At 38.5% G+C, this 246,211-nt stretch overlaps 5 protein-coding genes across 15 annotated transcripts; 2 read left to right on the plus strand and 3 right to left on the minus strand.

Annotated features, from left to right (window-relative positions):
• Positions 1-44,863: 44,863 nt before the first annotated feature.
• On the minus strand, positions 44,864-70,773 carry elmod1 (ELMO/CED-12 domain containing 1). Of its 6 annotated transcripts, XM_055017322.1 has the most exons (12): positions 70,571-70,770; positions 70,156-70,362; positions 62,834-62,979; positions 61,643-61,671; positions 60,121-60,218; positions 56,295-56,424; positions 54,395-54,528; positions 54,114-54,182; positions 52,784-52,804; positions 50,417-50,467; positions 48,797-48,930; positions 44,864-48,148 (listed from the first exon to the last, which is right to left on the minus strand). In XM_055017322.1, exons 2-12 carry the CDS (start codon positions 70,170-70,172, stop codon positions 47,973-47,975), a joined length of 1,005 nt encoding a protein of 334 aa, XP_054873297.1. In that variant the 5' UTR covers positions 70,173-70,362; positions 70,571-70,770; the 3' UTR covers positions 44,864-47,972. The 6 variants fall into 6 exon arrangements, with proteins under 6 accessions (XP_054873297.1, XP_054873296.1, XP_054873294.1 ...); XM_055017321.1 differs by lacking the exon at positions 52,784-52,804 and having other exon boundaries at positions 50,417-50,500; positions 70,156-70,227; positions 70,571-70,773; XM_055017319.1 differs by lacking the exon at positions 52,784-52,804 and having other exon boundaries at positions 50,417-50,500; positions 70,156-70,357; positions 70,571-70,771.
• A 6,325-nt stretch (positions 70,774-77,098) lies between these two features.
• tlcd5b (TLC domain containing 5b) lies at positions 77,099-84,370 on the plus strand. Of its 2 annotated transcripts, none has more exons than XM_023273632.3 (3): positions 77,099-77,279; positions 80,667-80,862; positions 83,701-84,370. In XM_023273632.3, exons 2-3 carry the CDS (start codon positions 80,673-80,675, stop codon positions 84,246-84,248), a joined length of 738 nt encoding a protein of 245 aa, XP_023129400.1. In that variant the 5' UTR covers positions 77,099-77,279; positions 80,667-80,672; the 3' UTR covers positions 84,249-84,370. The 2 variants fall into 2 exon arrangements, with proteins under 2 accessions (XP_023129400.1, XP_054873352.1); XM_055017377.1 differs by lacking the exon at positions 77,099-77,279 and adding an exon at positions 78,975-79,172.
• A 17,322-nt stretch (positions 84,371-101,692) lies between these two features.
• On the minus strand, positions 101,693-164,835 carry arhgef12b (Rho guanine nucleotide exchange factor (GEF) 12b). Of its 3 annotated transcripts, XM_055017375.1 has the most exons (37): positions 164,219-164,835; positions 143,532-143,593; positions 142,994-143,085; positions 138,946-139,044; positions 138,806-138,855; positions 137,657-137,714; positions 136,928-137,136; positions 131,094-131,210; positions 129,375-129,500; positions 128,086-128,184; positions 127,878-127,988; positions 126,533-126,631; positions 126,372-126,414; positions 124,118-124,223; positions 123,846-123,983; positions 123,718-123,750; positions 122,995-123,109; positions 122,710-122,815; positions 121,504-121,734; positions 120,715-120,862; positions 118,030-118,199; positions 117,782-117,928; positions 115,971-116,056; positions 115,030-115,155; positions 111,088-111,202; positions 110,866-110,966; positions 110,699-110,776; positions 110,422-110,497; positions 110,018-110,185; positions 108,757-108,844; positions 108,585-108,665; positions 108,394-108,488; positions 106,970-107,230; positions 106,623-106,838; positions 105,978-106,171; positions 104,608-104,683; positions 101,693-104,527 (listed from the first exon to the last, which is right to left on the minus strand). In XM_055017375.1, the coding sequence occupies exons 2-37, from the start codon at positions 143,537-143,539 to the stop codon at positions 104,514-104,516; spliced, it is 4,080 nt and encodes a 1,359-aa protein (XP_054873350.1). In that variant the 5' UTR covers positions 143,540-143,593; positions 164,219-164,835; the 3' UTR covers positions 101,693-104,513. The 3 variants fall into 3 exon arrangements, with proteins under 3 accessions (XP_054873350.1, XP_023129398.2, XP_023129397.2); XM_023273630.3 differs by lacking the exon at positions 143,532-143,593 and having other exon boundaries at positions 118,030-118,196; XM_023273629.3 differs by lacking the exon at positions 143,532-143,593.
• Positions 164,836-167,043: 2,208 nt separating this feature from the next.
• Positions 167,044-204,508, plus strand: emsy (EMSY transcriptional repressor, BRCA2 interacting). 2 transcript variants are annotated; one of them, XM_055017330.1, is made up of 20 exons: positions 167,044-167,260; positions 169,300-169,408; positions 169,679-169,778; positions 169,936-170,010; positions 171,629-171,804; positions 171,891-172,046; positions 177,284-177,543; positions 177,628-177,868; positions 178,869-179,078; positions 179,618-179,767; positions 179,945-180,118; positions 185,411-185,547; positions 188,349-188,519; positions 191,783-191,993; positions 192,921-193,088; positions 195,723-195,878; positions 196,085-196,230; positions 198,467-199,045; positions 200,899-201,303; positions 203,561-204,508. In XM_055017330.1, exons 1-20 carry the CDS (start codon positions 167,258-167,260, stop codon positions 203,741-203,743), a joined length of 3,810 nt encoding a protein of 1,269 aa, XP_054873305.1. In that variant the 5' UTR covers positions 167,044-167,257; the 3' UTR covers positions 203,744-204,508. The 2 variants fall into 2 exon arrangements, with proteins under 2 accessions (XP_054873305.1, XP_054873306.1); XM_055017331.1 differs by having other exon boundaries at positions 200,902-201,303.
• Positions 204,509-223,365: 18,857 nt separating this feature from the next.
• Positions 223,366-238,595, minus strand: lrrc32 (leucine rich repeat containing 32). Of its 2 annotated transcripts, none has more exons than XM_035944853.2 (3): positions 238,477-238,595; positions 233,330-233,423; positions 223,366-228,407 (listed from the first exon to the last, which is right to left on the minus strand). In XM_035944853.2, the coding sequence occupies exons 2-3, from the start codon at positions 233,417-233,419 to the stop codon at positions 226,545-226,547; spliced, it is 1,953 nt and encodes a 650-aa protein (XP_035800746.1). In that variant the 5' UTR covers positions 233,420-233,423; positions 238,477-238,595; the 3' UTR covers positions 223,366-226,544. The 2 variants fall into 2 exon arrangements, with proteins under 2 accessions (XP_035800746.1, XP_023118837.1); XM_023263069.3 differs by lacking the exon at positions 238,477-238,595 and adding an exon at positions 235,336-235,561.
• Positions 238,596-246,211: the final 7,616 nt, after the last annotated feature.

Here is a 246,211-nt window from a genome sequence, read left to right on the forward strand (position 1 = left end):
TTTAAAATTAATAATATATGTAGTTCTTTATATGTGTAGTGCTATTTTGTGTCATGACTATTTTATACTTCGCTCTATGTGTTGAATAAAAAATACATCTGTACATCCTCCAACATTGTGACTTGAATTGTAAGTGAAAATTTATTCTGTGACTTATCATGAACACCGTTTTGCTCATCTGACTGAGATCATAAAACACAGTGGGTTTTAACAAAGCAATGGACGGATGATGCAGCAGTGTAACACGTCATATTTAATTGAAACTGCTGTGAAGTGATGGCTTCAACATGATGATGTCTCATTTTGTTAAAAACCTGTTGCCCCAACTCATGTCTTACTGTGTTTTTTCCTCACTCAAATGGAATCTGAGAGGGATGAAGATGGAAGGAGAAAAATCAAGGATGTGCAGTTAGTGAAATGAACAGATGAGTAGTTTGACTTGGTAACGTGGTGTATGTATAGCATTAGCATTAGCCGTAATCTTGGCCAGAGGTTGAATGTAATTAGTATTTTTAATGAACCTTACACACTGTCTATTCTGAGTCTGTTATCATTCCAGTACAAAATAACCAACTTCAAATGATTAAATATGCTGCAAATACTAGCTTTTAATGTTGATTTAGAATTTATTCAGGCCAAAGAGACTGCAAGTAGAGTGCAATAGAGTATCCTGTTGTTCGTTCATCTACTGTCTACTTGCAGATATTTTTCCCCAGCAACGAATCAGCCAATTGAAGTCAGCATAATTGATATGAACATAACGCAATGTGCAATAAATAACACAATCTGTTTTCACACTTACAACTAGTCTACCTCATTCAAGCATTAAGCACCTTACTCATATCAATCACTTTACTTTTCTGTTTATGAAGCACCTTATTGCACTGACACTATTTATTTACGTGTTTTTAAAGCTGTTTCTTGTTTTTAAAGTTGTTTTAAAAGTGCCACCAAAATTACATTGTAGAAATAAAATGACACTAAACATCCTCAAATCCTTGAATTTCAGTCCACACAGGCTTTCTTGGGTTGACTACAGCTCTATCGGTTTCTTATGTGTTAAACAAAAAACCCGTATCCACTCAGTATGCAATATAAAACTCAGACCCTGCCCTGTGTTTACAATCATAAAACAAGTGTCACTCACATATTACATGCACATTACACCCTTTATTCCTGCACGAGTGGCCCTGAGTGTCAGTGCAGCTGGTCGTCTGCTGACTGCAGCATAATGTGTGGACGGTCTTCAGGTCTTGGCACATCTCCGGATGATGTTTTCTCAGAGACGTGAAAGCTGTCAGGGTTTCGCTGCTTACTGGGCCATACAACATGTATGAGCAGCCTCTTTTCTCTTTGTCAACTCTGTTCTACTTCCTTTGTCTTTTAATGTGTGCACTCTCCTTTTCTCTCCATATATTTCACAACAATCCCACGTGGGGAACTACTTGGGGAGTTTAGCTGATACAGATTCACTGATACTTTGCTGCGATATTTGACAGCAGTTAAGCACAGTTTAATATACAGAGGGTTGTATACTACTGTGGTTTTCCATCACACATGGCCACACAGAGACAAGTCTGTGAACCACCACCAATATGTCAACTTGTTTTTGTTTATTTCAGCATTTCAAACTAATCTTGTATTGCACTCACTGATGCCGTTTGGAGATAAAAATCAAGCAACCAGAGCTTTGTAGGACAGAGCTATGTTGCTTTCATTCAGTGTTAGTAGAGCGGGAAGTAAACCCAAGCCCCCATCAACAGCAACAGGCTATGAATTCATTTGAGAGGGATAGAAGCAGAGTGGCCTAACCCACAACCCAAATATAGCCTTACAGTTGCACTTCCAAAGTTAGACCATTCTTGAAAACACTTTAGCCCATATTTCTCAAAAACTGCAGTGGGTGGCTTAGACCACTCTGCTTCCAAACCCTTTAGTTGGTAACAAACTAACCATCCATCTTCAGCAGACTTTGTGGCTCTAGAGATCCTTTACTTAAGCAAAGTAAGGTAAGTAAGGTTAAGATACTTCATGACAGGTTTTCGTCCTGCATGGATAATCTTACTTAAGTAAAAGTACACGACCGTTCAAAGGTTTGGGATCACTTAGAAATGTTTATATTTTTGAAAGAAAAGCATTTTTTTCAATCAAGATAACATTAAATGAATCAGAAACACAGGCTAGACATTGTTAACATGGTAAGTGACTATTCTAGCTACAAACGGCTGATCGTTAATGAAATATCTACATAGGGGTACAGAGGCCCATATCCAGCAACCGTCACTACTAGGTTCTAATAGTACATTGGGTTAGCTAATGGTGTTTAAAGGCTAATTGATGATTATAAAACCCCTGTGCAATCATGTTAGCGCATGAATTAAAGTGTGAGTTTTCATGGAAAACATGAAAGTCTGGGTGACCCCAAACTTTTGAACCATAGTGTACATAGCCTTAAAATCTAAAATCTATTTATTTAGTTTTTAAGTAATTTTTTGGCCTTTTGTTGGCTTTATTAGACAGGTTAGTCAAGAGGCAGACAGGAAAGTAGGGAGAAGAATGGGGGGAAGACCTGCAGCAAAGGGCCGTGAGCTGGAATCAAACCCAACCGCTGCATCATGGACTATAGCCCCTGTTTGTGGGTTTATTAGGACATTTTAGGACATTTTCTCCAATTTTTTGATTTTCTGGTGAGACATTGGAACATTTTCTGAAATCACATCATGTGAGAAGTGTTGATTTTATAAAGCATTCATATTTACTAGAGCTGTTAACAACTCAGAGACCTCAGAAATATGAGCCTGACTACACAATGCTTTTTGTAAGAAGCCAAAAAGTTTGGAAACCACTGGTTTGACCCTTAACTTGAAAAACACTTGTTATGTTATCTGTTATATTATCACTAAAATAACATACAAGGTAGCATAAAATAGAAACATTGCAAGTAAAAGCAACTCAAAATTGCAATTACTGAGTAACTGTACATAGTTACTTTCTGTCACTGAGCTCAAGAACAGCATCCTTTGCACCCAAACAGCCCACATGCCAATACTAAACCATTACAAATGCCATTTTTAGGAATTTTCGAATGACTAATGCTGCAGTCATTCAGAAATCACAAAACTATTCTGCAGGATGATCCAAACAGAAGCCACCCCAATGCTGGAGCAGATTGATGCGAAATAAAATGGTACCTGCAGGTATATGATGTCTAAGGACTAGATTTATCTTACAAAATTACATATTTTGGAACGAGGGGAGGTTCACCAAAATCTCATTCCAACATTTAGACCTTGCGACAACAACAACTGTGGCTGCAAACTCATAATCGTCAGTCAAATTGGAGGGTGCTGTACACAAGCATCAGATAAGTGCATGATGGCATTTTCCAGTCCAGAAATATCAGCACTGCTGGTGTTTCTGTGTGTTGTGCCCCCGAACAGAGCTCGTCAACACGACAGCTGATACCAGGGGCGAGAGCCGAGCGCTTATTCAGATGAAAGGTGTGAAAGTGATGCCAGTAAAGTGTCGCAACCAGAGGAGAGAAACCAGACACACCTCTCACTTTTGCAACATATTAATCACTGTCAGCTCCCACTTCACAACGTTAGAGTGATTTCAAAGACCTGCTGCTAAAAGATAAACAAGTGAAGTTTGGTGCGTTGATATTCTGATGAAGTTTTGTGCACTCGCTTATGAAGACAATCAACGCCTGCTTTATTTCTGTGAGAATATGAGAATGTAAAGCAGACATTGCATTTCTGCTGAAACATGGAAAGGCACTGTATCGAGTCATGTATTTCTCATTTTCTGCCTCTCTGCTTTGCATAAGCTATTTTTTGCACAATACAGATGCAATTTATTATATCTGTAAAGAAACATTCCTGTCCTGACAGAATTGTCAGGGGAAAAAGTTGTATTTTCAAAGAAAGACATAACCGGCAGTGACTGTGCGTTATTTTTTCATAGTAAAATCAAAGACAAACTCTTTCAAAAGCGGCAGTGGCTCATTTCGTAGTTTGTTTGTTTTTTCCTTTTCCCACAGAAAATTGTTCTTGGAAGGACAAGAACCAAAAACACCTGTGTGACCCCAGATTGTGAGGCGGCAAAACTTTATCCCAAAGAAACCAGCGATGAAAGGTTAAGAGAAAATGAAACTACATGTGTACATGACTTCAATATCAGACTAGATGGTGCTTTTATTCTCTGCTGCTGTAGGGTTCTGTACAGGACTCGGGTAGATCCTGACAGCAGGAGGTAGAAAAGGGCAGTACTGGTAGCACTTTTTCAACTGAAGCCCCGTAGCGGGTGGTTCTGCGGTTTACATTCACTGAAAGTACCTTTAAAGTTGTTCTTTATGCACACTTGCAATTCAGTTCAATTCAATTCAATTCAATTTTATTTATATAGCGCCAATTACAGTCAAATTGTCTCGAGACGCTTTACAGAACCCATATGTCTGAACCCCAGAGCAGCCCTAAGGAGACAGTGGCAAGGAAAACACCCTTTTAACAGGGAAAAAAACCTCGAGCAGAACCCGGCTCTAATGTGGGGGGAACCATCTGCTGCTGGCCGGGCGGGTTGAGAGGGACAGAAGAGGTAGAAAGGTAGAGATAGAGGGATAGAGGTAGAGATAGAGGGATACAGAGAGAGGGGTAGAGATAGAGAGGTGGGGGGGTGGGACACAAGGACCATAAAACACAGCCACACATCTGAAGCATCCAGCATCCAGCTCTGGGACCAGGGACACTCGGAGAAAGGACACAGAAAGAAACAGAGTGAATGTAATGCAATAATGGTATATATAGTATACTATATAAGGCATAGCACTTGCAAGTGCTATGCCTTCAAACCTATACTGCACCACATATTAACTGAAAAAGTATGTTCTTTTCTAACAAATGTTACCTAAAATTCTGATAATTAAGCAGCCATGAACTGATATTAATGCAGTGCAATGTGAAGTTGGGATGTGGAGGTGAGGAAGGACGGAAAGTATTGCTGTATCTCAGCTGTTTAACAGAAATAGTTCATTAAGTGCATGGACACAGGATAAAAATCTGATTTGGATAAATTTCTTACAATTGCTGGTATTGCTTTGATGAGTTGTGCTTACAGATTAATGTGAGTAATTACACCAACTTAACATTGCCGTGTGTAAGTAAACTCAAATTCCTGCATTGAACTATCTTCAAACAAAATTCAAGTTGTATTAAATTTTATTAAATTGGCTTGAAAGCTAATTTTTTTCCCACCTTAAGTTCAGGATTTTAAGTCAATAATTTAAAAACTTGTGTTCATGCTTACAGTTATTATGTAAATTAAAACATCACAGATTGTAGGGGAAGACTTGGTTGAGCATAACTTCATTAAAAATTACCATAACTCAAAAACATGGATGATTTTTTTTAAGCTTAAATATTTGTTTGTAGAGTGTACTTAAATGCAATGCATTTAAATGCAGTAAAAATTAGTGTTGTCAAACAACGAAAATTTTTAATCAGATTAATCACAGAGTTTATGCGGAGCAATTTTGATTCATCACAATGAAATATTCACTTTTTATCTATATTATTTTATTATTATTTTTTTATCTATATTATTTATTATTTCTCTAGATAGATAGATAGATAGATAGATAGATAGATAGATAGATAGATAGATAGATAGATAGATAGATAGATAGATAGATAGATAGATAGAACAGATTTGGATGAAATTTTCAGGGAAGGTCAGAAATGACAGAAGGACCACCTCATTAGATTTTGGCAGTGATGCAGCTTATAGTCTGGATCCACGGATTTGTTCAGGACTTTCCATTGCGAAATATAGCGGCCGGGACGGCATCGCGTAACCATGACAACAAGTGAACGCTGTGCCAGTTACCTGTGTTGCAGGCCAAACCTGCTCTCCTTTAACCGAGGCAGGTTGCGGTGTGTGTGTACGTGTGTGAGTGAGGGTGACATAAGGAGGAGCGCTGCAGCGGTGTGTGTTGTTGCAGAGACGAGTGTGGAAGCAGAGGCATAGTGAGATGCACCTTGATGATAGAGCCAGTCATAGAGAGCAAGTGGGAGAAGCCAGTGTACCCTGGATGAACTGTAAGTGTGGACAGTTGCTGCCGGTTCAATAAAGTGCCTCGTTCTCTCCCTGCAAAGTTTGTCCGGACTTATATTGACTGTTACCATTAAGAAGCCACGCTAAGCTAAGCGGGCTAGCTCTACCGGAGGCTGGGATGGCACATGGCACACGGCACATGGGATGGCTGAACTCGTACGGAATTGGTCTGTGTGTTTCCTGAGCTTCTAAACTAATGCCGTAACAGAAATAGAAGCCACGCATCCAATTTAAAATACCCCAAATGCGTTGCCAGAGACGTTTCAGGGAATTTGAGTCATTCTGCTGCAGATGCGTTAATTGCGTTAAAATTTTTAATCTGAGTAATTACGGTGCTGGATTAATCCGCGTTAACACACTAATTTTGACAGCCCTAATATACATATATATATATATATATATATATATATATATATATATATATATATATATATATATATATATATATATATATATATATAGTGGCAAGTGTTGCTTGGTTCTGCCACTACCGGATCAACTGTCCATTTGCACATGTGAGGCGGCATGCGCGACGGTAAGTCTACTTGGACAAACTGCCAGAAATGCGTTATTTAGTCACCTTTTAATGGTCATGTACTTTTACTTAAGTAAGATTACCCATGCAGGACGAAAACCTGTCATGAAGTATCTTAACCTTACTTACCTTACTTTGCTTAAGTAAAGGATCTCTAGAGCAACAAAGTCTGCTGAAGGAGGAGGCCTCAGTGGATGCGTTGTCCGGGGATTTTCCGTCATTCTGCGCTGCAGATGGGTTAATTGTGTTTAAAAAATTTAATCAGATTAATCATGATGATGGATTAATTTACATTAACACGTTAATTCTGACAGCCCTAGTAAAAATATCAAGTTACATATGTTGACCTCAACAAAGACCCCTGGAAACTACACACACAGTAAAGAACATTACCAACTTTGGGTCACTTTTTAAGCAAGCTTCAAGACATACTGTGAAACAACAGAAATTACAAACCACACAAATCAAAAATGACTATAGTAAAAGTCAATATTTTATCAAGAATACTTCTACAATTCTAAAATTAGCAGACACCTTTATCCAAAGCTACGTACATCCGAGAGTAGATACAACACAAGCAAGGATCTAGTCAGGAGAAAACAACCTAGATAAGAGCCGTAAAACTATTTGAATGAATACTTGAATCTACCACCTAAATGACTGTTTTGTATTTACATCTGTGGTCTGTCGCTGTCAACAATCTGAACTTTCATCGTGGAAATCAATACATAACAATGGAGGATTGCTCTACTCTCCTTTAGTTTTTCCTCAAGCTTGGAAATATTTCTTTGTGTCATTTCCTAAAGATATTTTCTTTTTTGCAGGAGAAAGCACAGGCACCTCCATCATGTTTACCTCCAGGAACAGGAACCACATTTATTCCGACTCTGCTCTCAGGTGAAGTGCAGCCTGGAGACGATCAAAAGCTAATTTCTTCAGTCTACTCCCCTCCAACCTTACAACTCTTTCCCTGTGTTACCGCTAAATTGAAGTTTGCTGCCCGCTTTAAGAAGGGAAGCTTGTTTTTGCAGTTTCATCAGTCAGAGGGGAGGAGAGCTTTGGGAAATGTGGACATGATGTCGGGATCTGACGGCTCCTCGGTGCTGCTGAGTTATTGCTTTGAGCACTCTGGTGAAGGTGACGCGTTCTTTAACTCTGAGCTGCAGAAATGTGCTTGATCAAAGCGGAAGAGCAACCTCTTTTCTGTGTCACTTATTTGGTCACAATTAGCACTGCCGGGTTTCACTGCAGATCAAAAAAACTCCCATCAGCTCATCTTAAGTAACAGCAGCAGTAAATAACATGCAGCAAAATAAAAGATGCAGTTTACAGGCAACAACACGAGACAAAAGATCACAGTTGTTTTTCAGCCCTTCGCTTCCCTCAGGGGCTTTGATTTGAATTTTCCTCGACTCGCAGCGGGTCAAGTCCTCCTCATTACGACAAGAGCAGCCAAACAAACACTTTTAGAGCTGGAATGTTGGAACTGTATCTGTTAAATGTTGTCAAGAGGACTTTAGATGAGATTTTGTTTTACTTCAGTCATTGTTTTGTTTGAATGTTGAATATTTTCTCACATATATCCTTGAGCGAAGAAAGCAAGGTTTCAGTTACAGAAGTGTCTTCACTTGACTGCATATTCAACAGTAACTAATTCAGCAGCAGATAAATGAATACTGTGGTTTATTCATTGCTTTCCAGAGAATTTGGTTTGCCATTATGGGATCATACAATGAAAATGTACATTAGCAAAGATTCAGGTGAGCAGAGCATTTTTTCTTTATCACAGATTCAAGACCTTTATTGTCATTGCACAGCTGTAGACAACAATACAATGAAATTATGGTGTTACTCCCTGAATTAAAGTAAAATAAAAGATCAGATAAAACTGAATAAAACAAATAATAAACTTCACAGTATAATAAAATGTATAAATATTGTCTACAAAATCTAAACAACTACAAAAGCTTGGATTTTGGTAAGATAAAACAAGGCATTTACCTCTAAAGCTAATTAATTAACACACTATATCTTGTTTGTTTAATGTTTTACACAATAGGAAAGTAAAAGTGACAATTTATGATTTTAAAGTTTGGTCACATTTAAAATTAGGAAATCAAAAATGTAATAGAACTGCTGCAAGTGGATTTCCTTGCAAGGGAGAGGAACAAGTTTTATAAGGTGAACTTTTACTATTGATCCCACAGTGGGGTAAGTTCACCGTTACAGCAGCTCAAAAGACAAAGGAATAAGGGCAGTTTAAGATTATATTATATACACAGTAGAAAAATTGCAGAATAACCTGCGAGTGAACTTTTATTTTAACAAAACTGCTAACTAGCTGACTATGGTTAGTGTTGTACTTTCTGTATCCATTAGAGTACAAGGGGTCTGCATGAGGTAAATTTTGTCTTCCAGAATCCATGTAGACTCTTCCATGGACGTCTGCTTTCAGCACGATGTTTTTATCTTTGCCGACAGTTTGCACACTGACTACGCTAACTTACTGTATATTTATAGAACAGAGTCCACCAGCGGACTCCAAGCAGACTAGAAAGTAGTATTATAACAGCTACTAATAACTAGATGATTCTGTGCAGATTCACAAAATAGTATAATCAACGATCAACAGACACCAGGGAGATTAAACACAATTTATATGGTCCTTACTATAAATCTACATTTGCAGTATAATGTAAAAGTGGAATTAATTAGTTTAAACTTCGTATTATGTGTACAGTGTGCATATCTTAAATGGATTTGTAAGAATGTGAAGTAATTTGCATCGTTGCATCTAAGTGTTTTTCATTGTGTGTCAATGGATTGGATCTTTAAAACTGAGCCCTTCCTTGTAGGGGTGCAACAGTGAACATTTTTATAGTGAAAATTTTCGGTGCATGCCTTTCAGTTCTGCATGCATGTGTATGAGTAAAGCGAACGGATACAGAAATGATATGAAAACCTGTGTTTCCCCATCGTAGTTATGGGAAATGCAAACCAACCAGAACTTCCACTTTTGTTAGTCTGCCATTTGCGAAACACTAGGGTTTTATCACTTAACTACAAATATGACTGACTCATTTGAGACAGTGTCATCGTAATATGAACATCAGTAATAGAAGGAAAAATACTGAGCACGGTGCGATGCCAGGGATGTCAAACATACGGTCTGCGGGCCAAAACCGGTCCGCCAGAGAGTGCAATCTGGCCTACACTGGAGCAACTTCGCAAAGTGTTAAAATTACAGACAAGACACCAACTGCAAATAGTACATTTGCAAAATTGTAAATTTTAAATTATTTCTAGACCTTGACAAGTTGTTTTATCATAAAGTAAAATACTATAGTTCAGTTCCAGATACCTGAGGCTAAATGTTTTGTGCCTTTGTAGATACACTGTGATCTGTAAGTTGTAATGCACATGTATAAATGATAAACTAAGGCATAATATTGTTGAAATTGCATTCATTTTTCTTTACAAATTGCAGGTTGTTCATAATGTTTTGTAAAAAAGGTAGATCCTTAAATGTGAACATTCTCAGAATGTACTTTTCTGTACTAAAACAAAGGGAAAAATTTGGAGTTGTAGTTATTTATAGGTCATTATGCTGTGATTTTATTGGTCTGGCCCACTTGAGATCAAATTGGATCTAAACTAAAATGAGTCTGACACACCTGGTTTAGGCAGTTTTTGCCAACAAATCTGAAATCTGTTTTTGAAATGTATTGTGTTTGGTTGAAAAAACTGGCCAAAACTCGAAGGACTCTCAATGACTTTGCTGGCTTTATGAGCAAATCATGCACCCAGTCAGCACAAAAATACCCATTCCTTTGCTGAATATTCTTTGTTAAATTTGCTTCTTTAGGACAAACTGAACGTGATATCACCGTTGCTTTACTGATTTTACATCCCTGCATTCATCTCCTTGTACTGTATTTCCTTGTGCGAACACTGACACACTAACTTGCCATCGAATGCTTTCATTTCACTCATTTCTGTTACCTTTAGCTGCCTACCCTTGACTCTGTACTTGACACCAGCTCCTGCTCCTGAATGCTAATGTCACCCAACCAGCCAGCTGCTCCCTGTTTTATTTAAAGCCCTTTTGTCAAAGTCCAAATTAAAAATCTAGCGCATCAATTACATTTTCCAGTGTGGAAAAGTGTCTGCTGAGGTTGCCTCGGGAGGATCTGAAAAGATTTAGAAATGTTATAGCTCGCTTCAGAGCTCATCATCCCTCAGCCCCATATCTCATTATTGTGGTGTCCCTCAGTTCTAGGCTTTATACTTTATGACCCATCTGACCGGATGGCTTTCTATGTATTTGTCTTCATGTTATAATGGATTTGATGAATTTTTAAATGGACAAAAGAAATCTTTTCAAAAAGTCTGATTTCTTTAACTTGCAAACCAAGTTATTCTGGTCATTTACTTGTGTTTTTTCTGCAATATATTCATGGGTTCTCTGAATCTGTGGCTCTTATAACATGTAGAATTTGCACAGATGTGGAACCAACAGCTGACAATCATGCTGTACAAAGATGGAGTCATTTTGCTTAAAATTGTGCAAAACAAAGAGTCTACAGGCATGTAAGCAGCTCTGTGATGTCAGCTTCCTATATGCTAACACACTGATGTTAAGCAGGTATAACGTGTACTACAGCCTGACTAATGTATCGGTAATATCAGCCTGTCACAGGGATATCATTATTGGCGTATGTGTTGTCTGATACTCACAGATCATTCTTATTCTCTTACAGAATATTCTGCAGAAAAATATGCTTGGGATAATTTAGAATGTCGCATCACTGTTTGTCCAGCAGAACGGCTCAGACTCCATTGTTTTTGATAGTCTAACTACTGTCTGCAGCACATGTAGCAGGGTACATATCACCACTGAGGATGTCTTTACAGGAAGTAGTTTGCAAAATACATTAGTTAACAGTGACCCCATAATTTTCAGTTTACAATCTAACTTTTAACGTACTATGCATCGTTCAGGCATAATATTTTGACCACTGACAGGTGAGGTGAATAGCACTGATTATCTCTTCATCATGGCTCCTGTTAGTGGGTTGGATATATTAGGCCGCAAGTTGATGTGAGAAGCAGGAAAAAAGGGCAAGAGTAAGGATCTGAGCCAGTTTGGCAAAGTCCAGATTGTGATGGCTGGGTGACAGGGTCAAAGTATGTTGCATGTCTGAGTAATAAGAACTTTCATCTGTTCACCTGGATTCTTCCAAGATAACATGTGTTCACATGTTGGAATTCATTTGCACTGTGTTTTGTGATATTATGTAAATTTGCTTTTACTTCTGTGCCTAATTCTGCCATATTTGTTTGGTTTGAGTTTCCTCCTTTTGATTTTAATTAAAGATTGCAAACAATACAGTAAATTGGCTACAACTTTCTCTGTGGTGTGCTGTGATTATTTTTTGCAGTGTTTTCAGTAATTGCATTAAATCTGTGGTGGTGAACAGGAGAATATCTGCTCTAAATTTAAAACTAGCAGTTTAGATGTAATAGAAAAAGAGGCCTAACGGTTGAATCTCACTGCAATAAAAGTTAGTGCACCGTTCATGACTGAGATTCAAATCTTTTATTTTGTGAATATTTTTTTTGTCCATCTTTATTTTTAATGACAGACTGAATCCTCCTCAGCATGGAGGAAACCAGACATCTGGAGAGATGTTCTATCAGTCATCAGAGAGTACTTCTTTCAGGTGGTCTTTGTGTTGCTCTGTTTCATTCAAGTCAGGCAACATACTTGATTTGCTCATCATTTTCACTTTTTAAAATTTATTCAGAAACTCTTGTGTTTAGCAGTCAGCTTCAGATGGTTCTCATGTTGGAATATTCCTCTTCTGCAGGCTGGGAGTTGTCTGGTCAATCTGTGTTTTGGTGAAAGTAGTTTGTTACCTGTGGAGTCATTTTAGGAGGACGACTACTGTGGCCATGATTAGTGGTACTATGGTTCATTCTGTACTCCTGATTACTGCTGTGACTGATTTTTTTCCTCATTTCTTGTGGTCGGTGTGGACATTCCACTCATGTTATTGAGGTGCTACAACACTTAGCTGACTAGATAACTTATGTGAAGTGTAAACACTCAGAAAACAGACAGTACATTAAGTTATAAAGACACTTGATCACATTACAGATCATATGTTGCTTTGTTTCCTGTGCAGCTTCAACTCTGGTTCACTTTCTCCAGACAAACAGGCAGAAACTACAATCTGCTGAGTCTTTTGTCCAGACTGTGAGGAGACAGAGCCAGAATTCCAGGCCTGCTTTCATTGCATCTACAACTTTTGTGAAAATTTTCCCACTTTCTTGCTTCAATATTGTGTAGAGACACATGGCAAATTGGCATTTTCTCGTGACTTGTGTGGTTACTACAAAATGCGCGACATACTTTTGAACTTGAAAATATCAAATTAACACTTAAAAAAAAATCATGGTCAAATTATTTCGTCTTTTCTGAGAAGAATTGACCAAAAAAAACATAAAAATGGATTTCTACAGAAAAATGTAAATTAATTAGAAATATAAAGTGATTGCAAAAGTTTTCACTCCTTTAAAGTGACTTCAACTGAATTCAGCTGAGGTGCAGCCACTTGGTGCTGAAAGTCACACAATTCGTGAAATTAAGATCATCTGAGTTCAGTAAATGTGTCTCAGTGATCATAGTATAAAGACACCTGTACTTAGAAGAATCCTTCATATAACTACAGTGTAAAAACAATAGAGCTTCACGAAACCTCTGTGTAAAGGTTACTGAAAAGATTAAGTCAGAAGATGAACACAAGAAATGTCTTTTAGAAGGAAACAAGAACATTAAATACAGTTGCTACACACTAAACACAACATTAAAAGTAGTAAAAAAGTCTGGGATTTCACCTGTTTAAGCTTCATATAAGGAATAAAGTGTAAACGTAACTCAACTCAAACATGTTTAAAAGATTATTTGATCATTTACAAGCTGCATCACCTGAAAATAATTTCAATTCAGCTCATTTTGAGAAATTTTCAAGACCTGAAAACCCTGAAATGTGACATTCTTCAAGGATGTAACATCATCCACATATCAAGAAATGTTTTTTGTTTGTTTGTTTTGTTTTGTTTTTATTTTTTAGATTTTTTTATGAGTGTTGAAAAGAAATAATGACGGGAAGAAAGTGAGGGGGAAAGGGAAGGAGCAGTCAAAGGGATGAGAGGATGGAGGGAGGATGGAAAGAGGAAGGGTGAGGAGAAGGGTGGAGGAAGATGAAGCTAGACTGAACATCCAGCAGCTTCCTTCACCTTCAACTTAGGTTTTTTCTTCTGGAAAAAACGGTGTCAGAAGTTCAGTTTTTCTTCTTTTTTCCTCCTCTTTGACGTTTTCTTCCTCTTTCTCTAGAAACTGTTTGTTTCCTTCATGTCTCGTTTTTCCGATTCCACCTCCTCTTGAAGCTTCTCCAGATGGTTTAGCTGATTCTTCCACTGTTCCTCTCTCTGCTGGTGTTCGGTCTCCTTAACCAACATCTGATCTTGGATGGTGGAGACCGTCACAGACAGAGAGTTGTTGACGTGGTTCAGCCTTTGGATTTCTTGGTCTTTGTTTTGGTCTTGGAGCTGCTTCTCCTCTCTCAGTCTGGTTAGTCTGTGCTCTATCACAGCTTCACTCAAAGCCAGATGTTTGTTGGTGTCCAGCAGCTCTTTATTTTTGGTCTGAAGCTTCTTGTTCTGCTCCTCGAGTTTCTTGTTTTCTTCTCTGAGTCTCGTCTCTGTGAGCATTTTGTCGGTGTGCATGCTCCTCATGTTCATCTCCAGATCGAGCTTCTCTTTCTTCAGCATTTCATTTTCCCCCTTAAGTTTTATATTCTGCTTGGTCAGTGTTTCAGTCTCTTTTTCAAGCTCTTGGTTCTGGCTATGGCCATTTTCTTTCAGCAGTTCAACAGTCTTTGGCTCTCCTCATCTTTCTGCTTAGCTCATCTTCATAGTCCATGATGTCTCCCCATGATAAGCACTTGATGTTGGAAGAGTTGTCCTCCTTCAGCTGGTTGTTGTTACTCTGAATTTTTTCTTTCTCCAGTTCTTTACATCTTTTCTGGCTCTTTTCCAGAAGGGCCTCCAGTTGTTTGATCCGGTAGCTGTCGGCCTCAGCCTGCTGAATGAAGCACCTCTTTTTACTGAGCAGCTCTGTAATGCAACAGATGGAGGCATCCAGGGATTGCTGCATCCCAGTGAGGTTGGAAGGTTCATTGTCATGTCAAGGAGGACTATTAAAATCTCCTTGGTGTCTGCCTGCATTGCTTTTGTAAGACATGGTTCTTGCTTGTAGCTTGTTGGTTGTCAACTGCTATGTTCTTTGCTTCCTCTTGAGTGATTCCTGTCTTTCTGTCATGCCTTATTTGAAAACTTTCTGATATCACCCGTGATGTCAAATTCTAATATTCTTGAATTCTCTTTGTTCTGTACGGAACTTTAGCATTTGTTTTTCTTTTGGATTTTCTTTGCTACTGTTGCTAGGCTACTGAATCAAAAATAAACATCCAATGTCACTGCACTTATCAAATCCGTTTGTCTGTGTCAATTCTCATTCAGGACATATAGGAGCTTCAGTAGAAATCTACCGGATTTCTCTTGTAGGTTCTTGAAGACGTTTCACATTCAATTCTGACTAATGGGGAGTTACAGAATTTATAGTCACTCCAGTTCACATGACTAATGGCTCATTAACGACCAGGACTCACATGCCTCAAGGTGTGAATTGTTGTGAAACCGGGTGTCCAACAACAACAACAGCAATCAGTTCTATAACTCCCTATTAGTCAGAACTGAAGAAGCATCTTGGATGAAGGTAAAGCTCCTACAATGAAATCATTTGTGTTTTTGTTAGAATTTTCTTTGCACATTTCAACAACCAGTCATACGATTTCCCTGAAACTTGGCAGGTGTATTGCTGGTGACCCAAGGAAGCACACTGTCAAGTTTGAAGTAGATCGGATGAACAGGGGCCATTTTAGGGTTCTTTTTGTGGTCCCCTGCCTGGCCTGTGGCGGCTTGTGGGTGGAGCTATTGCTAAGCAACAGAATTTAAAATAAACATCAAATTTTATTGTACTCATCAAATCAAAGTTGGAAACAGGCCTCTTCTACAAAAGCTGTGGCTACTTTTTGTGTTTCCTTTCAATCAGACTGAAAATATTCCAAATTCATCATATAAAACTATGTGGATAGCTCACACTTGTGTCCTTTTTTTCTATACAAATCAGGAATATCATTCTGGCCACTAGCAGGTGATGTGAATAACATAACACTGATTCTCTCTTCATCATGGCACCTGGTAGTGGGTTGGATATATTAGGCAGAGTGCTCAAAGTTAGCAGCAGGACAATGGGCAAGCATAAGGATTTGAGTGAGTTTGACAAGGGCCAGATTGTGATGGCTCGACAGTCGTCAAAACTGCAGCTCTTGTGGGGTGGTCCTGGTCTGCAGTGGTCTGGTATCTATCAAAAGTGGTCAAAGGAAGGAACAGTGGTAAACCAGCAACAGGGTCATGGCCAGCCAAGGCTAATAGATGCACATGAGGAGGAAGGCTGGCCCGTGTAGTCCGATCCAACAGAAGAGCTACTGTTGCTCAAATTGCTGAAGAAGTTAATGCTGGTTCTGATAGAAAGCTGTCAGAATACACAATGCCTCGCAGTTTGTTGCGTATGGGACTGCATAGCTGCAGACCAGTCAGGGTGCCCATGCTGAACCTTGTACACCACCGAAAGACTAACAATGAACATGTAAGCATCAGAACTGGACCACAGAGCAATGGAAGACGGAGGCCTGGTCTGATGAATCACATTTTCTTTTACATCACATGGATGGCTGGGTGTGTCACTTACCTGGGACCAACACATGGCACCAGGATGGACTATGGGAAGAAGGCAAGCTGGCAGAAGCAGTATGATGCTTTGGGCAATATTCTGCTGGGAAACCATGTCCTTTGGATGTTACTTTGACACCTACCTAAGCATTGTTGCAGACTATGTACATCCTCTCATGGAAACGGTATTCCCTGATGGCTGTGGCCTCTTTCAGCAGGCTAATGCACCATGCTACAAAGCAACAATGGTTCAGGAATGGTTTGAGAAGTACAACAGCCAGTTTGAGGTGTTGACGTAGCCTCCCAATTCCCCAAATCTCAATCCAATCCACCATCTGTGCGATGTGCTGGACAAACAAGTCCGATCCATGGAGGTCCCCCCTCGCAACTTTCAGGACTAAAAGGCTCTGCTGCTAACATCTTGGTGCCAGATACCACAACACACCTTCAAGGGTCTAGTGGAGTCAATGTCTTCATGGGTCAGGGCTGTTTTGGCAGCAAAAAGGGGACCAACACAATATTGGCAGGTGGTCATGATGTTATGCTTGATTGGTGTATGTACATATATAAATAAAGAACATCAGATAATATATTGGGACCGGAAAATCAGTGGTACCATCTGCCACAAAATTCCAGCATCAGTCATACTCTAATGTTCACCAACTTAGATTAGCCTGTTAGCATGCTACTGTTTGCTATTAAACACAGAACATGATGTGTACCCAAGAATTCAGTGGTAAACCATAATGGTATGGGACAAAGTGAAACTGTGACCTGACTAATGATCACCAAAGCTTTTACAATGTCTCCTGAGGGGGACAAGATTATGATATCAAATTAAAACACATATTTCAACCTCGTAGCACCAACCTCATGGAGCTGCCGACAGGCTAAAAGACCAGTTTTACAAAAGCTATTAAGATATAACATCATGGGTCATGATTGAAATCTATGTACAAAATGTTATGGTTATCGCTCTTGTTGGTTGTTGGGATACTGACAAGCAAACATTGCAGTTATGATGGCTAGTGGCTTCTCACAGGCACTCACCCGCCACATCTTTGACCTTTGCCCTTTGCCACTTGTTGACCTCCACCATCATGTCCTCCCACTAGATCCACCATGGCTACCAGTATTGACTGTTCAGACATCATCATTATGTCTGGTGTGATTGTGGTTGCTGTGGTTGCTGTGGTTTCTGCGAACCTTAACCTGCCAGACATCAACCAGAGAAGAGTCAGCGTCCAGCAGGACTTATTGGATGTGAGATTACAGCATTTTATATGATGGATATGCATTAAAGCCTCCTGTGCCTGCACCATAAAACAGCATAAAAGAATTGTCAAATCAACTTCTGTTTTCTACTTTACTTGATTTAAGTATGAGTTATGATCATAGATAACTGAACTTACAATGTACAATTGTTTTTTTGGGGCCACTTCAGATCTTAAAATTTCTTACAACTTGAGGCATTTTGACTCAAAATTATGAGTTAAATGAACAACTGCACAGAGTTGCCTAAATTCATTAAATTTAGAAAAAACAGCACTAGCAAGAGCAGACTTGCCAGGATACGCTGTCGAAGGCTTAAAACTCCCCAAATAATTTTGTTTTTATAGTCTGAGAAATCAGATGTGGTGTAAAATGGTTGGGTGTCTTTAATACAAGGTAAATTAAGATATGGCTGTGTCTTTAGGAAAAATAATCAAAATTGTCAGGACTAGGGCTGCAGCTATCAATTTTTTTAAAATAAATGAGTATTGTATCGATTATTCTGGCAATTAATTGAGTAATCATCTGTTTCCATTTCCATTTTGCATTCCATGCTAGGCATGCAAATTCCAGCATCAAAAGCAGAAGTGAGCGCGCTGTGCAACAGAAATAACCATCCGGGTGGAACACAGGCGGACATCTGTGCTGTATCGTGCATATACAGTAGTACATAGTGGATTAAATGAAGGCTCAAGGCAATTTAGTTATCCAGTTAGTCGAATTACTGAAGGAATCATTTCAGCCCCAGTTGGGACTAAATTCAGTACTAAACTTTGTCATGTTAGTACTGAATTCAATCCGAACAAACACAGATTTAGATCTGTGTGGTATCTGCCAATAACATTTTTCGTAGATATTACACACACAAATATTGTACATTAGCAGTAGTACCTGATTGTCCCACTAGGTAGAGCCTTTAACCGTTTAATACTTTAGACCAGGAGGCAGTCACTTGGACTTCAAATGGTTCTATGTTGGCAAGCGGAGAGCAATCTGGGCATTTACTTAGCGATGGGTCACCATGACAAAGACTTCTGTGATGCTTAAGGAAATCCAGCCAGAGCTCATGTATTTCTGATAAACTGGGAATCACCAGGAAAGCATTTCAATATCCCAGTGGTAGTAGTATGTAACTTAGCTGCCTTTGTGGCCCATATCATTTGTCTGTTGAATAAAACAGCAATACAGCACAGTAGAAATGTCCACTGCGCTAAATTTGTGTCGTCACTTAACCAATTACTGATTAATGATTCTGCAGATTATTAGAAAATGATTCAAACTGAGCATCCCTGATGTCCTGCCACAAATTGTGTTCTTCCTTCATGACAACAGTGTGATAATCAACAAATCAACAAAGGATTGGACTTCCTTTTAAAAAAAAGTCTTAAATAGCCCCGATTCGATTGTTCAGAACAGCTCAGGACATCTCTACTCTCCCTATGCAGCTCACCCACACAGCAAACCTTCCATATGTGAATGATTGCAGAAATCCAGACTCAGGCTTGGTGATTTTGGTTTTAGATTAGATTAGATTAGATTATATTAGATTAGATTAGATTAGATTAGATACTTGATTCCTCCTCGCGGGGAAATTTACAAGTTCCAGCAGTGTCTACACATGATAGATAAGAGGAATGTAAAAATACAGCAAACAGAAATTATGTTAAAAGGTTCAGAATAAATTAAGACAAACTGGTACCAACAGCCTCTAGAAAATTTGCAGTTTTTACATTCTCTCCATCTAATATGACTAAAGCTTTCATTTCCTTTTGCTTTTCTTTTGCCATTTTATGCAACCAAACCAACTGTCTGCTATTTAAACGAAACACAAAGTCATGTGAGTACGGTGTGACAGAGTTTAGCTTTCTTTGAGCAGTGCAGGTGGCGACTGACTAGTAAATGTTTGTCCTTCTAGGTTTATTGTAGCTGTATATGTTCTCTACTGAGACTGCTCAGAGCTACAAACCCGTTCACTCAACTCAACTAGTGCAGCTCTCATACTGACTCGCTGCTGTCAAACACTTGCCAAAACGTACATGCCAAACGCAGCCTGACGAATACCAAACAGACCTCCTGGGAGCTTCGATTTGTTTGTGCACCAGACAAATCAAATCTCCCAGAGTCTTTCTGATTTCTGCTACTTTCATGGTACAACATACACATGAGAGCTGGTGGATATTTGTTTTACTATAAAACTAATGCACATTTAACATTGACACAATACTCACAGCAAGTAAAGTAAGAACACTGTGATTTCAGCTTTATTGAACCTCTCAGCACTAGTTGTTTCTGATCTGAATTCCTGTTGGTGTTATGTATCTTATTTCAATGTATGAAAATGGAATTCACAACCTGTTACAACTGAGCAATGCTTAATTTTTTTTCTTTTATTGTAACTTTAAAGTTTAAGTGCCCTAATTGCCTCAGATCAGCCTTGGTTCTTGCTGCCCTGCACAGATATTGCAGAAAGATATGGTTTTAAAACATTTGGCCCTGAATGTAATGAAGGGGTTCTGCAGGAAATAACTGGGGCTTTTTCTGCCATTAGGGTCAAAAGTATGAAATGCTGATTCACTAATATAACGCTTGGTTGGTGAAACATGGTCGGTACTTTCTCCATAGATGACCTTTTTGGTTTCTGCAAATCACATCAGGTCTTCAGCTAATGTTATTCTTGTGCAAGGAGGACTTCAGTGATCGTATGCTGTTTCAAAAACTAATAGGATACGCTTGTTGTTCCTAAATTACTGCCATGGGTTGTGACCATATGTTGCTGACTCATGTATTACATCGAGGCAATCTCTTTTAACGGAGTCTTCGGTGTTTTAATTTCTTGACATCTCATCTTTCTCCTCACAGGGGACGTTCATTATTTGTACGCTTACAGCAGCCTTGTTTTCACACATTAGTTCTGCCGTGTTGTTTGAGAGTCTCTCGTCTTGGATCGCTGCAGCGCCTCAACACAGACGTGGGAATTACCCACATGGCACTGCTCGCGCCGATAACGCAACCCGAACAAAATCGACTGCTGCCAATGAGCAAAAATTTGCATTTTGCGCATGCTAATTACAAATTACGATAAGGACGGCAAAAATTAACCGAGAGCAATGAGGAACTGGGTTGCAACAATGATGACATCCTGATGGCGATAACAGCGGCGAACCATTGATCCCCGATGGTACCACAGATGAAGAAAACGATGCCACTAGAAACGACTGGATTATTATAATGCCGATATGCAGCTCTATCCAGCATATTAGCTCATCCTCCACTCTGATGAGCATGTACGAGTGCAGTGGTGGGATTATGCAAATGGAAAATTGAAGAAGCTGGCAGTTTCCCTGGCAGTCAACTTCAAAGCGGCCAGGACTGGAGATGGAATTAGTGCTCTGCCTAATCCCACTGGAGGAGGGTGGGGAGGGGGAGCTTCACTTTATTAATGCACCAGCAAGCTTAATCAGAGACAGAGTTGGGGGGGGGGGGGGGTAAGAAAAAGGTATAAGATGGTGAGAGAATGAGAAAAAGAGGCAGTGGTGGTGGCGGAGGTGAGGAGGTGGGAGGACGCAGAGAAGAAGAGTTGCTGAGTGGAGGAGAGAATACGAGTCTGTGATGTGTTTGTGGATGTGGAGGGGGAGAAGGAGTGCAACACAGCCAGGAGTGGATCAAAGAGAATTTTTATGGCAGACCTGGAACGCCGTGATCTCCCACAGTTGCCTGAACACGGATCCTTTTCCTGCTAAAAAAACCAACTGATATTCACTCAGCGGCAAACACAACCTTAAGGGCAGATCGATACACACACTTTAGATGCTTGTATGTACACCTTGATGTTAGGAAGTTGTTCTCTATGCATCTGCGCAGACCTCCAAAAAAAATAATAAATAAAAAAACATAAAGAAACAACTTGCTGCTTCTCCCAGTCAGATCCTCGCTGAGTCATCCAGCATGACTTTTATTTCTGGCGGGATCATTAGGGATTATTGTGCAGCAGCTGTCCCAGAGAACGTAGGGCGCTATTTGTCCAGGCTGTAGTGGGAAATGCTTGTGACCTTTACACACCAAATGATGAACTGTAAATGGCTGCTACTGATGAGGACACTACAGTTGCTCTGGAGGATTTCATTTTTCCATTTTGTATTGCTCCACAGGTCATCTTTCTCAGACTTTAAAGGCAGGGCTACAGACTGCAACCGAAATGGGTGCATGTGCAACAGTTATGAGAGTCTGGAAGTCATAATTTCAAGTGATTGCAAACGCGTGAGAGTGCAAGTAATTTGACTGTAGTGGTTGAAAGTAGTATTTTTTCTTCTCAGCTGCCTCTGTCAGTCTCTTCCTGAAACAATCCATTCAGGTGTTAGGGTGTTCCTAAGATAAAGCAGTCTATGGCTGTTTTTTGTTAAAAAAAAATAAAATAAATAAAAAAAAAATAAAATCAACCAAGCCAGTAAATAAGAAAAAATATTCAGTTCCAATCGCTAATCCACTACTGGGGTTGCCAAATTAAATGAATATTAGTCTCAAATAAATATTGACTGCAATATTGTCATTAAAGCATACTTTGCACACAGAAACCAGCTTGTGTAGATAAAGTTGCTTGATTTCAAATTGATTTAAAATCATTTTTGGTGCACATATCTGTCCAAGTTACTCTGCTGCAGTATAGAGACTAAAGGTTACTTTGTGCAGTCAGGTATTTAAGGTGTGTCTCCATAGGATGCATCAATTTCTCACTTCTCATTCACTGTCTATGTCACGTTCTAATTGTGTTGTGATGTGTTTCAAGCTACGCTGCAGTGCCTCGTCCCAAAGTTGCTCATTTGCATAAAGACTTGACTTCTGCTTTATGCAATAGGATGTGGGGAGCAGAGGTCCGACGCCTTGCAAAACTTTTGCAAAACATCTACATTAGTTGTCGTTGAACTAAAATGAGGACAGATTCATTAACTGCACAGCTTATTTCTCAACTCAAACATTTTCAGAAATACTTTCCGCTGAACCATTTACGTAATAAAAGACAAAGTTTGCAACCGAGCCGTCATGTTGGTGCAACATATCTACCGGACTGAAGGTCTGAAAGGCTGTCATGTGACCACTGTCATGTGACCACCTAGAAGCCCACTAGTGAACATCCACTAAACGGGCGATATTCAGATGTGGCTCATTCCTATGCAAGGAAAAACGCCCCTGTGGACACACACCATTACCTTCTACTAGAGTCTGCATGTGAGGCGTTTAGGGAACTTCAGTAAATTGTAGTGTCAGTCAATAAGCAGATGGTCAGCAAGGTGGGGGATAAGTGAGTTGTTTAGCCTGCATCGAATTTAAAGGAGTGATGTCAGACAACTGTAGTGGAATAAGTTATCTATGTGTGTTCATTTATCATGTTTCAATAATATGTTTAATCATTCCTAATTTTCATGTTTTCATTCATTTAATAAAAATTGTAGTGACTGTGATATTTCAGAGAAATTCTGAGCTTCCACTTACTAGACTAAAGGAATGTTCAACAAGAACATCAAATTCTATTAAAAATTATATATGCATTAAGAAATTCTGTTACTTTTTTAGCAGAGGCGATTAACTAAGATATTTTCTCACTAAACAAGATCTTAATAATGTCTTTTTTTTAGTATTCCTGAGTTCATATTTCATTTAGTACACAACCACAGAGGAAAGACTTACAAAGCAGATTAATAAATTGCTATATTAATCATGTGTCAAACTGACCAACTGAGAGAGATAAAAACTGAAAAATTAGTGTGGAGCTGCAGCTAAAAACAGAACTGAAAGGATTTCAAAGTCAGAGGTACCTCACCAACTACCAGTTAGACCCTAATGACATTTAACATGGATATTTGTCGTCCTGAGAGGATGAATCATAATGATTTTGGTGACCTCCTGATTCCCCTTGAACCAGCATCAGGTCAAACTTGCCCTCAGTCAACAAGCATATCCTTGATGTGGCATCTCAAAAACCAATTACTTCACTCTCGTCAAACAGATGTTTGTTGATTCAGGCCATAATTTCCGCTTGAACAAGAATTTAATCACATTTCCTCAAAATTTTTACATAAATGTCAGAAGTATACAACCTCCATATCTGTTACTCACAGCAGGTGCAAAAACTCAACAACAATCAGTTTACTTATGGAGATAATTGAGAAAAGCATCAAACCTTCACATTTTAGAAACTGGAATCAGGAAATGTTTGACATTATCATTTTCTGTCAATCATCTCATCAGTTAATTGATTAATTTGTTTCGGGCACTCTATGAAATCGCCCTTTCTTTTGTGAAAATGTGACATTTGTGAGCAACTTATCTCATGCTGTGTAGCAGTGCAATAACAAGACTCAGATCTAGTTAGATTAAAATAAGGTGTTCTTGCATTGAGAACACTGAGCAAGAGACCAAAAGGCTGCAGGTGAACAGGCAAAAGTTCATGACAGGCAACATGTCATCTGCAAAGGCAGGAACAGAAGGTTGACAGTGTGACAGGGAACTAAAGGGCAGGTATGTATACTATGTATACACCAGGGGTGATGGGGTAATAAGGGGCAGGTGTTGAAGCAGGTGGAGAATACTGAAAGGTGGGAACACAATGAGGGCAACTGGTAGACAGGAGAAGAGTGGCAGGAGGATAAGTCCTCCAACCTGAGTGACGAAATCAATCCACTTGTGCTTACAAACTGAATGCGAACAGTAGCAGCCCAAAGAATCGTTCTAATACAGTTTATCTGAACAATGACACCGACTGAGGAGAAAACCTTTCCTGTCAAGAGAGACACCTGTTGAGGTAATCTCAGCTGTGTAACTACAAAATTGTATTTAGATTTAGAAAAACATCAGGAGTATTTTCTTTAAAATAGTTGTCAAGGATACACAAATAAATATACAACTTTGGAAATAATTACAAGACCACCTATCGTTTTCTTTTACAAAGTCTTCACAACAGGCCTTCAGTGCTGATCATTATTCTTTGAATTTCATATAGTTAAATTATTACAGAATCCTGTAAAAAAAAAAATGTTTTGAAATTGTAAAAATTCCCTAACTGCATAAACTGTAGATGTAAACAGATATTCTAAGCTAAATTACTATCACCAAAACAAAGAGAATTGCAAGATCAGGAGAAGATAACAATCCTGGTGCTGAACAAAGTGGGATTGCTATTGCTATCCAGCCAGAAATCAGTAAAACAGCTGTTCATTATAATAATTAATAATTATTTTCATATCTGTATGACTAAGATTTTGAAATAGTAGGAAAACAATGGTGTGAATTGTTTATTAAAGTCCAGCATTTTGTCAGCCTCTCTATCCACCCTGATCTCCTCCCTAGACTGACTTCAGATGGGCTGTATAACTATGAGACCAAACTTCCTCAACCATCACAAGATGAATAAACTGATTAGCTACTTGTGGTGTCACCTGATGGTGATGGTGCTGTAGAAAGATTCCCATCAAATCTACTGAGCGTCTTCATTGTCAGAGCAGAACCGAACTCTTTGTAATATATTTTGTCTAGGGCAGCACAACCGAAATTGAGATCATGATTATTTACTGATTTTAAGGGCACTTTTTTGCAGTTTAAAAACACAGCACTGCTTTCACTTCCATGCTAATTACATTAATGCTAATGTACAGCTCTGCATCAAAACTTAAAATAAGGCTCTTCTTAGCCTGAATTCAGTGTATTCAAAAAGAATGTACCCAAAACATCTGACTTTTTAAAGATCTGCTTATCTATGAACATTCAAATTTACCAATGTTCCCTTAACGCCTCACATGGTTCTATTACAGTACAGGAAATCTTTGTGTGTTTTCTCAAGTTAGCTTCATCCATCCATCCATTATCTATACACTGCTTAATCCTCACTAGGGTCGCGGGGGGGGGCTGGAGCCTATCCCAGCTGACTCGGGCGAAGGCAGGGGACACCCTAGACAGGTCGCCAGTCTGTCACAGGGCTACATATAGAGACAAACAAGCACTCACACATTCACACCTACAGGCAATTTAGAATAATCAATTAACCTCAGCATATTTTTGGACTGTGGGAGGAAGCCGGAGTACCCAGAGAAAACCCACGCATGCACAGGGAGAACATGCAAACTCCATGCAGAAAGATCCCGGGAAAGCCGGGACGCGAACCAGGGATCTTCTCGCTGCAAGGCAAAAGTGCTAACCACTACACCACTGTGCAGCCCCTAAGTTAGCTTCATATACAAGGAAAAATAAAATAAAATAATGAAAAAGTCAAGAGCAACAGCAACAAAAAATATCTTATAAAAAGAAAATAAGTACACATTAAAAAAGAGCACTGTGTTTGAAAAAAGTTTAAAAAATAAATACCCTGAGAAGTAATTTAATTTGCACATATTTCATGGTGCACAGACATTATATTGCACTGAAAGAAGGCATTCCAATGTCAGATGCCTAAAATCCCAAGTGATTTTACCGACATGGGCTGTTTTCTGTGTGCAGGGGGCATTTTAAATGTCATTATTGCAGTCAATCATGCACATTTAACTGAAGATAAGCAAAAATCATGATTAGTGTTCGATTAATTGTGCAGACTTAGCTGAGGCCCCATAACAGTTCATATTTGAGGACAAAAATGCAGAACATGAGGGCAGGCAGCAAAGGTAACAAAAGGCAAAGTTTACTTGCAATAAGCTGACAAAGGATCACAAAGTCCAGGCAAAGGTTTAAAAAGTAAGTCAGGCATGAACAGAAATATACTGGAAAGCTATGGCATAGTGAAAGTCACAATCAGGCAAGTTTAAAGGAGAAGAGACCAGACTATATCTACACAGAGGGCTAATAGGACAACGAAATGCAGGTGAGCACAAAGGCAGGAAAGCAAAAGAAAGCAGCAGGAAAATCAACCCTGGAAACTGATCTCAGAAATTGGAAACAACTACATCAAAAATATCCAAAACCCAAAACTTTGGCAAAACTCCTAGTTTCTCTGGCCAAGCTGGTAATCATTCAGCTGATTTCTAGACTTTGCTGTGGAGTTAACTTTAAAATTTCTTGGTGATATGAACTTTTTCTATTTCTACTTGATTTGCTGTCCAGATGACTCCTTAACTGACAGGGATGTTCCACTGGAGCTGAAATCTGTGATGATAAACTGTCACATTAACCTCAATAAGCATAAATGCATCCATATCTTCATTATGGGTGATTTTTGCCCTAAATTAATTACAGTGTGACCAGCTGGACGCCTCGACTGTGGGCTGTGAATTTTAATTACTGATTAATTTGTCTGATTAATCGGCTAATTATTTACAGGGTTTTTCTTGGCTCAGATTGGGCTCTTGGTGACTAGGCACAACAGTAAGCACAATCGGTTGGCGTACAGTAAAGGTAATGAGTCAGACAGAAATCTAAGTACTTTTCTGGGGGGGGGGGCAAAAACCAAAGCATTGCTATTTTTATTCTCAGTTCTTATCATTTTGTCACTGGTGAGTTTCCTTTGCTGCTAGCTAAAACCTTAATCAGAGGTGCCAAAAAAATCCTCTGTGCAGGAAAAGTCCTGTTTTTAGTCTATAAAATATTAGAAAATAGGGACAAATACTAATCACAGGTTCCTGATATCCAACATGATGCAATCACACAAATATATTTTATCCATCCAACAATCAACCTGAGCCTAACGCCCTTCAATTAACAAGCATAGAAAAGAAAGAAGATCACTTAACAAGCAGCAAATAATGTACTTATGCATTTTTCCTTTATGCTCTAAATGACTTAAAGAAAAATTCAGAAATCAAAATTGATAGTTGAAGCAATCATTGGTTTAAATAAATGAATTTAGATGATTGAGTTGTTAAAAATGACATGAAAATTGAGGATTATATCAGCAAATGTCAGCAAAACGTTCGAAATCTGATGAATCGCATTTATTTTCCAGCCCTGTGTTTGTAGTAATTAATTTCCAGGGACCACATGAGAACCACTTGAACAGATGACGGTCACACCTCAGAGAGTGAGCCGCTCACCTTATGAAGCGATGCCCCTGACTCACAGATCAGCCCATTTTGACTCATATATTGACATATAAATGAGCCTGCTGTGCTGGTGACTTTGATATTGACTCGATTTGATTTGTGAATTCGCTGCCTGTACTTCTGCACGAAGGGCCCTGGAGAGCCTGGAACGCCTGCAGCTGCCTGAGCTTAATCAATAAGGTGTCGTTGATGAATTTAATACAATTAGAGCTGCAAATGTGAAATCTGTGGTGGCTTTTCCATGCTTCTTGGCATGAATTGATTGTCTCGGACAACAAGGAAATTGATTTTCTTGGGAGGAAAGAAAAAAACAAAAAAACCAAATGCACTTCTTTGCATTCTGAAGAGACTGTTAAAAACAAGCAGATTACCATTTTAACAAGTGTGTATGTAGGCATGTGTCAGTTTAAATGGAGAGAAAATAGACAGACAGTGTGTAAAACCCACAGCAGCTGATTGAAGGTGAAGGAATGTATTTATGTTGCCCACCAGCACCTTCACATGGACGTTTGAAGCTACTGAGGAATAATATCTGCAGTCTGACACCCGCCTTCATCCATCTTTGCCACTATTGATGGATCTTTGAGAGTGAAATGCAACATTTACAGTATCTAAATCTCTGACTGGTTCTGGCAAATGGAAAGAGACACACTTGAAATTTGCAGGAACTGATTTTTGAGCCACTCGGGAGGACAAATTGCATTCAGTATAAAATCCTTAAGGTTTAAAATGGTTGGCATTGAATGTGTTCACAAATAAGATAAGATAAGATAAGATAAGATAAGATAAAGTTCTTTATTTCTCCCCACTCCAGGGGAAATTTACATTGTTACAGCAGCTTTATTTACAATATATACAAGGGTGAAAAAAATTTTTAACAGAAAAAATAAAAATAAAGTTTAAAAGTGCAGAGATGTGCAGTGCAAGAATGTCAGTGCAAATTTTATGGTTTGGGGTGGTAATGATATAGTCCAGTTTATGTTAACATCAGCCAGTGATGCTGATGTTGTAAAGTCTTATAGCAGATGGGATGAAGGACCTGCGATAGCGCTCTTTCTTGCAGGGTGGATGTCTCAGTCTGCTGCTGAAGGAGCTGCTTAAAGACCCCACAGTGTCATGCAGTGGGTGAGAGGGATTGTCCATGATGGATGTGAGCTTTGCCAACATCCTCCTCTCACCCACCTCCTCTATGGAGTCCAGGGAACAGTCCAGGACAGAACCAGCCCTCCTGACCAGTCTGTTTAGTCTCTTTCTGTCCCTTTCAGTGCTCCCTGCTCCCCAGCAGACCACTGCATAGAAAATAGCAGACGCTACCACAGAGTCGTAGAATGTCCTGAGCAGAGTCCTGCACACTCCAAAGGACCTCAGTCTCCTCAGCAGGTGGAGACGACTTTGGCCCTTCTTGTACAGGACCTCTGTATTGTGTGACCAGTCCAGTTTGTTGTTGAGGTGAACACCCAGGTATTTGTATGTGTCCACCATGTCAATGTCCAAACCCTGGATGTTCACCGGTGCAGTCCGGGGTGTCCTCCTCCTGCGGAAGTCCACGATCATCTCCTTCGTCTTACTGGCGTTGAGCTGCAGATGGTTTCGCTCACACCAGTCAACAAAGTCAGAGATGACCGTCCTGTACTCCCGCTCGTCCCCTTCAGATACCCGACAATGGCTGTATCATTGGAGAACTTCTGGAGGTGACAGCTCCCAGAGTTGTAGTGGAAGTCCGATGTGTACAGGGTGAAGAGAAAGGGGGAGAGCACTGTCCCCTGTGGACCTCCATGCTGCTGACTACCACATCAGACACACAGTCCTGAAGCCTTACGTACTGTGGTCTGTTGGTGAGGTAGTCGATGGTCCAAGCAGCCAGGTGACAGTCTACTCCCGCTCCTTCAAGCTTCACCCTAAGCAGAGAAGGCTGGATGGTGTTGAAAGCACTGGAGAAGTCAAAGAACATGACCCTCACAGTGCTGCTGGGTTTCTCCAGGTGAGTCAGTGATCTGTGCAGCAGGTAGACCACTGCATCATCCACTCCAATGTTCGGTTGGTAGGCGAACTGCAGTGGATCCAGATACTGGCTCACCTGGGGACGGAGGTTCTTGAGGACGATCCTCTCCATGGTCTTCATCAGGTGAGAAGTGAGGGCCACAGGTCTGAAGTGGTTAGGCTCCCTGGGGTTCCTGGTCTTAGAGACAGGAACCAGGCAGGAAGTCTTCCATAACAGAGGAACCCTCTCCAGACTCAGGCTCAGGTTAAAGATGTGCAGCAGCACCTGACAGAGCTGGTCTGCACAGTCTCTAAGGAGTCTGGAGCTGATTCCATCAGGACCTGCAGCTTTCCTGGTTTTGATCTTTTTAAGTTCACTTCTCACCTGATCAGCTGTTATGGAGAGGCAGGGGGAGGGTGGCAGGAGGAGGGGTGATGGTGGTGGTGGGGGGTGAGACGAGGAGGGGTGATGGGGCTGTATGTGGAGTCCGGAGGTGGTAGAAGACGGGGATGGGAGGAGGGGTGCTGTTGGTGGTGTTGGTGGTAGAGAGCTGAGGTGTGAAGAAGGAGCTGGCTGGTCGGTGCTTTGATGAGAGGGGGGAGGAGTGGGAGCAGAGTCGAATCTGTTAAAGAACAGATTCATCTCATTGGTCCACTCCTGGTCTCCTGCTGCAGCTCCCCTCTCATGGCCTCTGCTGTAACCAGAGATGGATCTCAGGTCTCTCCAGACCTCCCTTGTGTTATTGTCCTGCAGGTGAGATTCCATCTTGGTCCTATACTTTATAAATATTTAACTATTTTCACATCTAGCAGATGCAGAGAAACATTAATCATCAACGCCTGAGACAAACATCTGCCTTTTAACCCTCTAAACTACAAAATCAGCCAGCAGGTTTAAAAAAATAGATATTTTTGTCATTGTTGTTGTTTTAATTGCCAAAATTACACCATTTATGAGAGCCAGAAACTACAAAAACAGAAAAAAATGTGTTGAGCCACTTATCTATTCTATTGGGGAAATGCTCCAAATCTTAATATTGTGATACTTCATTAGAATCACTTTTTTCTATGTCTCTTTTGAATATTTGCCAAAAATTAACCACTTACTGTAAAAACTTTCGGTAAAAAACTAAAAATTCTCTGAAAAAAATCTTAGCACAGAGAAGCCATGAGTGATTCTGCTGTGACTAACAGTCATTCACAAAAATTCTGGGACTTTTCAGCCTTTGGTGTGAGTGCGAGTGTGATTGTTTATTCTGTTTTAAGTTACTGTAGTGTTTTTAAGTTATTTTCTTGTTTTTTACTGTGAAGCGCTTTGGTCACCCTTTGGGCTGTTGTAAAGGGCTATACAAATAAACTTTGATTGATTGGTTGATTGATTGAACTGCAGGCAGTGTTTACACAAAACGGATAGGAGACAAGTATAGAAACAAATTAAAAATGTCACTGTGAAATATCTGCACAGCACAAAGAGCACTGAGATGACAAACCAGAAGATATGGGATGTTCCAAGATCACATATTTTTAGTACTTTTTCCTGATGGAAATGTCACATAATGCATTTATGGACCATCGGAAAGTTAAAACTATGATGATTAATCTGTTTTTACAGCTTTTGGTTTTAATAAATGGTGAAATTTGCATTTCAAATTTGCCAGTGGGTTTTGGAGTTGAGAGATGTATTTTTATCCTATTTAATGTTGTATCTTTGGTTTAGATAGATTTTTAGCAGGAGAAGGATAGACAGTCCAATAAGTTTGATTATCCCTGGAGCTAAATTACCTTTTACATAATGATATTCTTCTTAAAAACTCTGTAGACTGTGATTTATAAACTTGTTTCTGTTGCCCCCAAGTGTCCAAAAAACCTTTTATTTCAGGTCATGCAATTTGTCTTCAGCATCATTAAAAGCTGCTAGAATGTTCAGCTCCCTCCTCAAGCTTAGTTAATAATGGAAGAAAGTACAAACCTTTAAGTTTACCCAGCATGCAGTTCATTGTACAAACAGTCTCCTCAGTAAAAGGTCACAAGAGAGAAGTGGACAGACTGTGCTTTATGAGCTGAATAATCTCTACTTAGAGCACATCGAAACGACATCCAGCATTTGAGATGTGAGTAACTTATTCTGGAGCTCATGTTTTAACCACACAGAAATGCTTCAAATCATCCCCACTGTGTCAACACACATTACTGCTGCTTCTCATGCTTTAGCTCATTAACTTCAAAGTGTGAAGGGTGCAGATTGATCTCTGGTTCACTCCAAAAAAATGAAAAAACAAAAATCTGCCTGAAACTTAAAGATAGTGAATCCATCACAGTCAGCACTTTGGTTTTAGGTGAAACTACTTTGAAAGAAAATTCTTAAGCTGTTTGTGACGAGTTCTGACATTTGAAATGTTTAAGGAGGCTTCACTGCATTCACATGTGGTCTTCTCAGAAAAAAAGCTGCTGACTCCTGCAGCTCAACCTTAGAGTTCAGAGATTATAAAATCAAAAGTTTCAACCTATTTTATTGGATTTTTTATACATAGTACTGTTCTAAACAGTGGTGTGCACAGATAGACACCAGGTGGTGCTAGAGCACCTGCCCCTTGCCCTCAGCATCAAGCAAGTGCCCTACACTTTTTTTTTAAATTTAAACATTAAACACACACACACCAGACACACACACACACACACACACACACACACACACACACACACACACACACACACACTCACACACACACATGGCCCGTGCTGTGCCGCGACTCGCCCCGCCCCATCTTGTAACGTGAGCACGAGGAGCGGACATGCGCATGGCAGCAGCTGCACAGCCCACAGGCATCTCCAGCCTGACTGTAGCCACCAACCAGGGAACACGTAAATGAATCAAGTGTATTGTTCATCAGCCTCAGTTGCCACACGGTGCATTTATTTGTCTCTGTTGTGAAGTAGCCTGGCTCATGCAGCGCTAAACAACAACAACAACAACAACAACAGCCAACTGCCCGCCTGCTTAACAAGCTCCACGCTACCCGTAATTATAATCAATTAATTGACGTAACGTGACGACGATGACCACACAACCAATGTTATTTGGTGTATTGGTACAGCATATGATCAGTATACTATAACTGAATATTTAGCTTGTGTAGGTTTATTATTAGCCTGCATTAGGTAGAGGCAACACTTGCTGTGACTTGTTTGCTAAATGACAAAAAGAAAAAGTAGCTTCATGCCTTGTAGCCTAATGTCAGGAATCAGTCTTGATATTGTCGATCTCTTTTAATTTACCAATTGCAGCATGCCCAGAAGGGAAAGGATCAAGAGAGACAAAGAAAGGGATCTACAGCAGGGAAGCAGCTCTCTGCTCTCCTGGATTAAAAAAACATCTAAGAAGGATGAGGAGACAGATCATGATCATGAAGAATAAAGGTCAGAGTCAACATCAGAGCCATGTTAACTGTTTAGGGCCTTTTCCTCTAATTTTATTGAGATATCTTAAAATGTGTTCCTGATTTTTTTATTTTTTCAGATCTCACACTGTTATATTAATGCAGCCAGTGGTTCTACACGGCGTTCACTGAGCACCTGCCCCCCAAAATGTCTGTGCACGTCACTGGTTCTAAAGTTTGGGGTCATTCAGAAAATTTCATGTTTTCCATGAAAACTCACTTTTGTTCATGTGCTAACATAATAAGTTTTCTAGTCATCAATTAGTCTTTCAACACCATTAGCTAACACAATGTAGCATTAGAACACAGGAGTGATGGGTGCTGGAAATGTTCCTCTGTACCTCTATGGAGATATTCCATTAAAAATCAGCTGTTTCCAGCTACAATAGTCATTTACCACATTAACAATGTCTACACTGGATTTCTGATTAATTTAAGTTTATCTTCATTGAAAAAAATGCTTTTCTTTCAAAAATAAGGACATTTCTAAGTGACCTCAAACTTTTGAGTGGTGGTGTATATAATTGTTATGTTATATGATTCTCCTTAGGGCTGCACAGTGGCTCGGTGGTTAGCACTGTCGCCTCACAGCTTGGTTCACATGGCGGTCTGGGCCCGGGATCTTTCTGCATGGAGTTTGCATGTTCTCCCTGTGCACGTGTAGGTTTTCTCCAGGTACTCCAGCTTCCTCCCAGAGTCTAAAAACATGCTCAGGTTAACTGGTAACTCTAAATTGTCTGTAGATGTGAGTGTGATTGTTTTTCTGTATACACTACTGTTCTAAAGTTTGAGGTGACAGAAATTGCCTTTTTTTTTTTTTAAATAAAAGCAGTTTGTTAAATGAAGGTAACATTAAATTAATCAGAAATACAGTCTAGACATTGCTAATGTAGTAAATGACTATTCACTGGGGTGATGAAATCTCACATCACCCCAGTCCTTTCCTCTCTTCACTGGCTCCCCATCAATTTTGCTGTACATTTTAAAACACTGGTGCTAGCTTTTAAGACTTTATGTGACTAATCACCACAATATATTTCCGACCTCCTTCACCCGTACACCCCAAATAGAGCTCTCAGGTCAGGCCAACAAAAATTACTTGTTGTCCCTCATTCCAAGTATCAAACCAGTGGTGACTGTGCTTTCCAAGCTCTCACACCAAAACTGTGGACTGCTCTTCCTCTACAGCTGAGATCAGTCGACTCCTGTGAAGCTTTTATGAGGCAGCTGAAAACTTTATTCCGAGAGGCCTTTGGTTGACCTGTAACTGTTTTATTTTATTCATTGTTTTTGATGCACTGTATTTTAGCTATTGCTCCCCTGTTGAAACAAATTATTACCTTGATCATTATTGTTCTTGTTTTTATCCTTGTTTTACTATTGCAGTGAAGCACTATGTGATTTTGCATCTATGAAAGGTGCTGTATAAATAAATTTTGCTTACTTACATAGCTGAAAATGACTCATTTTGAATGGAATAGCTACATCTTATGGTACATTGTGTTAGCTAATCATGCTGAAAGGCTAGCTGATGACTAGGAACCATGTGAAATTACGTTGGCACATGAGTTTTCTTGTAAAACATGAAATTGTCTGGGTAACCCCAGACTTTTGACCGGTGGTGTATGTAGCCCTGCGATAGACTGGTGACCTGTCCAGGGTGTCTTCTGCCTTCACCCTAAGTCAGCTGGGATTGGCAAAGTCGGTAAATAGATAAAATCAATTGGTTTTAATTTGTATAAATCTGACATCGAAACCATTTTTGGTCTCACACATGTCTGAGTTGTTGACCTGCAGTAGCTAAATGAGGAGACTAGAGGCTTATCGGTGCACAGTCGCCTAGTTAGCTTCCATTGTAGCATGCATGCGAAGTGTTTTTGAAACATCGATCAATTGTTCTGTAAATTGATAAGCAGATATTTAGTATGTGATTATATTTACATTTGGTTTGAAAAGATGCACTGAAATCAGGTGAAGAAAAGTGTTTTGAGTCTTATTTTGATAACATGAGCAGGAATGTAGCTCAACCAGGAAGTGAAAGCAGCGCTCTGTTCATTTAAATGGATTAATATGTGAAAGCGTGAAAGTTTGTCCAGAAAAAATCAATGAAAAAGCATCATAAATAATTTTGATCCCAATATTGATTTTTAAAAAAACATGATTAGAATTTTGGAGATAATCATCTAACTCTACTGGCAGGGCTACCAAAAATGAGAGGGTAAGAAGCAGAGTGGTTTAGCGCACAAAAAGTCCAAACTGAGTTTTCTATAATGTCTGTAATATTGTATGGTCTAGATTTTAGTAGCAAAGTGGTCTAAACCCACAGCCTAAATATAGTGTTACAGTGGCGCTTCGAAAGTTAGACCATTCTTGAAAACACAAAACTTTGAAGCCATTTTTCTGAAAAACACTAGAGAAGGTGGGCCAGACCACTCTGCTTCCAAATCCTTCGAAGCCTCTGTGACCTTCATCTTGCAGGTTGTGTCTGTCTGAGCCTCCCAGCTGATCACATGCTGCTCAGGTTAAAGGTGCAGTGTATGTACTAATAGAAATGATAAGTGAGGAGACATCAGTCAGACAATCTTTTGCTCGAGCAGCTCTTGGATGAAAAGAGTGCCGCTATAAACAAAGATTTTGCTCTATAATTTGCACATTTCTTCTCCTTGCAAACATGTTTTTGTTGTCTGAATCAGTAAAATGTTGTTTCTGCAGGCAGTGAGCTTAAGAAGTGCTGACTAAAGTGAGGATTGCCAACGCATACGTTGATGTGTCAAGCTCTAACACTGCCCTGCAGTTTTGACTTAGCTCTCATTACACCAGAGTTTGTGTGGAGCTGATCCGCACTAATCCACCGCTTTGATGTGATGCACATGTATCTCCACTTGCATTATCATTACACACTGTAGCCTCCGCTCCCTCTGATGTTGGGAAACAAACTAGAAACACTCCTGATTTTGCCAACGCATCCCCCTGACAAGCTGTCAGAAAAGTGTGTTTGTATTAGTCCTCCTTATAGCCTTGTGAGAACCGTTTCGGTGTTCAGATACAAGACTAAAGCTTTGTTGACAAGACTGAAAGTGTTCAGCATAAGACAACATGCTGCTGATCCTGCGGTTGTAAGAGCTTTAGCCTAACGCTGCAGAGCGACTGTACAAAGTTGTAAAATGCTAAATTTGTTCTGTAATCGTCTGATCAAATTAAGAATTCAAAAGGTCTGAGTGTAACAGATCTTGCCTTGAACTTCCGTGTAGGGTGTTTATAAAATGCACTGTTGCTCTCATCTATTTCATGCCCTGTTGCACATCAAACTAAGCAATTCAATGTGGAAGAAAATGAGGTCTTAAACAAATAACTAGCTAGAAGTGACGTGTCTTAATATTCGAGATCCATTCTGACAGGAAAAATGATGCATAAAGGTGAAGTCAGTCACTGCACACTTTACTGAGATGCAGATTTAATATTTAATCACAATATATTTAATAATAATTCCATTAAATTCTATCACTCTGATTTTAATGAAGGGGAGAACTTGTAAAGATAAGGTCAAAACATGTTTTTAAATGTTTTTCTTTCAAATTTTACTTTATATACTACTGTTCGAAAGTTTGGGGTCACTTAGAAATGTCCTTATTTTTGAGAGAAAAGCTGTTTTTTTCAGTGAAAAAAACATTTAATGAATCAGAAATACAGTCTAGACATTGTTAATGTGGTAAATTCTAGCTGGAAACGGCTGATTTTTAATGGAATATCTACATAGGAGTACAGAGGCCCATTTCCAGAAAGCATCACTCCTGTGTTCTAATGCTACATTGTGTTAGCTAATGGTGTTGAAAGGCTAATTGATGATTAGAAAACCCTTGTGCAGTTATGTTAGCACATGAATTAAAGCGTGAGTTTTCATGGAAAAGATGAAATTGCCTGAGTGACCCCAAACTTTTGAACGGTAGCGTAAGTCTCTCATTTATAAACGTACGCAGACCCTTTAATATGGCGCTCCAATCTTAACTTTATTATCACTGTTTTTTAATTTTGCTTTTTAAATCTTGTCACTGTCGACCTAAAACATTATTACTTTTCTAATACACACCCCACACAATTTGTACCAAAAGGACAGATTCAATTTCCTTACAACTGTTTTGTATTTCCTCAAGTCCTTTCAAACACATATTAGTTAAATGAAAAACCTGAACATATGGAGAAACGTAGCACATGTAGATGTTTCTAAAGAAGTCTCAATGAATAGTTTAATACATTTAAAAAGCGCATGAATTGTCTGCTGCGGTCTTCACAGCCAGCAGAGGTACATTATTTGGTCTATCTACAAATATGCAAAATAATAACCAACTATCCTTGCATGGAAGCTTTTAAAGGCTTATGAAGAAAAAAGAACTTCTGCTTTACTTCCATTCAACAGCAGCACATCCTGTTAGCAACATCTGATATTTGAAAAGCCCAAAAATATATATTATAAATGTTAAGACTAAATAGCACTTTAGTATCTTTTTACTTTAGGGTTCCAAAGTTACCAGAGTTTGCTACATATGTCAGGCTAACATTCTGGGAAATGCTGAACAAACATGGTTAAAATAGTATTATTGCCTTAAGTTTTGTGTTAATACTTTTAGATATTATATTTAGAATAATTAGGACCCTGGTCCAGACTCTGACTTTTCAGTTTGATCCAAAACCAAGATCATCATGTAAAACTTCCCCTGGATCACAGTCTGGGCCAAACAGGCAAGACTTGGTCCAACAAAAGGAGGTGGTCATAGTTTAGTTTCATTTCTAGTATGAAAAACAAGCTACAGTCGATTAATTGAGTAGCTGTCAAATATTAAACTAATCTGTAACTATTTTTAGAATCAATTTATCGGAAGAAAATTCTAAATTCTGTGCTTCCAGCTTCTTAAATGTTAATATTTTCTGGTTTCTTTCCACCGCTAGAACAGTAAATTGAATACGTTTTGGTTATGGACTAAACAACACATTTGAGGGCGTCATCTTGGGCTTTCTTGATCAACAATGATCAACATTTTCCACCGTTTTCTGACATTTTAAAGACCAAACAGTCAACTGATGAATTGATAAGACAGGCAAAACTACTCAACAGTGAAAATGATCATGATATAGAGCCCTGGTTCGGACATTCAAACCTTAGCGTAGACTACACTGTAAAAAATGTTTGTAAATTTTACAGTGAAAAACTGTCAAACCATTGATGGTAAAAATCTGTAAACTCTAAAACAGTTTGATCCGGTTTATATAACACTGAATCACCGTAAATAGGTTAACCAGGAGAAAACTGTGTTTTTAAAATTTTTTCTGTCAAAAAATACATTTCCCTACTCTCACACAGTTATTTACTGGAAAAATGCTGTAAAATATATAAAATCAATACTGCAATTTCTGCATTTATTTCTTGAAAAGATAAAAAAATTTTCACAGTTAAATGTATGCACTGTTGTGCTTATAATAGAAACATGCCGTAATATTTATAACATGGCAATTTTTGCATTTATTTCATGTAAAAAAAAGTACAGTTTGCACCTATGAAGTTGATGTACTTTTGTGTTAATAACAGACATATGGTTTAATATTTATGATAGCTATGACCAAAATTTTTGCTAAAAATACACGTATTAAGTGTTAAATATATTAACTGTTGTACTGATAATGAGAAAATGCTGTAATATTGATAATAGGTCACACAAACTTTATTTTAATGTGGCACTTTCATGTAAATTTTCAAGTAAAACAACAATTTCTTTAAAGGTTAAAACTTTTTTTTTTACAGTAAAACATTTTTCTTCTATCAACAGTAAAATCAACAGTATAAATGCATTTCTTTGCTGTAAATGAAGAAAATGTTTTACCGTAACTATTAATAGCATCCTGGCAACCACAGCTGCTGGAATTTAACCATAAAAACAATTTTTTTTAAACAGTGCACATAAACTTTGGTTTGAACTCTGAAAATTTTGGCCAGAAAAAGCATGAGAGACAGAGAAAAAAAGCTACCAAAAGTAGCAGCAACAAACGTTCAGATGTTGAGCAGTTATCAGACAACAGTGAAAAAGTTGTCCTGTAGAAGCTACAAGACATCCAGAAGTCTTGGTTTCATCTCAAATAGCTGCACTTCACATGCCTCAATCAGTTTTTTTTTTATTTGACAGAGATGATCCAGATATTCCAGTAGGTGGTGAGTCTCCCAGACTAATGGATTTACATTAGCACTCCACTTGTGGGAGGATCGTGTCAGTTTTCTGGACAGATACCAGCCTGAACACACAAACTGAAGAGAGGCACTGACTCACCAGCCCTCGACAAATTAGACCTCCCTCTGATCTGAAGCTCACTTTGACTGATTTTACCCATCAGACATTGACTTGGAGGCTGAGGATTTTAGTGCCTGAAGGAGTTTTTGAGGTCCAATCCTGAGGAGGTTTTACCAAATGAAAGTAATCAGCAACAAAATTTGAGGGGAAAAAAAAATCAGGAAAAACAGCATTACAGAAATGAATCAGGGTCAGAAATTAACAGCAAAATGCATAGATTCCTGTCTAATAAAGTAACACAGACTCATTGCCTTCATTGTCATGTGTAATCACCCAACAAGAACCCATGAAAAGTTACTTCAGAGCCCTGAAAAGCCCTGAAATGACCTTAAACAGTGAAGAAAACTAAAAATAAATGCTAAATGTGCTACCCCTAAGGTGGGTTTAAGATTTCACCCAACAAAATTATCACACATTCAGTCAGGAGTTACAACAAGCTCAAGTAAAATATGTGTGGAATAAAATCATTCACGAACTATGCAACAATAGGAATTAAATGACAATAATCAATCTCTGTTCTTATCTAATGTACCTGCAATCATTTTTACAACACCAACGCTACAACTGCAACACATTTAATGTCATCCTTTTAGTGCTGTTGTGTAAAACAAACACCAGGAAATGTTCCTCCAGTCAAAAGTCACTATTTTAAACCCATTATCTAGTTCATCCATCGCTTCCACCTTTCACTTTTTACTTCTGTCTCAACCCACATTAGCAGAGTCTCTCATTTTATGTGTGAGCTTACTGCCCTCTGCTGTTCAGTGGAATTAAATGACTATACTAGAAATATAGCTGTACACTAGTAGCATTATTTTGACTCCAGTGCACATTACAAACCAAAATTAGTGGCAAATACAGCCAGGAAATTTTCTGGTTTTAATTCTTTTTGGAACCCCCAAATTTCACCTTTAACATAAACTTGAAATGTGGTCTGATTTTGTTTTTGTTGTCCATTCTGAAATTTGTACATGTGTGTCAAATGGAAGTGTTTTGGACTGCAAATGTAGTTTTGAGTACATTTTGAAACACACTAAAACTGCTCTTATCAAGTGCACTAATGAATGCTGTTAGAATAACATCTCTCCTCTCAGCTCGAGCATCTTTTAACTCATTGTGTTGGTTTTATAGTGCAGATGAATATGCAGAGCCATCAGGTTGTAATTAAGTAAGACAAGTGTCCTCATCTATCAGACGAGTGATTTTGGATGGAGATCTCTAATACAGTTATAAATGATAATTTCCAGGTGGCTAATTTCTAAAAGTGCTTTCACATTCAAAAACAAATGCAAAAACTGATTCAAGTGAAAATCACATTTTGGAGAAATGCAGGGATCTCACACTGAAGAGAAGGTCTAAACCTAAAGTTGAAATGGTTAATCAATTAAACAATCACCAACTATTATGATAACAGATTAATCATTTTGAGTAACTTTGACCAAAAAAAAAGTTTCTTATAATAAATTCTACAATTCCAGCTTCTTAAATGTGAATATTATCCGGTTTTCTTTTCTCCTCTCTGACAGTAAGCTGAATATCATTGGGTTGTGGACAAAATGAGGCATTTTAGGACTTCACCTCGGGCTTTAGAAAACACTGATTGACATTTGTTTTATAATTTTCTGACATTTTATCGACCCAACAACTAATCCATTAATCGAATCATTACTAGCAGCCCTGTCTAAACCAGAAGGACCAGTTTACAGGATTTCCAGCATGCATTGCTCTGCTGGGGGATGGGATGCTTAGGTGAGTGATACCTGTCACATGAATGCCAGGAGCCAAGATTTCCCAGCAAAACATTGCATTGTTATGATATTATGTCATTCATTTCACCTGTCAGTGGTTTTAATGTTGTGGCTGATTGGTGTTTTCATCAAAACCAACAAGACACCTGATCTTTAACAACTACAGCAGCATCACTGAAAGATACTTGTTTGTGTCGCTAAGCAACCAGATGGCACAAAGACAACAATAATAAACAAGTTTCCACAGCTGACCCAACAGTGCTTACCAGTCACTCACACAACAAATTCAATAAAACACAGTTGAAGAAAGAATGATGAAACATGTAAACTTGGCCTATATGCCTCTTTGTTTTACTTTAGCAATATTATTTCCAACAACATGTCAGTTTCTCTCTTCGCTCTTCTCTCGGCCAACCAGTCAAGAAAGACAGCTGCCCTCCCTGAACCTGGGTCTGCTTGAACGTTTTTTTATCTTCCCACTGCCATAAAGTACTGAATCTATAGAACTGTGTGTGTGTGTGTGTATCTACACTACTGTTCAAAAGTTTAGGGTCACTTAGAAAAGTCCTCATTTTTCAAAGAAAAGCAGTTTTTGATGAAGATTAAATTAATCAGAAACACAGTCTAAACATAGTTAATGTTGTAAATGACTATTGTAGCTGGAAACAGCTGATTTTTAATGGAATATCTCCATAGAGGTACAGAGGAACATTTCCAGCAACCATCACTCCTGTGTTCTAATGCTACATTGTGTTAGCTAATGGTGTTGAAAGGCTCAATGATGATTAGAAAACCCTTGTGCAGTTATGTTAGCACATGGATAAAAGTGTGAGTTTTCATGGAAAACATGTAATTGTCTTGATGACCCCAAATTTTGGAACTGTAGTGTAAATAAAACAGAAAATAGAGTAGGACGCGTGTTGGCAGGTGTAGTTGAGATTAACACACTTAAAAAGCAACACTGAAACAGAAAGATCCACCACTACCAATAATCAGATACGACCTTGTACAAACCACCATGACTCTACCTCTCTTAAACAGAATAAAAAGCTGCACTCACACATGGCTTGTACATAAAATCCATCCTTCCAGCCTTTCTGATGAGACGTTCAATGACCCCCTCATGCAGCTGCACCTCTTGATTCAGCCGAACGAGCAGCTCCTTCTCTGTGAAGACCGATAGCTTGCTCAGCTGAAGCCGTGGACGCCGGTACTGTTACGATGAAGCATCTGAGGCCATAAAGTTGTGCTAAACTGTCCTCTGTAGGCTCCTGAGCTGTGCATCGGAAAACATCTGCTTGAACGGTTGCTGGATTTTAAGTTCCAGTCAAATCCAGCAATGTAACAAAGAGCAGTGACCCTCAAATTGACTCTTAATCAGGATGCATTCGATTATAGCGAAGTTCCTTTGGCTGCACTCGGCTTGTCCACTGTATCCACTTTCCGCCTTCAAGGCTCGGGCAAAATGTCTGCAGTTCAGGCTAAATCTAAAATGCAACTGAAAGTACCAAGAAAAAAAAAACAAGTCAATGCTTCTGTGATAGTGTTAATGCACAAATTCACAGTTATAATGTGGTCAGTGATGTGTTGCAGCAGCTCAACTCTTCTAGTTTCACTGAGAAACTTTTGGCAACCTTCTTCTAAATTCATCTGTGTATTTCAGAAAACAGGCAAAAAGATGGAAATTCCTCCCAGATTTGCAAAAAGAAACATCAGTACAATCTGTTATATACAGTACAAACCTGTAGTTCTTACTGTTTGAAAACATCAGGTCACTATCTGACCACATTTTGTGTAGAAATGCGGATATAAACACACATTTTATTTAATTTTACAGTTCCACTAGCTACAGACAGAACTGTGCTTCTTCATAAAGTTACATTGGTTATGTTGTTTGCTTAAAACATACAACATATCCAAAGGAAATTCAGCTATAAAAGTCATCACCTGTTAGTCCGTATGACAGCCATCTTTTTGAGGAACCAAATTAAAACACATGCCTCAGATGCAGCTCTTTTATTTGTTAGAAGTGTAGGTGAGATCTCAAATTTGATTGGACGACAGATGTGTGATGAAATTCAAAGAAGTTACGGTAAAAACAGATGGGAGGATGAATGTGTTGCTTATTTTGAATGTTTAGTGTTGATAACTGATTGTGTATCTATGAATTAAGATCTCGTTGATGTTGGAAGAATGTTAAAATCATATGTAGTAGCTGTTCACTTTCTCAACTTCCTTGAAAAGTCTCACCGGATTGGCCAGTTTGGACTGATAAGGTGGGTCCTCTGCCTTATATATATGTGTGTCTACCACATTTTTCCTCTAAGTATTTCCCTTGTTTCTTTTGTTTTTGAGATTATGTGTTTGTAGTCTGAAATTAACTCAAGAATCGTATCAATATGATTTGAAATATTACTTTTTCCAATAGTTTGTACAACATCAGTGTGAGTGTTGTGTGTAATATTTTATTTTCATGTGCAATAATTTCAAGTGCATGTTTTAATTTGCATCGACAACATATTAGTGTATTATTTCATTTTCAAGTACAATATTTCTATTTCACATGTAACATTTCAATTTAGTTTGAAGTGTTTCATTATCATGCATGATATTACTTTACTACTCCTGTAATTTATTTAATTGTAGTTATTTTAGTATTGTTCCATATGTATATCCTATTGCTTTCCTAGTAATCACCAAATTTTTCTGCTATGTAATTTTGTTTTCTGAGCAATACCTGACAAAAGATTTTTTTGGGATTAATACAATTTTATCAATCTTATCCTTATTATATTATCTTGCTTTGTTTTACAAATGTCCCTCTATTTTTTATTTGCTCAGTTTAATGTTTTGTCTTTATATCTCCACCTCTCATCATAATATTCCCTTTATGAACAATCTTGTGCTGGAAAATGAAATAAATAAGAAACAATTCTGGTTTTCTGTTGCAGTTACATGCTTTTGAAGCATCTGATTGTAAAAGTCATTCACATTTTTGAAGCTGCAGGTGATTATATTTCAGTTAGCAGACTGTTTAATCAATAACTGATGAAGGGCTGGCTCATCCACTGAACTAAATAGCTGCATATATAATTGGTTTTAATAATAGTAAAACTGGAAATGCAAAGTGCTTGACAAAACATAAAAATATACAAAGCATTAGAAAACAGAAAAAATATATTTAAGGCAATGAAATCTTAAAATATGATGAAATATAATAAAAAAATATAATAACTAAATATCAAATAGGGGTTAAATGTTAGACAATAGCTTGTCTATATTATTTTATTCCTCCATGCATCATGATGCATTCATTTGAATTCATGTTTCTGTGTGATAAACTTAAGATTCTCTTTTTATAGCTCTGATTTGGTCTCTACCAACTAATGAGATAAATCTTTAATCAGTAAGATAGTAAATCCAAAACAGAGCACATCCAAATACTTTTTGTATCTACTTTAAATGCCCATTTTTCTATTATTTTTGACATTAACTAATCCAAAAGCATCACTGTGTTTGATGCCCAAGCAGCGCAAAACCACAACCAATCAAATAAATAAATACTCAGGAATCATTTTACCTGACATTTAGTCTTTATTGTGACCTCAAAAAGTACAGCACCGACAAATGAAGCACACCGTTACAACATCTAGAAGTACTTTACTGAAGAATACAGAATGCCAGAGCAGCGACAATGAAAATATCATGCAGATGGAGTCTTATAGGCAGCTTTAAAGCAGAATATACAGCAGCAGGTACCTAAGTTCGTCTACAGTATCGTGGGGCATATCGGCCCGAACACCACAAATTACTGGTTTATTATCATAAAGGAAACTGCAGCTTTGTTTTTACAATAGTGCAATAGTAAAGCAAAGCAAAATGCAAGCAAGAAATGAAACCAGCACTGACATTCACTTGAAGTAAACAGTTGCGTAATACTGACAAAAAGCTTCAACATTCACTTCAAAGGAACAGAGTTTTTTAATACTATTCAAACACAATCAACAGTGCAGGCATGGCAGTAAAATAACAGTAATATCATTTATATATATCTTCAGTGTTGTGATGATGACAGCATCAGTGTGAATGAATGCTAAATACAGTGCAGTCGCATGTTCAAGAGAGGAGTGTGAAGAAGTGTTTTATCATTCAATGAACAAGAAAAGTGACTCAGAGCTGCGATTACAATCAGTCTGCTGCTCCACAGACGACAAACAAAGTCTTTAAAGGACCTTTAGGTGACAGGTGATGATACAACACTTCTCTGGTTTTGTCCAATGCAAGACAAATCTAACAAAGACAGAAAGCAGAAAAAACTGATTTGCTGCACTACGTTGTTCATTTTTTCACATTTGTGTCTCTATTTTTTTGTAAATTAGAGGAGAACTTTACTTTTAGAGGTTTGATCGCTTCTATTTTGTGCCAGAAAAGCTGGGAACCACTGCTTTACATCTAGAATATGATTTTTTATTGTTATTAGCAAATGTGCTCAGAATTTTACAACTGCATTTCTGTTGAATCTGTGATATCTCTATCAGCAGTGTGTCATTAGTGTGGTGCTGCTTTCTCGCTCTGGTCGCTCTTGAAAAACATTGTAAAATCGCGTTTTCCTGATAAATGAAATATTAAAACAATTATTTAAATTGTCAACCTCAGGGATTTACATTTCCTGCTCTTTCGTGACACCTGTGGCAATAAGCAGTAATTGCAGGTGTGTTTTCAAACCTCACCTCACCTTAAAAAATAAGTGCCTTAAGTGAACAAGATTTCGAAGCAGCAAATTAGACTTGCTGGCTGCTCTGCTGTATATTCAGTATATTTATGATATTTAACAATTTAATGTTGCATTATCAAGCCTAACAGTATTGTGTTTGCAAAGGTGTAATCAGTCAGTCAGATTGTTTTGGGTTTTTTTGCTGCTAAAAACTCCAATAAAACTATTTAAACATTGCAATGTCATTTTGTGCGCAATAACAGTCTTATCATTATATAAAAACGTCCTGACCGCTGGTGATGAAGCCCAGGATTCACCCAAAGGAGGTTTAATTGAAGTAATTCTACCTTATAAACTTGTTAATGAAATTAGAGAATTGTGTTGCCTCAACTTGGTGATAAATTCTGACTTGACGGATATTTATTGAAATGAAAATCTTTGAGATTGACAATTTAAATGGGAAAATATCCAGCAATCCACAGTAGGAAGCTGACGTTGGCATCCAGGAAAACAGACTTTATAGGAAGTTTGGTTTAGTGTGACGGTGAGAGTTCTGCAGTTGGTGCATCGACTGGCTGGTCAACGCCTCCAGCTTTAACTATTTAAACTCTCACCATCACCTAATTCATCCTCTGTGGAATAACTCTACATTTAATGTTGCCTGCCAGTAAAGTTGCAGTGATTCCACTAATGTCACAAAATTAACGTGACATTTTACCTCTAATAATCAAATAATAAATAATCTATGTGTTGTCGCTGTGAATTGATTTGCATTCCAGCTCTGAGTTCAAAAGCAAAACAAATACTCAGGCACACATGGTGCAAATAAACACATTTAAAGAGGCGTGCAGTGAAATGAATGGAAATTATTGCTTTGGCTGATACAACAGTGGACACAGTGTCACATTCAATGGATTAAAATGGAATCAAACAATTGTGAGGAACATTCAGAACACAATCTCTGCACAGGGACAAATCAAAGGGCTTTTGCAAACCTGTAAAGAAAAACGTACAAGGCGTGATTTTAAATTATTATTCTGGACGTATGAGGAATAGAATCAGCCTGAATATTCATTGCAGGAGAAGAATTTATAGATTTTTAACATCCGAGCTGGAACACACATTCATTTTTAGATACTTGTGAACATCTTTAGCAGGTTTACAAAACTTGCTAGCTGCTATGATTGTTAAAGTTCTCCACATTCTGTATTTTGGCAAGGAGAAGTCTTAGGTGTAAATGTTGACATAAAAAATACGTTACAATCTGTGGCAGTTAGCTAATACAGACAAAGTTAAGAGGTTACGTGTTCCTATATATAGTTTGATTGAATCAGCGGCAGCAGGTACATTAAATATGTGTTTATCTCTTCATTTCAATATAAAACTGCCAAAACATCTGGATGGATGCTGCAATCTGAGAGATATTTTTGGCTGAGAAAGTAAATTTGGTTTTGGCATTAACAGAAGGTCTTCCTAACTGAGGTGTAAAGGCTGTGATACAATCGTCATGAATCGTTAAAGCAACAGGTAACGATGGTGCAGCCTCCTCATGCACAGCTACAATCGCTATGGTCGTCTCTGATGCTGGTGGTCTGACGCTGCAGTGAGGGCAGAGAGGCAGTGAGCGGAAATCACAGCGTGGGGACTCAACTTCCTCCAAATTAAAGTCCCCACAGTGAGAATGATTGAATTATGTGGAGAAGACTGGTTTGGTTTTATGTTCTGTGTGTTTGTTTGAGTGTGCAGCGGCTGAGTGAGCTGTTGGCAGTGACGCGACATGACGTTAGCTGGGACGAGTCGAGCTGAGCCCCCCCAGATGCGTGTCCAGCAGATTGAGGAACCATCAGTGAGTGTAAGGGGGGAGGTTTTAGATTTTTTTTGCTGCCCTACCGGACATCCGGGGGTGGGGGGCTCAGTGAGGGGAGGAGGATTAGGAGGGGTAAGGGAGACGAGGACGGGGGAGTGTTTAGAGGTTGACCAGGTGGAGGTCGGAGGCGGAGAAGTGGGGGCACAGAGCCATGTCCGGGTTCTTCAGCTGCCTCAGGATCCTCCGGTGGAACTTGGAACGGACCCGGTTGAACTCCATGATGTCGCTGGGATCCTCCTCGATCCAGAAGCGGTGAAACTCCTGCATCAGGTAACCTGCCAGGAACAACAGGAAGCAGTTAGTGTGTTTGTGTTTTTACTGTAAGTACAAGAAAGGTGGAACTAATAACACAAAAGCTGCATTTGAGACAGATGATCCAAAACTTGGCACCCGGTGTGATCTTCTGCTGCTGTAGTCCATCTTCTTCAAGGTCTGACGTGTTGTGCATTCAGAGATGGCATTCTACATTCCTTGGTTGTAACGAGTGATTGTCTGAGTTACTGTTGCCTTTCTATCATCTCCAACCAGTCTGCCCATTCTCCTCAGAGCTCTCACATCAACAAGGAATTTTATTCCACACAACTACCACTCACTGGATATTTTCTCTTTTTCGGACCGTTCTCTGTAAACCCTAGAGATGGTTGTGCGTGAAAACCTCAGTAGATCAGCAGTTTGTGAAATACTCAGACCAGTTCATCTGGCACCAACAACCATGCCATGTTCAAAGTCACTTAAATCCCCTTTCCTCCCTGTTCTGATGCTCAGTTTGAACTTCAGCAAGTGACCACGTCTACATGCCTAAATGCATCGAGCTGCAGCCATGTGATTGGCTGATTAGCTATTTGTGTTAACAAGCAATTGAGCGGGTGTACGTAACAAAATAAAGTGGCTTTTTTTTTTTTTGTTAGTCAAGTTGAACTCACAGAAGGTCTGCTGGAAGTGCAGCAGACTCGGCATCTCTGGAGCCACGTTGTACAGATGAGTCTTCAGAGCGCCGCTGACCAGCAGAGAGTAGGCCAGGTCTGTGATGTTGATGCCCACAATGGCAAAAGAATAGCTGCAGGGGAGGTGAAAGAAGAATATATGTTCAGAAGTAGGACATGGTTTGTGTATTTGTTAGTTTGAACTTTCTAGAGTCCTGTAATAAACACGTCAGCATTTTCATGCAGTTGAAATCAAAGCTGCAAAACTGAAATATGAATCATCAACACATTGTTGGTGAATGTTTTGATGTGGATGGAGCCAAACCTCTGTAAACAGTTTTTGTTAACTGATGCATTAATGATTTTTTTAAATGTGGATAGTAAATCTTCATATATTTTTTCTTTCAAAAAAATGGCAAATATCTATAAAATAAGTATATTTTTCTTGATTTAAAAGCAGTCAAATTTTACAGACCTGTAAAAGAGTTAGTTATCATTAATCATCAATTATCATTAATAAAACATAGATTTTCATCACGGACATAATTTTGTTTTTGTTTTTACAGTTAACATTTAAATGAATTTTTTCTGTGATTTTAGTAGTTATTATCCTTTTTTTGTTTTTTCAAACTAGGAAAATACTAATAGTCATATAACAGTTTTAAAAATTATTTACAGATTTGTCAGTCCTTAATATGCATAATTTTTTATTTCAAATAACTGCAAATTTCAATAAAACAATAATTTTTTGCTGATTTAAAAACAGTAAAAAAATTATATTTTATATTTTATAGTCAAACACTGGCAAAGAATTATTTACCATTGATAAAAATACACATTTTGATGTGAACATTATTTACAGCTCTGCCTTGTTTTTATACATTTTTTATTTTATATTAATTTTTCTGTGATTTTAGTTGTTATTATCTTTAATTTTAGAAAACAGAAAAACTGTGTAATATAATATACAGTATATATGTGTGTGTGTGTGTGTGTGTGTGTGTGTGTGTGTGTGTGTGTGTGTGTGTGTGTGTGTGTGTGTGTGTGTGTGTGTGTGTGTGTGTGTGTGTGTGTGTGTGTTTCAGTTCCTAATATACATAATATAAAATAGTAATATTTTTGCTGATTTAAATACAGTTTTAAAAAGTGTAAACAAACTGGCATTTATAAAAATACAGGTTTTTGATATGGACCTTAGTTACAACTCTGTCCAGTTTTTTTGTTTGTTTGTTTTTTGTTAACATTTAAAGATTTACAGGTTTGTATCTGGATTTCAAAACAGGAACAATCTGCAAAAATAACCATAAATTCTTCAACAAATTACAGCTAAAAACATAAAGTTTTTAGGGTGTGTTGCACAGTTTTCAGGCCTTTCAGGTGCAGTTTATTAATCCTTGGTGCTTTTCAGAGCGAATGCAGGTTGAAGACAGATGGCAGAGCTGCAGGACTCACAGCAGTGAAACACCTTCTGCTCATTAACACAAACACAACCTCACACAGACACACACACACCCGTCACATGCTCTAACTGCTGCGAATTCAGGCCAAACTCTCACAGCAGTGTGGGCCCAGTTTCACCTCTTCAACACACATGTGCACGTCTACAGTATGGAGACTCACCCAATGGCTTTGTCCATGTTCTTCTGTTCCCATTCAGGCTTGTTTACTTCACTGTGGAGGACACTAACGTTAGTCGTGTACCGTCTGCATGTGAAACAACACAACAGTATGGGTAAAAATAAAACCTACTGATGACATTTAAACCGATGTTGTCGAAACAGCATGACTTTAAAGCAAATTCAGGTTAAAAAATATAAAAATGTAATCTAACATGTTGCCCTTTTTCCTAGGGGGCTATAATCATTGGCTACATCATGACAGTTTGCTATCTATATTGTGCATTACCTACTGACTATTGCTTTTTTGTACAATCGATTGCCTATATTAATCTATTTTTTTATTTTATTTATTTGAATTTTTCTCCTATTTTATCATTTTTATCATTTTAATACTGAGAACATGGTAGTTTTTGTAAAAATGTATCAAAAAACAACATAAAATAGTTCAAGTTTATGATTAACATCTCTAACACAATGTTTTACTGTCTTTGTCAGTTGTTTATGTCATTTCTAGTCGGAAGAAACCTTACTGGTCAAATAAAATATCACCATAAATCACAGTTTGGCTTGGCTATAAATAATTTAGGGCTTAACTGTATAAGACTGGACCTTGTTGAACAATCTGGGCAAGTAAAACGGGGCTAAAAAAAAACTTGGGCCACTTATATTAGAGGCTTACATTAGATTTATATTGTTTGGTATTCATTGCGGTTACCAAAGAAAGAATTTCACAGAAAACATGTTTTTTTTTTGTTGTTTTTGTTTTTTTTACTGTGCATAAGACAATAAACTTTGAACCGTTTGTAAAACGTGGTGAAGTTTCTATACAAAAACTGAGTCAAAGTGAAGTTATTAATGTTATTAGATAACATTTGATAGCTCTGAGCTGTACACTTAACTAAATCAGTTTTAAAATAATATGAACATTATCTAAATTATCAGTATGATAAATGAATAAGGACTGGACAAAAAAAACAGGCAGCAAAAAGTCAATCTGTCCAATGAATGGAGCATAAACACACTAAAAACAACTGGAAATATAAATTTAAATTGTGACTGATGTCTGTAAAAGAACAAAAACTGATTTTTCATTCAAATATTACTTACATGTTTTTTTCTGGGGTTTTTTTTGCTTGTTTTGTTTTATTTTTTACAGTAATGTGTAAATTAATCATTTTTTTCTGTGGTTTTACTAGATATTAACTACAATTTAACAAAAACAGTAAAATCTATTTTAAGCCCTGAACGTACGTCATATTTCTTTTCAAATATTGCAAAAATAATATGACAAATATTTGTTGAATAATAATACTTTTGCTGATTTAAATACAGAATATGTGAACTAACAAAAACACACTGTGAAGATATCGACTATTTCATATTAATATACCAAAATGCTGTCAGTGTAAGGAGCCAAGAATATTAATATAAAGAGATGAATCATGATCCAACTGAACAACAGTGATGCTCACATCTCAATTCATTTCAATGTTTTATATAAAGTAATTTAGTTTTTCCATCTGAAATCATCAGGGGCCTTCTGCTTTGATTGGCTTGAAACTTATTTCAAATCATGAAACATGCATATTTAAATTTTGGATGGTACTTTCCAATATTTTTTGTCTGCTGATTCACTTTTCAGTACATTATTTTTTTTTACACATAGGAATTCGAAAACTATGAAAGACAAAAGCTTTTATATCTCACCATGTCATTGATTCAGAATGAGCAATATTGGACAAGATCAAACAATGTCTGATTATGAGAAGGCTGAAATATAAAAAAAAGAAACTAACGCACCATGAAAAGTCCATCTTTGAACATATATTAACAAAAAAAAATCACCATGCAGAAGTACTATATTTGAAGTGTTTCATTTTTAAAAGTATTCCAAATATTTTCTTTTGCATTACTTTGACATGTAACCACATATGGTATAGAAAATACTGATAGTTTAATTCTGCATTATCGTTTCTTTTGTTAATGTGTGCGCAAACATGGCAATAATTTCTTTATTCAAATGTCAACTTATTCATAATCAGAGACTATTCAATCTACTTTGCAGATTCTAAATCAATGATCAAATTCTGTAAAAGGACAAAATTGCTTCTCTGTCTGTGCCTCTCAGCACCAAGTCTACTGAAAACATAAATGGCATAAAAAGTGGTGACAAACACCTGAAAAATGCTCAGTATTCCCTAAAGTTGATGGAGTCTGTCTTCATTAGTGTGACTGAGGTGCTTTCCTTCCGTTTTCTTTGTTTTATGCTGATGAGGCAGCTGAGTGTTTACACATAAATCATGCTTAGTGCAGCTTTAAATGCATGAACCCAGACAAGGAAGCCGTGAATGAGAGTGAAGTTTAGTACCTTGGCTTTCTGTGTGTGATCCTACAGTGCATGAGACAAACACAGAGGGTAAAAATGGAGGTGGAGGAGGGGAAAAGAAAAGAAGAATCTTCAGTAGAGAAATGAGACAGCTCACTGAGATGCAGATGACAAAGCAGCAGCAGTCAATAAAAGATGAGGCAGTGAATGACTTCAGGCTGTAAGAGTGAAAATAATCAAGCAGAGCAGAGTGATCACAGAGTTGTGGATGATTCAGTGCAGTGTAAAGAAGATGGGATGCAACAAGTTTGTAGCAGATTTTGAAGCTGCTTTAAACACTTCTGATATGTTGAATACACTGTGAAAAAAAAAACAATGAAAATCTTGCAGCAAGAGTGATCACAAAATACATACAAAAACTGTAAAAAAAAATGAAAATAACAACAAAAATCTGTAAAATAATGATATATTTTGCTGTTTTAGACACAGTAAAAATAGTGTAATTTACCAATCGGATGTTATTTCAAAAAATTGCAGTTTATCCTATCAGTCACAAAAAAATAATATCCTTTTCTGTGGTTTTTTGAGACATTATCAAATAACAAATCTGTAAAATAACACTAAAAACAAGATTCACCATTTTTCAACCCTTAATATTGTTTTCTTTGAAATAACATCAAATATCTGTAAAAGTTAAAACAGTTAAGTACAGTAGAAACAGCGATAGTCAACAATTATAAAAGAATAAATTATCTTTTTTGAAAAATGTAAACATTATCTACAATTATAAATTGTTTTACATTTTTTTCCTGTGGTATGACTGCTTAAGTATTTCTAATTTAACAAAACAGAAAATGTAAAAAATTAATTTTTTGTTTTTTTGTTTTTAAAACTAAGAAAATAAGTAGTGTAACAAAAAAATGCACTCCTTTTTTCAAACCCTAATATGTATAATTTATATTTCAAATAACGGCTATAAAACTATAATATTTTTACTAGTATAAAAAAAATTAACTAAGCTGAAAATGTAAATAACTAACAAAAAAACAAACAAATTGTTCAAATAACTAGTTATTTTAGTAAATTGCTCAAAAACCTTTTTTTATAGAGTGTACTTACACATCAAGACAGCACAAAAAAATAGAATCATTATCTGTATCATCAATATTTTGGGTGTTTAAGTTATAGTCTATATGTATAAAGGCCCTACTAAGCCTTTAATTGCGTTTAGATGCAACTTTTCTGTAAATATTTCTACAGATAACCCTTCATTTTCTACTTACGTCTACCAAACAGCTTCACATCTGCTTATTAAATTTCCAGAGATGAACTAACACACTTCAATGTGAGACGGAGAAAGAGATGAACGTACTTGTGCTTTGGTTGCAGGGAGTCGTGGAGCATCTGCAGAGCAGTGGCTTTGTCATGTTCTGCAAAATACCTGGAGAAACACAGAAGAAGGGAAATCTGAAGATAATTCTCGCACATCTGTAGATCAGTTTTTCTTGTGGATTTATTGTCTCAGCTGCAGATTGTTCTCTAACTATTTCTTCTATGTGTTCATCCATGTAATCACTAATATACAGAGTGTACATCCTATGAAAGTATGTCGCTTTTAGACTGTGATCTGTGTTTTCCAGTCTGACAGCTTACAGCAGGTTGTGGAGGCCCAGCAGACCCATTCCTCTGAAGTCAGTCTTGGGATCGCTGCCTTGGAAACCGATCTCACACCACTGTTTAGAGATGCGACCGGTGAGAGGAGTGTCAGGACGCAGCTCCTTCCATAACTACAACACAAACACACCACGGCTCAAGACAGATGATTTCATACGTATACTACTGTTCAAAAGTTGGGGTCACTTAGAAATGTCCTTATTTTTCAAAGAAAAGCATTTTTTTCAATGAAGATAACATTAATGTGGTAAATGACTATTCTAGCTGGAAACGACTGATTTTCAATGCAATATCTCCATAGGGGTAAAGAGGAACATTCCCAGCAAACAGTCAAAGCTACTCAGAAATGGTTAAAAGACAACAAGAGGAATGTTCTGGAGGCCAAGTCAGACCTAAATCTAACTCAGAATCTGTGGCTGGATTCTAAAAAGGGCTCATGATCCATGTGTAATCCCAAAGTTTAACAAAGAAGAATGAAGAACAGCTACAGTGTCCAGATGTGCAACACTGACTGATACCCACAGGCTCAATGCTGTAATTATAGCTGAAGATGCTAGTTTTTAATAAAATGTCAATCCATTATAGGAATCTGTTTTCACTTGGACATTGAAGAGACACACATGTCAGTATACTGGTGAACATTTCCTATATCAAGTTTTCATTATATTGTAATCAAGAAACAAAAAACAACATCACACTGCAAAAATACAGATTTTTCATCCAGTTTTAGCTTGTAAATGCATTTTCTTCAACTGCAGTAAAGTTTGTTGAATAAAATTAACATTTTATTGGTGTCATTTGAATATAATCTACTTTTTAGTCCGACCAGAGAAACACAACAGGGTTTTTATCACAAATTAGCCCTTAATTATGACAATATACACCTGGCTAAATAAGTAGCTTACTTGTTTTAGAATAGAATAGAATAGAATAGAATAGAATAGAATAGAATAGAATAGAATAGAATAGAATAGAATAGAATAGAATAGAATAGAATAGAATAGAATAGAATAGAATAGAATAGAAAATGTATTGATTCCCATGGGGAAACTAAAAAAAATACAATTAAAATATAAACTTGAGCAGATTATATTACAGTAATGTTCCTTCTAAATCTCTTAATTTATGTGATGAAGCAGGTAAACAGAAAATTAACAACATTCATGTCTCTACTGGCCAAATCTGTCAAACAACAACAATAAAATATAATAAAATAACAATAAAAACAATAATTATTATTGTTGTTGTTGTTATTATTATTGCAATTTTCCGAAGCACTTTATAATAATGAATTAGATTTATACAGCACTTTTCAAGGCACTCAAAGCGCTTTACAATGAATCCATTATTCATTCACTCACACATTCTCACTCGGTGGTGGTAAACTACGTTTGTAGTCACAGCTGCCCTGGGGCAGACTGACAGAAGCGTGGCTGACAATCTGCACCTACAGCCCTTCTGACCACCACCAACATTCACACGCATTCATACTCCAGTGTGAGTAGCAGCACTGGAGGCAAGGTGGGTAAAGTGTCTTGCCCAAGGACACAACAGCACATGACTAGGACAGAGCGGGAATCAAACTGCCAACTCTTCGATCATTGGACGACTCGCCTTACCACCTGAGCCACAGCCACCCCACTTTATGAAACAAACTGCTGGATAAGTCATTTAAACTGTCAGCTAAAAATAAAGGCTGATGTCTCTAATAAACGTCAAAGTTCATCTAACAGCTTTGTGAGGTTAAAAGGTTCACAATCACTGGTTCATGATGGCAGAGTTCCCTGAATGTACCGAGTGAGCAGCGTGACAGATCAAGCTTCTCCGATTCAATACAAAGAGAATCGCCACCGTCAAGTATTGTTTCTGAACTGCTCACCTTCATCAGCATCTCCTCGTGTTCAGTGTTGTCGCAGTCATACGGTTCCCGGCGCAGCTTCTCCACCTCGGACACCAGACTCCTGTAGCCCACAATCTGCAGCAGACTGGCCTGAAGGGAGATGCCCAACCTGGGACACACAGGGACAGAAGGGCTGGTCTGAGGAGATTCAGGACTGATAATGAAGATACATGCACTGTTGAAGCACTGATCTTGACATTTATTGGAAATTACAGTCAAATTAATGTTTAAACAGGCCATTTTCACTAATTGTTTAATAGATATTCTGCAATATCCAATCATAGAAGCTCAAATATAATGAGAATAACAGTCTACAAGAGTGAAAACTGGAATAAGAAACCGTACTGATATGTGCATATAAGAAAAGGCCATATGTGACTTATGTAGAAACAAATAAGCTTTGATCAGGATGTTCTGCCTCAATGTTCAAATCCCAAAATGTACTGAAAACAAAGATTATTCAGGTTTTAATGTGAGCAAAAGCCTGCAGAAATGATCCCACATGATGTGGTGATGCAGCTCAAGACAGGAAGTGATAATCAGCTGATAATCAGAGTAAGGAGATCTACAGTGCGGTAAAAGAAAAAGTATTTGCCCCCCTACAGAAATCTTCTGTTTTTCCATATTTGTCACACTTAAATTCAATTCAATTCAATTCAATTGTATTTATATAGCGCCAATTACAGTCAAATTGTCTCGAGACGCTTTACAGAACTCATATGCCTGACCCCCAGAGCAAGCCAAAAGGCGACAGTGGCAAGGAAAACACCCTTTTAACAGGGAAAAAAACCTCGAGCAGAACCCGGCTCTAATGTGGGGGGACCCATCTGCCTGCTGGCCGGGCGGGTTGAGAGGGACAGAAGAGGTAGAGAGGTAGAGATAGAGAGGTAGAGATAGAGGGATACAGATAGAGGGGTAGAGATAGAGAGGTGGGGGGGTGGGACACAAGGACCATAAAACACAGCCACACATCTGAAGCATCCAGCTCTGGGACCAGGGACACTCGGAGAAAGGACACAGAAAGAAACAGAGTGAATGTAATGCAATAATGGTATATGTAGTAAATACATAGGTAGTTAGAGAAGGGCTCAGTGCATCAAGAGAGGTTCCCCAGCAGCCTAGGCCTATAGCAGCATAACTAGGGGCAAACTAAAGGGACGTCAAGAGGGGAAGTCAGTTTTGCAAATGAAAACACCAGCTCACCCCGTCAGGGTCACCCAGTCAGCCCTAACTATAAGCTTTGTCAAAAAGGAAGGTTTTAAGCCTGGTCTTAAAAATAGAGAGGGTGTCCGCCTCCCGAACCCAAACTGGGAGCTGGTTCCACAGGAGAGGTGCCTGATAACTGAAGGCTCTGCCTCCCATTCTACTTTCAGAGATTCTAGGAACAACAAGTAAGCCTGCAGTCTGAGAGCGAAGAGTTCTGCTAGGATAATATGGTACTATCAGGTCTTTAAGATATGATGGAGATTGGTTGTTAAGAGCTTTATATGTCAGAAGAAGGATTTTGAATTCTATCCTAGATTTAACAGGAAGCCAATGAAGAGAAACCAATATAGGAGAAATATGATCTCTCTTGCTAACTCCCGTCAGTACTCTGGCTGCAGTGTTTTGGATCAGCTGTAGATGTTTCAGAGAGCTATTGGGACAACCTGATAATAAGGAATTACAGTAGTCAAGCCTAGAAGTAACAAATGCATGGACTAGTTTTTCTGCATCACTCTGAGACAGGATGTTCCTGATTTTCACAATATTTCTCAGGTGGAAAAAGGAAGTCCTACAGATTTGTTTTATGTGTGAGTTAAAGGACATGTCCTGGTCAAAGATAACACCGAGGTTCCTCACAGTAGTACTGGAGGCCAATGTAATGCCATCCAGAGTAACTATATGCTTTGAAAGCAATTCTCTAAGATGTTTGGGGCCAAATACAATGACTTCAGTCTTGTCTGAATTTAGTAGTAAGAAATTATAGGTCATCCAGGTCTTTATGTCCTTAAGACAATCTTGCAGTCTAGCTAGCTGATTAGTTTCATTTGGTTTCATAGATAAATACAATTGAGTGTCGTCAGCATAACAATGGAAATTAATACAGTGCTTCCTAATAATATTGCCTAAGGGAAGCATGTATAATGTGAACAGTATTGGTCCTAAGACAGAACCCTGAGGAACTCCATGATTAACCCTAGTATGCTCAGAAGGTACATTGTTGACATGCACAAACTGGAACCTGTCTGATAAGTAGGATTTAAACCAGTCCAGTGCTGTCCCTTTAATGCCAATAGAACGTTCTAGTCGCTGTAATAAAAGTTTGTGGTCGATTGTATCGAATGCTGCACTAAGGTCCAATAAAATAAGTATAGAGACCAGTCCATTATCTGACGCTATGAGAAGGTCATTAGTAACTTTCACCAGAGCTGTTTCTGTGCTATGATGCACTCTGAAGCCTGACTGAAACTCTTCAAACAAGCTATTCCTTTGTAAATGTTCACATAATTGATTTGCAACTGTTCTTTCCAGAATTTTGGAGAGAAATGGGAGGTTGGAAATTGGTCTATAGTTGGCTAAAACATCTGGATCTAGAGTGGGCTTTTTAAGTAAAGGTTTGATTACAGCAACCAGATTAATTTTTTCTCTAATTGTAATAATTTTATTTGTAAAGAAGCTCATGAAGTCAAAGCTAAAGGAATACAAGGTTCAACAGAGCTCTGACTCTTTGTCAGCCTGGCTACAGTGCTGAAGAGAAACCTGGGGTTGTTCTTGTTTTCCTCTATTAAAGATGAATAATATGTTGTCCTGGCATTATGAAGAGCTTTTTTATAAATTACTAGACTATTTTTCCAAGCTACATAAACTTCCTCTAAATTAGTGGAGTACCACTTCCTTTCCAGCTTTCGGGACGCCTGCTTTAAAGTCCACAGCTGGGAATTATACCAAGGAGCAGGTCCTCTCTGAGATAGAACTTTCTTTTTTACAGGTGCAACACTATCAAGTGTTGTACGCAGTGAGGCTGCAGCATTATTAACAATATAATCCACTTCTGTGGGGGTAAAATTATAATATTTCCCTTCCATTATATCAGTAAGTGGTGCTGGACTAAATAGAGAGGGTATTATTTCCTTAAATTTAGTCACCGAATTGTGAGACAGACATCTACTGTAATGATATTTATTCTTAACTCCTATACAATCTATTGTTGTAAATTGAAATGTTATCATAAAATGGTCAGAAAGAAGAGGGTTCTGGGGAAATACTGTTAACTGTTTGATTTCTATGCCATAAGTCAGAACGAGGTCAAGGGTATGATTAAAACTATGAGTTGGTTTATTTACATGTTGAGAAAACCCAATTGAGTCTAATATTGAATTAAAAGCAGTCGTAAGGCTGTCACTGTCCACGTCAACATGAATGTTGAAGTCACCCACAATAATGACTTTATCTGAGCTGAGCACTAAATCAGATAAAAAGTCTGAGGATTGAGATAAAAACTCAGAGTAAGGAGCAGGAGGACGATATACAACAACAAATAAAACTGGTTTCTGAGCTTTTAAATCTGGATGAGAGAGACTGAGAGTGAGATGTGTGTTATAAATAAATCTAAAAGTGGACTGAAGATCGCCAACTCTGCTCCATTTTTCCTTTTCTTAAATGTCTTATGACTAATCTCAAATCAGAAATTCACTGTCCACAGTCACACCTTCACAGCTACTGAGGATTAAAAATGCCAACACTCCAGGGATGAACTCCAACCTCGAATTTACACCAACATGGCAACAGAGGTGTAGAGTGAGAGAAATGAGTGGATTCTCACTGAGGGTTGGTGTCAGGGTTGATCTTCTTCAGGGCCATGATGTCGTCGATGGTCTTCTCCACTTTGTCAGGATGGACACTGAGGGCAGACTGCAGCAGCTGGAGAGAAAAACAAGAAAAGGAAAGTGAGAACACATGTTAAAAAAGAGACAGTGACAAATAATTTACATCAGATGTACTGTTTGTTAAACACACTGTAAAAAAAATCATGAGGAATCTGGCAGCAAGGCTCCCAGAGGTATATGTTAATGAAATAGTGTAATCCTGTAACATTCAAAAGCTGTAAAAGCAATGAAAATAACAGCAAATATCTGAAAAACAATCATATTTTTAGCTAATATAAATACAGTAAACTGCTATGTGGTCATTATGTACAGTTATGGGCTGTCAACATGTAAATTAATACTTATTTTCTATGATTTTACTAGATTTTATCTGTAATTCAACAGAACAAAGTCATTTATCATTTTTCAGTGCTTAATATACATCACTTTTTCTTAAGAATAATATAAATTATCAGTAAAATAATTGTATTTTTCACTGATTCAAACAAAGTACGACACTGTAATTTTATGTTGCACATTGTAAAAGAACACATTACGATTTGCAAAAACATGATTTTTCAATTTTGGCTAGTTTATTTAGGGTTAACTTGTTAATAAATATTCTTCATTGGTTATTTAACAAAACAGGGAAAAATCAGAAAATAACAGTTAAAAAATTATCATTTTTCTGTCCTTGATATACATAATTTTTCCTTAAAATAATGGTAAATATCAGTAAAATAGTGATATTTTTGCTGATTTAAATAAAGTACAATTGTGTCGTTTTACAATTTTTTGTAAAAACACAGATTTTTCGGCTTTGGCCATTTTTTTAAGGGTTAATGTGTAAATAAATTTTTTTTCAGATCTTACAAGATATTATGTATAATTTAAGAAAACAGAGAAAATTTTTAATAATAGCAGTAAAAAATGATTTACCAATTTTCAATCTTTTATATACATAATATTTCTTTGAAATAATGGAAAATATCAGCAAATTTATTATATTTCAGTTAATTTAAATACAATAAACTACAATTTTACAGTCACACATTGCAAAAAAACAAATACCTATTTGTAAAAATACAATTATTTTTTTAATGTGGACATTAAGTACTTTTATTTTAAACTGTCAACACATACATAAATACTTATTTGCTGTGATTTTACTAGACATTACCTTTTATTTAACAAAACAGGGAAAATCTGTAAAATTTTTAATATTTTAATTTTTTTTCTTTAAAATGATGGAAACTGTTGACAAACTATTTTTATTTTTTTCTGATTTAAATAAACTACAACAGTCTAATTTTACAGGTGCACACTGTAAAAGAACAAATTACCCCAAAACACAGAGATTTAATATTTTTGATGTGGATGATATAGTTTTGGTCTGTCTTTTTAGGTTTAACATGTAACTAGATATTACCTGTAAAATAACTAAAAATTTCAAGTTCATAATGTTTCAGTGACTCATACCTCATTTTTGGAGTACCTCATAGACGACTCTGGAAAGAAAGAAATTGCAAAGTGTAAGAAAACTGCCAGCAGTGACCTGACAGTCAGCACTATTCATGAGCTTTAGAATATATATGTTGGTGTAGCACACTGAATTTAGATCATAGAAACAGCTTTCTGCCTAAATTATTTCCCCATGACCCTGAACTATAGTTATTCTAAGAGAGTATGTTGAACTTGCTTCGTTGTGCAGACCTCTTAAAGGGGTAGGTCTTTCTTTTCTCAGTTGTGTGCTTTCAGAATGTAGTTTACTCCTTCAGTTCCTACAATCCTGCATAGAGCAGCTTTCATGTTTTACTGGTCTTATCTTTACCGTTGTATACACTACCGTTCAAAAGTTTGGGGTTACCCAGACAATTTCATGTTTTACATGAAAACTCACAATTTTATTCATGTGCTAACATAACTGCAGGGTTTTCTATTCATCAATGAGCCTTTCAGCACCATTAGCTAACACAATGTAGCATTAGAACACAGGAGTGATGGTTGCTGGAAATGTTCCTCTGTACCTCTATGGAGATATTCCATTAAAAATCAGCTGTTTCCAGCTACAATAGTCATTTACCACATTAACAATGTCTACACGGGATTTCTGATTAACTTAATGTTATCTTCACTGAAAAAAACTGCTTTTCTGTGAAAAATAAGGGCATTTCTAAGTGACCCCAAACTTTTGAAAGGCAGTGTATATTCATGCATGTATAGTATAAACACTAAATATTAAAGCACCAGTGAGGCTGTGTGAGTAACATTATATTCATGCAAAGTCCCACTGGTTCGACTGTAATATTACACCAGAATGTAAACTATAATCAGCTGCAGCATTATGATACTGAACGGTAGTAAACAACACATTTAGAGATTCATCGAATCTTTTTATTTGAGGTTTTCTGGTGTGACTCAGCAGCGTTTCATTCACGTCTGCAGGTTATGAACCTGCGAGGCGAAGGTCAGGGACTCACCTGACAACCTGCAGCATTAAATATTGTGTTCATTTTCCAAGATTCAACTAGAAACTCGAACACAAACATGAACAACACTGAATTTAAGCACAGATCCATCCATCGGGGCAAATTAGTTCCAGACGGCTATTTCCTTCATGCATAAATGATGTAAATAAACATTTTTTTGCACAACAGTGTGCAGGCCCACCTATCTTGAGCGTCCTGCGGGCTCCGTGCTTGTTGTTGTAGCAGATTCGCTGCAGCTCGCAGCGCCCTGTGAACTTCCTGACGACGAACTTGAGGCCTCTCCACAGACATTTACAGTAGAGGAACACGAAGAACTGGGTCACCACTCTGGGGAGGAAAACACTGGGGATTACATTCACAAACAGGTAAACACACACAACAACTCAGATTATACAGAGAACACTGACTTGTACCCTAAAATACAGACGCCACGCATGACAAATTCTTGGGGGTTTGCAGTTACTAGTATCCCTAGTAGATGTTTTGAAATAAATTAAATGTAAAATTGTGACAAATATTTGACTGAAAGAAAATCAGTTGAGTCTTGTTTCTAGCAAATTTAGTGCAGAAATAATGGTTCAAGTTCTTAAATGCACAAACTTGCTTCTTCTTTTGGTCAGACTTGATAGTAAATTGTATATTTTGGGGGTTTTGGTGGTGGAGAAACAACAAAAGAAGATTTTTAATGACACCTCATGCAGGTGTGATAGACATCAACTTTTTTTGAATCTTTTTTTTATTAAACCTTAGATGTACGTCTGATTGGACCTACACTTTTCCATAAGTGGGTCAAAAATGACCGATATAAGAATCAATGTGTTTCAAAACCATTTTTGTCATGTTGGTTGAAAATAAAAATTTGTATTACTGTTTGTATTATATTTTTGTCCACACCAGAATGATTTTGTGTTTGAAATATGTTTATTTTTCATTATAACAGATTTTGAACATTTTCATGATTGAAAAAGAAGAATATTACACAGAACAGCTATAGGAGAATGTCAACATCCATTTTGTTGACATTTTTCCACTCTTTTCCTCCAGCTGCTGTCTGTCCCTCCAAGTTTCTACACTGCGTTACCTGTTGTATATTATCAGTGATAAAGAGCTTGGTGTAGAAATGCAAATATTACAACTTCATTAAGAGAATAAAAGGTAACTTAAAAGTTTAAATGGAATGATATCAAATACATGTTCTTTGAGGAATGGCTGGAAAATGAAATTTTAAAACCCTTTCATTACAACGATATTACAAGAAAACGACCTCACCGGGTCATTTTTGACTCACTTATGCATGTAAGGATTAAACTAATCAGAAACTCCAGCTCTGATATTGTCCTTCCTGTGCTTTCTCCTATTGGAATTTCTACCAAAATCAGTATATTGGAGATTTTACACTATAAATCCCTCTTATTTCTGACTAATTTTGCAAAATAAAAGTAGGTCAAATGTTGAACAGTTTTTAAAGTCGCTGCAGAGAGAAAGCACCCAGACGTAGCAACTGAAGTGAACAAATAAAAGACATGACACTGAGAGAAAAGAGAGTCAGGGAAGAAGACATGAAGACAAGGAAGTCATTCTGAAGGCTGTGCTTCACTTCTACCAGGGGAGACTTGCAGCAGATCAAAGTGTGCTATTTCTGCAGGTGACGCTCAGAATGAAAATGGAGACGTCTTGGGAAATACATAGTGGCCCATTAAGAAACTGTGGAGGCTGAAATGATTTCCAGCCTTCGTGAAAGCCGAAAACGTCCTTCGCTTCCGTCCGTTATCTCAGCAAACGCGGAGAAAACACACAAGCACAGCAAGCAACCTGGAAAGCCTCCTTCTGCTACAAACATACACACTCTTTGTTTTCTGTGGAATAGAGTTTACAACCTTCCCAGGCAGAAATACATCAGTCTGATGCTGAAGGATCGCAGCGCAGCATCGTCTTCTGTGTCAACAAAAGACGACAAGTACAATCCAGGAGGATTAATTCGTCTTCCCGAGGCCTGTGCATGAGACTGGCATGTTAAACAGCTCATACAGACACTCTGTCATTTCCTTAACCTTCAAGGAAGTGAAGCAAGAAAAAAGAGGGGGATGGTAGGAAGTTATACTGCAGCCAAACAATTACAGGGTTCATACACAGAACTCTCTAATAAAACGCCCTTGAACACTGAACCTGCTGCCTGATAAATCATTTCAAAGGCTCGATCTGCTGAGGAGAGCTGCTCAGTCTGTGAAAGCACTTGTTTAATGTCTTCTGTGGCTCTGTAGGAGGTTAACAATAAGAGTATAACACAAACTGAGGCCATCATTTTATTGAGAATGATGAAATGGGATTTTCAAAACGGGATTTTTGTGCACATCAGTTTGATTTACTCAAAAAATGTGCCCTCTGACCATCTAGCTGCTAAAATATGGATACAAAAAGACGGAAGATGCTCAAAAATATCAGATTTTTGTTTGGCTATTCGGTGTAATTAGGATTTAATAGCAACAGTAAGTGTTTGGGGAGTGTTTGAACATCAGTTTTCCCTCTCAGGTTACTGGTTTTGCTCGTTGGGAGATGTTTACAACCAGAAAGTAAGACTACCACCACTATTCAAACCTTCTCTGTATGTTTTTGGGCTAAAAAATATTCACACTCAAGTTTTATTTACAATTTAGGCAGCAAGTTAGTCTGTGGAAACACTTGTTGAATATGTTCTATGGCTCAGCAGGAGGTTAAAAAATGTATAACACAAACTGAGGCCCTAATTATATTGAGAATGATGAAATGTGATTTTCAAAATGGGATTTTTGGCCACATCAGTTTGATTTATTCAAAAAAAATGTGCCCTCTGACCATCTAGTTTCTAAAGTCTAGATGCAGAAAAAGAGGAGATGCTCAAAAGTGGCTGCATCTAAGCTTTAATAGCAGAAATAAATGTTTTTGGAGACTTTCTGAGCCTTGGTTTCCCCTCTGAGGTTACTGTTGCTGCCAGAAAGGAAGATTACAAGCACTATTCAAACCATCTCTGTGTGTTTTGTTTTTTTTTTTAGCTAAAAACTATTTACGTTGTAGTTTTATTTACAATTAAGACAATACAGAGCACCTATTGCCTCTATCAAGGTTATTTTCAGTAGTTTAATACATTATTCTGCAGATATTTATCTAGAATTTGTAATATTTTGGCTCCACTTCAATTATTATAGAATGTGCGATCACCAATTTCATCAGACTTTATCATTTGCTGGATTGATAGATCATAAATGTGTCATTTTGGTTGACAAATCTGACTTTACTGTGTCTTCAACACCTCTGAGATAATCTATAACTGTCTCATCTTTTTCATCTATGCTGTCAACTTTATGTTGCTTTTTTATCCACATGAGCAAAACTGCTTCTCTGCCCTGGAAGTGCTGCTGCTTTTGGACTATTCTCATCCAAACTGAGGGTCTAAGGACTGACGGTGTTGAACTTTATGCAGCAGTGAAGGTAAACAGCAGTCTGTGTGGACAATCTGGACCAACAAACAGAAATATGTGGCTCCTGATGAACATTGATGATATTTTCTGGTGTATCGTTTGCATCAAAATGTTTCTATGATATTTCCAATGTGTCCTTTTGATAAATAAATCTAAAAAACTTCAAAATTCAGTCACTGCCAGTTAACTAAAATGCTGCACAAGCTTTAAATACTAAAATACACAAATGTAAAGCCAAATAAACTTTCAAAAAAAACCTGTAACATCAACGAATTTAGGGTGTTAAGCTCTTCTGAAATTGAATGCCAGGGAGAAGAGGTGGGTCTTGAGCTGTGACTTACAGGTTTCTAAAGTCTGAGAGAAAAGGCTCGATCGCCTCTATTTGCTCAAGAGCATCTGAATGATTGACATCAGTGCTCTGACTGAAGGCACGATGATGGAAAAGTTCGGCTAGACAAGATGGCACCAGGAATCCATCATAATTAGTCCTTTTTTTGTTGTTCTTTTAAGATATTTTTTTGGATATTATAAGTCTTACAGAGCAGTTGAACAGTGACAGGAAACGTGGGCTAGAAGAAAGGAGGAATGACATGCAGGAAATCATACCATTGTCACTGCACTGGTGACTTTCAGCCCCAATTCATGGGTCACCTGATCAACCAGGTGAGCTATCCGGACACCTGTAATGATTTATTTTTATTTCAGACACATAGGTGGCAGTAGAAATGCCAGCGTTCACATGAGAAAAATTGTATTAGTTCCACAAGACTGCAAAAGGACAAGGACAGTAGTAATAGTGCAAATGTGCAAAATAAGAAAACGCAAACTGACCGCATGTGTATGAAACATAATCCTCCCAGTGAACTCCGAGCAGACTAGTAGGTAAAACGTCAACAACTAGGCATCTGTGGTGTCAACAGATGTTCATATGTGTGTCTACAAGCAAGTATAATCAAGGCTTAAAGGCAAATTCCTATTTTCTGCGTCTACAAAATGTAAATTACATCATCTGCAGGGTTCAGCTCAGACGTTTTGCAGATGTCCTTGTGCAGGTCAAGCCAACATTTGTGACCACATAGACAGGAAACAAATAGTGCTCAAAACAAATGCTTGATGTTTATAATTCATCCTTTCAAAAAAGTTGGAATTAAAGCAGCCACTGCCAGACTTTAGAGGTGCTTCCCAGCTGCAGTGGAAAGTTCTAAACTCTCCAGATATCTTGTGTGACATGCCTCAGAAATAATCACTCAGTGCTGCAGCCAAATCTGTAAATGGCTGCTGTATCCTGAAAAAAAGTGCAAAGTCACAGCTTTTCAGAAGCATCAACAGGAGGCCTGTGTGTCTTTTTGTGTACAGTATAAAAGACAGCACAGTGCGTGCATGAAAAGAACCATCAAATTTAGCATCCGTCTGTGCACAGCGATGTGTAAATCCTGAAATGACCTCAACAGGAAATCGTATATTACTGAGATAAACAGAACTTCTAACCTCATGTTCAGTGAGGATCAGCAGCCCAGTCATTATTCATTTCTTTACCATTTTGGACACTTTTTTAAAATAATGTTAGACAAGTTTCATGTCATCCTGGAAGAATTTCTACTATTTCGGACAAAGTTGAAGTCATAATCAACAATTTTTGACTCATTCTGGACACATTTTTATTAATTCTGGCAGGTTGTGAATCATTTTTGGCATGCATTCAGTAATTGTGGACAATTTTAGGTAATTTTGTCCAAATTCTGGGTCACTTTCAACAGTTTTTGACTATTTTTGGTCAAACTCTCCAGAGTCAGTTATTGGCTCTTGCAGTATTCTGTTATTTTTTATCCCAGTATGAATGGTGACTGTGGGTAAAAACAGTAACAAACCTAACACAACTGTCCCGCATCTCCATGGTAACTGCAGAAATAAGATAACCCCTAGCTGAACTTCAGAGCTGACCACTGCTCCAAAGATTGTACAGCAGCTTGAGGCAAATTTCTGATGTCGTTCTACGAGAATAAAAGCAACTCGGCTTTAAATCAAACCGACATCCTGCACAACTGGAGATGCGGAGTTGAAAGTTGAGCACCGAGGTGAGTATTGCAGGCGGGAGGCCGCTGTTGCATGAAAATCAAATGTTTGTGGAGCCACACAAGAGACAAAACCTGCAGATTTGTTCACCTCTGCTGCTTCCATATCGACCTCTTTTTGTTTCCTCCCCAAACTGTGGGAGTTGCGGTGCTAATTCAGGCCTTTTAAGTCCTCCTAATCTCTCTGATCGGCCAAAAACCATTAAAGGTGCTGCATGAATCATTTCTACATCAGAAAACTATTACAACAACCACTGTAGCACATTAGTATAATTACTGCAAACAAACACAGCCATCAGTGGGAAACATTGGCAGCCTCTCCCAGCTTCCACTGTTCATTAAAAGTTAACGACGCTAAATCTCTGAGACCATAACAAATACAGTAAATTGAAAGACGCCCTCCACCATATTTGTTCTCTTATTAATAAGAATAAAAAGAGCAGGGATTTATGGGAAATGTGGTCTAAATTAGGAAAAATGCACACAAAATCACTGATTAAAAAAAAATAATATTGTGAAAAAGTGGCAGATTAAAGTACATTTATGAGTGTTATTCATGATGAGGATGTGCAGAAATTGTCTTTTAAAATGCTGCTGTTGGTTCGTAAAGCACTTCATGGTTCAGAGCCAAAATATTCATCTGATCTGCTGCTGCTGTCCAAACCTCTCAGGTGAATGATTTACAGCTTTTATGTGACAGAAATCTGGAACAAATCAGAGGCTTACTCACACACAGTTTGGTTCATTCAAGGTGAACATCTCTTCTTTTTTTATTCTAAATGAAAGACTAATTATTTGTATTTTGCATTTGCTTTGCAAGTTTTGTTTTCTATCCATTTTTTAAATTTAACTCTTGAAATCCTGTTTTAATGTGTCTTTTTCATTTATTATAAATATTTTTTATTGAATTATATTTTTATATTTTTGTTCCTTTTCATTTAAAAATTTTTTATTTTATTTCTTCACATTTTATTTATTTTATTATTTTTATTTTATTTTTTCTTAGCTTTATACTTTTTTATTGAATTTAAATTTCTTTTATTTTTAATTATTTTTTATATTTTTTTATTTTATTTGTTTTTATTCTTTTCATTTTCTTTCTCTTTTATTTTTATTTTATTCTTTCATTCTATTTTTTTTGCCTTTTTATTTTTTGTGGGGTTTTTTGGATCTTTTTATTTTATTTCTTTTTATTATATCATTTTATTTTTATTTGATTTTTTTATTGCATTTTCAATAATATAATCACACACATTGGATTTGCATTTATGTTATTTATTTATCTATTTATTTATACATTTGATTTTTCTTTTATGAATTTTGTATTTTTGTATTATCTTTCTATTTTAATGTTTTTGTTTTTGGTGTTTTTTAAATTTATTTATTTATTTTAACTGATCCTGCCTCTGCTGATTCCTCATTGCAAATTTATAAAATCTGAGATTTATTTATGAGCAGCTTCTTGGTCCATGTTTTCATTGAGCCTTGCATATAAAATATAATAGTTTGTGGGTTAATTTAATTTTTTTTAAATTTTTGCACTGTAAAGCACTTTGTGTTACATTCTATTTTTATGAAAACTGTTATAATAACAAAGTCTTACAAAATAAAAGACTTACAGTTACACATTACCAGTACAACAATGTCAGTGTGCTATTTTTTCTTTATCCTGACATAAATGTTTAAAATACACGTGTGCAGAGAGAGACTATTAATAGAAACACCTCTGGAGAGCTTCTGGTTTAAATGTGCTCCAGTATTAACAGGCCTCCCATTCAATCCCATTCACAGTCACTTAATATATCAGAATCGCTATCAGAGAGCTTAACTGGGAGAACTGGTAATAAACGAGTCGCAGTGTTTGGTATAAATAAGTAAAAACCAGCACACAGACAGACAGAGGATGAATTGACAATGAATTCCTGATTTGATATTTATATAAATCCAGCTCTGCCTCCATCTTAACACCATCTCACCTCAGAAAATGCTTCATGTTGGCGGCGGCTCCTCCTCAGGTGTCTCCGGAGCTGCTTCGGCGGACGGATCACCTGCAGACAGACGGGATGTCAGTGATTCTGCTGCGGCCGAGCGACGCGCTCCGGTCGGGCCCGAAGCTCCGGAGCTGTCCGCGGTGCTGAACGGGCGAAGCTGCAGCAGAGCTCCGGGTCCCTGCGGGTTCTGATCTGGCAAAAAATAAAATAAAATAAAAAGATCAGCTCAGTGAAGCAGAAAAACACCCACACGAACCTGCTCCGGGACTGGTTTCGCCCTGAGAGAAGCCTGGAGGAGGAGGCGATCAGCGGACACAAACACCGAATAATCCGCAGCTGCTCGCCAGACGCAGCACGGAGCTTTGCATGCAATGAAACGGACGCAGCGTTTTTCTCTTACCGACGTGAGGTGATGCTGGAGCGACAAGGCGTGATGTCGGCGGCGGTTCGTCCTCTTCACTCGGCTCCGGTCGTCTACTGCTCCTCCATGATGACAGACTGAAGCTCTAAAAGCTACAGAGCAGCAGCGCAGTGCAGAAAGCCGAGGCTCCACCAACACTGCAGCTCCAACAGCATCTGTCCCTGCACACAAGGACATCTAATTATCTTTTGCATGATCTATAAATTAAAAAACGTTTTCCGGAACACAGAGGAACTCCTAGGATCTAGAGGACTCAGTCCAGCTCACAAAATTTCACACTTTAACCTCAATATTCGCACCATTTTTAAGCTATTTTGGAGTAAAATTCGTGTAAATGTGACACAGTATGGTCATCTCATGTTCCACATTATTATCACAGCAACTGTTTTCCATAAATTCGGAATTTTTACTCACTGTGGGCGAATTTTTCACTGCAACATAAAGTCCTCCACCTCTATGGGAACAAGGAATGTTGCACCTGTCTTCTTTTTGTTACATTTCTTTATATTTTAGTTTTAATTCTTTTTTTAAATAAAAAAAATCGATTTTTCTTTTCATTTTATTTGTTTTATACTTTTCATTTTGTTTCTCTCATTTTTATTTCATTCTTTTCATTTTTTTTCCTTTCATTGCATTTTAAGCTATTTTGGAGTAAAATCAATATAAATATGAGACACTGTGCTTTCTATGTTTATCCTATATTTCATTTTATTATCACAGCAGCTGTTTTTCCACAAACTAGGAATTTTTACTCTCTGTGGGCTCAGTTTTCACTGCAATATAAAGTCCTGCACCTCTTTGGAAACAGCAAACCTCAACTAGACGTACAGAGAAATGTAATAAAGAAAAGTTTTCTGTGCAGTGTGACACATGTATATTGTCATAAAACATAAAAGAAAAAACAAAAATAGAATTTTTAAAAAGAAGTTTTCTGTGCAGTATTACACGTGTAAAATATCATAAATCATAATGACAGAAAAAATTAAAACTGAATAAAAATAATGCTGCAACTGCATGGAAAAATTTGGGCATCAAATCTGAATTTTTAAAAAAAAAAATACAAAAAAGAGTCTGTATTCAACATTGCAAAAGAGAAACAAAAGAGAGGCACATTCAACAACAAATTTGCCCAAAGGTGTACCATACCATATTTCAATACCTTTTTGACATTTTAATTAGTTTGCGTAAACACAGCCTGCAGCTCAACCTGTTTTTTTGTCACATGACCATTGGTTGCAGTTGAATCACTAATGACTTTACTGTTGTGCAGAGGAGAGCAACAGTTTTTTTGTGTTTTTTACAGAATCTATTTAGAGTAAACACTACATTTGCAGTTTTTGAATGAGACATGCAGAATAAAGTGTTTTTTTTTTTTTAATCAAATATCACGATTATATAGGATTTAATACGGCTAATTTTGAAAACAGTAACATGCAGAAAACAGAAGCGGAGGAGAGAAAGCTGGTTAAAATGGGCTGTATATAATTATATAAGTGTATATAGTAAAGTGAATATAAAACAATTCAGTATCTGTTTTTCTGAGCAACATTAAACTTCAGCTACAACTGTGTAAGAGTTGTGACAGGTCTGATTATAAATAAAGGTATTTTTAAGCAAAATGAGAATCATTTCCCAGTAAATAGGCTACAAGTCACAATAAATTCACAAGGCACCACCTGCTGAACAGGAATAGTAACGTGATGACTGGTTATCAGACATTGTGCTTCAATCAAATCTCGGAAGTCCTAAACATTATAGAGTCTGAATCTGGCTGTTTATTGTTGGAAAGTCAATCAATTATCAGTTATCTCAAAGAAAAGCAAACAATGCAAGACAAAATGACAACAATGAAATGCAAAACAACCACAAAAAGATAGAAAATGACCAATACAAGATGTAAACATATCACAAAGAGACAGAATAGATTGAAAAGAGAAGCAACATGAGCACAAGAAAATAAAAAAGACCAGAAAAAGGTAGAAAATGACCAGAAAGAGACTCTTAAGACCACAAAAAAATAAATAAATCGAATTAGTCCAGGTGAGCATTTATACTATACTTCAAGAAATTTCTGCCAGGCTGTCAGAAAGAGTTGCTAAATGATCACAAAAAGACACAAAACAACCACACCAAGATGAAAAAGACCACAAAAAGTGAGAAATTATCAGAAAGAGATGCAAAATGATCACAAAGATACACAAAACAATAACAAGATGAAAAAGACCATAGATAACTAGAAAGAGATCCGAACATACCACAAAGAGGAATAACTGACTGAAAAGAGATACAAAATGACCACAAAGTGACAAATCAATCATAAAAACATGAAAAATAAACACAAAAAGAGGAAAAATTACCAGAAAGAGACACAAAACAACCACAACAAAATGAAAAAGACCACAACATGATGCAAAACAACAACTAAAAGAAACGGTTCAAAAGAGATGCAAATGGCCAACAAGAAACACACAAGAAACACTACAAAATGCAGAACAACTATAAAAAGGATTAAAAAAGATAACCACAGTAAGATGTAAACAGACCACAAAAAGACAGAAATGACTTCAGAAAAGATGCAAAATGGTCAAAAAAGAAAGACAAATGATTACTACAAGATACAACAAAGAGCAGAAATAACCACAAAAAAGTAAAAACAGGTGACAAAGACCAAAAAGAAAGGAGGAGAAACCTGAAGGCAACAAGACATACAAAAAAAACACTGTGAATAAAAGAAAAAATGTTTTTAAAAATATTCAAAATTATGCATTTCCTTTGTCTGGAGTTCAACTTTCCTAAAAAAAAAAAAAAAAAAAAATTTAAAAAGACGAAGAAGAATTTTTAGGATCCTATGACCTCCTGGGACCAGTAACATATCATTTTACAGTATCTCTACAGTTTCCATTTCAACACCTATAAGCTGCACATGTTGCTGTTGTTCATTCATCTTTTACACATTTATGCTCATTCAACCTGATTCACAGAAAGCAGTAACACCATGGAATAATGAACATATCTGTTAGCTTCAGCTCTCCATGTCGGACCAATAATCTGCTCTGGTGTTGGATTAGACCTGATCTGGAAGTGGGTTAATGCTGCAAGTTGTCAGGTGAGTCCCTGACCTTCGCCTCGCAGGTTAATAACCTGCAGACGTGAATGAAACGCTGCTGAGTCACACCAGAAAACCTCAAATGAAAAGATACCGTGCATCTCAATATTATGTTTACTACTGATCAGAATCATTTTTAATGCTGCTGCTGATTATAGTTTACACTCTGGTGTAATTTTACAGTTGGACCGGTGGGACTTTGCATGAATCTAATGTTAAAGAGCCTATTCGCTGCTTTAATATCGAGTGTTTATACTTTACATGCATGAATATGCTGTATATAATTTTTCTACATTTATCTTCTTGCTCATTACACAATGTTTTGTGTTTTGTGTTTTCATTTCTGTGCACCAGGAGGAGAAGCACTATTTTGGTTGTATGCAGAGCTTTTAATGACAGTAAAGGCTTCTGATGTTTGATTCAGTGTCTGCAGAGGACAAACTTGTCTCTCCTGCAGAGTTTTGACAGTTTGACTGCAATTTAATGTTCAAATTATAATTATTGTGATAATTATGTCAGTAAATCTTAATGTCTTTTGGAAATGTATCATTTTGTATGAGAACATAATAGTGACATTCAACATTACGAGTTTGGTTCATAACAGCTTGCAGACTAAACTGGAGAACAATCTGATCATTCCATCACTGAATTTGGCTGCTGATCCTGAGGTGTCACACATTACAGTTATTCTCTGTCACTTTGGTGCATTTCTCGAATCATCGTCGACATTTGCAAAACAGGAAGTGCATTTCTCAAAACAATTCGTACAAATAGCAAAACACCATGGATTACCTGCAAAAGCCAGTCTCCTGCTCAAAATCCTTAGTTCATCTCTCAAAAGTAAATATGTGTGTCAGTGAACATGTCAGTGGCATCAGAATGACAAGTCCTTGTACATTGTGTGTGGATAAAACAGTCAGATTACTGAGTCATGTTGTCATCATAACAGTGTATCTGGAGGGATGTTCTGATGGAAACTATGGCTAAATTTACAATTATTGTAAATTGTAAGTTCCACCTTAGGAGATTGATTGCAAGAGACTGGACAAGATTCACGTTTACGTTTTTCCTGTTTGTACTGTAATTTATTGACAGACCTCGTCATTACGATACAGAAAGGAAAACAGCTGCTTAGCACAAAGAAAAAAACAAAAAAAAACAAAGTAGAAATGTGAACATAGACAATCTCCTGAGGGAAAACTGTACATGCAGTGCTGTAGGAATTCCAGTTCAGTCTTCCTACTCCTCCTGATGTTCCTGTCTGTTGGGACACAAATTCTCATCCACATCACAAATATCTTCTCTTGTGTCTTTGAGCGATTTCAGAAAAGTTTAACCCTTCACACATTTCCCTTCATTAGAGAAAGTCAACATTCACCTAGGAGCAATTTACCAATTCAGGACAGATTTAGAAAAAAGTCTAATGGAAATGTATAGAAACATCCTTGACATATTCTGACAACTTGTTCAACCATTTTGCATTTAAACTTATGTGATGAACTAATGCCTAAATGTTGTGGAGGGTGAGACTGTTCAACAGAGACCCATTATAATACATTTAGATCAATGTGACATAAGCAGTTGATAATGTAGGAAACAGCAGAGAATTGAACATAATCATTTGCATGGATGAACCAAAGCATTTGCAACTTGTTCAAAGAAATGAGAAACTGCTTTTTTGATGTGCACAAGTGACACAATGATGTGAAGATTGAACAAGTAGTTTTGAGGATTTTAATTCTGATCTGAGAAATGTACCAAAGCGACTGAGAAAAACTGCAAACTATCCTTGTTCTGCTTCACTGTCAGTTTAATGACTAGAAAGCTCAACCTCCATAAGAAGAGGACTATTTCTACTCAGTCAATTAAAAGACAAAAATTATATTTCAAACAACTGAAGTAACTGAAGAAAAAGATTTAATAAAACTACTTTAGGATAATTTATTTATTGAATAATACCACCAAACAAATGGTAGCAAATGGTTGCAGAACAGTCAAAATCAAACAAGGCAAATTTTTTAAAAATAAAATTCTAAAAGACTACACAAAACAAGCAGATAACGATGAGAATGAAATATTAATTTTAAAAAAATAAATTAAGGGATAAAAACATTAAGATACACAACAAAATTATAGAAGTTATGAGGCACACCATAAAGGTCAAACTAAACAGACATTTTTTAGTATTTGTTTAAAACTATAAATATCTTCTACAATCAGTAATTTAACACACTTTCTGATCATGCTGCAAATTTATTGGAAAAGCATTTTCATTATTTTCTGGGAACTGTTGTGAACCTTATCCACCCATATCTGTTTTTTTTTTTTTTTTAAATCAAGAACCACTTTATATTTTGCAAACATGTATTTTAAAAATGTCTTTTTAGTTTGAAATGGCGATTGCAAAAAAGTTAATCTTGCAAGTGTGAAAATGAACCGTACAGCAGTGAAGCCAGTTAATTATAAAAGCATGCATTAGTCATTAGCCAGAATCTGTACTTCTGTTTATCATAATGGAGCTGTAGAACAACTTCTGTGACACAGAAACATTAAACATCAAAGTTAAATACAGTTAAAAACTTTCCTCCTTAACTGTATATTACCACTTTATGTGAAACACTAGAATTACTGTTTTGTGGCTTCATCTCTGTCCAGACTTTGATCGTTCACCTTTTAGATGCAATAACAGAATCACTTCTTTATTTTATCCTGTGAGACTTTAGTGTGAAATTTGATCAGAATTAGTGCATGAATTCACCTGAAATGTGTTTTGTGAGCGAACACTGACTTCGACAGAACCAACAGAGAAGAGAAGCAATCGTAACAAGTTTAAAAAGTCCACAATATGATGGAAACTGACCAGAAAGAGATGCTAAAGATCACAAAAAACCCACCAAATATCTAATCAGTCTGAGTGATTACATGTTCCTGATTGAAGAAATGAATGCCGGATGTTTAAAAAGATGGTCAGACTCAAAAGCACAATGCATTCAGCCTTGGTTTGCTTATTTGGATGTACAATAACCATAAATTTGTTAAATTTTTAACCCAGCAGTGAAACTAGATGAGAAAAATCTGCATCTAAAGAAGTAGATCCTAAAGAACAGCATGTCTACAATAAAAAGATTTATTTTTGCTAAATCCTAAGAGGATATAAAGAAGTTATAAGCCTTACAGTGCAAAAGATGGATTCTAGAATCAGTATGTAGCCTGTACACAGACATCAGGGCTAGATGTTGCATGAACAAACTTCAGTTTTGTGTTGCAGCTGCAGGTCTGCAGCCTCATATCACTGGTGCTGTCTAAAAGCAGGTATCTGCAGAGAAGTTGAGACGGTAATCCTTTAAGAGGATCAGGTCTGAGACGCAGGGGGAGGATTCAGGATCCACTAACCGTCCGCTGTGGACGCCACATGGCATTTCTGTCATGTTGGCACAGTGAGCGTGTTGGAAATCTGCTGAGCTGTCTGCGCGTTGTGGCGTCTTTATGGCACATAAACGCTGATGGTGGCATCTTGCGACTGATGGAGCAGCTTCTCATGTATCCTGAGTGCGAGGACGACTGACAGGAGGAGGAGTCAAGGTGAGACGCAAACCCAGAGCCTCTATGCAGGACGCTTAGCTTTGTATTAATGACACACTTCTGGGCCAATAATACTAGTCTGACATTACAAAGCATCCAAAGTTTGTTGGTCTAGTGTCATTTTTATCCAAGTTAAAATATAGTAGAACCTGTTCAAAACTTTTAAGTTTGTTACTAATTAGGTAACAGTTGATTTTTTTTAGCAATTAATATTGTTTATAACACTGCAAAGAAATTGTTTGCATGTATAAAAACATTTTAAGTTCTTTTAACTGCATAAAATTACATATTTTACATTGTCACATGTGTATTTTACTAATAGGGGTTGTCCGATTATCGACCTGTTCAATTATCAGATCCAATACTCAGCATTTTTCTCATTATTAGTATCTAATCTTTCTTTAGCCAATTTCTGATAAAAAAAAAACTATTTTATTTAAAAATGTGTAACTTTGGTTCTAATACAGCCACATCTCTCCAAATGTAGTCACGCCAGTAGTCACATTATCAGTAATAGTCTATAAATACTGGGAACAAATGGTGAAAAGTTTCTTTTATTTAAACGTATATTAAATGCAAGTAAACAAAGTCATTTCAAGGATGTTTTGTGTCAAAGTTTGCATCAGTCTACATTTAAATTTTTGTCGTATGTTCCAAAAATCTGTTTTCAGTCTCCTTGATTACTAATAATCATTATCAACCCTGAAAAACATATCAGTGGATCCTTATTTACTATATATTCATTAATCAGCCTCCACTTTTAAGTACAATCAAGTGGAATTATAGTTCTTTACAAAGCATTACATCTGTTCATAACACACAGTGTTAAATGTGATATGAACATTCTTTCATACAATAAATGTGTGACAATTTTAGGGTAAAACTAGTTTTGGAACAAACACTGTGTCAAATACGCATGTTTTAGTTCATGCAATAAACCCAACTGCAATATAAAAAACAGAACATTTCATTGCATTGGAATAAACCACTAGTACTGGGTAAGTTTAACCCAGTACTGCAAAAGGTCAAATTATACATTTGGTGATTAAAGAATTCACTTTCAAAAGCTGCTCAGCTGCATCTTTTCTTAATTGTAATGTCATGTGAAAAAGCCAAACCTCCTTATTGCAGATCTCAAGCATTTAGAAAATGTGCATATTTCCTCTCAGATTTTTAGTTTGAAACACTGTTTGACATTATTCGTAGACAGCAACGCCTCCGACATGGTTGAGGCTTTTTTTTACTTCCAAAATGTGAACTATGAACTCCTACGACCACCAAATCGTAATTATTCCCTAATGATGATTTTAAATAATGTCATGGCCAAGATGACTTGTATTCTTGTTTTCTATCAGCTTCAGTAACATAGTTGAGATGCATGATTCCTAGAATATATCCCAAAACACAGATTTGTGTGACATATTGTGAATGTGCAGAAATGTTTGAACGTGTGCAGAAATCTTGCTGAATGACATAAAAGCTGTTAAAGTGAATAGAAAGTATTTGAATAAGCGTCATTGCTCAATTTAGTTTGTTACCTCCCCAAAAGAAAAGGCACAACTTCAGTTTTGTGTTGCAGCTGCAGGTCTGCAGCCTCATATCACTGGTGCTGTCTAAAAGCAGGTATCTGCAGAGAAGTTGAGACGGTAATCCTTTAAGAGGATCAGGTCTGAGACGCAGGGGGAGGATTCAGGATCCACTAACCGTCCGCTGTGGACGCCACATGGCATTTCTGTCATGTTGGCACAGTGAGCGTGTTGGAAATCTGCTGAGCTGTCTGCGCGTTGTGGCGTCTTTATGGCACATAAACGGTGATGGTGGCATCCTGCGACTGATGGAGCAGCTTCTCATGTATCCTGAGTGCGAGGACGACTGACAGGAGGAGGAGTCAAGGTGAGACGCAAACCCAGAGCCTCTATGCAGGACGCTTAGCTTTGTATTAATGACACACTTCTGGGCCAATAATACTAGTCTGACATTACAAAGCATCCAAAGTTTGTTGGTCTAGTGTCATTTTTATCCAAGTTAAAATATAGTAGAACCTGTTCAAAACTTTTAAGTTTGTTACTAATTAGGTAACAGATGATTTTTTTTAGCAATTAATATTGTTTATAACACTGCAAAGAAATTGTTTGCATGTATAAAAACATTTTAAGTTCTTTTAACTGCATAAAATTACATATTTTACATTTTCACGTGTATTTTGCTAATAGGGGTTGTCCGATTATCGACCTGTTCAATTATCAGATCCAATACTCAGCATTTTTCTCATTATTAGTATCTAATCTTTCTTTAGCCAATTTCTGATAAAAAAAAAAACTATTTTATTTAAAAATGTGTAACTTTGGTTCTAATACAGCCACATCTCTCCAAATGTAGTCATGCCAGTAGTCACATTATCAGTAATAGTCTATAAATACTGGGAACAAATGGTGAAAAGTTTCTTTTATTTAAACGTATATTAAATGCAAGTAAACAAAGTCATTTCAAGGATGTTTTGTGTCAAAGTTTGCATCAGTCTACATTTAAATTTTTGTCGTATGTTCCAAAAATCTGTTTTCAGTCTCCTTGATTACTAATTATCATTATCAACCCTGAAAAACATATCAGTGGATCCTTATTTACTATATTGTCATTAATCAGCCTCCACTTTTAAGTACAATCAAGTGGAATTATAGTTCTTTACAAAGCATTACATCTGTTCATAACACACAGTGTTAAATGTGATATGAACATTCTTTCATACAATAAATGTGTGACAATTTTAGGGTAAAACTAGTTTTGGAACAAACACTGTGTCAAATACGCATGTTTTAGTTCATGCAATAAACCCAACTGCAATATAAAAAACAGAACATTTCATTGCATTGGAATAAACCACTAGTACTGGGTAAGTTTAACCCAGTACTGCAAAAGGTCAAATTATACACTTGGTGATTAAAGAATTCACTTTCAAAAGCTGCTCAGCTGCATCTTTTCATAATTGTAATGTCATGTGAAAAAGCCAAACAAAAAATAAGACAGACCAATAAATCATGCTTGTATGTGTCTATAATAGTAAGTTAATTATTATTAAAATAGAGTGACTGGAAGCCTCACTCCATTTTATATCATTTTATTTAGCATTGTCATCCAGTGCCTGAATTTTGCGTTTTTCTTTACATAAATAAAGGGTTTTCAAAATATTTGGTGCAAAAGAGGCACAAAATGGTGCATGAAATTCACCAGAATGCAGTAAATGAAGAGTGTGACACTTAAATTTCAAATGTGATAATGCTGATACATGTTATATGACAACTGACTATGAATAAAATGAAACCACTCCAATGTAAAGTGGGAACCAAGCTCAGTCTGTGGTGGTAAAATCACCTCCTTCCTCCCACACAGACAACGATGCCAGTGCTTGAGGTGACCTGCAGCCTGATTGGCTGGTTGTGTCTCTACCTGTTGCTCTGTTGCACCTTCAGCAAGCGGACGCCTGAGTGGAACTGCCGTCTGGTCACGTTGTCCCACGGCGTCCTCATAGTGCTGCTGACGGCGTATGTGGTCTTCGTGGACGGACCCTGGCCCCTCACTCATGCAGGTTGGTGGGAAGATAAAGACCCGTGCTAATTTTAGAGGGCTGCTCTCCTGCCTGAGGGTTGAACAAGATCAGTAACACAGGAAATGTCAAAGATGAATCCACATAAATAATCAGCAATTAGACTGAATGAGAAGTGTAAGGGCAAAGTGATTTGGTCAGTAATAAAGCTGAGAACACCAATGAATTAATTTAACCATCTACTTATTTAATGAGCTCTAATTCATTCTAATGTAATGAATGAACGAATAAATCAAGCTGAGAGAAACAAATACACTATTTATTTTCTGCCACTGAGTTGTCTGTGTAGTTTCTCATTCATCCAGGTCATGGTTATCCAAAGTTGTTTAAATCAGTCCAACTGGACTTTAAGAAGGTTCCTTGAAGATGTCGGTGAAACTCGCACTTCAACGACCCCCATTGTCACTCCCTGGCTCCCAACGACCATCGTTGAGGAGCCAGACGGGTCTTGGCAATGGTCTTCGGAATACGAACAGCACTGACCACACCTCAGGTTATAAGCTGATGCAACATCAACCACCACCAGAACTGAAGATGCCTCTTGGATGAGAGGTGAAACGTCTTCAAGGAACCTTCTTAAAGTCCAATTGGATTGATTTAAACAACTTTGCCACTGAGTTAAAAAAAAAAAAAAAACGTTGAATGTTCAGTAGAAACTTCAGTCTAATCCAGTGAAAAAAGAGCAATTGGTGAAGGAATCTACAAAATTTAAAGCCTCACAGCTGAAAAAAAACATTTGAAATTGAATTTTAGGACTACAAGATGCCATGAACCTGATAGAAGTTTTCACCTTATTATAGAATAACCCCCTTTATAAGGTTGTAATCACAGACGGTCAAACTCTATGTAACATTACCTGTAGATTTCTTAATGAGAGGTTTTGAAGTTCAGTGTGGGGACTCCAACTGTCGTCATCTTGGCAGTGTACACGGCAGAATGCTTTAGCTGGACTGGAAGTTTGCTCAAAAAGAATATTTCAGATCTTCACATCTGTCATTCTACCAGGACAAATCATGTCAGTATTATCATCCACATGCATTGGATTTCTCATGTCAGATATATACAGGTACATGTGAATTGTGGAAATCTGCAGCTCAGTTATGATTAGTTGCAATTCCAGGTTCGGACTTAATTCAAATTTGATGTAATTCTAGATCAAAATATCTTAAACTCTTATCAATTCAAGATACCTAAACTGTCATGGTCAAGAAAACTTCAACTAAGAGTTAGTCATAATGAGGTTGTAAATATCTTGAACGTGAATTCTACCTTGGAAAAATTTAGGTGCTGATATTTCCCATTAGAGATTTGATTAGGTCAAATGTCCGCAGTTTTTGGTATTCCTGTGTTGGCTTTATTTTTCTAGCACCAGATGTTTCAGATCGGCTATAATCAGATTGTGCATAAAAACTGGATAGCTCAGTGACTAACACCTCTGGCTTTTGCACAGCAGATTGGTGGTTTAAATTCCGGTCAGGGCACAGTTGTCCAGTGAAGACCCTTAGGCAAGGTCCTAAGTGCTGCCCCACCCACCTACCTTATGTTGTATCTACTCTCAGATGTACATTGCTTTAGATAAAAGTGTCTTCTAAATGAAATTGTAGAACTGTAGAAAAGACTGCTCTCGTGAATGTTGTTAGGGAATTCTGCAATGTTGAGAGACGAATGAGGAGGCAGACTCAGAGACACTTTAGAGACTCAGATGGCTTATATTGAGAATAAGGTTTACTGATATCAGGAGGAGTGATAGGAGCAACACAGTGATGTGAGCACTGGCAGCATCAATTCTGAGGATTCTCTTCGACCTTGGGTATATACTGAGTTGGGAGGAATGCCATATTTAGATTACAGCCCTATATGGAGACAACTCCATAACGTCAGACTAAACAATATCTAATCTTAATCAAGTCATGTTTTTTCTACAGCAGTTGTCTCTCTCATGTATCTTCTTTTCTAGCATCTGCCTTTCTCAGGGTCATATTAGATATAGAGAGGGCCTGAATGTGCTCCCAGCCTTCGTTAGGGAGAAGCAAATAGGAACAGGTGACAACCTGTAGGATAATTTGAGGTGATCTATAGGTTCTACAACTTCATTTAAGGTGACTATAGTTGACAGATGCAACCTGCATGATATTCTGGGATGTCTTCAGCTAACAGTTTCGAAGAAATACCTCAATAAGGGGAAAGAGAGTAATTTTTCCTTCACAAATGTGACGTCACCTTGAAGTTTGTGTGCTACCATTTTGAAACCATGAGTGTGGAATTAGGCCATGCGCCTTTTCGTCTCTGGAAACCAGGCATAGTGAGCAAGCTGATGTGACTCATGGACACTTTACAATGTCATATGGTAGCCACTGTCAATCAAAAGGTAGCCCCACCCCCAAACATACCCTGCTTTATTGTCTATTTTCCTCTATACTGGAGCATCTGTTACAAAATGAACATCATGCTGTATTAAAAGAGATTTCAAACTAATGATTTAGGCCATGAATTCATTCAAAAAATGTCTACTGAGGTAATAAATCACATCAGAAGAAGGGTCATAGACTCATAGACTTCTATACAATTTGACTTCTTTTTGCAACCAGTAAAGTCGCCCCATGCTGGCTGTTAGAAAGAATGCAGGTTTTAAGACTTTTCAGACTTGTTATGTGAAACCATAAGTCCATGTGGTGTTTCCATTTTGCTCTGTTGTTCAAAGTGGCCAAACTATTAACAAATACTGATGTTAAATGAGCAAGATGAGTTATTTAATTAGCTACAAATCATTAAGAACTCAGTGTTTTTGCTTGTGTGACCGTGTTCTTATCTGTTCCTTAGGTACAGAGAACACTGAGATGCAGACCTTCGCCCTGGCCGTCTGCCTCGGCTACTTCTTCTTTGATATCGGGTGGTGTGTTTGCTACCGGACTGAGGGCCCCGTTATGATGGCGCACCACGCTGCCAGCATCGCCGGCATCCTGCTGGCGCTGTTCATGGGAGAATCAGGCTGTGAAACCTGCGGGGTGATCTTCGGCAGCGAGCTCACCAATCCCCTGCTGCAGACCCGCTGGTTCCTCCGGCAGCTCGGCCTCTACGACAGCCTGCTGGGCGACGCCGTGGACCTGCTTTTCATTGTACTGTTCGCCACTGTGCGAGTAGGTGTCGGCACAGTGATGTTTTACTGCGAGCTCACCTCCCCCAGGACCTCACTGATTATGAAGCTCGGCGGCGTGGCCATGTACGGACTAGCCTGGGTGTTCATGGTGGACATAGCCAGATTTGGCTACAAGAAAAGTAGGGCCAAGTATAAAAAGTGGATGGAGAACCACAAGCTCAAAGAAAACAACACTCAGAAAGTGGACGGACACTTGGACAAAAGCGACTGAAGGAGGTCATTGCAACCTTACAGGGAGCTTATCTGCTGTGTCTGTGTAAACTCAGGCTTCTACTGCTTGAAGGTGCTTTGTACAGCAGCATCTGACAAAAAATAATAAATCATTATTACATATTTTCAGTGTCTGTCATTATTATCCAGATTAAGGTGTAGTACAGAAATTCTGTCTCCCCCTTCTGGCCATGAGAGTAAATTGCATTAGCTCTCGATATACATTTACATGTTTTTGCTGTCAAATGCTTTCTTCTTTGGATTGTAATCCTTCTTCTGAAAGCAAAGTTTCTTTTTTTATCTTTAGAATTAGAAATCGTGGATAGTTGTTTGGATTTCTTACAATATAGGCTTCAAAATACTCCAAGGGTGATTTCAAATATCCATAGTACCATAACTGTGTAGCTGCCAGAAATCCCAATACATAGTAGGTCAAACATGATATGTCAAACACACCAGGATGTCCGTGTACATGTGATTATATTTTGCGGTATGCAAGACAGGTTGTTCCTTTGCACAGCAGAAAAAATGTTACTGTGTTGTTGTGGAAAAATGTCTTCACAACTTGAGGCTTCTCCAGTTCTGGCTCTAAGTTCTGATTGCTAAAAGTTTACAAGTCCAAAAATAATAACTGCCTAAGTCTCTCCAATACAGGCAGAAAAAAGTCTAAGAGTCAATCTTCAGATTCAAAGAAGATGTGTTTTATTCCTCCACGTACAGGTCAAACACACTGAGAGATACCCCGGGGTATGTCTGAAGACCCTACCTGATGCACTGGCTTTTATACTATTTGGCTCTGGGGCTTTCCACGCCCCAGGCCCATCCTTCTTTTTGTGACAGGCCTCCTACCATTATAACATAGGTTTCGATTCTAATAGTGTCTGGGCTTCTCGGTACTTTCCAAAAAATAATGAGGGATGGGCAGTTTCGCCAGGTGCAGGTAGCCCTCCCTTCTCTGGCTCCAAGCCCATCCTCATCAACCTTTTTTTATTCATCTTTTACAGTGCATCATCTTTTCTTAGGTACATTGGGTTACACTGACCCAGGTCACGGTGACCCAGGAGCGCATCATCAGAGTGCATCAGATCTTCATCAGGGCATCTCTTGGTCACAATCTCATCATCATCCCATTTTAATGACAAAAAGTAGCAACATGTGTATACTGGAGCTGGCAGCGCCAGGCACCGTAATGAGTTGCACCTGCTGAGGTGATAAAAACAACATACCAAGCTGGCACAGGTCACAGTGACCTGTACATCTTTATACACAGGAGTTCGTGTGCTTAATGCTCAGAAGCTACCTTCTATATTAATAACTAAATAACTGATTAATGGTTAAATATTGTAAATTATTTTAATGGTTAAATATTGTAGATCATTGACATTGATGATACTTATTAGGATCACACATAATGATTATGATACTTATTAAGATCACACATAATGATTATTGAGATTGTACCACTACATTCCCCCCTTTGGTCCTGAAAGGACCACACACTAAAACAACAACAATCATGATAATAATGTATTAGAGTAATATGGGGTTACATCGGAAAGCCTCACATCAGAACCATTGATACCTTATACCCAGACAATGAGGATCACGTGTTGACAGATGCCCCAGCCGCAAAAGCAGCCAGACGCCACTGCCAAAGTACCCCAGGGACTAGCCCATCCTGAGGACTTAGTGATCATCCTTGCCGGGCCCCTAGCTGACCCCATGACATGGCAAGGGAAACGTCCTCCCCCTTAGGTAATGGGAAGGTAAAACCCACACCAGGTGACAGGGACAGCAAGCGTTTCTTACTTAACCCAAACGATGAGGCATAATTCAAACATTAATTACACCAAAGTTGAATGTGCGATACAGAGCTCTTGGTCTTAATGCCGTTCCCTGACAACAACAGAGTGTTCAGTCAGCTCACGCAGAAAAGACTCCTACCTCACCCTGACCCAGCTTTTTATACTCTAACAGTGTTGTGCAACCATCTAGGTTACGTTGTTTGGGCGCGTCTTCCTCGTTGTATGCAGCTTCTCTGTCTCGTCCGTGGTGCGTCCTGTTGCTGTTCTCAGGCCAACACTAAACAGCAGAAGCCACCGTTGCACGCGCATCGGTGTCATCTTCATCCATCCAGGTGTCATTGGAATCCTGTCTGCTCAGCAGGAGAAGCATCTGCATCTGCGGTTCCCCTTGTGGGTGTTGGGGCCCCAAGGCAGTATGGATCATCCTGGTACAGAGAGATCTAGCACATGGTATACAGCAACAGCCAATAACAACAAGCAAGGCAATAGCAATCAAAGCACTCATAAGAAAACTTTGCACCAGTCCACCCCACTTACCAAACCAAGCATCCAGCCAACCTTGGAAAGGATCTTTTATTCCAGAATGTTCCTTAAGCTCATTGGACAATGATCTAAGACCAGCCAGTGCTTTGGACACAGAACCATCAGGGGCGGTGTTATTTGGGATGAAAGTACAGCATTGATCGCCAAACATAGCACAAACCCCGCCCTGTTCTGCTAGTAAGAAATCAACAGCCATTCTAGTCTGGTATGTCATTAGGGAGGTGGCGTGCAATTGTTCAGCTACACCCTGAATGGCATCTCTGGTGAGGTTGGTAAGCCTCTGAACATTATAATGAATGTAATTAATTCTGTCCACATTCTTATTGGGGGTAATCCAAAGAAAGATTGATTCCCATACTGCTGCAACTTGGTTTGCCAATTTGTATTCATTAGGTACACCTCTGGGAATTCCAATAGCATCAATGTACACCGGGCTGTTATGTTCCAAATTAAAGGTGTCTGGATTAAAGAGAGTTGCTGACCTTTTTCTTCTGCTCGCGAGGGAGTGAGATGTTGCATGCAGCTCTGCAACTATGGGAGCAGTGAGTGAGAAGTGTTTAACAGGCATTACTAGGTTAACGATGGTGCATGTCCCAGTCCAACTAATGGGGAGTGTTCCTCTAAGGATCTGGCCATCACAGTACCACCAACAGTCACTTCTGGCCACTAGGAATGAGGAACAGTTAGCGTAAGTACTAACATCTACAGTGGAATTACACCAGGAGGACGGAATTTGTCCTACATCAGGACCAGTGCCAGATCTAGTGATGCAGGTGTGATTGCCACTAATGGGTGTGAATACAGGAGGTAATGCCGCTTTTCTGGTCATGGGGAAATATTGCTCTAGCAAGGTACAATTGCCTACAGGATTCTCATTAGTATGGATGTCAAGCATACACCAGAAATCAGTGGTTGTAAGTGGAGAGGGAACCGTCCTCAAAGTAGGTCTAGCTGTGCTGCACATTACACAATCAGTCATATCGAGAGAAGATATCAGATCAAGCCACAAATTTGTATCCGTATAACCAGTTTCCATCGTTAGCAACTGCGTCTTAGTCAAAGAGGTATAATCAAATGCAATGACAGCTTTGTCTCCCCGCGGAGAGGGGGTAGATGTTGGAACATGAGAGGAGGTGTTACTAGTAATGGGATCGATAAAAACAATGGATAGCCGTCCCGTGGTATCCGTCCCTCTCTGATCCACACCTAGCACTAAATTCAGCTTGTTGTAGTGATGCGCTAGGCCAGGTTTGACAGTTAAGAGTAATAGGTTATGACCTCTAGTGGGGATATGATTATCTAAATGACCTCTGACCAAACTAATGCTGGCTTGCATTTGCTTGGCAGACTGGTCTGTAGGGTTGGCAACGTATGACGTACTCGTAGAAGTAGACCAGTAAATCTTACTCCACGAGGAACACTTGTGTGATCCATTGTCAACACACATATATAGGATGTATCTATTCCAACCAACTGGCGGGCCTGTACAGCGTATTACTCTACAGAGGCCAAATTGAAAAGTAGTGTGCGTATTCTTGACGTAGTTCAATGTTAGTCCAGAGTCAGTCTTTACCATGTGTGTATAATTAGAAGGAAGATTAGAGATCCCAGTAATGCGGACCGAACGCCTATGACGAGGACGGGTGTTTGCCGTTGCCATGTTGGGTGGTTTATTCCTATGTATTATCGCAAAAATACGAGTGGTGGGAGTAATGATAGAGCAACTATAATAACCTTTGTCCTTACTTCCAAGTTTAATTGATACACCTGTAGGAGTCAGTTCACCTTTCTGATTAGTCTGATATGGTCCTTTCTGCAGGGGAGTTTTGTCTGTGGCCCAATACACAGCTCTAGAAGGAGTCACCCAGGGTAAGATTCTCTCACCCCGTCTGTAATCATGTTTTCTTACAGAGACATACCAGGCCTGTGAGGCAGGAGGTGGACTACACCTGAAACTGCCCTTAATCATGTAGACGTCCTGTACAGTATCAGCACTTCTATGTGGATAGGTATTCCTTTTAGTCCTTTGTGTTGTGGTATCCGGCGGGCTGGATTCCTGGTCCGGCAAGGGAGATTCACAAAAAATCATGATTATGGTTATTACAGTCGCAGCAATTAGCGCAAATGAAGCCGACATTCTACATTCTTTAGCCATTTTGTTAAAACCTTAACTTTGAATCACAGCCCTCTGTTGGGCAACTTACAATGTGATGTCCACAGGGAAAATCTCCTTCCCAGTGTTTATATAGTGTTAAGCAACCTAATTTAAATTCAGTACAAGAGTTGGTTATCGTGTAAAATCTGGTTCTGTCACACAATTGAACCGACACTTCGTGTATGCAATTCTATATAGTTATCACTATGGTTTTCCAATTATAACTCTCTCCTTGGTTAAATGTCACTTTGTCTGACCACAGTCTATGTTTGTCCATGAATTATTCTCAGGCTATTTTATTTGTTCCAGGGTTCTTTGAGGTTCCTATGTCGGAGTACTCATGCTCCAGTGGAACCAGGTGTCACCTTTTCCCTTAAGTCTCACTGCGTGAGAAGTTCTCTCAGTAACCTGGAATAGTCCTGTCCAGCGAGGCTCAGACCACTTCCTTTTCAGGACCTCGAGGAGTTCCCACTCAACCGAGTGCGCCTCTGATTGCGTTGCTCGTTCTTTATCCTTATCTGCAATCTGTTGTGAGAAAGCTGAGACAAGTGCTGTTAGTTGGTCATAGTATGGCTTATAGCTGAGACAAGCAAATGTTTTGTCTATTTCTAGAGATACAGTTGGTCCTGGAAACTAGCGGTCGGTCAGAAGCTCATAAGATGTGAAACCAGTTACGCTGTTTACTGAATTCCTGACTGCCATAAGAGCAATAGGTAAAGCTCCTAGCCAGGTCATCCCTGTTTCACTACATATTTTAGCTAGCATTACCTTTAGATTTTGATTCATCCTTTCAACCTTGCCCTGAGAGCGAGGATGATAGACTGTTCCAAATGGATGTTTGAAACTCAGCATCTTCTGTGCAGATTGTAGATCCTTGTTTTAGAAATATAACCCATTATCTAACCTGATTCTTCGAGGAAACCCACCAAAAATTTTATCACTGTCTTACCATCCTCATGTTTTGCAGGATAGACTTCTGCCTATTCTATGAAGGCATCGACTGCTACCAGCAGATACCTGTAACCTCTGACTCTCTCCACCACATCTGTGACGCAGTAAAAAAAAAAAAAACCTGCTCTAATCCACTGGGCTAGTTCCACCTGGATTTCCCCCACTACATATGCTGAGTCTGTGAAGGCAGTAACATTTTTACCTTTTGACCATTCTAGGGCCTCTGTCATGGCAGTGAGTTCAGCTATTTGTGCTGACTGCTTCTCTGTGATCCTACCGCTTCTTGCTTCCTCATACTCATTCCCTTTCTGTCTCACCACTGCATATCCTGCCTTCAGTCCTTCTGTGGGGTGTCTAAAAAACACCCGTCTATTTACAAAACTTTCTGTGACTCTGCTAATGGTTCTGCTGCTAAATCTGCTCTCACCTTGGCACCTGCGCTCACCTTCTCCTCACATTCATGTGGTTCTTCTTCTAACATCTGGTCAGCCATGTGTATGCCTTCATATGGAAATGTGATGTGTAGTGCTGATAGAATGTTTTCATCCTAGTTTGTCTGAGTGATGTCATTGCGAATGCTGCTGAGTTAACATATGAGATCACACTGTGTTGTGAGTACTGTGAGTAAATGTCCCATCACCACATAAGCAGTCTTCTGCAAAATGTTTGCCACTCCTGCAGCATATCCTGTGTATGCAGGGTGTCTTTTCTCCATGGGGTTCAATAGGATACTCACATACAGTAGGACCCATCTACCTCCCCTTTTTTTTTTTTTTTTAATGAAACAAAACACCATTTACTGTGTGTTTTGCTTCAGCAACATACTGGATAAGAACTACCTCTGGTGGTAGCTCACAGCTCTGCAACATGTGTTTCGACACTTAATTGGAAATCCCTATAGAGAGGGTGAAACCCTGTGGGACTCTGGTGTAGAAGAGCTGTGTTCCTCTGTAGGTGAAGGAGAAAATCTCCCTACACTCCTCATCCAAAGAGAGACAGAAAAAATGTTAGCCAAATCAATGCATGACAACCAAGTGTGTTTGGGTGAGATCACAGACCAAGCAGCATATAGATTGGGAACAGGAACTGTGGGTGTAGACACAATAACATTAATTCTGCACAGATTGTAATGATAGCAGTACTATCAAGTGACCACTAGTTGGCAGTATAGCCTTAAGTGTGTTATGAGTTAGATAGACGAACAAGAATGCTTTGTTGTGGAGCTGAGACTACGTTGTTGACGGTTAAAATAAATAGCTTGCTGCTCGTAGAAGCTAGCAGCACAAATGTTCATGCATGACTTCTTGAATAACAGAAGACAGAACATTACATGGTACCAGGTCGCGGGTCGAGAAAGAAAAAGAAACTGAAGCAAGATGGACGCCGTAAAGCCACCAACTCCGCTGAAAATGACGGGTAATGTGGATGCTAACTGGCGGACTTTCAAGCAACAGTTCCTGCTCTACCTTGCCGCCATAGGAGTGGATAGTAGGGCGGAAGCAAGAAAAATAGCCCTTTTGCTAACCATCGCCGGAGCGGAGGCTATTGAAGTTTTCAACACGTTTGTATATGAAGCACCCGAGGACAAAGACAAGTTTGAAAAGGTCCTACAGAAATTTGATGAACACTGTCTTGCCAAGAAAAATGAAACTTATGAACGATACGTGTTTCGGTCGAGGCTCCAACAGCCTGGTGAGTCGTTTGATAATTTTCTCACCGATTTCAAAATAAAAGCTCAGTCCTGTAACTTTGGTGATCTCAAAAACTCAATGATAAGGGATCAGATTGTATTTGGGACGAATGAAAAGAAACTTAGAGAAAAGCTGTTGAGAGATGCGGACCTCACATTGGACAGTGCAATAAAAACGTGCCAAGCTAATGAGCTAGCAAAGCAACACGCTCTTACATTCAAAGCAACGCCATGTGAAGAAGAAAATGAGTCTGTGAAAACAGTGGCAATGAAAGGAAAGTCACGATTCAAGTTTAAGCATAAAGACAAAAGCAGAGACAATGATCAAACACAGTTTAGCAGCAAAAAGTGTGGCGAAATGCACAAGCCGAAACAGTGCCCTGCATTTGGGAGAACATGTGCAAAGTGTAAAAAGCAAAATCACTATGCGAAAATGTGCCACACTAGAAAGAACGTACACACAGTGCAGGAAGACACAGATGATAGTGATGATTTAAGTGAGACATTTTTCATCAAAATGGTGTCTGGAGAGGACAACTTCAAGCAGCCCCAAAACACAAGAGACACTGAACATGTTATATGTGCAGTAAAAGAAGATAAATGGACTGCACCTCTGATAGTCAATGGGACAATAATAACCTTCAAAATTGACACCGGAGCCAAAGCAAACCTAATCAATGAAAATGATGTGAAAGCACTTGCAGAGAAACCAAAAAGAGTCGCAGGCAAGGCTATGTCATTAAAAGCGTACAACAACCAGCCAATAAAAACTATGGGAGTTTGCAGGCTGATTGTGACAGCAAAAGGAAAACAACACAACATAATGTTCACAATAGTGCCAAGTGGACATGAGTCAATCCTGGGAGACAAGGCATCTGAGGACCTTGGGCTGGTGAAAAGAATCTACCAAATCAACAGTGACAACGTCAATATGGACAAATTGAACAAAAGACTGTCACAAAGTGAAGGTAGTACAAGTATATTAAACAAATACACATCTGTCTTTAAAGGACATGGTACACTGCCTTACACTTACAAAATACAGCTCAAGGATGATGCTAAACCTGTAGTGCATGCCCCAAGAAGAGTACCAGCACCTCTCAAAGCCGGATTAAAAAAGGAACTAAACAGAATGACACAGATGGGAGTCATTGAGAGAGTGGTAGAGCCCACAGACTGGGTTAATTCCATCACATGTGTTAAAAAGAGAAATTCCCCTGAGTTACGTGTCTGCCTAGATCCTAAAGATCTAAATGAAAACATAAAAAGAGAACATTATCAAATTCCCAAGCGTGAAGAGATCCTGAGTGACATGGCAGGTGCAAAGTTCTTCAGCAAACTAGATGCCTCGCACGGATTTTGGCAGCTGAAATTGGACCCAGAAAGCAGCAGGTACACCACCTTTAACACACCATTTGGACGTTACTGTTTTCTGAGGCTCCCATTTGGCATCAAGTCAGCGCCCGAGATCTTTCACAGAGCCATGGAGTCGATCATAGAAGGTCTGGAAGGAACACGTGTTTACATTGATGACTTAATAGTCTGGGGAAACACAAAACAACAACATGATGAGAGACTAGAGAAACTGTTACGAAGAGTGAAAAAGTACGGACTCAAACTAAAGAGAGAGAAATGTCTTTTTGGAGTTACAGAAATGACGTTCCTGGGAGACAAGCTCACAGCAGAAGGAGTAGTCCCAGATGAAACCAAAGTGCAAGCCATACTGGACATGCCAGCTCCAATTGATAAAAAAGGAGTTCTGCGAGCCATGGGAATGATAAACTTTCTGGGCAAGTTCATTCCCAACCTCTCCTCAAAGACAAAGTGCCTGAGAGAGTTGCTGCATCACAACATAGCTTTCGAGTGGACAACAAGACATGAGAAGGAGTGGAAAGAACTAAAGAGAACTGTGACAGCTGAGCCAGTCCTTACCTACTTTGATCCAACAAAACCGACCAAAGTTTCCACTGATGCATCAAAAGACGGGCTAGGTGCCGTATTGCTGCAAATGAACAAAGAAACATGGCAACCTGTAGCCTATGCATCTAGATCAATGTCAGAGACTGAGAAACGCTATGCTCAGATTGAGAAGGAGTCACTGGGCCTAGTGTTTGGGTGTGGTAAGTTTCACACTTATGTTTATGGACTGCCCACGTTCATAGCAGAGACTGATCATAAACCACTCATTTCAATTAGAAAAAAGAATCTCAACGACATGTCGCCCAGAATCCAGCGTATGATGATGACATTGCAGCGCTATGATTTTGATCTGATATACACGCCGGGAAAATACATAGTGCTAGCTGACACACTTTCCCGAGCACCAGCACCTGTCAGTGAGACTAAGTGCATCACAACAGAGGAGGCTGAGGCTCACATCAACATGATCACAGCCTCACTGCCAGCAACAGACAATATGCTGCAAAAGATTGTCAAAGAGACAGCAATGGACCCTGTACTGAACAAAGTGACACAGTGTATAAGCAATGGCTGGTCAAAAGGAGTCTGCCCACAGTTTTTTCCTGTGCGGGCAGAGTTATGTATGTCTAATAGCATCCTGCTGAGAAAGGACAGGATTGTTATTCCACAAACTATGCACAAAGACATGCTTCAACGTCTTCATGAAGGACACCTGGGAGTAGAGAAATGCAAGAGAAGAGCGCGAGAAGCCATCTACTGGCCAGGCATTAACAAGGACATTGAGGAAATGATTCAAAAATGCCAAATCTGCCAGAAACATCACTACAAACAAGTCAAAGAGCCAATGCTGGTAGCCGACCTTCCCTCAGCACCCTGGCAAAAGGTGGGCACAGATTTATTTCATCTGCATGGCAAAGACTATCTTCTTGTTATAGACTATTACTCTAACTATCCTGAGATTGCCCAACTCTCCAGCACCTCTGCACAGTCTGTTATTGTGCACATGAAAGGATTCTTTGCAAGACACGGAATCCCACAGAGTGTTGTGAGTGACAACGGTCCACAATATGCCTGTGAAGAGTTTAAGGAATTTGCAAGGCAATATGGATTCAAGCACATCACATCGAGCCCTTTGTACCCACAAGCAAATGGTCAGGCTGAAAAGGGAGTACAAATCGTTAAGAGACTGCTGAAGAAAGCCAAAGATGGTAAGACTGACCCTCACCTTGCTTTGCTAAGTTACAGAGCTGCATCTCTGGAGTGTGGAGCATCACCTGCTGAGCTACTCATGTGTCGTAAACTCCGCACTACACTTCCACAAGTACAACAAGGACATGATAACAACATCTGGATGGACAACAAGAAGAGGCTCAAACTCAAACAGAAAATGGCTTATGACAGAGCTACAAAATATCTTGAACCTCTTTGTGAAAAGGACACTGTGAGGTTCGAAGGACCTGACTGCTGGGGCAGAAAAGCAACTGTGCTCAGTGAAGTTGGACCTAGATCTTACATTGTGGAAACCGAGGATGGACGGACAGTGAGGAGAAATAGGAGGAGTCTGTTAAAGACTCAAGAGGACACTGACAAACATTCTGCTGAGGAAGAACCTGAAGAACAAAAAGATACACCAGTTGCACACCCAACAGAACCTCAAGCAACTTCTCGAATGGCTGAACCTGTTAGGAGGTCGACAAGAGCTAGAAAACCACCTGACAGACTTATTGAAAATGCTTAATGTTTGTTATGAAAAAAGGGTACCTTGTTATTTGTTATGCATTTTGGTAAAAGGTACGTGAATTTGCACTTGCAGTGTTTATTTGTTAAAAAAAAAAAAAAAAAAAGGAAAAACATGAAGATGTAAAACAAAGTAAAATGAATGAGTTAAAACATTGTTATAAAATATGTATTGTTGTTAAAACTTTGGAAGGGAGATGTAATGATAGCAGTACTATCAAGTGACCACTAGTTGGCAGTATAGCCTTAAGTGTGTTATGAGTTAGATAAACGAACAAGAATGCTTTGTTGTGGAGCTGAGACTACGTTGTTGACGGTTAAAATAAATAGCTTGCTGCTCGTAGAAGCTAGCAGCACAAATGTTCATGCATGACTTCTTGAATAACAGAAGACAGAACATTACACAGATCACGTGCCATTCTGTATTCGCCAGTGTTTTGTTCTTCTACTGGCAAAATAGGTGTGTTCCAGAGGGAGCAGGACTCCTCCAACACTCCTCCCTGTAACAAACCTTCCATGGTGTCAGCAATGCCCTCCTTCACAGCAGGCTTGTGTGCATACTGACGTTGCCAAATAGGGTTACTGTCAGAGATCTGAAAAGAGATGGGAGAGAGGTGAGCACAAAAACCTATATCCGTTGGTCCTTTGGACCACAAAACAGTTGAAAGAGAGTTCAACATGGCTTTGGCAGAGTCATGATCAGTTTATTCTCTCCCATGATTCCTGTCTATTTATCCGTGATCCATCAGGAGCTCTCCACAAATTTCAATGTGAATGCAACATACAGAGCTTGTGTGTGGGAATACTCAACCTGTTTAATTTGTGTGTGGGACCCCAATCCTTCTCCTCTGCCAATTTTTTAACCATGGGAGCTAAGTCCTTAGCCTGAGGATTAGCATGCACTACGGGTGTGATGTGTGGTACAGTTTCATGACTCATTTCATGTCACTGCCTGTGCAGGTGTCAGCACAGCATCTCCAGCCACTCACTCCTGTCCCACATAAATGCATTTTAAATTCATAGACCACGTTTGTGTTTCCTGCCATCCAGCAAACCTGTCTCTATGGACATTATCAAAGAGCCGATCACAATACAGGGTCAGATGGAGGGGGTCAGCAGGGGGAGTATAGGCGGCAAGGAGAGAGATCCATGGTTTCCAGGCAGTAAATGCAGAGAGCAAACCAGTGTGTTCAGGAGTCTCAGGTTGTAACAGAACCCAACGGATGTCAGCCCACTGTCCCGGTGCGCTTGGTGATGTGTCGGTGCAAAACATCATCCTGCCATGAGAGACAGGCCCATGCAGGGAACAGTTCACTGCTTGCCTATGAGAACACAGCACCGAAGCTCCCAACTGAATCGTCCCATGAGATTGGTGGGAGATTGTTTGGAACATGCGTATTAATATTTCACAGCCAGCGAAGCCACAGCTGACTGGACACCCCATAGAAACCGGTTACTTCAACAGTCAAGGAAGAGAAGTAAGCAGGATCAACACCACAGTTCAATGTGGAATACGTCACCCCCGTATCCACAAGAAAAGGCAGCTCTCAGTTGCACTCCACGAGCTGCCTGGTGTCCTCCTCTCCCTCTAGCAGCTGCCTGCTGCATCAATGGCTGTCCCTGTTGTGTGGGCAGATTGGTGGGGCAGTCCCTTCACCAATGTCCAGGCTGTCCACACCCATGGCACACTCCCAGCACCCCGCCTCATCCCCGGAATCCTCCCCCGTCCCTACCCCTCCCCAGAGCCCCCCCATAATAACCCCGTCCACCATATTGTTGTGGAGGTGGAGGCTGAGGATAATATTGGATGGGTAGAGGAGGAGTGTATGGAGGTGCCGGTTGCTGTTCCTGCTGTATCATTTGTTTCATTAGTTTAATTTGTTTCTTTGCATCATTCACTTCATGTCTAGCATTATCCAATTGTAATTTTAAAAGGTGCACCTGTTGACTCTCCACCTCAGGTTTCTCTTTGTTGGTTTTGATTTGTGCTCTACACATGTGATGAGAGGAATGTCTCTCCCACGCTTCACCAGTGCACCCAGAAATGTTTGGATTTCCTTCCATGGCCTCTTTAACAGCCGGAGGAACTCCCTTCAATACAGCCTGTCTAAACAGTGAAGTGTGCAGTTGAGATGGGTTGGGGTGTGGCCCTGTCACACTCATCCACTCACTTTTGCACCTATTCAGAAACACTAAAGCATTTTCATCAAGTTTAACAATAAATGTGAGTGCATGAAAAGCTTCAGCTGAAATAGGATATTTATCTCTCATAACTTTGCCAATTGCTCTTTCATTAACAGAAGATAAGACATCACCAGGAAGATGTCTAACACCAGCTGCTTGTTCAATTTAGTCTGTGTCCCAACCTGAAATTTATCTAACCAGAAGTGCTTTAAAATCAAAAATAAAATGTGTGGCCCTGAATGAGCCTCTAAAATTCACCCATCCAGCTTCCTCCTCCCTCACATGGGGGAGGCATGTTTCCCACAATACTGCTCACGTCTGTGAAAGAAAACAGTTGGTACGTTATTCTGCCTCCCTTCCGCAGAAGAGGTAAACTAAGATTAAGGGTTTTCACCCCATCTTTCAATCTCCCTCTCCTTTGCATCCTACTCCTACCTCTTCAGCCAACTGTCTCACCTCTCTCTCCTTTCTCACCCAAAATTCATCTATTACTCTGAGAAGAAGTGATGAATGTGCTAGTGTGTGTGTGTGTGTGTGTGTGTGTGTGTGTGTGTGTGTGTGTGTGTGTGTGTGTAAGCAGTTGCATCCCTCTAACTGATCTGGTCTAATTCATCATTTATTCGTTCCATTCACACCGTGGGAACGATGTTCGAGACCCTCCTATTCCTCAGATCAGCGCAACTCAAATGAACACAGTGACGCAATGTGTGAATCACTATACAGCAACACACCTAGTAAAACTTCATAAATCAAAATACTCATAAATATAAGCTAAATGTGTCAAGATTGTGTATGAGGTGTGTGATGTGTTTGTATGTGTATGTGTACGTCGTGTGTGTGTGTGTCCTGCGGCTGCTTCCTGCCTCTGTTTCCAGTGCTACACTGTATATCAGAGCACTCACTTCTCTCCTGTTCTTTCTGCACCTTCTCATATTTCTTACTGGCTTCTCTTAATACCTCCTCCATCTTTCTATCGCTCCTCTCTGCCTCTGTCAGTTCTTTCTTTAACTGTCCTCCCTGTGTTGTTCTCCTGCCGCTTGTTCTGTGAGATCTGATTTAACCTGTTCTGCCTCATCCTCTCCTACCTCTTTTACTTCTATTAATCCCCCCTTCCCTGGTATAGAGGCATCTGGTAGCATGGCAGAGTTTTTTTTGTCTTTTAAGGATGGGTATAGTGGTGCTGTGGGCTGTAGTGGTTTTTTCTATGTCTAAGGCCTGAGTGTAACTAAGGCTGCTGTTTTTAAATTCTGTGAGTTCAGCCACTTAATTCCCAATATTGCGCTACATGGAATGGCCATGTTGTGTATTCTTCTCCTTTTATCTTCCAGCTCTCCTACCTGTTTTTGTGTACTCTGGTCATTAGCAGGCCTTTGGGGGAGTTTTCTTTTAGGCCTCGCAGTTCTTTTCAATTAGTTTATGTTCCAGGTCACTCAGTGTTTTGTTGAGGCTTTTTTAAATTTATCCATCCATCCATCCATTATCTATACACCGCTTAATCCTCATTAGGGTCACGGGCGGGGCTGGAGCCTATCCCAGCTGACTCGGGCGAAGGCAGGGGACACCCTAGACAGGTCGCCAGTCTGTCGCAGGGCTACATATATAGACAAACAATCACTCTCACATTCACACCTACGGGCAATTTAGAATGATCAATTAACCTCAGCATATTTTTGGACTGTGGGAGGAAGCCGGAGTACCCGGAGAGAACCCACGCATGCACAGGGAGAACATGCAAACTCCATGCAGAAAGATCCCGGGAAAGCCGGGACGCGAACCAGGGACCTTCTCGCTGCAAGGCGAAAGTGCTAACCACTACACCACTGTGCAGCCCTTTTTTTAAATTTAATTTAATTTAATTTAATTTAATTTATTTATTTATTTATTTTTCCTCTTCTATAATTCCCTCATCTTTCCGAGCTTGGTGCTGGGTTTCATATGTTTTTCTCTGTTCTTTTTTATTTATTTATTTTTCCAATCCCACTGAGCAGCTGGCCTAGTGCCTTCTCCCATTGCTCCTTGACAGTTTTATCTGAGCATCCTCCCTTCTCCTGACACTCCCTATCAAATTCTCCCTCCATACTTACTTCCTACCCACTTGGTAGCCAACCAGTGTGTATGGAGTTCACCCGAGCCACTGGTCCAGTCAAGGTCAGTGTCCAGAAATCGGTGTAAACACCACGAGCCGCTCTGTTTCACTCTGCTTACGTTCTCACCGCTAGGTTTCCGCAGAGATTCACAGTGTAGCTCTAATTTCCTTCTTTCTGACCTGAGACACTACCAATAACTACCTCCCACACAAAGCACAGAGCACATTATTAACCCAACACAAGTTTTCCCCCGCCGGCTCCTATTCCTTTGTGGGCTCCCTAGTCAGGCCAGGGGACTCTAACCACCTGGACCTTCTATATTAATAACTAAATAACTGATTAATGGTTAAATATTGTAAATCATTTTAATGGTTAAATATTGTAGATCATTGACATTGATGATACTTATTAGGATCACACATAATGATTATGATACTTATTAAGATCACACATAATGATTATTGAGATTGTACCACTACAGTGTCTCACACAAATATAGACAAGTTTAAATAGCAGAGAGCTCATAGATCGTGGATGGCTTATTGCATACAGCAGATGGATAAAAGAACAAGATTGTCCAATTTAAGGTGCAATTTCAACAGTGACAAAGCAGCATATCCCAGTCGTATCCATGCAACACTAAGCACTATTTAAGGGCAAGTACAATTAGTTCCAAAAGCAAAACAAAAACAATTATGATTTGGAAAACAGCCCTCTTCCACTCTGGCCAACAATCTCTCCTGTTTGATATAAAACCTATCCTCAGCATTGTGGGAATGTGGCCACAGACACCAGATTTAAAACTCCAGTAAACTGATTGGCTTAACCATCCATCCCTGCTTATCCTGTGGGGGGGTCGCTGGGGGCTGCAGTCTATCCCAGCTGACACTGGGTGAAAAGCTGAGTACATCCTGGACAAGTCAATCACAGGGCTAACGCAGAGAAAGACAGAAAACCATGGACACTTACACCTACAGCCAATTTAGAATCACCAATAACTTAGTATGCATGTATTTGGACTGTGAGAGGAAAGCTGCCAAAGGAAATGGGAGAACATACGAAATCCACACAGAAGCCAACCAGAAGATTCAAATCCAGGCTCTTCTAGCACTGAGGCACCATTGTGACATTCATTTTTAGGTGTCTCTCCAGTGCTGTAGGTTGGGACAGGGTTGAGGTATCATTAATGTCTACAGGATCGTCTTTTAATCAGCCCCTTCAGCCTTTCCGTCTCCACTGCATTGTCATATCCCACAACTTTGGTGGCACTGTCAACTTCGAGTGCACCAAAACAGCAACCAATAACAGTTACTGGACATAGTTCTATAAAATGGAATAATGGACGCTTGTTAAATTAGCCTATGAGCTGAATGTTAAGCTGTTCTTGGTGATGTTTGAGAGGACAAAACTCCTCGAGGACATCAAGATGGAGCATGTTGTCTCTCGAAGTTTAAGAACCCCATATAGGTCAGAAGTACCTAAGCTGGTGGAGGTACTTTACTCTCCCTTGTAAACAGCTTTGAAGGAGCTTCTACAGTGGCGGTTCTTGTGCTTGGAACATATGCACAAAGGTTCAGGTCACCCTAAAGCAGCCTCCACTTCCTGCAGGTGACATCAGCGTTTTATGTCAACAGTCCTACAAAAAGTAAAGAATAAAAGTCCTGCAATCCAGCCTTAAATGAGACAGCTGGTGTTGCTTATCCCCATTTTGCACCAATCTTTCCATTTTATCCACCAAGTCAAGTTTATTTTGAAATCTAATGATCTGCTTTTTTTTTTTTTTTTTTTTAATGAATGGTATTTTTCATTGAATGCAGTTAGTGAAGAGAAGAAAGGCTGCCTAAAAACCCAAAACTCCATCACAACCAATACTCACCAGTAACTTGCCACCAGAGGTACAATATTTTCAGATTTACTGATTTCCATAAGTATTGGTGTCTCAAACTATTTGACAACGTATTCAAAAGTTTGTGTGAAACTGAGCTTGGATTGTGGAACTTTTAAGGTTGTAATCCAGTGATTTAGTGTTGCACTTCCATAAAGTTGCTCATAAATAAAGTATTAATATGTTTAACCATTATTGCTGAGAAGTACTTTAAAAGAATGCTCGAGTGTCTGAATAATGAATTATAATGATGTAATTAATCACATTAATGCAACTTGGACCTGGGTCAGTTGCATGGATACCCAATAAAAATGATTAAGTAATGTAATTAAAGTTTGGGCTAGAATTGATACTTACCCACAAAAAGACAACAAGCTTCATCACTCTTCCAGCAACCAGCAGTGACCATATTTGCTAAAGGTCTGATGTTACCGACTAAAACTTGCATTTGGAATCAAAAAACATTTTATAAATACAACGAATGCAGGTAAGAGAAAACGTTCAAGGCTTTTATGAATGAATTTTATGAAGACCTTCTAATGTGTTTTTTTAAGGAAACTGAATTTTCAGGACGTGCAAACAGCTCATAACAGAAGGTAAGTGTTCAGTTTGGATTATTCATTAAATACTATTTGAAGAAAAGGCAAATACCATCGAGCCCAACTCCCCCCACCCAGGAGCAACTGCAACAAAATGACACTTTTGTCAGTATTTTCTTTCATTTTTCAAGAAAAAGGAGCCACTTGTGTGAGCAAACACATTAACAGGGTTAATAACAATGCAATAAGAATATTACATTTACAGAACAGATTAATACTGCTGGATACTTTATCCTCTTTTTAAGTAGTTTGTGTTAAAATGTTACATGATTGCATGGTGTGAAAAGTAACAGGGCAAGTAGAACCACAAACTTTTGATATGCAGTCATTGTACATCATGTGTCTTTACTTTGAAAACAGTCCATAATAATCGTTCTCATCTACATTTTTCTTAAAATTCAATAGAAATCAGAGCCACACTGTCATCTGTGCAGTCCTGCGGCCAGTGAATACGAGTCTTTGCAGTCCAACCATGAAAGTGAAGTGCAGGCGTCTGATGAGCGATTTTTTTGTGGCTCTGAAAACTAAACGTAACTCGATTTGTGTAGAGGATCTACAAATCCTAGACTCAGAGTCATCAGTCACACATATTATTGTGCACCCTATTAAGTAGGAAAAGGTCTGAAATACAGATAGATTTCTGACAAACACATTCTGAAAAGTTGTGTCTGTAGCTGCAAGGACATCATTAAAAATCAGAATAATAGCTTTTGTTTTTGCTGTTCTACCTGCAGAGAGCTTCGGTAAAATGAGTTTATTATTAAGACAATGCTGTTTCAGTATTTTCAGTGTCTGTTCGGTTGCTACACAGAGTCAGACTAATTCGGTTTTACCTCCAACTGCAATGGTTTTTAACAGTTAGCAGAATATTTTGGGTGAAAACTGCTCATCTGCAGACAGAGTAGATCAGATTTCTGCACTGATTTGAACCTAGGTTTTCCTCATTGTAGCGTTTATATGTTTGCTTTATAATACTACATTCAAGTGCTTTAAGAAGTTCAAAATCTGAGACTTTTAAGTCAGTTAATACTGCATTCATATGCTATTTTTTTAACTAAGAGAAAGACAGCTGGAGGTGTCAAAAGGCTGCAGAAAATTGGTGACCAGTCCCTGAAGAAACAGTGTTTAGCTCAAAAGCCTGACCAAAAAAAGTCTGTTTTGACCAAAGTTCGTTTTAGTGAGAAATTTGCTTATTTTCTTCCTTTGTCAGAGTGCGAAGAGGAGTTTTATATTAATCCACGTCATTCAGATTGTGGCAGTTGTAAACGTTTGCCTCCAACAACAAATTTCTGAAGGCCTAAACTGCAAGCATCGTGCCTGCAAAGTTGTCGTCTCTGAATAAAATCCAGGAATAGAACTAATATGATCACTTAAGCCACTTTAAAAGGAACTTTATGCTGTTTGTTTGTATCTGGTGTCACTTGTTAAAAACCTGCTACACATTCTAACAACAATAAAAAGGTCATTTATAATAAATTAATATTTAATTGGTTTAAAATCAGAGTAAGTGGAGTTTACTTGGTCTTCCTGCTCTGCCGATATCATGTCGATGCAGCATAATGTCACATCTGTGCGTTAACTGCAAGCTTAGCTTAGCATAAAGGGAGAAAGCAGGGAGAAACAGCTAGCCTGCCAGCACCTTTAAAGCCCACTAAAAATTAACAACTCATTTCCTAACACAAAACAGAAAGAGAAAAGACAAAATTTGTGTTGTGCGGAACTAAACACAGGTTTTGTTTTCTGCATAGACATGATTGTGTCCAACCTGCTGCACCTAACTCCACATAGAACCACAAATGTTCTATTTTTTTGCATTTCTGTTAGTGGATGATTTAAAGAGCCCATTTAGTGTACGTTTACAGGTGTCTAATTCTATCTTGGGGGTCCACTAGTATATGTTTACATGCTTTACAGTTCAAGATAACACATTATTTCTCGAATATCAGATCTTACTGCTGCATGTCTTCTTACAGTTTGAAACAATCTGTTCTCGTTCCTGTCTCTTTAAGGCCTCCCTCCTGAAAAGCCCACTTTGCTCTCGATTGGTCAGCTGGCCAAACCAAAGCCCCAGATAAAATACCAACATAACATAGCATATTATGGTCGATACTTCAAACAGACTCAGGCTAGCTGTCCTCCTGCTTCCAGTTTTTATGCAAAACGTGCCTAAAAACCAACAATTGGCTTTTCTTGACATTTGGAGATGGTAGGATTGGTTGTTACAGCCTCTTGTAGATTATCTCTGAACCTTTTTGGGTTGATATCCAGCACTTTAATTTCTATTCTATCTTTAAGCATATATAGACTTCTTTTTTTTTACATCAAGTGCTGAACAAAACAGTCTCTCTCTTGTACTGTTATGTGTCCTAACACTTCCCTGCTTTACATCTGTGTGACCTCAAACACTCCACTTGCCCTTTTTTCCATTTTATATATCCAGTGTTTCAGATAATTTATGCAGTTGAGTATTATCGTAGCAAAAAAACCAAAAAGGTCCATGGGTTCTTCCATGATATGTCTCCTCTGCTCCTACTGGTTGAAGGAGTTTCTAGTGGAACAGTCCTGATCACCTTCCACTGATACAAGCCTGAGATCAGACGTTAAGCTTCCATTACTGAGAGTCAAACAGTCGAAGATGGAGCCAGAAGAAGGTGATCGTGCAGTAATGTGGAACTTGGCTCGTACAACTGAGAGAGCAGGAAGTCTGTCATCACTGAATCCCATCTGAAACATACCAGACGGAGAGTTGGAAATGCAGAGCATGAAAGTGTGTTAATGTGAAGTGGATCCAAATGGAAACGCACCGTTGTTGTCATCTGAGTCAGTAGCTGCTGCGTCACTGTGCATTTGCCGCAGTTCGTTGTACTTTATCTCAACGTCCTGGAAGTAGATCAGCACAAAAAACTCACTGAGTGAAACATACAGTTACAAAAAACAAAACAAGTGTGACTCGTGATTAAATGTAGGAATCGATACGAGTCAAGAAAACATAAGGATGTTCTCTTTATGTAGCTTTACTGTATATAGTGGAGGAAATATACCTGGAGAATAGCAATCTAGCTATAAACAAGCAAGTATTAGATCAATGGTGGCCTTCTATGGAAGATACATTGATATTATTATTGATTAAAGGTAAAAAATTGGTTCATTTACTTAATGTTGAAGATATTCCCATGGTTTCTTTATTATTATTTATTAATTATTACTTGGGAGCAGAGTAAATTTTGGGGACAGTCAATTACAGACTTAGTCTTAGTCACAGTAATCAATACAATTCACATTTTAATGCACTTTTCTATTCTGCTTTTATAATTATTTATTATCATTATTATTCATGTATCTTTTAGGATTGCTCTCAACTGTCTTTAGTGATTTTGGTTCTTAGCTTTTACCTGTATTGTGTTTTAGTATTACACTGTCAGTATGTGCACTGCATTACTTTGCTGCTTTGTCTGCCAAATGTGCAAATGTCGGTCGGTCGGTCGGTCGGTCTGTCTGTCTGTCTGTCTGTCTGTCTGTCTGTCTGTCTATCTATCATGAGTTGCAATCAAAAAGTTCCAAGTTTAAGTTTGGCTGCTACTTTTAAAAAAAACAGCATTAAAAGGGTTTTTTTTGGACATCTGGGGGTGGTAGGAATTTTTGTTTCAGCCTCTTGTAGATTATCTCTGAACCTTTGCGGTTTTATATCCAGTTCCAGATACCTGTGAATAAATGTGTTCCTTTGTAGATAAACTGTGAAATGATCAACTGAGGCATAATATTGTTGAAACTGAAATTGCTTTTGTAAAGAAACTTCAGGGTGTTCATGTTTTGTAAAAAGATAGTTCATCAAATGTGAACATTTTCAGAATGTAGTTTTTTGAACGAAAACAAAGAGAAAAAAGCTGGAGTTGTGGTTATTTATAGGTTGTTATTGCTCTGATTTTACTGGTTCGGTCCACTGGATATCAAACTGGGCTGAATGTGGATCCTGGACTGAAATGAGTTTGACACCTCTGATATATATATACATATATGCAAAGTTATTGAGAACCACTGCACCAAACAAACGACACTATTTTTGATTTAATAGCATAAGACCGACTTCCTCCAGCTAAGATTTCCCACCACATGCAGATTTTGTAAACGTTTTATTGTGAGAAAGCAGCTCTGAAGTCCTTGGATGCTGCAGTACCTTCAGATACTGCAGGTCGGCCTGTAGGAGGCGCAGGTGGGTCATGAGCTGCCGGCTGAGGTCGGGTCCGCCGCTTCCCGTCTGCGAGGATGAGGACAGCAGCTTCCTCATGTCGATCCCCATGTCGCCTCCGACGTCATCCTCTGTGCTGCTCTCCTCAGATCCTCCACCACAATCCAGAACCGTGAAACCGCCTGGATGGAGAAGCAGATCAGGTTAGGAGGTTCGAGAAAGACTTTCCGGTTTTTAATACGTAATAATAATAATAATAATAATAATAATAATAATAATAATAATGGATTAGATTTATATAGCGCTTTTCAAGGTACTCAAAGCGCTTCACAATGAATCCATTATTCATTCACTCACACATTCTCACTCGGTGGTGGTAAACTACATTTGTAGCCACAGCTGCCCTGGGGCAGACTGACGGAAGCGTGGCTGCCAATCCTGCGGTCCCTCCGACCACCACCAGCATTCACACGCATTCAGACACCCGTGTGAGTAGCAGCACTGGAGGCAAGGTGGGTAAAGTGTCTTGCCCATGACTAGGACAGAGCAGGAATCGAACCGCCGACCCTTCGATCATTGGACGACCCGCTCTACTACCTGAGCCACAGCCGCCCCACGTAAGCAGACCCTGACCGTTACTGTTGCGTGCAGTCGTGTCTGGCAGCTGCAGGTCGTCTTTCTGCAAACCCTCAGATGCTCGGCTCTCGTCGCATGCAGCAGAAGGTTCCTCCTGACTTCCAGGCAAACAGGCGCTCAGCTCACTCTGCTTGTTCTCCTCTGACTCGTCTTTATCCTCCTCGGCTTCTCTGCTCAGCATGTGGGTGAACAGAGCCTGCTTCAGCATCGACACTAAAACAAGACAAAAAAGTGTTAAGATGTAAAAGCAACAGAATGGGCTCTGATTGTTCTAAAACTACCTCAAACTATCACAAAAATAATCAAAAAAAATACACAAAAATAAGTAAATATGTGACAATTACGTGTCCTTAGAGCGTCGTCGGCTTTAGAGGGCAGGCCGAATGCATTGAGCTCTTCGTTTTCGATGGCGATGCCCTGACGGGATCCTTCCTGCAGGAGTCTGTCTGCCAGCTGCCCGTCCAGGAAGGCTTCCAGCTCTGCTTCATCCACATCTTCATCCTCCTCGTCTTCCTCCGGCCTGTCTGCTGCAGCCAGCTCCTCTTCCTCGTCTTCTGATTTCAAGCTGTCAAAGGGGTTGAGGCTCGTTGTTGGAGCTTGAATGTCTGAAGAAGAAGTAGTATTGACATTTAAATACAAAAGTTAATAAAGTACCTTCGATGATATATTGCCAAAAAACATATTTAACCCTCGGAACCCCTAGCATTTCCTTTTTTCTTTTGTTCCTGCCACACTATGGGCTCTATTGCTTGCAATATAAAGTCCTGCACCTCAATGGAAACAGCACAACCATGGCTAGCAATAAAAACAACTAAGAAATGTCTTATATGCAGCATAACAAAAGGTACAATGCCATAGGGAATGAAAAATCTAAACAAAAATAGATTTACCTTGAGTGCGTATTTCATAGAAATTGAAAATATTATCAATATACAACATTTTTCCAAATGCCCACAGGTGTTATTAAAATTGAAAATAAATGGTGAATTATTTACACTTTTAAACTTTTACAAACTACATGTTTTAACACTGTTCTGTGCATTAACTCTCAAAAGATGCTTCACTATACTGAATTTATCTTTCAGTGGTTTGTTACCAATTTGCTCTTCAGTATACCACTTTCAAGCCATCCTGCACATATTTAATATATTTTATTGTCTCTAATTTGTTTCAGTATTTGTCTCCTCTCTGCTCTGTGTAAACACTGCCTGCAGTTCAGCTGAATTTTTGTCACATGACTGTTGGTCACAGGAATTCCTGACTTCTTAGTTGTGCTGAGAAGCGCAGAATTTTTTTTTTCACAGTATCTTGTGCAAACAGATTTTTGTAATCACAGTTTTCATATAAAACATGTAGAATGAAGTGATTTTGATGAAACATAATGATTTTAAACATAGATTTGGTGAATTTTACCAATAGCACTGCACGTTCAAGAACGAGCTTACAGTTTAGGGACCATTGGAAAGTTAAAAATCCAATAACTATTTCTGTTTTTACAGTTTGTGATGCTGAAAAATGGTATAATCTTGAAATTTTCTTTAAGATAACACAGCTTTAAAGTTCAGAGAGTTAAACTATAGCTTTTAACGCAATGTAAAATATTCAATATTCAAATTAAAAAACTGTGCTAAGGAAAATAAATGGAGAAAGGCAGTTTGTGTCAATGCACTTGATGGCTTTGTTTTTTTCACTATATTTCTTAGACTGTAAAAAATCACAGTTTAATCAATTAAGTGATCTTTTTAGTACTGACAGACACTCATTGTACCTGTAGAATGGATGCTTCCACCTGATGCCCCATTCGGCTCTTTGCTCGGTTTGGGCATCTCACGGTTGATGATCTCTATAGCATCCCGCTCAGCACTGAAAGACACATATCTTGTAAACAAATATATAGAAATAATAATCAAACAAATAATTTAACAACAACATTAGTGAGTGTAGTGTTAATGCACTCACTCGGATGGAGCTGCAGGCGTGTCGCTGTTGTGAGGTTTGGCCTTCATGGCGTCAGCACACTGAGTGATCAGACACTGCCACCTGCAAGAACAGATGCCACACAGCTAGATGAGACTAATCAAACCGACATGAAGAAGCAGCGAGACGTTGCGTTTGGTTGTTTTGGACTCACGTTCTCTGATCGGACACCGTCTGAGCCATCAGCTCGTAGATCTGAGCTCCGTTATCCGACATGGACAGAACGAAGAAAGACTTGTTGTCTGATGGGGACAAAGTTTGAAATAGTGATTATTTCACATTACATGTCAGTTGCATATTAGTGCTGCACAGTGATGGACAAAATGATAATAATTTATTGCTATTATTAACTGACTTTACAGACAAACTGTGTTTATATACACTACTGTTCAAAAGTTTGGGGTCACTTAGAAATATCCTTATTTTTTTTAAGAAAAGCATTTTTTTTCAATGAAGATAACATGAAATTAATCAGAAATCCAGTCTAGACATAGTTAATGTGGTAAATGACTATTCTAGCTGGAAATGGCTGATTTTTAATGGAATATCTCCATAGGGGTACAGAGGAACATTTCCAGCAACCATCACTCCTGTGTTCTAATGCTACATTGTGTTAGCTAATGGTGTTGAAAGACTCATTGATGATTAGAAAACCCTTGTGCAGTTATGTTAGCACATGGATAAAAGTGTGAGTTTTCATGGAAATCATGAAATTGTTGGGGCGACCCCAAACTTTTGAACGGTAGTGTACATTTTTTTTAAAGAGCTTTCAATTTTATGTTGCGCCACATTCCTGCAAATGTACAAAGACTTGTATCAACGATAAGAGTTAATATCACGTTCATCTTCATCTGATTTCATTGCATGTCTAAACTGCAAAATATAAGTAAAATTACACCCACAATTCCTCAATTTCTAAACATCTGCTTTTCAGTTTACTGAAGTTTACCTCTAATGCAGGCTACAATTGAAGCTAGCTAGGCAGCTGTTCACAGAGAATCCACTAGTGTCCACTCAGCTCAGATGGATGTATGAACAAAAATTACTGTAAAGACTGAAATAAACTTTTCTAATGCGGATTCAGATCTATGTGGGGCTGTTTTGTATGACTGAACCATTGTAAATGTGAATATCACAGTCGATCATGTTTATTTAACAGTGAGAAGCCAAAATCCTGATTAGTATTCAATTAAAAGTGCAGAAAACACTGAAATGAATGTGACTTAAACAACACATCAAGAGCTTTGGTCACAGCTCTGTGAAACTAAATGCTAACATTTGCATGCTAAAATGCTAATAATTAGACAAAAGCGTACTAATATTTGCTAATGAAAATTTAGACATTTTTTCTCAAAAGATTCCCTTGTTCCAGCTCTTTTTCTAAGGAGTGTGTAAAGAATGTGAGTGTGTCTCACCAGTAGCGACGGGTCGAACCAGCACCGTGTTGAGTTTGATGATGGGGCTGAAGATGTTCTTGGTGTCGGTGATGCTGACCACGTTCTTACCATGAAACTTGAGCAGCAGACGCTCGTCCTGTTTCTGCAGTAAAACCATGATATCCTCCAGGAGGATCGTGTACAGCTCTGAAAGGACGACAACAGTGACACAACACTGACTTGTAGCACTGTGAAGAATTTATTTGTTTAAATTCACTTCAGTCACAATTCAAGTTGCAACGGTTCAGACACTTGCTAAAATTAGGTGATCTGCTCAAATCAGCTGTTGCTGTAGTTGATGTTTTGTCGCATCCTCCTCTTCATTTACATGTTAGTGTGGAGTCTATATTGTATCTCTATGTTATTTTCATGTGTCTTCATACCAATTGTCTTGTCCTTGTTGACCTTCCAGGAGAGAGGCCCCTCATGAACCATCTTTCTCTTGGTCAGGTCCAAATTCTGAAGGAAATAAATCAATTTTAACTGTAAATACAGCAGAAAACACAGTTTCATTCATTTCCAACAGTTAATGAGTGGAGAAGCAGTGTGTAGTGAGAGATATTGTGATATTGTTAATTGGATACAGGACGGAAATATTTGATGTTAACCTCATTATCTTTAATGTTGGGAGTGTCGTGAGTAAGAACACTGGTTTCCTACCTTCAGCTCCAGGATCAGAGGGTTTTCACTCTGTTTGAGAGACGACAGATCCAACCTTCGCTGATACTCCTCCAGCCTCTGTTGACACAGAACACGACTCATTAAAGACCTTTAATTTGCAAAGAACAGCTTGAATTAAACCCCTATATATATATTTCTGTGTGTACCTGTTTGTTTTCTGCCTCTTTGACCGCCTGGTTGACGTGGTTCAGGATCTTTTTACAACATTCTGCAGTTTTCTTCACCTTCTCTCTCTCCTCACCATCATCTGTGGGAAGATAAAACCAACATTTGCTTGAAGATGAACCAAAAATCTGTACTTTTCATCAATTAATCACCCACTCCGTTATCATTAACAGCAGCAAAAATGCATGCAGCTGTATTAATACCTGTATATTTAGCGATATTGTCCAGTAAAAGTGGATACTTGGTCATTCTCTGGATTTCTGCAGGAATTATGTCTTTAAGCTGCAGCCTGCGACACAAACGGTTGCTCTCAGCTTCCTGTAGAGAAGCAATAAAAAGAATGAGAATAAGGAATAAAGAGGGTTGACAAGTAAAATGTCTGCTACAGATAACATGCATATTAGACAATAAACTGATCTAACACTCTGCATTTAGGCTATATCCTGTTCTCACTTTAAAAAAACATGCAAAAAATAAACAATTGAATGAACAAATTGAGAAAAATGTTAACTGTAATTTGTGGTTAAAGCAAAATTCAAAAGAAAACAAAATCCTGTGAAAAATAGAAACAAATTGGTACAAAAACCTTGTAACACCAACAAAATTGCCATGTTTAGTGGAGACAATCGGCTTTAGCTGTATAACTTTTAAATCTGAACAATAACATCAGCTTCATTTACATTGCTACTTTTCTCAATAGTTTGTGTAATATCAGTTTCAGCATCATGTTTGATATTTCATTTTCATGTACAAAATTTCAATGTAATGTGCAGGATTTCATTTTTTTGGTGCAATATTTCAACTTTATGTGCGATACTTCATTATCATGTGCGATTCTACACTACTACCTCACAATCATTGCCAGTATCATTTCTTATTTATTGTTTTTGAGTTGTTTTAGCTGATTTATTTTTGACTATTGTTGGATTGTTGGGTTTTTCTGTTCTCTGTTTATAATTTGTAAGGTCTATGCTGTGAGATGACATGCATTGTAAATCTGCACTATATAAATACAATTGAACTGAACTGAATTTAATTAAATAGATTTCAGTAATGTGTCATATTTACTTCTTGCTGAATTCATTCTCATGTTAAGTAATTTGGTTTTTCTGAGCAAGTTTCTGGCACAAAAACTTCTGACAGGATTGATAAAATCCAATCTTTATCATAACTTGCTGTGTTTTAACCCTAAAGAGTCCAGCGTAACACCAGCACTATGATTGTATATTCTTCAATGAAACCAGATCAGACAGATTGATCATTCTTTTTGCATATAAAATCTGGGGAGTTAGACTAATATTTCACACATTCACCATGTCTCAGAGCACTTTTTTGTTGCAGTTATGGGTTTGAAAAAATACTAAATAAAGCGCACATAACAAAAATCTTTATAATGAGACCACAGGATATTGTACAACTTTTTTACATTTACAAATTTCAAGGATACAGCTATGTAATTTCTGTATTTGGAAATACGTATGAAAAAAAACGAAAATGATTTTCATCTTTTTAGGTTTATTACATTTTTAAGCAATTTACTGTCAATACATATTATTAAAACTTGGTATGTAAGGGTTATATTGATGTAAAGCAAATAAAAATACTCCAAATAATTGCACTACAGTAAGTAAAAATATACGAATATGTTCTGGCGCACTTGCACAATGGTAGGTCTTAAAGGGCTACAGCCATTTTCACACACTTCTGCACTGCATTCCTGAACTTTACGAGACATTACTTGGCTCTATGTAAGAACAAAAATGCCTTAACAAACCGGACCGAATATTAAACGGGCTTTATCCTGCCAGCTCTTTAATACAAAGTCCATGTACTGTCCGATGGAGCCCAAATGTGAACAGAGGACGTCATTGTTGAGAGAATTATAACCAGCATGTTGATGAGCATCATGTCCTGCCTCTGGCACGCTCCAACCACACACTAAGTCCTGCTTAAATCAAACAAGTCCGACACAGATGATCTTCTGTTGTCTGCAAAATGTTCTAAAGAGTTTTTTCTCTAGTTGCTCATGTGCATTAACACACATCAGTGTCTTCTTGTAGTTGCACGATGAAATAAAATACAGTCGAAGGGATTTAATGGTGAAACTGGAGAGCATAAACTCTAAATCAGCACGAAGAAGTTTCATCACCATCATCAACATTCGTCACTTGACTTCAGGCAATTTGACATTTAACAGAAAAGGCTTTATAATTGTTTTTCGAACCCTGGTTCAGTGATTTTAGTCATCCTGGTTCTAGTGTCCTCCTGCGACCCTCTGCAGGATAAAGCAAGTGTAGCTAATGGATGGACAGTGTTAGGTATTTCAGATTTACCTTCTGTGTTTAACAACAAATTACATTTTTTGTGCATTATACAATTAGGCATAAACTTGCTTCTTGACCTTCGAGACAGTTTTCAAAAAAAATCATTACAAAATAATATTAGCTGCTTTTTAACTACACATAACAGTCTTAGAAGAAAACTGTACTCTTAATCCCACTTCTGCTGGATTTCTGATCATAACAATAATAATAATAATAATAATAATAATAATAATAATAATAATAATTTTTGCTCAGACAATATAGAGTTTCACAGATTTTGTCTCGTTATTTTACTGTTTAATAATAATAAAGAGATAAATACATGTCAGTAATAACAGAGCAAAATGACAATTGCATTCATAATAATTACTTATTCTAGTTCAGTGGGTATGCATTTCACATTTTCTCAATAGTATCCTGTTTGAAATGTGCAAAAAGAGGTGCATTATCTTTGAAGAAGAGCTGACCTTGACCAAAGTGAATGGAGCCTCAACCCAGAATTGGTAGATCTGTGCTTGTTGTCGATCAACATTTTGTACATTTGATGCAACAAAGTCCAACTCCTTTCTGTCTTTATCAGTAACAATGTTGTAAAAGTATTTAACAGTATTCTAAAAACCTACTTTAAGTTTCTTTTCAACTTCATTTGTTTATTCCATCGGTGTCGCTGTAAATCCTGGGACTTGAATATTAATTCTATTTTTTGACCACTTGCTCTCACCCACAGCAAAGTTAAAAGCACCACTCCCATAAGGTGTCTGTTCTCTAAACTACAGTTCTATAATTTCATTGAGCAGACGTTTTTATCCAAAGTGATGTACATCTGAGAGTAGATACAACACAAGCAAGGATCTAGTCAGGAGAAAACAACCTGGATAAGTGTTATAAAACAAGTTCAGGTGTGATAATAGGACTGTGGTGTCTACAGGCAGTGCGGGAGGTAATAGGAATTTATTTCTTTTATTTGCTTTTTGCAGTCTATGAAGTGCAAAGGCATTCAGTGTAGAGCTGCTTTTTAGCATTTTCTTCAAGACTGAGAAAACAGCATTTGGTAACTCGTTCCACCACCAGGGAACCACAGAGGAGAAGAGTCTAGCTATGGATCAGCCCTGTTGTGGTGGTTGGATCAAGCGCCTTTTGTTGGCTGAGCGTAGCGAGTGGGAGGGAGTGTAGACCTGAATGATAGAGTTCAGGTAGGAGGAAGCTGTTTCTAGTCTTGAATGCAAGCGTCAGAGTTTTGAGTTTTATGCTTGCAGCAACTGGAAGCCAGTGAATGGATCTGAACAGCGTGGCGATGTGCTGTTTTTGACTGGTTAAAAACAGGACGTGCTGCTGCATTGTGGGTCATCTGCAGAGGTTTGACCTTGCATGCAGTGCAGAGGTTTGACCTTGCATGCAGGGAGGTCTGCCAGCAAGGAGTTGCAGTAGTCGATGGTGATATTACAGGAGCCTGGACGAGGAGTTGTGCTGCATGTTCAAACAGGAAGGGTCTGATCTTCCTGATGTTGTAATCGACACGACCGAGCAACAGAGGCCACATGAGCCTTGAACCTTAGTTGGTCATCAATCGTGACACCCAAGTTTCTGGCAGACTTTGTGGGTTTGAGGTTAAACTGTCTTTATTACAGATAAAGAGACCTTTTGAATGAATTTTCTCTCTTATTACACGGTTCATCTTCATACTCGCTGTAATTTAATCACACTCTTTTATAAAAACGTGAAGTCTTACAAAATGAGCTCATCAGATTCTCCTCCCCATGTGTTTCTTTAATAATAACCTGCCATCCTTGTGCTGGACTGAGGTCACTGTGTTGTTCTCACCTGCATGAACAGGTTGAACCTCTGGTCCTTCTTCTTCCTGGTCTTGATGAGCTCCAGAGCAGACGGCTGGTTACTGCAGAAAGTTCCCACAGCTCTTATGATTTTCTCCTCTTCCTCCCCGCTGAACTGAAATCAACACACCATCAAAATACATTTACATTTCAGGCCTTTACTACGGTTGTCCGCAGAGAATTAAATGTGTTAAAAGGTATAAATATGAACTTTTCTGCATCAGTCATGTATCTGACACATTTTAACCCAACTTTTAGGCTGTCAGTAGAGTTTGTATAGACATGAACAAAACTTTCACAAATTGTATTAATTATACTACATTGTACTACTAAGATTAAGGTTCTACAGTCAACATTTTTATCTCATTTCAATTCTAATGATTTCTGACTGACAGTTTTTTTGGCTTTTTGCTGGTCTCGTGAATCCCTTTGTAACTTGAATTCAGAAAAGTGCTTGTTAACATCATTATCACAAAAATCATTGAGAAACACCACATTTGGTGATAAGTGGTTTTCACGGGGTCAAACGGGTGTCAAAAATTGTAATATGAGAAGTTACTAAAGCCTTCAGACAAATGTAGTGGCGTAAAAATCACAATATTTACCTCTAAGATGGAGTAGAGTACAAATCTAAAGTTGCGTGAAATGAAAAAAAAACTTACCTAATTCTGTACTTAAATGAGTAAATGTTATTTTAAAGGGCTGACAGGTAGAAAAGTCTCTTGCCATACATTAAGGTCAAGTCAAAGTTGTTAATAAAGCACATTTAAAACAACTAGAGGTGGACCAAAGTGCTACATAGTCAAAAACAACAACCCATATGGCAATGACTAAAACACAAGTCTGTGTAAAAAACACAACAAAATAAAATAAAAGCTCAAACAAAACAAAAAAAGAAGTCAGGGGATAATTAATGGACTTCAGTCTTACCCAGGCCAAGAGATCATCTCCGATCTGACCAATCACTGACGTCTCGCTCCTCTTCCTGATCGCTGTCATTTGTTCTGTTACAGAAACTGTGGAGGACAAGAAGAAGAAACTCTGAAATAAGAACAGCCTCACTGTTGTCCTCAGTAACAACTTAGTTACTCCTAACATAATAATAAAACACATAGAAAAACCTAGAAATTACAAAATTGTCTGGCACTGACCATGAGATCATCTAGCTGAGGTTTCATTTATTCTGGACTCTTTCAGATCTAAACTCTGCAGCTGAATCTTTTCATCTTAAACTCTTTTCAGACACGATACAAAACATTGCTGCTTCACGAGACTGTTAAAGTGACGGCATTCTGGAATTCAGACATAAGTTACTTTTACATTAATTATAAGGAGTAAAATAAATGCAGAATGGCTCAAAAACAGTATACAGAAGAAATATCTTTTTAGAATAGAGTAGCAGAGTAGTAGTAAAGCGTCATGTGAATGTAATTCCATCAGGGAAAAAAATCAAAACTAAGCTTAAAACCCTGATATTTTATTAAAATCACTTAATTCTACACACTCATTAAAAAAAAAATGCCAAAAATAAAATGTTTGTATTAACCAGGTTCGGTAAAAAAGAAAAATTATGTGTTCTTCAATACAACTGAGAAGTAAAGTTTGATTTAGATGTAACAAGCGGCTATGTGACAAAAATTCAGAGACTATTAGGATGAACTGCAGGCTGTGTGTGTTTTTTTGTGTGTGTGTGTGTGTGTGTGTGTGTGTGTGTGTGTGTGTGCGCGCGCAAGTAAATTAAAAATGTAAATAGTAAAATATCTATAGCACATACCATTTTATTCCCATATTGTTAACACCTGTAGACATTTGGAAAAATGTTTTACATCCTGATTCCATTTTTTTTCCTTTTTTGTTAAATGAATCCATCCATCCATCCATTATCTATACACCGCTTAATCCTCACTAGGGTCATGGGGGGGGGCTGGAGTCTATCCCAGCTGACTCAGGTGAAGGCAGGGGACACCCTAGACAGGTCACCAGTCTGTCACAGGGCCACATACAAAGACAAACAATCACTCTCACATTCACACCTACGGGCAATTTAGAATAATCAATTAACCTCAGCATGTTTTTGGACTGTGGGAGGAAGCCGGAGTACCCGGAGAGAACCCACGCATGCACAGGGAGAACATGCAAACTCCATGCAGAAAGATCCCGGGAAAGCCGGGACGCGAACCAGGGATCTTCTTGCTGCGAGGCGAAAGTGCTAACCACTACGTCACTGTGCAGCCCCTTGTTAAATGAATCATCACGCAAATTCAGTTACTGTTGACCCTTCTTAGAATGATTTATTGCATCGGTACTTTACTATACTGTACAAAAGACATTTCTAACTTCTCTCTACTTCTAGTCAAGGTTGAGCTGTTTCCATAGAGGTGCAGGTTTTCATATTGCAGGTAATAATGAGCCAACAGCAAGTAAAAATGTGACAGGAGCAAAAAACTCATCTTGGAGTTCAGAGGGTTAAGACTGTGCAGCTTTTCTATTTGTTTTTCATTTGTAGACTGAGCTCTGGTACATCACTCACGATCACTGCTATTATTGATCTCAACATACATAGCTGCGTGATTTATTGGCAATTTCAATAAAGAACGGAAAATAACAATAATATCAATATCAAGTCAAAATGTTTTAGTTCTTTTATTATCCCTGAGGTTACAAATAATTCTTTCCGAGGTCCATGATTCATGTTTGGTGCTTTTGACCAGCAGGGTTTTAAAGCGTGTGAATGTTGTTACCGTGCAGCTGAATGATCTCTTCCAGGTTAATGAACATGTGCTTGATGTCTTCTGGTGGAAGGATGCCGTCTCTGTTCAGCCGCTGGTAGAAAACACAGTCAATCACCTTCAGCCGGCGCAGGTGAGCACGCTCAGTGTAGAACAGCTCTACAGGGTGGATGGACGAAGTCAAGTCAGGAGACAAACTCAACATTCGTTTCCTCATTTTCATGCCACATTCTGCAAAGCGCGAAACGCGGGCGACTCACCGTTGATCACTTCCTGCCGTTTGATCTCCTGTGGCGTTAGTTTGGCCAGAACATCTCGACTGACCAGCTGCTGCCAGTTCAGAGGATCCTCTTGACACTCCACCTCCCCGGCCTGGTCGTCTTCGCTCTGGATGTCGGGTGAACTCACTGAACACTGCACCTCCATCCTGCTGCCGGCCGAAAGCAGAGAGACGCCATTAAAAAGATTACTGCGGCAGGAGAGAGGGCCACATGGGAGATTTTATAAGCAGGTACAAGCTTTCCTGTCATTTTAATCTGTATTTACTGCACGAAGCAGTAACAAGTGTTATGATCAACATATGCTTCATCGTTACTTTGATAAAATGAATCCTGCATTCTCTGGCGCTGTGACGGATGATTTGTAGCATAGCAACCATTAAATTCAAGCTGAAATGATTATTTAATTAACTGATTAACTCTCTCAACCCCAAAGCTCACCAGCGGATTTTAAAAGAATGCGTTATCTTTTGAAAAACTGCCAAAATGGCACCATCAGAGCCAGAAAATGTAAAAAGTTTGTATGTATCATGTGTGTGGTTCTTATGTCATTTGCACATCCAAGCACAGTCTCATTTGCACATTGTGTCAATCCTGCATATTCTGTTGATTTTTTCTATATTATATTTCATTAATTTTATATTATTTCACTTTATTTTATCTTATTTTATTTTAACTTCAATTTATACCCTAATACCCTGTGTTGTCTTATTGTTTACCCCTTTATTGAATATTCATGCTGCTGTAACAATTTCCTTCCAGGGATTAATAAAGTCTCAGGCTAAGGAGACTTTCTAAGGAAAACCAAAAATAAGCCCTTTGCTTTCACCAGATTCTGTAAAAAACTAAAAAAATAATCTGCACTTCCCAGCACAACTGAAAAGTAATTTGTACTTCAGCTACAACCAACAGTCCTGTGACAAAAATTCAGGGACTTTTCAGCTAAACTACAGGCAATGTTTACACAGAACAGAGAGAAGACGAGCATTGGAACAAAATAAATCTAAAATCTAAATAGAGTCACTGTTATTTTTTTAGTATTGTAACACTGCAAATACTGCAAGTGTTTTGATTGTTTGTAAAATAATAAAAAATAAAAGTAATTTTTTTTCTTTTTTATGATTCTGACATTAAAAAAAATCGAAGTTGAATTTCTTCATCTATTTTTACAAAAAGTTTAAAACCTACAATTATTATTATTATTATTATTATTATTATTATTATTATTATTATTATTATTATTATTATTATTATTATTATTATTATTATTATTATTATTAATAATAATAATAATAATAATAATAATAATAATAATAATACTTAATTTGAATAGCATCTTTTATGCAACAAATGCAGCTCAAAGTGCAGGAAGATTAAAAATAAAATAAAAAACAAATAAGATGCAAAAGTAAAACCAGTAAATATAAATGACTATATAAAGGTATAAATAAAAGGACATCACATATACTGTAGTAAATGGTACTAAAAAGCGGCTAGGTTCCAAAGATGTTTGTAACTGTTTGACAATTTATCAACATTTTTGTACACACTGATATGATCGATTTTATATTTTAAACAAAAAACAAAACACACAAGAAGCTCAAACTGCTGTTTTCAGTATGAGTTTAACATTTAGACACTGAGATTTATTCCAAAAAGGCTGTGTTGACACAAAACAGGGAGGAGACAAGCATGGGAACAAAATACATCTAAATAGTTAATTATCTCTAGTATGTAGAATCACTGTTAATTTTGGTAACATCTCTGGAAAAAACATTGCAGGTGTTTGTATTGTTTGTAAAAAAAAAATAATCAAAGAAATTTGACCTTTTTTTATGATTATGACATCAAAAATTAAAATTAGAATTTCTTTAATTATGTATTTTGCAAAAAAAAAAAATGTAAAACCTGCAGTCATTATGTTCAACAAATGCTCACAGGTGTTACCCATATGAGAACAAACTGTGGCTCTACATCCTCTAGATATTTTATTACTTACATTTTTAATTTGTGTCTGTACTTGTTTCCCATCTAAACGCTGCCTGCAGTTCACTCAAAAAAAAACTGAATTTTGGCCAGATGGCTATTGGTCACAGCTGAGTCACTAATGGCTTTAATGTTGCCCCAAGGTGTGCAGAATTTTTTTGTTTTTCACCGAATCTGGTTAGAGCAATTTTTAAAAATTTGGCGAGTTTGTAAATGAGACATGTAGGATAAAGTGATTTTTATGGGAATATCACATTTTAAGGCTTAGGTTGGATTATTTTTCCTGACAGAACATTAAAGCCATATCTGAGTAGTTCAAGGACCACTCAGAAACAGATGACTCTTTCTGTTTTTACAGCGTCTGGCTCTCATAAATGCTGCTCATTTTGGCAATTTTTTAATAATAACATGCTTTTCAAACCCTGCCAGCAGGTTTAAGGGTTCCCACAGAGCAGTGACCACACACAGCTCATTCACAGCATCATCTGTGACGTGATTTTAGTTCTCTAGTATAACAGAGACCCAAACATGATACATAAAGGCTGAATGTTTGTAAAGCAGGACTATGGGATTTTGTCTCTTTTAACACAATGTCATTAATAACTTTCTCCTAGCAGCATCTAACCTCTAAGAGTCCTGCAATCCAGGACTGCTGGGAGAGAAACTAAACTCTGTAAATACCTGAAGGCCTCCTGATCTTCTTCTCGCTGCTCCATATTTGAGGGAATGAAGTCAAACTGGTTGCCGGTCGGACTGGAGACGCTGTCCTGGTGGTCGCCTGACTGCGGACCTTCAGTCTGTTTGGGCTGCATGCTGAACGGAGAGACATCTGGAGAGTAAAGGACAGAACAGTAAACAAAAATGAGGAAATGAAGACGGGAATACAAATCTGACAACGATATTTTAACCCTGAGAACAGTACATTGGTAGTAATCTTGGTGCATTTAACTGAAATTAAATGATTTGTCATGTGACTCTGACTGCATCTGATTTACTCAGTAGATTGTATCGTGTATAACAAAGGATTACAGCCACTTAAGAAATAGAGACTCTTGAGATTTCAGGAAAAAATGGGATATTTTGAGGGAATAAAGTTGAAATTAGGAACATTTTAACAAAAAACTATGAAAGGCTAAAAGAAAATAGTTGTAATAGCTGTAATGGTGCTTTTTCTCAAGTGCTGTAATAGCAGTATTACTAAGAGCAGAATAATCCTCAAAATACAGCTTGAGAGGAGATTTTAGAGTCATGAAATCTTTCCTCCAGGTAATAATTCTGAAAGTTATTCAATTTAAACAATCTGACAAGAAAAAATCTGACAAACTGACTGACCTAAGACATAACTGTCCCAATACTTAACCCACAGTTACTTGTTGCTATAGTGTTTACCCACATGCTTTGACTCTATTCAGTCAAGAGAAATACAAAATAAACAGGACTACTGACAGTGAAGAGGAACAAAGGTCTTACTGGAGTCTGATTCTTGTGCGATGGTGTCGGGCGTCTGACCTCCGGGGGAGCTGTGGGTCGGGGAGGTGGTGGAAGGTAAAGACTGGATGCTGGTGTCCGATCCCTCGCTCAGCTGATTGGCTCGGATCCGTCCAGAACTTGAGGCGGAAGAGTCCGACACTTCGGGGATGCCGAACGCCGGCTGGGTGAGCTTTGGTGAGCGCTGCTTGTTGAGCTCCACGGCTTTTCCAACTGCATCAACACGAATACAAAGATAGAAAAGAATCAGGTTAACAAGTACAGAATTACAGAACAGACACTAAAACTGTTTAAGTTTGTGCACATTCGGTATACAGAAATTCACTCCCACATTGGTTTTCCTAAAGGGTTAGATCCATATTCTGCAGCCTGTATCACAATATACTCAAGTGTTTTGCCTCTGAACTCCAGCAGTTCCTGGGTGTTTTTTTTTTTTTTTTTTAACTCCTGACATGTTTTTACTCACTGTTGGTTCATTTTTCATTGTATTATAAAGTCCTGCACCTCTATGGAAGCAGTGGATAGAAGCAGAGAGAACTTAAAAATTTCTTCTATGCTATTTAACAAAATGATATTACCATAAATCTGAAAAAATAAGTTAAAATTTGTTGATTATTTATTTTACAAAACTGAAAAAAATATGAAATCAACATGTGCAAAAGTACCCACAGACATCCTGACACTAGATAAATAATGTTAACTCCACGTACTACAGATATTTTATTTTTTACATTTCTAATTTGTTTCCTTCCTTGTCTTCTATCTGCTCGGTGTAAACACAACCTGCAGTTCAGTCGAAAAGTCCTTGAATTTTGGTCACATGACTGCTGGTCGCAGGTGAGTCATTAATGATGTCATTGTTGCACAAAGTAGCACAGACTATTTCTGTTATTTTTTTGTTCTGTTTTGTTTTTTACAGAATCTAATGCAAACTGTTTATTTTGGTGACTTTTTTTATAATTTTCTTGATTAAACATCACAAACTAAGTCTTAGATTTGTTTAACTCTCTTGATGGAACGGTGCGCCACAGATGAGTAGTTCAAGGACCGTTGGAAAGTTGAATCCTGATTTGTTCCATTTTTACAGTTTCTGGCTCTGATGAACGCTGTAACACTGGTGACAAAATGCCTTTTAAACCTGCCAGCTAGTTTTGGGAGTTCAGAGTTAAGCTGCAGTTTACTGCCCACCTGAAGTGGAGTCGACTCTGCTCAGACGCCGAGGTGGGCCGAGGATGTTGGGAAATCGAGGCTTTTTCACCTTCTCCTCACCTTCCTTCTCAGGCTTGATACTTTTCTGCTTGTAAACAAGTAAAACATATTTCTCCTGGAAATACTGACTTTGAAAGACAAGTTATTCACTGTCAGATCATTGAATTTATAGGCTATAGGCTCCAATAGAATTGCACTGTGATTATATTATCAAGCAGGATTGCGTTTAATGTCTGCATGTGCATGAAAAAGACAGCTTTTCACCTTAATCTTGGGCAGGAAATTGATGCGTGCACGTTTGTGTTCGAGGCCACGAGGTTCCTTCACTTTCACTCCAAGATGCTTCATATAGGTCAGAATCACATACTGCATTGTTTGGCTGCAACATGAAACACACACAATAAAAAACATCACTTTATTTACTATATAAGAATAATAATACTAGTACTTGTCGTTGTTGCAGTTGTTATCATGCATAGCAACTTTCATGCAACATATGCAGCTCAAAGTTCCAGAAGATTAAAAATAAAATAGTAAATAAAAAACATTTAAAAAATAAGTAAGATGCAAAACAAAACCAGTAAATATAAATAACTTTAAAAAGCAAGAAAGTATAAATAAAACTACATTACACATACTATAGTAAATGGTACTTAATAATGCTAGGTTAAAAATGCATGTTTTTAGCTGCTCTTTACAAGTTTCAAACATCAAATGCAGGTTTCAACAATTCAGTAATGACCCTAACATTTTTCTACACATTCATATTATCAGTTTTATATTTTAATTAAAAAAAATGACATTCAAGTAGCTCATACTGCTGTTTTCAGTATGACTTTAACATTTAGATGCTGAGAATTAATTCAAAATTAAATCTTAGTAAAATAAAAGAACAGAAAGTAAAACACTTCTCCAAAAATATGTCACATTGACTGTCCTGCAGCTGAGTGATGTTAAGAAATTTAAAAGAAAACTCGCTCTTGTTACCACTTCTCCTCTTCTGAGGGCTGCGACGTCATCCTGCAACACAACACACACCATCATTAGAGGAATACAAGAGTAGAAACACACACAACCGAGTCTTTGTGGTGATAAATATGCTCTCAGAGACTTACAGGATGTCCTCTATCTTGGTGAGGATGTGTTCAGCACAGAAACATTCCTTCTCCAAGGCCTGCTGGTCTTTTCCTCGATCCGAGTCCAGCTTGGACAGCTCGTCTTCGGCCAGCGTCAGACCCATGCTTCGCTTCTGTCTGCACTCACAACAACACAAACTGCTCTTTATGATGCCTAGAATTATCACCTTCTGATAAGCACGTAACAGGTTTCTGCAAGTAAAACTTATATTGAAATATTGTTGTATAAATGGGTCGGACAGCTGAGCTACCTGAAGTCTTCCAGGTTCTTGTGCAGGTCCGGTAACAGTGTGTCCTGTAGTGCCTGAGTGTACTGTTTACACAACTCCTCTGGGATTAACTCCAATCTCCGCTTCTCTGACATACACAAACCAAACACAGTCAACAGCAGAACATCTTATCGCAACTCTTAATTCAAGCTAAATAAACCAACTGCAAGAATATATGAATTATAATTAACAAAATATGTACAAAAACATGAATCGTGAACAATTCCTGACATGACAAAGCTCCATGAAATATATGTGCAGAGTCAGTTCTTAGCTTTTCTGCAAACCCTGTCTTCATGTTTCCTTACACAGAAACATAATAACCTAAACAAGTTTGAAACACGAAGGTATATACACTACTGTTCAAAAATTTAGGGTCACTTAGAAATGTCCTTATGTTTGAAAGAAAGGCAGTTTTATCTAAATGATAAATATATAAATGAATCAAAAATCCAGTCTAGACATTGTTAATGTGGTAAATGACTATTCTAGCTGGAAACAGCTGATTGTTAATGGAATATCTGCATAGGGACACAGGGGCCCATTTCCAGCAATCACTCCTGTGTTCTAATGGCACATTGTGTTAGCGAATTGAGTTGATAGGCTAATTAATGATTAGAAAACCGTTGTGCAATTATGTTAGCACATGGATAAAGGTGTGATTTTTCATGGAAAACATGAAATTGTTTAGGTGACCCCAAACTTTTGAACGGTAGCACAGATTTTTACATGTCTGGAATAAGAGGTCTGATGTTGCATTCATGATTCACATATTCAGATTCATCACAGCAATTCCAAAGTTATTGGTATCAGCTCTAATATATGAATGTTTTTTTGACTACATCTTCTTTTACGAAAGAATGTGAGAAAACACCACGAAAACAGTATTCTATTAGTCACTGGTTTTGTTACAGCAATGTAGAATCAGAGTCTCAGTTCAACACTAAGTGAGTAGAAAGAAGTCATTAGGCATCACAGAAGACTTTGTCATGGTGCCCCTTCAGTAGCTAAACTCCCACAATGCTCTCTGCTTGAAAACACAGAAGTTCACGCACAGTACAGTAAGAGGCTTCACCTGGTGGCACAACCAATAGCCAGAACAAGCTTTTCTTACATCTTCGAGGTTACCAAGGCAACAAACCCACTTGTGTGATTGGATGACTGAAAAAAAGTGACAGTGACTACACCAGCAGCTTCCTGCAACTTTAGGAGATTTTTAACCAGAGTTTCTTGGAGCAGCCACACAAGAAAACGTGGAGTGCTCTGACAGTGGTTGCAAAACTTTTTCTCTAAAGGCACAATAGGGAACAACTGAGAAAATATTACAAATACCAAACTGTATTTTTAAAGCACCTTTAAAAACTGGAGTTACAAGGTGCTCAACCAAAAAAAAGAGCAACGATATAACAGTAAGAAATGGCAGAAATAAGAGGCTAAATTGTACATTGTAATTTAATTTACTGATTACACTTATGCTCCTCAAAGGATGAACCCTTTTCAATCTGAATGCTACATCGACTTTATTTTGGTGCAAAATACAGGACAAAATATCACCTTTATAGACAGAAAATCATATCATGCTAAGACTCCACAAAAACTGCTGGGCAAGCACATGTTCCTAAAGGAAAAATAATAATTCAGTGATCTTTCCTCCTCTGCAAGAAATTACAGATGCATTTCATTTTTTTAATGCATTTCCTTGCTTCGGTCACTTCCATGTCTTCCTTGCAACTTAGCTGAGAAGGAGACATGAGGATGAAGGAGTCGAAGCTGCCAAATGATAAATCCTTTATTTCACAGAGTCAGTATTTGGTGACACAAGTTATTTATGACGCATAATGAAGCTTCTTGTATACTATGTCTACCTGTAATATGTACAATCGACACTGAGGAGACGACTGGAAGCACAAGAAGACCATGTCTTTACATAAACTCTAAATTAATTTCAGAAAGTTTATGCTTTGAGTTTTCTAGATGGCACATACAGTTTGTGCTTTTGTGAAAATGGTTGGACACTGACAATAAAACCTTGGAATGACTCTCAGACAGCGGAAACGATAACATCCTTGAAAACATGAAGCTACATCGTGGGATCAACATTCCTTGTTCGATCAAGATGATGTTTGTGATTCTCAGCATAAGAAAGTCTGACAATCAAATCTGTAAATCAAAGCAAGAACTTAGTGTATAGCACCTCTCATCATAGATCACAGTTTCTTGTCTTTTTTTATCTTACCTAGCTCAGCTGCAACTGTCTCCGGTACTGGTACTTTAAGATTCTGTAAAAGACCACCATCAATAGAATGAGAATTACCTCTATAGCTATAGAAACAATCCAAGAATACAGAAAGAGCACACTAAGAGACGTTGATTGAGGATTGAAAACCAAAAACTTACAGCGTTTCGATCCATGAAGAGTGAGTGAAACTCCATGAAGAAGCGTCGACTTTCTTTGGAGCTGGTTTGCTTGTGCATGTCAGCGTAGAGAAAACACAGCTAACAGGAAGAGGAGGACAGTAAGAGCTTTTAATCACTGTCATTGTGTAGTTCCTCATCTGATTTAGTGTTTTACTGCCTCAAACCACAAATAATGCACATTACATCAGAAAGTAGCATTTTTCAGATCAGTGATGGTATTCCTCAAGGCTCAATGCTTGGCCCACTTCCATTTACAATGAAATAGAATTTCCCCACTCTAATTCAAATCTCTCTTTTTGTTAAACATGTGTCTTGCTACACTGATACTGATGATATTACTTTGCATATCAATGGGTATACAATTTGTCATTTTCAATGGCATTCATTACCAACAACACTATTAGTACAATAAACAATACACAGATGGAACTTATACAATCAAACAAAAAACTTGTCATGATTCTGTTCTGTAAAAACACATTATTCAAGGTCAGCATGGACAGATGCAGTTTCTGTTGACATTCAAATCTGAAACCAATGATTATAGTTACATACACTACCATTCAAAAGTTTGGCTTCACTTAGAAATGTCCTTATTTTTGAAAGAAAGGCAGTTTTTTGTCAATGATGATAAAATTAATCAGAAATACAGTTGAGACATTGTTAATGTGGTAAATGACTATTCTAGTTCGAAACGACTAATTCTTAATGGGATATCTATATATCTACCATTAGAAACACGCCTGTGTTCGAATGGTAGATACTATCCATTGAACTATGTATAATTCATTGGATAAAACTGTTGATTTGGTTCTTTATGTTATAACTACCAATGTGAATTATATTTAAAAGAAAAGACTGGTAGTACTTTATATTTTTGTGCAGTTCATGAAAAATCCAAAAATTAACAATGATTGCATGCAACTTAAAAGTGTTAACTCTGAATCCAAAACCTGCATAGCATTGAATAAAATCAACAGTGTCTAGCTGGTGCAAGAAGTTTTACGAGCTGCTTTAAAAGTTTTAGATTTTCAATGAGAACCAACTGGAGTCGATGTTAGGAACCACTGATGTCAAATGTAGACGCAAGAAAGTACTGAAAGATGTAATTTTATTTTTTTTAATGAGATTTGTTCACAATAAGAACAATTTTGAAAATCATCAGTCTTACCCATTTAAATGAAGTTTAAATGGAATTACGGTGTGAAACAGTAACAGTATGCTTTTTTCTGTTTTAAGTCTATGGTATATACACAATGACATCAACCCACAAAATTCAGACCACATAAACAGCTTTGGAAGTACAATATCTGTGTGTTTGTACCAGAGGAGCAGGATCAAACTGTGAGACCACATGATGTAGAAAGACTGCGAGGTGAGCCGGCCGTGACTTCAGCAAGTCAATACTCTGGAAACAGCTACACAGTCCATCAATCTGAGGAGAGATCAGTTCATGACAGGACGATCAGGTGGAACATTCTGCATCATGTCCAAACAGTCAATCATTTGTTTGTGCACAGTTCTTCAGATACCTGTTCTTGCTGGGAGTCGAAGTAGTCGTCTTCTGCTCCAATGATCTGAGGGTTCAGGAGGTAGGGAGGGTTACCCACGATGCACTGGGTACTGCAGTCCTGAGGGATAGATTGGAGATGAAATACAGGGTAAACTACCTAAATCACAAAAGTGGATTTGAAAGGCATGTTTGGTTTAAAAAAAAAAAAATCTAAAATTACACCATGTCAGAGCCACAGACTGTGAAAACAGAAAGAATCATATGGTTTTGAACTTTCCGATTGCATGCAAATGCATCATGTCAGGAAAAATAACCAAAACTAAGCCGAAAATTGTGACATTTAATCGAAATCACCATACCCTACATGCCTCATTGAAAGTTTTGCTAAAATAAATCCACTGCATAAACAAAATTCTGTAAAATTAAATTCTGTGACCCTAGTGCAACTCCAAGTCTGATTTGACTGTACCCAACAATAAATGACAAAAAAAAAACTAAATCAGTGAACACTGGGCTGAACTGAAGGCTGTGTTTACACAGAGCAGATGGGAGACAAATAAAGAAGTTAATAGTTAAATATCTGTAGCATTTAACATCACCATCATTTTCCTTTTTTTTCCTGAGTATTGGTAACACCTGTCAGAAAAATTTTGTACATGTTGATTCTATTTTCTTCAGCTTTTGTAAAGAAAAAAAAGATATTCAATTTGCCAGGGTTTTCCTTTTTTCTTTTTTTTTTTTAGATTAATGGCATTATAAATTGTTTTATCACACAAAAGACATTTTTCCCTACTTCCAGTCATGGTTGTGCTGTTTTTATAAAGGTGCAGAACTTTAAATTGCAGTGAAAAATGAGCCCAGAGTGTGAAAAAATATAACAAAATATCCTATGCCCTATGTATCAAAAATAACTTATGTATCGAGATATACAAAACCTTTTTCTGGTGTACTATATGGTATTACAGTATTGTAATATAGATAATGGAACGTACTCAAAGATGGTGGTCAACATTATACCTGCTAAACATTACCATGCTGCTCTGCAAATCTCTACTGCCTCAATAATGCATCACAGAGCTGCGAACATTACTGTAAAATTTAAAAAATTAGTGCTAAAGAATTCTGACAGACAGATCGCTGTTGATGCCATTATTCAGCCGTTTGTAGTCCATTTAAGTTTGGACTGTAACGTGACAATGACTTCAAAATGACTTAATAAAAATCAATGTGTGTGTCTGTGTGTGTGCGTGTGTGTGTGTGTCTCTGTGTGTGTGTGTGTGTGTGCGTGTGTGTGTGTTCATGTCTTACAGCTTCAGGTGTGTCGTCGGTTTCGGGTAATGAGCAGAAGTTGAGTCCGTCTCTGCGGCTGACGTCTGGACTCTGACAGGGCGTCTCTCTTTTACCAGGACTTTCTGAAAACGGGCTGCTGTGCATCTAACACACACACACACACACACACACACACACACACACACACACACACACACATACAAATTAACACACACACACACACAGAGAAACACTCACACAAATTAACCAAATTGACTGTTTAGTCTGCTGCTGAATGCCTGGAATCCCCTAGAGATGGCAAAGTTGGACCACTTGATGCCTATTTTTGGAAGCTGATAAAACGATTGTTAAAACAAAGGAGTCTGTGTAAGCAGCGTTTTCAGGGACGCTTCCTGTTGTATTTAACATCAGACTGTGGGTATCGCTGTAATATGTTACAACAACAATCTCTGGTCAACAGCAGCATGTGGAGAATTACTCATTTTCATTGAAACTCAATAAAAGACACACAAAGTGAATGGTTTACATTAAAATCTTGAAATAACAATTGATCTATTATTTTCTTGAATATTTGATTTTTCTTAATCAGAAGAGAGCTTTCAAATGTGTGAACATTCAACCAATTACTGTTAAGGTTGAAGAAAATTGAAGAAATTCCAAAAAGAATAAAATCTATTGATTTAGAGCCTCCAAGTGTGGAAACATTTTCTGACCCCCAATTTTTTAGCCTGTAAACGGTCAGAAAATAGCAGAAAGTGTTTTATCCTCTTACCGTCCAGCTACTAAAGTCCAAATGAGAGCTGAGAGCAGTAAATGTTGATAAAGTCATCTGAGACGCCTTCAATTATTACTCAAACTGTCAAAGCAGAAGTTTATGAAAGGACTTTTATTACCCTGAAGTTTCACTTCTCAGGCCAACATTTGGATGTAGCTACAGATACTATTTAGAGCTAAAAAAAAGTGTCTTTTTCTAGTTAATTTATATATTTACTCACAGTTAATATTCTTCTTAAGAAATGCAGAAATTAAGAAAAGCAGATAAGAGAGAATTTGGTCATGTACTTTGCAGTAAAGGTGAATTTAATTAGAATGTATCATATTTAAGTGTTAGTTTTCTAATTCTATTATTACAGAAACAATAATAACCAATTTTATCACAATTTTGGTATTTGCTAGGTTGATTTAAATGCAGGAAGAAACGTATTTCTTTGCATTTTTCTTTCACCTATTACTTCACTGTGTCTCTACAGCCTCTAAACCTTAATAAGCATTAAAGTTGAAGCTATATTTGCTTATAGAAAAGATTTATGTCCATACAGGTTGATGCATTTCCCTACTTTTTTTCAGATGTGTAATATTTATGGACATGGATACTTATTTAATTTGTTAATTAAAAGTAATGCTGCTCGTTTCTTACCATATTTTCTTCCTTATTATTGGCATTATGACATGTTTAAGATAAATCTATTCTAAAAACAAATGTACACACTTGTGACCAGCAGTCCAAAACCCAAAGATATTAAATTAAATATAAATATAATGATAGAAAACAGAGACAAGTAGCAAATATTAACCCTTAAGAGCAAAACCAGAGGGGATCTGACCCAGATGTCGATTAACTTATACATCGACTAACTGAGTGTTTGAAGATCCAAAAAAAAAAAAATCCTCCTTCAGATAAAACTGAAAAGGCCTCCTGATCAAGCACCAAACTCTCTGATGCATCTTTATACTCACTGAGTTGTTACTGATCGAGGGTCCGTTGTCGCACCGTGACGGTGAAGGTTGTTCCCTCAGAGGATTCCCACCATCCCTCTCCTCGGTCTCACCATTCCTGTACCCTGAGGCTCCATCCTGAAGAACACACATTTAAGTGTTTCTTTACTGTCATATCGGCTACAATCAGCAAAGGTCCTGCAGACTAGAGAGTGATCAGTGACCTGCGTTAATGTGACATCTGTGGAGACGACAGCAGAGTCAAAGTTTAGTTGGAACTTCAGGGAAAATGTCATCCAATTTGGATGTAAAGGATGTTTTTTAAAAAAAAGAGTGGGGAGTGTGTGTGTGTGTGTGTGTGTGTGTGTGTGTGTGTGTGTGTGTGTGTGTGTGTGTGTGTGTGTGTGTGTGTGTGTGTGTGTGTGTGTGTGTGTGTGTGTGTGTGTGTGTGTGTGTGTGTGTGTGTGTGTGTGTGCATGTGTGTGGGCGGGCAGTTTGTGTTGCACGTCTATTGATTACTACTTACTACCAAGAGTAAGATGATACAAAATTCATGCCTGATTAACTCTCTGAAGCCAGCAGCAGGCTTTAAAGGCATGTTATGGTTTAAAAAAAATGTTTAAAAATAAATAAAAATCGCCAAAATTACAGCATTTAACAGAATCAGAAATTGTAAAAACAGAAAGAATTTCAATTTTAACTGTCAAACAACCTTTAAACTAATCTTCTGCCAGAAAAATTGAAGTTTAAAATCTTTATATATTATATTTCATCAAAAACACTAAATCTAACTTTTCTCAATTAAAACTTTACCAAAAATAAACCATTTGCTCAAACCAGATTCTAAAAAAAAAAAAAAAAAAAAAATCTGCACTCTTCAGCACACCTGCAAAACCATTAATGATTCAGCTGTGATCGAGAGCAACGTGATGAAAACTCAAGGAATTCCCAGCTGAACACAAAATTAACCCAATCTAAGGTTAACGGTGTGATACTCCCACGAGAATTGCTTTAACCTACATGTCTCATTTAAAAACTTGCCAAAAATGTATTAGTTGCTCTAACCAGATTCTGTAAAAACAAAAAATTCTGTGCTCCTTGGGGCAACACTGAAACCATTAGTGACTTTATGCGATTAACGGTCATGTGACCAAAATTCTTTAAAAAAAAAAAAAAAAAAAAAAAACACTTTTCAGCTGAACTGCAGGCAGTGTTTACACAGATTAAAGAGGTGACAAGTATGGAAACAAATTCAAAATGTAAGCAGTAAAATATCTATAGTATGTAGAGTCACCATTTAATTTTCTCTATCTATAATCTATTTCTTGACACCTGGAGACACTTGGAAAAATAGAAAATATTGGACAAATATTGTTAATTGGTTCAATCTGATTTTTAAATATGTAACTGAAGAATGTCAACTTTTGATTTTCTTTTTTTAAGATTCATGGCATCATGACTCAGCTATACAGCACAAAATACATTTTTTAGTTCTCATCATTGCTGTTCTATGTCCATAGAGGTGCATGACTTTATACTGCAGTAAATAAAATGAGCCCACATGAGTAAAAATGTGACAGGAGCAAAAAAAGAGGAAAAAAAATGACCAGAAACTGCTTGGAGAGTTTAAGAAGTTTAGCCGAATTATTTTTCATGTCTGACAAGCCAGGGTTTTTTTGTGCATCTGCAAAAATCTGACATTTTTTAACAGAGGCCTAACTTTACTATTTTTTGTCCTTATTTCGTTAATGCAACTTGAACTAAGCTGCGGCTTGTTTACATGTGCAGAGCGCCAGATTAGTGGTGGCGAATGAGAAGAGGTTTTATTTACAGTCTTCAAAGGAAAAGTCAAGAACTCTAAGTGTAATGTGCAGCTTATATAGTGGATTTTATGACGAAAACTGAGCCCCTTTACTTTCAAGAATGACAATATTGATCTGGAGTACAGACGAGGAGACATCAACACGCCTGCAGGGCAACACTCTTCCTGAAGCTGTAGAGTAGCTGAGGTTAGATTTATTGATGACAGATTATAAAATCAAGCAACTCTCTCTCAAAGGGTGTCCGCATCTCGTTTCATTTGCAACTTGCAGATAAACTCACAACTTTGTGATGAAAAGTTAACATGACAGTAGATGATCTCATGCTGCCGTTTTAATGAAACATGCTGCTGATCAGCACCACCACGATGGAAACCTCCCTTAATTAAGTGGACGCAGGTCATCAGCTGGATCGCAGGCTTAGCGCTGCATATGGTACCAATCAGTGGTGTTTTTATTATTGGTGTTATTATCGTGTCACAAGTGCAACTATGTTCAAGAAAGGGAGCGACCCAATAGCGGATTGATTCAGTTGGACACCACATGATGCAAAAGACCGTCACCATATTCAAAGAAGTCCAAAGGTAAAGAAACTGCTACCAAAGTCAATATCTGTATCGACAACTAATGAAATACTAAAAAGAAAAAACATACATTCACTATATAACACTGGAGAGATCAGAGGAAAAACCAGTGGTGTAGGGTAACTAAGTAAAACAAATGACTTAGAATGGAAAATGGAAGCTTTTGTTGACATTTTTAACTGTATTTTGTTTTTTTTAGATTTTGCTTTCCTTAAACACTATTCATTTTTGATAGTTTGGTCAATATTTGTGCAATACTTACTAACAGGGAATGCTCTTTTAAGATGCATTTTTACACAGAATTTTTTGAACAAAGTTATTTTTGTAATGCTGAATACAATCTTCTTTTTTGTGTAAATTTTTCTGTTAATTTTGATCTCAAAATTTTTCTCAACAGTTGTTGTCTTTGACTATCATTTTACAGATTGTCTGGTTAGATAAAATACATATACTAACTGGTAAAATCACAGAAAAAAAGCATTAATTTAAACGTGAACTGCTATATAAAAAAAGACGGGCCAAAATTGTAAATAACATCCACTTCAAAAATTTGTAGTTTTAAAAAAATATATTTTATTCTTTGACAAGGTTTAAATAAATAAATAAATAAATAAATAATTGAAAAAGTAAGTTTAGTAATATTTTATTGTATTTAAAAATATGATATATTTTTAAAATATTTGCTGTTGTTTGAAAGAAAACTATCTATAGTAAGGACAAAAAATGGTTAACTTTATGTTTAGACTTTTTATATTGTAAGTTTTTCATTTTAAAAAATATTTTTTTCTGCAGGCAAAAACTGCTTTTTTTCTGCATTTTTGTTCTTTTTTTGTTGTTGTTTTTCACATTTTTTGAACCCTTGCTGCCAGAGTTTCACTGTTTCTTTTGTTACATAGTCAAGAACTACACTTAAATACAATTTTAAGGCCCCTTTATTATAATTTGCATTAAGTATTGGACTTTCTACTCCATTAAATTAATCTGACAGCTTTAGCTACTTTGTTTTTTCGTAAAATATAATCAAGAAATACATTATGATTCTAACATTATTAAATTAGGATTTTTAAAAAACTTAAAAACTGAGCACCCAATAAATAAAGTATTTACACATGAAGTCAAAATCATAAAGTTAAAATCAGCTGCAACATTAAAGTGATGATCACATTCATGTATCAATGATTGTAATACAATTAGAGAATATTCTATTGTGGTGCTTTAGGTATATTTTGAAACTATAACTTCTGTGCTTTTACTTGGAAAGTTGGAATAAAGGCTTCTACTTGTAGGAGAGTATTTCTATACTATGGTATTCTTACTTTCACTTACGTACAAGATCTGAGTATTTCCTCCTTCATTGGAAAATACCAATTAAATAGCATATCTTGCATTCTTTTCAAGTCTTTTGAGACGAACAAATAAAGCAACCACTCCAATTTTTGATTCTCTGACTGTCACAGTCAGATATCAGGGTTTTGTTAATGAGAAATTATCTCTTAAATCATCATAAAGTGAACAGAACAGAAAGAGTTTGACTATTGAGTCTATCAGAGAGGACACAACGCTGACGTACTGCAGCAGTTCTGGTAAAAACTGGATGAAATGGACTGAAACGATGGAGCTAATTAAAAATAATGAGCTGCATGGGTTGTACCAGCCAGATAAGCTTATGACGAAGCTTATCGCAGTTAAAAATAACATTATGTCAGAGCATTAAAGTTCTGATTCGGCGCTGAGATGCAGCAGACTCTGGAGGAACGCACACTTTAACCACAGCTCCTCCGTTATCATTCAGAAACAAGAGGAACGTCTCTGCTGCACCAAACATGCTCAGTATTATAATTTCTAAATAAATGACATTTTATGTGTTCACTAACTCTGCCAGATGGCCTTATTTTTACCGTCAGAGTAACTTAATACCTGCATTATCCATCCAGAATGTAAAGAAGCTTAAGAAGCTGTTCTTAAAACAACTTTATTGGATGTTGGTTCAGGTTATGTGGCATTAAGGCTGCTGGTTTGGAGTTTACTTATCAAGGTCCAATTAATTCTCCTACTATAAGGAAAGAAGCCTTTACAGGGACCATATAGGGCGATACTTTGCTGGCAGAGTTTCTGAGCCAGTTTGCTAATTTGCTGGCTCCAAACAAAGCTGCACTAGCAGCTTGTTCCTCAGAGGGAGTCCTGAGTTTCACTAAATCTCTGCTGGAGTCAAAGCAAAACTTCTGCTTCCTCTGGAGAATCAGAGTGTTGAGAGAATTATTACACCAATAGTTCTCATTTCACAGCTTGCATTCACAGCTCAAAATATTTGTGAGACGACAAAAATGGAATAAAGCAACATTCCATATTTTGGTTTCTGTTAAAAAAAATCCCATTAAAACACCAAAACTATCAGTGCATTCGTCCATCTCTCTCTCTCTTCTTAGCCATTCATTACCAGTGAACATTTTTTGCCAGTATGTGTTTCCTTTTCTTTCTTTTAACAACATAAAGTTGTTATTGAGTGTTTTCAGCAGATTTTGTAGAATACTGAAGACTGTATATTTGAAAAAAGGTCAAATAAACTTCAGTGGAAGTGTTCATACTAATGAAGCTATAGTTGTGTCCCAGAAATTTAAACACGACTAAAAGTTTCTGGCACAAAATAAGGACAAACAGAAAGCTCTTTCCATTTTTTTTTTCAAGAATAAGAAAAATAATATTACTACATTGCATAAAATAAGATTAAAAAGATCATATATTAATCCTGCAGTGGTACACCAGCAAACATGTAGGAAACGTCTGCAGAAAAAAATAAATAAATAAAAATACACTAAATTATTGACTTTTCTGTGTGAATGTTTAAATATTGCACAGAAAAAAAGCATTTTTTTAATCTTAGAAAGTATTTGATATATTACGCTGAAATTTCATGAATATCTTTATAAATATCCATATTTTATGATTTTTATGGATCTGCAGCATTGCTTGGTTTTTACACATTGAAGTACACTCAGTACCTCACATTTATTCCATCATCCCAGAGTCAAAGAACGGTGACAGAGTTTATTCTCACATCTAACCAACGCTCATTCACTCATGTTGTATCAAATCTATCAGAAATTCAAGTTTTGCATTCATTTGCACGCTGCTCAACTGTTATTACGAGATAAATTTTTCTTTTTGAAATGCTTATTTCAAGGGTTTTCTGATCATCAATCATCTTTTCAACCCAGTTAGCTAACACAATGTACCATTAGAACACAGGAGTGACGGTTGCTGGAAATACGTAGATATTCCATTAACAATCAGCCGCTTCCAGCTAGAATAGTCATTTACCACATTAACAATGTCTAGTCTGTATTTCTGGTTAATTTAATGTTATCTTCACTTAAAAGAAACTGCTTTTCTTTCAAAACTAAGGACATTTCTAAGTGATGCCCAACTTTTCCATGGTAGTGTATTGTCTTACCCCGTCACACAGAGCAGTGCTGAGTGGATGCTGAGGGCTGCTGGTCAAACAGCTGCTCTGCTCTCCGCCTGACAGTGCAGGTGAGTTGGGTGCTGAGAGGGAGGTGCTGACCTCTCCGTTCCCCTCGTTCCCGTCCTTCTCCTCCTCAAGAGGGATGTGAGGAAGCCCCGGAGGCCTCCCCAGCACCGTGAGGGCCACATAGGAGCCGGCTGCCAGAGAGGAGTCATGGGAAAGGAATGAGAAAAAGCAGCTCGGAGGACGGGAACTGTCAGACCACATTAATGGAACATTAAAGGAACCATCAGCAGCTTGCTTTGCTTTACAAACCAATACTGGTGTGTTGAGTTATTATGTCATGACTTAAATCTTGTCTTATGTCATAACTGATTATGTACGACTCACTGGGAAAAACCCCAAACTTCTCTGTTGAGTCTAAACCTCAATAAATCTTTAAGACGTAGGAGGACACACACGTTGGTTTAACTGGCAAATAAATCAGCCAATGATTATCAGCTGTGGAGATTACTACTTTCTCTGATTGATCAAATGTGGATTCTTTCGGTTTTTTGTAGCTCAGAAAAAGAAGCAAGTGTTATTTCCACATTTTCTATCATCTTTGGCCCTCACACAGAACAGTTAGTCACCACTATATCATCTGCTTGGGTTTATTTCTAACATTATATCTCGAACATGTTGCAAAACTCATGTGATGTTGTAAATGATACTCACATTTTATCAGCTTCACCACCTCTATGTGGTTTGAATGTGTCACTAAGGTCCCATTAACCTGTCAGAAGACGAAAACACAATAAAGCAACGTTCTATATTTTGGTAAGTAATCCCATGAAAACACCAAAACTATCAATGCATTCATCCATGAACCATTTGTTACAAGTGAACATGTACATGAATAAAATGATCCACCAATATATGTTCTATTTTCTGTTTCAATAGTGTGAATTTGTTGTTGGGTATTTTCAGCAGACTTGGTGTACTAGTGGAGCATGAGTCTTTGGAAAAAGCTCATATAAACTACAGTGGATGTGTTCTTACTCATAAATCTATAGTTGTGTTGCTGAGATGTGTTTTAAAGTGCAAGAATAAAGGTTTTTGGCACAAAATGAGGACAGACAGAAAGCTCTTTTCAAATTTTTTTTAAGAAGAAGAAAAATAATATTACTACATGGCATAAGATAAACTAAGCCTTAATTAATCCCACAGTGGAGTAATTTGCAGTGTTACAGCAGCAAACATGTACAAAACACATGTAAAAAAAAATAACAATATATGAAAAATATACAAAATTACTAATTTTTCTGTGTGGATATTCAGATATTGCACACCTTTTACTGAACACCCACAAATTCTAATGTGTAAAAAAAATGTGCTGAAAGTGGGTCAACAGGCAGTTGTTTTTGATTATCACCTTGGAAATATGTGCATTTAAAACACGTCTATAATGTTTTAGCGCATTGTGACTTTATGTTTTAATCAACAGACTTTCATTTGATTTATCTTAGAGCCTATTTGATATATTAAGCTAAAATGTCACAAATATCTTTATAAATATCTATATTGCATGATGAAAAAGCAGAAATTGTTCTAAAAATTCCAGGATTTGGAACAACCCGAAAGGTTTGATCAGTTTCATTTTACTAATAGTACAAAAGTTCAAGGTATTTATAAAAAGAAAAGAAATGAACAAGAAAATGAAAAAAGGTCACAACAACACAACAGTCATTCTGAATGCAATGTGATGTGCAGGTTGAGATGACGATAAAATACAAACATTAATCTGATCAGTTTCATCCTCCAATTCACTGTCAGACTCAGAAATGCTGCTGATATTGGAAAAAAGAAGGAAACAATGAGGCAAACCTTGATGATTCTGTCTCCTGTCTGGACTCCGGCTCGCATTGCAGCTCCATCTGTAACCCAACAGACAGAAAAGAGTCAGATCCTTCTACGTAGTGTATTATGGTTGTGTGCTATAGTTGTGTTATGGTTGTGTGTCTTACCTTCTTTGACCAGCTGCACAAACACGGGGTTGTCTCCGCTTACTGTCAGCCCAAAGCCATTTTCATCCCTCTGGATTATCACACAGCGCTGCACCAGACCTGTCATTTGCCAACACACACACACACAAACACACATTTCATTACACTTCACACTACCAACGGCAACCTAAAAGAAACTGCGCATGATCCAGCTTCATAATTCGACGTTTGTGTTTTTGTTCCAAACAGAAAAGATCTCACATAACTGCTAATACTGGACATTATGTTTGCTTTGCAGGTCAAAGCAGATTCTCAGATCAACATATACACACAAAGAAACTAATATTTAAAGGTTTAGCCTCATTTTTTTTGGACTTGGTTTGGTGCAGAAGTTTGTGGGAAAAAGTCTGCACACAGGAAATGACAAATCAAGCGACAGAAACAGAAAGATTCTTAAATAGCAGCCTGCTCTTTTTGGTGAGAACCGCTGAGAAATATTTTTCCTTTCTTGTCTTCTTCAGAGCTTTTCTATGGCTCTTGTAGTTGCTCTAAACCACCAAAATTAAAAGCAGGAGTTCAAGCAACAGTCATGCACAGGTGAGATAAAGAGTGTGGCCTAAAATATGTTGAAAATGTGCACCTTTCTGACTTCTTTTAGTCAAAAAATTAATTTATGACACAGCTTTTATCTTCTACTGCCCCCTGATTTACAATGAAGTTCCACATTCCTATTCAAACTTGTACAGTCATGAACAGAAGTTTACATCCATTTGCAAAGACCATCTAGATCACGGCAGTCTCAAGTTTTCTACCATGGAATCACTGAAACACAATGAGTCTTTGTCATTAAAAAAAAAAAAAAACAATCATGCATTTATGTTCTTTCACAGATATATTCCAGGAAAACAGAGATAAAGATTTTTGGCCACAATTACCAGAATTATGTTTGGAGGAGAGAAGATGAGGCCTTTAACCTCAAGAACACCAAATTTACGATCAAGTATGGTGGTGGCAGGATTATGCTTTCTGGACGTTTTGGTCCAAGTGGAACTGGTGCTTTACGCAAAGTAAATGGGATCATGAAGAAGAAGGATCACCTCCACATTCCTCACGGAAACCTAAAATCATCAGACAGAAGGTTGGATCTTGGACAGAGTTGGGTGTCTCAACAAGATAATGACCCCAAGCATCCATTAAATATGTTAAAGAAATGGCTAAATAAGGCTAGTCTACCCAAAGTCCTGATTTAGACCCCATCAAGAATCTGTGGACTGTGATGAAACAACAAATTGTGTCAGAAAGCTAACAAATTTAGCTGTGAACTGTACCAATTATGTCTAGAGGAGTCAAAGATAAAACAAGAATCTTGTAGATGGCTACCAAAAGCATCTAGTTGAGGTGATAATGACCAAAGGACATTAATCCAAATATTAACGTTGTTGTACAGATATTTTTGACCCAGCAGATTTTGTCATATTTTCATAAGACCTATAATAAACATATGAAAGAACCAAAATGCATGATTGTGTTTTTTTTGTTTGTTTGTTTTTGTGGCAAAGATGCATAGGTATCAGCGAGTCCATCACAAAAAAATCTGAGTTATAGGAGTCATTGGAAACTCAAGACTGCCATAATATCCGTTTCTTGTTGTTTGTTTTACAAGTGTATAGAAACTTCTGTTCACTTCTGTGATTGCTTGCTTTGCAAATGCACCATGCACAGAATTTTAAATGCAAGATTTATTTTCTAGTCAAGTGTACATTCCAATAAAATATTACAATCCGCCGCTGTAGCTCTGTCAGCCGTCAGATGTGATGCTAGAACAAGCAGTATGATCAATCAACTTCTTCTTCACTTAATTCTTAAGTGAATTAAAAGAAATAAACTACGCCAACAATGAAACAAAATGACACCATACATTCTTGTCTCTATTATTATTGGAAATTGTTGCCCTCTGTAATGAAACATGCTATATAAAGAGAAACTAAATTCCAGATTGTGCTCTAATTTAACTATTTGATCAATGTTAAGGGCAATTACAATGTTCATATACGAGTATAAATATAGAAAGCCTAATTTGTATTGTCATTTACACCTATATATAGTACATTTAAACAAATGTACATATAAAAACACATTTGAAACACTCAAATAAGAAAAAAATAACAAGACTACACGATCAATTAAATTATATTATCATTCTTAATATGTGTGAAATTAATATGATATATTATTATTCATCTTTCTACAGCAAAATATACTGCATCAACAATGGCTGTTGTTGAAGCATGATGTAACCTATTTAAAACCATTAGCCCTGCCTGTGTTCTGTTCTTATATCTGGTTAAAAAAAGTAATAGAAGATATTCTGTAGACATTGAATTAAAATGGTAGTAAATGGCAGAAAAATGCCACATCCTTGTGCCAGGAACAAACGGTGCTCATTTTAATCAGACAAATCTTTGTGATCCGTTTGTAACCTCAGCCTAGTCTTTAATGCTCCTACAAATCAACTTGACCATCACCCTGAAATCTGAAAAGAACATCTGGAACATCCAGAAAATGTCATCCACGGATGTTCTTCCTGCAGCCACTGAGGAAGTTTGGCGATCGCAATCTGCCCGTCTGGTTTTCCTTTTGCTTCTCCCACTTCAAAGAATGATCTGAGTGGATAATTGGTTGTCTTCTGGACTCCATGAGGAGCCTCAAGACTCCAGGGTGAACAAAAGGGCAGCAAGGATTAATGTCAACCCTGCAGCCCGGGCAACCACCTTAACAACTTGTTTCTGCCTACACCACCTCTGTTCACTCCTTAACCAGCCTCTGTGGTAAAGACCAGAGGACGATTCATTTGTAGAGCTTAAAATAAATGTATGCTGACGAGACAAACCTCAGAAAGATGGCTATTGTTGAGATTACAGTGCCTACAATAAACATTCACCTCCGTTGGAAGTTTTCTTTTTTGATTGCTTTTCAACATTGAGTCTTGGCCGCATTAATTTGGCTATTACAACAAGAATTTCAGAGGGAGTCATAGCTGTCTTGGTGGCCTCCATCACTTGCCTCTTTCTTGTACAGTTAGTTTTTGAGGATCATACTTGAGGCAGATTTACTCACCTTTCATATTCCTTCCATTTCTTAATTATAAATAAACATTACTTTGTGGAAATCTGTTTTCATTTTGACATGAAAGAGTCTTTATTTGTTAACTCTTGTCAAAAAAATTATTTAAATTGACCATTACATTGAAAATACATGTCAAGTTGTAATTTAATTAGAGCTGCAACGTTTGTCAGCAGTTTTTATATTTTACTAATGGTCCAAAAGCTAAAGGTATTTTGAGAAAGAAAAGAGAAAAAATGGTTACACTGTTGCTCTAAACTTGATTGATTTGCTCCAAAATAAAATGAGATGGAAATATGTGCATTATCTATAATTTTTTAGCTCATTATGACTTTATGTTTTGACCACAGACTATCATTTGTTTTAATATTATAAAGGAATTTGATATATTGAGGTAAAAATGCACAAATATCTTTAAAAATATCCATATTTCATGATGAAAAAGCAGAAATTGTTCTAAAAAATTCAGGGTTCGGAAAAACCCAAAAAGAAAAATTACGATTATTTTGATCAGTTTCATTTTACTAATAGTCCAAAAGCTAAAGGTATTTAGAAAAAGAAAAGAAATGATGAAGAAAATGAAAAAAGGTCATACTGTTGCTTGATTGATGTACTCCAAAATAAATAGTTGATTCTGTTAATTGACAAACCGTTTCAGCTGTAAATTGCATCTTACTTGCTGCCTCAGCTCAGTTTCTTTCAAACAAAACAACAGTCATTCTGAATGAAATGTGTTACTGAGCAGGTTGAGAAGACTGTAAAATGCTGTAAGCACTGAAAGAGTAAAGAAAATACTGTTACTGATCTGTCATAATTCATCAAATCAGTTGTTTTTGCCATTTAACAAATAAACCTTCACACGGGGTATAAAAAGTGATTCTACAGCAAATTAAAGAAACCATCAAATTGGGTAGTTAGAGCTGAACTGAATTTGTGTATTTCTTACCTGTTGGGTCAAACTCATGTTTGAGGGAGACAGAGGTTTTCTCATTCTTCGGTTTCTTGTCTGTCGGGTCCTTGTTGAGAATGCTGGGGGTCCTGCAGTGAGATGAAGCAGAGTGAGAAACTTGAGGAACTAACAGCCAACTGATTTCAGTTTAGCTCCTGATATTGTTTCCACTTTTTTTTCTGACTGCAAATCAAACTCCAAACAGCATTAGGTTTATAGTTTAACAAGAACAAGAACAGCTTCTTCTCCACTGTCATAACGCTACTAAACTGCTGAGCCATTCTCAGCTAAAATACTGTTGACTCTTTATTAACTTTCTGTACAATACTGCACCTTTTGGACTATGAACAAAATTCCTTGCTTTTTGCACTATTCTCACTTTAGCAATTGTCATTTTGCACTACTGTGTTTATATATTCTTTTCTAGATGTGTAAATATCTGTATTTTTTTCAAGTTATTTTAATATTCTCTTTATCTTATTTCTAGAATGACACCAAAAGCCAAAATCAAATTCTATGTGTATCGTGTACGTACTTGGCCATTAAAGCTGATTCTGATTCTGGAAAGAATTCACGAAATTGTCCCACTGTAGAGGGCTAGAAACACAGAATATTTTGGTATTAATAATGTTATTATACATCTGTGATGAGATATAATCAAAAATGCCAAAATTAATGTAAGAACAAAGGAAAACATGCCTGAATTGTAGGTAGAAGTGAAATATGTTACGTCAGTTTAATAATTTTTCTTTCTGAAACTTACATTCCTTAAAAAGTCAGCCCTACTTTTGACTGGTCAATCAGAACCAAGTTGTCTTTACATTTAATAATACTGACTGAGATGCAACAAATCTAATGCCATATGGATGTTTTGTGCAGTAAATCTCTTGTTTTATCCCTCGTAAGATGAGTGAGGCAGCATGTAAGATGACCGCCAATGTCCAAAAAACACTACAGTGTCTAAAGTTTTATCTCTTGCACTGTATAAAAACATCTATAAATTGTTCCATGTTGATCTACAGCAGCAAATTTTGTTCATTCACAAGGTGAAGCAAAGAATATATATGTAATTGGTGAGATGGGAGACTTTCTGATGTCCTGCAAATGACCTGAGAGGTTTGATAAGTGGGTTCTTAGTTTGTTTGTATCTTATGCTAAATATTCCTGTTAATTTCTCTCACTTGTCCACACATCAACAGCTGCTTTAAAATGTACCAGTGTGCTCGCAAAGTCAGGAAGGAAGAACAAGACAGTGCAATGAAGGTTGCAAAACATGTTTCGTGAGGAAAAAATGAAAATTCCAGAAACCTTGTTTTCATGCACAGAGCAGCAGTCTAAGAATAACGAGTAGATGATAAAACTAAATAACATTTTTATGAACTGATGCAAAGCAGAAGGTGAGCGAAACTCAAGCCTCTTATTAACTAGAATTACCATTTTGCAGCTCTGCCAGCTACTTAAATTGCAGTTTACATACACATCTGTCCAGACTCTCATAATACATGTGATGAAGACTTTAATAAACACCCACTAAGGTTTAGACACACCACATCAGTGTCCAGCCAGACATGAAATATGGTCACAATGTCTCTGTCTGTTACTGAGCTACGATGCTGAATGAAGGCCAAACAGTGTTTGTGCAGAACAATATACTATCAAAGTGAAGATAGCCTTCGACCTTTGGGAAATAAAATGTCATCACTTCACCCTATTAGTCATTTATGCGGAATTTTGTCATAATTAAAGCATAAATTCTCAAGTTACAGTCAAAAACATATTTTGTGAGGTCACAGTGACATGCAGAAAAAAACCTGAGCTAAATTTGAAGAAACTCCCTTCATGCCTTCAAGAGAAATCACATTTCAAAGTAGGACGGACAAACTTCGATTGTCTCCAGCACACTGGCATAAAAACTACTAAATATTTCATGGGAAAGACTGAGATTCAGCAGGTCTGTTGGGCCTCAAATCCTTGATGAGAAAACCTGAATCTAACTGATATGTTTTCATGCACATGGAAATAAAAACTGTAGTTTAAGAGTCAAAGATGTGCAGGTGATCAGAAACCTGAAGAATGTTTTTAGTGGCATGACTCAAAGCAGAACATGACTGAGACTAAAGTGACTTATCAGTAAAAAGATGAAACCCCAAGAAATTCTTAACCTTGATGCTTATGAAACTAAGTATTTACACTTGATCTGCAAAATCTGAGATAAATAAATATATTTTAGGTGATGAGATTGAGAAAGCAGAGTTGTAACATTCATTTTGTATACTATCAACCAATGAGCTGGTTGAGTTAATTATGTAATTCATTGCTCAAGGATTACTCTAGTTTCTATATAACTGTCAAGCAAATTTGAAGCAAAATCTTTAAATGCCCCCAAAAACTGTGATGAAAGAAAAAACAATTTAGGTTTGTTCCCATTAACTGCTATGGATAAACTAATTACTCCGCCACGGAACGGCAAAGTTATGTGACGATCAGCGTATGTTTGTCCGTCTGTTTGTCTTGTAGCAACATTACTCAAAAATGGACTAACGGATGTGGATGAAATTTTCAGGAAAGGTCAGAAATGGCACAAGGACCAAGTGACTACATTTTGGCAGGTATTAACTATTTTTCTAAAACATCAACAACAACCTTTTATGCTAAATTAAGGACATTTTGCCATTTCTATTAACCCTTTCTAAGTCTTTAAAATGGGCATAAAAATCAAAAACTTGGCTGCTGATTCTTGCATCCATCTTCAGCCACATCCATCCATTAGTGGAACATCAGTGTTGTTGATGTCTAATTTTGGATAAATCTTCCATTAAAAACCGCATCAACAAACCCACTGCACTCCCTGTTTCTTGGTATTTGTGTTACTGACGGGTCCCTCTGGGAGCAGGAGTGGTAGGTGGGAGTTCATATATTAATAGCAGAGGTTCTCGCTCCTCATCCCCCCTCCAGCTCCTCCCACTCGTTCCACAAGAGGGGGTTTTGTTTGTGCTGCTGTTCCTCCCTCGGACAATGGGGGCCCTGGGCTTTTAACAATGGCTCCCACGTCAGAGCCAACTTACTATGCTGTGGCTTTGTGGGACAGATTCCCGGAAACAGCGACTAGGGCTTTTGGCTCGGCTTCAGTTTCCTGAATGTGGGAGAAGGCTGGGAAAGAAACAGAGGAGGGCGACGGGAAGGAGGAGGAGGAAGGAGGTGTCTTTGAGGGAAGACAGAAGACCGAGGAAACTTCAGCCGAGCTCCCAGAGCAAACAGCCCTCTCTCTGAACTATCCTCATGGTGGAGAAATTAAATGTTGAGGCATCAGATTCACGCAAATTGTATTACTTTCCTTTATGTTGGGCTGCAAAATGAACTAGACTAAACATGCAGATTCAATTGCAGACAAAAAGGGGTGAAGTTGTGCTAAACAGCAGAGTTTTATGGAGGTAACCTTGAAATTCGAAGGCCCACTTAGGGAACCTCCTCGCTGTAGTTTGAGGAGATTAGCAGCTGATAAGACAAGAACAAACTGCATCCTGCTCAGTGGGTGGCAGCTGAAGAAGCACAAGTGCAAGATAAGAGGGAGGAATTCAGCTTTCAGCTCAAGATGTGAGCCATTTATTTAAAGTTTGGTCCACAAGATCAGGTGGAACACAACCTCCATAAAAGCTTTCAGCAGAATTAACTCCAAAGGTTTATACAGAGCCATGCAAAAGTATTTGCCTCTCTACAGAAAGCTTCTATTTTTGTATATTTGTTACGCTTAAATGTTTGAGATCATCAAATTAATTTTAATGTAAGAAAAAGATAACCCAAGAAAAAGCAGGTTATTAAAAGAAAAATGCTGTCTAGCCCATCTTGACCTTTGTGAAAAAGTAATTGCCCCCTTCACTGCCAAACTACCAAATGATCAAATTCATTTGGCAATTAATAACTGCACACACTAGAATCTATGAATAGTTGGCGCTTTAAAATATTCACCATATTTTTTTGCAAGAAAGAATAAATTACCAAAATCAGATGATATTTGAAGACATTAGTCATAAAAAATGAAAAAATAACTGTCCCATTTCTAAATAATGCAAACCTGCACTGTTGGTCAGCAGTTGGTTTATTTATGTCTTTAAAAAGGATTTTTGTATCTTTATCTTGTCATTATATCCAGGATACAATTGAATACAATACAATATATTTGGAGTGCAATTCCTCCTCCATGTATTCCAAACAAAAAGACATATCTATATCTATCTATATATCTGTATCTATATATATCCATCCATCCATCCATCCATCCATATATATATATATATATATATATATATATATATATGTATCTATATATATCCATCCATCCATCCATCCATCCATATATATATATATATATATATATATATATATATATGAAGTTTTTGAATCTAAAAAACATTAAGTCCAACTTAAAACCATTGCACACAATATAAAACACTGCAATAAAGCACCGGAGTCAACAGCAGCAGCTACTGCTAAAGTCTCAGTGGTTAATTGCATGTAAAGTCTAACATAAAATATAAAAAATATAAAATACTGTAATATCAGTGTAGTGAGAGTGTTATTGTGAGAGAGCGTGTTAGATCGACTACAGCTGGTCATTTTTTATGTTGACTGAGAGAAATAACGTCTTACGAATCTGGTGGTCAGAGTTTTTATAATCATCTGAATGTCTATTTTAGACTGCAGAGCAACAGTAGGAACTTCAATAAAAAAAAAAACCTACCACAATCTAACAACACCAGCATCATATAGCTCTTTTTCACTGACAAACAAAAACTTCATCCTGACGTATTCAGATTTTTATTCACAGCAAACCAATTATACTTTGTAATATTTGTCCATTTTGTATGGTAACAGTTTAATGAGTTCTGCATCACCTAAAGGTGCAGTCACCAGTGGAGATTTTACATTAATTTTTAGATTAGAAAACGTGTAGATCATGTAGATGCAGTGACACTTGTCATAGTCATGTGATCCTCTGAATTAGTCAGTAAAAGCTACACGTGAACCCAAACTGAACCATGGAGCAGCGACACATCAGAGAATTCAGAAATGCACAGTAAATTTCCGTGTGTTTTTTCTATTTCTGCTAAATCTAAACTGTAAATTAGAGATTAAATAACATCTGACTCCAATGAGTCAGTCTCTCTGAAGTTATTAAACCTTTTTTAAACTTCTCAGCAGCAACTTTATCAAATTTGATGCGATACATCACTAATGTAATCACAATTCATATTCTTTGTTGAGTGTGCTGTCTTCAGAAATCTTCTGAAAATGGTGGCAGGATGCATTTTAACAACAGTTTCGTTCCTTCATCTTTCGTTTAAACCTGAAGCAGTGTTATGTCGTTTTCACTCTCAGTCTGATAAAAGAGAATCTTTTCTTTTACACGTCCGCTGCTCAGACTTTCATAACTTGCTGCTCAGTTATCAAAGTAGGACAAAAAAAAAAAAAACAAAACAAAAAAAACAACATGCAGCGATCAACTTGGGTCTCAGATGCCAAAAATACCAGACAATTCCTCTGGGATGATAACAGCAAAGGACTTAGTTCCAGAGAGCCGGAGAACTGGAAGTCCAACAAGAGTGAAGCTAAAAGTCCAAATATAGAAGAGCTCAGTGTTTATTATGAAAGCAGCAGGCTGGATGAAAAAACACTATATTATCTTTGACTTAACTTTAACTGATAATCAGGTTTACTGTAAATCCAGTGAGTTCCTAGAAGAAACTAATCTCCTTTTACATTAAAGTTCAGTACATCAAATATTAGTTTATATTTTAAAGGTTTATTTAAAAATGATACAAATACAAATAATACAAATTAACTGACAGTAACACAGACCCCGTCGTCATAATTTAACTTTCTTCTCATCATTGAGCCACAACAATTAATCAAAAGTACTTCTGATTGGCTTACAGGTCATTTTTTCTTGCGAGTGTAAATAAAAATCTCTGATGCAGCTCCTTGATTGTTGTTCTTAATTAATGCACCGGGATCAAAGTGTGAGAAACAATGAATTTCACACCTCTATGTTTGGGAGCGTCTGTAACTAATATATATATATATATATATATATATATATATATATATATATATATATATATATATATATATATATATATATATATATATATATATATATATTCGGATGTGTGCGGATCATATATGGGATGGACACAACATTATCAGTGAATCATGGAAGAGGTTGTTGCTTGTTTTTTTCTTTTAAACTGGACAAAACTAATTCCACAATCAGTGTGCACAATCACGCATGCATTTCCTGCTCTAGTTCTTGAATATATTACACCAACATCCTACATATGCCTGGTCAATTGTTAGTACATGACTAATTCCTTTTAGCATTCAGATTCATGTAGCATATTTTTGTATTTTATCTTTTATGGCTCTTATAGAGTGTTTTGTTTCGGAAATTTCTGTACTTCCTGTTTTGATTGGTGTTTATTTATTTTTTTTACTCGACTCTAAGAGAGCCCTGCAAAAGAATTCCAATGTGCCTAGACTGTCTGTTCATGCAACAAATGGTAAATAAAAACCTTGAATATGATCGATAAATTGCTTTTCAATCCCAATCCATTGGACAAGAACCACCAAAGATGGCTGAACTGTCAATTTCACTTGTAAATTTCCCCAATTAGTGATCAGTTAAGTTCATCTTAACTAATGTCCTGTTTTAGAAAGTGACAGATTTTGTATTGGTGCAAATTTTCTGAATTGCACTTTACAGATTATAATTACTTCCAAAGCTGAATTCTGAACGAAGCCATCCAAAAAAACTCAAATTAGTTAATCTTAATCTGCATTAGTCTGTTTCTCTCTAAACTTTCTCTACTCTGTCTGTGGCTCTCAGCTCCAAGCCCACTGCTTCCTACTGAAGATGCAGAAAATAAAAAGTTACATGAAACAGTTAAGTTATTTCCTTTCATTTAAAAAAGTACATTTGTCAGGGACTATTTTTAGCTGCAGATTGATACACATTTTGGAGCTTTAGGGATACAAACAGCTACAGGATGTTGTATAGTAAGACAAAATCACTTACAACATACATGTCAAACACAAAGGAGGCAGCAGTGCATCAGTGCCACTTCTTGACCTGTTTTAATTCTAGTTTATCATTTATTTCCCATTATTGTGGCTCTAATTGTCACACTAACTTTGCATTCTTCACCTTTGTTCTTGGGATTTGGCAAAATGAGGATCATGTCAACGAACTACTCCCAGCAGCTTTCCAATAAAAGATAATCTTTACATGAATCATTGTAAACATTTGTTTTCAGTCTGACTGAAAACACAGAAACGAGCCACTGGGAACGGGCAGCTGCATTAGATCTCCATCCAGGACACCTGCCAGCTGATGCAAGCACCAGTTTATTCTTTCATTCTGGTTTGTGGACAAGTTAAGGCTGAATAACTTTCTGATATGTGTTCACTCAAATTGGAAGGTTTGAACCAAACCAGAAAAAAATGGTTTGTGTCTATATGTTTACAGATTGCAAAACGATGGCAAGAAGACACAAAAGAAATGGAAGTTTATATTGTGACAGTATTAGAGACAGCAGGCCACACAAAAAAATCTGTTTAAAATGGTTCAAAAAATATGTAAATTTGAAAAAAGTGGCACTAACAGCATATATATGTAAATACTTTCATGTCTTTTACAAGTTCAAATATTTTATTATGAACCTTATTATTGTACTATTGTATTATTGTACTAAATATTTTCTGCAATTTAACAGAGCAAATCCACATGTGTATGTATATATATATATATATACACACACACTATCTTTTTTAATAACAAAACAAAGTGCACAGTGTACACATAAAATAATCTGTAATTACACAGATAGTATTTTTTTCTTTAACAATTACCAGAAAATTAGATTTTACATGCTGATTATAAAAATGTAAAATAAATAATGATAAAAGGAATTATTTAAATCTGCTAAAAAAAATCTACTTTTTAAAAGACTACTTTTATTCAGTGTGAGTGAAGATCAGTAATGCAGTTAATAAAATGATTGGTTTGGTGTTTGCTTTGAGTCAAGACTGCAGGGAATTTAATCGAACTGCCCTAAGAAACACCATTCACAAGATGTTCTGTGTGACTCTTCCTTTCCCTCAATTTCTACAACAACGAAGACCCACAGAGCTGCAGTGGCCACATTAATGGGAAATAAGGCAGATTGGAATAAACCAGAATCCTCCTTCAACGGTTTGGACGATACTAAACACAGATATGTGGCTGTCAGTACACAGACAATAATCATTAGCGGGATTAACTCACCAGACTTCTAAGTAAACACTAACTCCGCTGGTTAATCATGTCTGCTCCATTAATAAATCACTGCACATTTTCATCTGACATCACTTGGTTCCGACTGTAAACATCTAAATTCAATATAAGCCTGTGAACTCCCAGAAATAATCTAATCGAGAAGCTCAACAAGGGCTGTAAAACATTTTAGAATCCTGCAAGAATGCATGTGGAGTGTGAAAAATTAACATGTTGGATAAAAAAACCACAAACCTCTCTGGCTTTAAATTATAATGTCATGTAAAGGTGCTTTACTGAGTCAGGTTACAGTGCTATAGACGACAGAATGAGTAAGCACTTCTACTGTACGTGGACTCTGTGCGGTTTTTAGCCGTCTTGCCCTGATGTGTCACCAGCCTCGGTGTCGGTCGGGAAAAGCCTGCAGCCGGCTGGACATTGTTTCACAGTGATGTCACCGCTTCCTGACGGGGTCGAGGGCGGAGAGGCGGGAAAACACACACATCAGCAAAACCGTGTGACAAAGAGCAGAAGCGCTGCAGACATTCAGGTTTATCACGCATCCCAGATTGAGGCCCGGTGCCTAATTAATGCTATTTGAAGCAAAGACAAACAAAGAAATGAAGGAGTCTGGAAGGTTTAGTAGTATTTAAGCTGAGAGAAACTCTTGTCCCACTGAAATACATCATCTGACTGACTTAACGTTATCTGAAAAGCCCGTCATTATATTCTGACTGCATCCTAAACTCTCTGCAGGACCTCAGCAGACACATTTACGTACTTTCCACTGTTCACCACATTACCAGCTCCCAGACTGACCTTCAGTAGTGTCAGTACATCCAGCAGCTGAAGGTGGTGATGATATGGAGGTTAATAATCAGCTAAATGCAGCCATTCTCACTATTAACACTCTAAATCCCAAAATCCACCAGCAGCTTTGAAAGGCATGCTTTTTAAATTAAAAAATGATTTAAAAAATTACAGCCTGTAACTATATAAGCAGACAGGATCCTTGAAAGGTTACCCAAAATGCACTTTTTCAAGTTTTCCCTGTTGAGTTATCAGAAAATAGAAACACATCCAGGGCACCAGTGAAGAGCTCTATGACTCTATGTCATGGACACTGAACTGCAGTTTTGCTGTTTAAACTAGGATACAATCCATAATACTGATGCTCAAAGTTGGTTGTAGAGAAAATGCACAGCAACCAGATTTTGTGTTTAGACTGTGACACCTGTAGTGGCATTTTGTGTCTTGTTTTTCTTGCTTTGTGTCATTTTTGTCTTGTTTTCATTGTTTGGTATGATGTTTTGATCATTTTGTGTGTCTCTGTGAACATTTTGTCTCTTTGTGACATGAAATTATTACATATTCCCAAATATTGATGCCTAAAGTTGGTTACTGAAAGAAATGAGCAAAAACAGATTTAGTTTGTGGGTTTTTTGGCATGTATTCGTGGTTGTTTTGTGCCTGTCCTGACCAGGACTGCCACAGTGAATGTATAGTCCTGACAGTGAAGCACGGAGGTGGAAGTGTAATGATATAGGGCTAAAAGTACTCAAAAAGCGCAGTACTCCACCAAGGCTGTTCATTACTCCATATGGCATTGTCAGAAATGCAGCATATTTTTGTATAAATGCAGCATTTGTTTATTATGGTTGGATGATCAGAAATCACGGCCACATAGAATGTGGCCATTTAATATAGATGTACCCACAAACAAAATGACCTTGCGCTGAGCACAGGCGTGTGTTATGCATGTGTACGTTATGTATGGACACCGAATCGCGTGACCCAAATATATAGCAGGCAGCGGGAATTGATGGGACACGGAAACACCCCCACAATTTAATTAATTGTTCCTTGTGTCATTTTCGATAAGTTCGCAATCATGTGATCATCAGCAGGCAGTTGATGTAGCATTCACTTGTTGTCATAGTTACAGTGACGCCGTGCCACTATCTCGCAATGATACAGAAATGTTTAATATGTGGATCCAGACTATAAGCTGCATCACTGCCAAAATCTAATGAGGTGGTCCCTGTGTCATTTCTGACCTTCCCTGAAAATTTCATCCAAATCCGTTACTCCATTTTTGAGTAATGTTGTGCACAGAAATACGCACACAGATCGTCACATAACTCCATCGTGTTCCTTGGCAGAGTAAAAATTATTTGTAACTGTCCGATGGTCTTTGAACAAATCGTGTGTGACGACAACGTCGTCAGCTTACAATTGTAATTTTTATTTAAGTTATTTTTTTGGCCTTTTGTTGGCTTTACTAGCTAGGTTAGTCGAGAGGTACACAGGAAAGTAGAGACAAGAATGGGGGGAAGACCTTCAGCAAAGGGCCATGAGCTGGAATCAAACCCAGGACGCTGCATTGGCGACTATAGCCCCTGCTTATGGGTCACCAAGTCAAACAGTTGAGCTGCCTGGGCGCATACAATTGTGATCTTTAATTTATTTTTTAATCAGAATAGGGTTTTTTGTTTTCCTTTTACAAAGAACTTGTAAAAAAAACTAAAAATTCTGCACTTTTCTGGGCAACCAAGAAGCCATGTTCGACTCAGCTGCAACCAACAATCATGTGACAAAGAAACAAATATGTAATCAAACTAAAAATGTAAACAGTAAAATGTCTATTATATGTAGAATCACCATTTTTCCGGCAATTTTTTGTAAACTAAAGAAGAAAAAAAGGCCTTTTATTAAATTTCTTCTTCTAAGATGTATAACTTTGTTAAGCTGGACAAAATACATTTCTGAGTTCTCTCTACTTCTTGTCACGGTTGTGCTGATTCCATAGAGGTGCAGGACTGTATATTGCAGTGAAAAATTAGGCTAAAAAAATATCCAGAAACTGCCAGGGATCAGGAGGCAACAAGAGAGATTAAGAAGAGAATAAAACATTTGAGCAATAAAATAAATGCAGTATGGCTCAAAAATATCCATCCATCCATAATCTATACACCACTTAATCCTCAGGGGGCTGGAGCCTATCCCAGCTGACTGGGACACCCTGGACAGGTCACCAATCTATCACAAGGCTACTTATAGAGAACAAACAATCACACTCACATTCACATCTACGGACAATTTAGAATTAAGAAAACTCACGCATGCACAGGGAGAACATGCAAACTCCATGCAGAAATATACCAGGAAGGCGAACCAGGGATCTTCTAGTTGCAAGGCGAAAGTGTTAACCACCAAGCTACTGTGCAGCCCTGGTTTAAAAATATATACAATGCAAATAAACATATATGTGTATAGAGCAGCAAGTTGTAGGATGATATATTCAGCATGATGAAATACCTTTGTAGAGTGCAAAAAAAATATACAAATAAAACAATTTAAGAGATTAAGCATCTATAGCATGTAAAGTGACTTTCTCCAGTATTGGTACAAAATGTTGTACATGTTGATTACAGTGTTTTTTCAGTCTTTGTAAAACACAAAGTCAAACAAAGCTTTTGTTTTGGTCTATTTTTTTGCCTATTCAACTGCTTTATAGGGCTGGACCCGAATATCCGAATATTCGGTCATGACGGTGGTGCCCGAATATTTATTTTGAGACCCAAATATTCGTATTCCATCCCCCTCCTCCCTCCAGACGATGTCGCGCAATCGGTATTCATCTCGTCAATTCGCCTGTCGGACATTAGGATATGCACACCGATCCTAATATTCAGCTCGCCCCTCCCCCGTCGGACGTTACGAACCGAACCGAATATTCGGATATTCGTCATTAATCGGGGCCGAACATCCGGAGCCCAGAAACTGCTATTCCATCCCTGCTGCTTTACTGCATTAAAGCCATTTCTGAGTTCTCTCTACTTCTATTCATGGTTGTGCTGTGTCCATAGAGGTGCAGGATTTTATATAGCAGTGAAAAATGAGCCTCAAGTGAGTAAAAATGTGACCGGAGCAAATTAAATGTCTAGAAACCAGAACCTTTCAGAGGGCTAAAGAGGGATTTGGCAGGTGGGAAACCAATGATCCTGTGTAGCGGTGCAGCAGGGAAAAATGACTCACCTCAAAGAAACTCCCAAACTGATTTGTACTGTGAGCTTCAGTGGGCTTTTTACATGATCAGCTGACCTGAGCTGCTGCTGTGGCTCTACAATGTACCAGTATATTAGCAGATAACACACATCATGGCTGCTTTCCTTAATTCCCTTAGCCATAGTGGAAAGGCAAGTGATACTAAGTAGCATCATCACTTTAATTTCAATTTGATGACTGCTAAGCCAGCTAACCAGCCAACAGTAACCATGGATACCTCAGCCTACCATGCACCAAACCAAACTCAGCCATTACTGCAAACTTTACCACAATACTGCAAACTAGGCTACACTTATTTACATTGTTCACTGTCAGTCTTTATCAGTCACATCTCTTGATTATCTGTAACATCATCCAGGCAACATTTGGGTGGAGTAATTATAATATCGCTGGAAATAAAGATTGTTTTATATTTCTCGATTACTCAATTAGCTGTTTGGCTAATTAAATGTCTTACAATGGTAAAAATTGTCAACTAAAGTTTTGTAAATGCCAAGATGGTGTCTTTGCACTGCTGTAACTGAATGGAGACTAGAGGCTTCTCTGTGTACAGCCTCTACGGATGCCTGTAAGACGTTTAGGGAACATCAGTAAAAACTGTAACCTCTGCCAACGCATGCGAGGCACTGAGATACGATCAAGCAGCCAACATTATGCAGAGCATTTACTGCAGAGAGTACAGCCAAAGCGTGACCGGGAGCAGAGCTTTTGCTGTCAGAGTATCAATGTTACTGATTAAAGCACTAAATGAGCTCAATGTCTGCAAGAACCTGCACCGTTTTCAGCAGCAACAAGACTTACAGCTGCTTATGATAGAGTCAAGTAAGAGCAATCTTTTACTAACTTTAAGTCTCAGACCATCCTTATGAAAAAGAACAGATGAAATGTACAAAAGTCCATCCAGTGCCTTTATTCCTGTCTACAATCAGTCACACAACGTGTTAAAAAATGATTAATGTGAATGGAAAAAAATAATGCTAACACTTACAATGTATTACACAGAGTTTTTGACACTCATCAGATTTTCTGGTGTCTATGATGAAAATCCTTTCATTTTCCCTTGTTAACATGTAAATATTGCTGTTTTTAATGAGCTGGAAGACACACCACCTTGAAAAGCAAATTCAGAGTTTTTTTTTTCATTGGTCTGATAAGACCAAAATAGAGCGTTTTGCCATCAGACTAGATATTTTGTATTTTGGACACCAAACACTGAAGGTCATGAGAAACTCATCATCCCAACTGTGAAGCATGGTGGTGGCAGCATCATGATCAGTTCAGGTGCACCACTGCAACTAATGTGAAAAGTTAGTCTAGAGCTCTGATCTGCACACATGAACTCACTTTGTCTTCTTCTTCTTTTGGTTTGAAACTAACTCCAACTACCAGACTGCAGAAAGCATGAGCCCACAGACGGGGAGAAAACAGAAAAAGGATGTATGCTGAGCAAGTTTGTGGAGCGAATATCTGGATGGAATCAGCTGGAAGGAACATCCGCTGCATCACGGTGAAAAATGAACTCGCTTCACTGCCCTTCGAACTTTTTTACTTATTAATCTTGAGTTGTCTGGATTGTATCAGCCCAATTAAACCATTTACAGTGATTCATTTGCATCAAATTCATAACTACTACAACCTTGACTATGGCTTCTCTATTAATATTGGTTAATATAAAACTGACCATCACAGATTGCATTAAAGGGAAGTCTCAGACAAATACCTCATACACTCTTTAATAAATACAGAATTTGAATTCTGGGCAGAATGTGTCACATTTGTACCTGAAAATTAGTCACAAAACCTCAATAATTTTGTATTTGTAGGATAGATGAGAATAATGGCACACACTGTCTTAAGTCTCTTCTTCTTGTTGGTGTTGCACAAAAAAAGCCTGAGAATTCTTCATAGCTAAAGATCAACTACATGGATGTTTTTTTCTGCATATTATGAAGATTGCTGCACAAAACCATCGCTAGAATTATGCATCCAGGGTCGAAAAACAAGCAGTCAGATGATCAGACCGACACGCTGTAAACAAACCAACATCTTCCAGATTATCTGCAGCAGTCAGAGATAAAACAAAGTGACAACGCCTCACTGCACAGAGAAACTATAAGCACTCAGCTGCTGTAGGTTTGAATGAGGAAACTTGTCTATAAACTGTGAACAATGTTTACAACCAGCAGTTTGTGCCACAATTTCACTGTTTGCTTTTGTTTTCTCTTTGCGAGTAACCTGTCTGTCTTAGTCTCTTGCTACACTGAACCTATTTTTAGCCACGTTTCTGTTTAAATAACAACCAAACTGTAATAAACCGTTCATCTTCCTTTATAGGCCTGAGAGTTTAATGCTACCAAACTGTGCTGCATGAACTCAGCAAGACGGAGCCGGACGTTGAGGCAGGTTGGAGAATATGTAAAATATCACAGAAGTTAGCAGAAACCTCGAAGGCTGCTCAAACTGAATTCCTCTCACTGAGAAACACTTGAATGACGTCCAAGATGTGACCTAACCACTGCTGGAGTTGGCACAAATGTTGCCAGGCAACAACACCCCGTTTCTGTGGTTCAGGCTTCAGTTAAAAAAAAAAAAAATCCACAGATAAGTGTGTTGTTTGTTTAATGAAACAGAATCAGCTTCACGGTTTGTTCTTACAGGAAGGATGCACATCAGAGATTTGTATAAAAAAAGGTCACACCGCAGTCGTCATATTCAAAATGAACTAATTTGCAAGTAAAACAAGTATAGAAATGCTTGTCAGTGAAGACACAGATAAAGAGTAGCAGGATTTCACATATAATATCTGACATATACAGTATATTAAACAGGCTTTTTCTGTTGTTTAAAGCTGGTAAAGTGTCAAATTTTAAAAAATGAGGTGACAAGACATGATTAGTGTCACATTTCTTGTGTTAATTTTGTTTCTTTTGTGTTGTTGATGCAGCCAGAGAGCATAAAATCCCACAGACTGTGATGGAAGAAAGACTCAGATCTCTTATTTAAGTAAAAGTAGCTACACCATAAACTAAAAAAAATTCACAAGCAAAAATCCCAAATTAAACCTTCACATAAGTATAAAAGTAATCTTATTTATTACAGCATGTTGCAAAATCAGGTTTCTAATACTGTAGCTCACTGACATAGAACTGATCTGACTTATTTTACATAGAATATTATTCATATCTCATAACAATTCACTTTACTTTATGTCACTAATCAAGCCCTGATAGGTTTGTAAAAGTCCTAATCTGCTGTAACTAGTAACTGCAGATAAATGTCGTGGAGTCAAAGTTACATAAAAATTAAAATACTACTCAATACCTTTGAATTAGTAATTAAGTGCAGTACTTGGGTAAATTTATGTATTTACTTTACATCACTGAATACGGAGAGTCTATATACAATGTCTGTTGATGTAGAGCAGGAGTGTCAAACTCTTTGTAGTTCAGAGGCCACATTCAGCTCAATTTGATCTCAAGTGGGTTGGACCAGTAAAATCATAACATAATAACCAATAACAATAACGACAACTCCAACTTTTCCCCATTGTTTCGGTGCAAAATGTACATTCTGACAATGTTCACATTTAATGAACTATCTTTTTACAAAACATTACGAACAACCTGAAATTTCTTAAGGAAAATAAGAGAAATTTCAACAATATTACGCCTCAGTTTATCATTTGTGTATCACAACTTACGGATCTCAGTGTCTACAAAAGCACAAAACAGTCGCAGGTATCTGGAACTGAACAATATAGTATTTTACAGCTTGTCAAGATCTAGAAATTATTTCAAATTCCCATTCATTTACACATCTGTGTAGTAATCCAGATACACTACACCATACAAACAAAAGCGGTAGCTATTAAGGAAGAAGGTTAAACTATCCACCTGCCTTGGAAATGCAGAAGATTTATACAGAAAAACATGCATAAAAGTTGTGGCAGTGCATCAACAGTAGGGTTCCACCAAACCAAACTCAGTCGTACTGAAGCTGCTGACTCACATTATATTCCACAATGTCCAATGTGTTTAAATATTTTCACAGTAAGGATTCATTTACACCTCTGTAATTTTTGCACTTTGCAAAGTCATCCCACATGTCAGATTGGACGCTCCGGCGGGCTCTGTCTTGGCCCGCAAGCCACATGTTTGACACTCCTGACATAGAGGAAACAAAATATGATTCTTAATCTCATTCTGTTGCCCCAAATGAGCAATTGTTGTAAATTAAAACAAAGTTATAAAACTAAAGAGTTTTTTCTTGTGTGTTGCATGAGAGAACAGAATATTTGTGACACTGTAAATTTATGTTTGTAATTACAGTCATGGACAAAATTATTAGACCAGCCTTGTTTTCTTCAATTTCTTGTTCTTTTTAATGCCTGGTACCACTAAAGGTTTATAAGCTGAATACAATGAACAAGACAAAAAGATGCAGCTGACTACATAATATTTCATGTCCTATTTGACATACTTAAGCTTCATTGTATTCTCGGGGTCTATAAGAGGACATTTCATGTCATCAGCAGCACTGCACATGCAAAGGCCTAGAGTGGTTTCCTGCTTACATTCAAGCCGTAGCACAGTTCAGAAGTTGTCAGCTCTCACATCATGCCTAAAACAAAAGAATTATGCAAAGCCACAAAGGCAGCCATGTTGGCACTGCTGGAAATTGGCATGAGTGAGAGACAGGTAGTGAAAAAACTGAAGATCTCCAAGACAGCTGTTCATTACAGCAAGAAAAAACAAGCTAAACATGGTTCTACCAAACTGCTAGCTGGTCGTGGCAGGAAACGACTTTCTACCCCAACAGATGACCATCACTCATCTGTTCCTGTGTCAAGAATCGTCGTCAGACCTCCAGGGACCTTAAAAATGACTGGGCACTGTGGAGAAATGTGACTTGTTCAGCAAGGATAGTGGGAAACTGACTTCTTGAAGCTGGTCTGAAGTCACACAGGGCAGGAAGAAGCCCTTCATCAAGGAAAGGCAGAGGAAAGCTCGATTACTCTTTGCTTGGATCACAAGAATTGGACTGTTGATGATTGGGCTAAGGTTCTCTTCAGGAATGAATCCAGTTTTCAGTTGATGCCCACTCCAGCCAACTTACTGGTTAGAAGGAAGCCTGGAGAAGCTACAAACCAGACTGTCTTGCCCCTACAGTAAAACATGGGGGTGGATCAGTGACCATCTGGGGTAGTTTCAGTCTGGGTGGAACAGGGCAAATGAACCAGGTCATGTTTGGGGCTACTCTTGAAAACAGTCTTCTTCCATCAGCTGGAAAACCCTTTCCTAAAGCCTCCAATGACTGGATTTTCCAACAAGACAATGTCCCTTACCACATGGCAAGGTCAGTTAAAGCCTGGATGGAAAACCAGAACATTGGAACCATGCCTTGGATGCTCAATCATCAGATCTAAATCCAACTGAAAACCTGTGAAAAATCATCAAACACAAAATGGAGAACCACAAGCCCAAAACCAAAGCAAATTTGTTTGAATTTGTGCAACAGGAATGGGCTGCTGTGACAGCAGAACAATGTCAGAAGCTGGTGGAGAGCATGTCAAGACGCATGACTGCAGTCATCAGAAACAATGGATATGAATCAGTACTAAGTCCTGTGTGGATCATGTGACTAAAACGGACAGAGAAGAAAACATGGAATCCTAAAAGCACTGTTTTTGGCAGTGCAATACCAAAGCTATTGATGTAAGACCTTAAGTGATTTGGTTATTATCCAGAAAACCATGGAAAATGGCTAGATATCAGCTCTTAAATTAAACTCTTGTCAGCGATTTTTGTTGTTATCATTACATTTGTCCGAACAAATGTACCTTTAGTTGTACCAGGCATTAAAATGAACAAGAAATTGAAGAAAACAAGGGTGGTCTAATAATTTTTTCAATAAGTGTATAGTTTCAATAACAACCAACAAAATCAGTCACATCTTGCAAAGTGCATTCTTTTTTTGCTTATTTATTGCTTTATATAAGCTCACTTTATTAAAAGGTGAAAAAAGTCAGACTTATCCTCCTGTGATGCTACACCCTCATATAGCGACACAACATTTTGAGTGCAGAAATGTGCAAATGAATTGAGAATGTGCAAGGTTACACAATATGTAATGTGAACAACTTGAAATGTGCCTTGGATAATAATAAGTCTCTTTTAAAAGCTGTGCATTTATGCATAATAGGGATAACAACACCTGTAAAGTTTGCTAATTAACAGAAAGACAAAACTTGTTTCTCGCCAATTCATTCTGCGCCCAAATAAAATATAAAAACAACAATTTCTGACAGCGAGGTTGCCAGGTTGGTACCACTGGGCTCGAACAGATAAGAACATCCCCTGATCGCTAATTTTTATCTGGCAGCCTAATTCTACATAAATCAATTAACTATGGTTCATCTAGAAGTATTTCCAACAGTCCAGAGCCTAACATATCACTATGAGGTCAGAATAGATAATAACAGCCCATAAAAAACACAGCTTTGGCTTCTACAGAGTCTACAACACTAACCACAAAACACAAAACAACAACCACACAAGTAACTCTCACCTGTATGCATCAAATCCACAACTACAAACCACCAATATCACATCAAGCTCGCTGACAACAAAATCCAACATCACTGCCTTAAAATACGACAAAATAATAAAGAATAAAAAAGAACAATGAGAGCAACACTAAGCTAAAGATCGGCCTTTAGATGTTGGGGTAAGCTGTGTTGTTTTTGTTATTTTAAATAAAGTTTGACATTAAAAAAACTCAAAAGTACATCAGTCAACTTCAACCAATCATGACTCAGATGATGCATTAAGTTTAAATATGTGAGAACCGTTTCATTTTTTCCAGTTTTTTGGCCTCAACCTGTGGTTGGAAGTGAGCTGGTTGAAAGCTGCTGTTCCATCCACAGTGCAGGACTGTGTGGAAAATTCACATTTGTTTCTGCTATATTTAACTACATTGCATTTCTCAAAGCATTTGTTATGTGATATTTATTGATGAAAGCCATTTCCAGGATTTTTTTTTAAAACTTATGCTGACAGAAACAAATGTGCCCTCTTCAAAAAGTTTCCCCAGTGCAAATGACACCACTAGGTTTTCCTTTTTTTCGTTTTATTTGTATTTTTATTGGCTTTATTGGCCCTTATAAGCTTCTGTGCTCATTTAAAGCATATATTATTGCTTTTTGTGATAAAGTGTATTTTGCAGAAGTCCTTGAAATGTACAAAAGCCTTTGAAAAACAAAGAAAACAAACTGTGGTTCATGCAGAATTTCTAAAAAACACAAACAGGCTGTTCATTTGGGTGTTAATTTTGGACTCTGGATTGCACCATGTTCACTGTTTCCATCCACTTCCAGTCTTTATGCTAAGCTACGCTAACCATGACACCAGCACAAACACGCTGACCTGAATCTGCTTATAGGACTTTCATTTTATTATTCCTTAAAATTGTTATAATTTCTGTATAACAAGTTCTTCATATGAGACATTTCATCCAAACGTAAAAAACACAATTACATAACTTCTCCAGTTAACTGTAACTTCAGATGTTATCGAGTGTAAAATCCACTTTAAGGGAAAATTTTACTAGCAGAGTTTAGTAGAGGTTTAAAACTGATCTTTATGTGGAATCTGAAACACAGAAGAGGCCTGTTGTTGTTTAAAAAAAAAAAAAAAAAAAAAAGCCCTGTCTGCAGGCTGAAGGTCAAGAAACCAAGCGACTTTGTTTGACTTTCCGAGGCAGTCATGTGTGCTTTTATTTCAGCGCTTCCTCAGAGGAAACTCCTGATTGGTGAGTGCAAAAATATACAAGTGACCTCGGTGGTATGGAATCTGAGTCACAAAGTCAACCTTTAAAGTTTCTGTAATAATTCACCTCATATGGCTCTGACAGAGAAAGTTTTAGCCTGATTCCAACAAACTCCACAGCTGCAAGACTTTACCACAAAATAAGAGTGAGACAGGTATTAAGATCGTTTTAAAATCACATTGTCGTTCAAGGTTATTGTGACTTTAAACACTGCTGTGATGAAGCCCACGTGACTTTTATGAAACATTAAGAGTTATCCACAATCCAGTGGTTCCTCATAGCTGCTCATTTTAAACAGTCTCCTGCAACATATGGTGTTCTTTCACTGAATAAATACTTGTTTCTGGAGCAGACACTTTCCAGAAATGTGGGACATGTGCACCTCTGCATCCTGACATGTGGATAATGTTCAAAAAAATGTTCAATAAACCCTGATTTGTTTGGAACCACAGTCATTCCAGGAAGATGCACCCTGCTGGTTCACGTGGGCCAACCTTCTCCAGCAAATGGGGAAAACCCCTGCAGCATGTAAGACGGTACGAACTCGATTGAGAAATCTGAGAATTTTAACTTGTTCTGCATTTATTACTCGGACTTATAACTTGCATGATTATTAAAGTGGTCTCACAATTGATCAAAGTCATGTATTTAATTCGTCGTACAAACAGCAACTGAAACATCCTTAAAAGTACTAAATTTAACCCTTTATACTTTATCAGCGAGCGGCTCAGACCGGAGTGCGGCGTGATCTGAGTTTGGTTTGCGTTACAACCAACTTAACCAACTAATTCGGATTTGTGGAAACTTGGGGGACTTTTTAGGTAATCACTTTAATGCCGAATTAACCACAAGAAAAAACTGAATTAAAATTGTACCTATGTGATGTTGTGCTAGCTGTGTGCGTTTGCTGACATGTAGGTAAATCTTAAATTCGGTGATTTTTAAACAGAGTTCGGCATGATGCGGTTAGTTCTGTTCCCAAACAGCATATAAAGTCAGAAAAGAAGTATTTATCTCACCTGTCAGTGAGTGTTGACTGTGTGCCACTCATTGGATCTTCCCTTGTGAGTTTCCGAGGGCTTCACCGGAATAACATTTTAATCATAAAGTCTTTATTAATTAAAACAGCTTCTTTATTCTGTCTCCTGGGTGTCCGCCCATGTCCCAAAAACGCGTCCTCACATCCAGCATGAAGACAGAAAGGAGCGCTTTCTGAAAAAATCCCAGCAGAGAGCGACGTTGCCTGTAATCCAGAAGAAGTGTGCAGCTTTTTTCTTTTTCTTTTTGTCTGGGTGTGAATCAGAAAGCAGCGGTTGTCTGCATCAGAGGAGACATCTGGAAAACCTTAGAGCCTCTAAAAAGTCTCCTCACTTTCTCACATTACCTCAAGCAGAAGAAAAAGTTGCTATTTTCCTGAGAAAATCCTTCCATGATGAGCCTGTTTTCCGATGTCAGGCCAGGAAAAGTCCGTCAAACTTTGGCTCCAAACTCCGAACTGAACTTTTTCTGGTTGTTTCCGCGGCGGTCCTCTGCGCTGATCCGATCCTGCAGCATCCTCCGGCAGGTCGGCTCGGTTAAATGCAAACTAACGTGCAAACAGCAGAGCGGCGATCCGCTGTGTGATGCAAATGGAAAAAAGGAAATGCTCGATGCCCCCTCCCCAAAAACGGGAAAAGAAAAAAAAAAACGGGACAAAAACCCACCTTCCGTGCCGGTGCGTTCAGGAGCTCCTCGGAGATTCCATAACTGTCACGATGTAGAGTTTTCTTTCTTTTTTTCCTTTTTTTTTAACTTAATCTCACAAGTAAACACGTTCATGTGTAGCAGGATAAACACAGTCATGCTAAATTTAATTAATCTGATTATACATACACGCTAACACACACTGAATGCAATTAAAGTACAAACTTATGCAGATATTTTACAAGAAAGTCCACCAGCTTCCACTTTATTGCAGCTTTTCTGTCTTTCACTTTTTACTTTACCACAGAAAAATGTGCAAAACGTGCATCTACCCACTACATTCATCCCTCAGTTACATTTGAAGGTTAGTTTTAAGAAAAATATTTCAAATACAGTACATGCTCATTAAATCTGGTGCGTTATTAACGATTAAAGCAGCTATTTACGACTTGAAAAGCACTTTTTCTGGACCAAAGGGGTCACATTTCCAGTATTCCAAAATAAAATAAGTAAAGATTTAAGAAAAGTCTAAAAATTATTACAAATATGTATAACAGAACTTTTAATATTCGTCTTTCCTTCCTTGCTAACATCTGAAGACAACTTAAGTTTTTCCCGCTGACCCTATGACCTTTGAATGAACTGTATATAAAGAACTTTAAGATAATGTACACAGTAAAAAAAAAATGTTCAGTTAAAAAAATGCTGAAAGGATGTAAATAACAACAAATATCCTCATATAACAACATATAACATATATCAAATAAAGGACTATCTTAAAATAATGATAACTTATAGGTTATTTAAATACAGTAAAACAGTGTAATTGTACAACTGTAAATGAACCAATTACCTTTTGTAAAAATACAAAAAGGAATTTGTTTTGATGTGGACATTATTTGCAGTTTTTTATAGTTAACATGTAAATTACAGCTTTCTTCTAGCATTTTTTTTTTCAATTATTATCTATAATTTAACTGAACAGGAAATGTGGTGTGACGTGGCAGGTTTGAGTGTCCCTGTGGTCATTTTGAATGTCTTCATGGTCATTCAGGATCTCTTTATGGTCATTTTGGTTTCCTCATCAATCATTTTGCATCTTTTAGTGGTAATCTTGCATATTTTCTGCATTTTTTTGGTCTGTAAGCAGTCGAGTTTGAACCTTTGTGGTTACTTTGAGTCTCTTCTTGCTAATTTTGAATCTCTTTTAGGCCATTTTACGTCTTAGTCTTTGTGTAGCATTTTTCCTTAGTTATTTTCAATCTTTGTGTTTGTTTTGAGTCTCTTTTTAGCCCTTTTAGTAAGTGTTACTGTCGCTTCATGTAACCTATATGAGGTTCGAGCTGCTTAGCTCTCTTACCACTTGGAATCCTGAGTCAGTAGGTTGATTAAATAAACTTGCCATGTTCATAATACTATAAATTCCTGCATTGCACTGAAAATAAATTAGATTTATTTCTTCATATTCAGATCACTCTTCTTCACAGATATCTTTGACTACCTCGGTATCAAATAAGCTCACTGTTGAACCACAAGGCTCAATCTAAGGTTGAATTTTTGGCTTTATATGCATCCTGAAACACTTGATTTCCCTCTTTTTTTCTCTGAAAAATGTGCAACTAACAGTCAGGGTGATATAAAATATTTCTGAAAAAGCCAAAAGTTACAAACCGGTGCTCCTCAACATCCTGCACAACACTGCAGATCAGGTCACAACTGAACCCAACAGGAAATTATTTACATATGCTGTGCTGTTTTACTTAAAGGAATATGAAGAAGCAACAACATGTTGCCTGTGAGGTGATGAGTAGAGTAGTTTCAGGAGAAAACTGAAAACAAAGCAAACAAATAAAAGAGAGAAGTCCAGATGCCTTTTATTAAAGTTCTTAGGTTTAGTAAGACCTGGGGGACTGAGAATCTACACAGACAACATAACATTTCACATTATTTTATTGTCATTAACAATAATAAACAATAATATAACAATAATAATAAAACTTGTGTTGATGTACATTTGTTTATATGAATGGGACAGTTTGTTTGACTTTAAACCAGTTGCGAAGCTGTGCTTGGCTCCAGATGAACAGTATTTACAGCAACCAGCCTGTAGGTGGCAGTGCTGCGCTTCCACATAAGAAGAAGAAGCTGTTATTATCCCACGAAGAAGAACTCATACATCCACAGGCTAACCGCTACTTAGCAGACAACATAAACACTGGCACATCTTTGGGGAGAACGGGTCATTTTAGCAGTTTAGATCTTGTTTTTCGTGGAGAATTCCTACATGATGCGGTAGATTAGCTGAATGTCTCATGACCAGCCATGTCCGATCGGGTCTGGGATTTACGGAGGCCTTGAAGTTGTCCTTCTAACGGATGGTAAGATTTGTCTAATAGGAGCAGCTAGCTAGCTAGCTAAGCTAACATCATCTATTGCAAAGGTTTTCTGTTCGCGGTGCCTGAATTTAATGTCACTCTGTTGTTGTTGAACCTAAGAGGATTTAACTGGTTTTATAAATGTATTGTAAAGGCACTGGGATGTTTTGCATCGCAGCGGATCAGGGGAGAGCTTGATGAAAGCGTTGACGAGCCTTTCCCGCTGTGCTGACAGAGTTTGACCCAGAAAATAGAACAGTTAAATATTTCTTAGCTTCTCCTGAAATAACGGAATATGCTAGGAAAAAACTTACACGTTTGTAAGTCTGAGAGCCTTCTGTCACTTTCGGCTCATGAATTGTTGATCTAAGCTGCATCTGAATTAAACAAAATGTCATATTTTTGTGTGCTGTTGGCCTTGTTTTGTAGTCAGTCAAAGGCCCAGTGATGGGCGGTGCTGCTCACTGTATGAACAATAGTCAGGACTTAAATGCACAGTATAGGGGGCTGGTCAAGAGACCATCCTGTACCCTGGTTTCTTAAATCATTTATTGCATCAAATTAACTAAAATTAATGTGCTTGATTTGAATCATAATTTTCATCTTTCTGATGATTATTATTGTCCATAAGCAACAAATATTGTCTTTGTTGCCACAACAACCAGACTTACATCATATTTATCTGTGCCGTCAACTACATTGTCAAAAATGATTGATGCAGTTAACAATTACTTTCATTCTTGACAAATCTGTTTGATTATTTTTTCAATTAATCGAAAGTTTGGTCCATTCGAAGTCAGAAAATGGTGAAAAATGCTCAGAAAAGGGAACAAAAACTTCATCAGCACACTTCAGCATTTATATTTACAGTTTCACACTCACACACATACGCACAGTGTTTCCTAAAACTCACGAAGACAAATGTTTTGTTTTGTTTTTTCATTTCCACAACCCAAAGATATTCAGTTTAATGTCATAGAAGAGGAAAGAATTTTTTTTTTAAAATCTGGAGTCAGATATTTTATTTATTCAAAACTATTCTTAACTGTTCAACATAAGACAACTGATTATCAAAATAGTTGGCAACACTTCATACCTAATTTCATAACTAATTAATTATTTGTTGCAAGTCTAATAAAAACGCAGCAGTGAGCTACACCTTTGCAACTGATGACACCAGGACTAAGCAATTCACCAATCTCAAATTGACATTGTGATTTGAAACAATTAACAGATTTGTTGTATGTCCTTTGTGTCATTTATTTACAACAAAACTCACCAATTGTCCTTTTTATAATCAGTATCTTGAGAGGTTTTTTGTAAAGCCTAATACCCAAATAGAGAAAAATGAAGGTATTTTTGGTGACTGTTGTGTAATTTAAATTAATTATTTAACTCATTTGCTGCCTCAACTCTGTTTCACAGTTCAGTGTTAAAAACAAAGTCTAATTTTGCAGTAGTATGCCCTGACAACAGTACTGAAACATCTGTGGTACAAAAGCTTGAGTTTTTTTGCACCTTTCTAAACTCTCAACAATGTACTTTTGTCCATCTGTGTTTTGCATAATCGCTGAATTGTTCTAGCATGTTGCTAATTAGCAGAGTAATTACTTTCAGCAGCTCTTCCGCAAGCAGAGCTTCTTTATAGGGAACATTTTTCCAGGTTAACTCGATGGCACGTAATTAAAATATATCAAGAATTTCAAAAAACAGCTTACACTGGGTTTATTCCCCTCAGCATACAACTATTGATAGATTATTATCTCGTCACTCAGACTTTTCCTGCATGGCAAAGCTTTAAAATTCTTTATTTTGTTTAGAATTAGAGGGAACTTCAACATATCATTATTGTGTTAATTTTTAGACATCAGTACAGTTAGAGTAAACAAATGGTACAATCAGGAAGAAGTGAACGCATTCAATGGATGTAAACTTTTCTATCTTAGACCTCATGATATCTAATAGGATTGGTTATGATAAATGGCATATAGCATCATAGGAAATGTGGTCTTAACTCAGATTGCTGTTCTGTCTCCTCTCAGCCCATGATTCAGCTGGAGAAACCGGTGCTCACTGGTACCATGCCGGTGGTATGGCCCACCATCCTTGACCTGGGCAGGGATGAGTGCAAAAGAATTCTCCGTAAACTGGGTATGTTCAAAGAAGAAAAGATGAATAATGAGCCATCTAAGAGTAAAACACAATATGAACAATATTTTTCACATCAAGTGGAGCAGATTACACTCACAACGCTTTTGTGTCCAAGCTGCCTTTGATTTTTGATCAAACTTAAAGAGACATAAACTAGATTTCGTATTTTTGTCCGTTGTGTTAAAATGGCAGCAGCTGCAAAAAAAAGTAATCAGATGTTTAATAGGTTTCCGTGCTGCCTGTTGTTTGATGTGTGTTTCTGTCTCCCAGAGCTGGAGGCTTATGCTGGAGTCATCAGCGCCCTGCGAGCCCAAGGAGACCTGACGAAGGACAAGAAGGACCTGCTGGGAGAGCTCACTAAAATCCTCGGGTAGCTGATCCCTTCGTATTCCAAATCTGGTTGATGGAGATAAATAACAGCTTCAATTTCCTCACTGCACAAATTGAAGGAAGAGCACAAAATACAAAATATGCTTCACGTGAAATTTTTTTTTTTCTTTTTCCCATCTACACTCTCATCCTTCCAGCATCTCAACAGAGCGCCATCGAGCAGAAGTCCGCAGGGCCGTCAATGATGAACGCCTCACCACCATTGCGTATCAGTAAGTGTGCAACTTTAGTCGTGTTTTTATCTGTTTTCTTCAAAACACTGCTCAGTTATTTGCTTGTTTCAGCAATTATGAGCTTTTTGAGTACATAGATTAGACTTTCTTTTAACTTACTTGTTTACATGAAAGTACAGGCTTTAAACAACAGCACACTCTCTTCAGAACACTTCAGTAATGACAAGACGGCAATGTGAATGGCCAAGATTTCAGTGCAGTGTTGGGACAGTGAGCTCCACAGCTGTAAGCTAATGTTGCAATACTTTTGTGTGGAAATCTGGTTGCAATTGCAAATGAATAATATAAATCTGCAGCAAAAGTGGAACTTTGACAACAATGAAACATAGGCATGATAATTATTGTGCCAAATGTCAGATTCAATTTTATTCATGCAGCACAAATTTACAATGGAAATCATGCCAGGATATTTCACATAGCAAATTCAAGACATTATGAATGTCATATTACAGAGAGAAAACCCAGTGAATCCAATGATTCCTTTTCAGCAACACTGTGGTGACAGTGTGAAGAAAAAAAACTCTCTTTTAATAAGAAAAACCTCCAGCAGAGCCAGGCTCAGGGAGGGCAGCCGTCTGCCTCAACTGGTTGGGGTGAGTGGAGAGAGAAAAGGATAGTAGTGACAAAAAGACTGTTGTTAAAGATCCATGGTCTGCTGTAAAACACCACAAAACACTGCTGTGATCTATTAGGGATAGAATAGTATAGAGTTAAGTTTTAATGTTCCAGGGGAGAAATTTGGCGTGGACATAATATGGCATCGGACATAGACAACATGTACAAAAAGACACAGTGCAGATGTTCACAGTAACATCACTGAACGCAATAAGGCAAAAGAAATAAATAACCAAATGAAATAACAGGCCTCTACTTTGGTCCAATCGCAACTCTAGCTGTAAAATTTCATATAAACCTTCATAGATGTAGATTGATTTAGCAGTACCCTTTCTTTTAGCACCGTCATCAGGTCAACTTGGAAACCTCCTGATATTCCCATCAGCCTCAGCTGTAGTTAGTTACTTCCTGCTGAATAAAGCTCTTGTTCTCCACAAACTCTTTCATTTTCTAGCTCTCTCTTCCACCACAGCAACCTTCATTACTACAGCTAACACCGTTCAGATGCTTTGCTGGACCAATATCCAATGAGAAGCCTCAATAATGACATTTGAGAAATCTGCAACTATTACTTTGACTGGAGTGAAGATCCTTCTGTTGCTTTCACTTTCCGAATGACATTACAGACATCTGGAATATGAATTCTGACTAGTCACAGTGTAATCACAGTTAATCAAAACTTACACCTACACCAACTGAATACAAAGAATACAAAGCCTCATATGCACCCTCTGATGACAAAATCAACATCGCTTTGACCCTTGAGGATGCAGAAAGTACAGCACTTAACTTAGACTTGTTAAATGTTCAGTAAAGTTGATGCTCTTCACCATTAGTGGATTTGAATAATTCTGAAAATGTGCTATTGTCCGTCTCCTCAGATTAAGTCACTCTTTCTACCAGATATAAAGTTGTTTCATACATGTGCAGCATTGAACTGCGGATTGTTTTTGTTAAAAACGGTGCATCACATCTTTTCCAGCATGTCTGGTCCCAACAGCTCATCTGAATGGTCAATTGAAGGACGCCGGCTCGTCCCTCTGATGCCGAGGCTGGTCCCCCAGACGGCCTTCACAGTCACCGCTAACGCTGTGGCCAGCGCAACAGCCAATCAGAATGCCTCCCTGCTGCTGCCAGCAGAAACAGGAAACAAAGAAGGTAGGCCAGACGCACTCTGTGTTGGAGTCGAGGGTGTGTTGAGGCGCTGCAGACTTGGAATTATGTGTTCCATTTCCTCCCTGCAGTGGTTGTATGTTACTCCTACACGAGCACCACCTGCACCTCCACCAGCGCCACGGCGACCAGTGGGCCCATCGGAGCGACAGTGAAATCTCCACGCCCTCCAAGCCCTTCATCCAACGTGGTGGTGCTGCCCAGCGGGAGCACTGTGTATGTAAAAAGTGAGTGTCGACAACAACAAAGCAACACAAACATCTGTCCATTTATTCCTTTGGCTTTAAAGGATAGAAGAGTCTAAAACTTGTAGGAATTTTTGTGAGAAAATTAAAAGGGATCAATAGTTGTGTAGTTGAGTAAAGACCTTCGGGCGGGACAGAAGTATTATCAGAGAAGAAATGATATATTATTGCCTATTAGAAAACTAATCCAGCTGAATTCATTCTCAGAATTACAGTCAAGATATGAAATAAGTTTGTTGTTGTTGCACAGGAGAACAGGCTTGTAGAGGACACCTCAGTGGAATAAGTCACATTGGCATTTTTTTAATTTAGTGTATTTTTTCTTCAGTAAACAATGTCCCTGTTAAAGAATAGTGTCATATACTCATAAATATACTAAGTTAGATGGGCAGGTTAACTCTCCCAAAATCTGCCAGCTGGTTTGAAAGGCATGTAATCTTTAAAATATTAATAGATAAATCCGATTCATATATATATATATATATATATATATATATATATATATATATATATATATATATATATATATATATATATATATATATATATATATATATATATATATATATACATACATACATACATACATACACACACACACACACACACACACACACACACACACACACACACACACACACACACACACACACACACACACACACACACACACACACACACACATACATACATACATACATACATACATATATATATATATATATATATAAGTGGTGGGACGCGATTAAAAAAATTTAACTAATTACAGGCTTTGTAATTAATTAGTTTATAAACAAAAAGTTTATAGTTAAGTTTTTAAAAGAGATATTTTTGTTGTTTAGGTTATTCCTCCTCCAAGGAGGCAGAGCCTCGATGGAGTAAAAACTTAAACCACAAAAATGTTTCATTTCTATTTTTCATCTGTCTGCTACATTCACAGATTACCGCAAATCTAAGTGCAATTATAGCGATTTTATTCAACATTTTAAGACTTTCTGTAAATTCAAGCACTGTCTAGAAAAATGGTCTATTATGGGATGGCTACACCGTTAGCCGTTAGCATGACTCGTAGCTAACGTTAGCTCTGGTGCTAACAGCAACATGTTTTACATTGAGGTGATACCGTCGGCTTGAATTGCTGCAGTGATCAGAAAACTCTTTGTTGTACAATTTGCACACAACCAGGCTTTTATCCAAGCTGCCATCAGGAAGATTTTTAAAAGAATCCAAAGTTGTTTAAATCAATCCAACTGGACTTTAATAAGGTTCCTTGAAGACATTTCACCTCTCATCCAAGAGGCATCTTCAGTTCTGGTGGTGGTTGATGTTGCCTCAGCTTATAACGTCTGTGAGGTGTGGTCAGTGCTATTCGTATTCCGACGACCATTGCCAAGACCTGTCTGGTTCCTCAACGATGGTTGTTGGCAGCCAGGGAGTGACAATGGGGGTTGTTGAAATGCGAGTTTCACCGAGCCCTTGTATGCTAATGGTGGTCATTAGCATGAGCCACTTCACATGAGTCATTCTGCTGAGTAGTGGTTTTGGGGAGTTTTGAAAGGACCTGATTGTAAATCGGCGAAAGATGATGTCGCAGACCACCCCCCCATTCAGAGATGGCTTCTGTACTTCGACATGGATGGCTTCTTTCATTCCTCTCTCAAACGATCTGATTCTTATCTTGACCCATGTGTCGTCCACGTATCGGAACCAGTGGCTCGGTGTTGCTCCGTTGAAAGAGGTCAGGGCCCTGTGTTCCACTTCTTCCATGTACAGATTGGCCACAATAGGAGACACTGGCAAGCCCATGGCACATCTATGTTTCTGCCATGGGCTCGCCAGATGGTTTGAGAGATGAAACGTCTTCAAGGAACTTTCTTAAAGTCCAGTTGTATTGATTTAAACAACTTTGGATAACCATGACCTGGATGAATGAGAAACTACACAGACATTTTTAAAAGAAAACTTTCTGCCCAACAAGCTCAATCTTATCTTCCTTCACTGTTCACCAGTGCCTGATTTCACTCAGAGCTGCCTGTGCTTCTTCTTCATGGCTACAAACAGACTTTAGGTTCATTACCGCCACCTACTGGGCTGGAGTGTTCATCAGACTTACTGGCGTGCCAGAAATGAGGGAACTGAGGAGGGTGCAATTAATTGCATTATTATTTTTAACACGTTATTTTCGCTGTAATTAATCAATCGAAATTAACGCGTTAAAGTCCCAGCCCTAATATACATATATACACACACACACACGTGGACAAAATTGTTGGTGCCCCTCGGTTAATGAAAGAAAAACCCATGGTCACAGAAATAATTTGAATCTGACAAAAGTAATAATAAATAAAAATTCTATGAAAATTAACCAATGAAAATCAGACATTGCTTTTGAAATGTGGTTTAACAGAATTATTTTAAAAAATAAACTCATGAAACAGGCCTGGACAAAAATGATGGTACCCGTAACTTAATATTTTGTTGCACAACCTTTTGAGGCAATCACTGCAATCAAACCATTTGTGTAACTGTCAGTGAGACTTCTGCACCTCTCAGCAGGTATTCTGGTCCACTCCTCATCAGCAGACTGCTCCAGTTGTCTCAGGTTTGAAGGTTCCTTCTCCAGACGGCATGTTTCAGCTCCTTCCACAGATGTTCAATAGGATTTAGATCAGGGCTCATAGAAGGTCACTTCAGAATAGTCCAGTGTTTTCCTCTTAGCCATTCTTGGGTGTTTTTAGTTGTGTGTTTTGGCTCATTATCCTGTTGCAAGACCCATGACCTGTGACTGAGACCAAGCTTTCTGACACTGGGCAGCACATTTCTCTCTAGAATACCTTGATAGTCATGAGATTTCATTGAACCCTGCACAGATTCAAGACATCCTGTGCCAGATGCAGCAAAGCAGCTCCAGAACATAACAGAGCCTCCTCCATGTTTTACTGTAGGGACACTGTTCTTTTCTTGATATGCTTCATTTTTGGGTCTATGAACATAGAGCTGATGTGCCAAAAAGTTCCAGTTTTGTCTCGTCTGTCCAGAGGACATTCTCCCAGAAGCTTTGTGGCTTGTCAACATGCAGTTTGGTAAATTCCACTCTGGCTTTTTTATGATTTGTTTTCAACAATGGTGTCCTCCTTGGTCGTCTCCCATGAGTCCACTTTGGCTTAAACAACGACGGATGGTGCGATCTGACACTGATGTACCTTGACCTTGGAGTTCACCTTTAATGTCTTTAGAGGTTGTTCTGGGCTATTTTGTTACCATTCCTATTATCCGTCTCTTCTATTTGTCATCAATTTTCCTCCTGTGGCCACGTCCAGGGAGGTTGGCTACAGTCCCATGGATCTTACATTTCTGAATAATATGTGCAACTGTAGTCACAGGAACATCAAGCTACTTGGAGATGGTCTTATAGCCTTTACCTTTAACATGCTGGTCTATAATTTTCTTTCTAATCTCCTGAGACAACTCTCTCCTTGGCTTCCTCTGGTCCATGTTTAGTGTGGTACACACACTTTTTTTTTCTTTTTTAATGGTTTATGACATTATACCTGTCTTATACTACTAAAGTTCTCTCGGCTTCTAGCTGTGGTTGTTGCTTCCGTTAAGGTGCAGAACTTTATATTGCAGTAAAAAATGAGCCCACAGTGAGGAAAAACATGAGAGCAGCAAACAAAATGCTTAGAAAATGCTCGCAGTTCAGAGGGTCATTACTTCTCTCATGTCTGTTTTAGTGGTTGTGGTTTGACTTGGAGAGCAAAGGCTGGATTTCTATGTGTTCTTTGCATATGTGATGCGAGTGTGTTGAAGCTAAAGTGGAATATTTTCTTGAGAGGAGCTTTCCAGTAGTCTGAAGTGAAACAGTGTTTTTTTTATCCAGAATTTTCTCAAAATAAGTGCTGATCTGATTGAATGCAGTGACCATATTACAGTTTTTGATATAATTCCTGTACCACTGTTTCATTTTAAACTCCATCCATCCATCCATTATCTATACACCGCTTAATCCTCACTAGGGTCATGGGGGGGCTGGAGTCTATCCCAGCTGACTCAGGTGAAGGCAGGGGACACCCTAGACAGGTCACCAGTCTGTCACAGGGCTACATACAGAGACAAACAATCACTCTCACATTCACACCTACGGGCAATTTAGAATGATCAATTAACCTCAGCATAATTTTGGACTGTGGGAGGAAGCCGGAGTACCCGGAAAAAACCCACGCATGCACAGGGAGAACATGCAAACTCCATGCAGAAAGATCCCGGGAAAGCCGGGACGCGAACCAGGGATCTTCTAGCTGCAAGGTGAAAATGCTAACCACTACACCACTGTGCAGCCCTCATTTTAAACTCAATTTATTTTTATAGATTTTTTTCTCTAACCTTAGACAGGGAAGTAACATTCATAATATATATTGTAGTATCATAAGTAAGCAGAGAAATCACACAGTGGTGTTAACGTTTAGTGTCTCTTCGCCAAATGTTTTGGATTAATGAATTTTTAGGTCACTGCTCTGCTCAGACATTTATAAAATCTACTGATCAGCCTACATGGGGCGCTACAGGGTTTGTTTTCTTGTTACCAAGAGATTTAAACATTATTCTTCTGTCTACAGCTCATCTCCTGCCATGTATAAACGACCAGTGTTTCCACAGAACGAATGATTCAGAAATTTTCCCCTCAGTCAATCCCTTGAGTCTGGGATTTAAATTTCCTAAACACAGCAGCTCTCTCTTTTCGGATTTGCTGGATTTGGTTCGACAGTTCCACCAGCATCTGCTGCTGATTTTGCATGAGAATCAAACAGCAGCGTGACAACATAACATAGAAATGGACCCAGACATGGCAGAGACTCTGGACTATGTGATCAGAACTTCACAACAGGCCGTGTAGTTGTGTCTGTTACAGTTTCAGATTCACAGAATGTTTATAAATCAGTGGAGATGTTTGAAATGTTATTCGTGATTTTCCTCTGTAAACTTATACATGACATCCTTGGTTGAAAATTCCCATGGTGTCTTGTACAGTTAAGTCACTTTTTAACTCATTTGTCTTGTACTAAGTGGATTTGTGTCTTTTAGACTATTGGTTGGACGAAACGAGACATTTTTAAGCATCTTCTTGGACTTTTGGAAGTTTGACACACTGGCCCGTTGATTGATTAATTGATTAAATTATCATTAAGTCCTAAAATTTTTCCCTCCATTTCCCCCCGCAGGCGTGAGCTGCTCCGACGAAGATGAGAAGCCTCGTAAGCGACGGCGCACCAACTCTTCCAGCTCATCGCCAGTGATGCTGAAAGAGGTTTCCAAGGTGTCACCGCCGGTGTCCAAGAACATCACGGTGCCGGTGAGCGGCAGCCCCAAGATGAGCAACATCATGCAGAGCATCGCCAACTCCCTGCCGCCTCACCTGTCCCCCGTCAAGATCACCTTCACCAAGCCCACCATCCAGACCACCAACACCACCACGCAGAAGGTGAGCTCTTCATAATCTCCTTTGCCACCTCACCTTGTCTCTCTGCACGCTACTTGTGATTTTAATCAACTTGTGTTTGATCAGGTGATCATCGTGACGACGTCTCCGAGCTCCAATTTCGTGCCCAACATCCTCTCCAAGTCTCACGCCCACAACAACGCCGCCATGGCCAAGCTGGGCTCCACCTCCATGCTGACCACACCCACTCAGAAACAGACGGTGGTGTTTCCTGCCAACTCCAGCCCTTCCTCAAACCCCAACGCCATTGCAGTGACAACGGTGGTCTCCTCCACGCCCTCAGTGGTCATGTCAACTGTCGCTTCATGTATGTCCTTCCTCTGTACCCACTTATGGAGCATTTAATCCTCTATTTAGCATCTATAGTCTTCAGAATGTTGCTTGTGTTAGTTTGTAAAATAAAGCTGCATTTGCTTATTTTTTAAAATCAAATAATAGGTTTTAAAACAAAAATGTGCTGTATAAGATATCAGATAGACAGCGACAAAAATATGTGCAGACACATAATATTAAAATATTATAAAATATAAATACATGCACAATATTCAACTTGTAAAATCCATTAATTAAACAATAAAGTTGTGTAAAATAGGAGCACAGGCTAGAACAAATAGAGAGCAATTTGTAAGATCAATTTGTAAAATACAAAAAAAATATGTACATGGAAGGCAGTACAAGTCAAACATATCATGAAGTAATTATCAGTCCTAAAACGTGTTAGTTTTTCTATGTTCTTGTCTTTTGCTGCAACCTTAAAGCTGCTGTTGCTGATATTTCTGTCCACTGGAGGGCAGCAGAGAAAGCAATATATAATTATATAGTTTTTAAATAATAATACTAAACTTCTGATAAAAACAAACTCCTCATTTGTATTTTAAAATAAGTCCAACAGCAATTCTGACTAAACGGATTCAAAAAGGGAAGCTGTGTATATAAAAAGCAGCAAATTCTCACATTTGGGACCATCAGATTCTAATTCCTTATATAGCTGGTAATTATACTCTTCAAGTAAACTACTTGATTATTAAGTGACTATTTATTTCAGCTCAGTAGCACTTTTAGCATTGACTACCTGAGATCTATACCCTATACTGTCCACAAGCAGAATAATGGTTGGTTTCACCCTAAACGACAAGTACAAATAATCTGACTGACACTTTCTTTTAGATTTGCTGCTCATTAGTATAAATAGACTTAAACTAACTTGCACTTTCTGTGTAATTTTAACCACCTAATGTCTGTGTTTGAGCAGCCAGCGGTGCTACAATCACAGCAGCGTCTCTGACCGTCTCTGTTCACTGTTGCAGCTTCAGCCGGAGTGAAGGTGGCTTCGGCCAGACTTCCGTCTCCTAAAACCCTGGTGGGTTCACCCACCCAGATCCTGGCTCAGTTCCCCAAACAGCAGTCACCCAAACAGCTGCAGCAGAGTTCACCTTTAGGAGCCGGAGTCGGTCAGAGTCAAAGCACCAGCACATCACCAGGAACCAAACCCACCATCCAGATCAAACAGGAGTCCGGTCAGCAGAGTCCATCACTATTCATCTATTTCTTTCTCTCTGTCTTTCTATCTTTATCTCCTTCCTTCCTTCTTTCTTTAATCTCTTTCTTTATGTCTCATCTTTTTTTTATCTGTTTCTTAATATGCTGTATGTACTGTATGTATGTTTCTTTCTTTGACTTTATCTCTATTTTTATCTTTTTCTTTCTGTCTTTATCTCTTTCTTCATGTACTGTATACATGCATATCTTTCTGTCTTTCTTTCATCTCTCTATTTCTTGTTATCTCTGCCTTTATCACATTTTGTATTTTTTCTTCATTTTTCTTTTCTATTCTGTTTATCTCTCTTTCTTTCATTATCTTTTTCTTTGCCAAGTCTTCCTTCTATCAATTTGACGTCGTTCTTTTCTTTTTCCTTTCTTTTTCTCATATAATTTGACTGCATTTTAAAAGCATTATCAACACAATAGATAATCTGTTAATGAGAAGTTGTTGTAGAATAATGACTCAGTGCTGCAGCATGTGTTTGTGTTGACTAAATGTGTTGTGTTTGTGCAGGAGTGAAGATAATCACTCAGCAGGTGCAGCCGAGTAAAATCCTGCCCAAACCTTCATCTGTGGCTCTGTCCAGCAGCAGCTCGTCTCCCATCATGGTCGTCAGTAGCAACGGAGCCATCATGACCACCAAGCTGGTCACTCAGCCCACAGGTCAGAATCACGATTGCAGAACAAAATCCATCTTTAAAGTGTTGCATTATATGACTGTGTGATCAAATACAAAATTAAAAATCTGACTTTTTATAGCCGATTAATATTAGATGCTGCAGACAGAAGTAGGGAGGTTTGATACCAGGCCTGTTATTAACTCTGTGTTTTTGTGCACAGCTACACAGGCCACCTATACCAGACCCACTGTTAGTCCCAGCATCGGCGCCAGAATATCAGCCTCCAGTGGCGGGACTACCTACGTCAAGACCACCAGCGGCAGCATCATCACCGTGGTGCCCAAGTCTCTGGCTACTCTGGGTGGGAAGATCATCAGCAGCAACATCGTGTCTGGTGAGTCGGTGGCGTCCTGCAGCAGGGTTTTCTGCATCTGTTTTTACAGTTTCTAATAGAATGTTATAATAATAATAATAAATTTTATTTATAAAGCGCTTTTCCAAAAACTCAAAGACGCTGTACATAAAATACAATAAGATAAAACAAAACTGTTAATTAAAATCAATAGATAGTAAAACAAGTTCAAGATAAAATACAGAATCACTTAAGGAAAGCAGATCTAAAAAGGTGAGTCTTTAAAAGGGATTTAAATGTGGTGAGGTTGGTGCAGTCACGGAGGGCATGGGGGAGTGAGTTCCAGAGTGTGGGGGCGGCAATGGCGAAGGCTCTGTCCCCCCAATGTCGCCGGCTGGTCCTGTGCGGGATGGAAAGGAGGTTTGTGTGGGAGGAGCGGAGATTCCTGGGGGGGGTGTAGGGGAGGAGCAAATCGGTAAGGTAAGAGGGGGCAAGATTATGGATGGACTTGAAGGTGAGGAGAAGCAGTTTGTACTGGATGCGGTGTGAAATGGGGAGCCAATGGAGGTTCTGCAGGACGGGGGTGATATGGTCGTGAGAACAGGTTCGGGTGAGGAGTCGGGCAGCAGAGTTTTGAATGAGTTGAAGTTTATTGAGAACTTTGGAGGTGGAGCCGAAGAGAATGCTATTGCAGTAGTCAAGGCGGGAAGTGACGAAGGCATGAATGAGGGTTTCAGCGGCTGAGAAGGAGAGGAAGGGGCGGAGACGGGCGATGTTGCGGAGATGGAAATAGGCAGTTTTGGTGATCTGATTAATGTGGGGTTCAAAAGTGAGGTTGCTGTCAAATATCACACCGAGGTTGCGGATGTGAGCAGAAGGAGATAGGGTGGTGTTATCAATGGTAATGGGGGGGTGGGGAAATGGTGTGAGTGATTTAGGTCCAATAAAGATGAGATCAGTCTTGTCGCAGTTTAGCAGGAGAAAATTTTTCCTCATCCAGGATTTAATGTCGGCCAAGCAGCTGGAGAGAGAGGGGAGGGTGGTGGTGGCGGTGGTGTTGGTGGAGATGTAGAGTTGGATATCGTCGGCGTAGCAATGGAAGTGTAGGTTGTGGCGGCGGATGATGTTGCCGAGGGGGAGGAGGTACAGGATAAAGAGGAGGGGGCCAAGGACTGATCCTTGAGGGACACCATGGGACAGGGGGGCGGTGGCGGATGTGCAGTTGTTGACCTTGATGAATTGTTGTCGATTTGTGAGATATGATGTGAACCAGGTGAGGGCGGTGCCGGTGATGTTAATGGAGGATTGAAGGCGGGACAGGAGGATGGAGTGATTGATTGTGTCAAATGCTGCAGAGAGGTCGAGAAGAATGAGGATGGTGACTTGTCCAGAGTCTGAGGAGAGGAGGAGATCGTTGGTGACCTTGAGGAGAGCAGTTTCAGTGCTGTGATGAGAGCGGAATCCGGATTGAAAGGTTTCATACAGGTTGTTGGAGGTGAGATGAGTTTTCAACTGGGCAGCGACGACACGTTCTAATGTTTTGGATAAGAAGGGGAGGTTGGAGATGGGCCGGAAGTTGTGAGGGGAGGTTGGATCCAAACCAGGTTTTTTGAGGATGGGGGTGACAGAGGCGAGCTTGAGGGGTGAGGGGACACAGCCAGTACTGAGGGAAGTGTTGATGATGTTAGAGATGAGGGGGGAGATAACAGGGAGGCAGTTTTTGAGGAGGTCAGTGGGGATGGGGTCCAGGCAGGATGTGGAGTTTTTAGTTCCAGTGATGAATTTGGGCAGGTCCAGGGGGGAAACGGGCGAGAAGTGGGCCAGGGGGGGAAAGTTCAGAGGGTTTGGTGGAGGAGAGGGGGGATCAAGTGAGGTGGGAGAGGTGACAAGGCTGCTGTGGATGGAGATGATTTTGTTATGGAAAAAAGAGAGGAATAGGTTGCACTTGTCAGTGGTGAACGAGTTTGAGACGGTGTCCGGGGGGGCAAGGAGTTTATTGACAGTTGAGAAGAGGGACTTGGGGTTGTTGGAGCTGGTATTGATCAGGTCAGAGTAGAAAGTGGACCGTGCAGATTTCAGGGCGTCTTTGTATTGTTGGAGGAAGTCGGAGTAGGCTTGACGGTGAACTGTCAGATTTGTTTTCTTGACAAGACGTTCCAGCTGTCGTTTATGGGCTTTCATGCGGTGGAGTTCGGGGGTGTACCATGGAGCAGAGTGGGAGAAAGTGACTAATTTGGATTTGAGGGGAGCAAGCTGATCAAGACAGGAAGAGAGAGTATGATTATAGTGGTTGATGAGGTCAGTGGGGTTATTGATTGATGGGGGAGGGGAGATGGACAATGCAGTGGTCAGTGAGGCGGAGAATACAGAGGGGGAGAGTGATCTAGTGTTTCTAAAAAAGATTGTCCGTTTTTCCTTGGGCAGGGGGGTGGGGAGGCTGATGTCCATAGTTATTGCTAGGTGGTCAGAGATGGAGAGATGACAGCTGGAGATATTTAGGACTGTAAGACCAGAGGAGCAAACCAGATCGAGGATGTGTCCATGGTTGTGGGTGGGGAAATTGACATGCTGGGTGAGGTTGAGTGATTGTAGGAGGTCTAGGAAGTCAGAGGCAGATTTACTGTGAAGGTTGTCCATGTGAAAGTTGAAGTCACCAAGGATGAGGACTGATGGAGATGTAGCTAATAGCTGGGTGGCAAAGTGGGAAAAGTCAGGGAGAAATGAGGGGTTTGGTTTAGGTGGGCGGTAAATGATAGCAGTGACCATTGGGGTGGGACCGGGTAATTTAAAAACAAGGTGTTCAAAGGAGGGGGAGGCAGGGATGGAAAGTGGGATGGTTGTGAAGACCTGTTTGTGGATGACTGCGATGCCGCCTCCTCGACCTTCTGGGCGGGGTGAGTTGAGGTACGTGTATCCGGAGGGAGTGGCTTGGTTGAGTGGGTAGAAGTCCAGTGGTTTGTGCCATGTTTCGGTTAGACAGAGGAAGTCCAGTTTATTGTCCAGGATGAATAATTGTAGAATGGGGCCTTTGCTGGTGACGGAGCGGGTGTTGAAGAGGGCAAAGTTCAGGTGAAGTGTGGATGTGTGATTAGGGGAGGGCTTCTGGGGACAAGGCTGTGAGGTCCGTGGAAGTGGGCGAAGGTTAGCAAAATGGCAGTTTCTGAGGGAGGGCTGCCGAGGTTGTCTGAAGCTGATGATGGTGGGGATTTGGCAGCTAGTTGAATTCTGGTAGAGCCGGGGGTGACGGGCAGGGGGAGCCAGAGGGGGGAGGCAGTGGGTGTGCTGGAGGGGAAGATGGGGGGAGTTCCAGGTGGGGACAGAGGGGGGCGCTGTAGCTGGGAGGCGGTTCAGTGGAGCGTGAAGAAGAGATGGATGTAAACACTGGCACTAGTCAGTCTGAAGTGTGGACGGTGTATTGGATATTTGAGACTAAAAGTGATCTGCCGGACCTGTTTGGATGAATGCCATCACTGTTAAAATATTCTGGCCTGTTCCAGAAACAGTTAAAATTGTCAATAAAGTTAATTCTGCTGGCACAGCAGAACGAGCTAATCCAGGTGTTCAGGCTGAGCAGTCTGCTGAAGCGCTCAGAATTGTTGTTCACCATTGGTAGGGGCCCGCTAATAAAAATAGACTTTCCGCAGTCTTTCAGTAAGTCCGTCAGATATTGAAAATCACGTTTTGTCTGCTCAGACTGGGGGCGCGCTGTGTCGTTGCAGCCGACGTGAAGGATAATGCGGTGTACAGAGGAGGGGAGTGAGCGGAGAACGGAAGGAATTTTAACAGCGATATCTGCAGCTGTAGCACCGGGGAATGACAGTGTGATAGCGTTAAAGAACCTGATGCCTCTCATGATACTGTCGCCAATGATGAGCGTAGTGGGGGCGAAGAGTGGGGCAAGTGGTGGACGGGAGGTTGTGAACTTACGGGAGAGGTGGAGTGGAGGGCTTCCAGCTGAGGTTGCGTCGGGGCTGGTGTGCAGAGGAGCCGCCGCGGGTGCCAGCTGTCCCTGTGGCTCGGTGTCGGTAAGGGGGGAGGTGATGGTGGAGCGATGGAAACGCAGCGATGAGGAGTCTACAAACTCGCGTTGTAGACAGCTGCTATGATGGTCCAAATCTTTGCCGACGGACCCGGCGGAGTGGCGGCGAACCGCGTCCCGCAGCAGACGTCGTCGGGAGGTTGCGGAGGATATCCGGGTTTGGGACCGCTGGGTTTGTTGCTCTCCGGAGGAGGACCGAGTGCTGCCGGTCGCCCGCGGAGGGGAGACCCTGCAGGTGGAGCCAGGCTGAGCCCGGGGGCCACCGCACGTTTGCGCGGAGGTGGTCTGTGCGCCGGCGTCCAGCGGCGACCGGGAGGTAGCCACCCCCGATGAGGAGGCCGGCCGATCCGCAGCGTTGGACGTCGGGGGGTCCAGAGCCTTTGGCGGTCCGTCGGCTGTTCGGATGGGAGCCGTAGAGGCTCCGGCAGCTGGCAGGTTGGAGGAAGAGGAGGCGTCGCCGCCGATCAGCGTCGCCGCCGGGTTGGCGGGCCGGGGCTTGGCCGGTAGGGACAGAGCCGCAAAGCTGATGAGATTTGGTCGGGCCGGGGAGACGGTGTGGTCGTTGCAGCTGCTTCTGCCACGAATGACAACCTCGGACCAGGATGGATGTCGGTTTGGAGTTGAGCAGGACGAGGGCCGAGGGCTGACGGGGACCCACGGGAGGGTGTCGTGGAGGGAGGACTGGACTGAAGCGAGGTAGCGGGACTGCTTGCAGGCGACGTTCATGTAGGAGGTGAGTATATCTGATTTGATTTTTAGCTCCTCGGTTAGACGACGGATGTCTGCCTTCAGGCGGATGATGGTTGTGTTGGCTGCATCTAGATCAGAGGTGTGGGGGGCGGACAAGGAAGTGGTGTCCGGTGGAGAGTCCCTGGCTGTGTCCGCCATGTCCCTGGCTTCCGAAAGAACTAAACAGTGAACTAGGTTTGTTTCGGTGGTGCTATAGAGCCCTAATCTGCTGCTGTTAGCATCCAAACACTGTAACACACCGACGTGATTGAGCCACCGCAGCTAGCTAGCCGCTGCTGATAGCCACTGTCCGTTAGCAGTTAGCTGCGGTTAGCCTCTGACCGGCGGCTCCGTCCAAGTCTGAATGTTCTTTACAAGGTGGTTTACGCTCAAAGTCTTTTCATCAGAAGGTGTAGCTTTGTACAAAAATAAAAATCTGTCAAAAGTCTGTCACGGCAGGACAAGGAGTTTGTCTCGCTGCGACTAATAGTAATGTGGGAGCGGGAGCCCGACAAAACACGTCCTTCCGTCAGCCGACATCACGTGTTGTCTTTTCTCTGCTGCAGGCACAACGACCAAGATCACCACCATCCCCATGACCTCCAAACCCAACGTCATTGTGGTGCAGAAAACCACAGGCAAAGGAGCGACCATCCAGGGACTGCCTGGCAAGAACGTGGTCACGACGCTTTTAAACGCCGGGGTCAGTCGATCCCACTTTTTCTAAAGAAATTGTTCAATTTCCTGCTGAAAGTTAAATGAGAAGGTTGATACCACTCATATATCTGTAGCAATTACCTTAGCTTTGTATAAAAAAGGGAAACAGGCATTGACTGATAACGAGTGATATCCTGCTTCTTTAATGCTGTAATCAGTGACGTTCTGGAGTCGCAGCAGGATGTTTACACTTGTGTTTGTGTTCAGAATGTTCAGTCTATTGGATTTCAACACTTCACACTAATGTTTTCAACATTTTGATCTTTTTTTAATCAGAGTAATTTGGCTGAGAAGCTCTTTTTTTCAGGAACTGTAATCACAATCTGTCCAGTCGAAACACAGACTGTCAGCCCCAGAACATTTTCACTGCAACAGCTGGGAGGGTTATTTTGTTGTTCAAGGGCATGTCAGCGCTGTTGTTTCACTTTCCCAGCCCTGATTTATACTGAAAGCTATTACAGTACAGCATATGCAGATTTGATAATTTCAAGATTCATTATGTCAATCATTGAACAAAGGTGGGAGGAGCAGCAAGTGTTGCTGTTTTGACTTTTCTATGCTTCCACTGGGGTTGACAGTCACAAGTTTTTAAACTGTACACTTGAAGACTTCAAATTCAGTTCCCTAAGATGTGGTAAATGTGGTAGTGTGATGAAAATCCTAGTGCTTCACAATGACAGTCATAAAAACATCAGGATTTGAAAGAAGACCAATAAAAAAACACAATTCAGTGTATGAAATCCAAAAAGGGCAGAAAGGTAAAAAAGATGCAACACATTAATGTGAACACATTTTTTTTATTGTTTACATGTTACCTATATATATGTAGTTAGTTACCAAGTAATAACTAATTTTGCTACATTTCCCAGTAGCGTGTTGGTAACAGTGCTGTTTACTTTTCATGAGCATTTAGAGCTTCAGTGCAATCACACAATCCTTATTGCAGTCTGCAAACACCAGCTAGCAGCCTGTCAGCAGCTAACTGCTAACTACACACGTGGACAGGATTGTTGGTACCCCTCGGTTAATGAAAGAAAAACCCACTATGGTCACAGAAACAGGCCTGGACAAAAATGATGGTACCCTTAACTTAATATTTTGTTGCACAATCTTTTGAGGCAATCACTGCAATCAAACCATTTGTGTAACTGTCAGTGAGACTTCTGCACCTCTCAGCAGGTATTCTGGTCCACTCCTCATCAGCAGACTGCTCCAGTTGTCTCAGGTTTGAAGGGTTCCTTCTCCAGACAGCATGTTTCAGCTCCTTCCACAGATGTTCAATAGGATTTAGATCAGGGCTCATAGAAGGCCACTTCAGAATAGTCCAATGTTTTCCTCTTAGCCATTCTTGGGTATTTCTAGCTGTTTGTTTTGGGTTATTATCCTGTTGCAAGACCCATGACCTGCGACTGAGACCAAGTTTTCTGACACTGGGCAGCACATTTCTCTCTAGAATACCTTGATAGTCATGAGATTTCATTGAACCCTGCACAGATTCAAGACACCCTGTACCAGATGCAGCAAAGCAGCCCCAGAACATAACAGAACCTCCTCCATGTTTCACAGTAGGGACAGTGTTCTTTTCTTCATATGCTTCATTTTTGCGTCTGTGAACATAGAGAGCTGATGTGCCAAAAAGTTCCAGTTTTGTCTCGTCTGTCCATAGGACATTCTCCCAGAAGCTTTGTGGCTTGTCAACATGCAGTTTGGCAAATTCCAGTCTGGCTTTTTTATGATTTGTTTTCAACAATGGTGTCCTCCTTGTTCGTCTCACAATGAAGTCCACTTTGGCTCAAACAATGACGGATGGTGTGATCTGACACTGATGTACCTTGACCTTGGAGTTCACCTTTAATGTCTTTAGAGGTTGTTCTGGGCTCTTTTGTTACCATTCATATTATCCGTCTCTTCTATTTGTCATCAATTTTCCTCCTGTGGCCACATCCAGGGAGGTTGGCTACAGTCCCATGGAGCTTAAATTTCTGAATAATATGTGCAACTGTAGTCACAGGAACATCAAGCTGCTTGGAGATGGTCTTATAGCCTTTACCTTTAACATGCTTGTCTATAGTTTTATTTCTAATCTCCTGAGACAACTCCCTCCTTGGCTTCCTCTGGTCCATGTTTAGTGTGGTACACACCATGTCACCAAACAGCACAGTGACTACTGTAACCCTATAAATAGGCCGACTGACTGATTACAAGTTTGTAGACACCTGTGATGCTAATTAGAGGACACACCTTGATGGAACATGTCCCTATGGTCACATTATTTTCAGTCTTTTCTGGGGGTACCATCATTTTTGTCCAGGCCTGTTTCATGAGTTTATTTTTAAAAATAATTCTGTTGAACCAAAAGCAATGCCTGATTTTCATTGGTTAATTTTCATAGAATTTTTATTTATTATTACTTTTGTCAGATTCAAATTATTTCTGTGACCGTTTTGGGTTTTTCTTTCATGAACCGAGGGGTACAAACAATTTTGTCCACATGTGTAGTTATGTGTTTTTTAAGTGTCTGTAGGCACCAAATATATAAAATTAAAGATAAAAACGACATCTTCTAATCTAGTAAACTGCTTTTCCCATATTGGTGGTGCTTAGATCTCTACATTTGTCTGTTTAGTGGAGATTCATTTATTAAGGTCCTTCCAGCTGAGCTTATACAGTTTCCTCTTAGCTGCTGAATGCTGATAATAAATATAATAATAATAATAATATTGTGATAATATTATCGACTGAAATCTGTGACGTTCTGTAGTAAAGTGTGTGCTGTGTGCACTGCAGGGTGAGAAGAGCCTGCAGGCGGTCCAGGGAACCAAACCGGCCATCATCACCGCCTCCAGACCCATCACCAAGATGATCGTCACACAGCCCAAAGGCATGAGTGGGTCTCAGTCCACTGCTACCAAGATCATCCCCACCAAGATCGTCTACGGCCAGCAGGGAAAGACGCAGGTAGGTTTCCTCCTGTAGTGCTGTTTCATCATTAACACGTTATAAATGTTATCATTAGATCCTGGTTAACCACAGGCCATAGAGGTTATCATATGACTATTTACAAACATCAAGTGGATTTTCATATGACCTACAGACTGACAAGAAACCACAAGGTTATTTTATGTAAGTAAAGAAGACAAAAAGCTTCTTCTCCTTTGAAAATGGGAACAAATTGTTTATCATAATCGTCTTAGTTAGTTTCCTCAGAGTTATGCATCAGTCACTATAATGTGACACGTCCTCTGGATATTTTCCAGAGAAGTGAGAGCTGGTAATTAGAATAGACATGTGACAACGCATACAGAAAACAAAAATTCCCATTTCTAAAGGCTGACAAATATACAGTGGTGCTTTATCACTTATCTTTCCTCTTCCTCCCTTCATTTCCTCCATACAAGGAGAGGAATGAGCCTTTAATGAAACTGACTGACAGTAGTGTTACTGTCTGTCTGGTATCATCAGACAGCTGCAGACTACAGTGGAACATGATCATGTGTCTGACCTTTAATATTAAACTTGCATTACGTGATTATTTCAGCCGGAGCAACACTGACATATTATCAGTGAGTGAAGTTGATACAATGTATTATACACAAACGCTTGCCTGTCCAGCTTACACCGAGCCATATTAGTATATATTTGGAGGTTCTGTGTTCTGTATTCACTCTTGTCTGGGATCCACCAGCTCCTGAGAGAAAATAGGTTTGTAGCTGCTCTACTATGTTTACCAGCTCCTTAAGCCACTTTCAGACATGAAGTCCTTTCTGTTAATCTGATGGCAAGTAAACACGTCTGCACGTCTGAATAAGCATACCAGTCACTTTTATCGAAAAAAACTAGATTGGACCTGGTAACGTTTCTGCTTTCAACATGGCACTAGTATAAACTGCATCCAGTCACATTAATGGCTAAATACGATCAAACAACCATACTTCTAGTTGTGTGAAGTTATTAAGATAAGGCTTTTTCCACATTTCAGCACCAATATTTATCCAAAAACATCAGAATCTTCTGAGTGTATTTAACACCTGCAGCAGAATCCACTCGAGCATCTCCAAAGCAAGGAAGCTGTGCATCTTTTCACACAATGAACAAAAGCACCAGCAACTTCTTTAATTACTTGTAATTATAAATTATCCCCAACATAGAGAGAGGATCAGTCCGGTGTATTAACATGTCTAATCGATCCCCATCGCTTTCTCCTGTCATAATGAGTTTGTATTCATACTGAGCGGTTCCTATGAAACCAGCCCCCGCTGCAGATGGTTTTCGGTTCCAGGGGATTTTTTTTTAGTGTCCATTTTTAACATCTTGGTGAAACAAAATTCTGTAGAAATTCTCAAATTTTTCTGGAAAATGCTGAATAATGTGTTGTAGGATGTGAAAGTGTCTGCAGTGGTTAAAGAGGAAACACCTAGTAAAAAGTGATGGTCAAAATAAATACCCAAATCTTCCTCATATTGTAATATTGGCATGCAACTCTGTTGGGGGAATTTGAATTTAGAACGCAAATGTCAAAATATATTGTGAGAGGGTAAATTCCATCCTGCTTGTTTCCAGGTGTTTTTGCTGCTCAGTACCTCACTGACTTCAAACAGTGAGAATTATATGAAAATATCAGCTAAACTGTGTGCATTTAGGAAGATCAGAATTAATATCTAATATTTTAATCACTCTAATGGGATTGTGCTGACTTCTTCAGGTACCATTCACAAACAGTATGTCATAGTTTCACAATCACATGCATCACTGGAGTTCTAACTTTAGCCTGAATTCAGTTTCTGTTTCAGTCATTAAGGGGAAGCTGAGGTCAGTGACTCAGCTACGCAAAAATACACATAGTAAAGTATGAGACGCCCACGGTGATGAGCTACAGTTCAGTTACAGTGGAACCGCAAACTAGATCTGCTGAAACTGAAAGAGACTTTCTGAAAAATCACCTCACATTTTTTTAAATCAGTTGGAGCATTGCAGAAAAACAGTTTCCAGTGACATGAATGACTCCTGTCTACCAAACTAATTAACTACTACTACTACAACAGTATCTCTCATAGATGAATTAATCCGAAGCATGCCTTGTTTTCATTGGTGACCTGTTTACTGAACATGCAACAGTAGAGCTGCAATAATTAATCAACTAATGGTCAACTGTTGCATTGATCGCCAGCTGTTTGAAACAAAGTAACCAATTTGAAGAATTTTGTAAGAAAAATAAATAAATTCTCTGACAACAACTTGTTAAATTTGAGTGTTTTCCAGTTTCTTTCTTCTTCTGTGACAGTAAACTTAACATCTTTGGGTTGTGGATAAAATGTCATCTGGTCTTGTTGGTCTCTGCAAAACACTGATCAACATTTGTAGCCAATTTTCTGCCGTCTTATAAACCAAACAGTAACTGTCAACATTCATGACTCAGAAACTTGATAATGTCGTCCATTTGTCAGCTTCATTTTAATACCTCAGTATCACAAATCAAAAATTTGCCTCAAGCAGCTTTAAAATATCTGCATCCTCTGTTCTTAAACCCTAGAGTTGGGGAAGGAAAAACACCCAAAAAAGCCTTTATTGATGTACAATTGTAGTGATCTCCTTACAGGACAGACAGACACGATATTTCAGATTTACAGTGAATACAATTAAGATGGAATGTACAAAACTTAAGTTTCAGCTGTTAACAGTCACCTGCTGCTTTTGAAAATGTGTGAAAACTAGTTAGCAACTGAACAAAGAAGTCCAAATGGAAAGCTCAGAAACTAATGAGTAAATAATTGAAATGCCCGACGCCTGCTAATTATTTTGACGATGATTTTACGGCAAACAAACAACAAGACCACTAAATACAGGAAGCTAAAGTTTGCCTTTCTTACTTCCAGATGCTTAAGTTTCAGTTGATTCAAATTGTCTTATGTATTCTTTATGATTTTATGATGGAAATATTTGTCTTTGTAGTTTTTCTTAGTTTTCTTTTTTTGTGTCTTTGCTCTACTTTATTCCTCATTGCATCTCCAAGTCTGAATAAAAGTTGATGAATAATCCTTGACAATTACATAATGACTGTGTTTTGTGTAAAATCAATCATGTGGCTATGTGTTTTTATTGCTGATACTGTCAAATAACATTCTGCAAAGTTCAAAACGCAGCATCTGGATCACGATGCCAGTCAAACAGTCTGGAAACCACAGCTGTCCGAGTCACCAAACGCTCCTCTGGTTTCCTTCCAGGTTCTCATCAAGCCGAAGCCGGTCTTCCAGACGGCGGTGGTGAGCGAGCAGACCAGGCAACTGGTCACTGAGACGCTGCAGCAGGTGACCCGGTCTGCAGAGATGGGTCAGATCCAGACTTCAGGTCAGGACGGGTCCTCGAAGGACGAGGCCGGCAACATCACGGAGGCCAGCAGCTTAGCCAGCGAGGCCTCGCATGGCACCAGTCAAGGTACGCTTCACTTTACTGTAGTGATGAGATGAGAAGGTCAGAAACATCAGTTGTTGCCCTGGAAGCACTCAAGGTCCCATATGGTTAAAAATCTATTTTTATTGTCTTAAAACGTGGAGGTGTAAAATAGACGCTATGAGAATATGAAGACCCATAGTAATCGTTGGAGCTTCAGTAGAACTCAACTGGACGTCTCTTGTAGGTTCTTGAAGACGTTTCACCTCTTGAGAATTGAAACAGAAGATTTAGAAGAGAAAGATTAATGTTACAGATTTAGCAAATTTTTTTCCCCCTCACAGAGTCTTCTTCCTGAACAGGGCGAGGACAGCAGCAGTTTTTTTTTTTTTTAGCAAGATTTAAACCAGAAGCTTGATAAACAGCTTGTACTGATGTGTTCGTGTTATCTGTAGTCTGATAAATGTGGGCTCCACTTTAATCTGTCCCTCAGTCATGAAGCCTTTGATTGACCTGAAAACTTCATATTTCCACCTGTCGAACCACCAAGTGCATCCTGGCCTGCTGCCGCTGTATTTATCTTGACTTTTAAAGGGACATTATACTCATTTTATCATATTTGTTTCTTAGTTTGAGGGCCAATGCTGACGTAACTGTCTTTGCAGTACATTATTTTATGTAGGTTGTCAGTATTTGAGGTAAAGGTAAGCCTAGGAGCTTCAGCAGAAATCAACTGGACTTCTCTTGTAGAAAAGTCTACAAGAGAAGTCCAGTTGATGGACATCTTTGCCGTGTTTTGAGCTCAAAATTGAAAGTCACATTCTGGGGATACGTGAGATTTTCATTAATTAGCTGTAAGGGGGCACGATATTTAAAGACAGTTTGACTTTAATGTGAAAATACGCCCATCCTGGTGGTTATTTATGAGGTTTCTTTAAAAAAATGACCCCAGTTGTCGGTGTTGGTCCTCAGATCCGCAGCCTGTAGTGCACGTGGTCTCCTCCAGAGAGCAGGATTGGACCGAGCAGGAGGTTTCCGTGGAGTCCGGCCCGACAATCATCTACCAGGAGGTGTCTGCAGGGGAATCCCAGTCGGCCACCTCAACCATCAAAGCGTTGCTGGAGCTCCAGCAGACGACAGGTGAGGCTTTATTCCACAGAGAAGAGAAGGGGGAATGGGATCTCCATTATCACATGTACACATGCTGACTGCAGCAGAGCTGACAGGTCCCCTGAAAGATCACATGCAAATAACAGCTGGAAAACACCCATCTATTTCCACATCATCAAAAACATTAAAATGAGCCTCACCACCTGCTTTTTGTCCGTTCGCTTTCGCTCTGAGAGCTGATTTAAGCTTACATTGAAAACCTATTATCAAACAAACAATCATGGCCTTACAGGAACTGCTGGTGACCACAGCGATTATGTTTTAGCTCGAGGCTTTGCTTTCACAATAAGCTCATTGGACTACAAACCTGCGGAACAGGGTTGATGAGTGTGCCGGCAAAGATAAAGACTTCCCTGGAATATCCAAAGGGGTGGACAGTTTTTACACTTTGGTGGAGTCTAAAAACAAACAGCCACAGATGTCTGTCTGCCCGTGATTGTAAATTCCCATCTGAGATTGTTGCTATTTAGTGGAGGAAACCTGAGCTGTTCAGCAGAATCACTTATTAACACACGTAACTCCCAGTGTTGTTGTTTAGTTTGAATTCTCAAAGAGTCAACCTTAACTATAAACCAACCTATTATTTAAAACAGGCTCATATTAAAGACAAGCACTGATCAGTTTCCACTGTTTTTAAGTATATATCATCATATTTTAGTATGAAATCTCCCTGATTTCTGATCCGCTTATATTTAAGTTGCTGTGCATTGAAACCTCCTCCATGTTTATTTTGGCAACATTTTTCTAGATTGTTGGTTGTTTTTTTTTTTTTTCAACTGATATCCAATAAAATAAGTGAATTGAAAAACGTGCTCCTTCACCAGTGGGATATCATGTTAATTCCACATCAGGAGAGGCTTTATGCTCTCCACAATTAGGTTAAAAAAATTGTGTAAATCCTCTTTGGCCAAAATATATTCATAGATGATTATATGAATATATTAGGATATCAGATATTGTCAAACATGGGTGCTGGTTTTGTTTGAACATTAAGGGGACACATTAAGTAGAGGGTCTGTTAGGCTCCACCAGAACATTTTGAGCATCAAACACTTAATTTCCAGCATTCTTTTGAATTTTAAAACATCAATTTCTTCATTCTCTACATCAATTTATGGTGGAAGTGTAAAGGAAAAACAAAATTGTGGGAATCAATTTAAAAAAATAATAAAATCATATACTCTCCTATAGAAGTAACATTTCTGCTGAGTCAACATACATAATGCACATGTTCTAAACGTCAAAGGGGACGTTTCTCCTGTGTCCAACCTAAAATCTACCCCAGTTTCAGCAATAATCTAGTGTTATGGAACCCTATTGTCGAGTTTTCTCACAAAGAAACTAAAGTTATCTTTACATGTAAGGTCTAAAATGCACTACATGTACACTACCAGTCAAAAGTTTGGACACACATTCTCACTCAATGGTTTGCATTTAATTATTTTCTACATTGTAGATTGTATTAATCTAGAAAGCATCAAAACTATAAAAGAATACATATGGAATTATGTTGTAAACAAAAAAGTGTTCATCTTCAGTATTAATCTACAATAGGGCTGCCACAAACGACTCGTCGACTAATCGCCTGAGCACGATACGTCATCAAAAGCGGAAGTGAGCGCGCAATGCAACCGTGGAGGAATCCAACCGCAATCACCGTCCGAGTGGAGCGCGGAACACGCATGGACATCCGCGCTGTATCGTGCATATATAGTATATGCATATATTATATACGCACAATACAGCGTGGACATCCGCGTTTACGATACAGCGCGGACATCCGCGCCGCATCGTGCATATACTATATATGCACGATACGGCGCGGATGTCCATGCGTGTTCCGCCCTCCACTCGGACGGTGATTTCTGTTGCATTGCGCGCTCACTTCCGCTTTTGATGACGTATCGTGCTCAGGCGATTCGTCGACGCGTCGTTTGTGGCAGGCCTAATCTACAATGTAGAAAATAATACAAATAAATGAAAAGCATTGAATGAATAGGTGTGTCCAAACTTATGACTGGTAGTGTATGTATCTCTGAGGTCTTTAATGAATATGTTGAATAGATCATCCTCCGTTTACTTCTGAAATGTCGAGAATAAAGTTTGAAAACTGCATTGTTTACATTCATGTTTACTTGCTAGCAGCCTCTGTCGAATTGCCTGAACGTGTGTCCTAATGTGCACTGTGACCGAAACAGGGACCGATTCTAAAAGCAATATTCCACTGCTCCAAGGCTGCTCGGTCGCTGTATGATTTCTGACGGTTAAGTCCCGATAAGTCCGCAGCGGTGGATTTGCAGTAGGATTGCAATCGTGATCATCAGCAGGCAGCTGGCGTAGTGTTCACTTGTTGTCATAGTTACAGTGACGCCGTGACGCTTTCTCAGAGTGATACAGAAATCTTTAACAAATCCGTTCATCCAGACTAAAAGCTGCATCACTGCCAAAATCTAATCACTTGGTCCTTGTGTCATTTCTGATCTTCCATGAAAATTGGATTGGAGAAATTGGAAAAACAAATGGATTTGATTTGTCAGTATGAGCGGTTATAAATGAGAAACGTCTGAATTCCTGAATGACTTGCAGCATTGTTCTTCCCGACAGTAAAGGAGAAGGGAGAGTCCAAACCGAGGCAGCACACCATCGACCTCAGTCAGATGGCCGTGCCCATCCAGCTGGCTCAGGAGAAGAAGCCGAGCCCAGAGTCGCCCCGACCCTCCACCTCAGAGGCCGAACCCAGCACCGAGTTCGTCTCTGCAGGTACTGACCTCCAGGCTGCCTGAAACACTGTACGCTTCCCAGCTGATAGTTTCAGTAGAACAAACTAAAACCTCAAATTGGCACACAGTGAAACACGGTTCTCTTTATTTTTTTTATTTATTTTTTTACATGTTGGTGTAAAGAGGCAATGAGTGCGCATGTAAGTTCTGTCATGTGACCGCCTGGCTGGGATTTCCCTCCTGCAGGTAAAGCGGGCAGAGTGGCAGCGTCCTCGGAGGATGACGACGTGGTCATGTCCTCCACACAGCAGCTGGTCAAGCCTTATAAAGCCAGCAGCCAGGTTACCGTGGTAACCAAACCGGTGGCCGTCTCCTCTGTAGCTTCACACGTGGTGAGAAAAAGGACTTTGATCTCAGAAAATACGGTGGTTGGCTTTTATTGTATGCAGTTTTATAAATTACACTACTCAATAAATGAAAGAAACAGTAGATCTAGAGCAGTAACTGTGTACACAAACCAAACAGCATCCATATATTATAATGTAGGAATACTACTCTTGTATCACTTACTCTGAATAGAAGTAATTCATTTAACAGTAGTAAGATTGAATGTAAGATTGAAGCTTGCAGGGCCACTTCACCTAAAATGATTCTTCAAATCCATTAAATGAAGCAAAAATAACTACATAAATGAACACACAAAAAACATCTGATTTACCTCCAGTGGTCTCTGACAATACAGTGGCAGTGAATGGAAATTCCTTTTCATTTATTTATGAGTACCACAAGCCACTCTGGGTAATCCACAGAAAACACTTTCATAGGAACAGTTTCTTCACTTCTGCTACATTTTGTAATTTTGTACTTAACTTTTTATGCAGATTTGTTTTGAGATTTCCATACAGAGCTGACCACTGTCTCTTACATGAATCACTTCAGTGGTTGTAGCCTAAATCCGGAAGGTTCAGTTCATTTTAACTGTTGAAACAGGTTCTGGTCCTGTGTAGATCTTCATATCTGCTATGTGCCAGTTTTCTTTGTCTCTACAATTTCAAAAAAGTTGGAACAAACTTCATCTGTCTTATAGGATTTATTTGCTGCTTCAGGTCATTTTTTTTCTCTCACCTTTATGCCGCCTGTTCGTGCTTTTAATTTACTTTCGATTTTTTAATTCATTAGGATAATTAGAAATCAAACTGCTTAATCTTACATGCTGATGTAATTGTTGTATTCTGTGTCTTTGTGAATGATCTTTTCTTCAGTAACTGAGTTGTATCTGTAATTTTTTGTTGTTTTTTGTCTTTTGTTTTCCCATTTACCTCCACTGGTCTCCGACAAGACGGTAAATGGAATTTAATATGCATTGGCCTTTCTCAAGCCGCTCTGGTTAGTCCACAGAAAACACTTCCACAGGAACAGTTTCTTCAGTACTTTTAGTGGAAACGGTTCACGGAGAGGTCTGTGGATTTACCGCTGGAGAAAATGTTTTCTGGGAATTTGGGTGAAATTACTTGTCGATTGATGATAGTATCTGATTTTTTTTCAGACTTCCAGTCATTGTTTGGTGCCATAGTTCCTGTTTATTTAGCAAATATTGTTTTTCTTTTCTTCTTTATTCATGTTTGAATATGATAGCTCAAGGAGTATTTGTTGGATTTGCTGGGTTTCTGTCTGTAATATATTATTGTAAAATCTTGAAAGCGACTTAGACTGTGAATTGCCGCTACATAAAAAAACTTGTGATCGATTGGCAGAAATCTACAGAGTATACTGGCTTTACCACAGCCACATTGCATATATTTAACTGAAAAAATTCTGTCTTTTCAGTGCTTTTTCCTTCATTATTCTGATACATTACTGTCATTGCGTTCAGTATTTCAGACTCAAGAAAATGGTCCCTTTGATTACTTTAACTCCTCGTGTTTCACCTTAATGCCATGAGATTGTCATGTTATATTATTATACTCGTCTCCGTGCAAAATATCAACAGTATTCTGTTTTAATTATAGATCAGTTTTTCGAAATCCAAGTCAAAAAGTACTTCACACGGCAGCAAAACAGATCAGAGAAGTCAGAAAATCAGCAGGTCTTAAAACACAGATGAAATCCAATACAGCGTTGGAAAAGTAGAAAAGGCAACAATATTATTATATGAAATAAAAGACAGTTCAAAGGAAATAAAAAGTCAAGTTAAATCAGCTGATAAGAGTTTGTTTTAAAAAGAGACTTCATTGAATCAGCCGACATGATTTCCTCAGACAGTTGGTTCCAGAGCTGGAAACGTTCTGTCCCCTTTAGTTCTCAGCAAAAGACAAAAGTGAATTCTTGAAATTTACCCCTAAACATGTAAGGAGTCAGTGTGAAGAGGCTGAAACAGGAGTAATGCGAGCACAGTTTGTAGTTTTGTTTAAAATTCTGGCAGTCGGAAGTCCATAAATAGATTTTCAGTTCATGTTGAGCTGTTTAAGTAATCCAGGCATGATGAGATTAAACATATAAAGTAATTTCTGTGTCTTTAAAAGTTCAAATGACATAAAAAAAACATTCTGTATTGCTCAAAACTTCAGGGCTCCATTTAGCTCCATGTGGATGAGTTTAGTGATAACATCCATATTTGTTGTCTTTCAGCCCTCTGACAGTAAAACTGAGACGGTGCTGGAGGTGGGTGAGCTGGAAGGCGATACCTTGGACCCCCAGACGGGTTTGTTCTACCGCTCCAGCCAGCCGGCTTCAGAACCCGCAAAGCAAATCGTCCACTCTGCTCAGCCGCCGCCTTCGAGCCAGGTGGAGGCCGAGCAGAGCCGACATACCTCCACCTCCACCCAGCAGCAGCAGCAGCCTCCTCCACCGCCGCCGCCACAGCTCCAGAGCAAACCTCAGATCAGCCAGCCTTCCCCCTCCTCCTCCTCCGCCTTCTCCTCCACTCCCCCTCTGACGAAGAAAATCCCCAAACTACGAGAGCAGACTCAGCCCAAACCCCAGGCCTTAACCCAGAGCCCCAAAGACAGACCCCTGCCGGCACCGGTGCAGCCGGGGTTGAAGGTCACGACTTCGGGAACGCCAACCAAACCCCTGGTGACGCCGCAGTTGCCGAAGCTCCAGCAGGCCCCCACGTCCCTCCACAGACCCCTGCACACATCTATGTCCCACCCTCCTCCGCTGCAGGCGCATCACCCCGTCAGCACCGAGAAGATGGCCTCCAGCCAGGTGAGCAGTTTCTACCTGTGCACCGGTAAATCCTGAAGCAGCCGACAGAGTTACGCTTAATTTGCTGACGTAATCAGCATGTGGTACGATACTGGGGTTTTCCTACCTACCTTAAATACAATAAATCCCTTGTGACGTCTACCTCAAACCAGCAGCAGACTGATGAGCAACAGGAAATTCATTTATGGTCCAATTAATGCCATCTGGAGCTGCTGCCCTCCTCTTATCTGTAGTGGTGACTGAATTCTAAACGCTGGTTAAGCAAAACAAAACAAGGCAGTCATGTGGAGTTTCTTTATTGTTGTTTTTGACTTTTAATACACTAAAGAAGTTAATTAACAATAATATTTAAAGCTTTAAAAAACGATAATTTGTTGTGTTTTCGCTTGAGGTATTCCATGCCGCTGCCATGTAAATAATCACAACAGCAGGAACAGAACTGAAGTCAGATTGTTTTTATCTGCTGCAGCGTCCACATCTGCTCTGTACATCACTCATCTTGCATTCTCCCTCGAGGAAATGTCAGAAACTCAATTTAGATTGTAATGACTGGAAAAATGGCAGATATCCATCTCTGTAGATTTAAAAGTGGTGTAGCTAGAGCCACACTGCAGACTCTCAAACATAAACACACGTCTTGTCTGTTAGCTGCAGCAAATTAAAGAGCCTGAAAACATACCTTCACATGATCCATAAACAAGGTGTGTTCCCTTCATTCAGCAGCTACATCTCCACAGATTAGTTGCCAAAGCATTGGCAGCTCATACAGATAGCTTTGTTGTTACTGTGTGAACTTAAATTATGCAATGTTTGCTTCCTTCACCTTTCCACTATCGACTGTTCTATCGTTCTTTTAAACAAAAAGCTGTGCTGTCAGACTGCCTGTGGTAGCGGATATGTAGTATTTATCTAAGAGCTTATATTCTGCATTTCACACTAGATGTATTTTATTAAGATATTAGGTGCAAAGCTCCTATTTCAGTATTTCCAAACATTTATAAAAAGTCAATTAATGCTTTTCAGATGTTGTCTTAGCACTAAAATGTCAATTCATTTTATTAATATCATGTGTATGAATGTTATCTATAGGTGAAAATTCAGAGTACTTTTGTAAATGCTTACTCTACAGCTCTACATCTAAACACAGGCACAAGCAAAATGTAAGCACAAATTAAATTACGGCAGTTTCAATAATAAATAGCATCCATCCATCCATTATCTATACACCACTTAATCCTCGTTAGGGTCGCGAGGGGGCTGGAGTCTATCCCAGCTGACTCAGGTGAAGGCAGGGGACACCTTGGACAGGTCACCAGTCTGTCACAGGGCTACATATAGAGACAAACAATCACTCTCACATTCACACCTATGGACAATTTAGAATAATCAATTAACCTCAGCATATTTTTGGATTGTGGGAGGAAGCCGGAGTACCCGGAGAAAACCCACGCATGCACAGGGAGAACATGCAAACTCCATGCAGAAAGATCCCGGGAAGATGGGGATGCAAGCCGTGGATCTTCTAGCTGCAAGGCCAAAGTGCTAACCACCAAGCCACTGCGCAGCCCCAATAGTTGGCATCTCATAATTAATTTCACTTTTCACAAGATATATTTGTCCCTGTTTGTATAGTTGTATGCTTCCCTTTCATGTTACATATTGATCCACCTGAAAACGGACTGCAGTTTGTGTTTCTTATCAGTTCCTGCTTGTAGGCTACAGTGCAAGCTTCTTTATTTGGTCTCTCCTGGTCTTCTACAGTTTTTCCGACACTATCCAGCAGCTGAGAACAAAACGAGCGTTTCTGATGCTTCCACAAAAGATTTATTTCTCATTTTTTCCCTTCCACACAGCAGCCAATCATCACACAGAGCGCCACTGTCACCAAGATCACCTTCGGCGGCTCCCACCACTCGACACCGGTGTTCAGCAGCGGTGAAGCCGCAGCCAAACTGATCCCCGAGTCCAGCTCCGGGCCGTCGGGGGAGAAGTCCTCGGTGTCGGACATCCTGAAGATCTCCATGATGGAGGCGGAGATCGATCCGAGCACAGAGCCCATGGTGGTGGATTCTTCCAGCGACTGCGGCCCTCTGGGGAAAGCGCTGGAGGTGCAGGCGGTGTCGGGAACGCTGGACTCGGGCCAGTTCATCAGCAGCTCCGGAGCCGCCATGCACCACTCCCACACAAAGCCCCAGCAGTTCAGCTGCATGCAGGGCCTCACAGCGCAGAGGAGCAAAGAGGACCTGGAGGTCATCGAGGTAAACATTTTATTACAGCACAGTGTTGGTAATAAATCACACAGCCTCAGCCTGTCAGAGCATCTGCTACAGACTGACATCTTTATTAAAACATAGTATAAGTCAGTCATTGATTTATAATCTTGACTGTGATGCTAATAAATCAAACCACACTAACAACAGAAGATAAGGTTTCCAAATTAAACAAATACAATGTTACTGGCAGTTTATGTAAATGGACAGTGAATATTAATGTGCTTTGACATTATTTAAATCATCACTTGAAATGTTCCTACATTCATTCAAAACAGTTTGTTTTCAGTTCTAGATCTGACACAACTAAACCCAGAGCGCCTCTCCATCATCACCACTGTCCAGCTTCTTTAGGCAACATGTGCAGCCTGGAAACAGTTTAACAAAGACTGCTCTTCATGCTTTAGTCTAGTTAATATAACCCAGTCGACATTAAAATGAGGGAACACACGTGGCCAACAAATGCAGCTCATCATTTTACTTGCAAATGAAGAACTTTTTACTGCATGTTTCTAATGTTAGAAGTCCGACTAATACAAGGTTTACTTGGAGTGATGTTTTAGTTTTAAAGGGCCTGGATGATATAAACATACATTTTCTTAAGAGTAAACTTAAGCTACATGTCTTGACAATGGTTAAACAAACCTTGAAATAGAAGTTATCCTCTCATCAGATGGTTGAGTCCATTAAACAGTTCACATACAACATAAACAGAAGAGACGCTTTTAGAGAGAATCATCTTTAGACAATTAAAGCTGCTGTGGATAAATGATTAACAGCAGTGTGGTGGTATTTAGGCTCCTTAAAGCCTCATTTGGCTACAAAGTGGCTGAGATTGCTCCTAATGGTGTCTCTTAAAGTCTAAAATGAAGCTTTTTGTTGGACGTTAGCCTATTTGTTTTTTGCTGAGAGTTAGATCATAAGACTTGATCACCACATGTCCGCACTCTCACGATAAGAGAGCAGTTTAGCTCATCATAAAGCTTTTATCTGCCCAGAGATACCAAAATATGTCTAACATGAACTCTAAAGCTCATTAATTAACAATATTTATAGCATTTGTGCAAACATGTAAATCTAAAAAGAGCAGGTTGTGTTTTTACTGAAGCTGAAACCGTTTCTTGGAGTGGCATCAATCCTCTCATTTAGCTCTTTAATAGCATATTAACCAAAAAATGCTACAACTGTGCAGTAACCTTCTGAACCTCAAGTAGACATTTTCTGCTCCTGTCACATTTTTACTCATTGTGGGCCTATATTCCAGTACTTGAAACAATGAATGTTCCACATGCTAGAGATATTTAACTATTTAAATGTTTAATTTGTTTCTGTCTCCTGCTCTGCGTAAACAAAGCCTGCAGTTTAGTGGAAAAGTCCCTGAGTTTTTGTTACATGACTGTTGGTCACAGGTGAGTCACTAATATCTTTACAGCTGCACCACATAGAGCTCAATTTTTCTTTTTTACAGAATGGGGATGCAGCAAACGGTTCATTTTTGGCACATTTTTTAAATAAGATAAATAGAACAAAGGGATTTTTTTAATGTAATATTTAGATTTTCTGCTTAGTTTTGTTCATCTTCCAAAAGAAACCAAAAGCCACACATGATTTTGCTGATAAAAAGATTCATTTGGTGATTTTATTTTCTGTTTTGATTGAAGTTAACATGTCTTTTGAAACTGCCAGCTGGTTTAGGGATCTAAAGCAGCGGTCCCCAAACACCGGGCCGCGGACCGGTACCAGGCCACACAGACAGAATAAAAATGTTTTGCTTTTTATTTTGTTTCTGGTGGAGTCTGCGGGGTGTTTTATTTTGAAAAATGGCTAGATCGTCTCTGGAGAGCTTCTCTGGAAAGAAGGAGAGGCTTGATGCTAGAACAGAAAATATTCAGCAATAAAAACAAATTTTATTTGTTTAGGACACATTTTTTATTTATGTGCACGATGACCGGTCCGTGGAAAATTGTTTTGCTTGAAACCGGTCTGTTGTGCAAAAAAGGTTAGAGAGCGCTGGTTTAAAAGGTTAAATCTAAGCTGAAAATTTGTCAGCAATGATAAAATTACCAAAAAGTGTCTCCTAACGCATCACTATGATGAAGAACAGATTAATTGAACTTGAAATCTCAATCACCTGCAGTTAGACACACAAGATTTTACGTCCTGCAGTGTTTTAAGCTCAGACATTTGTGATTAGCTCAACTGGAAACTGACCTGACTGAGGTTCGAATGTCTTTGGCTCATGCAGGTGATCCCTCAGTACTCCATCCTGCCGGACTCCAGCCAGTCCAACGTGGTGGTGGAGCCCAGCGGCTTCCTGGAGATCACCAACTACACCAGCCAGCAGCTGGAGGAGGACAGCCCCATGGAGCAGGAGGTGGACAGCAGCAACGACGAGGCCACGGCCGCCAGCCCCCCCAACCAGCCATAGTCGCTTCACGCACATTTTCACTTTGAACAAGCAGACTGTTTGATTGTTTGAGGACTCCAAACCCAGCGGACAAAGACTTACCAGTTGTTGTTTTTTTGTGTGTAAAATACTAGTTAGTTTCATTTCCGCCTCCACTACTCATGGCACATGTGTTTTTTATTGCTGAAAGTGGAAGCGAGGTGATTTGATTAGTTTTAGTCCCAGACATTTGGAAAGCAGCCTCCCCAAACATACAAGGTTCCAGTATGTTAACATTTACAAGACATTCGTGAAATTGAATATTTGGAATTATTCCGGGGCCGCCGTACGTCAGCTGGATCACATCACTGCACTGGTGTTGACGGTTGTCCAGATTGACTCCCGTTAATGGACAGATTCTGTCATCGGTAGAACGCCTTCGGTTGATTTTGTAACAGTAAACTCTCCGAGACTTAAGGGATTTCAGTTTTCAGAGGAGAGAACAGAGCTGCAGTGGATTATATTTTCTGTCAGGAACTTAAAACAACCACAAATGAGTCCTGGAGGACGCATAGAGTCCAACATGTAATTGTATTGTAAAGAGAAGAAAGGCAAATTAACCAATGTACCTTTTTTTTGTAAGATATATTCTGGAGTTGAAAAAGTTGCAGTGAGAATTTCAAAAAGGATGCATATGTTTTTGCATAGTGTGTTGAAGCTATGCATTTCTTTTCTACCTTTTCAAACTAGATAACTAGTTGAGAAAAATCATTTAACCTGCACAATAAATCAGCTGAGTAGAACTAACCCTTCCGTTTTTGTAGTTTTATTTGATGCAAGAAATGGAGGTTTTCCCATCCACAACTTTGAAGACATACAAATATATATATGTATATATATATATATATATATATATATATATATATATATATATATATATACATTACCGGTCAAAGTTTTAGAGCGCCACAATTTTTCCATTTTTTTAAATTGAAATTTAAGTAGTTCAAGCCCAGTGAATAGATTGACATGGTACAAAAGTAAGTGGTGTACTGCCAGAGTTTTTAAAAAAAAAAAAAAAAAACTCAGATTACCCAAAACGGAAAATATGTACATTTCAGAATTACACAAAAAGGCCTTTTTAAGGGGAACAAGAAAGGGTTTACAACTGAAAGCTGTTCTGCAGCAATGGGGTTGATCAAGCCTTGAAAGTTGGTGCTACTACAGGTGTCCCAACTTTTCTTGATTACTTACAACCCCTTCTGTCTGCATAAAAGAGCATTGTTTGAACAGTATTGTACTGCAGAAAGTAGTGTGTTGCTATAGAAATGGAGAGGAAAAGGCGATGAACTATAGAAGAGAGACAGACCATCATAACATTTGAAAATGTAGGTCTTTCCTACAGAGAAATTGCAGTGATAGTCTAGTGGCCAAGACTGTCTCCAGACTTAAACCCCATGGAGTTGGTTTGGGATGAACTGGACAGAAGACTGAAAGCAAAGCAACCTACAAGTGCCACACATTTATGGAACTTCTGCAACAGAGTTGGGAAGAACTTTCTGAAGAAGTGTCTCTTTCCATTGTAGAAAGAATGCAATGAGTGTGTTCAGCTGTTTTATCTGCCAAATGTGGCTACTTTGATGAGTCAAAAGTTTAGAATACATTTTAGTTTCCAAATAGATTGTTTTTTCTACGTCATTTGTTTATTTGTTCTATGCTTTCATTTCAGAGTACAATGAGACATTAACATGCAGAATTGGCAATGGAAAAATTGGTCTGGTCTAAAACTTTTGACTGGTAGTGTAATTTTTTCTCTTAGATTAGTTCTATGCTTAAAAAAATTAACAAGTTCAAAATTAGTTAAAAAATCCAAGTTGCATTAAACAAGCATGAAAGAAACTTTTGTCCTTTTGCAGATAAACACTTTTTGAATGAATGGTGACTTATCCTTTCATTGGGGAGACTGAACAATATTGAAGAACTGACAATACAATTTACCATGATAGTCTTAGCCTACAAATTTAATGACTATCTTTATTTGATTTTACAGTAAGTCAAAATCACTGACGGTATATAAAAATAGATGAACCAACCATGAATTATGTTTCATTTTAAAACTTAATACAATCTAAATGGGTGAGGAAAAATTAGCTCAAGAGACCAAAACCATTTTTGTACTAGACTGTACGTGTGTTTATTTCTGCTTTAAAGTTGGGCTTTTTAACATTAGGGTCAATGGAGACTGACTCACGTTTAGAGACGGCCTCTCATGGCCACTCAAATGCAGTTTTTGGTACTTGGCAGAAGTTGAAGCTTCAACAAAACTGATTTCTTTCCTTCACTAGAATATAAGATACAGTAAAACAGAAAAGCATCCTTTTTCTAGTGAAATTCCTGTTTAGAAGCAGTTTTTAGCGATAAGTAAGCACAGAAACCAATGAACACAAGGCTTCTGTGCTGCTTCTCCTTTTGATGGAAAGACTTATGTGAGAGTGGTGTTGCTTTGACAAGTGAACCCACAAGTTTGTCAGTGTGTGGATGGGACAAATAGTTGTGTTTTAGGTTAAACCAAAAGACTGTGAAATGCGCAGACCTCTGAATGAACTGTTCAGCGGAAAGCCTGGATCAGTCTTGGTGACTTTAAGAGGCACAAATATGAAACTTCTGTTGCACAAGTAGGAAATCTTGTTAAAAATTCTATAGACTTTCGTAAATATACCATTAATCTGACTCACCAAATGTTCACTTAGGGTATAAGTATTTCACACATTTCACAATTTCATTTTCCACCCCTTTAATCTGCATGTTACTGTTTTAAAAATGCTATAAGCTGCCAAAAACAACTTAGAAACGAGCAATATACAGCCTGAATATTTGAATTATGTAATAACAGGCCTGCTAAGCTTTTTCCGGGGAATTAGAGACAGTGTTCACCTCAGTGCATATAAGTGTTCCACCTAAACAATTCTGTTGTTATTTTGAAGGGGCACCATCACTACATCCTGGGCTTAGCAACCACCCACGACAACTGTGATTGGTTCAAAGAAATACAAACGAACCATTTTATTTATTTAATTTTTTTCATTTAACCTCTTCTGCAGAATTATAAGGAGGTGCAGTCAGACCATTCTCCAGCGTTGTAGAGATAGGTTTAGTAATGAAAGACTTAAATGCCAATAACTTAATATGTGGTGATCATAGATTGTATGACTCACTCCATGTGTTTGGGAAGGGATGGTAGTTTTTTGACAAACAACTAAAACAACAGTTTATTCTTCATATTGACTTTAAACAAAGACCATTACCCATAAGCCCTTCACATTTAAGGGTTAAACATCTTATGGATTAGCTCGCACATATCTGTAGTAAGACCAGAACAGAGCGTGAAGCAGCTGAAAAATGTGAAGAAAATGATTTCAAACCAACATGGAGAAAGCTAAGTTAGAATGAGGTTAACTCGTACTGCCATAGTTTTATTCCATGTGAGCTGTAGTTCTTCTTTAGAGCTGTTAAAATCACCGTAATTGTAACTGTAGGGGAAGTCGATCTCAGAGAATATTTCATTTTTTCCAGAACAAAATAATGAAGGAAATGTACCTTTCCACCTCAGTACCTCAATTTCCAGTTTCGCACAACTGATACTCAGATTCTCACCACTAAATGACGTGTTTGGGTAAATTGCTTCATGTGCATGGTGACAGTGGTGACAGAGTTGGTGGTTTTCTGACAAAATGGGCAACTTTTCACTTAACTGAGCAGGTAGAAATGGAAGTTTTCACACTTGAGGCTAGTTTTGTACCATTTCATCTGTTTCCCAAGTGAACAGTTATTTTTAGGGCTGTATTCCAGTAAACTGTGCCCTCATCTCCCCTGAGAAGAACACTGGAGATTGGCATGAGATGCCATTCTCAAAGCTGAACTCCATTTGCAATAACTGACTGCCAAGAAAAATAATTCCCGTCTCACGTTATTAGAACCAGACCACTACTTCTACTTTTGAAAGCTTTTTTTTTTGGTCATATACGCATAATAGAAGACTTAATAGTTATTACTGTGCCGATCATTTGGGGTTCCTTTAATTGAAAATGTTCAAGTTCTCGGAAATATTGATTATCATCTTATGTTTCTTGCAGAATAGTACACATATGTTTGGAACAACAACACTGTAAAGGGAGAAACGAATGATCCGCACACTTAGATCCAATATATGTACAACCCCTTAGCTTTGGTATTGTTCATTTTTGCCTTTTCTGGCCTTAATATGTGTCCTGTCAGGTACTTAACTAAAATCTAGCACCTGGAAACATCAGTGTAATCTGTTTTGAGATATTCAATGTGGCTCAGTATGCAGATCAGCTGTATGAATCCTGGCTTAGATGTCTAAGCAAACAAGATTTTTTTAAAAGGTGCAAATTTGAACTCAAGTACTGATCTGTACTTATGCACTCTGACAGTTTGATAGGAGTCCTTGCTGTAAGTGTTCATCTTACAAGTTCCTCACCTTTAACACATAGATCAGGTTTTATAGAGCGTCATTAGCAATTTTTGGCCGTGTACAACCATCTACTTACACTTACACTGAAATTGGCTCAGCTGGCCAAAAAAATGCTCCCGGAATTTATAGTGGCTCCTACTGGCAAATATACAAACTTATCCACTGCATCATGATGAGCGTGTGAGCCAGCATTCCTGTTTATTGGCCACTGTGCTGCGGTGTCGGAGGTTTTTCTGTTGGCTCTGCATGGTCGTAAAAAGGCCTAACAGCTCGCTCGCTGGTAGAGTCCAACCCCACGCTGGCGTTTTTCCTCCTCATCTTGAAAGTGATCCAGTAGACTCCTGGGGCCTCACGTCCAGCCGGAGCGGCCCCATTGGTTGGCCTCGACCTGAAGACATGTGGCTCTGTTTAGCAGCCTGCTGACTTACCGTCCCTCCACCCTGATCCCCGCTTAGTCTCAAAGGACAACACAGTTTACGCTGCTCTGCTGACTAACCTGACCTGACTGAGAAACAGATACAAGAACCAGTCTGTATCACCCCCATGAGTCAGAAAATAAAAAAATGATTGAAACACATTTTTTAGAAGAAACACCTCAAATACTTGCTGGGCTTTTCATTCTTGTTCTGCAGAGCATCAGTCTCAATGACATCTCATGATTCTTTCTCTAAATACAAGTCAACATCTTTCCTTGGCCAACACCTACTTTGTTGAGGGTTAGCAGCCATATGTGGTGATTACTTGTCAAACTCCCCATCATCAGAACATTATGTAACAACATTTGTAAGCTTCCAAAACCAACGTTAGTGATCGGACAGTACAGAGTGCAGGGTTTCTCTGTCAAACACTTGAAAATGTGTGAAAATAATATTAACTTATGCATGAAACGTTCTGCACTTGTACAGTTTGAGACCCTGAATAGTTTCAGAAAAAATTGCAAAAATGCGTCGTGGCAACAATGGCAACAGTTTAACCACATTCATTTGGGATTTTGCACCATGCCTCCCGAACCAAACATGATAACATAGAAAAGATTATATCGGTCCATATGTGTTGATAGTACAGGATTACAATGATACCATAATCAAACAAGTATATATCATATATATGCCTCAAACATCATATATGTATTTTACACCCTGTAAACTGTGGATAAGTTGAAGTTCGATGAAATGATACACCTTACAGCAAACTAATATTTACATTTGTTGTCGCTGTTTAGGGATGGCGGCTGAGGTTGAAGTGTTGTTGCTTACCCCCAACTCCTAATAGATTCAGTAAAGTAATAGTTAATGCTAACATACACCAGCACTACAAAAACATATTTCACAAAACACAATGGATCCTGGACACGTATATAGTATATTCAATAGCATTTTATGACTTAGGAACCTTTTAATGGTTATAGTGAGACACTAGCAGCAATTGATTGTCAGGAAAACCTTGTGGTCAGCTTTAATGGGAAAAAAAAGTAGCGTATTTTTTACCAAGAACAGACTCTCTCCAGGGTATAGTGCTTTTGTTGTCTAAACCACAGGGACTCAGGTTGCAAAACTTATTCGATGCCCTCCATCCGCCCCAACCTCCTCCTGCAGACTCTATGAAGATTATAAATGTGGCCTTCTGAATGTAATCCAACCAGTGTTTATGTTGTGAAAAGTCATAATAGCGATTGGAAACCTAATGTCTCTGAAAGACATTTGAGCTGTAATTAGGACAGTATTGGGACTGAAATGGTTTGGGATTCCTCTGTTTTCACGATTCCCAGGATTGATCCTGGATGTATCAGTATTATATTTATTAACAACGTTTTGTGTTTTTTCAAAATGGTTATGGTAAGGTTGTAGCAGCATTTGGTTGCCAGGGAAACTTTGTGGTCACACACACACACACACACACTCTTTCCATAACATAATGTTTTGGTTGTCGAAACCCAACCACAAGTGGGACTCAGGTTGTAAAAGTTGTTTCATGCCCTCCATCCAGCCCAACTTCCTCCTGCAGACCTCAATGAAGTTCATGAATGTGGTGCTCTGAAAGTCCAACCGATGACTATGTTGTGATTAGAAATCCAGTTTCTCTGAGACACATTTGAGCTGTCACAAAGCCATATTTGAGATTTGAATAATCCAAGATCCCTCTGTTTTAACTTTTTATGGGGTTAAATAATGTAATGCCAGTACATTGTCAGACATACGGGTTATTTTGTTGTTTTATTTATTATGTGAGTCCTGAAAATGAAAAGAACAATTTGGTATTCTGTGAACCTATCAAATCAAGGCATTGTTATTCCTAAGGCATATTTAAAACAACAGATATTAAACCAAACCTATAGTCTCAAAAGAGAAAGAAAATTGACATTACAGATTTACCAAACAAGTTTAAATAAGGTTTAAATTTAAGACCCTACAATGTAATATATAAAATAAACTTATCTGGCTCAACAACATCATATAAAACATTCATACATGCTAGACTTGTGAGCTCAGGCTAAACAGTTAAAGGTGTTTTCCTTTTGAAAGTCATGACCATGTTTTTCCATTTATACTCTCATCTGAAAGGCTTCATCAGTTTAGGAGAAAACTGCTGATGAAACCTCTTGGATAAGCAATGAAACATCCTTAAAACCAAACAAGTCCAGCTGCCTCTGACTTTAAAAGTAGATATTTAGTAACCTGGGTCGGATGACTAAGACTCCTGATTGAAATACAACAGGAGATGGCGTGTTTGGTGGTCTCTTGCTTTGTTGTTAACAATTAGAGATAGTTGAACCCTATAGGAAGGATTCTGAGTGTAAATTAACGAGTTTTCTTCTGTCATTTATCACAGAGGCCCAAGCAGCATTCCTCAGTCTTGACTTTATTGATTTCATTTCTTTAGTCAGGGGTGAGTGCAGAATTAGTCCTTCAGTAGTACTTGGAAAGAGTGAGTAGTCTAAATAAATATAACTATGAGGAAGTTAGAATTTGTCTTACCACACATGAGTACGTGATGTTTGAGCGTGTAAGAGCCACAGTAAGTATTTTTTGTAATTGAATTGAATTTCCCTCGGGATTAAAAAAATATCAATCTATCTGTCTATCTATCTGTCTGTCTGTCTGTCTGTCTGTCTGTCTGTCTGTCTGTCTGTCTAATTGATTCATTTGTAAGAAATCCAATCTTGTGTTTTTACTGAGCAAGGCAGTTCTGTGCTGGACCAGAACATTTGAAATTTCGGTGCCATAATTCAGGGTTTTTTTGGTCAGTTGAGGGCAGCACAGCAAGTTGAAAACAAAATTACATGTATTATCGCGACAAAGTTGGCGTGGGGACAGTAGCCTTCTAATGCATGTCAGTTTGTCAGGACAGGATGTATATTTACGACTAAAAATAATAAGTCGTTGAACTTTAACCCAAATTAAAGGCTGTTTTCTTTGTCACAAATGGGTCAGTTAGGCTCAGTTCATGCCTGACCATCTTCAATTTGACAGATTTTTTTAAAAGTGGTGAATATTGATGACCATGAGTGACCATTGTGGCATTTTCCTGAAATGAGAGTCCTGAAATTTCACAGGCTGATTAGTATGTACATCTGGTTCTCGGTGGTACAATCTTGATACTGTAATACAAACCACTTATGTGATGGTACAAATTTGATCAAAAAACTTCCATGTTTTAGTTTTCTATTCTGATTTTCCACCAATCATAAAACTTTTATTTTTCACCCTAAGAGGCTGATTTTTTTCCCCAGTGACTGGAACTAATAGGATCTCTAAAACGTAGAGTATGGTGCCAGTCAGAGAAAATTAAAATTACATTTTTTTGGCATTTATGGCCAATATTTGACCATGCATTGAGCAGGTATGATGATCAAACCAATCTGAAAGTGGTCACAAATTGAAGAGTTATATAATAGTTGTACAAAAGTCTGTATTTTCCACTGCTTTAACTAATGTGTGCATCATGTATACCTAGAATCAGTTGTTTATTTACACATTCAGTCGACTGGGCAGCGGAAATGTGTTTGGAGTTTGTGGTAGCAAGGGAAATGTAAATCTAACAACACTCTCCTTTCAGCTCAGATTTGGTCTCAACCTGCTAAAGACAGAAGCAACATCTGTTTCTTTAGCCACTATTAACTATTAATCAGTAACAAAACAGAGTATTGGATGAATTAAATACTGTTTCTGCAAAGAAATGCCCTTTTTTTAATGCAGGTTGTCTACTGGTCTGCAGGCAGAAATGACCAAATAAAACCAAAAGGTAAGTAGGGAACCAAACAAACCCTTTCTAGGAGAAGAATTCAAGTCTTACTGAAGAGCCAAACAAATGTACGCCTTGAGCTCAACCTTGACTCAAATAAATAAACTCTACAGCGTGTGCATGGACAATAAAACAGGAAATTTGGCATAACTTTGTGTTTACCTCACAGCCATATGCCCAACAGCCGGGCCCTAACTGAATCCGCCTGAACATTCAAACACAATGTTCTTGGAGGGACCTCAAAGCAAGTGGAACAAATATGCTGTTATATTTATTTTTCTGCAGAAACAGCAGATGCAGGATGCCATTGTCCTGAGAGTGTGTCCTGTTTGCATTTTGTCTGCTGCCCCTCCTCCATGTTTCAACACTACGCAAAGTTTGATGTAACACACACTTGAGCATCTCATCAAATTCACACAACTCCAGGAAATAGGCAGTAACCTCTGACCTTTCCCATGGCGCCCGATGATAAATCGGGACAGTGTGTAGGAGCGCTGGGATTACTGCGGATGAATAATACGATGCTGTCTGCTCTCAGTTTGCCCAATCACTGCAAACACACTGAGGGCAACGTGGACATTCATCTTCACTGAGATCCTCCCAGAGTCCAGTTCTTGACTTGAAACAGATGGAAACGGGACTCATCGCTGACAAACTGTATTTATTTTAGAATATCTGGTGCAGCTCAGATCGTCTCAGCTGTAGCAGTGAAATGAAAGACATTTATTTAATCTGATGGAAGCTGTGGCCTCTTTGGGCCTCTTTGGGCCTCTTTTATCCTCGTTTAGCTGTGTTAGCTAGACGTTGGCTGAAATTTTGTGCAGATTCATGACCCTCTGAGGATGAACTTCTCCTGTAGCGCCACCATGAGGCCGACATTTGTGGTTTTGAGTTAAATGTCTTGACAGAGTCATGTTCCCAAAAGAATGAACTAAAAGTAGCTTTATGGATCTCTTAACTTCTCGTGTAGAATTATTATTGGGTCAATTATGCCCAATATTTTGGCTATGGATATTTTCAGCAATGGAAAGAAGTTGTAACATTTAATAACTGACTTTATCAGGAATTACAATCATCATGACTAACTACTCTATGATTAGTCAGAATTCTTATTCCAGATAGTCATTCTGACTAGTGAAAACAAGTTACAGGTTTCTGATCCGGTGTTAGCCAACACGAATGTTCATCTTCACTGAGATACTCCCAAAGTCCACTTCTTGACTTGAGACAGATGGAAACAGGACTCACTGCTGACAAACTGTATTTATTTTAGAATTTTCTGGTGCAGCTCAGACTGTCTGAGCTGCAGGAGCGAAATGACAGACATTTATTCCTCCACCAAGGAATGTGGCAAATCAGCGTATATTTGTCCATCTGTCTTGTATGTCTGCAACATTACTCAAAAACAGACTATTGGAGTTGGATGCAATTTGCAGGGAATTTCAGAAATGACACAAGGACCAATTGATTAGATTTTGGCAGTGATGCAACTTTTAGTCTGGATCCACGGATCTGTTAAAGATTTCTGTGTCGTTCCAAGATAGCGGCATGGCGTTAATCATTGCAGACTTATCAGGACTTATCCATGAGAAATCATACAAAGAACAATTGATTAAACTGTGGGGGTGTTTCCGAGTCCCATCTATTCCTGCCGCCCGCTATATATTTAGGTCACGCAATTCGGTATCTGTACATAACGTACACATGCATAATACACGCCTGTGCTCAGCGCAACATCATTTTGTTTGTGGGTACATTTATATTAAATGGCCACATTCCATGTTGCCGTGATTTCTGCCTCAAATTTTTTCAAGATTTCATCAGTTGGAAATGATACGACGGAGTAGCCTTGGCGGAGTACTGCGCTCTCAGAATGCTTTTCTTGTTTATTCTGTTGGAAGCTGTGGCCTCTTTTACCCTCTAGCACCATCAGGAAGGTGACATTTGTGGTTTTGAGTAAAATGCAGATTCATGACCCCCAGAAAATAGCTTCATGAATCTCTAAACTCTTGAAGTAGCATCATTATCAAGATAAGAGTGTTTCTCAGGAACAATAAAGTGGCATAACATCCATCCATTATTTATACACCGCTTGATCCTCGTTAGGGTCGCGGGAGAGCTGGAGTCTATCCCAGCTGACTTGGGGCGAAGACAGGGGACACCCTGGACAGTTCACCACTCCATCACAGGGCTACTTATACAGACAAACAATCACTCTCACATTTACACCTACAGGCAATTTAGAACAGTCAGTTAACCTCAGCATGTTTTTGGACTGTGGGAGGAAGCCAGAGAACCCGGAGAAAACCTACACATGCACAGGGAGAACATGCAAACTCCATGCAGAAAGACAGCGAGAAGGTCGGGACGCAAACCAGGAATATTCTAGCTGGAAGGCGAAAGTGCTAACCACCAAGCCACTGTGCAGCCCTGTGGCATAACATAGGAAATGTAATGTCTAAAAAGCAGAAAAGCAAAAAGATACAAGTATAAACAAACTAAAAAATAAAATAAGTAAACTAAAATATGACCAGAATATAATAGTAAAAAGTAATGCTGGCAATTATACTGAGGGAATAAATAATATAACACACGATAAAGAAATACTGCACCTCAAAAATGAAAAAAAAAATGAGAAGGAAATGTTCCAATGACAATGTGATGGAAAACAGTCACGCCCAATATTTTGCTTATGACTTGACATTCCCATCAGTCACAGCTATAGAAGGAAGTTCTAACATTTAATAATTGACTAGTCAGACTTCTTATTCCAGATAACTATGATGTAATTATGTCAAGTCAAAACAACATCCAATTCAGTGGTAACCAGTCAAAATGACAGTTCAAATGTTCTCCAACGTCATTATGACTAATTGGATATTGGTCCAACAAAGTATTTGAACTATATTTATTATGGTTCCTGTGGAAAAGATCATGAGGAAATTTAAAAATAAGAGCTCATCAGTAAGGAGTTTGTGGAGAACAAGAGCTTTGTTCAGTAGCTCATTACACTTGTTCAAAATGTTGTGTTCTGCTCAGCAACAATTAAAGTTGGTCTAATCTGAAGCTAATTTATCAGTTGCCTGTTCATTCTTTGGAGATATTCTAGAGCAGAAAGTGAACAGAGCAAAGAACTATGTCATTTTTTAGGTTTATTTAAAAGAAAAAGAGACAAATCCAAATTGGAACCTAAGCTGTTGTCATAGTAATATACTGATTATGCACAGGGAAGATGGGTTTACTCGTTCTTCCTCTTCAAGCAAGCATGTTTTTGTTTGTTGGCTTGCTGCAGATGGTCAAACAACACCAGACAAACCTGGTTTTCTTTTCTCACTTTCTATTCTTTCTAGTCCATCAGTGACTCAGTGAGCTGCTCCTGCTTCGGTCCGGCCTCCCGGTAAGACAGAGCTCTTCAGATCTCAGTGTGAACAAACTCTGATAAACTCAGGTTCAATTATGACTCAGTGGCCGGTCACAGAAGAGAGGAAAAGTGACTGAGGTCTGCTTCTAATTTAGGAACCACTAATGTTTCCCTCCTCTGATTCTATCACTGCTCATCTCATAAACAAGGGGAGAACGTGGTGGAACTTCACAAAAGGAGAACAGGAAATGTCTTTGAAGGTAAATGATGCCTTTCGGCGGGAGGTGCAGCTGTTAGAGCTGGACGGAGCCTGTTTGCTCTCCCTGTTGTGAAGCTACATGTGGAGTTTGTAGATTTGAAGTGAGTGAAGCACAGTTTCCCTTCAGGATGATCTCGACCTCAAATCTTCTCCTCGAGGAAGAGGGGCTTCTACTATTGTCTGTTTTTTACTTTGCCCTGGAGGGACGATACACCGCTGGAAAAATAAATGAAGCTGCAGTTCAGCAGCAGACTGTCATCTGATCCCCCAGAAGATCACTTATGTGGAGCCGTGTACGTGAAGAAGGAATGTTTGGAGTGTTTCAGTAACTCAGTCTTAATTTATGTTCAGTTATCTGTCCAGTGGTCTCACAAGCTGATTAAATAAACACTAGAAAGAAAAAACTCTTGTGATGTTGGGTTTCATTTTTGAAGAGTCTGTTTTCACCTGATGCATGCAAGAGTTTATGATTAATTCTTCAACAAAGACTGTAATGTATTTTTAAAGATAAAATTCATTACAGTCCCTCCAGAACAACACTTATATCTAGAATAGCATATTTCTGATCTGATCTTTTTAACAAAAATGGACTACGAATTTTTATTTGTTTGGTATAAAAGATACTTTTAAAATACATTCAAAAATGTAATCAAATTTTACAAAAATTTTACTTTTATTTTATCAGTGAAACTCCTTAAATTCCTGTTTAAAATTACACATTTAAAAAAATCCAGTTTAAAAAAATGTAGACAAATCAGCCAGAAAAAGGGCTAAAAATCATTGTTATATTGTGATGTTTTTTAAAAATGAAAATGATGGCAATTAATTGTAAAATAAGAATATTTTTAGTGATCTAAATACATTAAGCATTGTAGATTTTCAGACATTTGTTGTCAAAGAGCAAATTTAATATTTGTATAAATACAGATTTTGGTGCTGTGGTCAAGATTTTTCTGTGGTTTAAATAGATATTGTCTAGAATTTACCTAAATAGGGAAAATTGGGCAAATAGCAGTATTTAAAAAGAAAAAAATTCCAGTCTTCAATGTCATGATTATTCTTTCAAACAGCCGTAAAATAAATATATATTTTTGCTGATTTAAAAATAGTGAAAATACTTCTTACAGAAAAATGTTGCCAAATAGCAAATTTCATTCTTTTCTTTTGTTTTACAGGTTTGACCTATTTTTTGTGTTAACATGTAAATAAATCCTCTTTTTTCTGTGTTTTTAACAGTTATATGTTATTTACCAAAACAGGGACAATCTGACAAATAACAGCTTTTGTTTAGTTTTTTTAAAATAATTTTTCTTTAAAATATCTGAAAAATACTTACATTTTATGCTGATTTAAACACAGTAAAAATACAGTAATTTTACAGCAAAACATTGCAAAGAAAAAATGTCCTTTTTGTACAGTTTTGACCTATTTTTTGCATTAATGTAAATAAATCCTATTTTTTCCTGTGTTTTTAATGTAATTTAACAAAACTGAGACAATCTGGTGAAAATATAAAATTAAGTACGGCTAAAACCCTTAATTTTTTTATAATGTACACAGATTCTTGGGAGGACCCGACCATGTTAGGTTGAAATGTTTTCTTTTAGCTTTTAAACAGGAACAGTCTCCTTTAACAACATCAGGCCACATTTCCACAGAAATCTGAAAATCTAAAGGCCAGATTTTCATGAACTTTTACGTCCCTTGAGAATGCATGTTTCCACTGTGGACTCTCCATCAGCTTTAAGACCAAAATGTCAAGTTTGCTCACAGAATATCTCAGAAATTACACGCTGTTGTACTGATGCTGCTAACTATTAACATGACGTCTGCTGATATCAGTCACAGAGAAGTTAATATGTAAATGCTGCTGTTTTGTTGGTGCCACAAGGCCTCGGATGAAAAATTGGAGCTGACAAGTGAAAGGAAAACTGGACGGACATTTCAGTTTAAGTAATCAGAGCTCGAAACTGAAGAGCTGCATTTGTTAATGAACGAAGTACTGAGACATACTTTTCCTCCACGTAAACACAGTCTGGACTGATAACAGATAAAACGGATGTAGATTACTGCCGCAGCTTCCTGTAGCTCCAAACTCTGCACAGCGACAGTTATATAAGCAAACTCTCAGACATAAATCCACCAAGACACACAGCAGATTTATTTTGTCAACATTCATGTCTCAAACCTTGTTCAGATAAATACGTGAATGTATTTGTTTATGACGTTCTCTTCAGCCTAAACTATGTCCTAATGAAAATATATAGATGAAACTATTTATTATTAAAGCAAACACGTGATTCACAGCATCTTTTGAACACTCAGAAACTTCCCAGTCTGATTTGGTGCATATTAAACTAAACATAAACACCAGCGGACACATTGACAGCAGCACCGCCCTGTAAGTAAAGTATAAACCAACATGGTGCCTCTTTATTGACACTAAAACCTTGTTTCTAGCAGAATATTTTGCTGTGAGATTGTCGTTTCTGTCTCAGCAGAGATAAAGAGGCTTTTTCCTCTTTGACGTAAAACAGGATGACTTCCCGTACCACCCAGGACAGAAGATTAGCCTCAGCAACTGTGTCTCCTGGGGGGAGGAAGGGGTGGAGGCTCTGAGTCATGGAGGGCAAAAGGCTTCAGTTAGACTGTTAAGATAAAGCTGCTGCTGCTGCTGAGCTGCACTTTCTCTGCCTTGAAGCCTTTAATCCAGAAGTAAACTGAAGAGAAAGTTGATGTGGTGATGCTACAGAAAGGCCTCAGCTCTAAAAAATACCCTGAAGTGGGAACTAAAATCAGAGATCAGAAGTGTTTATAGTCGTTCCATAAAGCTGCACTGACGTAATAGAGAGATAGGTGCATATTGTTTTTGCACATGAAAAGACATGACATCACCATTAAGATTATAGGCATCATCAATGTACAGCTTTTTAAAAAGCAGCAAAATTATGTTTTAAAAATGGTTATGTTCAAAGATCTTTTTTAAAATGTGAAAATAACTGAATATTTGTAAAATGATGATTTTTTTGGCAGATTTAAATACAGTAAAATAGTGTAATTTCACAGTCAAACATTGTGAAAGAACACATTCTATCTGTTAAAATACAAGCATTATTTACAGTTTTGGCCTTTATTTAAAAAAAGTTTTGATTGTTTGGCTGTTTTGCTTTTTTTAAAGAATCAAAATGCAAATCAACCAACAGTTTTCTGTAAATTTAATAGATAGATACATCCATAATTATGCAAAACAGGGAAAATCTGTAGAATAGACTACCATATATATATATATATATATATATATATATATATATATATATATATATATATATATATATATATATATATATATATATATATATATATATATATATATATATATATATATATATATATATATATATATATATATATATATAATATAGACAGTTATTTTAAAAGTGATATAAATATTTTTTTCAAGTATAGTAAACGAAAAAATCTCATTTTATGTTCACATGTAAAATAACAAATTATCATTATCTATCAAAATACAGACATTATTGACAGTTTTTGCACTGTTTTTTAAATCATAATGCAATTTAATATTTTTCCCCTGTAATTATACTCAATATGATCTATAATTAAACAAAACAGGGAAATTCTGCAAAATAAACTACCATTTTTGATCCTGAATAAAGAAGATTTTTCTTTCAAAAAATAAAATGTGATATATATATATATATATATATATATATATATATATATATATATATATATATATATATATATACATTTTTAAAAAAATAAAATTTCCTGTTGAAATGTAAAAGAACAAATTATCATTTTCTGTTAAAATGCAGACATTATTTACAGTTTTTAAAAAAAATAAATATTTGGCTCTTTTTTTTAAAAGTCAACATGCAAATGATAACTTTTTTCTCTAATTTTAATAGATATGATTCATAATTAAACAAAACAGGGAAATCTGCAAAATAACCTGCCATTTTTAAATGCTTAAAATGGATCATTTTTCTTTTAAAAAAAAAACATTTCTTTCAAAAAAATCTAATTGAATACAATAAAAAAATATTTTAAAAAATACAGTTAAAAAATTGCATTTCATGTTCAAATGTAAAAGAACAAATTACTAGTAGTATTTTTTTTTATTCCATTGTCTGACAACAGAAACAGATAAACATGTAAATGACAACAGCTTTATTGGAGGTTTGATTGTATTAAAATCAAACAAAATGTGAGCACAGAGAGCAGGAGAGAAGTAAACAGATGTTTAACGCAGCCCCATAATAAATACCACCTGTGTATTTTGTCTTCATTGAGCTGTGTTGCTTTTGTATGTCTTTTTTTTAATGCACAGTCTACAAAACACCTTTGAGCTCTGTAATAATCTGAAGTACTCCCAAAACTTTTAAACCTTGGTTCTTTGGAAACTTCGACACTAAACTGAGTTGGGCTTTGGTGCTGTCTCCATATCTGTAGACACAACAATTACACAGTGATAAAACATTTGTTATTATCATCTGAATTAAAACAACAACAAAAACAAGCATCAGTTAAAAATACTGATGCATTTTCAGCATCACTGATTATGCCACTGTACATAAATATAGACTTTATGGCAGTAAAGCTCAAACTCATAAAACTTGTCAAGCTGTCAGCCCAAATTATGACTGTTCAGCAGATGTTTGAATACTGATGGAGTCTGGTATCAGTATTACACAATATTATGTAAAGCTGCTGTAAAACACCCGTAAGACTCTTTAATACACGCTATGACAGCTGAGGGGAAGTTAAATTGATATAATGTCATAATTAACCCGGTCGTGTTCCTCATGAGCTGCAGTGAAATATGACATCTTGTGTTATACGACACGCAGTTCATCGCTGGAATTCACCTCCTTTGTTGACTGTTTGAGAGCAACGTCACGGTGGGAAGTTTAGAAATTTCCCACGTCAGACGGGCCACACAAATGCACCACTGACAAGTGAAACTACAGGAGCATCTTCTGTTTGTTTGTTATCTGAACATCAGTTTACTGATGCATTACAGAATATCTGGGTAATGAAGCGCAACATCCACTCAAAATGCAGGGCTGCAACTAATAATTACATTTTGTTGGGGTCTTTCTGGCATCTCTGAGCGAAAATGTCAATATGACAATAAATGCTCAAATGAAATCTACACTGATGCTCATATTGGATGTTTTATAATTGAAGATACACATAAACAAATATGCAACAAAACCTGTCAATATTGGCAAAGCATTTCAAAGATGGAGACAACTTCGATCTCCTCATTCATCTCCTGGACAGGTAAGCTGCTGCATCTCAAAAGGATTTACGTTCCCACAAGCAAACGGGGCAGTAATTCTCATAGAACCACCACTAGCTGAGATGTAATTTAGTTTTATTGAAAATTTGCATATCAATTCCTTTCCTCTTCTGCAGCTACACACAGCTGCATTCTGCTCATCCACTGATCAAATCTGAAAGTTTTCTGTTGTCTCAGAAGATCTTTTCTTCTTTGCTACTCCAAAAAGCTTCCCTTCAGTGGAGCCTCAACATTAGTATAAAGAAAATAAGGAATAGCAAGGGTGGTTGAGCACTGCGATGAGTTTATCAGCCAATAGTGAGTGCTGTGAGTGATGGAGGATGAAACCATTTTCCCACAGTTGTGGCTTCTTTCTTTCTAGAATCTGTTTCTAATTGTGCTGATTCCCTGTTGCTCCATCTGGAAACCAATTTTCCATAATTAGCCCAGCCGCATTATTTAATAACCTCATCAGCACTGGGATCACAGTCACAACCAGGGTGATTTATATGGTTGACTAATAGGCCAACTTGTACAGCTTACTGTTCTGAGAAATATTACTAAAGGCAGTAAAATATTTATCACTCTTAGAGAGTTCTCCTTTATTGCTTTTTAGTATTAAATCTTAGTCAGTTTATTAGATTTTTTGATCAGAATTTATTTTAAAAACTATTTAAGCAGATATTTACACAGTAAGGTCTTGTAAAGGATTTTTGGCCATCAGACTTGATACTGTGTTTGGCGGACACCAAACATGCATGATATGAAGCATGGTGGTGGTAGTATCATGAAGTGAAGCATGGTGGTGGTAGCATCATGAGGTGAAGCATGGTGGTGGCAGCATCATGATGTGAAGCATGGTGGTGGTAGCATCATGAAGTGAAGGATGGTGGTGGTAGCATCATGAAGTGAAGCATGGTGGTGGTAGCATCATGAGGTGAAGCATGGTGGTGGCAGCATCATGATGTGAAGCATGGTGGTGGCAGCATCATGAGGTGAAGCATGGTGGTGGCAGCATCATGATGTGAAACATGGTGGTGGTAGCATCATGATGTGAAGCATGGTGGTGGCAGCATCATGAGGTGAAGCATGGTGGTGGCAGCATCATAATATGAAGCATGGTGGTGGCAGCATCATGATGTGAAGCATGGTGGTGGTAGCATCATGAGATGAAGCATGGTGGTGGTAGCATCATGAGGTGAAGCATGGTGGTGGTGAAGCATCATCAAAACTTTATCCATAGTTTACATCAGAGCATCCCTCCAGAGTACACTGTTAAAATGACAACATGACTAAGCAATTTGACTGTTTTATCTACACAATGACACAAGGACTTGTCATTCTAATGGCACTGAGATGTTCATTGACACAGATATTTACTTTTGAGAGATGTATTAAGTATTTTGAGCAAGAGACTGGCTTTTGCAGATAATCCATGGTGTTTGGTGTTTGTACGAATTGTTTTGAGAAATGCACTTACTGTTTTGCAAATGCTGAGAACGATTCGAGAAATGCACCAAAGCGTCTGAGAAAAACTGTAAACAATATATAAAACGTTTTGTTCAATAATATTCAAGAGGTGAACGTAACAAAATTACATTCAGTTGAATATCATGTCATGAAGCTGTTTTTATCTGCTTTTTCTTATAAATCTCGATAAATTTTTTGCAGGCTGTGTGCTTAAAGGAATAGTTAGGAGATAAAGGAATTCACATTGTCACTGAGACTTGTTCTCATGTCAGGAGCTACAAACAGCCTGTTAGCTTAGCTTAGCATTAAGAGTGTAAACAAGGAGAAACTGCTTTACTGATTCTGGAAATTAATACCTCTAAAGCCTCTTTCTTTACCTTTGGGAATCCAGAAATTTTCCCCATGATTCCATTATTTTCTGTGAGCTAATCTAACTGGCTGCTGTTCATATCAGTTTTCATCTAACACCAGCGTAAACTGGTAGGACGAGTGGTTAGGAATCAAACAACATGGATGAAAACGTCAGCAATGAGTTCCTGGTTTAAATTCCAGCCAGCCTGGACCTTTATTAAAAATCATTCCCCTGTTATATTTTCCCACATTTTTCACTTTATATCTAATTAAAAAAAGGCAAAAATGGCAAGAAAAAAAAACACAAAGTAAAGAAAGCAAAACGTTAAGTGCACTCCAAGAACTGAAATGTTAATATTAATGTGTGCCTTGCCACAGGAAACCAGTTAAACCTGCTGAAATCTACACATACTATAAATATTTACATTATAATAGGCTGACATGAACCAAGTGTTCGAGGTTTACAACAAATGACAAACACAGAGTTTAGAAAATTTCCTTCATTTGATACAAAACTGTAACTGTTACATGATAGAATGAAAAAAAAAACATTACAAGCATGACTTGTAGATAACAATGATATAAAAATGTGGTTTTAGGTTTAAACACAGTGAAAACACATGAAACTGTGGATCCCAGAGTAGCCCATTACAAGACAGCACTGGATTTTTATTTATTTGTTAAAAACATATACAACATGTATACTGTACTTCTATATCGGAGTATCACAGTTATTCACATCAGTGCTTCGTCTTGCTGTCAGTTTCATCCAAAATATGTCAGATTAATAAAAGGAGCACCATGGACCGGGGATCAACATGGAAAACATACTGTGTAACATGTCCAGCTTAATTTTTAATAGTAAATAAAGAATAAATTATATTGACATATGCTCTGTGTGGAATTCTAACAGTATTACTCAGCTCTTACATGTTAATTTAGTGTCACAAGATACAATCACACAAACAAGAGGAAGTTTAAAGTGCAAACTACATGAAGGTTAAAGAAACTGGTTGGATTACTTAAAAAAACACCTCAGTCTTACTTAATGAATAAAGAATGTTTTGTTTCACAACCTTTGCTAGTGTTACTTTCTTCATTTTTTAGCTTAAAGTAGAAATCCCCTCCTGACTGTTGATGTTTCTTCAGTCTGTAAAAGTTTCTGTCGTCTCAGTCACTTGTTTACCTCATTCAACCCTTGAATGCAAAATTTAGGAAGATATACTGGTTCGCTTTCAAGTTAAAATGTGTGAAATGGAATGAGGAAATGGGTTACACCATCATGTCTGCATGGTAACAGTGAAGCTAGCGAGCATTTAGCTTGGCTTCACTTAGCATTTATGCTAAGTTGCGCTGTAAGTCGACTAAGTCTAAACACACGAAATCCAAAAACCGAAATGTTCAGGCAAACTATTGCTGTGAGGGTAGCAATTGTTAGCCGCACGCACGGCAGTACCAGTTGACAACAACTGTATATGGTATTTTGTCTTTCCATATGATACGAAGCTGAGTTTCCGGAAGATACAAATCAAATTTGAAGTAAGCTTTTAAAATGTTGCAAAAAAAAAAATTGTAAATATGAATTAATTTATTTTCCATTAACTACTTTGTAACCAATAAACTAGGGTAGTGTGGTGGTATAGGCTAAGTAATAATCAGAGCAGAAGAAACCGGAAACAAACCATTGGTTTGCTAACACCTTAAGGTAAAAACAAAATTTTGTCCATCTACGAGAAAAGCAATTGAAAGAATCCTTTAAGATTGCTTTCAATTTAAAAAGTTCTACTTATTGTTTCACGTCAGCTGGTACTGGTCCTGTTTCATGTTGTCCGGACATGAAAACAATCTGCAGTAATGTGATTTAACTGTTTTTGAAAAACTCAAAAACCACCTCAAGAGAGTGTAAAAAACGTTTTGAGAAGTTAGGTTTTGTCGTTCTTTTTCAAGTTTGTAGTTTCCATTAGCTTTTTCAAAAGCAATATTTTAAAATGTGGGTAACATATGGAAACATGGCCAAATGGAAGTTGGACAGTACCACGTGTACGGCTAATATAATGAGACACAGATAAAACAGAAGTGCTAATAAACACTGCATTGCTGTCACTACTGTTGATTTCTTCTAATTTTCTGAGCCAGATAGCTGACAACAGGCAGCGTTCCAACTGGAATTTCCAACTGTGAACTCAGGAATTCCAGCATTAAGTTCAAATGGAACGCACCAAAGATTGAAAGTAGCTAGCCTAGCCATGTCTGTTCAAAGCTAATCTAACTGGCAGCATCTCTAAAGCTCACTAATTAACACATCATTGCTTTAATGTGCACTAAAAACTAAAAACTTTGAAACAACACAATGCTATATTTACACTTAAGTATTGCATGTGAGTTACAACATTAGAAAGTGAGCTCTAAAGTTGCTGCTAGGTAATTATTCCCTTGTTTCGGGTGCTTGTGCTAAGTTAAGCTACATGGCTGCTTATTTTATCTTCATATTTATCATACACACGTGAGACTGGTGTCAGTTTTTCCATGTTACTGTTAAGTAGAAGTCTATTTTCCAACATGTCAAACATTCACTTTACTGCATTTTATTGCTGCATTTCAGTCATTTCTGTCTGTGTTGCTGTCAGGTGGAAGTGTTTTAGTGTAGATACTTCATTTTACATTCAATAAATATTCAATAAACTGATGTGCAGCATGTGGTTCACTACTAAAAGCATGCAAAAAACTCTGCTTCATTAGCCATGAAGGTGTGTTGAGACAGAAATTTGAGGAAACTGGTCCCTTTATTTGCCTTCAACATCCAACGTATGACCTCTACAGAATATTTCTGTTTTTTCCATTTGCTCTGCATCTTTCTTCCCGTCTCTTGTGTAGCGTCATGAAGCCGAAGGTAAAGCACACATTTTTGCACAAGTTTTAAAAAACGTATACTCACTTTGCACAAAAAATTACGCCACCCCCAGCAAATTAACACTGCACTCGTTTGTTTTTTTCAAAACCAGCCTTTCATGCAATCTCACCTCCAGTTCTGTCTGAGCACACCACAAGAGTCTAAAGTTGCAGTTCCTCAAATAGCAACCAGATGCTGCAAGCCAATTTATACAGTCTTTAAAAGTTCAAGGTGAATATTTTCCGCAGGAAGTTCTGATTTCGATATAATTTGTTCATTTTACTTCATGTCGGAGATATTAAGGCGCGTTTTTGCTTGTCAGTGGTTGTTTTTCGTAGTGGTAAACCCAAATCAAGGCTTTAAATTGGCCCTTCGGAAGACTTTGGGTGGCACCACAGACGCTACATTCACATTTTAAAATGTTTCATGTACAGAAATTGAAGATATAAATTCCTTCATAGCCTTCATTATGCACTGAAGCTTCTGTTGTGTTTTCGTTTCCTCAAGTGGCAACATTTAACCAGCAGCCCCAACACAATCATCACAACTAACAATGTCACGACAACAACAATGACGTAGTTCGGAATGTCCGGTCCTTGACACATCTCCTTGGTCACCTTCCCGATGTTGACCGGCTCTGAATATTCCTCATAAACGCAGGTCACAGTCTCGATGTCGGGGACGACCACTGCCGAGTGCTGCACCATGTGGAGGAAGCCGAGGTTGCTGCAGCAACTCAAAGGGTTGGAGCCCATGTAGAGGGTTTTCAGCGAGTGCTCCAGAGCGATCATGGTGCTGTACTCCAGCGTGACCAGGTTGTTGTTTTGCAGGTTTAGGGACTCAATGGAGGACTCCTTGTTCCACGTGGGCAGCGTGGTTAGCTGATTGGTGGACAGATCGACATGTTTGAGGTTCGTCAGTGAGGACAGATCTGTGTTTAGGCTGGAAATGTTGTTTTCCCGAAGGATGAGTTGAACCAGCGAATGCTCCAGACCAGACAGGGAGTCTTTGTTCATGTCCAAACCTGGATTCAGGGACACATCCAGTAACTTCAGAGGGGTGTCCATGAATGCATTTGCAGGCAAAGTCCTCAGATTGTTTTCAGAGAGGTACAGATACTGCAAATTTTGAACAGAAGAAAAGGACACACAGTCGGGAGAAGCCTGGTGGGTTGTGTCTGTTAGTTCATGCTGGTTTTGCTTGCAGATTTTCACGTTGTTCTGCTGGAGCTGCAGGTGTGTGATACTAGGGAGTCTTTGAAATATTTGATGATCCAGCGTTGTGAGGTCGTTTCCTTGTAAGAAGAGCTGCTCCAGCGACTGCAAAGTGTTGTCACCAAAAGTCAAACTTTTTAGTGCGTTATTGCTGAGATTGATGATCTTTACTCTCTGGAGGAGGCCTTCGTTGCTGACAGAAAACGAGCTGATACAGTTATTGCTCACATTCAGGACCTCGAGTGATCCCATGCAGTAAAAGAAACACTCTGGTATGCTTTCGAGGTGGTTGTAGCTCATGTCCAGGTATCTGAGCTGATTAAAAATCAAGTTTGCCTGTTTTTCCGGGCTTCCTGTGACGTTGACACTCTGGAGATGGTTTCGTGAAACATCCAAATATTCAAGCACATTGTTCCCCGGAAGAAGAGGAAAGTAGAGCATTTTGTTTTCACTCAGATCAAGAGAGACGAGTTTGTAGAAATCGGACGATGACTGTGCACTGTGGAAAAGCTCCATGCTGTTCTTGCTGAGATTGAGCACCTCTAAGTTGTAGAGGTTGAAGTCTGTGATGCATGTGATCGAGTTCTTGGACAAATCAAGTTCAGCCAGATGATCTAAGGAGTCGAAAGCTCCGTCTTCGATCTCCAAGATGACATTATTGTGGAGGCTAATTTTCCTCAAGGACATGGATCCGCTGAAGGTGTTTTGTGCTATTTTGGTGATGCTGTTGCTGTTCAGGGAAAGGTTTGTCAGCGATGGTGATTCAGCAAGGAAGAAGTCCGACATCCCCGTGTACAGCCCGTTGCTTGAAAGATCTAGTGACTCCACAGCTGTAAGAGGTCCGATGTTTACTTTGGAGTGTGCAAAAACATTCAAGTGATTCCTGGACAGATCCAGGACTCTCAGGTCCGTCATGTCTTTGAAGAGTCCCGGCTGGATGAAATGGATCTTGTTGGAGTGGAGGTTCAGGTGGTGAAGGCCGGTGTGGTACGCCAGAGTTTCCTGGGTGAGATTTTGCACCTGGTTTCGGGAAAGGTCCAGCATTTGGACGCCTTGAGGAAGGTTAAGCGGTGCGCTTCTGAGGCTCAGATCGCTGCAGAAAACATCCATCTGGACCTACGAACAAAGACAAACACACAAGTCTGATTACGTCGGCTCGCTGCCAGACTGCCTGACCATGACACAACGCAGACCAAATGTGTAAAGCGGACGTGGAGGGTTGATTTTTATGAGTCAGTGTATCTACGGCATGTTCTTGGCAGCGTGACAGTCCTCTGAGGCTCATAATGGTGAGTTGATCTAATAAAAAAAAAAGAATTTTACTATCATTGTTCTCTTTGAATTAACTCAAAAAGTTAACTGAAAAGAAAAAAATAGGCAAAAAGTTCTTCAGCAAAGAACAAAATACACCTCACACCTTTATTACCACCGGTTTATGTCATCTTTTTCCCCTAATAGAATTGAATATTTAACCTATTAAGTGTCGTTTATGATTCAAACCACATGGCCAAGAGACCCCTGTGTCCAAAAACAGCTCATAAAACTGTCTCCGTCTTTGTTTTCGCTCTGAGGCCGAGTGCATTTAGCTTCTTGCCATATTTGTGGTGTTGTGAAAGGACCATTCCTGGTTTCTTACAAGCCAGCTGTAAACAAACACATTGATTTATTCACTAACTACTGCAGGGCAAAACATCTTGGTTCTGGTATCAGGCACAGAGGAAGAAATCAGACATGTTTTTTAAGAACATATCAGTGAGAGTGTGTTATCAGTGAAGTGATATCACTGCCTCTGTTTCTTCACAGCTGCTTACATTCATGTAAACTCAATCTGCCTCAGTATGTATAACATCTGAGTTACGTGTGGTTTACATCACATGTAGTTATAGTAAAGGCCTAATCTGACTGCTGGCGTCATGAGGAACATCATGTCTTTGATTACACCGTTTTTACAGCACGAAAAAAACAATCGAGATGGAGAATATGGCCACTTTATGTATATTTGCTACTGCTATTTGTAAGCAGGCTACCAGTTTATCAGTCACCTTCCATGTGTTTTCTCAAGAAGTCCCTCTGTAGTTGTTGAATGAACCTCTAAAACTTAATCTCTATAATCTCAAAGTTACATATTTAGATTTTTTTTGCCCTACGAAAATAACACCTTCATGTCTTAAAATGGTTCATGTTTAACTTTACTGTTGCTTCCTCTAGAATCTGAGATTGTCATCACTCCAGCTTTAAGTTGTAAATGATCAGCCATTGGTCATTTAGCTCATGATATGTCGTCTAGCATCTGGAAATAAATACTATATGGAGACGCTAACAAGGTAAACAGATTGAATTTTCCCTTAAGGGAATCTTTAATTCCATGTCTATGTACACTTTGTGTACACTTTGTTGGACTTATTAAACCGCTCCAGCTGCTCAGACTCAAAAACCTGTTGCTGGTCCGTCATATTGTGAGTTTAGATTTAATGCAGAGTCATCAATGTCACACCACATGGAACTTTACATACTATGTATATTTTACTACCAACATTTTCTGTTTGTTTACACAGCCTACAGTTCAGCTGAAAGTCTTTGAATTTTTGTTACATGACTGTCAGTTCGCTGCTGAGTCTCTAATGGCTTCACAGTTGCGACAAGGAGCGCAGAATTTTTAGTTTCTTACAGAATCGGTTTTACTTTTGATGAATTTTTAATGAAAGAGTTAGATTTAATTCTTTTGGATGAACTATCTCAATTTTAAGCTTGGATTTGATTAAGTTTTACAACCAAATTGCGCGTCACATATGAGGAGATCATTGGAAAGTTGAAAATTCCAATGATTCTTACAGTTTTTACAGTTTCTGGGCCTGATAAATTGTGCATTTTTTGCAGTTTTTAAAAGATAGTATACCTCTCAAACCCAGAACCTCAGATAGTTGTAATCTGTTTATAAAGATTTACGTCAGAATTAATTAAAAAAAATAAATTATTGAGAGACGTGACATATGATTGGTTTTGTTCTTGGATATGTTCATATATATACATGTTTTATATCCTATTTATGATTTTCAAAAAGTTGATTTTGATTGGCTCGGAAACATTTAATCGCCCCCAAGAGCAGCTGAACCCGAGAGCTTTGAGTTATTGAGAGGGAACAGTCTTATTGGCTGTAGTTCTAGTAGTTTTAGTCAGCCTGTGATTATATGTAGTGAATGAGGTTAATTAACTGTAATCAGGGCAAAAACTACATTTTAAGAGCTATTGTTTGCTGTAAATGTTACCTTCTCTCCACACTAGACCTTGAATGACTTGAGCATTAATACTGAGGACAAAACCCACATCAGGACACCTGTTTCACACTAAAATATATATCAAGTTCAGCCAAAGGTAATACAAGGTTTTGGCCGTCTAAGCTGGAGGGAAACAAAACAAGAAGGGAATTTTATACTAAAGTTTTGAACCGCTGCCCTGGGCTTTGGGTTGCCCAGGGCAGCGGTTCAAAACTTTCTAAAACTATCTTTGAAAACCTTAACTGTGTTTTCAGGACTCACTTTGAGAACCACTGGGCTTTAATGCACCAGCTATGTCGCGCAACATCTCCAGTTTGAGTTTTATTGTTCAGTATTGGTTTATTTTGTGGTTTTATTAGAGGGCAGCAGGGCAATAGATGACACTAAAATGGGAGCGAGAGGGAGAACAACATGTTACAAAGGTCACCGGACTGGATGGGAACCAGGGATGTTCACAGTCATTCTCCATCTTTCTCTTCCCTATCGTCCTGTCATCTCTACTTTCAGTTCTCTCATAAAGATAGAAAGTGACCGGAAGGTGCTTTTAAAAAAGGCTTGAACTTTGGAAGATACTTGTTTGATTTGGCCGAGTCAGTCTCAATGCACCGCAAAATGCTTTTTCTACAGAATAAGGTTCATGTATCTTTTTTTTGTCGTCATTTTTTCTTTCTTCCTCTTGCAAAGTTCCCAAGAAAAAGACAAAAACCAACAGTGAAGTGAGCCACTAACAAGGGTTTTCTATGTATCCACAGCCTGATAGAAGTTCCTCTTCTGTGCCCACAGAGTTCACTTGATCTCCAAAAACTATTAACTACACGTCAATACGCTGCACTCTCTGCCAAGTTCATTCATTAACCAGAAACATACACATTACCATTTATTTTCACTCTTTTTCACATAAGCCAGTGCAGCAAAATGTGTATTAATCCACAGCTAAAAATAGTCCCTGAAAAATCTGCTATTTTCTTCAGTTTTAATTGCTTTAGGAAGAACATCTGAGGTTTTTTTCATACAGTTTCACATATGTTTACTCACTGTTGACTCATATTTGACTGCAATATAAAGTCCTGTATCTCTGTGGAAACAGCACAACCATGACTAGAAGTATAGGGAATTTCAAAATGTTTTCTGTGCAGTATGACACACTTATAATGTCATAAATTATATATTTTTTTAAAAGAAAGTGAAATTCCTTTAATTATTTATTTTACACCTGGAAAAAAATGTAATCAGTATGTTCAACATTACCAATACTGGAAAATATAATCGCTACACATAAACACAGCCTGCAGTTCAGTAGAAAAGTCCCAGAATTTTTGCTATGTGACTGTTTTTGCAGCTGAGTTACTCATCCTCTCATGGTTTCCCTAAGTAATGCAGAATTTTTATTTATTTATTTTTTACAGAATCAGGTTTACAGGTTTAAGCTACTAGTTTACGTTTAACAAATTCTTAACTTCTTTCCATACTTCTTTTTTACCTGCTCAGTGCAAACACAGCCTGCAGTTCAGCCAAAGAGTCCCTTAATTTCTTTTTACTTGACTGTAGGTTGCAGCTGAGATGCTAGTGGCTTCATAGTTGTGCCCTGGAACTCAAGTTCTTTTGTTTTGTTTTGTTTTTTTACAGTATCTGGATAATTTAAACTATTTGGTTAGTTTCTGCTGCTACATCTAAACATTGAAAATCCAATGACTCTTTCACTTTATGCAGTTTTTAGCTCTTACAAATAATGTCATTTCTGTGATTTCTTTTAAGGTTAACATGCCTTTCAAACCCACTGGTAGGTTTTGGGGTTTGATTGGATGTAAAATGTGACAGATATGGTGGATAAAACATAAAGTATAAAGAGACCAGACAAATTGTTGGTTTTGGTCTTTTCACAGAATTTGTGACAATTTTCACAGTTTCAATGAACCAGTCCTTAAATGTGTGCAAATGATAGCATTTCCTCTTATCAGCAGCATTTATTCAGGCAAATACATTATATTAAGGGTATGTACATTATTTTAAAGATTCAAACATACGATGAGGCTTCAACTTTTAATCTGAGCAGATTTCAATGGAGAACTTCTAATTGATATTTCTAGAAACAGTAAAGACCACATTAAACAAAAGTGATGCACTCTTAGTTTCACTATCAGGCTATTTTTAGAGAAGATGACATGAAACAAAGTTGGAGCCTGTCTCATGCCGATGCTCCCATTTTAATTTAATCCTCCATGTGTTTAATTTGAATGATTCAGTTAGAAACGCTGCTGCATGGCGACAACTGTGAAAAGCTTTAGTCACACCTTTAAGCAACTGTCACCACCCTGCAGTGATTCAGCCACTTTATGAAAGCTTTCCTACGTATTTTTCTGTTCTTTCCAAGAAAAAGAAAATGATGCACATTTCCACTTGCTGCACAACTAGAACAAGAGCGTCACAAGACAAGCTCACACGCAAAGCAGCACAGGCTCTGAGGAAAAAGCGCCATTATCTTGTAAACAGTGACACACCTGCATAACAAGGTGACATGTGCGGTGCAACGTGGTACAAAAACACTATCAGTGAAGCCAAATTGAGGCCTGAAGGCCTGCTAGCAGCGCTGAGCTCAAACTGACAAGCTCAGGTGCAAGTAAACCATGAAGTGTAAACACCTCAAGCAGCAAAACTCAACTGGCTGCTGGTGAAAAAACCACACACTGTTTAAATGGAATGTGTCTGAAAGACGCAGCAAAGACCTGAGTTCAAAGGTGTGTCTGTTTGCCGGGCTCTACTTACAACTTGGCATGGAGGGAGGTGTCGTGGAGGACGTGCGGACGCCGCCGTGCAGCCGACCAACAGCAGGAAGAGCAGCTGGAAGGCGGCCATGGTGCTGCGGCACAGAGAGAGTCCAGATCAGAAACACATGAATGCAGGAAGCATGCTGTAGGTGATATGACTCGAAAAGGGAAGGAAGCGGCCCTACCTACTGCGCGACACGCTGACCTTTGACGGCGCTATTTATGCCCTGAAATACAAAAGGGGCTTTCTTGCATATGCTGTGCCATTTCTCATTTACAGTGCGTTTAGCTGCAGAACCGGTAGAAGGGATGACTAAGCAAATGAGCTGTTTCCATCACTTATAAGTATTTCTGCACTGTAGGTGATTGTTTTGAAACAGAAAAGGGCTCTTTTGCGAGGCCTCAGTGAGTCATCCTTTACCAAACAAGACTTGTGTGCCTCAATATTTCCTGATAGGTTCCCCTGAACAAAACAAAACAACATGTAACCTTGCGGCGCAGACAATGTGGGAGTAATTAGTATCATGGTAAGTACCCACACACACGATAAGCGAGTGGAAATTCAGTGTAAAAAGTGGCAGAAGTTTACGTTAGTTCATGTAAAACCCTCCCACACATGCAGACAGCTTGTTGAGATTCTGTGCAGCAGCAGATTCAATTCATTACGGTGCATTAGTCCTCATGTGATGTTTGCGAGGGAGAGCACAGAAACATCTTTCTTTCTGCTGAAATCAGCCGCTCGGTTCAGTTTACGGCTGCACGGCTTCTACCTAATGATATGGAAAGGCAAACAGACGAGGTTGTATCACCCAAGGTACTTTACAGAACACTTTTAAATATTTACAATCTCGATTAAAAAAAAATACTGTGGTCGTTAATCAGCAGTAAGGAAGCTCAGTCAAGAGGTGGAGTTTTTCCATTTTCTGTCACTTAATGATTCTACTGCACCATATTTCAGAGGAAAAATCTGTGCTTTTCTGCTACAGTTAGCTGCCATCTACAGCTATTTCTGAGGTAACATATTCCATTTAAATTATATAAGAAATACAGGGCATGTTTAGGGTGACCAATGATACATTTTCCCCCCTGAATTTCTCAAATTATTTCATCTAAATATAAGGTTGAGGCCCAAAATAGATCAAATTATTTAACATTTCAGTATTAAGGTTGCCAAGAAGTCCAAAAAAATTTATACATACTTGTGTATTTTCTTAAAAAGTTACCTCAGGACCCTTTAGATTTAACTTGTGACCCCCTGAAGGGGCCAGAACCTTAAGTTGGTAACCCATAGACTAAACTCCAAAGCAGATTAAAGCAGTAGGATATCATTTTGCTTTTACTTTTGATACTTTAAGTAAGTGTTGTTAGTAGTAGCATTAAAAAAAGTACTTTAGAGGCAGGTAGTGGGTTTTATTTTTGGCAATATCACAATCTGTAGCAAATTTCATTACTTATTTTTAAAGATCCTGCTTAACAAAGTGAGATTTTTGATATTTAGCTGAAAATATTTGCACACTGTATGTTTGTATTTGTTCATATATTGTTTTACATGACATATTACAGATACTTTATTACTTAATTCTACATATTTAGTTAATTTTAATGAGTAGATTTGGTGCCGAAACTGCTTTATGCTCAGTGTCAGATGTGGGGTCTTGACTGTGATCGATAAAGATCAATAAAATATCAATATTAAGATCAGAAATGGCATCACTTCTCACTGAGCACAGAGCAATTATGGATATTCTGTAATTTTAGAATACATAACTTTGCTTTTCAGGCAGGTTGTTTTGCAGAAAAGTACATGAGCAAGTAAAAGTACAACACAAATTTCCTCAAATGCTGAACTTTTCTTTGTAATTGAGCATTTTTACATCATTTAATTAAAGAATATGAGTACTTGCAGCTCCAACAAGCAGCTTCTGCCTCCACAGTTCAGTCCAGAGCGTCTACATAACCCAAACCATGCAACAAAAAGCACTTTTTCCCAAGCTGAACATTTACCTCACTTTCAGCTGATGACTAATCTTCGCAGAGCCTCCTGACCATGTTGATTTCACATCCCCACACACCCACTCGCCGATCGATAGCAACGCCACAAGTGAAAACCTTTCTATCAGCTGACTCTTCCCTCCACATCGCAGCGTCTTCGGCTGCCGTCCAGCCATCACATCCTGTGAGAATATCCTGGTCGCTCGGCCTCTTATCCCCCTCCCACTGCTCTCACTGGGGAAGAGCCTTATAAGGGGGTTGGGAAGTCCAGTTTTATGCTCCACTTCAAGGAGACTCAACCCCCACAGCTACAAACATGCCATCTATTAATCCTAAAGTTGGATGGAATAGTTTGGATGTTCTCACATACCGGTCTCTGTCTGGTATTTGGGGTATTTCAGCTTCGGCTCTCCTTATTTATGATCTTTTCAAAGCAGCCTTTTATGGTTAAAGAGGTTTTGATGTCTCATATCTCCACCCAGACAGAACAAAACATCAGCAGCAGCTAGTTATTGATGGATTTCCAAAATCTGTCCACCCCCGAGAGACGAGTGGGTGTGATGAAAAATCACACATCCCTTTCATGAATGTGGGAGCGAGTCGGGTTTGTCGTGTGATTTTTTTTCTGGTTTGCCACACTGTAAACAAACACCACTGTAATTATTATGAGCAAGACCAGTTGACACACACAGACAATTAGATTTAAATGACTGTACATCTGGGTACAGCCGGTGACTGGGAAAAAGTGTGAAGAAACTTTCTCTTCCATCAACAACAGCTGCCCGAGTGCTCATGAGCACCTTAGTGGAGCTTTTCATTGTTAGAGTGCAGCGGAAGATCCAAAAACTCTATTGCAAACCAATGAACCCCCTTTTATTTTGACGGGATTGTACACTAGAGCCTGTTTTTAGCTTGGTTTGTCATAGATTCTGTATAACAAAGTGAACAAATTGGTAAAAAATGCAATTACGAAGTGATTCATACTTTTCTGACACTGATTTTCCATCCGTCACTCTCCCATGGAAACAATCTTTCTCCAAAACACCAACTTTTCATGAGATCTTCAAAAATTCTTCGAGTTTTGGGAGGTGCCATGAACATAACAGGAGCCCTCAGATGCATTTTCTCAAGAAAATCCATGACATGAACTGGGAGGGTTAGGCAATATGACATGGAATCACCCATGAATAGGTTTTTAACAGGATTTTAAAAGACTTATGAAGCTCTTCTAGATCCATTTCCCTAGATCTCATGCAACACCATCGACAGTCATCCGATTTACCACAAGTCCATCCTGCAGCCAGACAAACGAGACCAAACATTCAACTGAGTCCTAAACAATCATGGTCATCAACAAGAAGAGCAAAAAGTCTAACACCACCGAGCTCTAAAGTCAACATCAAGGAGTCAGTCTGGGATTGTATGAAGACACTGAATCCACAGAAGAAGTTCAACAAGACGCTGGAAACAAATTACCTGCCAAGTATTACAACAAACTGAAGAACTGCTGACATTTTAAGGGCAAAAATGGTTGCACCAAACATTAATTTGACTCTATTTACTAAATATGATGTAAAATTAAAACTTTATTGATTCCTGAGGGTAAACTAACAGCTTCCCAACACATAAAGTATATAAACAAGTTAAATCATTTGTACCTGCCTCAGCATTAAAGTGATGTAAAGTATCAGTGATTGTAAGCCAATACCATAAATATTGTTTTGAAATATGCCATACTGCATACAAAGTACTTTTCCTTTTGGTGCTTCTAGTATATTTTGATGCTAATACTTTTTATTTTACCCTCATACTCAGAGTATTTCTGCACTGTGGTACTCAAGTTAAAGGTCTGAGTCCTTCTTCTACCAATGATTCCTTCTCTGGCAGGTTCCCTGTAATTTACAAATATGTTCATGACTTTAAATTAAGTAGGAATACCACAGAGAAAAAATGTCGATTGAGAGTTGTGTCTTCAAAATTACACTTGGGTTAAAGCACAGAAGTGAAATCAACAAGAAAATGAAGGAAAATGGCCCCTCAGTGTTTTCGTGTAGCAGCAGTAGAATCTGTCACCGTCTGATATGGTTGAAAGCTCTGGTAGAAGCTAGTAAATGAACACTAAGTTATTTGTAAGGCTGATGAAAACAGTGTCAGATGGGTGAAAAGCTCCAGAAAAACCCAGCAAGTGGACTGAGTTTAGGTTTTACAAGATGAACCTTTCATTTTACAAAGAATAGACTTTACACTGATGTACCGTAAGCAGTTTACTACCAAACAACACTACAAAGAAGATAAAAATATGGCGTCCATCACCATCTAATATGGTTAAAAGTGCTGGTAGACACTAGTAAGTGAGTATTGAGTTATGTCCGAATTCAAGGAGGAACCTTGATGTGTAAATTAAAGGTCTAAAAGTTGCTGTGGATGCAGCCAAAAATACCTACTGGGCTCATCAGACCATTGATGAAGACAGTGAAATATGTCCCAAAAGCACCAGAAAAAGACAGCAAGTGAGCCTTGAGTTTCGATTTTCCAAGATGAACCTTCACTTAACACAGAATACACTTAACACAGAATACACTTGAAACTATAACGAACAACAGCAGGAGTAAAAAGTACTTTATTTCCACCTTATTATTAGTAGAAGTAGGATTTTTACGACTAACAATCCCACAAAGAAGATAAAAATATTATGTTTATCACCATCTGATATGAAACAAAAATATGGTTGAAAGCTCAGGCAGAAGCTAGTAAATTTACAATAAGTTATTTCTGAGTGCTAAGAGGAATCTTGATGTTTAAATTAAAGGTTTAAAACCTACTGGGCTCAACAGACCACTGATGAAGACTGTAATATGGCCTGAAAGCTCCAGAAAAAGACATTAAGTGAGCCTTGAGTTTGAGTTTTCCAAGATGAACCTTTCATTTAGCACATTATAAAGTTTAATCTCTAACTGTACACATTTTTAAGTTAATGTTTTAAGTTAAACTCTCAAGACAGAAGTAAAAAATCTAACATTTCCTCTTAGGTTCAGTGCAGAAGGAAGTATCTGAGTAAAAATACTTACTTTCCACTGCTACTGACGTGTCCAAGCAAAAAGTTACCTAAAAGTAACTAAAAGAGAGTAGAAAGCACATTAGAACGAGTCTTACCTGGTGTGTTGTCTGCAGCAGGCTCGGTTTCATGTTCACCATCCTTTTATTCTGCACTATGTTGCAGCTGAGTACACGCACGAGCACACACACTCACGCACGCACGTGACGTGGGGTAAACCCCTCTCATTCCCAGCCTCTCTTTCTTTTTCCTTGCAGCTCGCTGTCATCATCTTTGAAGGGTGTGTGGAGATTCTTTTTTTCTTTTGTGTGTGTGTTTTTTTTTTCCACTCAGATTCTTGGTTCCTGGAGAGACCCGGTGAGATCAGTGGGATGATATTCCAGAACAGTCATTTATCAGTAATTCGCCCCACTGAGCGTTAACCTTTTACTAAACTCTGCCTCCTGGTGGTCACACTCAGACAGTGCATCATTTGTTGGTCTGTTTCCAGCCATTTTGCATGAATTTTAATTTAAAACCTCGTTTCAAAGGCAAATATTGTCCATTTTTACTCAATTTCTTCATTATTTTTCATACTTTTTTGTACTAATTATCTTGCAGAAAATTAAGTAAACACCAAAGAAAGTGTAAGCTGCATCATTAAACCACAAAAATGTTTGTCTTTTAATAACTTAATTATAAACTTTTAGTTTATGAAAAAACATTTTTGTTTTTAAGAACCATCAAAATGACACCATTTATCAGACCCAGAAACTATGAAACAGAATGAATCTATGAATTTTCAAATTTTTGAAGGTCCTTGAACTACTTATGCTTTTGTTATGCGCCATACATTCATTTAACCGTTAATTTTGTACCTATTGTTTGTGCTTTTCACAGTGACTGTTCAGATTTATTTGCTGTAGTTAGCCTGCCCGGCCTTGCAGGGCCTGTAGATGACAAGATCTGAGGATGTGCCTTGTGAGAGTGGACTAACTCCTTTTATTCTTGTTTATTTATAGGTCTCCCTCAGGTCCCCCTCATCCCACCTCCCTTGCAATAGACCACAGCAGCAGTTAAATTAAGGCCCAAGAGGCAGACATCCTGCAGCAGACTGAAAATGCAGAAAACCAGTTGCATGAATGAAATGAGAACATGAAGACTGCTCCCTAAAAAAAAATTGAAAGTTCTGAGCTGACCATGTGCCAGGCAATGACAGAAATGTCAAGATGAGGGTGAGGCAGAGGACAAGGATGCAGGAAAGGTGGTCCTGCCTGCATCTGCAGTCTGATCATCAGGTGTGTATGACTCTGACTTCTCCCTCTCAGCCTTTTCTTTCCTCAGTTGTTGTTGAGGAACGCACAACAGCTTAATAACTCATTTTACTCATCAGGCAAGAAAAGACTGGCAGAGCCATGAAGTCATAGAAGTTGTGTTTTCCACCACTATGGCTAATGCAGTGGCTGCCTGAGCTGGTTAAAGCGACAACAATACAGCTAAATGATCATCAGTCACTCGCATGAAATTTTAGCTCGCACACTCGCAACAAGTGGTCGCACGTGTGATTATTTTGATTGCAGTCTTCAGCCCTATCTGTGTTGCCAGTGTGGACATTGATGCAAAGACTTCAGGCTCAGAAGATGACAGACCGTCTTTCCAACCATCACACTGAGAGCTGAAGGGGTGAAAGCGGAGGCCAGTTGTGGACCAGCCTATAAAGACATCGCATTGGGTGAGTCACAGTCAAACTGATGACAGTGTGATGTTTGCTATTGATTACAGTGAAGCCAAGGTGTATAAAAAAATGAAGTTCCTACATTTGCTAAGTATGTCATCATGACTCATGTCATTTGCACACATACATACATACATACATGGAGCCGACTTCATGACTACAGATACTTGTCACTGCACAGCACGTTTCAGTAGGCCCACATGGAAATTTTGAGGAAGCCTGGAAGAAAACATACTTTAGAAGTAATACTTGAATACATTTCTGCCATTTTTTTTGAATTACCACCTCCTTGTGTCAAAGATCTGTAATGTTACATATATGTCACACTGTTTGTTGATGGTGAATTTATTCCCCATGTGTAAAAGTTTCAATCACTCTCCCCAGTGGGAGTGTACTCTTATGTTTACATGTTTAAATATTATGCATCTCTATTAATGAATGTTGACAGTTGACACTGTGGTTTTTGCAACATTTGACTGAAAATGACCACAGAGCAAATCTTCAAAAATGACAATGAGCAATCAGAAAGTGACATTTTTTAGACTAACACAGTTACATGGTTACATACCCTTTTCATGAAAGGCACAGTTTTTGTGCAGTTTTGTGTGCTGCATCTGGTTAACTATCCCTGTTTTATTGGAGTGAGCATTAGAATGCATCATACAGTTTGTGGAGATCTGTCATTTACCACATTTTTCCTGAATTGCTGAAACCAAACACTTTCAATAATCCAATAGACCTAAAAGTTATATAAGATTACTGTAGTTTGTAAAAAATAGAAAAAAATTGTTTGGCATTATGGGCAGAATAATTAAAAAGACAGATAATATGTGTAATTTTACTGACTTTTCTTATTTATTCAGCAATAGAAACAGAAAACTACAAGTTTAAATTTTTCCCCAGTGAATATTAGTCAAGGGCTGCACAGTGGCGTAGTGGTTAGCACTTTCGCCTTGCAGCGAGAAGGTCCCTGGTTCGCGTCCCGGCTTTCCCGGGATCTTTCTGCATGGAGTTTGCATGTTCTCCCTGTGCATGCGTGGGTTTTCTCCGGGTACTCCGGCTTCCTCCCACAGTCCAAAAATATGCTGAGGTTAATTGATTACTCTAAATTGCCCGTAGGTGTGAATGTGAGAGTGATTGTTTGTCTTTGTATGTAGCCCTGCGACAGACTGGCGACCTGTCCAGGGTGTCCCCTGCCTTCGCCCGAGTCAGCTGGGATAGGCTCCAGCCCCCCCGCGACCCTAGTGAGGAATAAGCGGTGTATAGATAATGGATGGATGGATGGAATATTAGTCAAAATGACAGATAGACTCTGGCATCAACCAAAGCTCTTTCAGGGTGAAGGATGGACTATTTATTGACCTAAAATCTGCTTTGTTTCATTGTGTGTTTTAATGCTGAGACTTTGACAAGTCTAAGAATTTACTGATACACTGACAGCGTTACATCAAAGTTTGGGGTGTGTTCAAGATAACAGTAATGATATCTGTCACTATCAGCTGTAATGTTAATGTGAGGCAGACTTTGTAGGAGACAGTTCCTGTGATTCCTAAAAAAAATTTCAAAACATACAAACATGATTCACTTCAGTTAAGTGTTGATTTCATATCCACAGAAAATGAAGGGAATATTAGAAGAAAGTTGATAGTTGTTAACTTTGTCATCTGACCTGACTGCTCTGACTGAGAGATAAAAAGAACGCTTGCAGCTGAACACTGTCCTGAGTCCTGGCTACCCATGCATCCTGCACATGAGGGCTTTTAGCTGCCCTCTGAGCACCAGGGACGAGGGCCACATTTCTGGGAGCTAAAAGTGGGAAGAGGTAAGTATTTGTGGTATGGTCTCCTCACTACCAGAGTGGGGTCCCAGCTTGCTGGATCCCTCTCCACAACCTGGCTCCTCCATACCTCACTGAACTCCTGCACTGACACACTCTCACCCACACCCTCCACTCTGCTGATGCTGGCCTCCTGTCACCCTCCATCTGGACCAAGTACCAGACCTGGGGACATGGAGCTTTCTCCACTTACCAGAAGCATCAGAGAGTCCTCCTCTCACACTCCATATTCAAGAAATCCATAAGGACACATCTTTGCAACCCTGCCTACAAGTCATAATCCATTTTCCAGATGCTGCTTCTACATTCAAAAATTTTTTTTGAAATTTCTTTCTACTTTGTGAAACATCTTTGAGTGTCTTGAAAAGCACTTTGTAAGTATTATATAGGGAAAAAGATGAGTTTCATATATGCTGATTTTATACTTTTCATGCTGTTGGCTGCCTGATTGATACTTTTAAGATACTCTCAGCTGCCAAACATGCTCCCTAAAAAATACTAATGTGTCCTTTTATATTAACCTAGACCAGATTCTGCCGTGTTGTTTTCTTTGTTTTCTTGCAGCACTGATGTTGGATGACACAAAATGAAAAGAAGACTGAAAAGAGGGCCCCGGCAGAAGAGACAAATGAGACACAGCTCCAGAAGTCACATGACGATGAGGGGCGGAGTTTACCAAGTGAATGAACTATTGTCTGCTTACACAAGTACTGAGTTTACACCATATAGTTGTCTGTAGAAATATGATTTATGTGAGACTCAATCAACAATGTGTGTGTTTTTCCTTCACAGCCCCCTCCTAAACCCCAAACATTTTAAAATAGAAAGTAGGGAAGAGTCCTTAAAGATGAAATAGAAAATGAGACACATCACCCAGATATGAGAAGAGATGATGTAAACTGACCCAGGATCAGCATATTACATGTCTGGCAGCTCAGCTAACACCAGATAACTTGATGAAGTAAACTGGATCATGACATACTTCATGTTAATATTAGCATATGCATTTATCCAGCTAAAATGCAATTATTTATCTCTGAATTAATGAGTGTTTTCTCTGTGTTTTTGTTTTCTGTGTAGGTTTGCTTTCTCCAAGACCCTCAACAATCACAAGGATCAGATCAGGACAGGGAGCCAGATGAAGGACAGCCACAGGATAGGAATCCCCATTTCTGAACATGAGATGTGGATAGAATTCTTATTGTTATTACATGAATGGTGAGACAAAAATGAAATCTAATTCATTCGTGTGTTACTATTTTGTGTATCTTGTGCTCCATATCAAGAGGCATCATCCATCCATTAGCTGTTCCTGTTTTATCTCATAGAGGGATGCAGGAGCTGGAGGACACCAGTCCATCACAGAGCTACACAAAGAAAGACAACTATTCATGCTCACACTCACACATTTAGAATTCTAGATTTACCTTCCATGCATGTTTGGATTGCAGGAAGAAGCTGGAGCATCTGCAGAGAACCCACCCAGGTCCAGAGAGAACATGAACTCCACACAGACAGAACCAGCAGGTTGGTGCTGTTAGCTGACTGTGCTAATCGCTGCATCTGTGTCCATTTTTTTTCATAAAACATTTTAAAATCTTATAGGACGAAGAAACAGTAAGAGGAACCCCGGGATGATCAAAAATGGAAGAATTATGCCAAGATGAGACGACAAAAAGCCCCAAACAGAAAAAGAAGAGTCAGACCAAGGAAAAGAAAGAAGAACGGCTTTGACTAATTCCAAAGGTAACCTTTCTGAATTGCAACGTCTCCATAGACAATATTAAAGCTGTGAAAAAAATCTATGTTCAGGCAAACTGTGTGACATCCTGATATCTTGAGTTATTACTCCAAATAAAAAGGTGGCTTTAAACTGTCTTCTGCATCATTTCGTTGTCTATTTGTTAACACTTGTAATAATTGTGTGTTTCACAGCACAAACAGCTGGTGGAGAGGCTCTGCTGCATTCCAGACGTCCCTCCTACTGCCAATGCTTTCCAGTTCTTCCTGGGGGATCCCGAGGCATTCACAGGCCAGGCAAGACATGGAAAACTTCTGAAGGAGGTCTCCCAGAAGGCATCCAAATCAGAAGTCCAAATCACCTCAAATGGCTCCTTTCCACGAAAAGGAGCAGTGACTCTACTCCAAGCTTCTTCTGGATGTCCAAGCTTTTCACCCTGTCTCTAAGACTGAGCCCCACAGAGTAAACTTGTTTGGACCGCTCATGCTTGCAGTCTCATTCTTTCGGTCACTACCCAGAGGTCATGACCAGTAGTGAGTGTTGGAATGTAGATGGATTGGTAAATTGCTTGGTGAAGCAACTCCCCCACAAACCTGCAAGGAGCATTCCACTGGTTTCCAGCAGAGAGCCATGGCCTCGTACTGGGAGGTGCTGACTCGCTACCCAGTCACTTTACACTTGGCTGCAAACTGCTCCAGTGCATGCTAATAGTCATGGTCTGATGAAGCCAACAGTACCACGTCATCTGCAAAAAGCAGAAATGTGATTATGAGGTCCCCAAATCAGACACTCTCCTCCAGGCCTGGAGTGGCTAATCGGGAGGACCGGGACAATTCCCGGTGGGCTGGTCTGATGTTTGGGCCGTGAGGGCCGGTGTTCCCTCATGGCACTGGGTTGATCATTATGTCCCAGGGCCTCCACTGGCAACTCTGCTCTTTTTTTCTGCTTTTTCTTTTTCTTTTTTTTGCAGGCGCACCTCGATGTAACACATTCGTGCACACGGTCTGTGGTGTTTGAAAGATGGAAATAGAAAGAGCAAGGGTGGCACAGAGACGGCAAGAATTAAAAAGAGGAAAGCTCTGGAAACAGACACAGCCAGATGTGCTGCTGACATTAGAAACTTTGTCACTAAAACAAGCTCGTGGTTTGAAACGAGGACGATGAAACAGTTACAGCAAGATATAGAACTTTGCAAACCGTTAATTATCAAGTCAATGAATTGTGTGGCATTGTGGCATCTAACATAACGTTATTTAATTTAAATAATAGCATGATGTTGGGAAACTTTGTCTTATGAACACTAATTTGCTTGATATTTGATAATGTGATGTTGTAAAGAATAGTGTTGGAGATTTGCCCTTTAACTCATGTTGTCATATTTGTGAAATGTATGTTGTCATGGAAGTGTTTCCTTGCAGAGGAAAAAGAGATTATAATGTTGTTAGAAAGTGCAACACTTTTTATTTTATTTTTTAAATTTAATATTTAATATTTTGATTTGTTCTTTAATTTCATTTTTAAGGTTTGGATATCTGTGAACAATTATTTGAACAGATTATAGATTCTGATATTGTTGTAAAGAATAATGTTGGAGATGTGCACTCATGTTGAAATAAATCCACATTGTGAAGCAACCCTTACTTACACTGAATTGGAAATATTTTAGAAAAATACACTGAATTACAAGGCTTTACAGGACAGAGTGCTATTGTAGACTCAACATGTAAGGTTATAATTACATGATTTTAATAATAATAGGACCGGACTGAGGCATGAAACTCCAGAGCTGAAAATGAGTTTCACTCCGGCTCCAGCAATAAAAAAACAGCATTGCAAAACAAAACAACAAGGACTTTTGATAGAAAAACGATATTGTGATGCTAACATTTTGTCACTTTTTACCTCGTCTGAGCGCCTTCACATAATAATTGTCCCATTTCAAGCTGCTGTCTTTTTTTCCCAGATTATTTAAACAAAAACGGATTAAACTTTCACAAAACAGAAGCATCATCACATTTATCCTCTATCTTTTCCCCTCTAAACTTCTCAGCGGTTTCCTTTAAACAGCTGTTCAAAGCCCCAAAGGTGTAAATTTATCCAATATTTCACAACATATATAATAATAATATATGTACATTTATGGCTCAGAATTTTTCTTCTCTCGCTTCAAAATCATCTTGTGGCTCTTTTATGGCGACCTCTGCTGTTGCTTCTTCAGTAGTGCTCTAATATTTCACCACAGTTCGCTTTAATGATGTGTTCATTTCAGAGAAACAGTTCATTAAAAAGACTTGTTCACTGAAAATACAGCTGAACTGTGTTTATTCTTAATGATTCTTTAACCAGAAGTGCTGTCGCTTTAACAAACGCACCAAAGTCCCATGTATAATTCTTCATATTTCAGAGGTTTGCTCAAAATCAGCGATGAAGACTGGTTTCTAAAGATTTTCAAGACTTTTTAATTGATCTACATTCAGCATTACTCTTAAACCCGCAAGTCATGATTCAGGCAGAATTCTTTTTTTCATATTGTTAGCATAA

This window comes from Amphiprion ocellaris, chromosome 14, assembly GCF_022539595.1.
Source record: "Amphiprion ocellaris isolate individual 3 ecotype Okinawa chromosome 14, ASM2253959v1, whole genome shotgun sequence".
Taxonomy (NCBI): Eukaryota; Metazoa; Chordata; class Actinopteri; family Pomacentridae; genus Amphiprion; species Amphiprion ocellaris.

Excerpts from the sequence above, each read along its gene's own strand:
- elmod1 (XM_055017321.1), bottom strand. Across the intron at positions 61,672-62,833 it reads CCGCAGGACGCTCAAGATAG|AGTCGTCTATGAGGTACTCC; the intron begins GTGGGCCTGCAC and ends CTTTCTTTCCAG. Across the intron at positions 56,425-60,120 it reads AACCCTGACACCAACCCTCA|GTTGGGCATCTCCCTTCAGG; the intron begins GTGAGAATCCAC and ends TGTGTGTCCCAG.
- tlcd5b (XM_023273632.3), top strand. The coding sequence starts at position 80,673 with ATGCCAGTGCTTGAGGTGACCTGCAGCCTGATTGGCTGGTTGTGTCTC. Across the intron at positions 80,863-83,700 it reads CTGGCCCCTCACTCATGCAG|GTACAGAGAACACTGAGATG; the intron begins GTTGGTGGGAAG and ends TCTGTTCCTTAG.
- arhgef12b (XM_023273629.3), bottom strand. The coding sequence starts at position 164,250 with ATGAGTGGCACACAGTCAACACTCACTGACAG. Across the intron at positions 126,415-126,532 it reads TCTTCATGGATCGAAACGCT|AATCTTAAAGTACCAGTACC; the intron begins GTAAGTTTTTGG and ends GGTCTTTTACAG. Across the intron at positions 117,929-118,029 it reads ACGGCAGGAAGTGATCAACG|AGCTGTTCTACACTGAGCGT; the intron begins GTGAGTCGCCCG and ends TCCACCCTGTAG.
- emsy (XM_055017330.1), top strand. Across the intron at positions 169,779-169,935 it reads GAGCTCACTAAAATCCTCGG|CATCTCAACAGAGCGCCATC; the intron begins GTAGCTGATCCC and ends TCATCCTTCCAG. Across the intron at positions 185,548-188,348 it reads CGACGCTTTTAAACGCCGGG|GGTGAGAAGAGCCTGCAGGC; the intron begins GTCAGTCGATCC and ends TGTGCACTGCAG.
- lrrc32 (XM_023263069.3), bottom strand. The coding sequence starts at position 235,499 with ATGGCTGGACGGCAGCCGAAGACGCTGCGATGTGGAGGGAAGAGTCAG. Across the intron at positions 233,424-235,335 it reads AGTCATCAGCTGAAAGTGAG|CACCATGGCCGCCTTCCAGC; the intron begins GTAAATGTTCAG and ends TCTGTGCCGCAG. Across the intron at positions 228,408-233,329 it reads ACCTCCCTCCATGCCAAGTT|GTCCAGATGGATGTTTTCTG; the intron begins GTAAGTAGAGCC and ends CTTTGTTCGTAG.